General features: G+C 40.0%; 1 protein-coding gene and 1 long non-coding RNA gene across 4 annotated transcripts; one reads left to right on the top strand and one right to left on the bottom strand.

The window, feature by feature from the left end:
• Nucleotides 1-56,678: 56,678 nt before the first annotated feature.
• LOC135274008 (uncharacterized) lies at nucleotides 56,679-60,840 on the top strand. The gene is made up of 2 exons (XR_010341797.1): nucleotides 56,679-57,216; nucleotides 60,247-60,840. It is a non-coding gene; the product is annotated as an uncharacterized LOC135274008 (long non-coding RNA).
• ARID5B (AT-rich interaction domain 5B) lies at nucleotides 60,576-255,657 on the bottom strand. 3 transcript variants are annotated; one of them, XM_021675771.2, is made up of 10 exons: nucleotides 255,576-255,657; nucleotides 254,904-255,158; nucleotides 217,581-217,806; nucleotides 156,826-157,056; nucleotides 105,590-105,702; nucleotides 99,286-99,490; nucleotides 97,299-97,351; nucleotides 87,526-87,623; nucleotides 71,063-71,261; nucleotides 60,576-66,654 (listed from the first exon to the last, which is right to left on the bottom strand). In XM_021675771.2, exons 1-10 carry the CDS (start codon nucleotides 255,594-255,596, stop codon nucleotides 64,489-64,491), a joined length of 3,567 nt encoding a protein of 1,188 aa, XP_021531446.2. In that variant the 5' UTR covers nucleotides 255,597-255,657; the 3' UTR covers nucleotides 60,576-64,488. The 3 variants fall into 3 exon arrangements, with proteins under 3 accessions (XP_021531446.2, XP_064230236.1, XP_012301169.2); XM_064374166.1 differs by lacking the exon at nucleotides 156,826-157,056; XM_012445746.2 differs by lacking the exons at nucleotides 156,826-157,056; nucleotides 217,581-217,806; nucleotides 254,904-255,158; nucleotides 255,576-255,657 and adding an exon at nucleotides 107,107-107,469.
• Nucleotides 255,658-288,358: the final 32,701 nt, after the last annotated feature.

The following is a 288,358-nucleotide window of genomic DNA, read 5'->3' as shown; positions in this document are numbered from 1 at the left end:
AATACAAAAATTAGCTGGGCATGGTGGCAGGTGCCTGTAATCCCAGCTACTCAGGAGGCTGAGGCAGCAGAATTGCTTGAACCCAGGAGGCAGAGGTTGCAGTGAGCCAAGATTGCAACATTGCACTCCAGCCTGGGCAGCAAGAGCGAAACTCTGTCTCAAAAAAAAAATAAATAGGCTGAGTGCAGTGGCTCATACCTGTAATCCCAGCACTTTGGGAGGCTGACACAGGCGGATCATGAGGTCAAGAGATTGAGACCATCCTGGCCAACATGGTGAAACCCCCGTCTCTACTAAAAATACAAAAAAATTAGCTGGGCATGGTGGCGCACACCTCTAGTCCCAGCTACTCGGGAGTCTGAGGCAGAAAAATTGCTTGAACCCAGGAGATGGAGGTTGCAGTGAGCCAGGATCATGCCACTGCACTCCAGCCTGGCAACAGAGCGATATTCCACCTGCAAATAAACAAAGAAATAAATAAATAAAGATAATAAAAGTTTACATCCCTCTAGTAAAATGTAAGCCCCATAGCAATTTGATACCGTCAACTGTAAATAAAAAACGTAAGTTCTCTCTGACATACAGAAATTTTACTTTTTTCTCCTTGAACTCATATTTTAATTTCTATTACCCCACAAAATTTCATTCTAATGTAGTATGTTTGTTTTCAAGTGTTTTATGCATTACCCTATCAGGCTTCTTGATAACATAAATAAAAATCCAAACTGAAATTTTATTTCCTGCTACCATAAGGCCATAGATGTTCATAAAATTTATCTTCTGGAAAAATTGATCAAAACAATATATACTTTTAACATTTTTATGAATGATTAACCATGGAATTAAAATTTTATTTAAAATGCATACCTATATAAGATGCATAGGGTTTTATTTGTTCCAATTAGTTCGTGTATGCATGGATGGCTATTATTTAATACTAGATTGAGATAGGGTTCAGTATCAACTCTGTTCCTATTTTTGGCATTTATAGCTATAAAGGTTGAGAAACCTGGTTTATACAAATAAGTAAATGTGAATATGAACTGTTTTGTTACTTCCATATGAATATTTTGAATTGCCTCATTGTCATGGAGAAAGTTCTAACACCCTGAGGCAATGCACTACAGTTAGATTTGAGATGGGGAAAAGGTGTGCATTTCCTTTGCAGGGCAGGTTAGGATCTCAGGAAGCAGAGTACAGGACAAGATATTTATTAGGGATCAATATCTATGAAAGAAAGTAGGCCTGGGCACAGACGAAATCTGAGAAGCCTTGGCCAACCTGGCTAGGAGCTCTGAAGTGAGTACTGCCCATTAGAGTTGTCTTGGAGACCGGTCTTTATAGAGACTTGGTCACCCAGGCATGGGACCATCCCAGGAAGGGTGTGACCCCAGCTGAGGCAGACCCTGAAAGAGCTGGGTCTGTCTGCTGGCTGCATTCTCCACAGACGGACAGTGGATTGGATTCCTAGGGCCACCATAACCAATTATCACGAACTTGTAACTAAGAGTAACAGGTTTATTCTCTCACAATTTTGGATGGCAGAAGTTCAAAATCAAGGCGTATATTGGGCTGGTTCCTCCTGGAGGCTCTGAGGGAGAATCATCCCATGCCTCTCTCAGCTTCTGTAGCCCCTGGCCATCCTTGGCTTTCCTTGGCATGCATATGTGTTCCTCCAGTCTCTGCCTCTTTCTGTACTTGGCTTTCCCCTCTGTGTCTCCTTGTCTTCTTTCTCCTTTTCAGTCTTTTATAAGGATCCTCATCATTGGATTTAGGGCCCACCCTAATCCAGGATGATCTCATCTCAAGATCTTTACCTTAATTACATCTGCAAAGACCCTTACTCCATGTAAGGTAACATCCTGAGGTTTCAGGTAGACGTATCTTTTTGGGGTCACCATTAGTCCCACTACAGGCAGCAAGTCCTTTGTTGAAGAGACAGCTGGGCAGCCTGTCTTCATATCTACATTTCATAAAGTAGGAAAAGAGTGATTGGAAAGGGAAGCTGAGAGAAAAACAGGACAAATGTGAGGCTCAGAAGGCAAGCAGGTTGCCAAGCAGATCAGCTTTAGAAATGAGAACATACGGAAGATGAGCGCCTGGAAATTGATACTCCTTGGAAAGCCTTTGTGTACCCTAGGGTGACAAGTAACCCAGTTTGAGGATTTAGTTCAAGCTGATTATTTCCTTGCAGGAATACAAACTTTAGGTTGCTAGATCTCTAATTATTGAAGAGAATTAGAAATTCATACTTTAAGTAATATCTCCTTGTTTTTAAATAGTAGCTAGTTCAAAACAATGTAGGCACAAGGGAAAAAAAAGTCTGTGGGGCGAATATGGCCCCTGAGGTATCCTGCGCTTTACAGTGTTTCTGAAACTATTCCTACCACAGCAAGTAGAAGATATGCATCTTCCTTTGATGACCACAGATTTACCATCTCATCTAGAGGGCTGTATCAGTCAGGGTTCTCTAGAGAAACAGAACTAACAGGATATATATTTATATAAAGAGGTTTATTTTAAGGACTTGGCTCACACAATTGTGGGGGCTGGCAGGTCCAAAATCTGTAGGGCAGGCTGGCAAGTTGGAAACTCTGGCAGGAGTTAACGCTGCAGTCTCAAGGCAGAATTTTTTCTTCTGCATACCTCAGTTTGTGCTCTTAGGAACTTCCAACCGATTGGACGAGGCCTGGCCACATAATTGAGGATAATCTCCTTTACTTGAAGCCAACTGACGATAGATGTCAACCACATCTGCGAAATAGCCTTCCTGGCAACACCTGGAACTGAGTACAAGTACGATAGCATAGCCAGGTTGACACATAAAAGTGACCATACCAAGAGCCATTACTCTCCATGCTGACAGGTTAGCTGCCTCAACTGCACTCACTGGTGCAGAGGAGGAAGGTAAGGCCCAGGAAGGGGAAGTGACCTGTCCAAGGCCACACAGCTGGCCAGGAGAATGAAAATGCAAAGCATTGCTCTGATCTCCCAGGCCAGTACCCTTTCCACTGTTCTACTCTCATGCAGCTCAATGTCGCAAGACCAAACCACTGCATTTTAGAGAACAAAAGCCCCTCATTTTATCATAAGGTTTAGAGACATTAAGCCATGAGAATTTTGATTCCCAGGGAAGAGCATTTTCCACCCACTGCTTTTCCTTTCACTCAAGATGGAGATGACTGTACTCAAAGTCAACTGATCTTGGTTAATTTTTTTCTTCCAGAACATCTCTCTGAAGAAGATGTTCTGAAAATATCTCACTGATAAGAAAACTTGCTACCTCAGGTAACATTCTGAGGTTTCTGGTAGATGTATCTTTTTGGGGGTCATCATCTACCCTACTACCGGCAGGAAGTCTTTGTTGAGGGATGGCTGGGCTGCCGATCTTCATATGTACTGCATTTTATAAAGTGGGAAAAACAGTGATTATAAAGGGGTGCTAAAAAAAGGACAAATGTGAGGCTTAGAATGCATGTGTAATGGTCAACAAAACAAAAAGGGCACTAGTCTTATTAATTGAAAGTTCAATCTGTTGGGTGCCAATGTTTTTTCCCAAAATTTTTGTGGACGTTCACTGATTATATTTCTAGAGCAGCAAAACCAAGAATTAAGCAGTTTTTTTGATGGATTCACTTTTGAACTCTCTTTCTGTTACACTTGTGATTCTCTCAGAAGACCATAGGAGTGGCTCCATTTTAATAGCTGACAATAAAGTGAACTCCAACTTTAATCTGTTATAAATTACATGACATCCATTCCTCTGATTTATTGAATCATAAGTCACATTTCCAAATCACTTTCTCCCATCATATGCCCCAAACTCAGCTCATCTCAGCAATACACCAGAAGGCGGAAGCCTTATTACATTTTTCTGAGTGTGCTTGTAACTCAGCCTAACATGCATGTTGACAATCCCAACATGGTCAGAGACCAGTAAAGGGCAAATTAGGGTGATGAAGAGCGGTCAGTGTGAAGCTCTGTAAGAGGTGAGGGCCAGAGATGTTTCTGATTTCTGAGCTGTAGAGGTGAGAGGCAAGGGGTTTCTCAGTGTGTCTCTGGGAGCCGTACTGGTGAGCAAGTCCTTCCTTTTCCTAACTGCTCTTCTGTGACAAAACTCTAACTTTTATTTCCAATAGGGTCTTGGTATTTCTCATACATTTCGCATATTATTTGAAGGAGATTTAAAATCAGAGTTTGTTTGTTGGAAAGAATGGAAAAAAAATGTTGACTTATAGGCTTAGCTGAAGGAAATGAAAATCCCTAAAACTACATAATTTTCTTTTCTCTCTGTCCCTTCTCCACCTCTGATTATTTAAAAAACATTTTAAGGAAGATAGAAGAATTAATTAAATTTAACAGTAGCATGGAGTTCACTGTTTGTCTAGGAGGGGAGGCAAGAATCCAGTCTCTGGATACCACATGTCCTCTGAAATAGCAGTGAAGGAAAAATAATTAGCAAATTCTATTTATTTTCATAGCCAAAGTCACGATTCACTTCCCACAGAATCAAAACCTAGAATCCTGATATCAAATTTAACAATACAAATTCTTTATTTTCCAAGATAAATAGGTTTGGGAAATGGCCAGTGGAATTTTCCACTTCAATTAGCCACAGTGGGAGTTTACATTATTACACAATTGCAAAGAAGTTTAGTAATGAGCATCACAATGGAAAATTAATAAAAGCTCAGTGTAGCCCAGCCCATTCAAGTAATTGTCAATTAAGTCTACAATCAATACCGAGGTAATAGCTCATGAACAAGGATAGTTGGGTACTTACTTCATTAACGTTGCAAATCGATGTCAACCATTTGGGAATAACTGCAGAGAAATGAGCTCATATATTGGAGGTAATCATAGTTGGGGAAGTTGCTGAATAAAAGGAGACTTAGAAATTAGAGTCTGCAAATAGACAAATGTCAGGGAGAAGCCCAATCTGGTTAGTGTTTTGGTTAGCAGAAGGCAAAACTTCTGTTTCAACCCTTGATGCTAAAATCCTAAGGTACTTATGGAAGTACCTTAGTTTCTTTTCCTATACTTGGGACACTAGCAATTTGCATTTATTTCTCCTTTCTGTTTGCCTTGAGCCACATGTAGTTCTTCCTCTGCCATTAAAAAATGCTATAATATTTCTTCCATAGTCCATTGTAACACCAGCAACCTACCCTAAGGTGCATCGGTTCATTCAACAGGTGGGCCTTCAGAAGGCATTTACTTAGAGAATGATCTCTTTAGGATCAGATTGTCCCACCTATTGGTGGGCACTGGCCACCATCCTCCTCCCTTGTTTCTCCTCCCCCACAATAGCACTGAAACAAATATGTATATAATGCGAAGTCAGAATGTAATTTGGAAATAATTTTAAAATTATATGCCTAATGGAAGGAAAATGATCATATAGAGAATACCCCAAGCACTGCATTGTTGTTGACTTTCCAGTCTAAGCTGAAAACAGTACAAATCCAGCACTATGTAATCATATTCATAAATTTCGCCACCTCCCTATTGTCCTCCAAAGAATTTATTTCCTTGAACTTATTGTCTGAGAATTTATGGACTTCTTTCTTGCCTCATCTCCTTCACCAGAATGTACAACCTGTGGTCTGCATGGATGCTCCCATCCTGTTTCTGTTCTTGTGGAAGCCCATGAATCCATCCCATTTGATATTTCTCCCCATCCCTCTGTTCAGATGTGAGCACTCAAAAAACACCATGGTGTCTGTAAAGCATATGGAAAAGAAAGACATGGGGACAAGTCTGGGGTCACAGACTCAGTGACAAGCCTGAGTTAGAAGGCTAAGAGGGGATTCTGTTGCCAGCCTTGTAGTTCTGAGACTTGACAACCTTCCACATTTTAGTTGGTTTCTGTATTTTATTAAGAACATGTGTTTATAGCATTCTACTTAGTACTCAAGGAAAAGCAGATGTCTCTGCAAAGTGGGAATAGCAGGTAGGCCAATTGGGGGAGTTACACCTTATCCTTCAATCTATGAGTATCTCTTTGGCAGAAAAGTGGAAAAGAGGAAATTTGGAAACAGGGTAAATGAATAATCACTGGGCTCCTGCTGCTAGTGCCAGGCACTAGCCTGGACGCTTCAACAACATCATGCATGTAAAGAGCCATCAAGTAGGAGTTAGGAAACTAGAACTTAGGAACAACTTTTTGTGGCCTTGAAGAGACATCACTTAACCCTCACTGGGCCTCCATTTTCCCATCTGTGAGCCATGTCAGGATCCAACAAGACAGTGAGCTTGGCAAGAGAGAAATCTCTCTTGGCTGGGTGCGATGGCTCATGTCTGTAATCCCAGCACTTTGGGAGGCCAAGGCGGGCCCTGTAGATCACCTGAGGTCAGGAGTTTGAGACCAGCCTGGCCAACATGGTGAAACCCCCTCTCTACTAACAATACCAAAAAATTATCCGGGTGTGGTGGCAGGCGCCTGTAATCCCAGCTACTCAGGAGGCTGAGGCAGGAGAATTGCTAGAACCTGGGAGGTGGAGGTTGTAGTGAACCAAGATCACACCACTGCACTCCAGCCTGGGTGACTGGGTGACAGAACGAGACTTTGTCTCAAAAGAAAAGAAAAGAAAGAAAATCCAGTTAATTTAAACAGTGCTTATGAATATTCAGTAATAACAGGTATAAAATAATGTTACTTTTGGTATTGAATTCACTATGATTTTCTTTTCCAAACTAAGTGTTCTCCTTTATGAAGAAGCCATTAGAAGTCCATAATTGTGCAATAGCAGTGAAGTTGTCTGTCCTTGCTAATTCCAGAGGAGCTGTAAATTAGGTTACACACATGTGGCCAAAGGAAACCATTTCCTTGCCTGTCACCTCATATGTCAGTGATCAGTCAGGAGCAGGCTTTTATGGCCCCCATAAGAGCCAGGAAATAGGGTACCCTGATGGAGCCGCAGACAGGCCCTAGGCAACCCCGCCACTAACTGCGCACATTTTGTAAGCTTGCCTGCCAGGAGATGCTTTCTTCACAGAGTTAATATATGAAGTGTTTACTATAGCACTTCATGAAGATTCCCTTCTCCACATATCCCTCCTCTATGGAGGCCCCCTCCCCCTCATTTTAGGAGGAAGGCCTAAGAATTCTCCATACCGGTTATAAGAAGAAGGTACTTCCCACATTACAAGTGGCTCCCTGCCACAGGTGTGTAAGAGGCAAACATGCACCTGCCTCCAGCAAGTGCAAAAACCACTGGGTCAATCAGCTTCATCCTCCACTCTCCCCAGCATCCATCTGGGTTTCTCTACCATTCTACGTTGCAGTCACCAGCAAGCTGTTGATCAGAGTTGTGTGCGCTACCCTCTCCTCCCTGGCCAAGTCTTCTTGATGGAGTTATGCTCAGATGTGCCTGGGTAATGCTCCCAGGGGGTGTTTCAAGAAATGGTCATTTGAAACCCACAACTGTATTTGTTATAAGGGTGTTGTTATTTACTGTCTCACAGAAAATCCCCTTATGAAGACCATAAAAAAATGTATTTGATTCAACATTAGAAGGAGCTGGGCTCTTCCCGAGGCACTGGCTTCTTGTTATTGTGTCTAATTTTATTTCTGTGAATATAGCAACTGGCCTTTGCTCTCTTTTCATTGGCTGCTAGAAAACTGTAGTTCACCTTTACTCAAAACTGCTCATTAAGGACTTTTAACCACTGACTTTATCCTTTTTTTTTTTTTATTTCCCTAACTTCCCATTCCCTTGGTCCATTTTCATCATTTATTTTTGTGTTTTAATAATGTATGGAGCTGTGTATACAACTTTAAATCTTTTTGAAACTGGGTGTAACATAAAAAGCAGACCATCCATTCCAACATGTTTTGAGCACCTACTCTATGCCATGCCCTGTGCTTGGGGCTGAGGCCCTTAGATAAAAATAACGTAGATTGCTGTTCCTGGGGAGTTTAGAGCCTGGGTATGCTATAGTGCCTTATGGATCTCAACAACTGGGGACCATTACCAGGCACACTTTGTTTACATTGAACCCTGGAGATGTGGGACCTGAACTATGACAAGGAAGGGCCAGTTTTGACTGTGTAGCTTATGGGTCATTCTTTCTTCCCACACTTCCTGCAAGGTACTGGGATTGGTCTTCTGCTTGGGGCAATTTGTGTCTGTATTCCCTCCAGAATGCTAAATCTCCAGTGCAATTCATACCCATAAATCCCAGGCAAGAGGAAGGTCTCAATTAGTATTCATTGACTGGATGGACAGATGAAGGGATGTTACTTTCTTGCTTAAATACTCCAGTTAAAAAATCATATTTAGCATAAAATTTAAATACCTTACATTGGCCTGTAATGACCTACACTATCTGCCATGCACCCCTACCTCTCTGACAACCTTTGCTTTACTATCAAGCTTCCTTCTTTTGTTACTTCCAGCACCTGGAAGTTTTTGTCCCCAGGATATGACCAGGCCAGATCCTTTCTTCATTCAGGTCTCAGCTCAAATGTTACCACTTTTGAGAGGCTTTATCCACATGAAAGTACTGTCACCACCAGCCCCACCTCCATCACTGTGGATTGAATGTTTCTGCATCTTTGACTTTAGACCACTCATGCTGACTGGTGAATCCCACATAGACTACTGAAATAACCTGCTGATTGCACATGGCCAAGTTTATTGCCCAGTGCAGTAAGAGACACGGCTCCTTTGATGGAATCTTAGAAGCATCTTAGAAGGGGAGGTCAAGGATGAAATATTGATAAGATTTTGAGGAACTAGTTTAGGTGGGTCTTTTAATGTAGAGACTAATTAGAATTGTGCAAAGTTGTGTTATAATAGGCTGGGACTGATGAACATAGTGAGGTGAGGTTTTCACATAGCACCTTGAGGGATATGCAGACCCCTTGGGTTGTTCTAAGATGGGGCCAGCTACTTAGATGAGGACTAGTGAAGAGTCATGCATTTTCAGGAACTTCCTGAAACAAATAACAACATTATTTGCAGCTTCATAATTTTAGGGCTAGCATTTTGTGGAGTAGTACAATCATATTAATGCTGAGGCAAATAGTTGGTTCATATTAGGATGGACAGTAAGCTGTGTGCTTATAATGGTTTCAGTTCTCATTCATCACTATAAAAATATTATGTTTAATTACTGTTTTATTATCTATTCATCATCACCACATACAAATATAATTTCATGTGTATGTCATTCCTCCTGTTCATTTCTGTGTTGAGTACCTACGGTTGGGCCTGACACCAAATGGATGCTAAGTGTTTATGAAATTTAAAGTAAAATCACAACTTTGCCTGTGTTCAACATCAAAGGCCAGAATGCTGCATTATCAACTTCTTGCTGAAGTCCAAACAGCCCCTACTTCATTCATCGGTAACCTATACAATGGAAATGTGTGTACTGTGTTTAGGTTAGAGTGCTTCCGGGGTCTAAAGGGATTTGTTCTCTCATTATAATAAGAGAATATATTTATTCACTTAATCCACAAGTTTTTTATGAACCCCTCCTATGGGTCTGGCATAGTGCTGGATGTTTGCTGTATCAAGCATCTGATTGCTAATTGTCACCTGCAAAAATTGAGAAACTGAGTAGATCTGTTTCTCTCATTCCCCTACATTCCTGAGTTGAAATAACATTGAGCATTTTTAGCCATTAAAAAGACCTGCTCATAAAGAGATGACACATCTGTTTATGGAAAATGGAAAAAAAATTCCTTGTTCATGAATAGGAAGAATCAGTATCATTAGAATAAATTTACAGATTCAATGCTATTCTTATAAACTACCAATGACATTCTTCAAAGAACTAGACAAAAACTATTTTAAAATTCATATGAAATTTAAAAGAGCCCAAATAGGCACGGCAATCCTAAGCAAAAAGAACAAAGCTGGAGGCATCATGTTACCCGACTTCAAACTGTACTACAGGGTTACAATAACCAAAACAATATGGTACTGATACAGAAACTGACACTCAGACCAATGCAGCAGATCAGAGAGCCCAGAAATAAGGCCACACACCTGTAACAATCCAATATTTGACAAAGCAGACAAAAACCAGCAATGGGGAAAGGACTCCCTATTCAATAAATTGTACTGAAATAACTGGCTAGCCATATGCAGAAGATTGAAACTGGATTCCTTTCTTACACCATATACAAAAATCAACTCAAAGTGGATTAAAGACTTAAACCCCAAACTATAAAAACTCTGGAATATAGCCTAGGAAATACCATGTTGGACATAGGAACTGGTGAAGATTTAATAATGAAAGTGCCAAAAGCAATTGCAACAAAAGCAGAAATTGACAAATCAGATCTAATTAAACAGAAGACCTCTGCACAGCAAAAGAAACTATCAATAGACACAGCAAAACAAACAGTCTACAGAATGGAAGGAAATATTTCCCAATTATGCATCTGACAAAGGGCTAATATCCAGCATCTATAAGGAACTTAAACAAATTTACAAGAAAAAAAAACCCATTAAAAAGTGGGCAAAGGACATGAATACTTTTCAAAAGAAGACATACATGTAGACAACAAGCATATAGAAAAAATAAAGCTCAGTATCACTGATCATTAGAGAAATACAAAACCAGAATGAGATACTATCTCATACCAGTCAGTATGGCTATTATTAAAAAGTCAAAAAAATAAAAGATGCTGACAAAGGTTGCAGAAAACATGGTATGTTTACACAGTTCTGGTGGGAATATAAATTAGTTTAGCCATTGTGGAAAGCAGTTTGGTGATTTCTCAGAGAACCCAAAGCAGAGTTACCATTCAACCCAGCAATCTCATTAATTGTGTATATTAGTCCATTCTTGCCCTGCTATAAAGAGGCACTTAAGAGCAGATAACTTATAAAGAAAGGGGTTTGATTAGTTTATGGTTTCATAGGCTGTACAGGAAGCATGATGCTGGGATCTGCTCAGCTTCTGGGGACACCTCAGGAAACTTACAATCATAGCTGAAGGCAAAGGGGAGAGCCAGTACTTCACATGGCCAGAGCAGAAGGAAGGGGATGGGGATCTCAGATCTCAGGAGAAATCACTTTTAAATGACCAGATCTCAGGAGAAATCACTCTCTATCAGGAGAACAGCACCAAGGGGGAAATCTGCCCCCATGATGCAATCACCTCCTACCTGGCCCCACCTCCAACATTGGGGATTACATTTCAACATGATATTTGTGTGGGGACACAGATCCAAACTATATCATTGGGTATTTAACCAAAGGCATATAAATTGTTCTATCATAAAGACACATACATGCCTATGTTCATTGCAGTACAATTCACAATAGCAAAGACATGGAATCAACCTAAATGTCCATCAGTGATAGACTGGATAAAGAAAATGTGGTACCTATACACTATGAAATACTATGCAGCACCAAAAAAATAGAATGAGATCATGTCCTTTGCAAGAACATGGATGGAGCTGAAGGCCATTATCCTTAGCAAACTAACTCTGGAACAGAAAACCAAATACCACATGTTTTCACTTATAAGTGGGAGCTAAATGATGAGAACACATGAACACAAAGGGGAAAAGAATACGCACTGGGTCTACTTGAAGGAAGAGGGTAGGAGGAGGGAGAGGATCCTAAAAAATAACTATCAGGTACTGTGCTTGTTATCTGTGTGATGAAATAATATGTATACCAAATCCCCATTACATGAGTTTACCTATGTAACAAACCTGCACATGTGTTCCTGATCTTAAAAGTTAAAAAAGACATGTTCAAAAGGATATTTAAAAACATAAGAAAATATACAACATTAAATTTATATAATATGTGAAATAAATATATATTTAACATATATTCTTATATTTAATGCTATGTATTATATATAAGAAAATGTTACATATTTTCACATATATATAATGTTACAGAGGAAAAGGATAACATAAAACTATGTTTGGTGTAATCCAAATTTTATACATAAATATATGGTTGACAATAAACCTCTGACACACACACACAGACTGCCAAGGAATAGACCAAAATGTTAGCAGTGACTAACAACTCTGGATGGTAAAATTATGCCTGGTTTTTATTTTTATTTTTTATACTTCTCTACTGTTTGACAGTGAGTGTATTTTTTTTTTAGAATGGTATTTTAAAATGTCACTTTCCTGTTTGAGGGTGGGGAAGGTGGGAGAGTTGCCAGATAAAATACAATGATGCCCTGTTAAAATTGAGTTTCAGATAAACAGTTTTTTCTTAGTATAAATATTCTCCCAATATCACATAGGACATACTTAAATTAAAAGTGATTCATTGTTTATCTAAATTCAGATTAACTAGTTGTCTTGTGTTTTTATTTGCTAAGTCTGGCAAACCTAGACAGAGGGAGAAGTTTATCAGAATCATCTGGGGAGTCTTCAAACCTGTCCTGTATTCCCCACACCCAACCAGTTTCTGATGTGTCTCTTCACTCCACCTACCTGCCATCATTTGGACTTTGATATCTTCTCCCAAGGGTAGCCCAGAAGCTGGGGGCTGAGGGTGGCATTGCAGTGGGTGCTGTGCAGTGCAGCACCCTGGGGTTGAGGAGGCCCCAAGAGTATTTCAGTCACGTCTCTCCTGTTCTCCCTGGTAGGACTTAATGCATTTGACACTGTGAGAACAACTCTTTGGGAAGCTGCAGGACACTCCTGATGATGTTCTGATTGGCCTGTTTTCATAATTTTTGTCCCCAAGGCCACTCGTGGCCTGTCCCACTCTGGAAATGCTACAGCGCAGAAATGGACTAGCGGGCTGGTGAGGAAACAGAGCTCTAGGCTGCTGGAGGCCTCTGGCCTTGAAGATCTGACAACTCTGGGTCTCTAGATCTGCAGCAGACCCTGGGGTTAGACAGGGAGAGCTGTCTCCCCAGAGCACAGGTGTCTGGCAAAGTCAGCAGCCACTAAAGGCCAGGAAGTTGATTGGACTGTCCCAGCTTATGTAAAACTCTCTCCTCAAGCCTCACCACCTTGGCCATGGCAGGATGCATTTATGCCAGTGGACAAGTACATCCAGAGAGAACAGTCTTCTCTCAGGAAGGAAGTATCTGGAACCCATGGCCCGTGGCCAGATACTACTGGCTTGACACCCTTAGGGGACTATGAGCAATCAACAGTATTTTCCTTTCGGGAGACCATAGCAAAAGACCTGAAGTAACCCCACATGGCCACACCTCACAAAATAATACTGCAAGTGCAAATAGCTAAACATTCACTAGAGTTTGTAAACATGGACTTCAAAAAGGTGATAATTAACAAGGTATAGGGCAAGGGGTAATAGAGGAGAAACAGCAGGCTTTGAACAGAGCCCTGAGCCCTCTAGGCCTCAGTTTTATCACCTGCAAAATGGGCAGGTTAGACAAGGTGACATGAAAAGTGCCTTCTAATTTCAATGTTCCAGAATGTTAATTTGGGGTATTAAGTGTGGGGTGAGGGAGGCATGTTCAGTTTTTATGAAGCTGAATGATGACTCAGATAAACCTAGTGTCATTTACTAGACCTTGCTGTATGGGAGAATAGGAAGGAATTGCTATTTCTCAGATATTTTCTTGGTGCCAACCACTGAACATGTTTGATCTTATTTCTGTGCTTCACAATAGCTCTTGAAGGTCATGATCACTATCTTCATTTTCTATCCAGGAAAATGGAGCCACAGAGAGGTTAAGTGATTTTCTTGTAGCCACACAACTCACAAGTATAGAGCCAGGAATTGAATCAAGATTGTCCTCTGCTGAACTTGATGCCTTGCCCACAATACCCTGTAGACTTCCCGTGGCCACCTGTGTTGCTGACCTGAAACCCAAGTAACCTGTGTTCTTCGGCTTTCACCAGCACCAGGTGAGGTACAGAGATGGGGACAAGGGGCAGCACACCCCTCTCCCATGGGGATTAATCTACAAACTGAATACGAAATAGCCTAGAACTAGCAACTATGTACCGGGGACAAATGCCAGAGGGCATCTTCAAAGGCCCTTGTGAGCCAGAATTCTCCTCATACCTATTGTCTGATCCCTGAAATGGCCTTGAGCTTTTCATTACTTATCCTGACCCTCCCCCACCATGTCTTACCGAGTGAAGAGAAGTAGAAACCATGCCTTTTTACCACTGACTGGTTTAATCATTTTTCATGAATAGGCCTTGGCTAGGCAAGATGGGGGACATATGGGTGTCAGTTTTTCCTGAATAAAGGCACTAGGAGAAAAAAAACAGAAAGGTTGGGAAAGGAAGTGTCAGAAAGTCTTTGACTTCAGGGTAAATACTCAAGCAAGCTTCCTGAATATGATGATCAGTCAAGTGAATTGTTTGATGACTGTGGGTCCTGGCCATTTTCAGGCCTCTTAGGGATAATCACAATAAAATAAAAAAAATAAATAAAAATATCGGAACAACCAGTAGAAAAGAATTTTCTTGGGCAGAAATAGAGAATTTCATGTATTCGTATGAGCAGCTACCATTTTAATGGTGTTAGCCACTCCACTTGAAGGAAGCAAATCCCTCTGGAGCACACTGAGGGACCCTCTTGGCTATGAAAATGTAAGACTAGGAGGCATTCACTGCCAGCCGGGCATGGTGACTCATTCCTGTAATCCCAGCACTTTGGGAGGCCAAGGCAAGTGGATCACTTGAGGTTAGGAGTTCGAGACCAGCCTGGCCAACATGGTGAAACCCCATCTCTACCAAACTACAAAAATTATCCAGGCATGGTAGCACATGCCTGTAATCCCAGCTACTCAGGAGACTGAGTCAGGAGAATTGCTTGAACCCGGGAGGTGGAGGTTGCAGTGAGCCGAGATAATGTCCCTGCACTCCAGCCTAGGTGACAGAGTGAGACTCCATCTCAAATACATATATACATACATACAATAGAAGGCATTCACTGCCTTGACCTCATTAGATATCTGGTTTCTTGAGTTGAATTCCCCAAGAGCAGACCCTGAGATGAGGATTATGAGAAGCTATTGATTAGGGAAGTGCTTCCAAGAGAGTTCATTGAGGGGCTGAAGAAAGCAGAACAAGGAAAGGAAAGAAACTGAACAAGGAGATGAGTTTGCTTCACCGCCATTCCCACAGAGAAACTTTGGAGTCCTGGTTACACCTCACAGTTGTTCATCCTGAGGTAAGGGAGCTAGCTGAGTTTTCTACATTGGTGAAGGACCACTTTCTGTGGGGATTGCTGGAGGTAAAGTCTCAGTCACTGACATATTTGATCTTGAATATGTGGCAATAGAAACCTGTATACAAATGCAAGCAAAGTGGCTCCAGCTTCAGGGGATGCCTCTGAAGATCCATAGGTGCCTTAACAATGTTACCTCTCTCTATACCCCTGGGCATATAGGACTAGTTTCTGAACAACTAGTGGGTAAATCAAACAGATCTAGCATTGGAACCCTCCCATTTTTGAAGGCCTGATGAACTGAAGTGGTCCTGAGTGAGGCCTACTTACAGGAAAGGAAGGTCTAGTGAGAAGGAATTCACCATTAAGTTGGGGGCATTGGGGTTTGAAGATGTGCCTATTAATTCATCTACCTGGCACAGTGGGTTCACTTTGGGACACTGGCTGAATGTGTGAGGGGGCATTATAACCTCAGGAGCCCAAAGGTGGAGCATGCATAGACAAGCATGACACTGAGCTAACAAGGTCATCCTTCCTCAAAAATCTACTGCAGTCTGAACTGTGTGTGGCATTATGGTAGTAGTGGGCAAGGATGCATTTGGCTGGGAGGGCCATGTCTTTTCCATGGTGACATAGTCTAATGTAATTATTGCAGTAACAGAAACAACTAAGGATAAAAAGGGAAATCTGTTAGTTGACTGGTCAGATTTTATAATTCCTCCCAGAGGGATGTCTGAAAGCTCCACTGACTAAGTGCTCAGGTTCTAGGACAATGTAGCCAGGGCGTTCCAAGATAAAGATACTACTTCCTGCTCATACAGACATATGGTGACCCTATATTAATTTAAGTATCAGAAACAGACCTGGTAAACTGCTGGTGTCTGTCAACATGTAAAGAACTTGGAAGTCATCACTCCTATCCTCATGACAAGAAAAAAGCTGAACTAACTGAAAATCAGTAACTCTTCCTAGATCCATCAGAGAATTGAAGTTACAGGGCAACTGCTGCCCTGAAAACTACAGAGACAAACAGGTGGATCCAGAAAACCACAGCTTACATGAAGCAGAAGCCCTTGGCGACAGCTAATATTCATAGGAATGCTTTAAACTAATATGGATAAATTGCTGCAGGCTCCGTGTAGATAACAAACATGAGAATTTTAAAACTCTGAGGGAACCCAATCTTAGGGAGGCTCTCACACATTGAAGAGTTTTATCTCCAGGATACTCTCTATGTTCTCATTGAAAGGACTGGAGAAAAATCTCCCTATGCAGAAGGAGGGGGAAAGTAACCTTTTGAACAATACCCAGAGCTCTCTCCTCTCCTTAACAAGGCCCAACTTCAAGGGAAACTAATTTTCAAGTCCCTGACATACTGAGGTTTTACCAGAGCCTAACCAACCTGGGAGAAAGGGAATACCCAATTCAGGCTTACTAAAACACTGAGACCTCATTGTAGGATTATAGAAAAAGTCTTCTATGCTCACAACTCACCACCGTATCAGTGCAGCTCCTGAATAATAGGAGGATTACAGCTAACAGAACCACAAGCCTCAGTTCCTATTTAATAGGTCTCTAAGAAAAGACAAAAGGGGAGAGGCAAAAACAAGAACACTAGAGGCAATTTTTACCCCTGATATCACAGCTGCAGCAAAAATTAAACACAACCTAAGTAGCCAAACATGAGACTTCATGCTAAAATCCTATTTTACTCAGTTCCTTTTACCTAATCATTTCAGGCTTTCAACTAAAAATTTCAAGGCATGCATAGAAGCAAAATGAACAATGACAACAAAAAACACAGTCCAATGAGACAAAGCAAGCCTCAGAACCAGACTCAGATATAGCAGAGATTTTGAAATTAAAATAACTCTTAGTTAATATACTAAGAGCTCTAATGGAAAAAAAAAAATGGATAACCTACAAGAACAGATGGGCAAGGTAAGCAGAAAGACTTTTCTTTTTTGGTAAGAACTAAAATTGGGTGTGTTTATTTCTTTTTTAAAAATCTTTTTAGGTTCAGGAGTACATGTGCAGTTTTGTTATATAGGTAAACTTGTGTCACAGGGGTTTGGTGTACAGATTATTTTGTCCACCAGCTACTAAGCATAGTGCCCAATGGTTATTTTTTCTGATCCTCTTCCTCCTCCCACCCTCCACCTTCTAATGGGTCCCAGTGTCTGTTCTTTCCCTCCTTGTGTTCATGTGTTCTCATCATTTAGCTCAGTTCCTAAGTCCAGCATGGTATTTCCTAGGTTATATTCCAGAGTTTTTATAGTTTTGGGTTTTAAATTTACATCTTTAATCCACCTTGAGTTGATTTCTGTATATGGCGTGAGAAGGAGTCCAGTTTCAATCTTCTACATATGGTTAGTTAGCCAGTTATCCCAGCTTCATTTATTGAATAGGGAATCCTTTCCTCATTGCTTGCTTTTGTCAGCTTTGTCAATGATCAGGTGGTTGCAGGTGTGTAGCCCTATTTCTGGGCTCTCTATTCGGTTCTATTGGTCTGTGTGTCAGTTTCTGTACCAGCACCACACTGTTTTGGTTACTGTAGCCTTGTAGTATAGTTTGAAGTAGGGTAACATGATGCTTCAAGATTTGTTCTTTTTGCTTAGGATTTCCTTGGCCATTTGGGCTCTTTTTTGGTTCCATATGAATTTTTAAATAGTTTTTTCCAGTTCTGTGAAGAATGCCATTGGTAATTTGATAGGAAGTAGTATTGAATCTGTACATTGCTTTGGACAATATGGGATTTTAATGATATTGATTCTTCCTATCCATGAGCAAGGAGTATTTTCCCATTTGTTTGTGTCATCTCTGATTTCTTTGAGCAGTGTTTTGTAATTCTCATTGTAGAGGTCTTTTACCTCTGTGGTTTGCTGTATTTTTTGGTACTTTATTCTTTTTATGGCAATTGTGAATGGGGCTGTGTTCCTGATTTGTCTCCTGGTTTGGTTGTTTCTGGTTTATAGGAATGCTACTGCTTTTGTACCTTGGTTTTGCATCCTGAAACTTTGCTAAAGTTGTTTATCAGCTCAAGGAGCTTTTGGGCAGAAACAATGGGATTTTCTAGATATAAAATCATGTTATCAAGCAGAAAGACTGGAGCTCTAACAATCTAAAGTAAATGCTGGAAAAAATTCTGTAACAGAAATAAAGAGTGCCTTTGATGAGTACATCAGTAGACTAGATAAGGCCAAGGAGAGAATGAGTAAGCTTGAAGAAAGTCAGTAGAAACCCCCAAAACTAGGCTGGGCATGGTGGCTCACATCTGTAACCCAGCACTTTGGGAGGCCAAGGCAAGTGGATCACTTGAGGCCAGGAGTTTGAAACAAGCCTGGCCAACATGGTTAAACCCTGTCTGTACTAGAAATACAAAAATTAGCCGAGTATGGTGCCGTATGTCTGTAATCCCAGCTACTCAGGAGGCTCGGGCACAGGAATCACTTGAGCCTGGAAGGCAGAGGTTGCAGTGAGCCGAGATCATGCCACTGTACTTTAGTTTAGATTGGGCAACAAAGCAAGACTTTGTCTAAAAAAAAAAAGAAAAGAAACCTCAAAGACTATAATTCAAGGAAAAAATGTTTTAATAGGACAGAATCCAAGAAATAAAGGAATGATTAATAGGCACATAGTAAGAATATAAATAAAGAGAAAAAAGAGAGACAGGAAAACAAGAAATATTTGAACTAATAATGGCGAGAATTTTTCAAAATTAACAACAGACATCAAACTATAGATCCCAAAAGGTCAGAGAACACCAGGCAGGATTAATACTAAAACAATTTATACCTAGGCATATCATATTTAAGCTATCAAAAGTCAAAGATCCAGAAAAAATTCTTCAAGAAGCCAGAGAAGAAAAATACAGCTTACATACAGAGAAACAATGGTAAGAATTACATCTAACTTTTCTTTAGAAATTATGCAAGCAAGAAAAGAGTGTGCTAAAAAAAATTGTGTTGAAATAGAATCACCAACCTAGAATTTCATAACCCAATAAAATTATCTGATGGGTGCCTCATGCCTGTAATCCCAATGCTTTGGGAGTCTGAGGCAGGAGGATCACTTAGGCCAGGAGCTCAAGACCAGCCTGGGCAACACAGGGAGACCTCCTTGCTACTAAAAATAAAAATAAAATAACCTGTAGTTCCAGCTACTCAGGAGCCTGAGGTGGGAGGATTTTTTGAGTCCAGAAATTTGAGATTGCAGTGAGCTATGATAGCACCATTGCACTCCAAGCTGGGGCAAAAGAACAAGATTCTGTCTCTTTAAAAAAAAAAATCCTTAAAAAGTGAGGGAGTAATAAAGGCTTCCTCCCATATTTGTCGCAGGCAGGCCTGACTTGTAAGAAATGTTAAAAGTTCTTCAGAGAGAAGAAAAATGATAGAGGTAAAAATTCAGATCTGCATGGAGAAAGGAAGAGCTTTAGGGAGGGACTAAAGGAAGATGATATCTTTTCTTTTACTTGTTCTTAATTTATCTAACGAATAACAGTTCGTTCAAAATTATAATGGCAACAGCATAGTGGGTGATTATCCCTTATGGATAAGTGAAATGAACAACAGTGAAACTAAAAAGAACAAGAGGGCTGGGTGCAGTGGTTCATGCCTGTAATCCCAGCACTTTGGGAGGCTGAGGCAGGTGGTCATGAGGTCAGGAGTTTGAGATCAGCCTGGCCAACATAGTGAAACCCTGTCTGTACTAGAAATACAAAAATTAGCCAGGTGTCATGACACGTGCCTGCAGTCCCAGCTACTTGGGAGACTGAGGCAGAAGAATCGCTTGAACCTGGGAGGTGGAGGTCGCAGACCCGAGACTGCACCATTGCATTACAGCCTGGGTGACACAGCAAGACTCCATCTCAAAACAAAGAAAACAGGTGACAGAAAATGGGAATATTCTGTTGTAAGGTACTTGAACTGCCTGTGGAGTGATGCTGTGTTATTTGAAAGTAGACTGGCTTCAGTTGAAAATGTATATTGCAAACTCTAGGGCAACCACTAACAAATTTTTTATTTTACTTTTTTTTTTTGAGATGGAGTCTCATTCTGTCGCCAAGGCTGGAGTGCAATGGTGCGATCTTAGCTCACTGCAACCTCCGCCTCCTGGGTTCAAGCAATTCTCCTGCCTCAGCCTCCCGTGTAGCTTGGACTACAGGAGCCCATCACCATGCCTGGCTGATTTTTATATTTTTAGTAGAGGCAGGGTTTCACCATGTTGGCCTGGCTAGTCTTGAATTCCTGACCTCAAATGATCCACCCACCTAGGCCTCCCAAAGTTCTGGTATTGCAGGCATGAGCCACTGTGCCCAGCCTAAAAAAATTTTTTGAAGAGATATAATTGATATGCTATGACAGGAGAGAAAATGGAATGATATAAGATATGCAGTTAAAACCAGAGAAGGCAGGCTGGGTGGGGTAGTTACACCTGTAATTCCAGCACTTTTGGAGGCTGAGGTGGGAAAGTCACTTGAGCCCAGGAGTTCAAGACCTGCCTGAAAAACATAGGGAGACCTCATCTCTACAAAAAGAAAAACATAATTAGCCAGCATGACTATGCACCCATAGTCTCAGCTACTCAAGAAGAGGTGGGAGGATCACTTTAGCCCAGGAGGTAGAGGCTGTAGTGAGCCAAGAGAATACCACTGCACTCCAGCCTGGGCAACAGAGCAAGACCCTGTCACAAGAAACAAAATAAACAACAATAAACAGAGAAGACAGAAAAAGAAAGGAAGATACAAATAAATCAATTGATTGATAAGTTAATCAAGGGCAAATATAGCAGATATTACTCCCACTATATCAATAATCACTTTAAATATTATTGGTTCAAATACACAACTAAAAACTGAGATTCTAAGTGGATAAGAAAGAAAGACCCAACTATATGCTGACAAAAAGAATCCTACCTTCAATTTTAAAACACAGATACATTAAAAACAAAAGAATGGAGAAAGAGCATGCTAACACTAATAAAAATAAATCTAGAATAGCTATTATTAATTTCAGAAAAATCATGCTTCAAAGCAAGAAATACTCTCAGGGATAAAGAGGGACATGACATAATGATAAAGGGGTAAGTTATTCAAGAAAACATTACAATCCTTAATATGTCCACACCTGCAATGTATTTCTGATGCTGACTTGACATGTTAAGGGCTCAGTCTTCCACAAATCTCCTCTCACTTCAGACACTAGCTATAAGCTCCCAGTTTCCAGGCCACCCACACTTCTGATCAAATGGCTACAAATTTAGGGTTCCCACTATCCTCTTAGGTTGGATCATTCACTGGAATGATTTACAGAACTCATGAAAGTGTTTTACTTTTGATTGCAATTTTATTATAAAGGATACAAACCAAGACCAGCCAAATGAAGATGCACATAGGTGAGGTCAGGAAGAATTCCACATATGAAGCTCCTTATCCTCAGGACACATCACCCACCTGGCATATTAGTGGAATAGAAAGTGCTCACTCAAGCTCTGTGTCCAGAGTTTTTATTGGGTTTCACTACATGGGCAAGGATGATTGAATCACTGAAAGAGGATATCCAAATGACTAATAAGCATATGGACAGGTACTCAACATTATTATTCACCAAGAAAATGAAAACTAAAACCACAACAAAGTACTTGTATATATCCATTAGAATAACTAATATTATAAAAACTGGAAACATCCATGTGTTGTTGAGGATGTGAAACAACTAGAGCTTTTATACATTGATGGGAATGGAGATTAACACTTGATAAAACTATTTAGTAATAAAACTAGTAATAGTTTTATTACTACTTATCTTTACTACTAAAGATAAATATACATCTCTATGAACTAGAAATTCTACTTCTAGACATATATCTAAAAGAACTAAGTAAATATGTCCATAAATATTCATATAAAAGAATGTTTGGGCTGGGTGCAGTGGTTCATGCCTGTAATCCCAGCACTTTGGGAGGCCAAGGCGATGGATCATGAGGTCAAGATATCGAGGCCATCCTGGCCAACATGGTGAAAATGGATTTATTTTAGTAGGAAACTCTGTCCCTACTAAAATACAAAAAATTAACCAGTCATGGTGGCGCACACATGTAGTCCCAGCTATTCCAGAGGCTGAGGCAGGGGAATCGCTATTTGGGAGGTGGAGGTTTCAGTGAGCCAAGATTGCGCCACTACACTCCAGCCTGGTGACAGAGCAAGACTTGGTCTCAAAAGAAAACAAAAACAAAAAACAAAGAATGTTTGGGTGAGGCATGGTGGCCCACTCCTGTAATCTAGTGCTTTGGAATGCTGAGACAGAAGAATCGCTTGAGGCTAGGAGTTTGCGACTAATGTGGGCAACAAAGAGAACCTCTCTCTACAAAAAAATAATTTAAAAAATGGTCTGGCATGGTGGCTCACATCTGTAGCCCTAGATACTCTGGTGGCTGGAGTGGAGGGATGCCTTGAGCCCAGGAGCCTGAGACTACAGAGCCATGATCATAACACTGCACACCAGACTGAGTGACAGAGCAAGACCCTGTTTAAAAAATAAAAATGTTTGTTGCACTTTATTCATCTTCATCATGGCCTAAACCTAAAAATCACCTAATGTTCATCGAGAGGTGAACGGATAAATCTAGTGTGGTCAATTTCTATATTCTAGAATATTGTTCAGCAATAAAAAAGAACAAACTATGGATACATGTAACATCATGGTTAAATATCAAAGAATTATGTTGAATACAAGAAGTGGATATAGTACTACACTTTCATTTTATATTTGAAGTTCAAGAACAGGCAAAAACTAATCGTGATGGTAAGAGTCAGAAGAGGGATTAGCTCTGGATCGGAGGAGATGACTAGGAAATGACTCTGAGGGAAACTTCTGGTGACAAAACATTCTATATATTTTGGTTGTGTTTCAAGTTTGTAAGCACATGTAAAAATTTGTCAGCCTTACACTTAAGATTTGTCTACTGTATGATATGTAAGTTATACTTTTTTTTAGAGACAAGGTCTCACTATGTTGCCCAGGCTGGAGTGCAGTGGTGTGACCATAGCTTTCTGCAGCTTCAACCCCCTTGGGCTCAGGCCATCCTCCCACTTCAGCCTCCAGAGTAGCTGGGACTACAGGCATGCACCATCATGCTCAGCTAATTTTAAAAATTTTTTCATAAGGGTCTTGCTAAGTTGCCCAGACTGGTCTTGAACTCCTGGGCTGAAGCAATTCTCCCACAGAGAATTGCCTTCCAAAGTGCTGGGATTACAAGAGTGAGCCATCATGCCTTGTCAGTATCTCAATTTTAACAGTGAAAACAGTTAAACTTGAATGTACCTGTACCTCAAGCTAGTAAAGCATTTCATGCCAATTATAAAGTCAAATACAACTACCATCAGAGTGAACAGGCAACCTATAGAATGGGAGAAAATTTTTGCAATCTATCCATCTGAGAAAGGGCTAATATCCAGAATCTACAAGGAACTTAAACAAATTTACAAGAAAACACAACCCCATCAAAAAGTGGGTGAAAAATATGAAGAGACACTTTCCAAAAGAAGACATTTTTGCGGCCAACAAACATGAAAAAAAGTTCATCATCGCTGGTCATTAGAGAAATGCAAATGAAAAGCACATTGAGATACCATCTCATGCCAGTTAGAATGGTGATCATTAAAAAGTCAACAACAGATGCTGGCGAGGAGGTAGAGAAATAGAAATGCTTTACACTGTTGATGGGAGTGTAAGTTAGTTCAACTATTGTAGAAGACAGTGTGGCAATTTCTCAAGGATCTAGAACCAGAAATACCATTTGACCTAGCAATCCCATTACTGGGTATATACCCAAAGGATTATAAATTATTCTACTACAAAGACACTTGCACATGTATGTTTATTGCAGCACTATTCACAATAGCAAAGACTTGGAACCAACCCAAATGCTCATCAATGATAGACTGGATGTGGCACATATATACCATAGAATACCACGCAGCCATAAAAAGGGATGAGTTCATCTCCTTTGCAGGAACATGGATGAAGCTGGAAACCATCATTCTCAGCAAACTAACACAGGAACAGAAAACCAAACACTGTTTGTTCTCATTCATAAGTAGGAATTGAACAATGAGAACACATGGACACAGGGAAAGGAACATCACACACCAGGGCCTGTCAGGGAGTGGGGGGCTAGGGGAGGGATAACATTAGGAGAAATACCTAATGTAGATGACAGATTGATGGGTGCAGCAAACTACCATGCCACATGTATACCTGTGTAACAAACCTACACATTCTGTACATGTATCCAAAAACTTAAAGTGTAATAATAATAAAACCAGTAAGAAAGAAACCACAATGTTAATGGTATTTGCATTTGATTGCTGGGATTAGAGATTGTAGCAGTCTCAAAATGTAGTTGCAAATTGTGTGACACTTTTCACATCTAGAGAAAGCATCTGTGCCCTTCTTTTTGAATGTGGTTAGTCTCGAGACTGCTTCAACCAAAGAGTGTTGTGGATATGACTTGTGAGTGCTAATTCTGGTTAATAGAAGGACTTGCACCATCTGCCTTGGTCTCTGGAACCACTCACTCTTGGAGTCCTCAGCCATAAGTAGGAAATTCAACTACCCTAACACTACCTACCATGCTGTGAGAAAGCCCAAACTACACTGAGAGGTTCTCCAATCAATAGCCCCAACTCAGCCCAACCTTTTAGTCATCCCAGCACAGGTGCCAGGCATGTGAGTGAAGAGGCTTCCACCTGAAGATGATTTCAGCTCCCACATGTTTAGTCTTTCTACCTGAAGTTCCAGATATCTTGGAGCAGAAATAAGACATTCCCCTATTACCCTGCCTGAATTCCAAAGAATCTATAAGCATAACAAAATGGTGGTTTTATTCCACTAAGTTTGGGGTGGTTTGTTATTCAGCAATGGATAACTGGAACAGATATGATTTTTTAAAAATAGTAATTAGTAAGGAAAAAGGAAACCAAATTTTTAAAAAATAGGACACACTTTGGGAGGCCAGGGTGGGCAGATCACAAGGTCAGGAGTTCGAGATCAGCCTGGCCAATGTGGTGAAACCCCATCTCTACTAAAAATACAAAAATTAGCCGGGCATGGTGGCAGGTGCCTGTAGTCCCAGCTACTTGGAAGGCTGAGGCAGGAGACTGGCTTGAACCCAGGAGGCGGAGGTTGAAGTGAGCCAAGATTGCACCATTGTACTACAGCCTGGGTGACAGAGCAAGACTCCATCTTAAAAAAAAAAAAAAAAAAAAAAAGAACACATAGTGTCAGCTGCTTTCCTCAGTAGAACTTGCAGTAGATGGGAAGAAAGAAGAAATAGATAGTCTCAGCCAAAATGACCTTTCATATAAGATGTGTCTAATACCTCTGACCTGCCATCATATAAGAGACATCTATATGTACAGGTTCCAAGGTAGAAAGTGCTTGAAGTAGTGGGGGCATGATTTCCTGCTCTCTCTTCTTAGGGCTAGCCAAGGATATGATGCATTTTCCAATTGGAGGGCTGCTTTAGAAAGCCTGGAGTTGACTTCACAATATACTGCATACATAGCACACTGCCCTGAAAAGTCATAGCTCCCTCTAACACAAAACCACAATTAATCAGAATATTTGAAAAAGTCCATTGTACTTAATAAAAACGTATTAATCCAGAGTTAAACCAAAACACTCTTTGTGGAAATCTTTTTAATATATATGAGTTTAATTGTTAGGATAAAGGTAGCTGCTCTAACAAATAAACCCAACAATGTATAGTGACTTGAACCCAATAGATGTGTCAAGCATTCTTATTCATGTAACAGTACTGGCAGGATGACCAGGGTGGTAGGCCATCCTTCCTCCATTAAGTCATTTGGAGGCTGTATTAGTCTGTTCTCGCATTGCTACAAAGAACTACCTGGAACTGGGTAATTTATAAAGAAAACAGGTTTAATCAACTCACAGTTAGGCAGGCTGTACAGTAAGCATGGCTGAAGAGACCTTAGGAAACTTAGAATCATGATGGAAAATGAAGGGGAAGCAGGCACATCTTACATGGCCAGAGAAGGAGGGAGAAAAGGCAGAGGTGCTACACACTTTGAAACAACCAGATCTCATGAGAACTCACTCACTTTCACAAGAACAGCAAGGGGGAAACCTACCCCCATATTCCAGTCACCTCCCAGCAGGCCCCTCCTCCAACACTGGGGATTGAGATTTGACATGAGATTTTGGCAGTGATACAAATCCAAACCATATCAGAGGCCTTTGCTGACAAAGACTATGCTATCTTCAACATGTGTGGCTTCTAAAATAACCCTGGCAATTTTCTCCATTTCTGCCAATCACAAGGGGAGGGAATAGCACCTAAAAGGGCTTATGAGAGGTTTGATTGACCAAGGCAGGAAAGAGAACACATTCCCTTCCATTGGCTAGGACTTAGTCACATGGCTTTCCCTCATTATCAGTGAGGCTTGGAGAAGTAATCTATTTGTGAGCCCAGGAAGAAGAGAAAACAAATTTTGGTAAACATTTAGCAGTCTCTATGACAATAGTCTATATGTTGACTGTGAAGGTAGATGAACAAAACTGAGCCTCCTTTAAAGCAATACAATCTGGCAGAGTTCCTGGGTTATCATTCTGAACATAGATGCTTATTGTTCAAGAGTTAAGAAAATTAGCATGACTCCATTCCACTTCTATAAATTTTATCTTTATTCAGCATAACATTGTCATCCACATCTTTTAAAAAATAAAAAAAGACCTAATAACTACACTTCATATACCCAAGGAACACTCATATATATTATTTTATTGTATCTTTACAGCAATCCTGTGCAGTATGTTTTACTCCCTTTCATCCACATTTTGCATATGAAGAAATGAGTTCCAGAGAGTCAAATGGCTTGCCCCAAGTAGTGAAGCTAAAACTCTAATCCAGATCTTTATATTTCAGAATCCACAATCTACAACCATCTGTAGAAAGTTTTAATTAAGAGATATTAATGGTCAGGGCCCTACCCATATCTCTTTGAGCCTTTCCATTTCAGTGCAAGTCTGCCCAGCTCCAACTACCAGCATGTGCCTCTCTTTGCTTGAGGACTTCCTCTTGCTGCTACAGGAGCTAAGCCTCAACAAATAAGACAAGCGTTGTAGTATAAATATCTCAGTTCCTGACCTAGGGGTGAGTGTGACTCAAGTACATTTTTTATACTGACTTCGAGAGTTCCCCAGTAGAGTCTAGCTCCAGTTACCCTCAGTGGTGACTTGCTGGATAATGTACACTTTATTGGCTGCCTTCCCTTCCCTGACTCACTTTCCTGCTCCCTTGCTGGTATTTCCTTCACCTCCCAAATAGACTTTATTTGTAGTTAAATGCTTGTCTTAGGGTCTGTTTCTGGGGGAACTCTAAGACAATTGAGTTCCTTGGAAACAATGTTTTTTGCACTTCCTAGCACTCATTACCATTGCTAGCTTAGTCATTGGGTGTGATCTTATATATTGGAAAATCTTTCTCCTTGTCCACAAAGACATAAATTTTAAAGGATTCTAGACAAACCTTTGCCTTTTTGGTTTTCTTTGATATTGAATAGAAATTATGTTTACAACTGGGCTTTTTAAGTTCAAATATCATTCATGTGCTACAAAACTCACCATTTTAAAACGTACAATTCAGTGGTCTTTAGTATATTCACAGAGTTATGTAGCCATCACCATTGTCTTAGTCCATTTTCTGCTGCTGTTAACAGATTACTACAGACTAAGTAATGTATAAAGAATAGAAGTTTATTTGCCTCACAGTTGTAGGGCCTGGGAAGTTCAAAGGGCCATATCTGGTGAGGGCGTTCTTCCTGCATCATAACATGGCAGAAGGCATGACAGGGTGAGAGAGGGTGAGACTGTGTGAGACAGGGTGGAAATCAGGCTGAACTCATCCTTTTTATCAGGAACTCATTCTTGAAATAACTAACTCACTCTCAGGATCCATCAGAGAGGGCAGAGCCCTCATGACCCAATTACATGTTAAAGGTTCCACATCTAAACACTGTTACAATGGAGATTAAGTTTCTAACACATGAAGTCTGAAGGGTCACATTCAAACTGTAGCAACCAATACACAACTCCAGAATCTTTTCATTACACCTAAAAAAACCCACACCTACCACTCGTTACTTTCCATTTTCCCTGCCACTAGCCTCTGGCAATCATTTACCTAGTTTTTGTCTGTGTGGATTTGCCTGTTCTGCACATTTCATATAAATGAAATCATTTGACATATGGACTTCTGTGCCAGGTTTCTTTAAGTTGGCATATTGTTTTCAAGGTTCTTAAATGTTGTAGCAAGTACCCTCTTTATGGCAGAACAATATTCCATTGTACAGATATACATTATATTTACGTATTCACCAGTAAATGCAAATTTGAGCTATTTCCCCCTTTAGGCTATTATAAATAATGCTGCTGTGAACAGTTGTGTACAAGCTTTTGTTTGAACACCTGTTTTTAATTCTCTTGGATATATATCTAGGAGTGGAATTACTGGGCTATATGATAACTCTATGATTAACCTTTAGAGGAATTGGCAGACTGTTTTCCAAAGTGACTGAACCATTAGACATTCCTACCAGCAATGTATGAGGGTTCTAATTTTTCCACACCTATGTCAACACTTGGTACTTTTTTTTTTTAATTATAGCCATCCTGGGGAGGTTGAAGCAATATTTCATTGTGGTTTTGATTTACGTTTACCTAATGACTAGTGGTGGTGAGCATTTTTCAAGTACTTATCTATTTGTACATCTTCTTTGAAGAAATGTCTGCTAAAATTCTTAGCCCTTTTAAAAATTGGGTTATTTTTCTGTTTATTGTTGAGTTGTTAGAGCTTTTTAAATATTCTGGATATTAGACCCTTATCAGATATTTAGATTTTCCAATGTTTTTCCCTATTCTTGAAGTTGTCATTTTACTTTATTGGTAGAATCTTATGTTTTCTTCTAAGAGGTTTATAGCTTTAGTTCTACATTTAGGTCTTTGATCTATTTTGTGTTAATTTTTGTATATAGTGTGAGGTAGGGCTTCAACTTTATTCTTTTGCATGTGTATATTCAGTTGTCCTAGCATCATTTGTTTAAAAGACTGTTGTTTCCCCCATCAAATAGTTTTGGTATCCTTGTCAAAAATCAGTTGGACCTGGCACAGTGGCTCATGCCTGTAATCCCAGCACTTTGGGAGACCAAGGTGGGTGAATCACTTGAGGTCAAGAGTTCAAGACCAGCCTGGCCAATATGGTAAAACTCCATATCTACCCAAAATGTAAAAATTAGCTGGGCATGGTGACACATGTCTGTAATCCCAGCTACTTGGGAGGCTGAGGCAGAATTGCTTGAACCCAGGAGGCGGAGGTTACAGTGAGCCATGATCGCGCTACTGTACTCCAGCCTGAGTAGCAGAGCAAGACTTTGTCTCAAGGAAAAAAAAAAGTCAATTGACTGTAAATGTGTGAGGTTATTTCTGGACTCTCAATTCTATTTTATCAATCTATTTGTCTATCCTTATGCCAGTACATACCCTCTTGATACTGTAGCCTTGTAGTAAGTTTTGAAATTGGGAAGTGTGAGTCCTCCAACTTTGTTCTTCTTTTTTTTTTTAAGAATGTTTTAGGTATTCTGAGTCCGTTGCATTTTCATCACAGCTGGAGTTCCTTAATGTCTCCTGCAGAACTCTCTAGCATGTACTGTCCTAGCTGAGAAACCCTGAGCTCATGCATTTTCTAAGAGTAGCTCTTATAATCAGGTAGGAATTGTGTGGCCCTAAATATCTGCTTCACTGGCAGAAACTTAATTATTATACCTTAATTTCTTTAACTCAGAGACTTTTGAAGGACCACAGGAGACAATCAGTTCAAGGCATAAAGGGAATTCAGGCAATGATCCAGCTTAAGGGTTCAGAGGCAGTCTTGTTAGGGTCACAGATTTCAGAGGCCAACAGAGCTCTATCACCGCTTTCTTTGTGCCTTTGGGTTATGTACTTAAAGTTCAGTGTTTTCATTTTTAAAATAGGGATAATAATATCTACCTCTCAGAATTATTAAGATGATAAATAGGATCATGTATTTTAAGTGCTCAACAGAGTAGTAGAAGGAAGACCTTGAATTATCTTTTTAAAACTGACTCTCCTGTTCCAAGCCAGATAAGCTCAAGGGTCAGGAAGTGGGACCTGTGCGTGCAGCAGAAGCCCTCCCACGCCAATATCTAGACAGGCCTGTGTGCTCCTAGAGGCCTCTGCAGTAGGGACTAGAGCCAGGGAAACTGTAGGCAGAAACAGGCAGAGATGAGCAAAGGAAAAGGAAGAGAACTTCCTTCTAGAAGTTTCAGAGTTAGGAAGATGCAAGGAGGGGAAAAGATGTGGCCTTTTAAACCAGATTGGAAGAAAAAGAATTCAGTAGCACTGGTGAAGGAAGATCCATAAAGAACCTTCTGCCTTTTGAGTTCTTCTAACCCAAGAGAAATGTTATCAATAAAGGCTTATGCCAACACACAGCAGACACTTTGGGGTTTTGCTTCTTCTTCAAGTACTATATTATATAATCTTATATGAACTGTAGGAGAAAAATCAGGTTAATGTTGATTTTGATTTACATCTTCATTTATTCACTGGAACTTGCCTGGGACCTGACACTTATTTACAGACCTGGCTCTTGGCTAACCCTGGCTTTGGATTCTTGTGAGACCATCCATCACCATTTACTGACTGAACACAACAGTCAGCTCTCCTTCTCCAGTAGGCCACATCTCTTGATACCAAAGCTGACTTTGGGTTTGAATGTGATGCCAGCTGCCTGTAAGCCTTGAGAGGTGTCCTAATGATAGAAAACTGTATTTTGGCTCATGCTAACACCAATTTACTTTTATTACAGTACAGAGATATATCAAGGAGTCTGAATCTGCATCTGGTCTCAATAGGAAATATCAGTGGCTCATGCCTCTAATCTCATGACTTTGGGAGGCTGAGGTGGGTGGCTCACTTGAGGCCAGGAATTCAACACCAGCCTTGGCAACATGGCAAAACCCTGTCTCTACAGAAAATACAAAAATTAGCCAGACATAGTAGCGTGCACCTGTGGTTCCAGCTACATGGGAGTCTGAGCTGGGAGGATCCCTTGAGCCCAGGAGGTCAAGGCTGTAGTTAGCCGAGATCGTGCCACTGCACTCTAGACTGGGTGACAAAGTGAGACCCTGTCTCAAAAAAAAAAATCATAATTAACATGCTGTTTATTACATTAAAAATAGGAAGAACACAAAGTTTAAAAGATGTGTATACCTTCAGGTTCCAAGGCAACAGCTGCTATACCCACACTAGACCCGGTGAATTCCTGGGGAAAGAGGATTTTGGAGAGGAGAGTTTCCTTCAGCAAAGAGAGAGGGTACAGGTCTGTGGTCTCTCACTTGGAAGCAAATTCCTCTCATCTTCTGTTTCATTTCTGAAAAGATTAAGTGAAAAAAGAGGTTGTTTATCTGCAATTGAATTGAATTTTTTTAAGTTTATCACCTTCTTTTTTTTTTTTTGAGAATGGTGTCTTGCTGTGTCACCCAGCCTGGAGTTCAGTGGCATGATCTCAGCTCACTGCAACCTTTGCTTCCTGGGCTCAAGTGATCCTCCTGCCTCAGCCTCCCAAGTAGCTGCAATTACAGATGCACACTATGCTGGCTAAGTTTTTGATTTTCAGTAGAGATCGGGTTTCACCATGTTGTCCAGGCTGGTCTCAAACTCCTCAGGTGATCTGCCCACTTCAGCCTTCTAACGTGCTGGGATTACAGGTATGAACCAGCATGCCCAGCCTCATTTTGTTTTGTTGTGGTATAATATATATTTTAAAAATGTACCATTTTAATCATTTTTACATAGCACTTCAGTGAATTAACTGAAGCATCACCACTGTCCATCTCCAGTACTTTTTCATCTTCCATCACAATATTCATCTCTAGAAAACTGTCAACTTCCCAAACTGAAACTCTAGCCACCAAACGGTGACTCCCCATATTCCCCTTCTTCCATCTCCTGACAACCACCATTCTACTTCCTGTTTCTATGAATTTGAATACCACACACACACACACAGATATGTGTATACATGAGGGTATATAATCTATACCTTCATATAAGTGGAATCATACAATATTTATTCTTTTGTGTTTAGCTTATTTCACTTAGCATGATGTCCTCAAAATTAATCCATGTTGTAACATGTCAGAATTTCCTAAACTTTTTAAGGTTGAATAACATTTCATTGTGTATATGTATATATACAGCATTTTGTTTATCCATTCATCCACTGATGGATACTTGAGTTTCTTCCACCTTTTGGCTATTGTGAATAATGCTGTTATGAACAATGATTCAGGTTCTTGCTTTTACTTGTTTTTGACTATATACCCAGAAATGAAAGTACTATATTATATGGTAATTCTATGTTTAATTTTTTTGAGAAACCAATATCCTGTTTTCTATGGCAGCAGCACCATTTCTCATTCCCACTAGCAATGCACAGGGTTCTAGTTTTTCACCAGCATTTATTTTCTGTTGTTGTTGCTGTTTTTAATTATAACCATTCTAATGGGTTTGTGGAGGATTAAAGATCATAGTGCACACGGGTTCCAGTTTTTCAGCAATACTTGTTATTTTCTTATATTTTGTTATTTTTAATAACAACCATTCTAATGAGTTTGCTTGTGGGGTGGTGAAGTTCACAGTTGTTTCAAAAATATTGTGGCTGGGTGCTGTGGCTCACGCCTGTAATCCCAGCACTTTGAGAGGTCAAAGTGGGCAGATCATGAGGTCAGGAGTTTGAGACCAGCCTGACTAACATGGTGAAACCCCGTCTCTACTAAAAATACAAAAATTAACAGAGTATAGTGGCAGGTGCCTGTAATCCCAGCTACTGGAGAGGCTGAGACAGGAGAATCAATTGAACCTGGGAAGCGGAGGTTGCAGTGAGTAAAGATCGTGCCACCACACTCCAGCCTGGGTGACAGAGCGAGACCCTGTCTCAAAAAAAATATCTTGTGGAAAATCCAATGCAATAAGATATTTTTGTAGATAATTTTTCTTCTCAATTTTTGAAACATCATGTTATTCTTTGGGTAAAATACAGGGTGGAGCATACTGTATATACCCACACACACAGACACACACACACACACACATATTTATATATACACACACACATACATATATATATATATGTGTATATATATAGATATACATGCTTACATTTTATTTCTGCATAGTACTATCTAAGCAGACAATTCTAACAGTTTTCAAAAACAGACATAAAGAATGACCATGAGATAATTCCATGTGTCTCCCAAGTTCCACTGAAGGCCAGGATAAAATGTTTCCTTTCAGGAGGTTTTCCAAATGCAGAGCTGGGAGTATTGGCTCAGAGGTAGGTGGGCATTAACCTCCCTGCCAGAACAGGGAACTCTGGTTTGATGATGAACCCTGTGTTTACAGGGCAACTTCTCATCTGAATTACTGAGAAACTGGCATTTGGACAAAGATGAATCAGATGTGGTCTCTGCCTTCTAGGAGAGCAGCCAGTTGGATTAGATTAAAAGGGGTAGGTGGAAAGTGTAGTCCAGACTACTGGAGAGAAAGTAAATGCTGTGGAGTTTCTGAGGGCTCTCCTCAAGACTGTGATCATCTGGGATAGCTACCTGCAGGTAATGGGACACATTTGGGATTTTGAGAACTAAGTGGGTCTTAGAGGAGTGTGGTATAATGAAGAGTAGGGAATATTCCTGGTAGGAAGAAGAGCCCAAGGAAAGAGAGGATGAAATAAATCTGAGCTATTCACATGTGCTGTCCAGGCGATTAAGGACTGACCTACCCAGTGTCTCAGACCTCCGCCAGGCTGCACCACAGCCTCCACAAACAACTGTACCCCAGGCTACTGAGGGATTTGCAGAACTGTTGATTTTGGTTATAGTTGCAGAAATCATATGAATACTACACTACTGTCCTTACCCAGAACCAAGGCCAAAGCACTCCACCCAACTGAAACTATAGGACGTATCTACAGGAATACATTTTTCCCTATGAAAGCTACTCTATAGGCCAAGTGTGATGGTTTATGCCTGTAATACCAGCACTTTGGGAGGCCGAGGTAGGTGGATCACCTGAGGTCAAGAGTTTGAGACCAGTCTAGCCAACATGACGAAACACTCTCTCTACTAAAAATACAAAAATTATCCAGGTGTGGTGACACATGCCTGTAATCCCAGCTACTTGGGAGGCTAAGGCAGAAGAATTGCTTGAACCTGGGAGGCTGTGGCTGCAGTGAGCTGAGATTTCACCATTGCATTCCAGCCTGGGTGACACAGAGAGACTCCATCTTAAAAAAAAAGCTCCTCCATAAAATTGGAAGAAGCAACTGTTCCTCCAGATCTGCAGATATAAACATAAGGACACACACAAAAAAAAACATGAAAAAGCAAAGAAACATTACACTTCCAAAGAAGCACAATAATTTTCCAGCAAGAACGTCCCTGTGAAGGAAACCCATGAAATGCCCAGAAAAACAAAACAAAACAAAACAGATAAGCAATTCAAGAAATTAGGAAACAAATTTGAATTTGAATGAGAAATTGAACAAAGAGATAGATATAAAAAGAACCAAAGAGAAATCCTGGAAATAAATAACTCAATTACTGAAATGAAAAATACAATTGAGAACTTCAACAATAGATGAGGTCAAGCAGAAGAAGAAAGATTTTCTAAACTTGAAAATCGGTCTTTTGAAATAAGCCAGTCAGACAAAAAATAATAATAATAAAGAAAGTCAACATGATATGTAAGACACCATTAAGCCATCAAATATTCACATTATGGGAGTTCCAGAAGGAACAGAGATGAGATAAAGCATATAAAACCTATTTAATAAAATAATAGCTGAAAACTTTTGAAGTCTTGAGAATGATGTAAACATCCAGATATAGAAAGTCCAACAATCTCCAAATATGTCCAACCCAGAAAGTTTCTCTCTGAGGCATATTATACTTAAACTTTCAAAAGTCAAAGAGGATTCTAAAAATAGCAAGAGAAAAGCATCAAGTCATATATAAGAGAATACCTATTAGACAAACAGTAGGTATCTCAGCACAAACTTTACAGGCCAAGAGATAATGGGATTATATAGTCAAAAAGATGAAAGAAAAAAAAAAAACAGTGGCCAAGAATACTATATCCACCAAAGCTAGCCTTCAGAATGAAGGAGAAATAAAGGTTTTCCACAGACAAGCAAAAACTGAAAAAGTTTGTCACCAATAGACCAGCTCTACAAGAAATGCTTAAGGGAGTCCTGCATTTGGAAGTGAAAGGAGAATGTCTATCATCATGTAAATACTTGAAAATATAAAACTGACTGGTAGAACAAACAAATGTAAGAGAAAGAACCAACATTACCACTACAAAAAACCACTGAACATCAAAGATAAACAATATTGGAGAAAGAAAGGAACAAAAGATATGCAAAGCATTCAGAAAACAATGAACAAAATGACAGGATTAAGTCCTCACCTGTCAATAACAACTTTGAATGTAAACAGTTTAAATTTTCCAATTAAAAAATATAGACTGGATAAATGGATTAAATAAAAAAAAGACCCAACTATATGCTGCCTATAAGACACTCACCTCACTTGAAAAGACACAAATAGACTGAGAACAAAAAGGATTCCATGTGAAAGGGAACCAAAAGAGAGCAGGAGTAGCTATGCCTATCTATATAAGACAAAAGAGACTTTAAATCAAAAAAAATAAAGAAAGACAAAGAAGGTCATTATATAATGATAAAAGGATCAATTCAGGAGGAAGATCTAAGAATTGTAAATATATATGTACCCAACACTAGAGTACTCAGCTATATAAAGCAAATATCATCATAGCTAAAGGAAGAGATAGATCACAATACAATAATGACTGTGGACTTTAGCATCCTTCTCTCATCATTAAACAGATCGTCTTGACAGAAAATTAATGAAGAAACATTGGAATTAAACTACACTGCAGACCAAATGAATCTAACAGATATTTGTAGAACATTTCATCCAACAGCTGCAGGATACACATTCTTCTCATCAGTACATGGAACATTTTCCAGGATTGCCCATATATTAGGACAAAAACCAAGTCTTAACAAAGTTTTAGAAATATAAATTATGTCAAGTATTTTCTCAAACTGCAATGGAATAAAACTAAAAGTCAATAACAAGTGTAACTGAAAACTTACAAATACTTGGAAATTAAACAATGTTCTTGAACAATGAATGAGTCAATGATGAAATTAAGATAGAAATAAAATAATTATTGAAACAAATGAAAATAGAAACACAACATACCAAAATTGATGGGACACAGCAAAAACAGTACTAAGAGGGAAATATATAGTAGTAAATGTCTACATCAAAAAAGTAGAAAGATTCTAAATAAGTAACCTAACAATGCACCTAAAGGAGCTAGAAAAGCAAGAAAAAAACAAACTCAAAATTAATAGAAGGAAATAAGTAAAGATCAGAGCAGAATGAAATGGAGACAAAAAAAATTCAAAAGATCCAAGAAATAAAAAATTGGTTTTTTTTGGAAAGATAATTAACACTGACAAAATATTAGTTAGACTAAGAAGAAAAGAGAGATGACCCAAATAAAATCAGAAATAAAAAAGCAGATATTCTATCTGACATTACCACAGAAATACAAACGATCATCAGAGATTACTATGAACAACTATACACCAACAAACTGGAAACATAGAAGAAATGAGTAAGTTCCTGGACACATATAACCTACCAAGATTGAACCATGAAGAAATAGAAAAAAGCTGAAGAGACTAAAAACGAGTAACGAGACTAAAATCGAGTAACAAGACTAAATCAGTAATAGAAAGTCTCACAACAAAGAAAAGCCCAGGATTGGATTGCTTTCATGCTGAATTCTATGAAACTTTCAAAGAAGAGCTAACACCAATTCTTTTCAATGTACTCCAAAAATTTGAAGAGGAGAGAATTCTTCCTAACTCATTCTAGAAGGCCACATTACTCCAATATCAAAACCAAACAAGAAGATCTTGTATTTGATAGCACAACAGGGTGACCACAGTCAACATTAATTTATTATATGTTTGAAAATTACTAAAAGAATATAATTGGAATGTTTGTAATACAAAGAAATGATAAATGCTGAGGTGATGGATACACCACATACCCTCATGTGATTATTACACATTGTATGCCTGTATCAAAATATCTCATGTGCCCTATAAATATATACACCTACTATATACTCATAAAAATTACAAAATAAAAACTAAAAACCATGCGGGTTTGGTGGCTCATGCCTATAATCCCAGCACTTTTGGAAGCTGAGGCAGGAGGATTGCTTGAGCCCAAGACTTTGAGACCAACCTGGACAAGATGGTGATACCCTATCACTACAAAAAAATTTTAAAAATTAGTTGGGCATGGCATGGTGGTGATGCCTTTAGTCTCAGCTACTAGAGAGGTGGAGTTGGGAGGATCTTTTGAGCCAGGGAGTTTGAGGATACCCTGAACTGTCATTGCACCACTGCATTCCAACCTGGGAGAGAAAGTAAGACCCCCATCTCTAAAAACAAAACAAAATGAAAACACAAACAAATTAGACAAGAGCACAACAATAACAACAACAACGGTCAATATTCCTCAACAAAATACTAGCCAATATAGGCCAATATCTCTCAACAAAATACTAGCAAACCAAATCCAACAGAACATCAAAAAGATCAAGGAGGATTTATTTCAGGGATGCAAGGATGGTTATGGTTCAACATATGCAAATCAGTACACATGATACATCAAGTTTATTTCAGGGATGCATATGGTTCAACATATGCAAATCAGTACATGTGATACATCACATCAACAAAATGAAGAACAAAAATCATACAATCATCTCAATAGTCACAGCAAAAGCATTTGATAAAATTCAACATCGCTTCATGATAAGAACTCTCAGCAAATTAAATATAGAAGGAACATAATACAATAAAGGTCTTGTATGACAAACCCACAGCTAACATCACACCAAACAGAGAAAAGCTGAAATATTTTCCTCTAAGAACTGGAACAACACAAGGATGCCCACTTTCACCACTCATATTACACACAGTATCGGAAGTCTAGCTAGAGCAATTAGGCAAAGAAATAGAGGGTATCTAAATTTGTAGACAACGTAACCTTATATAGAGAAAAACTTAAAAACTCTGCCAAAATATCTGAGAATAGATAAGCAAATTCAGTGAAGTTACAGGATACAAAATCAACATAGAAAAATCAGTAGACTTGTTGGCCAGGCACAGTGGCTCACACCTGTAATCCCAGCACTTTGGGAGGCTGAGGCAGATGGATCACGAGGTTAGGAGTTTGAGACCAGCCCTGCCAATATGGTGAAACCCTGTCTCTACTAAAAAATTAGCCAAATGTGGTGGTGCGTGCCTGTAATCCCAGCTACTTGGGCAGCTGAGGCAGGAGAATCGCTTGAACCTGAGAGGCAGAGGTTTCAGTGAGCCAAGATTGTGCCACTGCACTCCAGCCTGGGCAACAGAGCAAGACTCTGTCTCAAAAAAAAAAGAAAAAGAAAAAGAAAATCAGTAGAATTGTTATATACTAATAATGGATTAGGTGAAAAGGAATCAAGAAAGCAATCCCATTTACAATCGCTACAAAAATAAAAGAAAATACCTAGGAATAAACTTAACAAAGAAGGTGAAACATCTCTACAGTGAAAACTGCAAAACACAATGAAAGAAACTGAAGAAAACAGAAAAAATGAAAAGACATCCCATGTTCATTAATTGGAAGAATTGTTATTGCTATAATGGCCATATTACTCAAAGCTATCTACACATTCAGTGCAATCTCTAGCAAAATACCAATGACATTCTTCAAAAAATTAGAAAAAAAAATCCTACGATTTATATGGAACCTAAAAAGACCTCAAATAGCCAAAACAATACTGAGCCAAAAAAAAAAAAAAAGCTGTAGGCATCACAGTACCTGACTTCAAAATATACCACAAGTATAGTAACCCAAGCAGCATGGTATTGATATTAAAACTAACACAAAAGCCAATGGAAGAGTATAGGAACCAGAAACAGATTCACATATTTATAGTCAACTGATTTTCAACAAAAAATACCAAAAACATACATTAGGAAAGAAATACCTCGTTAATAAATGATATTGTCAAAACTGGATATCCACATGCAGAAGAATGAAACTAGACCTATATCTCTCACCATATAAAAAGAAACTACTAAAAATAGATTAAATGCTAAATGTAGGATCTGAAACTATAAAACTACTTTAAGAAAACATTGGGAAAATGTTACAAAGCAGTGGTCTGGGCCAAGATTTTATGGGTAAGACTTCAAAAGCACAGGCAATCAAAGCAAAAATAGACAAATTGGGCTATTTCAAATTAAAATGTTTCTGCACCAAAAAAAAAAAAAACCAAAAACAAAAATAAAAACAGAGTACAGCAAAACCCTGCAAAATTGGAAAAAATATTTGCAAACTGTTCATCTGACAATATCCTGAGTGTAAAAGGAATGCAAACAATAGCAAAAACAAGCAAACAAACAAAAACAAAAACCCCAAAAATAATCAGATTGGCAAAGGATCTGAATAGATTTTTCTCAATAGAAGATATACAGATGGCCAACATGTACATGAAAAAATGCTCAACATCATTAATTATCAGGGAAAAACAAATCAATATCACAATGAGATATCATCTCACCCCAGTTAGAACAGCTATTAGCAAAAAGACAAAAAAATAACAAATGCTGGTGAGGATGCAGAGAAAAAGGAACTATTATACATTGTTCGTGGAAATGTAAATTAGCACAGCCATTATGGAAAATAGTATGGACAATCCTCAAAAACCTAAAAATAGAACTACCATATGATCCAACGATCCCACTGTTGGGTATTTATCCTAAGGAAGGAAAATCAGTATAATGAAGAGATATCTGCACCCCTACTTTTATTGCAGCACTATTCACAATAGCCAATATATAGAATCTACCTAAGTGTATGTCAATACTAGATATAGATGTGGAATGGATAAAGAAATTTACACACACACACACACACAGACACACACACAATGGATTATTTGGCCTTAAAAAAGGATGAGATCCTGTCATATGCATCAAAGGCAGGCCCAAAGAAATAAATACCATGTGTTCTCATATGTGGGAGGGAAAACACTTGAGCACATGGAAGCAGAGAATTGAATTGTGGTTATTAGAGGCTGGGAAAGGTAGTGGGGAGGAGAGGATAAGGAGGCATTTGTTAACAGATACAAAATTATAGTTAGATAGGAGGAATAAATTCTAGCATCATATAGCACTGTAGGGTGACTATAGATAACAATAATTTATTGTATATTTACAAATAGCTAGAAGAGATAATTTTTTTTTTCTTTTTGAGACAGTCTCACTTACTGTGTTACCCAGCTTGGAGTGCACTGGCACAGCTCACTGCAGCCTCCACCTCCCAGGTTTAAGTGATTCTCCTGCCTCAGCCTCCCAAATAGCTGGGATTATAGGTATGCACCAACACACCTGGCTAGTTTTTTGTGTGTGTTTTTGTTTGTGTTTTTAGTAGAGATAGGGTTTCACCATGTTGGCTAGGCTCATCTCAACTTTCTGACCTCAAGTGATCCATCCACCTCAGCCTCCCAAAGTGCTGGGATTACAAGTGTGAGACACTGTGCCAGGACAGGTGTGAGACACTGTGCCTGCCTTGTGCCCGACCTGGAAGAGAGAATTTTGAATGTTGCCACCACAAAGAAATGATAAAAGGTGATACATATTCTAAGTATCTGATTTAATCATTACACATTGTATACATGTATTGAGATATCACTCTATCACATAAATGTCTAAAATTATTACATGTCAACTAAAAATAATGTTTTTTTTTTTTTAAATCTGAACTATTTATAGACTCTTTATAACGTTGGTTAAAAATCAATCAATAAGGCTGGATGATGTAGCTCATGCCTGTAATCCCATCACTTTGGGATGCCAAGGCAGGCAGATCACTTGAGGTCAGGAGTTCAAGACCAGCCTGGCCAACATGGTGAAAACCTGTCTATACTAAAAATATGAAAATTAGCCAGGCATGGTGGCGGGCATCTGTAATCCTGGCTCAGGAGACTGAGGCAAGAGAATCACCTGAACCTGGTAGGCAGAGGTTGCAGTGAGCTGAGATTGGGCCACTCTGAACTCCAGCCTGGGTGACAGAGTGTGATTCCATTTCAAAAAAAAAAAGAAAAAGAGAGAGAGCCTTGGTATTCTGAAATGAGAGGCTCTAAACTTCAGACTAGGCTGGTAGTAACACTAAGCATTTCTAATAAACATACCCGACCCCCATTTTCATGTATTTATTAGGTTGGCGCAAAAGTAATCACATTTTTTTGCCATTGAAAGTAATGGCAAAAACTGTGATTACTTTTGCACAACTTAACACTTCGTGCTCCTGATAGCTGGCATTTAGGCCACTAGCCTCACAGCCTAGGCCTGGCCTCTGATGAGCCAGGGCTGCCACGTGCAATTTGCTCTGCCTTCTGGCTCTTCTCCCTGGTTTTCTCCTCTTGTCTCTCCAACAAACCACCCACTGTGTCAGGGGCAGACCCATGGCCAGTCTGGATGAGATGTCAAACTAGTTCTTCTAGTCTAGACATCCTTATAACAAGACTTTCAGAATGACCCATAAGTCCTGCCCATACTTTGGGCTTAGCCAGAGGGAAAATATCAGAAATTACAGTAACTAAAGTAAAAGAAGAAAATAAAAATCAACCATAATCCCTACCATCAGAAGTATAGATTAGGTTTTGCTGAGATAACAGACAGTTCCTAATATCAGTGGCTTAATACTATTGATATTTTTTCCTCAAGCTATGATAATCATGTCAGAAGGTTGGCTGGGACATCTCCTCCAATGCCATCATCTTTCCCACTCTGGGACTCAGGTAGTCAGAGCTACTGCCTACCATTTGGGACACCACTGGTTGCTGTGGCCAAAGGGAAAAGAAGAGAGCCATGAAAAGTCACATACCAACAATTAAATACTTGATGCAGAAGTGACATGTAACCAGCACTCTCATATGGTCCTGCCCAGCCTCAAAGGAGCTAGGAAGTGTGATGTCTACTCTATGCCTCAAAGGCATAGCCAGAAATATTTCATCAGAAGCACAGATGCCTATCATACCTGGGACAGTTAGAGCTATACAGATGCTTTTTGACTTACAATGGAGTTATGCCATGGTAAACCCACCAAAAATTAGAAATATTGTAAATAAATGCCAGGCACAGTGGTTCATGCCTGTAATCTCAGCACTTTGGGAGGCTGAGGTGGTTGGATCACTTGAATCCAGGAGTTCAAGACCAGCCTGACCAACATGGTGAAACCCCATCTCTACTAAAAATACAAAAATTAGCCGGGCATGGTGGTATATGCCTGTAGTCCCAGGTACTCAGGAATGTGAGGCATGAAAATGACTTGAACCAGGAGGCAGAGGTTGCAGTGACCTGAGCTCCTACCACTGTACTCCAACATGGGTGACAGAGTGAGACTCTGTCTCAAAAAAAAAAAAGAAAGAAATATTGTAAGTAAAGGCTGGCCGGGTGCAGTGGCTCACACCGTAATCCCAGCACTTTGGGAGGCTGAGGCAGATGGATCATATGAGGTTAGGAGTTTGAGACCAGCCTGACAAACAGGGTGAAACCCCATCTCTACTAAAAAGACAAAAAATTATTCGGGCATGGTGGTGCACACCTGTAATCCCAGCTACTTCGGAGGTGGAGACAGGAGAATCGCTTGAACCTGGGAGGTGGAGGTTGCTGTGAGCAAAGATCGCGCCATTGCACTCCAGCCTGGGCAAGAAGAGCAAAACTCCATCTCAAAAAAAAAAGAAATATTGTAAGTAAAAATACATTCAATACACTATTATGGTTTGAATGTTACTTGTTTCCATCAAAATTCATGTTGAAATCTAATCCTCAATGAGGCAGTGTTGGGAAGTGGGCCCTGGTGTTTGGTCATGGGCAGGGTCAGGGAGGGGATCCCTCATAAAGAGATGAATGCCCTCCTGTGGGGGTGAGTGAGTTCTCCCTCTTGGGGAATGGATTAGTTCCCAGAGAGCCAGAGTGGGTCCTTAAGAGTCTGGCTTCCTTGATTTCTGTCTTTCACTTCCTCCTTGGCTCTGCGATCTCTTTGCACATGCCTGCTCCACTTCTGCTTCCCACCATAAGTTGAAGCAGCCTGAGATCCTCACCAGATGCAGCTGCCCTAGTCTTGAACCTTCCAGCCACCAAAATTGTGAACCAAATAAGCCTCTTTTTATTTTGTTTATTTTTATTTGTTTTGAGATGGAGTTTTGCTCTTGTGCCCAGGCTGGAGTGCAGTGGCACTATCTCAGCTTACTGTAACCTCTGCCTCCTGGGTTCAAGTGATTCTCATACCTCAGCCTCTCAAGTAGAGAATAGGTGCCTGCCACCACATCCAGCTAATTTTTGTATTTTTAGTAGAGACTGGGTTTCACCATGTTGGCCAGGCTGGTCTGAACTCCTGACCTCAGGTCATCCAGCCCACCTCAGCCTCCCAAAGTGCTGGGATTACAGGCATAAGCCACCACACCCAGCCATAAGCCTCTTTTTAAATAAAATTACCCAGCCTCAGTTATTTTGTTACAGCAACACAAAATGAGCTGAAACACACAACTAACCTGCCAAACACCATAGCTTAGCCTGGCCTACCTTAAACATCCTCAGAACACTTACCTTAGCCTATAGTTGGGCAAAATCACCAAACACAAAGCCTATTTCATAATAAAGCGGTGAATATTCTATGTCATGTATTGAATACTGACTGAAAGTGAAAAACAGTATAGTTATATGAGTACTTGAAATATGATTTCTACTGGATGTGTATCACTTTCACAGCATCATAAAGTAAAAACAATCCTGTATCAAATCATTGTAAGTGAGGGTCTGTCTGTACTGGTAACATTTTGGTGTTTATACTGTGGACCTTTTTCTTTATGTATATATGCCACATATAAAACACAGACATTTTGTATTAATTATGTTTATTGTTTATTCTGTTTTTACAAAATGGGAACATAATACTTGTATTGTTAAGTTGATGCAAAAGTAATTGCAGTAATTACTTTTAATGGCAAGAACCACAATTACTTTTACTTTTGCACTAACCTAATATTTTGTAACCTTCTTTTTGCACTTAATATATTTTTGTTGTACTGAATTCTCATTGAATATATTTTATGAATACCCTCATGTATTTAACCAATCTCCTACTGCTGGACATTTAGGTTACCTTCCAAGTTTTTTGTATTAAATAATGATGCCCTGGATATCCTCAGGCATATGGCTTTGTGCCCATGTGCTATTATTTCCTTAGATACATTTCCAGAAATAAATTATTGAGTCCAGAGACTCAATGCCATGTTTTACATTTTGATAGATACCACAAAACTGCACAACAGTAACATGCTATGTCAAGTTGTACTATTACCAGCGGCATTTAAGAGTTTCAAGAGCTTGGTTTCATCAGGAATGACTTGATTCCCTGGCAAGAGCTTTCATGTTAACAGTGATATTGATAACACTTACTAGATCAGGCCCTGTGCTAATCTAGTTGACTATCTATATCTGGTTGACTATCCCATATCTGAAGTGCTTGGGACCAGAAATGTTTCAGATTTTGGAATATTTACATTACATATGCTCTCTGATTCTGCATCCCAATTCCAAAAAATTCTAAATCTGAAATACCTTAATGAGCATTTCCTTTAAGCATCATATCAGTTTTCAAAAGGTTTTGGAGTTTGGAGTATTTTGGATTTTAGATTTTTTGATTAGGGACATTCAACTTATAGTTATTGAGCCTTATCTCATTTAATCCTTACAATGTATAGGGGAGATAGTATAATATCTACTTTCAAGATGAGAAATCTGCGGCTCAGAGAGTAGAGATAACTCACTCAAGTTTACACAGCTAGGAAGCAACAATGTTGGGGATAACAAAGACTCCTTAACCAAACTTTAATCAGGCTCCTCTGAGTCATCTTTTTGATGAGGCCTCACCCTGAAGGCTTTGTCTTTGGCCCATTTAGTCCAGTTTTAGTAGGAATCCTGTTGGGTCAGTTTAGCAAATATTCCCCACCCTTGAGATCGGATGAAATTCCTCATCCCCACCTGTCGATATTTTTTCACCCTGGCCTTCCTTCAGCAAGAAGCTTGTCAAGTCAGTTTAGCCACAATCTGCCTTACACCTTGTTTACCCTTTTAAAATGTTTACTGTTAGTAATTTTCCATCCACTGACCCTACCCTGCCCCTTGGCTGTAAATCTTCACTTTTCCTTGTTGTATTCAGAGTTGAGCCCAATCTCTCTCCCCCAGCAAATCCTCATTGTAGTAGTCCCCCTTGAATAAAGTCTGCCTTACTGTCTTTAACAAGTGTCATGAATAATATTTTTCTTTAGTAGGGACTGAAACCAAGTTCTGTCTGACTTTGTATACACTGTTACAGTCACCAACATTTTTGGCAAAAGATTTCTAAAAAATTTGAACTTGAATCTCCAATAAACCACACATATGCTTTTAAAACAAACACATTTCATACATGAAAGGTGCACAGCATATTTGGTTAAAAGAAGTGACTATGGTATCAGACTACCTAGCTCCAGATCCCAGCTCTGCATCTCAGAAGTTGGGCAAATCACTTACTTGGCTGTGCCTCTGTTCCTTCATCTATAAAAAGGGGAGAATATCAGTATGTACCTCATAAAGTTGTCATGAAAATTAAGTTCATATATGTGAGCAATGTCTAAGTACTAGTAAGCAGTGTTACATATATACTATTATTATTATGCCAGCAATATATCATATTTATTGTAAAGAATACCCTGTTCCCACTTTAAAAAGCCAAAAAAATGAGATAAAAAGCAGATTAAACAGAAGTACATTATATTCTGCCTGTCTTCCTGAACTGGCTCACATAGCTCCCTTTGGCCACTACTGGGATTGACTGTACCCACTTTGAATATTCCAGTGGGCCATGAAGACCCACAGTGTGAGCCCATTACGATCATAGACTTGGGATATTGTTCAGGAACCAAGAGACTCAAGGAAACAAGTTTGAGCTGAAAATAATTCTGTGTACCCAGTCAAAGATCAGGCCACAGTCCCGCAGAGAGAGGGGGATGGCTGGCATCTCATTTCAGCTAAGCACAAAGTTTACATCTCATGGGGGACTTTCCTGACTCATCTCTTTTCAAGTAGCTCCCTCATCCCCAGTCAATCTACTCCATCACTTAGTTGTATTTTCTTCACTGCTCCTCTGAAATTCTCCAGTTTCTTTGTTTGCGCCTTATTGTCTGTCTCTTTCATTAAGATATAGGATGCTATCTATTTCATTCATAATAGTATTTCCCATGGTTAAACCAGTTCATGATACAGGGTTGGCACTCCACAGACATTTATAGGATGAAAGAAACTGAACCTTCTCTTATCACCCCAGAGACTGCAAGACACTAATAAATAGAAGAGAAGTAACTTGAGAACTTACCTAGGTAATTCCTCCTCTATTGCCCACCCACTTCCACACACTCCCAGTTTATAGATGAGAAAATTGAGGCTGGGCATGGTGGCGCTTGCTTATAATTCCAGCACTTTGGGAGGGCAAGGCAGGTGGATCATGAGGTCAGAAGTTCGAGACCAGTTTGGCCAACATAGTGAAACTCCGTCTCTACTAAAACTACAGAAAATTAGCCGGGTGTGGTGGTGTGCGCTTGTAATCTCAGCCACTTGGGAGGGTGAGGCATGGGAATTGCTTGAACCAGGGAGGCAGAGATTGCAGTGAGCCGAGATTATGCCATTGCACTCCAGCCCAGGCAACAGTGCGAGACTCCATTCCCCGCAAAAAAAAGAAAAGAAAATTGAAATTCAGAGGTTAGGAGACCATCCAAGAACATACACAGAGCAGGACTGAGGGCTCCTGACTCTTTATTTGACATCCGGGGGCTACAACATGATGCCTTTTCTTTTTGGGAGGGAATAGGAGAATGCAGAAAATTTCTTTGTGGCTAAAATAGATTAGAAGGTTGAAAATCCAGGCCCTATCATCTATCCACTGTGAGTCAGAACAAACTGTGTCTGCCTTCCATGGTTTTGAAATAGTTTTGATCTAGGAAAGAAGGAAAAAGGAAAGAAGGAAGAGAGGGAGGAAAAGCAGAGAAAGAAGGAAGAAGAGAAGGGAAATGTTAATGAGGATATTTCTTTCCTTTTTGGTGTTGGGAATTCTCTGGAGGGTTTGCAGCCCTGAGCTAAGGGATACCTTCTTCTCTGATTCCTCTGGGCCACAATTTCATTCAGCCCGAGGTTTCTATGGGAGACTAGATTTCAAGTCTATTTCAAGAGACAAGATGATTTGCCTACTGCACCTTTTTTTTTTTTTTTTTGAGATGGAGTTTCGCTCTTGTTACCCAGGCTGGAGTGCAATGGCGCGATCTCGGCTCACCGCAACCTCCGCCTCCTGGGTTCAGGCAATTCTCCTGCCTCAGCCTCCTGAGTAGCTGGGATTACAGGCACGCGCCACCGTGCCCAGCTAATTTTTTGTATTTTTAGTAGAGATGGGTACTGCACCTTTTTGTTGAAATTTCTCAATGTTTTTCATATTCTACTTCTTCTGAATTACATTCTGCCTCCTCTTGCTTTATTTGTATTCCAGTTAAGCCTCACTTCCTCAATGTCCTTCCACATTCTCAACAAAGATGCATCAGATATTTATTGAGCTGAGACTTATTATATACAGTTACTTTCACTTCCCCTTTCTATGGAGACCTCAAACATCTGTTTGAGTAGCTTTATGAGCCCTATCTTTTAGTTATGGAGATAGGGACTCAGAAAAGTTAAGTAATAACTTACCCTGGTATATAAGTCACAGTACTAGAATTTGAAGCCAAATCCTTCCATTCCAAAGCCCATGTGCTTCTATTATATCAGAGCTACTTCCTCTTAACACTATGTTAATCAGTTAATAGCGGATTTGGCTGCAAATAACAGAACATCCAATTAACAGCACTTTAAACAAACGGGAAGCTTATTTTTCTCACATAATGAAACATGTAGATGTGTGTAACCAAGCCTAGTGTAGTGGCCCAGGGATGTCAGGGGAGACAGGTTTGTTCTGTTCCACGGTGCCCTCCTTAGCATGTTACTTGCACCCTCAAGCATGTTGCCACTGGTTGTAAGATGGTGACTCCACCTGCAGCCTCATGGCCACATTCTCAAAAGAAGAAAAAGGGGGAAGGGGCAAAGGGCCAAAGGAACTTGCCAATTGGATTTGTCCTTTTTACAGATCTTTTCCAGGAGCCTCACCAGAGTCTTCTCCTTATATTTCTTTGCCCAAGTGGTGGTGTGTGTATACCTCTTGCTGTATGGATAAAGAAGAGATGAGTTGGAGATTGGATCAGCCAACCATGAAGCAGATGAAGCACCTCCTTCATCTTACTTGGCTGAAATTCTTTATTTCTTTACTTTCACATGGCTGCCTAATTGTTTTCTGAGACTCTTCAGAAGCATCCAGCAGTTCTCTAAGTATAGAAACTGGGTTTTAGCATCTCTTGCACCCCGCCTGATGCTAAGCTGGTCTCAAAGAATGACCAGTAGGGATTGACTGGAAAGAACTGCTTTCCCAAGAAGGTCCTGGGAGAGGAAGAGCTTAGGAGATGCATGGCAGAGGAGAGAAGTCCCAGGATCATAGGACACATTCCTGAGGTCCTGCAGGTCGTGGAGTCATACAGTTGAAGGCTACTGCATGCTTAGGCCCCTGAAGCAAGCAGCATTCATAAGAAGGTAGGAGGGATATGAGCCATCTCAGTCTGCCCAACTACGCAGAGGGGAAGAAAAGCATGAGGTGAGCCTGTATCTGTTTTTGCCATCTCACTCCATTTTATCTATAGAGAGGAAATGCTTTCACAAATCATAATGACATTCTTTTTTAAGCCTTATTTCCTTTCATTTATTTTAACTCTCTTGATGCTGAAACCAAGCTCTCTGATGGCTACGTATGGGAGAACCATTATTATTGGAGGCAAGTGGGGGAATCTGTGACACGTTGGAAAGTCTCCTGCTCTAGAAATATCTCTTCCTGGGACCCTAGCAGTGTTGAACAGGCCACCATTTGAACTTTATTCTTTTCGGCCAAAACCTTACCTGGTATCTTTTTCTGTATTGCTGCCGCTTTCACACTTTTTTTTTTTCTCTAGAGGCAGAATCTTGCCATGTTGCCCAGGCTGGAGTGTAGTGATTATTCGTAGGCATGTACTACAGTCTCAAACTCCTGGCCTCAAGCCTTAGCCTCCTCAGTAGCTGGAACTACAAGGTGTGGGCAACCACACCTGACTCTCCCACTTTTTTTTTTTTTTTTTTTATAACTACAGACATTTAAAGAAGAAAAAGCCTGGATGCAATGGCTCACACCTATAATCCCAGCATTTTGGGAGGCTGAGGCAGGTGGATCACTTGAGTTCAGAAGTTTGAGACCAGACTAGGCAACATGGTAAAACTCCTGCTCTAATTAAAAAAATACAAAAAATTAGCCAGGTGTGGTGGTTTGCACCTGTAGTTCCAGCTACTCTAGAGGCTGAGGTGGGAGGATCCCTTGAGCCTGGGAAGTCGAGGCTACAGTGAGCCATGATAGTGCCACTGCACTCTAGCCTGGGTGACAGAGTGGGCCCCAGCCTGTCTCAAAATAAATTAATTAAATTAAATAAAAATAAAAAATAATGGCTGGGTGTGGTGGCTCACACCTGTAATCCCAGCACTTTGAGAGCCTGAGGTGGGTGGATCACTTGAGGTCAGGAGTTCAAGACCAGCCTGGCCAACATGGCGAAACCCAGGCTCTACTAAAAATACAAAAATTAGCTGGGTATGGTGGCCCATCCCTGTAATCCCAGCTACTCGGGAGGCTGAGGCAGGAGAATTCCTTGAACCCAGGAGTTGGAGATTGCAGTGAGCCGAGATTGTGCCACTGCACTCCAGCAGGACCCTGTCTCAAAATAATAGTAAGAAGAAGAAGAAGAAAAAGAAACTTCATCATCTCAGTACCCAGGTAATCCATATCCATATTTTAATGAATGAAAGTAATTGACCTATGTATTTTTAAAACTTCCAATAGTAGAGCAAAGTATAAAATGAAACATAAAGGCTTCCATCCCTCAGTTCTTTGCCTCTACCCAAAAGTAGCCACTTGTAAAATATTTTTTATTGCTTTTAGAAAATGTGTTTATTTATAGACCAGTGTGCATGTCTGCCTGTCCATTCCTATAAAATTGACATAAATGGAATTATTCAGTATACACAGCTCTCTACCTCTTTTTTCCCTATCTTCGATATACACAAAGCTACGTCATTCTTTTTCACAGCTGCATAATAATCCATCAGATAGGAGGAGCACCATAGGCTATGTAATTATTGCTTACTGATAAGTTACTTTTCCTTGTTTGCTGTTACAAACAATGCCGCAGGGAACATACCTGTACATATCTCTTTACCAACATGTGCATGGATAATTATATAGGTAAATTCTTAGCAAATAACAATTAGTGAGTAAAATAATATGCACCTTTAAAAGTAGATTGATTTTGTCAAGCTTCTTTCCAGAAATGAACCAGTCCATCACCCCTGCCCCACATCAGTGTCTGACAGTGCCTGACAGTGCTTGCCTATCCATAGCCTTCTCAGAACAGGCCTTATCACTGTAGGTTCTAACACATGAGTTAAGAAACAGTCTTAACTCACTGTTGCTCCTGTTCAGTTTTCATTATTTTACTTACAAGTAATGTTGAACATATTTTCATACTTACTATGTCTTATTTTCACTTTTTAGTAATTAACTACCAATAAGCTTTGTCCTTTTTTTTTTTCCCCTATTGGACTGTTTGTTTTTCTATTTTATTTACAAAAGCTTTTTGAAAATGAAAGTAATTAGCTCTTTTCCTGTCATATCCATTATAAATATTTTCCCAACTTGTCACTTGTTTCTTTTCTTGGTTGAGGATATATTTTTACCCACCCCCTCCAAAAAAAAAATTGCAATTTTTATATAATCAAATATTACGTTATAGTCTCTGGGTTTTGAGTTCTTCCTAGAAAGGCTTTCCCTATTCCAGGAGCTTAAACACAGCCATTTATTTTCCTAGAACCATTACAGTTCCTTTTCTGCATTTGAGTCTGATCCATCTGGAATTGATGTTACTATAATAACTGAAGTAAGGATCCAGCTTTATTTTATTTTCTCCTATCAGTCAGTTGATCCAGCACTATTTACTGATTAATTGCCTTTTCCTCACTGTTTTAAAGTGTTACCATTTCATATCTTAGTTCCCATATGATTCTGTTTTATTTATGAACTCTTCATTCTTATTCATTGATCTATTTTTCCCTAATGCCAAACTATTTTAATTATTATAGCTTTAAAATAGTTTTAGTATCAATTAGCTAGTTCTTATTGTTTTTCATTTTCAAAAATTTTTTTGACTAATCTTCATAATTAATTTTACAAACAAACATTAATATTATTTTGTTGAGTTAAAAGTTGCTATTTCAGTTGGGATTTCCTTAAATATATAAATTAACTTACGAGGAAATGATATTTTTCCATCAAAGACCATAGTGTCTCTTGCATTTATTAAGTCATTTTTAGGTCTGTCAATAGATTATTTATGAGCTTTTAATAAAAGTCTTGCAAATTACTTGTTATATTAATCTTTAGGATTCTTTTTGGTTGCTGTATTTTAAATGAGATCTTTCCTTTTACCTCAATTTCTAACAAGTTATGGTTTAGGAAAGGCTATTGGTTTTAAATAGTTACTTAGCAACTCATCTCTTCTCTGAATTCTCTTGTTTTTTATTGTTTTCTGGTTGGTTCCCTGAGGTTTTCTGGGCCTGGCATCCTCTTTTAGAATGTAAATTATCCCATAGGGTAATATTTGTCAGATCACTAATTGATTAATATTTGACTAGCCCTGTGTTATGCGAGATTGTGCTCCAGTTGTAAATGAGCCCGCACTTTCCTACCTGGGTACTTCCCCTAGAAGTACTGCTTCCCCACCACTGCCTCTCCTCTCTCTCTCAGTTCCTGGAACACCTGGTGCTCTCTCTTGTTTGTGAGATTTGATGTATCTTATTCCTCTATTAATCACGTCTCAGATCTCCATTTAAAAGTCACTTCCTTCAAGAGACCTTCCCTGAGCCCTGGTTGATAGTACCATTTCCTCTGCTCTATTCCCTATAGGTCTTTGACTGTCCTCTTTTGTAACATTCAACATACTTAGAAGTGCTGCTGTCATACCTGCTTTCCTTGCCAGACTTCCAGCTCCAGGAGAAAGAGAGGCACGGCCTTCCTTGGTGCTGTAACTGGAGCTCTCATCCTGCCTAGCACATAGATGACCAATGGGTATTTGTTGGATTATAATCTAAAACAGCCTGTTGCAAATCTGACGTTTTTTGATGTCTCTGGTTTTACCTTAAAACTCAGAGGAATTTTGCTTCTATTACATGTTTTTATTATTTTAAATATAAAATTAATGTTTTTTTTTTAATGGTGGAGTAGATTAACAAACGCAACAGAAGATGGCAGTGGGTTTCCATAACTTTGTGAACTGCTATAGATTTAAACTCTCCATCTCTAGCTTAAAAGATGAATGTTATTTAGCTTCTTAATGAACTTATATTATTATTATGGGCTGAATGTCGATGTTCCCCCAAAATTCATATGTCGAAATTTAATTCCCAATATAATGGTGTTTGGAGGAGGAACCTTTGGGAGGTGATGAGGTCAGGGGTAGAGCCCTTGTGAGTGGATGAGTGCTTTACAAGGAGAGACTAAAGAGATGAGCTGTCTTATTTGTCACATGAGGATACAAGGAAAAGATGGCCATCTGCAGACCAGTAAGCAGACATTGACCAAACACTGAATCTGCCGGCACCTGGATCTTGAACTTTCCGGCAAATTGACAAAGGCAATTATGAACGAGGTTTTAAATATTCCCCCCAAATATTTGTTTTGGGAATCAGCAGACCCTAGTTTGCGATGGGTGAAGGAATCCCATCATTCACACTTTTCTGTGGGCTCCTCCATGCCACCTGCATGAGCCAAGGTCCTGATGAGCAGTTAGGAAGAGCTGGGTGGGCTACAGGTCAGCAGAAGGAACAGCCCAGCACAAACACGCTGCAGACTCTGTGTGACAATATGACGAGAATATTTGATGAGTAAAAAATGAACTTCACAAAGATGAACTTCCCAAGCTTGGATGATAGACCCAGAGACATTGAAAAAGAGCAGTCACCAAGAGGCATGGAGAGAACCCAAGGGCACTGTGTGCAGGCCTCACCCCCACTCACACCAGGAGCCTGACAGGAAAGGTGCAATCCCAAGAGGGAATTCTGTCTGCCTCAGTTCAGGGTAGAGGCTGGGCACCTGGACGCCGGAGCCAGATGCCCCATGTTCATAATCACAGCACAGACACTTGCTAATGGGGTAATTATAGGTAAGTTATATACTTTGTCTAAGCCCCAGATGGGGTAATTATAGGCAAGTTACTTGCCCCATCTGGGGCTTAGACAAAGTAAGTAACTTGCCTATAATTACCCCATTAGCAAGAGATGGATCTTCATTCCATGCGTAAGTAGTTTTATAAAGTAGAAAATTTTTCAAATATATAAAAATATGTCATAATATATCACTGTATTCTTTCTACCCAAATGCAATAAATATTAACATTTTGCTGTTTTGCTCTAGGTTTGAGGAGAAATAAAATGTTACAGTTAAAGGTTGTGTCCTCCTGCATCAGTCTCCTCTCCTGGAGATAACTTGATGTTGATCTGTTGCTCTCTATGTGTGTGTGTGTCTGTGTGTGTGTGTATATATATATATACATACTCCTTAAAAATATATATATATGTATATATATTTTTTGAGATGGAGTTTTGCTCTTGTCACCTAGGCTGTTGTACAATGGCTCAATCTCAGCTCACTGCAACCTCCTTCTCCTGGATTCAAGTGATTCTCCTGCCTCAGCCTCCTGAGTAGCTGGGATTACAGGCATGCACCACCACGCCCAGCTAATTTTTTTTTTTTTTGTATTATTAGTAGAAACAAGGTTTCACCATCTTGGCCAGGCTGGTCTCAAACTCCTGACCTCAGGTGATCAGCCCACCTCGGCCTCCCAAAGTGCTGGGATTACAGGCATAAGCCAATGCACCCAACTGCTGTTTATATTTTTATATATTCATTAAATATATCCACAGACAGTATATACCTTATTAGTTTATGTTTTTAATTCTTATTACATGATCTAAGCCTTTTTGCAAAGTGTTTTTTCACTCACCATTGGGTTTTTGATACTTTTTTACAATTATATACAAATACTTAAAATAATTCATTTTAACTACTTTTTTTTTTTTTTCTGAGACAGAGCCTCACTCTATCACCCAGGCTGGAATCCAGTGGTGCAATCTCAGCTCACTGCAACCTCTGCCTCCCAGGTTCAAGCAATTCTCCTGCTCAACCTCCTAGTAGCTGGGACTACAGGTGCATGCCACCACACCTAGCTAATTTTTTGTATTTTTAGTAGAGACGGGGTTTCACCATGTTGGCCAGGCTGATCTCGAACCCCTGACTTCAAGTGATTCACCTACCTTGGCCTCCCAAAGTGCTGGGATTTCAGGCGTTAGCCACCGCACCCGGCCCATTTTAACTACTTTATATTATTCATTTATTTATTTATCTATTCTTTACTGCCAACTTTTATGCTGTTTTTTGTCTGTGTATTTCCCTGGGTATTATGAGAACCAACACTACAATGAACATCCCCATACTTTGGCCTTCTAACGTAAGTGCGAGGGTTCTCAGTATATATCAAAAAATGTTCTTGCTAAGTTTATAGTAAGCAGTAAGTGCATTTGCAACTACACTGGATTTTGCCAAGTTGCTTTCCAAATATTTTGCTAGATTCTTCCTAGGTACCTTTTCTTTTCATTGCTATGGAAATTTTTTTAAATGTCATTTCATTTGTCACTGGTGGATAAAAATGTTGTGGACTTTGAATTTTTGAAACTCTTATATACAGCAAATTTGCTGATTTATCTATAAATTCTGTGATTTTCCAGATGAATAGTCTTATTGTTTATGAAAAATATCAATTTTGTTCCTTCCATTCAAAACCTTATACATTTTATTTCCTAATATAGTCATATAATATGGCAAAATATCTATAGTACTATGTTAAATAAAAACAAAAATGTGATAACAAATATCTTTGTGTTTTAAAAGCACGCTAAATGCTTTTAAATGTTTTGACTGTTTTAAAAGCATGCTAAAAAAAAAAAAAGTCAAACAAATCTTTGCTGATAGAAATCAGAATAGTGATTGCCTTCTGGGTCAGAGTGGGCCAATTGACCAGAAAGTGTCATGAGAAAATGTTCTGCCAAAATAGAATTGTACGATATTTTCTTCTTGGTCATGGTTACATTTGTCAAAATTCACTGAACTGTACACTTAAGAGCTGTACATTTTACTGCCCATTTTCTTCTTAATTTCTAGGGCCTATTTGTACATTAGCCATATGACCCTTTGGGAATATAAGTTGCAGAAATTTATTCCCAAAGTAAAATTTGTATCTTAAATTTGCTTATGTTTTGCATATGGATATTTTATTTTTATGCAGACACATTTTCAATCTTTTATAGTTTCTGAATTTTGAATCATAGGATGGCTTTTCCCATGCCAAGGTTATAAAACAATTATCTCATGTTCTCCTTAAGTCTTTTTTTATAATTTTATTTTGTATATCTAAGTCTTTAAGTCATTTATAATTCATCTGTGTATTGTTGAGGTTTGAATCCAACTTTTTTTTTTTTTTTTTTTTTTTTTCTGAGACAGAATCTTGCTCTGTCACCAGGCTGGAGTGCAGTGGTGCAATCTTGGCTTCCTGCAACCTCTGCCTCCCGGGTTCAAGCGATTCCCTTGCCTCAGCCTCCGGAGTAGCTGGGACTACAGGCATGTGCCACCACACCCAGCTAATTTTTTGTATTTTAGTGGAGATGGGGTTTCACCATGTTGGCCAGGACGGTCTCTATCTCCTGAGCTTGTGATCCACCCACCTCGGCCTCCTGAAGTTTTGGGATTACAGGCGTGAGCCAGTGTGCCCAGCCCAATTTTTTTTCTCTGCATGACTTCACATAGTATTTCACGAATAAAATTTCTAATATTTTGCCATCTTTATATTTTCAGGATAAACTTCTTTGTTATAGTGTAATATTTCAATAACTTTCAAATGTTGTATATGTATGTACGCACACACATATATACACATGCACTGTATGTGTGTACATAGATGAAAATAGGTATAAGCATAAACCCTTTTATAATTTGCTGAAATTTTTCTTAGGATTTCTGCCTCTGGTTTATAAGTGTGATGGGTCTATATTTTCTCTCTCTTTCACTATCCTTATTAAATTTTGGTAATAAGGTCAAAATAAACTCATAAAAAGAATTGTATCACTTTTCCTCTTTTTCAATTCTCAGAAACGGTTCTTAAAGCCATCTGGGCCTGGTGTTTTTTGTGGGGAAATATTTAACTAGTGAACAAGTTCTTAGTTATGACTTTTATATTTCTTCTTTAGAAAATTTTGTTAATTTCTATTTTTCTGTGAAATAGTTTTTCATCTAACTTTCCAATTTTTCAACTTACCACCATCCTCTAATAATTTGAAAAGTCTCTATTGTATTTTTATTTCCTAGTACTGTTTATTGATGTCTTCTCTTTTTTTGCCCTCATTAATTTATTTTAAAACCTTAGGGTGCTCTGACTCAGTGTTTGCGCTGATTTCTTGAGTTTCAGGATTGAGCAGGAGCTAATGAAGAAGAGAAAATGCGTACAGCAAGAACAAACTTCAGGAAAGAGTCTTCTACTACCCTGGACAGGTACTGCCTATTTTGATTGGTCATCAAAAGCTCAGTTACTCCTTGTTTTTCTCAACTGTAAAGTAGGAATATATTATAGTATATTATAGTATCTGCATGATGCAGTGTTATGAGGATCAAATAAATTAATACAAAACAAACATTTAAAATATTGTTTGTCACATATAGAGCTGTCATTGATATCATTAGTTGTTATCATTATGTGTAAAGAGGAAATAGAGTAACAAACCCAGGTTTGAACTAGGCCCAAGACACTAAACATATGTTGGTTGCGTGTCCTTCCACATTTGGTCCCTAGGTCCCCTCTCTACCTACCTGGCCATCATTGTTCCTCACACTGAATGCCCTCCCAGTCTCCATGGATAAATGTTGTATTACCATGGAGTTAAGAAGAATGGCTGGAACATGGACACATCTAATATTTCACAGACTTGCTGGAAGTTACAGTCAAGCCTCACACAATCATATTTAACATAAAAGGCAGGGCTAGGTTAAAGATAATATAAGTGTAGCCTTATCTTAATGCTTTCTAAATGATTAGTTTATTGAGCATTTAACTGGCTAAATATTTTACATGATGTACAAGTTTATATGATATATAAATCTTGAATGAAAAATATTAAAGCCAATAGATAAAGTTTTGCTAGAAAGAGGAATCATGTTATTTGCTTTAGTGTTTAGGTTAAAGTTTATGTGCAGATATTGGCTTATCTGTCATTGGGTTTATTCATATAGACATGTTGACCAATTGGCCTTTCTAGAACTGTGCTGTCCAATAGAGTCACCACTAGCCACATGTGGTTACTGAAATTTAAATGAATAAAAATTAAGTAGAATTAAAGAGTCATTTTTTTCATCACACTGAACACATTCCAAGGGTTCAGTAGCCACATTAGCTATTAGCTACAATATTAGCCAACTCTAAATTATAGAACATTTCCACCATCCCAGAAAATTCTAATGAACACCTCTGTTCTAGAGGGAGTTTCAATGATAATTAAAGTAGTAGTAGTTCTACCACCAAAGTACTAGTAGTTCTTGAACAAGTGCCTCAGGGAAGAGATCACCTTGTTCTTATTAAAGCTGGCTGAATGCCTGTGGTTATGGCTAGAATGATAAAAATAATTTGTTCTTCTGAGCAGGTTAAACAAGTGCTTTGCAATGTTATTTAACCTGAGAATTACCCTGGAGATTCCAAAATTCAGGTATTATGAATTAGTGAAGCCCAAATTAATGTGATTTATTATATTCCCTAGGTCAATCTAGGAGGCTGAACTTTTTTTTTTTTTTTTTTTTTTTTTTTGAGATGGGGTTTCACTCTTGTTGCCAAGGCTGGAATGCAATGGTACAATCTCGTTTCACTGCAACCTCCACCTCCCTGGTTCAAGTGATTCTCCTGCCTCAGCCTCCCAAGTAGCTGGGATTACATTGTTCCTGGCCAGAGGAAACCTCTGACCCCACTTCCACCTTCTACCACTTACATACTTGTTGATATATGTATCACCTATTTCCTGGTCACTATCAGCCCTAAAACGTGTCAACTTTGGCCACATTCCTAGAATAGACATTGGGCTTGTCATTGCTTCTGCTCTGAGTGACCTTTTTAGCAAAAGCACCCCTTCTCCAACAGTATTTGCCAGGCAGCACCTGTCAAGAATGGATAACTTAACATGTTTCCTGTTGTATATGAATCAATTATCAGATCTACAAATGCTGAATGTGTCACAGGTGGAAGAACATTCTTCTGATGTACTCACAGCAAGTCACGAGATGGTGAAATACACATGACTCAGAATGAGGGCCAGGGGACCATGAGGCTGTGTTTGTTGGGTGCAGAATTAGCTAAGGAAAGACAGCCAGTTAAGAAGAGGGTGCGGCTCCTAACATGTTGCTTCAACTCCTGCCGACCCTGATATGCATGGCCAGGTCCTTTTGAGTCAATAATGATGAGAAAAAGGATCCCATGGCTTTTACCAAAATATGTTTCTTTTCTCCTCTGAGTTGTGGTGACATGCTTGCTAGTAGCTTACTCTTTCCTGTCTATCAAAGCCGTCCTGATCATAAGCCAAGGCACTCAGTAAAGTCCTGTCCCCGCACCTCTCCTCCCTCTCTAGGACTCATTAAGAAGCGGGCGCATAGGGTGTTGCTTTGTAAATGCCTCATTTCAACTCATGATAAGCTGAGCAAAGCCAAGGGAAGCTGGAGGCAGAAGATCTAGGAAAAAAAAGATTAGAAATCTTTGTCCATCACCACAAGGTCTACGATTAAAAGATGCAGACCTCAGAATATGCAGTTTTCCCAGATTTCCAATCCTTCCTGAATATCTTCCCATTTATTGTCCTATTTAATTCATCACCATGTTTGCTCATTCCTCCTTCTAAGTACTTCTGAAATATGTCCACTCTCTCCTTCCATTACCTCCATTGAAATGACCACCACCTCATTGATGTTAGATTGCTCTCAAGCTGCCCTCACACAACAGCCAGAGGGTGATAGTGAAAGACAAATCTTTCTTGCTCAGGATAAAGAGCACATTGATCTTGTCTATTGGGACCTACTTGGCTGGCCCCTGCTACACTCTCTAATCTCACTCCTCCAACATTGCAATCAAGCCCCACAAGCTTTTCTCAATTTCTCTAATAAGCCAAACTCATTCTTGCTTTAGGGAAGGATGTGATGATACTTTTTGCATGTGATGGTACCCTGTGCTTCACCTACCCTTCTCCCAATTCCCTCCCTCTCATACTCGGCCAGTCACGTTGGTCACCACTTACTTCCTTTTGGTGTGTCATTTTACTCATCAAACTCCTCTCTCCTGGAACTCAGTCATACTGAAGTTTTGAATTTATAGGAGTGACTATTTGATTAACTCTCTTTCCCGTAAGATTTAAAAGCTCCCAGAGACATTATTTTACTTTCGTTTACCATTGTTTTCCCAGCTCCTAATACTATGCTTGGCAATTGGGGCATGAGTAAATCTTTGTTGACCGAATAAAAAAACAGTAACTTTTGTGATTATCCTACCAGCAGAGGAGGATGGTATACAAAGGAAGTACACAGATGAGAGCCCTGGCTGCAAATCCTGACTCTGCCATCTGTTGGGTGATCTGGGACCAGTTGATTTACCTCTCTACGCTTTAGTTTTCTTGTAAGTAAAAATGGGTATAACCATATTTACATGAAGTTGTGGAGATAAGAGATAACATTGCCAACTGGGCACCCACTAGGTCCTTAGTGAACTACAGACATTGCTATCATTATTGGTTATCATGCAATTTAGACACACGGGGTGGAAAGTCTTCTGGGGAGGCCACAGTCTCCTCAGGAAGAGTGACAGATTACTCACACCCAAAAGGAAACAGATAGTAACATTTTTTATTAAATATTACAGTGGATCAAAAAGTACAAAATATCTCTTGCCTGCTATGTGATTGGGAAACTATTGGCACGTAATACAGTATCAAAAGCAGTAATAAGTACAATTTGGAAAACATACAAAATTGAGTGTTTATAGTTGGCTCAGCATTCTTCTGGTAGTGTTTAAACTAATGCAAAGGTTACTCAATAACCTCTCCATTGGGAAACTATATAATATCACTGGGCCATGTTGCTATATACAAATAATCACCTTACAGAGCATAGAGGTTACATAGCTGGAATCACCAAAAGTATACAATATTTACAACACAGGAAAGTTTAAAAAAGTATAAACAGCCAAGAGATTATGCTGCTATTCTTCAGACATATTTCAACCATGAGGAGACAGGCAGAATATCAAATACACTAACAGCCAACACTGGACTTTTAAGTGCTCAAGATAATCATTGCAATGGTGTGGGTCTCACCAGGGCAAACTCATTCCCATTTCTCTTTAAAATTGGGACAAGAGTAAAACTAGACCAGATGGGACTTGGCTGACCACCACCAAATGTGACTGTGGGACGATAAGTGAAGAGAAATAAACGGTTCTCTTTGAAGGCACACTACATAAAATATTTTTGTGGGACCACCTCGAAATTTCCATCAGACACACCAACACAGTGAAATACAGTACTTGAGAATTCATGCACCAGGTCAGAAAGTTGTAAAGTTAACATTGAGTTTTAACAAACCCTTCTGTATATGCCCTGATAAACAAGTGAACTTAAGAGCTTCTAGCTAGTAAATAAATAAGTCAGTCCTGTGGCAAATATTACAAGTTCGAATCACTTACTAGAAGAATACTTAATTCTGAAACTCGGTTGGGCTTTTTTTTTTTTTTTTTTCATATGGAGTTGCCAAACGTTAAACCAGAAGTTGCATGGAAAGGTTTTTTAAAAATATTATTTAGAATCTCTAAATCTCCAATAAATCACAGACTTACTGCATTTTGAATTGCAACATTTCTTGGAAGCCACACTCAGTAAATAGATTTATGACTCCACTGCCAATTTGATTCCACAGTTTCCTTTACAGAACTACCAATAACAATGGTTTGATTGCACAAAGAAAGGCTTGTGCAATTCCATTCAATAATAAGGCCCCTTGAACTCAAACAATGCAAACAAAGCCTTATTTAAGACATTTTAAAACGTTGTTCTCAGCCAATGAAGAATTCAATGGTCTTTTTGAACAATTTCCAAGATCTCTGTTCAGAGTTTTAAAACAAATAACACACTGCTTCTGTTGGGAATGCATACCCCCATTTCTCTTTATTTGTCCTGATGTTTTGCCGAGGGTATGAGCTTCCTCAGACAGAAACAGTGAGTCTCCTCTCAGAAGAGATGAGAAAAACAAAAGCTGGACTATGTTAACATTGTTTGAAAATGGTGTGATCGAATTCCTACATGATGAAACCAGACTGAAATCATTGCAGTGGAAAAAACAAATGCCCCATATTCCAAATAGGTGAGCTCCACTGGGGAGAGATGGCTCCCCCTTTCTTTTGAGACACGAAGTCATAGAAACCACATATGATCTAGCCCATGTCTGCTACAGAGCCACCGAGGTTTCCTTTTTCTTCCATGTTCTCTGATTCTGTGACCATTCAATCTAGTGCAATTTTCTTATTATATGTGTCCTGGCTAGCATCTTGCCAGCTGGAATTGAGATTTTTCCCCCCTTCTAGCTTGTGCAATAGCAGGATAATCTGCACTCACACATTTATAATCTAAATTCTACTAGTCTATCTATGGTTCTATTAAATATATATATATATATATTATTCCACAGGAAGGTAAATAATTAATTGAAGCAAATGGAACTCTTAACACTGGATCTCTACATTCTTTTGTTTCCACCTTTGGATATTAAGTATGTTACACTGAATATTTGGCTTCATATCATGGAGACATCTCAATACAAATGCATGGCATGCATGGCTTTGTTTAAGAGCCGCAGTTTCATTGTTATCAGTTTTGACTATTTTGCAGTCAAGTTACCTATTTAGAAGTTGAAAATTGTCATCAATTTTCCCAGAATTAAATATCTCAGAGGTAAAAGACTTAGTTAACTATGGTTCTAAAGTCTACCGGTAGTGTTGCGGAAGGGGCACAGTGGGTTGGGGAGTTCATCCAAGTGGTCTTCAGCAGGGATGGTACTTGGGGAGAAAATCCACTCTCTGTATCCATTGACTTTTAATTAATACAGTTTGAAAATGTGTCCACCTTAATGTTACATCTTGGTAGCAAATGCAATAAAGTGGTAAGAATGACAATGGACATTCTCCACATCTTTTCACTGCCTGAGCAGCTTGACCGTTTACTTCCAACAAGAAAAGAAACCAGAAAGCGGACTGTATTGCCAGGTGGTTAAAAACATGACCCAAACCACCTTACGTGTGTGTGTGTGTGTGTGTGTGTGTGTGTGTGTGTGTACACAAAACTCATGCCCCGTAAGCCCAAAGAGGATGACTTTCCTTTTGAAAAGGCTAATCCAGTATGTCAACTATCCCCAAAGTTGTGGCCTGGGAGATTCTTCTTGGGAATGACAAGAAATCAACTCGATGAAAACAACGTGACTGCTTACTACTCAAAAGACCGAGGCTAGAGAAGCTACCAGGACTGCAGCTGCTCCTCTTCTGGCCAGTTGAGCTCCATCCTCTTCCCAACCCCCTTTCCCAGAACATTTAAAGGAATCGGTGCCAATGCCAATGTAAATCATTTTGGCTCCTGTTCTAATTTCTGAAATTCCTAAAATATCTGTGCAGCCCACAGATATGTCCTCTAGACTCTGTTGTTATTCGGCAGCTTGCTGCCAGTGAGGTTTTTGTTTTTATGATTCCTCTGGTATGTAGGACAGTTTCACAGCCTAGATAAGGTAAGTACAATGTTCAATATTTTCACAGAACCCAATACTTCAAAGCAAAGCATTTGGCTGGGTAAGCAGTGTATAAGCTCTTTCAACTATGCCATTTATGAGGAACAAAATCCTTAAGTTGCGGATCTACAGAGGAACGTTCTTTGCACTATTGTGTGCTTGACTGTTTCTTTTTCATTTGTTCCACTATAATCAGTTGCTTCAATTTGTAAACAATAACTTTACCACCCAAAGCTGCTCAAAATAAGATGTGGAAAAATTACAAACACACATCAACAACTAGGACAGTCAGTCAGCCTTGAAAACAAAACAAAAACAAAAACAAAAAGACCTGCAAAGAAAAGCGATACCGTTTAATTAAAAAAAAAAAAGATGAGAAAGGAGAAAATGGAACTACCTGTATATAAATTAGGTGAGCGAACAGTGATACGGGTAGTTTTATGAAGCAAATATATACAGTCAATTTAACAGTGTTTACTTCTCTGGATTGTTTAATAGTGTCAAAATGAAAGATCTATTGAAGTTTCACTATACATTGCATTGATTGAAACTTGGAGAGTTTTATGAAAAAGAGGGGCATCCCTTGGCATCTGTTTGCCAGTCTTCCTTGCCCCTTCCTTTGAAATACCTGCCCCTTTTTTGCCCAGATTGTTTCCTGACCATCCAAACTCAGATGGGGTCCTCTAAGTTTTTCCTAGATATTCACAAATCCCTTTATAAGGCCCACGTGCGAAATGAATGATCTGGAGGTGCCTGGGCATCTGTGTTGGAAGGGAGTCAATACTGACCAGCCAAGGCTGGAGTTGTCCTACAAAAATCAGGCATGTTCACCTCCCCTCTGGGCCCCTACAGCTGGGACTGATCATAGCCCCAGATTAGAAGAAATACTGACTTCTAACTCTATAAGCCAGCCCGCCTGGGTAGGAGTGAAGCTCCGTTGGCCATGCCGCTTTGGACTGCTGGGCAGAACTGAGCCTACAGTTTTGTACTGGGGTGCACGGATGACAGCTGGGAAGATGGAAAGGCAGCTTGAGGATTTATAGCAGCTAAAGGGTAAATGCTGTTATGCAAAAGGTCCCCATACGAACTTCCTACAGGTGTAGCCGCAGCCAAGTGTCTGTACAGCTGCTGAGAATTTGTCGGCGATGTAAAAATTCCTCTTTGCATCACAAGTGAGTGGAAAGCCAGGGGCTGCATGAGCGGAGAAAGCACGGTCTGGTTTTTCAAGTACTGCAGAGAATGAGAATACCCAGCCGGGAGCCTGGAGTTGAGGCCCGAGTTACACAGACTCCCGGAATACAGACCTGGGAAGATAGGGGAGGAGAGGGGAAGCTTGTGGCCTTCTGATCCGCCCCCGGAATGCCCACTGTGTGCTGCCTTGCTGCCTTCACTCTCCTGCTCAGAGGCCTTCTCCTTCCCAGAGACCTCCTTGGATGGGTCTAGGGGAGACACTGCCCGGGCCTTTTTCCCTGCAATCACAAGGTCCAAATCCTCCAGGCTGCGCTTGATCGGCCGCGCTGCCCCAATGTTCTGTGGACTCATTTTCCGGTGCAGGATTGGGTGGACCATGCCTTCCATCTTCCTGAAATTCTCCAGTCTCACATGGTGAGTTTTTCCTGATCTTGAAAGTGATTCGGGGTATTTTTTAGGGCCCGACATGGTCATGGGTGATACCCGACAGGCTTTGGGGTGACAGTCTCGACTCTGGCTACCTAAGACCTGGAACTGGGAGACGCCTTTGCTCTCCTGGGGTCCTGTGGCTGAGTGAGCCAGGCCCAGGACCTTGCCGGTAGGTTTGTGCAGGTTCTTGGGAAGGCTCAGATCTGTAGGCTGATCATCCATAGCAGATTCTGCTACTACTGACTTTTTGTCTTGCAGGTGCAGGGACGTAAGATAATTTACATGGAGCTTTTCTTGGTGTCTGTGGGAAGGAAAAGAACTGTTTTCCGATTCCCTGTACATGTCCCTGGACGGGTATTTGGATGTCTGTTCATTATGAAGATGGTGCTCAGTATGTCTGTAGAGGCTATGGAGATGAGGGGACGAGTAGAAGTCTGCCAGGAAGCTAGGCATGTGGGAATGGGGGAGGGCCCTTTTCTCTAAGAGTTTATCCTTGCCCTCCTGAATTTCTTGCTTCAGGACGTAGGAGTCAGCAAGGGGGTTAAGGTGGTGCTTGGAGAAGCTGCAGCGGTGGGGATCTGATCGACTCAGTTTCTCGTGCTTAAAGATGTCGTTGATGGTCTTTCTTTCTTCTGAGGGCTTGCTTTTGAAACTCTGGACATGCTGAATCACCGATGGCCGGCTGACCGCCATATTGTCAGCGCTTTGGCCATGGTGGGCCTGGGACAAACTGGAACACAAGTCATCCCTAGCAATCAGTTTCTTTTTGCTGATCAACGGGGGTGGGGAGCCATAGGGGTAGCTGTTGGAGAGGCTGGCCCCACTTACTTGGGACAAAAGTTTTTTCTTGGCCAGTGGGGACATGATGCCTGGGTTGCCCCTGGAGTAAAGCAAGGGTGTGTAATTCAGTCCATGGTTCTCATTCATGGGCCCCGTCAGGTCTTTGTCTTTGAACATGTCAAACGACTGGACCACAAGGACCTTTGGGGTCTGCTTGAGCGCATTGTGGATGTCCTCACTGCCCAACTGGTCCACCTTCACAGTGCAGTTGGCGATGTAATCCGCCATGGCGGGCAGTTTGTCATCCTCCATCTCATTCTGGTTTGCCAGCGGTGGCTGTGTCGTGGGGAAGCTGGGGAAGGGTGCTTCTTGGAGTTCATTTTCAGAGCTCTCTGTAAAACAGCAGGGTTGAGATTCTTGTTTTGAGTCCACCAGGGCACTGGGAGAGGTGAGTGGCTGTTTGCTGGCCCCAGGGACCAAAGTTGGATCTTTTTCTGGGGCCAGAGGAGCACTTGGGAGTGGAGGTGTGGGCCCCTTCTCTCCGGCCTCCTCTGCCACCTTCTCACTGTTGGAACCTTGGTCTGTTTCATTTTCCTTCTCTGGGTCTACTCTGGATGCCAAGGGCTTCGCTGAAAATTCCTGATACTCTTCTACTTTTTTCTTCATGTCTGCTGCTGGGAGAGGCTCAGGGATGCTTTTCTGGCTTAAAGTCTCTTGTTCTTTTTCTTGCTCTGATGAAACCTGGTAACATATTTGAAAAGACAGTCAGAAGAAAAGCAAATACACTGACACGTTTTGCTACGAAATAAAAATATTCCACATAGCAGTTTTACTTGAAAACAGGCTTGTCAATCAGCTCATGAAGTTTCTGTAAAGCTTTATTACTCTCCAATCATGGCTCTAAACAAAGAAACCTAAATTACAGAAACATTAGGGGAAATATGCATATTCGCTTCAGTCCCTTATGAGACACCTATCAAAATAGCAAAGTGTTATGTACTGATGGTATACAATCATATCACTCCCTGATTCTAATATATAGTTTAATTCTAAGGTTGTCTTCTTGTCAAATCAGTCAATTATCCAAATGGGTTTTAAATTACATGTTGTGTTTTATGATACTCCTGAGAAAGATTTTTTTTTTCCAAGCATTTCTCTTTCAAAAATCCAACCAACCCATGTCAACAACAAACAACGAACCTACTGCAACTCCTTGCTTTTCTTTAACAGGGCAAATCCCTTCCCAGTGTATTTAATATGATGCACTGAAGATTAGTAATGCATAAGTGTTAATAATTTCTACTCAGGGCCAGATGACAGACATGCAGATGATGCTAAAATATTGACAAAGTATGAAGATTTCTTGGCAGCCTGTCTACCTGAGGGATAGAGAAGACTAAGTCTTTCTAGGTTGCAGCAAACTATGTTTCTATTAAAGCCCAAAATGAAGTTGTCAAAATTCAGACAATCAGTGCTACTACAAATAGAGCTTTGCTGTTCAATGAAATAAATTATAGTCAATGAGACAGATGCTCCTTATGTGACCCTACTGACAGAAGTTGTGGGTACCAATTCGACGCATTTACTGCATTATGTAGCCATGTAAACTCTGACCTTAAAAGGTCATTTTAACTTTCCATCTGTGACCCAGCTGACTGACAAACCCTTTCAAAACTGCTGTCATTCTGCCCTGACATGTCTTAGCACAGCAGTCACAAAACAGTTGTATTGAGATGGTCTTTTTCCCATCCTCCTTCCATCTCATCCCTTGAACTTTGTTCTTCTCTGTTAAGAAAAGAAGTCCTTGTAATCCCAGCACTTAAGGAGGCTGAGGCAGCAGATCACCTGAGATCAGGGGTTAAAGACCAACCTGGTCAACATGGTGAAACCCTGTCTCTACTAAAAATACAAAAATTAGCTGGGCATGGTGGCGGGTGCCCGTAATCCCAGCCTGGTCAACATGGTGAAACCCTGCCTCTGCTAAAAACATAAAAATTATCTCGGCATGGTGGCAGGTGTCAGTAATACCAGCTTCTTGGGAGGCTGAGGCAGGAGAATTGCTTGAACCCAGGAGGTGGAGGTTGCAGTGAGCCGAGATTGTGCCACTGCACTCTAGCTTGGGCAGCAAGAGTGAAACTCTGTCAAAAAAAAAAAAAAAAGGAAAGAAAGAAGTATCCGCCACATTAGCATCTTTGGGTAAGATTGAGGCTGCTGTTTTAAGTATAGATGGGAATGAAAGTTTTAAGAAATCACACCCATTTCATATTTTTCCTCAAATCCCCTTAAAAAATCCTTGAATTTTAGGGATGTGTTATACCTAAGAGTCTTTGCTTATCATCATTTCTTTTTCTTTTTGTGTACCAATAGCTGCCTTTTCCAGTACAAATATCGTTACTTGTTCTACATTAATAATCATCATTGGTCTCTTGAGCTTATACATGACATAAAAGTACAGAAATAGGAGTATAGCAAGGGAAAATGGCAAATTGTATCCAACTGTTAGTTTCTTATGGGACTACAGTTTGACACAGGACAATGAGGGATACTCAGTCCCACTGAAGTTTCTATGATGTAGACCTGCAGTTATAGTGGAGTCCCATGCTTCGGGTTGTAAAACAGGTTTAGGAAGTTTTTGAAAGCTAGGCAGAAAAAAGTAAAGGACTCTTTTTCCAGGAGAGCATTTTATGAACTGCTTAATATGTTAAATGTTACCTTCCCACCATGCAACTTGCGGTCCCATCACCTGAATATAGTGGATTTAACTAGAGGGAGTTCATTACCCTTTCTATCTCCATTGAGTTCACTGCTTCATATTGAAAACACCAAAAAGTAAAAACAATGACAACAATAAAATCCAAACCAACAACCCGAAATAGAGTCAATGAGAAAAAATATACCTGGCTAATAACATGGTTCTATGTTGGAGGTGGGAAGAGATTTGTATTATAAGGTCAGCCTTGGAGAGGGTGGGAGACTCCATGAGCTTTAGATAACCTCATCATGACAACCTTTGAAACTTGAGACACTTACAGCTCCCTGAAGGGAACAGTTAGAGCCTACAGAAAGCAGACAGCCTAACAGTTTTAAAGGTTTCTATTGGACTACAGGGAGTAAGGCTCCATTCTTGGGAACGGTCATCTCCCAAGCTGATAGGCTCAATGCATAGGCTAAGGATTCCTCCTACCATTTCACAAACCAACCGTTTCAAACTCAGTCCCCAAAGTGGAGACATTCAAGGGTCAGCTGTCTCCTTGGTCCTCAGTTTGTCCCCTGGTGCTTTGTGTACATATGGCAGCTAATAGAACGCATTCATCTGAAACCCTATAATAAATCGCTAGGCTAAAAGTATAAAAGAAAGATGGAATGTAAGCATGCCTTTGGAATTTCCTTGCTTTTGGCCATTTATGTTGCAAGCTTGCAGATGTTTAGAAATCTGCATCATCTGGCTAGGGATGGTGGCTTGCGCCTGTAATCCCAGCATGTTAGGAGGCTGAGGCAGGTGGATCATTTGAGGTCAGGAATTCAAGACAAGCCTGACCAACATGGTGAAACCCTGTCTCTACTAAAAATACAAAAAAATTAGTCAGGCGTGGTGGCGCATGCCTGTAGTCCTAGCTACTCAGGAGGCTGAGGCAGGAGAATGACTTGTACTTGGGAGATAGAGGTTACAGTGAGCCGAGATAGCACCACTGCATCTAGCCTGGGTAACAGAGACTCCATCTCAAAAGAAAGAGGAAAGAAATCTGCATCATCTTTCTCCTTCCTCTTTTTGGTTACTAGAGCTTAAAATAATTACGAAACTTAATAAAAACAAAAAACCCCACAATTTTCTCTTCTTGGTATCAATACTATCTTGTTATGTAACAATCAGTTGTGTAAGTTGATGTCTAGATGGGAGGTTGGTGCGGGTTGTACATGTGGAATTTAAACCAGTGTTTAATTACAGAGCCTCTTATGTGTTCATTATAAACCTGATTTTTTAGGGGGTATTTAATATCAGCACCAAAATTCCCTCTGGGGTTGAATCCCAGAACGTGCTGTCTCCAAATGTGGCTGCCAAGTTGTTTTTTGTTGTTGTTGTTGTTTTTTAATGGGCAGCAAAGTTTTTTATTATTCATGTTGAAACAGAGCCCAGATCAGCCTACATGACTGGCTGTATGCTGGTGGCAATGGCTTCTACCAAAGGGCTGTTGGAAGCTGTGGGTAGCTGGGGCTCGTTTTAAAAGGTTCAGAAACTACCTGTTAATATGAAAAATAATAATGGTTTCAGAGGAACCATTTCAAAATTCCCCTATAAATAATATGCACTTAAGATTTTTCTAAATTGATCTCAACCCAAGGCTGTTGTACAGAGATCAATTATGGAAGACAAACACATCTCTCAAGTTTTCAGGAGAGTCTTGCAGATACAGCACAGCGATTCCAACATCCCTCTTTCCTAGACCCCCCAAAGCATTTTTTTTTTTGAGACAGGGTCTCACTCTGTCACCCAGGCTGTAGTGCAGTGGTATAATCACGGCTCACTGCAACCTTTACCTTCCAGGGTTCAGGTTATCCTCCCACCTCAGCCTCCCGAGTAGCTGGGGCCACAGGTGTGCACCACCATGCCTGACTAATATTTGTATTTTTTTGTAGAGATTGGGTTTCGCCATGTTGCCCAGGCTCATCTTGAATTCCTGGGCTCAAGCAATCCACCTGCCCTGGCCTCCCAAAGTGCTAGGATTACAGGCATGAGCCACCATGTCCGGCCCCAAAGTATGTTTTAAAGTCACACCAGCTCCTCAGATAGACTGCCTGTGAAATGGCAAGAAGCCATGTTTTCACAGTAAAATTCTTTGATGTTAGTGTAGCTCTGGCTCCTTCTCTCTTGAAGCCTGAGCATTTGCTATCAGTTTTCTACAGGATGTTTGCATCTTTCTAGAGTTGATTCCTGGCCTATCCCATTCAATACCAGGCACCACATTTCAACTCATGAGCAAACTGAAAGGTTTTCAGGAATTGGGGAACTATGTGGGGAGCTATGAAGCTTAGATGTCTTGGTTTCTTCATCAAGACATCTAAATGTGCAGGGACACAGCTCAGGGCTCCAGAAGGACCTTGAGGCAGGACATGTCCTCCAGAGGTATTTATGTGTAGCAAAGCAACTCACCTCTACTGCATCCTGGGGCTTTGGGGCATTTTCTTTTTCTTTCTTGCTTTTAGGTATTTCGTGTTTGATGCGTTTGGTTCCAGATACTTTTGTTTTATTCTCATTTTCCTGTGAACTGTTCTCCTGTTTCCGAGGTTTGATTGGAGGCAGGGGCTTATCTTCTTCTCCTTTAATAAACCTTTCATATGGTAGGATTAATCTAAAAGGATAACAGAAGAGATGATCAGACAGTTGAGTAATTCCAGTAGCATCAATGCTTCGGGGGTTTACTTTCTTTTCTCAATATAAGCAACTTATTAAATGACTTCATCTCCAATAACACTGCTGTACTTCTATAAACCTACTCCACACTTTAGTGCCCTGTTTCCTTGGTCAAAATCAGTACCTGGTAACTTAATACTTCTCGGCAAGACCTCTTTTTAGTTTTGTGGGTCTATATACCAAGATACCAATGGAAACATCCAGCATTAATAGTATCTTCATCACTCCCCATGAAACCTGGCTAAGTGTTAACAAAATTACAACAATAATGCTAGCTGCTTTACCAGTCCATCAACAACTATTTATTGAGCACATACTACAGGCAGTGTTCTAGGCATTGAGACACAGCCATGAACCAAACACACAAAGCCTCTGAGCTCATGAAGCTTATACTCTAGCAGGTACTAGCATGTGCCAGGTACATTTAAAGATTATTTCTTGTAAACTCCACAACATATTATTCTCTTTTTAACACATGAGGCAATTGAGGCCTAAAAAGGTTAAACAATTTGCCTCAGAGTCATACCATTTGTTAGAAGTGAGATTTGAACCTAGTTCTACCCATCTGAAAATATTTTATTTTCATTCATGTCGAAATACAAATGAAACATCTAAGACAAAAAGGTCAATGAGAGGCAAGCACAGTGTGGCCAGGAGACAACTGTCTTACCCCACAGCTCTGAGTGGGGAAGGGGTCGCCACTGAGAGCTCTGTTTTAGGGTGCAAAGTAGAAGCCCCAGTGAGAAGGAAGGCAGACAGACTATGCAAGCCACAAAAACCAGAGGGCTGAAAATTTCAAGCATTTTAATTATATAACTTTTTAAACAAAGTACATAAAATTGCTCTAAAAAGAGAAACATCAAACAGCTCTAGTTTTAATCTGTTTTCCCTTTGCGACATAGCTCTTTATCTGAAAGGGAAAAATAGCTGATGTAATTAAAAGGGATGGATTGCATTACAATCTCAGTTTCAACTTCAGTGATTAAAGTTTTTATAATGCATTTGGTATGATTAATGACTCACTGTGGGATTAATATAAGACTCAGCCTTAAAAATATGAACTTTAATACAGCAAACATAATTTGTTTTAAATAAGACAAGTTGACTCAATGAAGAAAATGTACTTGGCTTATAAACATCATAAATCTGTTCAAATATTGGGGATCCTCATTATTTTTAAACTAAGATTCCCAAGCAAAAACTTCCTTGGTCTGGATATTGGTTTGCTCTCCTAAAAGGTGTTTCTATGCATGTCATTTGGATCTCAACTGCTTAACTATACACTATTATTCAGGTTTGAGAGTACAGATGTGGGGACATTTGTGATCCTAATATTTTGCTCTTTAATAAAATACCAATAAAATTATGGGAAAATCAGATCCCAATTTATAGCATATTAGAAACAAAATTCATTTACTGAGCATGCTTGGACAAGGTATGAACAAGGAGGCGTGAATAATACTTTGGAGCCCTACATCTGGCAGCTGGCCAGCCATGAAGATCAACACAGCCCATGGGGAATAGTTATCTTCAGATCCCATTACAAACTGAGTTTAAACATGTTACAGCTGCTAAAACTGGAAACTGCCCTCTCTATGTAGACTTACTAAAATAATATATGGCTGCCAAATACCTGCTTCCCACTGTAATATTACAGTTAATGTTTATATAATAAAAAGCATAACTAGGCAGAAAAAGAGAGAAAAAGGCAATCCTGTTCATACTTGAATTTATTCTGTCTCATCTGTAAAGTCCCCAGCGTTCCCCCCAATTCCTTTTTTCTGCCTGGTTCTGCCAGGGACTTTATCTTCTTCAATATTGGCAGATTGGGGAATTTTGTCCGGGAGCAAAATGTATTGAATATTTTAAACGGGAAAGATATTTTAAATTGAGTTTAATGAAAACATATTTTATTGTTGGGACAGATAGGTTTGTTTTACTTTTGTTTTGTTGCCATGGGAACTCAAAGAGCAGTGAAGTCTAGCTATTCCAATGATTGCAATTGCTGGTACCGCCCTTCCCCCAACTTCATTTTCTGATGGAGATGGTGACACCATGGGGGACGCTCTTTACTGAGAAGAATGACAGCATTACCTCTGAGTGTGGGGAGCGGAAGGAGGGAAAGCAGAGAATTGGGTGGGAGAGATACCCCAGGAACCCCCAGGACCCCTCACTCTGGGTTCTGAGAGCCTTGGGCCAACCTGGCTCTCTAGATGGGTGCTAAGGAGACTTTAATTTCCTTTTCTAATTTTGCAAGTTCACAAAGCAGGGCACCATTTTCGTTTCAGTTACCTTTTTTTTTTTTCATTTTTTTCTTTCATTTTTTTTTTTTTCTCTCCTTCACTCAACTCAGCAGCTGGCTAGCTGACAGCAGTAAAAAATACATTTCACTTTGCTGGTCAAAGGCCTAAAGCCAGAAGCAGGAAATCTGGAATTAAATGTTTCTTGTATCTGGAAAGAGGCATGACTAAGGTAAAACTGAATCCAAACACAAGCCCTGCTTGTTTAAGGCTTCCAGAGAGTATATGAGAGTGTGTGAGTGTGAAACTGTGTGTGTGTGTGTGTGTGTGTGTGTAAAGGTCAACTGAGTGTTTTTTTTCCCCTTCTAAATCATTGAAAGATAATTATAGTGGCTTGGGGAAAAAAGGCTCCTAAAATAAAACAAGGCAGAAGCTAAAAGGAAGCAAGTAGAAATATGACCAGCTAAGCTTTGAAGAACAGGGCACAGTCTCACATGGCACACAATCGCTGCTTCATATAGTGATTTCCGTTTGGTGGAATTTTCACTGAATGTTTTTTCAGTTATCCTGTCATGGTACAATACAATTACCCCACAGGATATGATCTTATCATTTGATTATTAGAAGTTTTTACAGTACAAAAGGACGAAAGCTATTATAGGTTCCTGAACATTTAAACATTCAACGTACATGTGGTACCATTAAAAACAGGTTAGCCTTAGATTAGGTCAACATTGCTCGATGTAGAAAGCTGAGTAGGTTTGTATTATATAAAGAATTTAGTAAAATGCACCATGCCTGTGCTTTGAAGATGATTATTTCTCAAATATTTGTAGCAGAGCAAAGATTTAATCAGTTTCTAAACTGTACAGATAAAAGCAAACATTCACTCCAGCCCCCAAGAATTTATTACACGGGAGAAGTATTTTCAACGGACTGCAACTCTAAGAATGGGGGCTGGGCTTTGGGTGGGTGGGAGTAATGGGGAAGAGAAGCAAAATATTCATTAGAAAATTCAGAGAGATTTTCCCCCTCCTGATCTACATCTAGTCTGGGGATTGAAAGCTGGACAGATAAATGGGCCTTTATTACTATCCAGATTTCACATTTCAGATTAGCAAAATGCTTATTTACGATGCCATTAATGGATCTGAAATAGGTAAGCCATTATGTATTAAAAAATAACATCTTTCCATAGGCATAAGATTTGTAGCAGCATGAGATTTTATTTTTCCCTAGGAATAATACAAGAATAACATTTTCCACCCCAAAGCAGAAACAGTAGGGGGGCCTTTGGCTATCATGGAGATTCTTATTAAATTCAGTCACTGTGAAAAGCAAGATTTTTTTTTTCCTCCTCATTCTTCTTTTCTTAAGAAAAAAAATAAAGACGACTTAAAATCAACCTAAGTTAAAATTAACAAATCAATGGCATTATAACCTTGATTTATTAGCATCTGAGCCACTAAATTATCATCATACATGAAATTGCTGGTTTGAAAAGATTTCGGCTTTGCTAAATCTCAAGTTAAATAATGGTGCTCAGTACACTAGGTTTTTAGATCTGCCTCATCTGATATTATGAAAAATTCAATACATTTCTCTACAGCAGAAGTCAGGGGTCAGCAAATCTATTACTGTAATGTAAGTAATCTGGCAACCTGCCAACTCTTTCTCCCTTTTATTATTTTTTTAAACACTAAGGCAGATAATTTTATATTTACAAAGTCTAAAATCCTCCAGGGCATTGCCTCTCTTTCTCAACAAAAAGCAGCAGCCTGCATTAGAGAAGTGTATATCACACATGTCCTCATCATTTGCATTTTGTACAAAAGAAGAAAAAGACCCTTCATCTTTATTATATAACATTCCCCTCCCTGCCTCAGAGCAGAGGAAAAATAATGTCAGACCTCATCTGAACAAGTAACCATTAATGTCTCCTGTATTTGTTAATGCTTGCATGGAATGACTGAACTTTTGGGCCAAAACATTCAGCAAACAGTGCTTAATAGGAAAAATGAGAATCCATCTATTTACAGAGCTTGAAAAATGATATTATAATAATGTCGGGAATTGATTCAATCCAGAGAGTTGGGGCAAGAAGGGGTAAACTTTTAGGGTTGTATTGAATCCCAAAGTCACCCTAGTTACTACACAGGCACTTTTATGGTATCAAATCAGTGAGAAATTCCAGACTTGAAGGTTTCCTGGTGTCCTTGGAGTAGAATATTTTAGGGGCAGAGGGAAATAATGTTGGTGCATGTCAGTTCAAAGATGCTGCTACTGGCCAGGTACAGTGGCTCACACCTATAATCCCAGCACTTAGGCAGGCCAAGGAAGGAGGATCACTTGGAGTCAGGAGTTCGAGACCAGCTCATTTCTACTAAAAATACAATAATTATCCAGGTGTGGTGGTGCGTGCCTGTAATGGCAGCCACTCAGGAGGCTAAGGCAGGAAAATCACTTGAACCCCAGTGGCAGAGGTTGAAGTGAGCCGAGATTGTGCCACAGCACTCCAGCCTGGGTGACAGAGTGAGACTCTGTCTCAAAAAAAAAAAAACCAAAAACACAAGCCACTATTATTCTAATACTATTAGGCTTTTTTGTAGTAACAGTGAAATGACATATTGGTTCAACTGGGACTTCAGACCTGATCTCACCCCAAATGGAGTCATTACACCTCTGAGTTGATTCCAGTCTTGATAAATTTCTACGGCTTGGCCAGACATTTCCCTTTGCAGCCAGAAATTGAAAATATAACTTCACTGTGAAGTATGGGAAGAAATCACCAAATATGGAGCCAACAGAAGGTATATTTTTCCTTTCTGAAGATGAGGTACACATGCTTGTTATGGTTCCAATAAGCATCAAGAGTTTTTCTAATCTCACATACTGTTCACCTCTCAGGTGCTAGACCACGACAATAAAAGTGGAAGAAGAATTTCTGGGGGTAGGGAACCAAACTAACAGCCAAGTACACAAATGTGCAAAGACTCAGCTTGCCCAAGAGCTACCAAAGGCAAACTGCCTTGCATACTTTAAAAATGAAGTAGGTATAACTGGCATCATCTGTATTCTATGCTAAGGCCCCCAAAAGGTATGGAGTCCGCTATTAACAATGATGAAATATAACCATTTGTCACCACAAAAGGTCTCTTTCCTGGGAAAATTATCTGCTCACAGGGGCTTCATTACCTATTCAATAGGCAGCAAATGGACAAGAAAACTTTTTGAAGGCTTCAATGCTCTCTCCATTTGCCCCTAGAAGTGGTGGGAGAGGTGTTTCCTAGGCCCACTGATAATTCTGATACCTCCCCCTCCATGGACCCAGAGTGTGTGTGACCCTAAATGAAGAGAATAAAGAAAGTACATGGTACTGGACACAACCAGGTGGTGGCCTGGCTCCCATAAAGGTGTGTCCGTGTAAGAGAGTCAGCTCAAGGATGACAGCTTTCCTGAACTGGAGTTACATGGATTTCAGGGGACTGCGTTAGAAGCAAGGAGGGAAGGTAGAGAAACTTCATGTCATTCATATATACTGATGAGGCATTACCATATTAACTATCATGCATTACGGTCCTATTAATACCAGGCACTCTGCATGCTTTAACTTCAACCATTACAAAAAGCGGTATCCACAGATATGTTATTTTATCCTCATTTTATGGATGACAAAACTGAGGTTCAGAGCTAAATGATTAAGTGACTAGTCAATGGCACACAGCTATTTAGTGTCAAAATTTGAGTTCAACCATAGAACTGCCTGCCTCTGTTAATCCAGCTATCTTCATCTCAACAAGGTAGCTGTGCATCTTCATACACAGGCATATCAACACGGAGACGTACCTACACAGAGGAGATACTAAAATGATCACTCCTGCCTGGGTTAAGTGAATTCCTAGCTCCTAAGGAGTTACCTAAGAAACTGGGGTGAGCATTCTCCTTTTCTCAGAGGCAACAGACCTATAAAACACATATGTGGCCATTCTACAAAGGATCAACCTCCTATGTCAGAAGAAGCCCTTTGAGTTGGGCACTGGGCACACTGCTCTAACAATATGCTACGATAACCATGTCATAGCTCTTCAAAAGGCAGTGATGCTAGTTGGATCATACCCAAGTTAATATTGGATGGTAAGAGAAATTTGAGAATCATATCCTCCATGAATTCTAGCCTCTAGGACTTAACCTTACCAGGCCCAAGCTTCCCACAGTCTCCCTAATAAAGCTCCTTGGGGGCTTTCTATGGTGTCTCCATTCCACATTTCAGAGCGTCTAGACTGATGCTATTCTCATGCCTTTCAAATGACAACCACATTGAAGAAAGTTGGAATGGACTTAAGGAAGGCTGACATTACGTCCCAGGGATTAAAATGCATCCTTGTAACAGTGAACACAGGCCATGCACGGCACCTAGCCCTCTGCAATGCCAGCCAGCAACGATTGCCGCAATTACTCTTCTCAATGAAAAAAAAAAAAAAACCAATGACTTCAGAGTTGAGTTGTATGGATCCATCTCAAGGGCAGATGAACATTATTTCAAGAATAATAAACACAATACTGTTTTGTTTTGAGACAAGGTCTCATGCAATCACAGCTTATTGAAGCCTTGACTTCCTAGACTCAGATGATCCTCCCACCTTAACCTCCTGAATAGATGGGACTACAGGTGTGTGCCACCACACCTGGCTAATTTTTTCTGTTTTTAGTGTGATGGGGTAGCACCATGTTGCTCAGGCAGGTCTCAAATTCCTGACACAAGCAACCCACCCACCTCGGCCTCCTAAAGTGCTGGGATTACAGGTGTAGGTCACTGTGCCCAGCCAACACAATAGTGTTTTCAATGTGATGTGCACCCCACAAATGATGGAAGGCAGTGTCAAAATGTAAAAACAGGCAAATAACGATTGGATTTAAGCCCCATGCATGTCAGATCCTACTGGTTCCAAAGCTTCTGAAATGTTCAACAATTCTCCCACAACATTTATTATTTTGGTCAAACTTTGTAATAACTTGTACAAAAACAAAATGTTCCAAGAGGTTTTCAGTGGAAGAGTTAAGAATATACTTTAATGGTAAACAATTATATTCTTCTGTCATATGATACTTTTTTTTCCCTTTTCTTTTTTGGAAACATGTTTTCTGAATTTTCAATAGCTCCTTTGTGAAGGCATCTGTTACTCACGTAATTGAAAAGATGTCTGTGCAGTGGCATGCTTGAGAGTACAGTTATTTAATCTTAATGATAAAGCCCCGAGGACAGAAAATCATAAGTAGAAACCTTTTGTTATTTATCAAAAAGAAAAGGGCTAAGACACTTAATCTGTTCCCAAATTTAAATTCATGCTTGATGTAAACTATCAATAAAACATGGGACCTGCAAGATTTTTAAATACTATAGTTAGGTTCAAAGGGTGGGATGGAGTGCGGGGAGGGAAGCAGGATGAAAACAAAAATGAGACAATAAAGGAGCTTGACAAAGAAAACCTGCTGTTTGGCAAGCTTTTTGGGGGGGGTCAAACAAAGAACTCGCTGTAGTTTACAGCATGACATACACACTTGATTAGTTTGTGCCTGAGGGTGTTTTTACACTCAACAGTGTAAACTCTAACTTCTATTAATTACAACTTGCATTTAGAGGCAAACTTAAGAATTTTTAAATAGAGATTTTTTTTTTTTTCAAAGGCTGTTGTTTATTTTTTTTTTAAATAGAAACCAGTTTTTCTACTCCAGGGTCTGGCTAGAGTTTTGTTTTCCTTTCTAAAAGTTTCTTGAAATATCCAGGCACTGGAAAGTTATCAGAGCATTTTAGGCATGCCTGGTGATACAAAGTATGAGGCTCTTGTGTATGAAATTACCTGACTGTCCTTTGGAGAGAAATTCTTTACAGATGACAAGAAGAAGCTACTCTGGGTGTAGGGTGTTTGCACTGACCTGATTCAGAGCCCTGTGAGAACAAGCTTGGTGGGGTATAGATGGAAGGGAAGCTGTACAACCTCAGTCGGCCTAACTCTGGGCAACTCGTTTGCAGTTTCCTGGGCTGCTGGTTGTTAAGGGCCAGGATGCCTTCTATGGGTTTAGGGAGATGAGAGCGGCTGGGTGGCTGTGTTACAGAAGTGAGCCCAATAGGGGCCCCAAGCCAGGGCTGCCATGAGACAGTTGGCAAAGAAGATGCAAGTCCATTGACTGGGCAACCTTACCCTGAGCAAGGATGGCCAGAGTCTAGCCACCGCACCTTAGGGTAATAGTTCATAGACACTGAAAGGATAAACTAAACTACCTGCCTTTGGGGTATGTGACTTGGAAATTCAGCCTTAGGACTTTTCTGATAGCCCCCTTTACCATCTCATTCCCTACCATTCTATACACATTTTCCAGAGGGAACTTTGTTCATTTCAGTTGAAAATTCTCTCTTCCTTCTTTGATCTCTGTTGAATTTATTTTTTAAAATTACATAACTGGTTTTTATAGATGTAGTTTTTTTTTTTTTTTTTTTTTTTTTTTTTTTTGACATGGAGTCTCGCTCTGTCACCCAGGCTGGAGTGCAGTGGTGCAATCTGGGCTCACTGCAACCTCCGTCTCCTGGGTTCAAGTGATTCTCCTGCCTCAGCCTCCCGAGTAGCTGGGATTACAGGCACTTGCCACCACGCATGCCTGGCTAATTTTTTAATTTTTTAGTAGAGACAAGGTTTCACCATGTTAGCCGGGATGGTCTTGATCTCCTGACCTTGTGATCCACCTGCCTCGGCCTCCCAAAGTGCTGAGATAATAGGTGTGAGCCACCGTGCCTGGCATTTTTTTTTTTTTTTTAGACGGAGTCTCGCTCTGTAGTCTAAGCTAGAGTGCAGTCGCACGATCTCGGTTCACTGCAACCTCTGCACCTCGTATTCAGCCAACCCATGATTCATCTTGTGATTCTCATGCCTCAGCCACCTGAGTAGCTGAGATTACAGGCATGTGCCACCACCCCCAGCTAATTGTTGTATTTTTTAGTACAGAGACGGTTTTACCACATCTCGAACTCCTGGGTCTCAAGTCATCCGCCTGCCTCAGCTTCCCAAAGTGCTGTGTTTATAGGCATAAGCCACCATGCCATCTATAGACACAGATATAACTCTCTTCCATGTGTGTATGGCCTTTGAGTCAAATCTTGAGATAGGTTAGATAAACCAAAGATCACCTCATCTTCCAGTTCTGAGTCATGGTGGCTACCTGGGGATGCCACACTGAGAAGGATTCTGAGGCTGAACCTGGGCTCACAGGAAGCAGCGTTCTGTTCTTTTAGCAATCTCTGCTATGAATGTGGTGGCAAGGGTCCCTCTCATTGTTTGCCAGCCAATTCTCAACTCTTTGCTTCACATGTTCTTATTACCACTCACAGTGCGCTATATGTGGCAGATGTCCAAAAAACACCGACTGGGTCTTGAGGGCATCAGTAAATGAAAAAGGCAGCTAATCAAATGGCAAATCTATCCTACCCAAGAAAAAGCAACAGGCCAATAGGAGAGAGCTTCTTGCCCATTTCAAATGTAATCTTAGGCTGTTTTGACAGACTGACACTGCCCACATCCTGAGAAGTACTACATGCCACATCTGGAGTAGCTTTGGGAATTCTGAGTGACACAAACTGGAGGCGTGTGCACGAGAGCAAGTTGAGCTGGTGAAGATCCATTACTGGTGCTCTGAGGCTTGGCTGAATGGAACAGGAAGACCTGAAGTGAAAGAGGAGCTTTGACAAGCTCCTGGAAGCTGATCAGAGCAAAGGGAGTGGACACGCAACGACTCAACCACCGAAGGCAAGCCAGGGTCAATGGGAAGCCACAGAGGGTGTTTTGCTCAGCACATGGAAGAGTGTGTAGAGTAAGAGCGACCTGAACCCCGATGCTTCCTCCACGCCCTCCCACTGCAGGGCACTGAATTAGAGGCTGGCTAGCCTAGTGTCAAGCATAGTTCAATCTTCGTGGAACCTGGCCACCTGGAGGCTATCTTTTACCCATGGGCATGTTTGATGTAGCTTTCATAAAATATTTTTTAGGTTGGGTGTGGTGGTTCACACCTGTAATCCCAGCACTTTGGGAGGCCAAGGTGGTTGGATCACCTGAGGTCAGGAGTTCAAGACCAGCCTGGCCAACATGGCAAAACTTAGTCTCTACTAAAAATACAAAAAATGAGCCAGGTGTGGTGGCAGACACCTATAATCCCAGCTACTTGAGAGGCTGAGGCATGAGAATTGCTTGAACCTGGGAGGCAGAGGTTGCAGTGAGCTGGGGGATAGAAGGAGACTCTGTCTCAAAAAAAAAGAAAAAAAAAACAATTAATATTGGAGCCAACGTTTATAAGTTAGGTTATTTCACATTTAAAAAAATATCTTGAGCCGGGCGCTGTGGCTCACGCCTGTAATCCCAGCTCTTAGGGAGGCAGAGGCGGGAGGATAGCTTGAGCCCAGGAGTTCAACACCTGCCTGGGCAATATGGCAAGACCCCGTTCTCCACAAAAAGGAAAAAACAAAAAGACAAAAAAAAAAAAATAAGCATAAAAAAAATCTTGAAAACATAGAAAGTCAGGAAGCACACAGATAGCATCCACCTAGAACAACTGGCCCTGTTGGGCTCTCTGGCCCAGGCTGTACGTGCCAGTTTCACACTTTCCAGCTGTGTCCCCTGCACTCATCTGTGCTATCTGCCTCCATAAACATTTAAGTTTGTGGCCATGATGTAGGAGCAGAGCTTCCCCACTGACCTGGATGAAGGACCAGTTTTCTAAATTTACCATCTGATACTGACGGATGCTTTTGTAAACAACCATAAAAATGAATTACTAGAAAAATGAAATTCAAAAGGAGGCATACAAAACACAAGCCCCAATTTTTTATTAGCTTCAATGGATATAATGTTATTCTGGCAAATTTCAGTGTAAGTGTATCAATGCTTATTGGCAATTGCTATTCTTAGCTTGCTATGGGCTAGTAGCAGACAGTTCATGGACAAGTAGAAAATCTCATTGGAGTAGCACTGGTCTAGGGAGTTGCTAGAGGTCCTCTTAAATACACAGTTCTGAGATGCTGCCTGTGACTTTCTGAACTGTGTATTTATTAACTCTCAGGGTGTCCAACTGAACAAGAATACATGGAATCATGTCCCTGATGTGAACAGAGCTGTAACTCACTTTTCCTTCCCCGACCTTTATCCATGGTATGAATAGGTGGGTTCCTTAGAACCTGATATATTTTTGGTCCTTACCTTAAAGCACATGCTTATCTTATTCAAAACATGAAGCCTCCCACACTCTGCCTTCCACCTTCAGAAAAAAAAGGCAGAAGCTCCAGTTATCACTCAGTTTCTGCCCAATCTGGCTTGGGTACACCTCACCTTAAGTCCCTGCAAAGAAAGCTGCCTCAGCCACGCAGGGCAATAGTCTTGTCCAAGGCATGCTTATGGTAAAAGCAAAAGGTTGGATTTGAAATTAGGCATTACGTATGCAAGAAGATGAAGAGTAATTGCTAATTTCCCTCACAAACAAATACATTTGTTTATGATTTTGATTTTCTAAATACACAAAAATGCACATCATAAAGTACTTTTGCTTTAATGCTCCTTTTAAAATCCCTAATAACAACTTCATGTGCTCCACAGAAACAGACCATGTAATTTATTCAGGAAAATTAAAACCAGTAATCTAGCATTCGGATTGAAGATTTTTTTTCCCCCTGCATGTACTTTAAAAACATTAAAAAAAAGAGAGAGAGAAATCTGCATGTGAAAACAAAGACTTTAAAGTGAATTACTATTCCAGAAAATCCAGCTAAGAGAATTTCCTAAAAGTAGCCATTTTCCTTTTTGTTCCTTTACTGATAAAAATAAAAGTGATCTGGGTACTTTTAAGTAAAGAGTTAGACAAGAAAGAAAATGTTCCACTCAGAACAAATGAGGTGGGTATTTTTCTTTGCATCAAAACCTACAGTAACTTTATCTATAAATCCTCAGCAAGAAATATCCAGAATAACCACATTTCATAAGCTTTGCTGAGTTTGAGACATCTACATAGCAACAGCCTTGCGATGGGAAAACATTAATGCTTTTTATATTGGTAATCATCTGTAACACGAGCAATTAAGTACAGTACTAATGGACTATGGCCAGGAGCCTGGTACTAATATTAAAAACTGACAGAGATGAATAGGTTTGGAAGCAAAACCAGGCTGACAAAGACATTTTTATGAAGTGCTTGGACCTATTTGATTTAAACCAATCAGAGGCAAGTTGGTACGAGTCAGGCCTTCAGCGACAATGATGTATTCACAAGCATTGTACCATTTCTGCTATGCCTTAAATAAAAACACCCATTGATTCTTTTCAACAACCCACACTTTCATTATTGCACTCATTAATAAACCAAAAGTGCTCAACTAATATACAAGTAACATTTTACTGAGGAACTGGCTACATTTTTCTTGTTGTAAAATGAAAACGTTTACTGGAAACATGAACCACAGTGCATGAAAAATAAATCAGTGGATAATGCATAGTAGATCACTCACTTCTTTATCTTCTAGGAGAGCAAAGCTGGTGGCAGGGAAATAGGAAAAGGAGCAATTCTCTTTAACAGAGTGAAAACAATGAGAGAACAGAAGAACCTCATCATTCTGATTTGGTTTGGAAGGCTTTAAAAATTTCCAAGGGCATTTCCAGACTAGATATTTGCCCACAAAGTCCTGACCATTCTCAACTTGACCCTTCTCTTGAAAACAGTGTTCCTTCACCAATCTAATCATCTCTGTTTCATCTGTTCATGCAACCTGTGACTAGCAAGAATGAATGAAATCTACCATAATCATGAAGTTTCAGCCCAGAGCTTCAGTCTCTTCTTTGATCTAAGTCCCTGGACAGATGCGCATGTCCTCTGCCCTTTTTTGGTAGAACCAGTTAAAAAGAAGACATCTAGAATAGTAATCCTAGCCTTTTTTTCCCACCACAACACACAGGATTATGGGTGATTCCTTTTAAGATAATGATTGATTCAAGAGTGAGAGAGGCACTACTGTAAATAAAATCAATGATCTCCAAATGTTGGTAGTTAGTGATTACATCTGATCACAAGGATGTGAGAGGAGTCTAGATGGCAAAAGTAAATACCAAGAAAAGGTGAAGGACCTTGCTGATCACCCTGGGACAGCTATGCTCCAACGTGGCTGCAGGCTCCACATTGCCATTTTTGGTGTCGCCATGCATAAAACGGGGCTCTGCATGTGGCCAAGTCCATCCCACTTGGCGGATGCACTAGTGTCTCAACTCCAAACCCACCCTTCTGTACTCTGCTTGCTGATGCTAGGACTGGATTTCTGTAAATTACACATCCCTTTTGTCAGCTATTTTCCTGTTACTGTTCCGCAAACAGGGAGTCCTGGGAGGCAGGGAGAGAAAAGGAATCTCCTTTCTATTTCACTTGTTTGTATCAGTGTCAACTCAACAATGCCTTAACAGCAGTTGTGGGTTGCAGCCTCTAGTTTCCTTCAACAGTCCCCCAACAGCTTCAGTGCGTGTCCTCTGAGGTCTGGCAGCAGCCAGGGAGCACCACCTCCTCAGGTTTCAGCCCAGCTCCATAGTGCTCTTCCTCTGAGCTCCTGAAGCACCAGTGCTGGTTGGGTGAGTCCTTCTTACCAGAGACCTGAACCCCAGCCCTTTATTCTCCAAACTTCTGGGTGGTGACAACCAACCTCCCCTCTATTCTCTCACCCTGGGGAACCTACAGTTAATCCTCCCATGTAACTTAGTGCCTCACACCAATGCCTGTTTAAGCAACTGCCTATCGTGAAGTCTCTTTGTTGAATACCCAGTGTGGTTTCCATTTTCCTTACTGTACCCTTTCTGGATTTGGAAAAGTGACATCACTCTTCAAAAAATTTAACCGAATCAGAAATCAAACCTTTATGAAATATCCAATCTGGTCCGAAGAATAGGGAGAGAAGAGAAAATTTTTAAGATATCTTTAATAATGTTTCTTAATTGGTAAAGTTTGTGGTATCTCTACTAAAATTTTCTAATGTGATTGATTGAAAGCTTTCAGGAATCTCCTACTCCAGCAAGAATAATCAAAAGTATACAATCTTCAAAAGAATCCTACTTTTATTCACATAACTGCTCAATTTACACACACACACACACACCACTATGGGTTCAATCCTTCTCTCCATGCCAAACTTTATCTCTCTCTCTCTTTTTTAATGTGGTACTTTGTAATTCATTTGATTAATGTTTTCATTATTTAACTAGATAAGCTAGCAGCTGAGATAAACTCCTTTTTCAAGCTTCAATTGCTATCTGCTCTTTTACGTTTGATGGTTGAGGTGTTGAGGGTAATTGCATAAAAAGAAAAGAGATGTCCAACTCTCAGCACAGAAGCTATTTGAAAACAGGGACTGAGTTTCTAATAAAAATGTTCTGGCTGGGCGCGGTGGCGCACGGCTGTAATCCCAGCACTTTGGGAGGCTGAAGCGGGAGGATCACAAGGTCAAGAGATCGAGACCATCCTCACCAACATGGTAAAACCCTGTCTCTACTAAAAATTAGCTGGATGTGGTGGCACACGCCTGTAGTCCCAGCTACTTGGGAAACTGAGGCAGGAGACTCGCTTGAACCCGGGAGGCGGAGGTTGCAGTGAGCCAAGATAGAGCCACTGCACTCCAGCTGGGTGACAGAGCAAGACTCCATCTCAAAAAAAAAATGTTCTGAATTAAGCCTAGACTCATAAGTCAAAAACAAGTAGCCTGTGGTTCCTTAGATATTATTTTCAGAACACTCACCTGAGATATCAGTGCTACTTTGTACTAGAACATCAGTGGTGTACCTTTTACATAGAGTGAGAATGGGTGAGTTTTTGTATTAAATACTGAGAGAAATAACATATTTTAAAAAGGGATGTGTTGTACTGAAAAACAATGCTATAAAGAGTAATAATTTGAACATCTATTATCAATTCTTAAAAATCCTCTGAATTACAACCCTGCCAAGTAAGGCGATCTCTTGGGAATACTTTGTGGCAATTTTTCATGGTGTACTAAACCCAACTCAATTTATTCTTACAAAAATATTCTTGTTGAACAGCCATACTAAATCTGAGTTTGGAATACAGATAAAAGTAGAATTGAATTTAAAAAAAGGCTAAGAATTGATGAGTTAAATGGTATTACCTGAGGATGTACGTATAAGACCCAAAGGGAAGTGCCAGTTATAAGAAAAGTTGGTAATGACCTAAACAAATCAAGTATGGGCTTGAGGCACAGAGGGGTAACGCATGAATCTGCTAACTGGTCTTTAACAGTATAAGTAACAGTCCTAATGCAAAGGGGAAATCCACTCCTGTGGATGCAACACAGTAGGCTAATTTTCCATTACTTCTTGTCTGCATCATCGTCCTCTTTCTGAAATAGGCTGAAACTTAGAAAACCAAGCCACACCGAGCTTGGCAAGAGGATTTCCTGGGTCTAATGCATAGCCATAGAAGAAAAATACCAAGATGAGATAAAACAACAGACTTGTTCTGGGGTAATTTCTCTTACCATAAGAAATCCTTACTTTTCAATGCTAATACTATGAGAAACACTTACTTTTCAATGTCAACCTCATAGTAACATTGCAGATTTTCCAGAAGCTAAAGGTTCTCATGTTAAGTAAGCCTAAAGAGAACATACTGAGTAATCCATGCTTGTGGGGTGGGGGAAAGGCATTGTCAGGCAGGTGGTCACATGATAGCACCAAACTAAAAGAACATCTAATTTTAGCCCCTGTAACCAGAGAAAACCATGTTCCCTAAAAATCACAAGGCGGTATGCAAAGTAAAATGCTAGAGGGAAATTTTCAGTTTCCCAAAAGATCTTTTAGACTCTTCCTCTGTCTTAACCTCGACCAGAAGCTTCTTTCAATTAATACACTTTTAACTAAGCAATTCCAAGAAATGGTTTCTTACCTTTCATAATGTCTGCGGGTACAAGTGGCAGCGCTGGTGCTCCCAGGATTACCGCCTAATTCATCATAAATATGTTTCCATTGACGGCGGGCTGTTATCTGAAAAAATGGCAATGGGAAATTCAATCTTGCATCATAAGAGATTCACAGTGCCAGGCTTCAATACATATGCAGCAGTCAGAAGAGAACAGTCTGTTCTGGAAACCCAGAAACAGAGAAGTCCAAAAGAGTATATGGGGTGATTTATGGTTTCATAGTGAGATCTTGCTTTCAGCACTTTCCTTTACAATAAAAATGGAATTCTACTTTTGGATGTATATTTTGTCATCCTAAGTGCATGTCATTTAAGACACCTCCCTGGATATTCACGTAGGTTGCCAAGGTCTCATACTGCTACCCTGTTCCTTTATGTAATTTGATAAGGCATCAAAATAAAATCAGGTTTTAGCTGCACTATATCTTAGTTCATCAGTTTAGATGAATCAACATTAACACTGATTGCCTGAGGCATGTGGAAATGGGAAATCGGGTACAGAGGTAAAAAGGAGTCTTTTCACCAAATATGTTTTTGTATCTTCTGATTTTTGAACCATGTGATATGTTGCCAATTTAAAAAATAAATAAAATTACTACACAGATTAAATTAAATGATCAGATTGGTTGTGGAATTCACAGTCATCTCAGGCTATATTTTTATGCCAGCTTCTCTAACCACCAAAACAAAACCAACATCTGAAACTGTATATGTTGCAAGCTGTTTATTTTTATTCACTTAGGTCAAGAAAATGAGATATTGATCAAATCGTATGAAAACTAACATATTCCACAGTTAAAATGCTAGCTATGTACATTATTGATTTGAGTGAACAAAAATAAACAGCTTGTAATATACTGAGCTGCACATTATGGTCTTGTTTTATTTTTTTCTTTAATTTTATTTTTGTACATAAATTAAGATTTTACAACATAACAGATGCAAAATCTGGCAAATGATTAATTTGGGGAAACCATGTCATTTACTACATCCAAGTAAGTCTAATATTTCCTTGAAATCTGGAAGACAAACAGGTTCTGAGGTCCTCGTGAACATTTCTCAACAGGGTTACGGGAAAACTCTTACTTGAATGTTAGGGGACAGGGCGTGGCAAAGGTGCCAGTGGAATTTAATACAATCAAGCAGGAGGCTTCTTTTGAAAAATACCCACAGGGCTGGGCTGCCAGCAGAGTTCACCCCAGGGCTAAAGGCAGCAATCAAAGAAAAAAAAAATTTAAAAACCTCAACTTGTAACCGGGGCTCTGTAATTGTAATCTGAGGAGGAGGAGATGGTTGGTTAAATATTATAGGGTAAATGGTACCTTTTCTATTTCAAATAAAAAAAAAGGCTTCATTTTCATAAGCCCTTCTCAAAAGGCCCAAGTAGGACCTCAAGACAATGTCAGCTGTACATTATTCAATTTCCGATGAAGCATTCTTGAACCAATTGGTTTCAGTAGTTCTCACTAGACAGAACCATCTCTTACAGCTACTAGCAGGTGTAACTGAAAATAAAATCTCCCCTATTTATAGTTTGTTTTAGATTACAAGAAATGGTTTCAACCCCCTTTCAAAAACACGTATTTTGATAATTATTTTATATTTAGTTACAATCTGCCTCCAACCTTTAAATGATACAATCTTAGGCTGATCTATTTGAGGCCCACATATCAAAAGAGAAGAAACAGGATACCTCTAAGTGCCTACACAATTCCTCAATGACCCTAGAATACCAAAGCCCCTTGAAATACACCTCCAGATTCCCCTCCTTCAGATGAGGCCTGTGGGCCCTGGAGGACACAACGGGGTTAGAAAATATCCTGTGTGTGTCCCTGCAATCACTTAAGAAACCATCACTCTGATCATCCTTGTCTCTTGTGTACACTGTATTTTATATTTTATAGAGGATTTTCACATCCATGACATCATACAATCCTCCCAGAGTCTGTAAAGCAGGTTATAGGAATCTCACTCACAGAGGAAGAGAGACTCAGAGAGGCTGCCCACTTGCGCAATGACACACAGCAGCAGAATGCCAAAACTAAGACCCATATGGTTATCTTCTGGTATCAAGAGCAGACTTCTTTTCACTGCATAAAGCAGCTTCTACATCAAAATGACCTGATGAATGCTTGTAGCAAGTTAGTAATGTAGAACTCTGGGAGCCTTTTCCTTCAAATGAGGCATGTGACTGTGGGAATCACAGTTTCTACTATGAGTCCTCAATCTTCAGCTTTGAGTCTTTCCCAATGGGGAAATCTAGCTAAGAGGACAGCATCAATCTAAGGCGGTGGGTTGAAATTAACAATGCTCTGAGGTTTTACTCTCAAAGCGTAAAGTCCACCCCAACCGCTTGTGTCTCTAGTTAGAACAGAAGTTCTATATTAAGTTCACCACTGAGTCACAAATAAGTCTCAGTTATATCAGAATCCATTCACTCACTCATCCATTAATTCACCAAAAATTTACTGGACATCACTCATTTGTTAGGCACTGTGCTAGCAAATGTTATAGCTGGGAAGCAACAATGAAAAGCAGACCCAGCACGCAAGACCACTGCATTCGAGTCGGGGATGCCCACCATAAACAAGTGAACACATTATAAATAAAATAATACATATTCTGAAAACTGATGCACAAGACAGCCAGGGATATTTTAGGGTGTGAAACCGACCATGCCTTCCTCCCCATCCTACCATCTAGACCAGGGAATGCCCTATGACACACTTGCCTATCAGAGAAAAGAAAAGACCACTTTAGGAATAGATAATGCATTATCACAAGACAGAAAAAGAATCTACCTCATACTAGGTTTGAAACTGTGGCCACAGGAAGCCAACATCAAGCACCGCTGGGCACTAATAAGCTGTGTGCAGTGGGCCAGGGGTCTGTGTCAGCCCCCTAGCACTTAGTACGTTCTGGTGTCTAAACACAGTTTTTACCAGTAAGGGTCACCTGGAGTGAAGACAGGTCTGGGCCTTAAAGGAAGTGGTTCCTCTGTTTACTGTGCTTCCACCGAATGGCCTAGATGACTTGGGTCATTTTGAGATATTGTCTTTCCATGGGAAAATCATAACATGTGCTCTTCACAACTGTTCAATACATAGGTCTCCTGGGCACACAGCTCTGCTTTTTTGGTCTGTAGATATACTTGCAATTCAAACACTGGCCATGGACTCTAGAGGAAGAAATGTCTAAATTCTCCCATTGTTCAAACCCAAGATAGGTCTCAGAGCCCAACAAGGAGAGAGAACAGGGCATGGGAGCATCTCCTGGCTTCATGTAAATCTGCCTTCTGTATTACTGTGCTCTAGTTGTGCCTAATTATGTACTTGCTTAAAGTTTTTATTCTGTTGTCCAATGTCCTCTCTGGATTTGGGGAAGCTTTAAAATTCCATCTGGAATAAAACCAACATCTGCCTCCTACTGTCTAGTACCCAGCCCTATTCGGCTGGAAAATGTGATCTAATCAAGGGGCTAGTTTGATCAACTCTCTCACTAAGCCTCAGGCCTCCTGGTTATATTCGTGTTTCAACCTGACCTTCTAGTATATTTGGTTTTTCAGGGAACAGAGAACTTCTGGCTCTTTGTTTCCTAAATAAAATAGCCAAATTCATCCACACAGTTATTTCTCTTGGACTGTGCCTCCTCTTCAAGGTCCTCAAGTAGATGACAGATTCACATCACCATCCACTACTGCTTACCATTTTCAGGCACTATGTCTGTGCAGAGGTATGGAGGTGGAAGGAAGGGATGGAGGGTGGAGTGTAAGATGGTGTCACGAAAACAAAGACATGTTACTGCTTTCAAGTGTTCATAGTTTAGTGGGAAGCGTAACTTCCTACAACTAACCATGACACAAGATGAAAAACTGCGCAGACTACACCCAAGTATAATAAACCAATCTGGTGTATGTGAGATTTAATCTCACTTTGAAGACATTTGAAAGTTATTTCTCCCTAGTGTAGGTAAGATCCAAGGGACTCTGTGAAAAGCACTCCACACCTACCATGTTCATAAAATTTTCACTGCTTATAAATATAGTGGTTTTCAAACTGTCTTTAGAGGCCAGGCACGGTGGCTCACACTTGTCATCCCAGAACTTCGGGAGGCCAAGATGGGCAGATCATCTGAGGAGGAGTTTGAGGCCAGCCTGGCCAAAATGGTGAAACTTTGCCTCTGCTAAAAATGCAAAAATTAGCCAGTCATGGTGGTAGATGCCTGTAATCCCAGCTACTCGGGAGGCTGAGGCAGGAGAATTACTGGAACCTGGGAGGCGGAGGTTGCAGTGAGCTGAGATCATGGCACTATACTCCAGCCTGGTCGACAGAGCGAGCCTCTGCCTCAAACAAAACAACAACAACAACAACAACAAACAAAATAACAACAACAAAAAATAAACTGTCTTTAGAACCCAGGTAGCATTTTAAAGGTCGCCTGAAAGTAACTCTCCATACTTCCCATCCTGGTCAAGAAGACTGGACAGGTGAGTGGAAAAGGAATCTGTCCCTTCCACAGTTTTATTTGATGAAAATATCCTGTCACTTAAAATAAAAAGTGGAAAATGACTATTTTAACTCAAGACATGCTCTCGGAGCCTTGATTTCTCTATCTTTGAGGCTGTAGGAATGAAATAATTCTGGAATTTTTGCAGCCTGGGGAGGAAATAGCTATCAGAAATCTTCTTGGACTTAAGTTCTTGCAATGGCTTAAGAATGTGTAGGAAATATGAAGTCAAGAGAAGAGTTTGCCTGAAAGCAATGTTGCCCAGGCTGTTCTGAGAAACAGCTTCTTTCTCAGGACACCTTGAGGGCGGACTGAATTCAAGGAAGATGACTTTCTTTTCCTGGTAGTACTCCAGGAACTGGAGCCTTTCAAACTACATGACATCATCTTTGGCCTGGAGAATTTTGAATTTAAGCAAGAGGCTTTGCCTGTCCAGAAAACTAGGGTTATATTCAAAGGATGTCTTAAAAATGACGTCAAAGCCAGAATTTGATGTCAAAGCCTAATCCTTTCAGCAAGGAAAGTGACTTCTTTCAGATGAAAAATAATGGCCCTGTCTCACTGGTGGGAAGAGAAAGGGTTGCTAACCGACTTTCTTAGAAGGCACCACTGTGTTATCACCCTGTGCCTCGAGGATAAGATGTACTCAAGACCCATTTTCCTACTCTACCTTCTCTCCAAATATTGCCTCTGGCTTGCCATCAAATGGTTAGCCAAATGGAAATCACTTAGCAAACCACCGCCATATGCTGCATCCTGGTAATACCCCAAGCTACTCTTCCAGCATTAATTGCTTCACCAGACACTGAAGTGAAGGCCTCTTTAGTTCATCAGCAAAGATTTATACAGCTCTGCCTCTTCAATTGTAGGTGATCCAAATTCCAATGTTTAGAAGGAAAAGCTGGGTATACTACAAAGGAAGGGTCCTCATTGTCAATTAATCAAAATGCCAGAACACTGTTTTGTAGGAAATCAAATCCATTCAATATGTTTATGCTCTCTCAATCTAAGGATGAAGAGACACTCTATACATTTCCAGCAAAGGCAGAAGAGGCTGAGAGAATTGCATATAGCTATTAGTCAAATGCTATAAAGGCTTACAATGAAACTTCTGTTCCTCTTTTTTTTTTTTTAAATTCAATTTGATGGTTGTGGAGGACTGAAATGAAATAATCCATAATCCTCAATTCAAACCAGAAGGTTTGGAATAGTTTATAACCACAAACAAAAACAAGCCAATTAAGATGGCCTCTTTTTATAACCAGAAGGGATTCCAGGGAGATGTCTTCATCCAATCACAAGTGAACCATAGAAGCAATACATCTACAACTTTTATACTTGCAGTTTTTTTACTATTATTGAATATTTACATTATGACTACTTCTTGGCTCATCTCCTGAATTCACACATTTTGTTCTCAAGAATCAGATAAAAGTCTCAGCTAGTAATTAGTACATCTGGCAAAGCTCCTGTTAGGTACAAAGAACGGTCTAAAAGATGCTACAAATGAAGGCAGGTTATTCGATTAGAGATTGCTAGGAATGGAAAGCACAAAGAATAATCATTTATACATCTCTTTCAGTGATGCTACAGAGAGTGAGACAATTGTGCACCAAATCCTCAGCAAGTCAGAATTTGAAGAAAGCCATGATGATCCCTTGCAATTCATTTCATCTCCGAGTGCCTCAGTTTTCTCACTTGTAAAATGAGGCTATGAACTGGGGCACAGCAGGAATCTTTTTTTTTTGCACAAAGGCCAATTTGAGAAAAATTAAAACATGAGAGTATTACAGTTCTACACTTCCCCTCATTAAAAATAAAAATAGTTTACTGAGTTCCAACTTAGACTACCATTTCACCAAATGCAAAAATACTTGTCAGAAACTGCCGCTCTTGAGCCGAGGAACTATGAATATTCTAGCCTGTTTCTGTAGTAATAGCATGAAGAAAAAATCTTTGATACTTGACTTACATAGGGGTCACATTCTGAAGCTCAGAGCCATGGGAAACACTTGGCTAAGTGTCATAAATCGCTGTTGTCACTGGATTTGAATTAACATCACCTGGGCAGCCTAAAAGAAATGAATTCTCTGCTTCTCAGTCCTAGACCCCACCACAGAGTTTATATATTGGGTGGGGGTCTAACCAATCACTTAAAGTTCCCCACTAAAAACATGAGCCCTATTCTTGAGTAGCTTTTAGGAGCCACTGATCTAGAAGACTCTAAGATCTCTTTCGAGTTCTAAATGACTACAAGTCTACACTCATTTCTGATACCAAATCATGTCAAAGGTAAGTGTCCTCTAGTAACTCTGTGATGACAACTTAAGCCTTCAGACTTTGGATATTATCTGTGCATCTCTTGGACTGGCTTCAAAATTCAATGCTCATTGAACATCTCACAGTTTTATTAGTCAAAACATGCCAAGAGAAAAATGTACTCTGTACTTATAGGAGGTTCAGAAGCTTAAATGTAGAATGGTGGTGGCAAACTTAAGTATCTGCAGGGCCAATCTATAGCATGAAACATTAAAACAAAAAAAAAAAGAAAGAAAAAGGAAAAAGGAAGAAGGAAGGAAGGAAAGGAGGTAGGGATGAAGCAGAAATTCTTTTAAAATTCTGTTCATAACCAGATGAAGCAGATGCCAATTTGATCTTCCATATTCCCCAACCCTAGAGAAGGGGATCAGAATATACCACCCCTAAATTATGCCATGTTGGCATAAAGATTATTTTGAGATGAGGCAACAGCGAATCAACAGATGCAGGAAGAGTTCTATGCCTTACCCTTATCTGCCTATCTGCCTAAAAGGAGGGCATAAATTTCCCATTGAGAAGACACCCACAGAATACCAGAAAGAGGAGCAACTCTTATCACCAGAGATGGGGAGTTGAAAACTTTCCATAGTTCCTGCAGCCTAATGAATAACTTTGGAGCCTGGCATGGGAGAGCATAGCACCCAGGGGCCCAGCATTAAGGGACCTAGCATCTGAAGGCCTAACATCAGGGACCTGGCATGGAAGACCCTCCTCACTTGTCCATCTTCTCTCCATTCTTCTATCTTAAAACTTCCCTTCAGGGCCACATGTCCCAGGCACCTCGTCACTCTATTTTATGTTATTCAAACTCTCTATGCTCAACTTCACTCTACCTCCACATAGTTTCCCTTATTTGATTCATTCTCTCTTTGTGGAAGACATAATTGATCATTCATGTCTACATTCTATCCATTCTCCAGAATTCTCCCCAAATGGCCTCAGAGCCATCAAGCCTTCCTTCTCTCATTCCACGTGAGTAAGTACTTGGCCTGTGGAGGACAGTAATCTTTTTCCACCTTGTTTGATCATTATTGCCTCTCTTGGATGGTAAGCAACTTAAGGATTGAAATTGAAATCACCGGCCTTACTGAAACCTTGCATCTAACAGTGTCTAAAACAATGCCTTGAACACATAAGGTACTCAGTAAATATGTGGTCAGGTGTTTTGCTGATTGTGTAGTCATCCATTCATCCAACAAAAGGATAAATGCTGTTTATTCAAAGAGTACTGAGAATGCCCTGACATTTATCAGAAGTTTCTTGCTGTATATTCTACATCAATTTGCTGTTGCAGGGAAAAAAAATCTTTGTGAAGATACAAAAGCAGGAAAAACTGATTCTGTGAAATTGTTGGCACTCTCCTTATCAGTGAATAACAAAAAGTTCCTGAGTGTGAAAAGACATTTAATAATATTGTTCAACATCATATAACTATCTTCAGTCATAGTTCATATAAAAATGTGTATTCCTATTCTAAACATTAAAAGCTAGACTAAAAAGTCTAGCATATGGGGTTGACGTCTATGTTTTTGAGACTAACCCTGAATAAGTTACCATTTTTTTTTTTTATATGAATGAGGACTATAATTAGCTCAAGATTTTGTAAAAAAAACTATGAGCTACAGTGGCAGGGTATCCATATCCTGATCCTGTCAACAGACTCAACTAAATGAAAAATTACAATTTTTACATCGGGCACTTGATAAAATAAATATTTGAAGTAAATTCATGTATATGAAATGTACATTTTATATGTAATCCATGTGACTGTATTTCTTTATAAACACGTGTACATATCGCATATATTAAACATATTACAAGTACATATTATTCATATCAAAGAATTTTGTCAGAATTCATAGCAGATAGCTCAACAGTAAATACCAGATTATCTGAATCACATAATACTTGTCATCTTTCTCCATTCTAAGCCCCTGACATTAAACCATTTTATTAGTTTGTGGAACAATATGCTTTATCTGGCAAGAAACACTGGTTATTACGTTTGGGCTAAAAGGAATTTCATTTTCTTGACTTTGTGTGTCTTATTGTCATTTTACTATGGTACAGAGATATCCCAGATTACTTCTTAGGGAATGAAAAAATAATTTCTTATTCAATTGCAGAAGAAACTACACAACTTAATCTGATCATTGTGTGGGGGAGAAAATATTCCCAGTGACGACATCTTCCTATGTCAATTGATTTTATTACAAATGTCATCTCTGTGGGCTACATTAATGCAGCTCTTTCTTCTTACTTCAAGATTTTAATCTCAGTTTGTTTCTCTAACGTTTCATTGGTTCAAAATACATGCTGTAAAAATCCATGGCCATCAAATTTTCCTGTGGGCTAAAAATAACCCATTGCTGTCAGTTAGAATTAGCTGATAAAGAGTGTCAGAGCCTGTTCTGAATAAGTTTGATAACTTCCTGTTTATGCAGCACTGACCCTTGTCTAATAAAGCTTCTTTGCCCTAGAATGAGAGAGATTCTGCTGCATTCTATTCCTTAATGGCCAATACTGATTACTTTTGAAAGCCTTTAATACGTTTCCCATATTAGACATGAACAGATGTCAGGTATGTTGCCAAGGGAAATTTCTTTTATGCAATCTTGGCTTGTTGTACAATAATAGCCCTTTCTCAACATGGGAAAAAATTACAGACCCAACTAATTTCCCTGACAGGGGAGAGTTACATATGTTTTCCACTTGTAGTTTTTACAAGTTTACAATTTTGCCAAACCTGGAACTAATTGGGACTGTTTCCAAAGTGGCCCAATAAACCCCCAAAAGTACAGAGACATTTGAAAAGGCAGTCAATGATGGTTTGCCCTTGCATTTTCTCCATTTTGGTCAGAGAGGGGAAAAGTTAGATTGCAAAATTATTTCATTTAAGTTGCTTAAACACTTACTGTTTCATATCCTCCCAGTTTTTGAGCAGCTTGAAACATAGTCCAAAGGTTAACTGTTAGAGGGACAATAAGTATTTAGATAAGCATTGCATTAACATATTTCCAAGAAATGTCAATTAAAACATTTTGTTGTTTTTTTTTTTTCAATGAGAAAGAGAAAAAAAGAAATACTAACATACCCCAGAGAGCTAAGTTCTTAGGAAATAATTTGCCCAAAGGGCATTCAACAACAGAATCTATAATTACCACTTAAAACATTTCTTAAGACACACTCATAAAGCTACAAAAATGGTTCTACTTTTAGGGTAAAAGACAACAGAGTTTTTAGTCCTACTGTCATCAGCAGAGCAAGAGAAGCTAAATTAGGTGCCTTTGGGAAAAAACATGGGCTTTCAAAATGGGGGTTGGTCTTGTTAAACCCTTAGAAAGAAGCCATTGATTAAAGTGTAATATATAAAGCTTCTCTCAGATAAGAACTCTCCATAATCAATAAATAACAGCCACTTTAATATATGATTACCTTCTTAATAGAATGTGTGATGGCAGCACTATATTAAAGGCTCATACGATATTTCACCAACATGTGGTAGCTTGCAGTGAGTAGGAAAACAAATATTTCACATGGAAGCCACAGTGATACAACAGATAAAAGGGAAAGTTCATTCAGAGAGGAACTGAGTCATGAATCCACTTAGTCCCCTAACTGGCCTGTGTCATGTTGCAAATACTTATTTTTTCAAACAGATTTCTCTTTGCAGAGTTTGCGTATGTTTATGCTGTTAAACAACTATGCCAAACTGCTAGCAACCCTGTTCATTTATACCAAATACCATGGAATGGGACTGCTATGGATTTGATTCTTTTACAAGAGGGGAAAATTGAACCTCAAGTGATTCCTTGGTAAAGGAAATGAAGAATAAAATGATTTTTTTTAAAGGCTCTTTGACACAACATGTTCGCAAAGCCTCATTGAACCTTGCACTATTTCAGAGCTATCAAGAGCCCTGCCTCGGCCTTGATTTAATCTGAACCAATGCATAATGCAACAAAGCTGTTCATAGTACATTAATTTTACTTCTATTTCAAGCAACCAGTTTTCAGACAAACATTGTAATCATTCGTAGTTATATAAGTTTATAATGGCTGTGAGTGTTCTCTTGCAATCAGTGCCAATTGCTATTAGGTATGTAAATTGTTATGTAAAACACACAGGTTTGACATTCTTCATCAAAATGACACATGGTTTCAATCTAGGAAGATACGTTTGGAGAAAACAGTATTTCAAGACAGAGGCTCATCGCTTTGTGCACCACTAAATCCAGACAGAGGCAAAATATATATTCAGTTGCAAAATCAAGGCAGGATCTGGATTTCTTCTCTTTTGATTTGGAATTCTGCTTGGCTATGAGTTTCCTGTTCTCCTTACAAATATACAATGACACTTACATTTAAATGTACATGTCAGAGTAATTCAAAATTAAGCCCTCTGTTCCAATCTATGTATTTCTTATTTTTTCTGAAGTTAGATTTTTGTTATCTTTAACAAATTTGGGGCTTAGGAAATGTGTTTTCTCTTTGTGGTTGTTTTGTCCATCTTTCAATGTCCTCCTTTTAAAGGCTGTTTTTTTTCACAGGCAACATCTGTGCCTGATAAAGCTACGTCATATTATTATCTCACAAGAAAGGCGTCACAGACACTCAAGACTGACAAAACAGAAAATGAGAAACTTTCAACATGTCTATTTCCAGTCATAATCAGTGGATTCAAGCCTATAAATATCTCACTGCAACTGTCCCAGAAGGGAACAATGTAGCGGAAAAAGGCAGGGAAAAAATTCTTGGCTTGGAACATTTGTGGATTTAGTATAAACAGAGAGCACTATCCCCCGATTAGGATTTCAACATAATCCTGAGTCAAAATTATTTTTTCCAATTCAAAGAATCTGAGCAGCTCTGATAATTCAGAAACGAAAACAAGTATACTCACTCTGTTTAAAACCTAAATAGGGTATTCGTTCTATCGGCGTTTTCCTTTCTTTCATGTATTTATAAAGTGCCACCAAGAAAGCTTGTTCATCTGCCCTGCACTCTTCACCAATGGCAACCTTTGGTTTTTCTTCATTTGAGACTTTTTTACAGTTATTATGGTTATTCTTCGGCTTGGTCAAGGCTGACCTAGCCTCACATTTCACCTGAAAAAGGGAAAATATGCCATATCAGACCAGGCACAGCCCTGGGATCCTTACTAAGACATAGCTAGTGACAGAGCCAGTGACACTTTTCAGCGAGTGCTAAGGGTGAACCAGTAAATTATCCCCGCTTTTAATAACTTTTCAGAGGCATCACTGAAGATGAATTGTCTGAGGCCAGGGGATGGCAAATTTCAAGGGTCACATAGTAAATATTGTAGGCTTCTGGGTCATACATACAGTCTCTGTTGCAACTACTCAACTCTAGTAGGACAGCAGGCGTAAGCAATATGTTAACGAATGGGTATGGCTGTGTTCCAATAAAACTTTATTGACAGAAATAGCCAGCTGGTGGGCCACAGTTTGCCAAACTATGCCAGCTTCTTTTAGACTCCTGACAAGTACCTTGATGTGAAATGAGAGATAGGCTTTGCATCTGGTAGAAACATTCTTCTGTCTCTTTATATTAATACATTTTATTTTCTTAAGGAGAAGCATCCGTTAATGTCCTTGAACAAACCCTGCCTCCTAAACAAATAGTACCAGATTTTATACTTTGCATCAAAACGGTTTACTACTCTGTAGTAAACCATTCTTGTTGCTATTCTCTCCAGCAACCTAGAAAAACAAGTCAATACCAGCAGATGCTGGCATCAGCAATACCAGCAAGGCCTCTGCTGTTTGCCACCCATGGGTGATGCCACGGTACACCCTCTCAGTACGAAACAAAAGATCTCACTGTTTAATGAGGGCTTCTTGCTTTATCAGTCAGCTCTAAGAGTAAGATGTTAACTTGCCACAAAGGAAGAGTAGAGGTCAGCTAAAAACCCAGGAAGAGTGAGTATAAAGCTCCATAATTAAAAAATAAAAGGCGGTAAAGGCTCCAGATGTTCTTCCTTCCACACTGTAGGCAGATAGGGAACTTGGCATATCGAGCGGCTAACCTAATGTTCCCTCCTCACTGCCATGTTCTACAAGAGGTCTTTGATGGTTGTTAAATATAACACTAAGTTGCTGAGCTATTTTAATTGTAAAAGGGGGAAGTACAAAGGGTCAGACTCTGAGTTCAAATGCGCCCATGGGGAATGTGTACGTTCCAATATTCTTTACATCTCCATAACTGACATCGGGAGAGAAGAGGGCGAGCGCTGGGGAAATGTTATGAACAAAAATGTCCCACGTATTCTACAACGCTGTCCATTTCAGGATTTTGAACCCTTTTTCTTTCCCTGCAGATCCTCATTCCTAAGCATTAAGAAAAAGACTATGCTTATTTAGTAAAGGAAAGTGCATTCTCTGCAAGAGTTTTCTTTATTGCTTATTCTCTCAAGTGAACACACAGAGTTTAGTATCTTTTGACTGGTCCTGCAAAGATAATACTTCCTATGAAACTGATTCAATGGGGCTTCTAGATAAGATTTTAATTTTTAAGGGGCTGTGGCAATGGGGACTAAATTTTTCCATGTAGATTTTGTGCTCTGTAACATTATATTAAGGCAAATATCCTGTGAAACTTTTATGTTGTCATCATTTTTCACTGCCAAATTTTAGGCTGTTGGATCTAAAGTTCTGGTGAAATCTATCATTTATATGGCTTGTTGAAATCATAACATCACTCCAGTTTTAATCTGTATTGCCTCCCACCCCTTTCTGAGTGTTTCCTGGGCAGCCAGGCTCTATTCTCAATGTGTTTATGTTTTATTTCATACTCACAACCTGAATGAGGTATTTATGATTTTCATATTAGAAATGAGGAAATGGAGGCAGACGGGATGAGCAGCATGGACAAGATCACAAGATCATACCCTAGTTAGTAAGTGGGAAGTCTGAAATTTAAGCTCAGGCAGCCTTCCTTTAGGGCTTGTGGTTTTAAACATTATACTTTTCTGACATTCTTCATACAAATATTAAATTGGTAATCAAAACAGACTTCCCAATTAAAAAGCCAATATGATTACAAGGCATTACAAAACCTACTACTTAGAAATGTGGTTTATCAAATGAAAAGTAGAAGACAAATCTAGGGGGTTTCCAATGTGTCAAGGAGCTCCATTCTTTCTATTGTATAATGAGCAAAGGGGAGGGAAATCAGTTTTCCATTGAGTTCCTACAATGAGCTAGGAATGGTGCTGTGGGCGTCACATGCTCTACCTTAATGTTCCTAAGAATTGTCAAAAGGAGATATTTAGCCACATTTTACAGTTGAGGAACCTAGAGTTCAGTGAGGTCATGTATGGCTTGGAAGAGGCAGACCTCTGGGTTTAGAACTCAGTTCTGCCCCGCTCCAAACCCCAATCTTATAACATAAAAGAGTAGATCTCTCAGGTTTGTGTATAAAATGAACTGAGTCTTAAATTTGCAGTGATAATGGGCCAACTATATTATTAGGTCAGAAGCACCACTGTTAAAAGGAGAATGAGGCTTGAACTCCTTGGTGTCTAGAGAGCTGCTTACCCCTCTTCCTCATCTGTGTAGAAACATTCAGAAACAGAAGGAAGACACAGAGGGGTGCATGAACCAGGTCCAGAGTAACCCAGACTCCGTGCTTCATAGCAAAGGCTCCAAGTGAAGCCAAACTGCCACCTGCTGAACTCCATCCTGAATCTCGGTGGGCTGCCCGCATGCTGCTCCAGGGGAGTCCAGGTACTTGGTAAGAAGTGATCAAGAGAACAGAGCCTTCTTTTCTTGCTCTAGCTTGATACATTTTTTTTTCCAGTTAACATAAATGAGCTCTTTAGGGTATTATTCTGTTTCTGGGTAGGACTAAATCAAGTTCCTTTCTATATGTTTTTTTTAACCCAAAGCATTCTCAGTATTTCAATCTATTGAATCATTACAGTGCAGGTGGTAGTGGCAAGGAAAGCAGTCTTCAGGTTGGCCTAAGAAAGCCCAACCTTTTGATCATGACAGTTAATTACTAGATCTGTTTTTCCTGACCTGAACACCATATATCTGTTGAGTACACTAAGGGCTTTGGGGTTTCCAAAATGATTGAGGAGGTGCTAATGAAATAATCAACATTTAACATTTTCCATGAACCAACACCTGTTTGATATTAACCACATCCTTCCAGGGGATTGAGTTATAACTAATCCAGCCTTCAACTGGGACAATAAGATGTGCTGAACCAGCAATATAAAAGATAGAGTTCTCATCTTGGTTTGGTTGCTACCTTGCTAGGTGACCCTCAGTTTCTTTCTTACTAAAGCAAGAATGATAATCCCTAGGAATAGTTCTGAAGACCACATGAGAGGAAAAATATTGAAATAATGAAAGCATCCTATTTGTGAAATATCAAAACTGTGTTTATCATCTAAATGAACACACTGCCCACCACAGTTCTGTTTTTGTGTTCCTTTTAGAATATAAACCACCTGTTACACACTTCTGCCCTTCAGAAAAATGCTTACAGGATATAAAAAATCATTTGCCATCTATCAATGTAGGCCTTTTATTAGGGTGCTATGCCAAGAAGATTTCTCTGGTATAGATCGCTCTATGAAAGGCCTGGGCCTCAGGTCGCTGCTTTAAGATGATTCCAGAAAAAAAATTGCAGGATTTGGGCTGAACACAGTCACGGTATCTTCAAAGAGTTGGTAGTTTCCTCTCCACATGACACTTGCTATCTTTGGGGAGCCATGTAATTCTCTCTCCCTTGGAAAATCCGATCTTGCAAAGCTAGTCTTCAGTTCTCATGGAGGAAGTGCAACATTTTGATGGTGACAGGCAAATCACTTGACTTATTTTTCCAATCATGAACACAACAAACCTAGTGGGTCCCACTCTAAGAGCTTTGCTGTGTGGAGCTGCAAGAAGTTCGTGCTTAGTTAGAAATGGTCTGTTTGAGGCACTTTCGAAAAGAAACAGTCACATGGGTCTTGGTCATAAAGTCAAACAGCTCACTGTCCCCTAAAATGCTGCTTCCAATTCAGCAGATGATCAGATGGTCACAAGGTTATAATCTCTACTGTAGCGTTTCATGAGAAAAGACCACGTAAAGACACACATGGCTTTTTCATGACTGTCCTCATCTCAGATGTGGCTTGTTCATCATCTGAGGTATTTTACATCATCTGTTTGTTGGTGATAACAGACAAGCTTGTCATACTTCATACCTACTGATCTTTGTGCTTAAGTGGTCTTGCTAGACCCACTGGAAGCAGCCAAGGCGTGACTGTAATCCAAGACTCTGAAAAGAGCCAAGCCATTAGACCAGTCCCTAGGAGCTGACTACAGCATGACATTCATCTGTTCACCACTGAACACCAGTGGTGGAAGGATGATCCATCTCTTTGTAAAGATTCTGTCGGGCAGCACTGTTGTGGGGATGGGGTAAAGGCATCACTTAGAAAATCCAGGACTGACTTCTATCCTTCTTGTTAAGAAGTCAGTGATCAAATACAGCCCATCTGTACAGCAGGCTCTTGTTCTTCTCGGCTTTGTGAACTCAACAGTGAGTTCTGAGCTGCCTTCCGTGGAGAGAAACATTGGAGGTGCTGTTCTTTCAGCTCAACTGTATGAGTTTTGTAAAATTCCCAGACGTATACCTTGGTGGTGATGCCAAGTGGCATGGGAAGGAGGTTTATCCTGCTGGGCTCAGGTACAGAATATGCTGGAGTAAACACAGGCTGTCAACCAAGAAGGATGGGCTGGGCACCAACAGAAGGCATGGGCAGTGCAAGCTCTGCTGAATGTTATGGTCTTAAAACCTTCTTGCCCCATTCCGCAGGATCTTGCAAACTACATAGCAGGGAATGAACTGTTCCTGCTGACATCCTTCAAGACCGTGGAAACCAAAGTCCTAGGTAGACAGTTCTAGTGCTGAGGTGTCCAACTTACAAGAAAATGTCATTCATGGTATCCATTTGGAGTTGTTCACAGAAAGTTAAATGCACAGAAGAAAGAAAAATCACCTTAGGGAGAGAGATTTGTTTTCAACCAGAAAATGGAAAATACACATTTCTACTGGTTCATCTCTTCTTAACCCTTTGGAATCTTAGAAGTATGAAGAAATTCTAAGCAAAAAGTCCTTAGAATTTCCAATGAAACAATGATGCTTAACAATAAGATTTTTTAGAATGTGGACGTCTAAGATTTACTTCATTACATTGGGGAGGAGGTGGAGTACATGGCAGAGAAACAGTAGGCTGTCAACACAGAACTGAATTCATGGTTTTTTTTTTCTACATCAGACTCTTCCAAAGTCACCACTGATCAAAATGCTCCCATTTTCAGAAGTTTAGTTCTTTGATCTGGAAACTGGTGTCAGTTGAAATCTGTTCTTCAATTAAAATCCTAAAGGGACTATTGCCATCTTTGGCACAAAAACAACACCTAAATGCAGTAAATAGAACCATGGAAATCTGACCCAAGTCCACAAAAGTCAGAAAGATAAGTCTAAAAATATAAAGTCATACTTTACCCTTTGTGGTGCTAAATACTTCAGGCATGCACTTTCAAGATTCCAAAGAATGCTTAGGCAAAAAATGGACCTGGGTCCTGAACAACCGTGTAGAATTTACTTTCATTCTGCATTAACAGACATCTTTAAAAGTATATAAATGCTTGCGGGCATATGTATACATATAAATGTTTTGCTATGTATCTTTAATTTTACTCTCATGTAAATTAGAAGTGACTTTGAAAAATACGTAACTAAAAAGATTAACTCTAGCTGTTTCTAATTTCATCCTCTGTTAATCTCCAAAACACATTTAGATGAATACATTCAGAAGGAGGACGGTTCAGCTGGTCTATTTTTGACACAAGCAGAGTAAACTATGTCATTGTGTCACCCACTATGAAATCTCAACCTCAATGACGTGGGTGCTTAATCATCTGTCCTTTACTCAAAACAGGCCAAACTGGGAGCTAGGAAGTCTTTCTGTTGACTAATCAAAATGCCTACCTCCCCCACCCCACAGCAACCAGGGGAGGGGAGGTGACAGGAACAGGCACAGCATAGAGCTTCAAAAGCTCTGAATACCAAAGTCAGATGCTGAATTAAAAACTGCCTCCAAGACACAAGAGCAGAGAGATAAAGAGAAAAAGCAAAAATAAAAATATGCAACAAAATGAATACCGTAGAGTCAATGACCGTACCTTGGCAACGGCTTTGCCATCAGAATTATTGTTGGAATCCTTAACACCACTGAACGAATCTCTTCTTTGTGGGCATGGTTTCTTTTTGCGTGGTCTGCCTTTAAGATTTGGCGCTGAAAACAAATGGAGAACAATTGATATACATTTTCATTTGCATGGGTTTCTTTATTAAAGACCCAGAATCTGACTACAGTGATCCCTTCTAATTGTTCAGAGAAATGTACATATCTGTGGCAGGCAGCCCTCCTTATTACATGCCTCTGTCTCTGAAGGGTTGCGTATTGGTAGAGTATACATTTCTGTACACGATTCCCACAGCTAATCTATTGAGCTTTAACATGTCTAATTAATATTAAGTAACACAAAGCTCTTAGCTCTAATGGATCCTAAGAAAAATGTCCTTCCACATTGTTAGACAAGAAGCATTTGGAGCTGAAAAACTGAGCCAGGCTTTGAGCTCAATTTTTGGTTTTGGTTTTGTATCCTGCTTTCAGAAACCTAAGTGATATGCCTGCCCTTATGGTATCATAGTAATGAAATGTTTGAAAACATCTCTTTTAGAAAGTATTCAGAGACAAGGACATTCTCTCAAATTACCATACAGATAGGTAGAGAGATACTATAGAGAGAGGCATTCCCAACAACAAGCTGGAAAATATTATTATACATATTTACTAATAATTCTGCAACCAGCATGTTTCAAATCTCAACAAATCTGGCAGATACATTTAAATCAGCATGCTCTCTTTTCCTTTCCACATCTTTATGAAGATCTTAAGGCTTATTTAAAATAACATCCAAAGATTACACTGGGGTTAGCCTGATTCCATGGGGGTTACACTTTTGAAAAGCCGTAGACAAGATACAAATCAAAGTTCTATTTCATCCTTGATTCTGAGCTTGGTTCCTTTTAAGATCTATACAGAAAGCAGTAAAGGAAAGGCTGCTGTTTACTCAGAGCGATGCCTGTCCGGCATCAGCTTTCACATTTAACTTCATCAGTCACCCAAGTCAAGCAAAATGAAAAACAACCAACTAACCAACCGCCCTTGAACGACTCTAGACTGATGAATTATACCCTAAACAATTTCCTTCAGACCTTTCAAGATACCCATACTTTTTATTACTTAAGGAGTGATTATGATAATGTCAAATCTAAACAACATGAACCTTCTCAATTGTTGTTAATCTTACTTAAGCAGTGAACCAGTGGTTTTAGAACATTTTTACATTGTACTGATTTTACAAACACAGTTAATCCTACTGATTTGATTTCCTCCTCCGGATAACAGTTTCACTGTTGGTAAAAGCTCAGTAAAGTAGAGCTGCCTTTAAAATCAGAGAGGCAAAAGTTTCAAAAGAGGCTTCAGGGCTTAGGATCCCCTTCCTAAACCAGCTCTCTCTTTTCATTCCCCTAAACGCTGGTCTGAAAGTTCATCGCAGAAAGCCAGCCTGGAATTAACCAAAGGTAAACAAGCTCACAAACAAAAATCAAGCAAAGAGAAAGTAGCGATTACCCATTCCAGTCGACAAACATCTGCCTGACTGATATCTGTGCTCATGAAAGCTACAGCATGTGACTGCTCCCCGGCCACATCCCTGGAAGAAGTCTCGACTTGATGTGGATGTCAGCTTCCCTCCGAATGAGAGCTGCGAGGCTCAGCGCTCTGCTTACAACTCCCCTCCCCCAGCAGCTCCATTACTCATGTAAACACACAGCAGTGACTAGCACCGAGTGTGTGGGATGAGCCTGAGGACTTTGCTGGAGTTGCCAGACTGGCAGGGAGGGCTCTGCTCTGTCCGCCTCCCCGCACGGGGTTGGTGATTCCAGCCGGCCTGTTTTGTGGATCCTGACCTCTTGCTCTCCTCGTCAGAGCACGAAGCCACGTTCCATGAATTTGACACGGTCCGCAGCCTGGAGCCAAGGCGTGGACTGTTTGTTTTGTTTAGAAGACTTTGTGTAGCACAGAAGTGTTTCCACAACTGACCTAAGTGCTAAGACTTTAATGACCGTGAGGGAAGGATGTACTTTCAAGTCCCTTATCAAAATAATCGCTGAGCAGAAAACTGACAGACAGAACTTAGGGTAGCAGGTCGGAGGCATTTTATTAAAACAAAACAGTATCACCTCTGTTCTGCGACTTGTTAACTATGATCTTCCCTTACTGGCATTTTGGCGAAAAGCACTTAAACCTAAAAGGCATTTATTTCCAGAAAAGCTTTCAAATCCCAAAGGCCTTTTCGATAGAACTTGCATTGAACATGCTGTTTTTAAATAAAGGCAGAGGTTCCGGGAACTGACAAGAAGTCATCCCCAAACTGGGTTTATTTTCTCTATTCTTTGAGCTGTTTTCAGAAGCCAGAGCAGCACATGTACTCCCCCAGCAGATTCTGAGAATTACAAATTTAGAACAGACTAGCACCTAATATTCTGGTCACACAAACTTAAACTCTAAATGGGATTTGATCAAGAGAAAAAGCCCTTTGTTCTTAATAAGGAGAGTACATGGGTATTTCAGGTATGGTTAGGCAAATCCCACCAGTCACTCAGGGCTCAGACTCAAATTCCTCTTCTCCGCTCCCCTCTGAACTTTTTTTCTCTCCTTCTCTTATGGAACATATCACTGTATTCCTTGTAGTTTAGCTGTGCTTTTTGGCATATTATTATACTAGACTGGAGAACCCTTAAGGGCAAGACCCTGTGGGATGTGTCTTTTACCTGCCCAGCACAACACCCAAAGGCAGCATTACATAACATGCACTTGTTGAATGAAAAAGTGACTAATAGAAAGAAAGATGCCCACATATTGTTCTATCCCGTCTTCATAGACTGGTCCCACCAGCCTCCCATGTGGTATACTCGTCACTTTGCGCACCTGTAAAACCTCATTCCCCTTTACTACTTAATGCTGATACTCTGAAAACATAAACCGGTGACTTGAGTTTGCACTGGGAATGGAGACAGGAGACCAAGGCCTTTGGAATCTCAGTAGGGCTATCATCTAGTCCCCACATGCAGTGCACAAACACCGTGAAGAACACAAGCATTCAAAGTCCTGGGGGGAATGGAACACAAAGGACTGGGTGGGGGCCCCTGCAATCCAATTCCAGACCTTTTGGATTCAGAAGACACCAGGTAAAGTTTTGGCATTGAAGGGCTGGCTTTGGGGACAGCAAAAATTCTGGTCCCCAGGCCACATCTTTTTCCCTTTAGGGTCATGAAAATCTGTCATTTGCTAGGTCAGTGAGTGAAAACAGGTGCATTACGGTGTGCTGGTGGACAGGAGTGGGCTAAGAAACAGCCCTACCTCCTTCTAGCCACCCTGCAAGGACCTATACCTCTCCTTGAAAGCTCAGTGCTATGTAACTGACTCACAGAACCTGAGTCTTGAGACTCCAGAATTAGACCGGCTCTTGTTCTTTAGATGAGACTGATCTTTACCAAGAAAAAGCTCTGCTAGAGAGAAAGCAGTACCCTTACTGATAGCACATCTGGCTCCAGCCAGTTTTATTAAAAAAAAAATTGATGCGAAGCAATAGATATACTGTTACTTTTAGGTGTGTATATAATTCACTGGCCTGGTTTATCGGAGAGTTCAGTAAATGCTCTTCGCGTGAATATTTCCAGCATTGTGCATGAATAATAAGAGTAGCTAAGTGAATAATAATAGTAGCTAACAGTTTCTGAGCACTTTCTCTTTACAAGTCACTACTCTAAGTGCTTTGCATACAATAACTCCATTAAAACTCCCAACGAGCCAAAGAAGAAGGCATGGTCCTTATCCCCATCTTACAGACCAGAAAACTGAGACAGAGATGAAATAACTTGCCTCAGACCATACAAATGGTTACTGGTAGCAGAAGGATTTCAACACAGGCAACTGGACTTTATCCAGAGTCCCTGCTTTAAGCAACTTATCTCTAATAGACACACGGACACACAAACACCGCCTCCGAATGAAGTATTCATAGTAACTTGGGCTGGTAGTCACCAGGGAGCACTCCCCAAATGAAAACACTCAAGTTCTACACAGCAGGAGGGTGCTGCATCCCACCCCAGACAGGAAACAACGTCCAACTGAATTGACAGCGAGTGGGGTCCCCATTAGTCTTAACCCAGCAGTAGGTGGCAAGACTTCCACTAAAGCCAATAAAACTTAGTCAGAGAGCCCTACATATTACCCCTTCACCAGTGGGCCACTGACTCTTCTCCCTAATCACTGAAAGATCTCTGTGTTTTTGTTTTTTGTTTTTTTTTAAATCTTTTCCCTCTGACTGCCCATCTGTTCCTTTTTCTAACTCAGTGCCAAGAAATTAACAACTATTCACCTTTGTGAAGTCACTGCTATTTCTATAGGTGTTAATCCTCAGAGAATCAAGCTACCTCCAGAGCTCCAGGCTACTCTGACAGTGAACCCATGTTTGTTTTTTCTTTTTAAACGACTTCAAATATTAATGAATTATAGTCTATTTTCTCAACAGGATAGCAAAACAAGTTTGTTTTTCTGAAAGGATCTAGAAGCTCAGGGTTGCAGACATTTGTTTATATATTTATTTCACTACGGGTTCACACAAGTTACATGGCAGGGTAGTGCAGGTGTGGGAAACTTTTATGTCAACCCCAACTCTTGCAATAATAATAATAAAACAAAGGGAAATGTAACCAGTTACTGGCAAAGTAAATTGCTTTTGGCTCAAATGTTCCTGTTTTTTTCTACTGTGTTCTTCCTGTCATGACCATCTCTTTTTTTAATAGCATTTATGCTCTTGGAAATACCACGAAGATAGATAAACTGCTATAAAAGCTGGATTGACTCATCAGTTAACAACTCTTTCTTCCCATTTTGCGGAGAGAATTTTGTTGCCAAAACAGCTACATATTCTCTCGAGAAATTCTTTGTGAGCTTCCACTCAGAGAGAGGACTTGCTTGTTGGTAGGGACTGGCTTCAGGAGAATGGAAAACCAGCACAATTTCCCTAAGAGTTTGACCCCCGAGGTCAATGTCTAGAGGAAGTCGGCAGAGTGTTAACTCATTCAGTTTGTAAGTTGTGTGTGTGTGTCTTTTAAACAGGAGCCAGAAAACAAAACTCCACTGATGGCAGTATTAAGGCAGACAAACGTTGTTCTATGTATAGTGTGTGTTACTGATAATATAATACCCTGCATTTCTGTAATGCTTTCCCTCTGAGGATCTCAATTCTCTGGAACATTTTCTTTACAGACAATAATCTTAAAATACCAGCTGGGCGTGGTAGCTGTCTCTACTTAAAATCCCAGCACTTTGGGAAGCCGAGGTGGGTAGATCATGAGGTCAGAAGTTCGAGACCAGCCTGGACAACATAGTGAAATCCTGTCTCTACTAAAAATACAAAAATTAGCCGGACGTGGTGGCACACGCCTGTAGTCCCAGCTACTTGGGAGGCTGAGGCAGGAGAATTGCCTGGGAGGTGGAGGTTGTGGTTAGCCAAGATTGTGCCATTGCACTCCAGCCCAGCGTGAGCAACAGAGTGAGACTCTGTCTCAAAAAAAAAAAAAAAAAAAAAAAAAAAACCCTGGCAAGTTTCAGCATGGAACATTGATCTTTCTTGGGGTGGTGGAGGGGGCTACCCTAATTTAGTTATCATATACTGTGTTCTATTTTCAGTGTTTCCCTTTTGACTATTTAGAAACTTCCTCTTTCACTACCACAAAAATAGAATGAATGTTTTTAAAGTTATTAACGTGTGAGTAAAAGGCTTAGAAACCAAGAATGGCAGAAGGCTTGATCAAAGCCACTCCTAAAATTTATGGGTGTAATAAAAGAAAGGCATTTCACAGATAATCTCTTACAGAATTTCAGTTTTCAAATATGTGGGGGTACTAAAGAAAACTAGAAGCTCTCAGACCTCATTTTGGCTTTCACTTAAATATTTAAAAAAAGCCAAATATTTAAAAATTCATAAATGAGTTCCTGAAATTTTTATTTTAAATTCATGGTTATATTCTATATGGTAACCACCGGTATTAAACTTCTATTCAATTGTTTGAATCTTTGTTACAAATTCACAAACATGATCACATATGAATTTAGGAAATATTCAAGTTTATTTTTATTCTGTTTTCCCAAAATCAGTCTTCCACACCCAACAGAAATGCTTGAGAAGCAACTGTATTGTCTGAGATATAAACACACAGGGCCATTGACAAGCACAACTTGATCCTTCGGGACATTCTAACTCTGATGATAAATTTTAAACAATAGACATGGTAACACAATGCTGCAGACGTTTTATTACTTGGTAATTGTTGTGACAGTTTCCTCTTAAGAGTAATTATTTTTTCTCAAATAAAGGCATTAAATAGATGAGCCCTGGTAGTGGCTCATGACTGTAATCCCAGCACTTTGAGAGGCCGAGGTGGGAATATTGCTTGAGGCCAGGAAATTGAGACCAGCTTGGGCAATGTAATGAGACCCCTGTTTCTAGGAAAATTAGCCAGATGTGGTGGCGTATGCCTGTAGTCCTAGCTACCTGGGAGGCTAAGGTGAGATGATCACTTGAGTTCAGGAGTTTGAGGCTGCAGTGAGCTGAGATTGCGTCACTGCTCTCCAGCCTGGGTGACAGAGTGAGACCCTGTCTCTACTAAAATAAAATAAAATAAAATAAATAAATAAAAGCAAATGAGCCCAGAGCCTAGAGCCTGATTTAAATGCTTTTCAAATGTCATCAAGACCAGACAACCCCAAACACTAATAGATGGATACGTCCTAGAGAAATTTTACACTCATCACACTGGATATCATGCGATATGAAGACCTGGACTTTGAGTTTCCAAGTGTGCTTTCACCCCTACTCTGCTTGAACCACAAACTACAATTTAGCATTTCCAATGAACTCTGCTCTCACTCCTTGTTCTTCTTCCTGGTAGGGTGAGCAGCTGTGGTGTTATAAAGAACATTGAAAAAAAAAAAAAAAAAGAAGCTGTGTTTATATGAAGTCCAGTCGTTTTGCCTCTTTGTCATAATCATTGAGAGCCCCAAGAGTCACTAATAAGGGTAACATATTCCTGCCTTTGTTATACCTGGACTACTTGGGCAGTTTAAGTCCAAAACAGCCATGGACTTCATTGACTGCTCAACAAACCATGTAAGTAAACACTTTTGTAATCCATTCCAAAACATGCCCAGTCTTACTCACTCCTGTTTCATACTTGTGAATGCTGGAGTAATTGTTAATGCTTCTGATCAAAGTTTCAGTAATTTCTTAGGCATGTGATTTGCATAGCTATTTCCTGATCTGCCTTCTCTCTCTGCCCTGGAGGTCTTCATTTCTCAGAAACACTTAAAAACACAGATTATTTTACTTCTACCCTTCCCCTAACCCATAAATGGAACAGGACTTCTAGCTCATCTGTATTGCTAACTGGTTTGAAAGCATGTGACTCCATGCATTCTTGCCATTAAAACACAAGCAAGCCTCTTTTGTAGTCAGGTTTACCAGCAGTGATAGGCAGATTTCTATCTTTGTTCCCCACTGTGTCTTGAGGCAGGAGGGAAATGTAAATGATCTCATGTTGTTTATATATTGTTCTGAAATCATGTAGTGAATTCCAAGGTAACACAAAAATGTTCTAGAAGTCTATATAATAGCGTTGTCCACAAGCACACTGGCAAAGAAGAAAAAGATTGTAGACGCTTTTCACGACTGCTTGAGAAACAAGGGGAAAATCTAGGGTCTGAATCTAGGTGTGGAGTGAGGAGAGATTCTGGTTTTTCAGAGGATTGACTCTCTCAGGGGAGAATTCTGGAAATAGGAAAAGAGATGAAAATCTATGCCAGCCGTTTCCAACTCTCACTTCTCTCTGGTCTATTCGGCTACCCCCAGTATCTTCCAGTGGAGGGTCCCCTTCAGGGCTTGTAAGGGGGTGAAAGTGGTAAATCATAGATGTTGTGCAAAAACTTACGCATCTTTGGGATAATGAGGTCTATATATCATAGCATGGACGAGACCATGCCTAGGTTTTCATAAGGCTCAGGAGCCTAAGGAAAGACTCCTTTGTCTTGGAATTCCACATGTTTTAGACATCAGGGCAGAGTAGACATCTAAGGACTTAGCTCGGTCCCTAAGGGTATGGCGGCAGTGCTATCTAGGAGCTGCTTGCAAAGGGTCTGATTTCTCTGCCCATGGCACCCTCCAGCTGCAAGGTCCTGTCAAGTCACAAATTCAGCAAAACCAAAAGTGGACTCTCAAAGAGCCATCATGGCTCAAACTGCCACTTTCACATGTACTTGGCATCTCCTTTCTCATGTCCATCTCTCCAGATGCCGTATGTCCATGAGCCATTTCCAGGCCTCAGGTTCCTCTCTCAATCATGCACACAAGCTAGTACAATGAGAATAAGTGTGTTGTTTCAATGCTATACTATGTATTTTTTTCTTATGATTTTGAAATAGCTGCTGTTTTCATTTTTTGAAAACTCTTCTATAAATACAGATTTAGTCTTTCTTAGTATGGTTCTATATAATAAAAATAGAGTATTAACAAGATAATGATCTTTTTTTCTTAAGGCTGTTTAAGGATCCACTCTGGAAATGTGTTTTAAGGACATTCTGATTTCCACAATTTCTGAAGGTTATACAGATAGAACCTCTTAAACAAAGAGAGTTAATTTTTTGTCTCTCTTTTTCTCTCTCTTTTTTCTTTTTGTTACAATCAATAAAGCTGCTCATTCCAGCTATGATTGATATGTTCTGTGGTGTTACTATTGAACATGACAGCACAGAAGTGAAAGCAACATTTTCATATTGAATAGCCTTGTAAGAACAGTAAATATCAGAACAGTTTTAAAACTCATATATAAACAACATTCTTGTTCAGCCATTTCTCCAGGTTTGGAAATGAGATATTCCATTTTCACCACTGAGGATAATTGATTTGCTACAACTCTACAGAAAATATTCCCCACTTGCAAATAAGTCAAAGAGAAGGTATTTTTTGTTTGTTTGTTTGTTTTTGTTTTGGTGTGTATGTGGATTAACATGGAGATATTTAATTTATTACATACTTGGATGAGTACGTCATGAGAGACATTTTCGAGTTTAAAATACACATACATAAGAAATAGTCATCAAATGATAGGCTCCCAATTTCTTTTAAAAAAAATCCAAAAAGGAATTTGTTAAAAAAAAAAGTGGGAGGGGCTTTTCACTCACTTTGTGCTTTTATACCTTTCAGAAAGAATAATGTGAGAAGCAGGATAGTCTCTTACTTAAAAGTAAAAAGATGACTATTTTTGGTTGTCTGAGATTTGGAGATATTTTTCTTTGTTCAGGCAAATCCCTCTCACCCTTCCTCCTTATGAGGGCACCAGCACCGTCCCCAGCTAAGTACGTCAGTGGTTTCTGAGCTTCATTTGTTTGTGCAGGTACAGGAGCCAAGATACTGGAAAATGACTTTAAACACTCTTCTGTGGTACCAAGAAACTCTCACACAAACTCACAGATTGCATAGAAGAGCATGTGTCTTGGACCAGGGTGGGGTGAGGGTGCAGAATGAGAAGAGAAAGGGGCCTGGGGTGGGCGTGGAGAGGTGGCAACAAGGATGGTAATACCTGGTGACATGTTAACTAAGGACAGATGATAAGCCGTGGGGCAAACTAGAGCGATCAGTCCATTGGAGGGAGAGTTTGTCACACTATAGAGAAACAACACACAGATACCATCAGAAACCCTAATGTAAAGCTAACAATGAACCCAAAAGAGGTTATAGCTTCTTCACATTTTTTCAGTTTAAGATAAAACATTTCTATGACTATTTAGAACTGCTGTGTCTGATACAGTCACCGCTGGCCACGTGTCTCTTGAGTACTTGAAATACTGTATGTCAAGTCCAAATTGAGATGTGCCACAGTGTAAAATACACACTGGATTTCCAAGGCTTAGTACAAAATAAAAGTAAAATATCTCATTAATAACATTTTATATTGATTGCATATTGAAATGATAATATTTTGAATATCCTGGGTTAAATAAAATGTATTATTAAAATTGATTCCACATGTTTCTTTTTACCTTTTAAAATGTGGTTACTAGAATATTTTAAATTACATGTGGCTCACATTATCTTTCTCTTGGGCAATGCTGGTTTACTCAATAATTCACTGTTATGATTACAGATATGTTCTTGGAAATATGTGTTAAGAAGCAGACAGAACAAGATTAACATCTGAAGCTAGAATAATCAGCAAAAGTCACAATTCAGTGTTTCAATACACTTAAGATTTTATTCACTGTTATGGATGATGATCATGTAAAAATGTTATATAGAGTTATATATATATTATACTTACATATATATATATATAAAACACACATAATGTTACGAGTATCTAAAAATTTTGCTAAAGCTGAAGTCTCTCCTCTGTAAAATTCAGATCTGGTAATCATTGACTCAAGGCTACTAAATGGCCCTGATGAATGTGTTATTTCATTAACTTCCTTAACTAAGATGTCAAAGTAAATGTTAACCTTCGACAACAGACTGGAGAAGAGACAGAGAGGGAGAAAAGGAGAGAGAGGGGAAGGAACTAGCTAATTATTTATTTCACGACTTGTTCTCTCCTGCTGTCAATATGGGTTGGGAATAATGTAAGCCATTTTCATCATCCAGTACAAACTGAATAGGGGAAAAGGGAACTAGAGTGATTTTAGTTGCTTGAAAGTAGACACTTCTTAATCTCCAGTTATTAAGTAAGTTAATGGTCTGACTTTATGGACATTTCATCTGAGAATAAATAGAGAGGTCAGTTATAGTCAGGCTTAAATGCAAGGGCATAGCCTCACTGGCTTTGCCAACCTGCTTCAGGTCCCATTTATGACAAAATATGAGATTCTTCATTAAATACTGGCATTCCAATAAGCTCAGAAAAGTTGAACAGAACAAAAAGGTTTGAACTCTGGGAACAGGGAGGAGACAGATTCTTTCCACAATCATTCTTAGCACCAAAAAACCATCAGCATCACTGAGAAGGCAGCTGCCCAATGCTCAGCTGGCCCTATGTCCCATCCTCCCAAATGATTTTTGACAGTAGCCAAAATCAAAGCTGATTCCCTCCACCTCCTCACTTTTTGATTCCTGTGGCAGCAGCAACACAGAAACCTAACTAGATGTTAACAGCCCTCCAAAAACTACATGCCAATCAAAGGGCTGCACACACAGGGTAAAATGGGTTCCTATCGTAAAAATAAAAGAGCAACAATGGTGGCAGGAGAAATAAATTTAGGAAATATTTTCTTTTTTTAGAAGGCAGGAGTTGCTATATAGCATTTAAGGCAGTAACATGCAGAAAGACTTAGACCAAAATCTCTGCAACATTGACAAAACAGGCAATAAATATCATACATTCTACTGTATCCTACTTATAATGTAGTAATTTTGATGAAATTATTTGGCGGGTTCAACCCACGTCCCGTGGAGCAATATACACCTCTGGTATGTTTCTGACATCTAACTATAGAAGTATTTGTCTTTGTCCTCCAAACTCTTTTATAGCACATGGTATGCATATTTCAGCATCCAACATTATTAACTCATGACCAACTGTCAGTTGATGGTTATCTAACACATGGGGTCTGCACAAAAGGGATCCTTATTTGGGCAAAAGCTCTTGTCTGCACCAGTCTGTCTATATTTTCCCTCAGAAGAACTTTATTTGGATTATTATTCGCTGTTAGTGGAAACTCAGAGGCTGCATGTGTGGCAATTGGAAGGCGGAGAAATAAATCCTTAACAAGTTCAAACACTTAGCTGATATTAAAACCATTTCTAGCTTTGTTAGCTGAAAGCAAACGCTCCATTGCCCTCTCGTGGTGAGTCGATGGGATGCGGTGGGACGACCGGGGAAAAAAAAAACCCAGAAACTAACAAGAGAGTTTACTCCAATACAGGTAAAAACATTCATCTTGGATAGAAACAGCCACAGATGACAACCTTATGTTGTTTTCTATGTTTTAGAATTTACATTTTTCAGCCCTCTTACGTGGAGATTGGACAAGGTGGTGTGGGTGGGGCTTGTAATATGGAAATTAGAACTTTGTCTTTCTGCAATACAATGACTTCACTATGTTTACAACCATGGCCGCTATATATGTGGCAAATTGATTTTTATGAGATTTAGAACCTTAAAAAAATCATGCTCACATTTTAAAAGCTCCTTTAAACCAAAAATAGACTGATGTTCCAACTGGTTTGGAATTATAGGAACCAAAGAAAGAAGTCTGAATAATTCCCTAATATGGAAGAAAAACTGCTTTTTTTTAAAGAAAAAAAAAAAAGGAACAGTTTGTTTCTGACAACAGGCAACATATGGAAACACAGAAATTATAGAACCAAGTATAGGTACAGAATTTATCTTTCTATGTTTTCTAAAAATTAAATTTTATAAAATTATGAACTCCAAATAATCAGTTACCCAATTGGGTATTTATCTTTTAAAAACACCATTTAAAATTTCTTTTGTATGCCTTTCAACAATTTCCTGCCTAACAGGCCCATCCCCAAAAAGCAAACAAACCTGGTATTAAAACAGACTGAAGAGCTTAAGAGAAAGCTGGGAGAGAAGTCGGGGCAAAGTACAAGAGAACATAAACTATTTTTTTAATCTCATTACCAGTAAATGTACCATTATGTTTCTCTTTTATGTGTCTTCTCTTCAGATAAAAGCCACTCCTCCAACCAGCATTACAAAAATGCACTGTATTTTTATAATATGATTTTAGGGGCAGATTAATCTCAAATTGGCTTTTCCCCTCACACGTGTAAGTTCTGTTTTGCAACAGCAGTTGTTTGATTTTTGTCTTTGAATTAGCAAAGTTCTTAAAGTAATTTTACTATAAAATTAAACAGCTGGGAGTTCTTAAACAAAACATGACAATTCTTGTTCTTCTTTGTACTATTGTGCAAGCTGAAATACCCTTTCTTTCATGTCTTTTTATTCCAAAATGAATTCCCTAGTTAGCCTTGTTTAGCTTTAAGAAAAATAATAAAGAAGGGGGGCGGTTTTTGCTGACCTCTGAAATTCACAGGCTTTTAAGCACAGGGCGTTTACACAAGGTGCGTACTCAAAGGGCTTTTGTTTAATTCCTATTATGGAATGAAAAATGATATTCTGCCCCAATATAATGCCAATCCTTGTGTAGAGCAAAGCTGTTAACAAGTACTTCTGTGGAGTGAGGCATCTTATGCCTATTTTGCAGATGGGAAAACTGAAACATCTCTAAATGGTGAGGAAATATGGAACTAAGATATTCATAGAGACTGGAATTAAATTTGGAATTTGACTCTTAGCCCAGAACTCTAACCATGTGAGGGCCCTAACTCTCTGGAATCAACAGAAGGGCAATTTTAAAACATTCTTTTGACATTATTAACCACAGCCTCAGGGCTCAGGGAAGTGAGTGGGGAGGGCCTGGAAACGTAATACAGAGCTGCTAGGTGACCGCCTCTTGCAACATTGCTAATAATTTGGATGACTTGATCCATATTGCCATATACTCTAGGAATATTCTGAGGCTTAATGATTCCCTTTATATCTTAAAAAATTGGAGTCTAGATCCCAGGGCTAGTGTAGACTGTTTCTTAAAATATGGAGCCAGAGTCATGACAAGACAAATTGTGGAAAGTGGTTCTTGGCTTTTCACATGAATCTGGAACCAAAGACCACACTGCTAGGAGTTGGTGAATCCATAGATGTGATGCCAGTAGGATTCTTCACTGGAGTCATTTATAAAATGATGGACTTCCATAGCTTTAGGAAAACCTCAGGCACCAGCTAGTCATTCTCCACATTAGAAAAGGCAGGACCGGAGAGCCTGCCACTCGCCCAGCGTCACCCGGTAAGAAGCAGAGCTGCAATAGACTCTGGTTTCTGTTGCATGAGATCAGCAGCAGAGCCTTGGCAGCAGATGGCTTTTCAATGGGCCCTGAATACCTCTACTTGCCTCTCTGCAGGGCGAGCTCTGTCATCCCAAGACCATGTTACTGAGACACATTTTCCAAGGAACTGCAATTAATAAAGTCAAATGGGAGCTGACAAGGACATTCCCACTGTGTTCGAATGCCAAAACATACAACTGAGAAAGCTCACTTGGAGCGCATAAAGTGCGGGTCCTTCTGGCAAGACTTCTGTGCACCACACTCCCAGCTGTTTGCCCAGACCCAAATGTGAGGGACTAGCAGCGAAACACTTGCAGAGCCATCAGGAAAGTACTCTGGCATTGAGCGTCAACAACTGTCACCTGCTTGCTTTTGTTAGGCTGGGCTGAAGAAAACAAAGGAGCCCTCCTTGGGGCAAGGAAGGGCTTTGGAAACTTGGGACCTCTGGGATCAAGGAAGAAATGGATCATAGCCCACCTTGCTAGGGAGCATCCATCTCACCCTTCTAGTAGTAACACAGGCCTCAGAGGTCTCCCAAGCACATTACGAAGCTTTATACCTGTGTGCCTTTGTTCCTGGGCTTCCTCTGACAGCAATACCTTTCCTTTTTTAGCTTTTCTTCTGCCGGCCCCAACTCCTGCCTAAAAAGCTTCCTTGGCCAGTGCAGTGGCTCACGTCTGTAATCCCAGCACTTTGGGAGGCCAAGGTGGGCAGATCACCTGAGGTCAGGAGTTCAAGACCAGCCCGGCCAACATGGCGAAACCCCATCTCCAGTAAAAATGCAAAAATTAGCTGGGTGTGTTGGCAGGCAACTGTAATCCTACTTGGGAGGCTGAGGCAGGGGACCCGCTTGAACCCGGGAGGTGGAGCTTGAAGTGAGCCGAGATTGTGCCATTGCCCTCCAGCCTGGGCAACAAAAGCGAGAGAGACTCCGTACCCCCAAAAAAGAAAAAAAGGCTCCTTTATTCTCTCTCATCTCCAGCTGGGTGAGAAAAACCCTTGTCTGCAGCATCTGTATAAAGTATGCTTTGAGTCGGCTGTGGTGATTCACACCTGTAATCTCAGCACTTTGGGAGGCTGAAGTGTGTGGATCACCTAAGGTCAGGAGTTCAAGACCAGCCTGGCCAACATGATGAAACCCAGTCTCTACTAAAAAATACAAAAATTAGCTGGGCATGGTCGTGGGCGCCTGTGATCCCAGCTTCTCAGGAGGCTGAGACAGGAGAATCGCTTAAACCCAGGAGGTGGAGGTTAAAGTGAACTGAGATTGTGCCACTGCACTCCAGCCTGGGCAATGAGTGAGACTCCATCTTAAAATAAATAATAAAAAATTTGAAAAAAACCCAAAAAACAAGTATGCTTCAATCCTGGCACCTGTCACCCTGTACTGAAATCATCTGGTTAGTGTAGCTCTCTCTCTTACCACAGTCTGAAGAGATTATGTTGGTTTTGATCACTGTAGCATCATTATAGTAGGTGTTCAATAAACGTTTACCAAACAAATGTCTCCCTCTGTGTCATGTTTTGAAATCAGTGTCTGGTACTTACTAGAGTCTGGTAAACGTTTGTTGAACTGTACTGACTGCTCATCCCACTAGAGAACAGAAATACCTCAAAGAGGGCCAGGTGGCTAGGCTGTCCTTGATGGCTCCCCTTCCTGTCTACATCACCTTCCCTAGGTCATGATCACCATTAATAAGGGGACGACATAGACACTCGATTGTAATTCCCACTATGTAACTCTGAGACCCAGCTATTGTCAAACACCCAAACACTTAAGAGAAACCCGCCTTGTCTGTGGACACACAGATCTCACCTGTTTTGCCAAGACTCTCAAGCCCACAGGCCCACTGGCTCTCCTACAGAGCCCCTACAACAAGAAAAAGTCAGCAACACCTAAGAGAAAAAATTTCCCTGGAGAAGATGGCAGACTGCCTGGTGAGGATTCCTTTTTTAAAGAACCCCATCTCTGCAGAGCTGCCTAAAAAAATGTGCCTACACATGAAAGACTGAGCAAATCTATAATGTAGAGATTACATTTAAATTCCAATAGAGGTCTTTAAACAAAGATCAATAAAATAGGAGATTGATCTGCAGTTAAAAGTTCCCAGTAATGGGATAGCCTAGAAATTTCATAAATAATGCTTTTATCTTGATTGCAAAATAATCCCCTGCCACAAAAACAAGGCAAATCAAGGTAGGAAATTGTTCAGCGGGAATTAAAATGTCACACTTTACACAGAATAAAGCATTGCAATCACCAGGGAAACACACATTGCAAATGTGTTAACACAAAATTACATATATCACTTAATTATATAAGCGCACGGCTCCTGAGTAACCCATTAGCTAAACATGTCAGCTGCGGTTGAATATATACATGTGATATTTTTAGCACAGAGGGGATGTAACTATGTCAGGCCTGGCACCATAAAGCCTGAGATGGCAAGTGCTATTAAACTGAGATGCAATCATGTTGAAAAGGAAACATTAACAAACAGCAGACAATTGAGAAGAAAATACAGTGAGCTTGTGTTCTACTACATGTGCTTCCAAAACCTTATATAACTATTCATTGTCTATTTCATCTGGCTTGCATCCCAGGTTTGTTCTATGCTATACTAATTTTATAATAATAAACTGCTATACCAGTTTTATGAAATCATGCACACAGAGAGGTTGCGGATGACATTATGTCTGATTATCTTCACCAGAAAAGGACATCATCCTGAAATTAAACATAGCCTCATGCGAAACCATCTGCTCCATTTAAAATGACCCCTTGAGTTTGCTTCTGAAAAAAAGATACGTCATCTTGCCTTCCATCATCACAGCACTAGTGAAGTTGGCAAAATTGCTGTTGGAGGACCAAGTTTCATAAGAAAATAGAGAGGGCATGGGCTTTGAGAGCAGGCAGCTCTGTATTCACTTTACATAAAAGGCAACTCTATGACATTGGTCAAGTCATTATACCTCTCTGGGCTGAATTTAACCATTCATCAAGAGAATTATATCCCCATCTTGAAAGATTATGGTGAGGAAAGACTATGAATGAGGTAACGTTAGACAACATGCTTGGCACATTATTTGGCACTCTGAAGACACTAATAAGTAGTGAATACCATTGTTATCACTATTATATACACAGATACATGGAAGTAATATTAATACATCACCTCAAGCATTTCAAGAGACCAGCAGTTTGCTGGTTAGAGAGTTATTGACATTTTGGAAACACCTGAGCCTTCAGCACAGAGGTAAGCACCTCGTAGAACCCAGGAAGAAAGATAAATGCAGGAAAGCTACTCATTTGTCAAAAGGCGTCTGGCATACCTCCTTGGAGCCTCAACTGTAGTCTATGCTGACAAGTCTTCCAATATACAGGCAATAACTGGTTTGTCAAAAGGAAGAACTTATCTTGGTGATAACTGATTCTGTGTTTTATGCAACTTTAAATGTCAAGGCAAAAAATAAAGAAAGGAAATTACCACAAAGTAAAGTGTGCCTAAGCAGGATGAGAGACAGCGCGTGCAACAGAGTAAGAGAGAGAGAGAGAGAAAGAGAGAGAGAGAGAGAGAGATGCCAAGTGTCCTTATTCTCTAAATTAATCATTGAATGTTTCTGAAATGTACTTGGAGAATCCCTGTTCAATGATTAAGTCCCCAGGCTCATTGGAATTATTGGAATCCCCTGTATCTAGGAATGACCATACAGAGGCCTCAGCACAATGTAGAAGCTCAATACATACGAAAGAAATTGAACAGACTTTCATCTGGTAGGCCAAGAAGAAATGGCAACCTGTTGGTTGTAGGATTCCCACTATAGACAAACATCTTTCAGGAAGGTTGGGCCCCATAGAGGGTTCAAGGCTTTTCCTCTCAAGTTTCTAGTAGAACATTCCTGTTAATCAAATCTTACTTTAATCAAGCCCCTAGGTGGCAAAATGGAAGAGCAAATTCTACCTTAGGGTAGGTCACTTAGGAGAAAAGGAAAGAAAGGAATCATTTAAAATGAAACATTTAAGGTTCTGATTTCTCCTGGTCAAACCAAGTCCTGGTTTTGCTTCTAACATCCAATATTCATTGATTCAATAAATATTTATTTTTATTTTTTTCAAGACGGAGTCTTGCTCTGTCACACAGGCTGGAGTGCAGTGGCACGATCTTGGCTCAGTGCAACCTCCACCTCCTGGATTCAAGCGATTCTCCTGCCTCAGCCTCTTGAGTAGCTGGGGTTACAAGCACACGCTACCATGCCTAATTTTTGCAATCTTAGTAGAGACAAGGTTTTACCATGTTGGCCAGGCTGGTCTCAAACTTTTGACCTTGTGATCTGCCTGCCTTGTCCTCCCAAAGTGCTGGGGCGTGAGCCACCGTGCCCGGCCTAAATATTTATTAAACTGCCATCAGATGACTGACACTGTGCTAGTCCAGTTGGGGTAGCACAGAGAAGACAACATAGTTTCTCATGTTAAATAGTTCACGTTTTCATTTATTTGTTTATTTATATTTTAGAGGCAGGGTCTCACTCTGTTGCTCAGGCTGGAGTGTGCAGTGGTGTGATGATAACTTAGTGCAACTTCAACCTCCTGGGCTCAAGCAATCCTCCCACCTCAGCCTTCCAGGTAGCTAGGACTACAGGTGTGTGCCGCCACACCTGACTAATTTTTTATTTTTCTATTTTTAGAGATGGAGTTTTACTTTGTTTCCTTGGCTGGCTACCAGCAATCTTACCACCTCCGCCTCCTGACTAGCTGGGATTACAGGCACATACCACTGCACCTGGCTATAATCTCACTGATTTTGAATAAGTATCCTTATTACCAGGCCTCAGTTCCCTCTTCTGTAAAATCAGGGGCTCATTAGACAAGAGAGGAGGTCATGAACTGGCAGTCCATAGAGCAAATCTGTCTAGTGATACAGCGTGTTTAGCTCGCATGATTTTTTCTTATCATCATCAACTGAAAATGAGATTTTCACATAAAAATAGGTATATCTTGCTTTTCTTAAGGAGTTGAGAGATCTGGCAACTCTGGGCTCATATTCCTACAACACAGCGGAAGACTGGAGCTGAAAAGCAGCTGCTCCTTTAGACGGCACATGGATGTTTCTTGCTTCCCGATTTCTTACAGGTTTCAACTGCCTTTCTTCTGCTAGGGTCCCTGCTGACAATTCTGGGCACCCGAGCTTGTGACCTCTCATCTGAAAGATCTCTCAGGTCTTTTCATTTCAAATAAGCTATGACTGTGAGAGCCAAGTTAGTTACCTGCTTTGAAGAGGTTAGTTCCTTGATTAACCCATGGTCTTTACCAAGTGGTCGCAGTCCAAAAGCTGCAAAATCCCAAAGAGAGTTACCAAAGGAGGTGTAATAATCCCCCTTCTTCAGAGTTTTTCAAAACTCCGTTAGTTACACAACCGTTTGGGATTAGCTGGAAAGCAGTCCTGCTGCAAGGCAGAAAAGTGCACCAAACTACACTTAGAGATCCTTCTTGTAGTTTACACTTTTCCTCTTTGTCTGTGTCCAAGACAAATAGCACATTTCAGTGGGTCTCTAAGCCTGCCAGACCAGAGCTCAGACCTCCTTTTATTTTTTATTTTTATTTTTTTGGAGACAGAATCTTGCTCTGTTGCCAGGGGCTGGAGTACAGTGGCCAGATCTTGGCTCACTGAAACCTCTGCCACCTGGGTTCAAGCAATTCTCCTGCCTCAGCCTCCCAAGTAACTGAGATTACAGGCACCCACCACCACACCTGGCTAATTTTTGTATTTTTAGTAGAGACAGGGTTTCACCATATTGGCCAAGATGGTCTTGATATCCTGACCTCGTGATCCGCCCACCTCAGCCCCACAAAGTGTTGGGATTACAGGTGTGAGCCACTGCGCCTAGCCCAGACCTCTTTACTCTACAAGATGGAGACCCCTTGCCTGATTCCTGGGGGATATACTTTGAAACTGATATCAGAAAATCGGTCATTTTCAGCTGCTAGTTATACTGTATTTGTTCTTCATTCATTTTTAGGTCCTTTGCACTACAAAAACACTTCTTGATGGTTGCTAGGCAACTATTGTTGAATACATGCAACAGGCATTAATTGTGTATTTTCAAAAATAGGGAAAATTTGTTTAAAACTGAGGACATTGCCACACCTAAAATAAAACATTTCCCTTCTTAAGCAGCTATCCAGAAGAAGGCCACTACAGATCTGGCTTCTGTCAAGGGGTAAGACGATTCACCAAAAATTATTTATTTACATTCCTTTGTCTTAGAACTTCCATCTTCAGCCCCCTACTCACCCATGCAAGTAGCCCCATCTTATGACAAATCCTTACTCTTAGGCTAACTGGGACTTGTCTTATTAAATATTTTTTGCTTTTCCTGTTGTGTGGTTCCTTACTTAAAATACCCACATTGGCCAGGCGAGGTGGCTCACGCCTGTAATCCCAGCACTTTGAGAGGCTGAGGCAGGTGGATCAACTGAAGTCAGGAGTTGAAGTCCAGCCCGCCAACATGGTGAAATCCTGTTTCTACTAAAAACACAAAAATTAGCCAGGCATGGTGGCAGGTGCTTGTAATCCCAGCTACTTGGGAGGCTGAGACAGGAAAACTGCTTGAACCCAGGAGGCGGAGGTTGCAGTGAGCCGAGATCGTGTCACTGCACTCGAGCCTGGGCAACAAGGAGCAAAACTCTGTCTCAAAAAAAAAAGAAAAATGAAAAAGAAAGAGACCTGCATTTTTCCTGACATGCGTATTCCATACTTGCATATCCTCGGGGCAGGACAGCTTGTGGCTCGTCAATTACCACATCTAGCTTTAGTATCCACGAAACTGATCATAGGGCGATCATCTCTTTCTCTGACCCAAGTGGAAACAACAAGAACTTTTCGATTTTCCACATCAAAGACTAAGCTTTCCACTGATGCCAAATGCTCTGTGTACGCCTTACCAGTAAATATAGATTTCATTTTACTGTGTTTTCCTGACACTTTTTTTTTTTATATATTCCAGTGTCATGATTAAGCTACAAAGACTTCGATATATTGAGTCAAATGTCTAAACTAAACAAGGGCAGAATTTGTCAAAAGGTGATCTCCCTCTTTTACTGGATATTAAGTGAAGCAATACAAACGTCCATGAGGATGGAGTCCTACAAGCCAAACCAGGCTGATTACATTCTCTTTCCATTCTACAGTTCCTACAGGCAACCAGTTAGTGCCCAGCATATAATAAATAGTATAGAAGCACTAGCCACTACTATTATGAATTCTTGGCCTTAGATCCAATATTGTCTTCCTATTGTTTCTTAGCTATATATTCTCATTTTGGCTAATTCCAATCAAAGATAATGTCTTCTCTATGAAATTAACTTAACAGGGGGAAAAAAAAAGGTTGTTATCAAAGAACAAAATATATCACATAAATAGATATATTTCTTAATTTCCAAACTGACTTTTGGAGAGCAGCAGAGATAGAGAGGGCATGGCATATCCGGAATTGGAGCGGTCTGTGACGTGGGTAAAGGTTAGGGCTGCAGGGGAGGAGGCGGAGCATAGAAAATGGCGGCGAGAAGAGTGTGGCGCTGCAACATTCTGGGTGTTCTGAAGTCTAGGCCTCTCTGTGCACTCACTGCCACCTCAAAGTGTTCCACAAACAGTTTTGGAGAGCAGATGGAGGCGAGCAGATCTCCCTTGATTTAGGTTAGCTGTGGTATGTATCGTAAATCTCTTGCAAGTATTTTATGCCAGGTACTATATTTCTAAGGGCTTTTTTTTTTTTGGAGACAGAGTCTTGCTCTGTTGCCCAGGCTGGAGTGCAGTGGCCTGATTTCAGCTCACTGCAATCTCTACCTCCTGGGTTCAAGCCATTCTCCTCCGTCAACCTCCCGAGTGGCTGGGATTACAAGTGTGTGCCACCACGCCCGGCTAATTTTTGTATTTTTAGTAGAGATGGGGTTTCACCATGATGGCCAGGCTGGTCTCAAACCTCCTGACCTTAAGTGATCCCCCTGCCTTGACCTCCCAAAGTGCTGGGATTATAGGTAAAAGTCAGCACACCCAACCCCTTCTAAGAGCTTTATGTGCAGCACTTCACTTAATCCTCATCATATATTATATGAAGTGAGTTGTATCATGATTGCCAATTTAGAAATGGGGAAACTGAGGCTGAGAGAGGGTGAGCCATTGCCCAGGAGCACGCAGGCGGTGAGTGACAGTGAGCGCCGACTGAGATCCAGAGTTCGTCTTCCTGTTGCTATGAAGCAGTCGGCCTCAGTACCCTACAGGGGAACAGACTGTGTTCCCTGACGCGAAGTGGCCTGGAAGGAGAGAGGCTAAAAAGCAGAATGCAGTGACAATAGGCCCACACTTAACACAGGACTGCTCACTCAATACTACAAACTAGTATTTTTGCACTTATAGAACTCCTTCAAACTAAGAAAGCAAGCAAGCCCAAACTCGCTCATTCTTCTCCCCATCCCCACATCATTAAAGGAAACTCTTTTCACTCCTAAGGTAAATATCACAGCAGATTTAAGATTATTTTCAATAAATATTTTTTGAGTACCAGTTAGCATTGTGACCAAAATCAAAGAAATATGAGATAGGATTCTTGTTTTCCAGGGACATAGTCAAGTGTGTTTTCTGTGACTTAGAGTTAACTCACCCATCCCTTCAACATTCACTGGCTACCTAGGATAAGCAGCTGTACACCAGGGACATGGCGTTTCCAGGATGCCCTTTCTCCTTCCTCTCATAAAGCTGTGGTTTTGGCATGGAAAAGGTGAGCTGGGCCAGTGTTATAAAAAGGTAAGAGTAAGAAACATCACAAGGGTCCTGAACTCAGTGGAACATCAGGGAAGACCTTACTGAGGAAGTGATGTTTAAGGTGAGATCCACAGGACAGAAGGAGAAATTGGCCTGGCCGAGGGGTGAGGCTATAATACGGGGGTTTCTTTTTCAGGAAGGACATCCACAGGGTTTTATATTCAAGGGAGAAAGAAACGAGTTCAAGAAGTTAAAAAAGGTGTACATTACCGGGCTGTACAGGGCACAAGGAAAGGAGCATTTTCCCCTTAAGAGATAACTGTGAGGTGAATGCATCACTACAGTGAAGACCTTTCATGTTGCAGGCCTCCAGGAGGGGACAGATTCAAGGAGGCTGATACAGGGCTGTGACCAGATAGGGCTTGACAGGTAGGAAGGACTAGGAGAGACGGAGGAAGCAAGAGAGGAAAATAGATTGTTCCCTTTTGTATCATGGAAGTGGTGAAACTAACCCTGGCTGCCCATCCTGTCAGGAGCCTTCTTACCCCAGGACCTTTTACTGTGACACAACTTGTCGTGCGTATGTGTCATCCTTGGTGAAAAGGGCTCAAATTACTCATGTCATTCCCCACTAGCCTTTGCTTGGCTCCTTTGGCTGGCTGAACTTGCCTATTTTAATATATGGCTCTTCATTTATTAATTTTCAGCCAGCAAACAATTTTTAATTAGCCTGCTCTTTATTAAGGACATGGAGATTATTAACTAGGTGCATCTTTGGGTCTTTAAAAGGAGTGAAAAAGACATAATCAATCTGCGTGTGATGTTTAGGGATTTAAGTGGTATTAGTCAACATATTTAGAGCAAATCTCATCAAGCTCCATTTTTAAGCCCTGACTCAACTTGACGATCCCACGAGGCAGAAGGGAAGAGTGGGATTAATATATTAGTCACTTGTACAACTTGCCAGTCCATCAGTTACATTAGTTCCAGTAAAATATTCAAGGGAATAATAAACTTTTTAAAAAGTATTCCTTTATCTACAGAATCTGACAAGAAGGATTCACTTAGCTTTACTGGAGTACTTAACTACTGTTGTAATTGCTTAATTCAAGGGTCCCCCACCACTAGAATGTGAGTGCCTCAAAGGTCAGCACTGCATTGTGTTCTTCATTGTACTAGTCCTAGATCCTCACGTGGGCCTCACACGGTTACACAGTTGGTAATCAATAAATGTCAGTTGGATACATAAATAAATGAGCACACTCACTGCCCACACCACACATATCTGCTAATAGGAAATACAGGAAACTGGAGGATCAAAATAACCGCATGAGCTCTCAGTGAGATGGAGGAGAAGGTTTTCAGTTCACTCCATTTGGCAGTTCTGCCCTGGTCCGTTGTTCCAAATGGTTCTGTTTCTTGCAACAAGGCTTGGGTATAAGTACTCAGCGTGCACCTAACTCCACCAAAGGGAAAGCCACTTGGAATCTGAACCCGACTGAAGGAGTGAAAGAGGGTGGTAAATGAGTAGTATCACCACCTTATTAGAAAGCCAGCTAACAGCTGTAGCAGTTACTCAGCTATTTCTTTATTATCCATCCCAAGGAATGTGTCAGACTTTGCCAGGTCTTTGGTGTATATTCACCAGATACGAACACCTTTTGAGCTTCCACTCAGTGAAAGCCATTTTGGAATATATTTATCAAAATATTTCGGAAGTTTTTCCAATTTGCCAGAGTTAAAAATGCAAATAACATTTTTTTTTTTTTTTTTTTTTTTGCTTCAACTCCACCTCTGGTCCTGGTCACCAGGCATGCTTGATTATACACATAAAAAACGTGAAGAACTTATATAAATAAAGGAGCTATGATATGGTCACAAGTTATACCTATACTTCTCAACATGCAGTGACTTGATCAAGAGCGATTTGTATTTAGCATGTTTTTCTAATTACACCTCTTTTGTAACATCCAGCAGCTATTGCAGGAAGCACACAAACATAGGTCATCTAGCTAATTTCCAGGCAACGGATGCCAACTGTGCATATAGGAGCATGGCCACAAGTACAAATGCCCAAGCTTGTGATGGGGAAATTTATAGTAAGTCAAGGCAGACAGACACATCCAGATCACCTTTCCAAAAGCCAGTTAGAAATGACCCCACAACTCTCCCTCTCCAAAACTCTCTTTAAAGATTATAAATCTGCCCAAAGTAATGTCACTGAATTCTATGGCCAAGATAAAGAGGTTCCTTTACTGTGAGATTTGTTGGAATAAAAATAAGGCACGAATGAATCACAAAGATGTAAGATAAGAACTGTGTGGAAAACACTATGATAGACGACACATCTCATTAAATATAATTTTATGTGATCAGTTACTGTATTGCCCTGTTTAGTTGATTTATATACACTTTAGGAAGCTTTTACTGTTCAGAATGTAATTACATACTTTATAATTGAGTACATAGTTGATTAATTACAATGTTTATGACCATTTCAATTAAAAGCTGGCTATCAGGTCCATGGTGAGAAACCTACCCTCCCCACCTTAAAACATTGCTTCTACAAATAATGTTCTATGAAAATGAATTATACTTAACCTGCAAGACTTTTACTTATAGCACTGCTTCCAGTAGGGCACTTATATCTAGTAATCAAGTAGCTATTTTTTCTTTATATAATTGTCTATTCCTAAATGTCTTTGGTTCAGAGCCATTCTCAATATTTTAAAAGTTCCTTCCAAGCCATTTCAGAACCAGAAAAGAGTAACAATACAGATGATCATCTGTCTCTAGTGGAAACTCAATTAATATCTACCCATTACAACTTTCCTAGATTTTCTTCAATTCAATCGTTTGGTAGCTTTGTACTCCTTAGTAAGAACAATGGGAAGTTAATCTGCCTCCTGAAAGAAAAAAAAATCAGAAAACATAATTTTGTCAAATCTCCTTCAAAGGAATTTCTTTCCTAGCTTCTTATCTGTTCAAAGCTGCTTAAGATATGGTAGTCAATATCAATCAGGAAACATTTGACCCAAAGAGATAAAGTCCCAAGGTATGATCCTTTGATGAATGGTTTGCCCTTATCAGCTTGTAATTGCTATTATAAACTCAACAGAAAGGTTCTCTTCCACTCTCCTTTCTGAAATAGGCCTCAAAGAAAAAGGAGTGGTCATGTTACCATTAAACTCGAGAATTGAGCATGTGTAGTAGTCACTGGCTGCTACAAAGACAACGGGTGTTTCATTAGTCAAAATTACGAGTCTCTACAGTTCTAGATTTCTCTGTGTGTATGTGAACAAATATGAATGTATCTATTTACTTGCTTACTATTCACATCCTAGGCTCTAGAATTAGGGTAGATGACTTATGTCTGTTTAATTCAATAAGGTTTAATCAGGGCCTCATGGAGTACTGGTACATAATAAGTTCTCCCTAAATATTTGTGAAATTGATGAATGGTGGCCTTGACACAAAGAAGTACAGATGGATGGATGAATAAGGCACTCTGCTGAGGAGATTATCATCCCCATTTTAAAACTAGGGAGATTGAGGCTTGAAAGTGAAGCTGCAGAGGGGGCAGGCACTTAAATCAGAGTTTTCCATACCTTTGTGTGGATAGAGAAGCCTAACTGTATCCAAGACCAAAGGGGACACCACTTTATATGCACTTGTGTGACCCTGATCAGAACAACTACTTTACTTAGTCTCCCAAACAGTCTGTGTCCTTCAATGCGCCTAGGGCACAGTTCCGGGTAGAACAGTCACTATTCTATAAATCTTTGTGGCTTGATTTGGAGATCAGAAACAGCTCTCTTAAAAAGCGCCATTCTTATTAATTTTATAATTTATAGGTAAGGCTTCCTTTCACTTGATTAATATCACATCATTACTTGTCTTTTAAATCAAGGTTGCAGCTATCTATTCTCGGGCTTCCTTCTTTTTTCCTTTCCTGATCTCACCAAGAGTCTGTTGTTTCTGACTTGACAGTCTGCTTTAAATCCCTAGCCTCTTCCACTTTCCAAATCAACCTCACACTGACCAGCCCCTTCAGCTCTGCAATATTTTATTCTTCTGGTACACAAATATGACTCAAAATGTGGCAGTGGCCTGCTCACATGTGTGTACATATGGCATTTGGTCCAGTTGGTGTGAGGAGACAAAAAAAATTCTGTGTCATATATGCAAACACATGGGACTCTCAAGATAACAGTACTTCGGGGCCGCTCAGTTAGAGGCTATGAATGATGGCCAAAGGAGGCAATATGGGGAAGAGTTCCCTGCCCTAAATCTAAGGAGTAAACCCACAAAAAGTCTGAGTTGATGAATATTCTAGTAAGCATTTTGTTACTTTCAGACATCCAGCTATCTGATAACCAAGCACGTCCACAGAGAAGTGTTACTTTAATGAACAGGTAAGAGTTTTCATAGTAAGGGGTGTGAAAGTCTTCTCTGAAGGACTGATCATCTGCCACATCCACTAGGTTATTGGGAAAGGGGCTGGAGACTTGCCCCAGTGTGTGGAAAGTCCAAGCAGGGCAAAGAGACAAACACAGAGACATGTCTCCTTGACTTCTTTCCAGTGTTGACTAAAGACCTTATCAAAACTCTTAAGGAAACAGATGAGAAGTTCATAACACAGGCACCACGGGTTCTGCTGCCCTGATCAATGAGCAAATTTAACTTTGTACTCCAGTTAAGGAGAGCTTTGTAAATTGTTCACCATGAGGAGATTTTTTGGTTTGCTTTCAATTTACACTTTGCTTCCAGTTCTTTTCTGTCATTTCAATTTTTTTACAAGACAAGACCCAGGGAATAGCTCAAGGAAAGTATATTAATTTTAATATTCCTTTGATGATTGCCCTCTAATAATAGGAAATCCACAGCCAGAGTCACAAATGAGGGATTGTTGTAGAAAAAACTGGGTTCTTGTCCCATGACCAGGAAAGACTAGGCTTGAGGAGACAGAAGAGTGAGGAGTGGAACTTACTGGCTAAAAAGAAAAAAGGAAAAGCAACTCAGCAGAGCGAAATGGAGTCCTGCTAACAGGCTCTCTGCCTCACCGACTGAATCCCAGTTACCACCCAGGAACAGGAGAGGCCGGCTCCTCTCTCCTGCGATAGGTGTGAATTTCCCATGGCTCCACCCCATCCTCCCAGTGCATAGGTCATTGGGAGATTCTCCAGGGACCTTTCCCCTCATCTTCCTCCTGCTTCTGTCAGGATCAAAAAGGAGGGCAGCTGTGAGACACAAGTAAATGGGTAAGGTTTTCCAAAGGACTCCATATCCCCTAGTGGGTTAAAGTAAATTAAGAGCGTCCCTTACCTGGAAATCCATACACCATCTAGAGAAACTTATTAGTAGCATGGGTTTTGGAATCTCCAGAAAGTGGCATTTGGAGGATGTTAGAGTTTATCCAGTCCAGCCCACTGGACTACGCTGGCAAACTTCACTGTATGAGCTCCACTTACATTTCAAGGAATGAATTGTAGTCCAGGAAAAGAACAGGGTTAGAGAGCATGAGACAGGGATACAGCGCCAGGACTTAAAGCTACGAAAACGGTTACAAAATGTGAAATTTAGAAGAAGTAAAAAGAGTTATGTGATATTAGGTATTATTTTTACTTTTCTCAAAAGAAGAAAATGTATAAATCATAACAAATTCTCTTCTCTGACTCGTCTCCACGTTGTGTCATCTCCCGGTTGCTATGACTGTGGTGATGGCGTTGTTTTCTTAAAGATCTGGCTATAAAATATAAGAACTAACTGTTGAACCAAACCAGGGAGCTATTAACACCACAGTGGTTGTAATCTAAGCAATTGGGTTTGCACAGCTCCAACTCATGCCTCAAAATGCTGAAATAAATTAAAATAACTCCTTTATTTGGACATAAACATTGTCATAGAAAAAACTGGGTTCTTGTCACACGATCACATTGCAACCCTGAAAATGGATGCTTCTGGTTCACACATTCAGTCCAGGGCAAAGGGAGATACTTCTCAGTAAATATTGCTGACCATACTCTGGATTCTCTAATTTCAGAAACCCATTCCTCTGACACAGTAATATTTATAGAAGATGAATTTAGGTTCTCAATGATGCCAACTTCCTCTTTCATATTCAAATGCTACATATATTCCAGAACATGTTTACAGAATTTTCCCATATTTCTAAATAAATACACCAAAGAAGTTCCGAAATATACACATTTTAAAGATGCCTTAGCACACACCAAGTTATTCCCAGATGTTTTACATTCCAAATTTCTCAATAAATGAATAACACGCTAGGAAAGCAAACAAGAGCTGACAGTATTTAGTCTAAGTTTTTTAAATGGTATAACATGTGCCGCTAAAAACAATTTTCAATAACTATGTATCAGCAGTTATTAAAGAATCCAGAGTGAGTGTTTGTGGGACTTGGCACTGAGCTCCATGTAAATGCAGTCTTCAGGATGATTGTTTTGTGTTTCTCACAACCACACTGCACAACTTTTGTCTTCTATCTTCTGAGTTTTTTATATATATATATTCATGTGACAAACCCATGATCCCAGTTCACTGCCACAAATGCTCATTAACAAGCATCACAGTCCCACAGTCAGTTCTGTGAGCTTTGAACCAGTTCCAGAACGAGGGCTACAGCAAATGGCAACTTGGCCTTTTCATATTTTCCATTTTTTACACTTAACAAAATGCAGAAAACTCCCAATAACTGCTCCTTTCACACCTTTTATCTCCTTTATAAGTTCGTAATATTCACCCATTAAATCTCAAACTTTGCTATGTTCTTATGTAATGCTTAATTCTCTTCTCTGGCGTTGGCTTGTGAAATGTCTTTAATTAAAAAAGCTAAAAGCACTCTAAATCTGGATGGCAGACTCATTTCCAGGGCATTCAGGCATGTTGTCTAATTTTAAAACTCTGACAGGATACATGTAAATTTATGCAAGTTTCATAAAAGTCACAATTTCCTCCTTGAATTCAAGCTAAAGAAAATGCCCCTGAGCTCTTTTCAAAGCTGTTTGTTTTACTGGAGAGCTCATTTTGCCCATTGTGTTGAAGGTGACTATTCTGAAGAATATCCGATGTCAAAGTCCCATCAATCCACCAAGAATTAAGGAGTTAAATTTCCCGACTATTGGTCAAACAGACTCTTTGATCATTACTTTATGGCTTTTAAACACAGATGGGGGAGGGGAGGAAAAAATATGATCATGCAAATTATTTTGGTTGACAGTAATTAAGAAATTATATGTTAAGAAAATCAGTAATTGTTCACATGAGTCATTAATGTGTTTTCATTCTTTGTAAAACTTTCTGGCACGCCCTTCCTTTCTTGCTTTAAATAAGCAAGGACTGGAAAATATGCATAGTATTTGGAACCCAGGGGAGTGACATATTAATTCAAAGTTTGCTTGGAAGTGTAGCTTTGTGGAAACTCAAACACGTTCCCATCCTTTTTGTTTCTACCTCCCCTCTACTCAAGACTCCTCTCCAGAAAGTCAGGGTAGCCTCTTGGAATGTAAGGCAGGGCCTTCTATGGGCCGGGACTCGCTTCCTTCCCTTCAGAGGGTCACAGTTAGAAGACCCACTGCCTAGGAAATCTGTAAGAATAACCACAAATTGTGGGAATCAGAACCAGCTCAGTCCCGGGCAATTAACCAGTGCTTGCTAATTCTGTTGCTCCCTAGGAGCAAATCTTCACTCTGAATTAAACCTTTGCCAAAGTTTGTTTTGGAAAGGTCTTAAATCCACAGGAAAGAGACTAAGAGTGTATGATGGAAGGCTGAGACAAGCTCCTAAATGGTTGGGACACCTTCGAATGAACTCAGGTTAGCTTATAAATAGCCAATCCCTAAAAGAACACAAACTAAAATTACATTTGTTTTTACTGAAAGACAGCCTCAAGTGCTGACATGTAGTGTATGACATGCGATACATAATAATACTCTTAAACCAGTTCTGACATAACATCTCTGGCGGCCTAATAACCACAAATGATTGCTTTAGTTAAGACCTAGCCAGAAGCAAAATAGATCCATGTAAAAGTAGCTTGAATCATAAATACCTCAACAATATTTTATGTCACTTTGTAAAAGTTAAAGGAGTCCTATAATAATTAACAACAAAAACGCCATGTTCTTTACTATTGTATGGTGGTTGTGAAAGGTTATTTCATAGTCCTGAGGCTGCCAGTGCCGTAAATTATGCAGGCACCAAGAAGCATTAAGGAGAAATAATAGCAATTTAAACGAAGGCTGACGTAATTCATGATAAACAGTCATTGGAAAATATTACAATGTTGTCTTTTTTGAGTGGGTTTAATCAGAAGAATGTGACCATATTCTAACATAAACCACTTCTCTTTTCCATTGTGCTAGCACTTGGAATGTTGGCACTCACCCTAGCTGCAAGGTTCTTATTCACAATAATTGCTGAATCCAGAGCTCCCACACCTCCAGGGAACCTAACAATGTAAATTTGCTATTCTGATTGATGGAAGGAGCTTCCAAGGCAAAGCTCCAAAGCTCTGGGCTGCATGGTGGTCTAAAAGAGGGACTGAAATTTGAGACTTATATAGCCAGGATACTTTCAAGAATACACATTAGAAAGATGGCTAAAGTAAAGGCAGCAGTGAAGAATGACTTTACTGTCACGTCTAACAGAACCTGGAGATGTGGTAGGAATCCGGCAGCTGTCCTGATAAAAGCAAACCTCTGTCACAGACTGTTCTGCGTGAACTGTAAATATAGCAACACATTGAGAAGTAAATACGATGGGGAAGACCAAACCAGCCAACTTCCATTAATGCAAAATATCACCAGGTCAGGATCATATGACATGATCACAAGACAGGGTGGTCAAGCAGATGTTTGTCTCTGAACACTCACAAAAATTACCTTTTGTGCATAAAAGCTGACTGAGGGCAGGTTTGAAAAAAAAAAACAAAGGTCAGGAATACATCTCATGCCAACATGGAGACTGGGCAATATTTACCTCTTGGCAACTACCCAGTCAGTGGAAGTATAAAGAGAATAATGATATTGTTATTACAACTGCAAAGCCTTCGGATCTAGAGTTCATTTAAAAGTCTTTAAGCCAACTATTGATTATCTGTGCCGATGAAGGAAGGCAAGGATAAAAGAAAACACAGAAAATCCAATGGCTTATTTTTCCCACTGGTTTCTGTTTCATTCATGATCCATTCTTTCCGAGGGCCATTAAGAGCAGCAGAAGTGATTTCATTTTTTCTTCCTTTCCTTTTCTCTGCCAACCTTCGGGTGGAGGTGCTAATGAGCTGGAATAAACTCAAATGAAGGGAGAGGAGGTCTGCCCAGGAAGTCAGGGACTGGGATAATCTACATAGTGGGGCCTCTGTCCCTGATAATCAAAAATTAATTGCCACCTTCCAAAGATCATTTAAAATATCCATTATATAGCAAACCCGATTATTTTTGACACTGGATCTTTTCTTCCAACTGAATCTATTTAAATCATCTCAGAGGTCAAATATCTGGCCACTCCTTTAAAAAGATTCTTTCAAAATAAGATAAATGGCTTTCTCTGGCATTTATACTATTAAATAATAAAAATGTATTTTATCTCCGCTTACCACACAAACCTTACTTTCTCTAAATAGCCCAGTATGAACATTATCAGTGAATTTTGCTCAGTGTACAAATATTTTATGTATTACAATGAGTAGCAGAACACAAAACTTGCAAATATTTATTTTTAGACATATGGGAAAAAAAGCAATTAGAGCTAAAAATGTGAAGAATGAAGAGCTCACTTAGACGCAATTACATTGGACATGCAAACTGTTCTGCCATCAAACTTTTATTCAGATGCTGTAGAGCATATTAAGAAATATCACTTGCACACACAAAAAAGAAAATATTATTTCACAACCGAAAATTTCCGATCACTATAAACAACATCTGGGGGTCATTAATAACTTACTCTGCAGCTGAATTAGCCAAATAATATGTGGCCTGAGTCAGAATTCCTAAATTTCTATTTTTGAAGAAAAAAAACCAGAAAAGAAAATACCATGATTTATTTTTTTTTGAGACAGGGTCTCGCTCTGTTGCCCAGGCTGTAGTACAGTGGCGCGATCTCGGCTCACTGCAGCCTCCGCCTCCCAGGTTCAAGCAATTCTCCCGCCTCAACCTCCTGAGTAGCTGGGATTACAGGGGTGCACCACCACGCCTGGCTGATATTTGCATTTTTAGTAGAGAGGGCGTTTCACCATGTTGGCCAGGCTGGTCTTGAACTCCTGATTTCAGGTGATCCAACCACCTTGGCCTCCCAAAACCATGACTTATTTTTTCAAATACGTTTGCTCTCTGGGCAGTTTATGTGAGCATACGAACGTATGTGGACATAATGGACAATTTGTGTACACATACGAGGCACATACTGTTTATGCATTAATCACTACTTCCCCTTACGTAGTGTCCTGATTTTGTTTTGAGGAAGTTTAAAACTGTAATATTGAGTTCATTCTCTCTGCTCAGAGGCTTGTATATAATTAGCATATTTTTCAGACTAGTAAGAATCTGACCATAAGCAACATCTGAGAAGCTTCCCATTCCAAACTACTACAAAGCCTTTTGTACATAGCCTCATAACACATTTTAAGAACAGGCTGTTCTTAAAATGTTCAAATATTCCAGCCCTAAGATACAAGAACTAACAATTTTACTGCCACACAACCCACTGTATTGAAACACCCCAAATATTTATACTAACAGGAGTTGAAAATAGTATCAGAGTACAATGCCAAAATATTTCTTCCACTCATTATTAGCAACGGTCTTTGGGAAGACAGATGCCAAGAAGCCAGGGCTTTTCTAATTCACTGGGTCCCATCACATGGTCTGTTATTATAGGTTTCATGGGGAACAACAGACTGGTTGACTTATGGGCAGGGTAAAATTGTCTTTAAGACAATCCATATTTTCAGGGTTTTATTTTAATGCCCCTCAAACATCATTTTGAGAAGTATTGAATTTGGATTGTAAGATGCACCCTTTCTTCACGTTTCAATATCTACAGAATTGGTGGCATCTCAATTGATGGCATTTTACAGTTGTTAATCAGCAATGCTTTTTATTGTATAGGCAGTATGGCACATTTAAAAATGATGTGTCTTAGAAATGATGTCTTACTTTTTTTTTCTTTTTGAGATGTAGTCTTACTCTGTTGCCCAGGCTGGAATGCAGTGGGGCAATCTCGGCTCACTACCACCTCTGCCTCTCGGGTTCATGTGATTCTCCTGCCTCAGTCTCCAGGGTAGCTGGGACTATAGGCACATGCCACCACGCTTGGCTAATTTTTTGTAATTTTAGTCAAGTCAGGATTCCACCGTGTCAGTCAAGATGGTCTCGATCTCCTGACCTTCAGTCTTCCAAAGTACTGGGATTACAGGTGTGAGCCACTGTGCCTGGCCAGAAATGATGTCTTAAATTTGATGAATCTCATTGGTCCATTTCAGAGGTCAAAACACTTTTCTGTACATGGTCAGAATGTCAGTATTTTCAGCTTTGTGAGCCATACTCAAGTCGGCTGTCGTGGCACAAAAGCACACATAGATAAGACGTAAGCACATGAGTGTGGCAGTGTGCCAATAAAACTGTGTAACAGACTGAGGGCTGGATATGGCTAGTGGATTGTGTTTGTCCTGTGGACAGTAGACTGCAAACAGCAGTCTACTGACCTATGAGAATAGAGCTAGCTATGCACAGTGATGGAACCTCAGCCCCAGTGCTGAATCTCCTAAAGGCAGAAACTCTGTCATCCTCTGAATCTCCCCAGAGGAACAATTCACCTATGGCAAGTGTTCCACATAAGGCAGAAAAGGCTGAGATGAATAATCATGTTTAAATTCACACTGGTAAGTTGGGTGCAATGGCTCACACCTATAATCCCAGCACTTTGGGAGGCCAAGGTGGGTGGATCACCTGAGGTCAGGAGTTTGAGACCAGCCTGGCCACCATGGCGAAACCCCCTTTCTACTGAAAATACAAAAATTAGCTGGGGTGGTGGCGGGCACCTGTAATCCTAGCTACTCAGGAGGCTGAGACGGGAGAATCGCTTGAACCTGGGAGGCAGAGGTCGCAGTGAGCGGAGATATCGCCACTGCACTCCAACCTGTGTAACAGTGCGAGACTCTGTCTCATTAAAAAAAAACAAAAACAAAAAAACTCACACCATTTAGGGGTGGAAAAGCAAAGACTATGTAAGTAAATTTGAAGAGTGTACCCTGTTTCCCCCATAGGAGCATTGCTGTATGTATTTGACAAAAGTCCCAGTGAGCACAAGTCAGATTCTCATAATCTCATCATTTAAATGAATTAGAACAGTTAACAGGCTACTAAAAAGAAGCACAAGACAACCTATAAGAGCACTGCTTTGAAGCTCACAGAGTAGGGTTTGAATCCCAGCTCCACTTAAGTAGCTGTGTTTGATGACTTCCTTGAAAAGCTCTGAGCTTCAGTTTTCTCATCTGCAAAACCAGTGAAGGTCACAATCCCTACCTCAAAGTATCATTGTGAAAATCAAAGAGATAATGTATATAGTAGATGCTCAATAAATTTTAGAACATGTTGGCTTCAATGAACTTTTCACTGAAGTATGTATCCTATTAATGCTTCAATAAGTGGTTATCTCTTAGGCACACAGATTATAGGCACATAACAGTGCCTGATACATGGTATGCTCTCATTAAAAGGTATGATCTACTGTCATTATTATATTTTTGTTAATTAAAATTCTAAGGAAATGAGTGGTCCTAATTAATGAAGTGTAAAGTTTACAGAGAATCATTGGAAACACCTTTTTCATTTCATGGATGGAATGCAACTATGTGAGAACAGAAAGGTTCTTAGAGATCACCCAGTCCAGGAGTTCTTAATTTGAGGTTTCATATACTCTACGAATCCTGGAAAATATATGCAGAATGTTCTGTATTTGCCTGACCTGTCAATTTTTGCTAATAACATCGTTCAAAGCCATTATTATTTTTATTATGTTTGCATGCACTTTTTATGAGAAGCTTTCATCAGATTCTGAAAGGGACGTGAGATCCAAAAGAGTGCAAAAACCGGTCTGACGTTCCATTTCACATATAAGATGTGGAGTCCCAGAGCTCCCTATTTGGGATGAGGGTCATATTCAGAACATAGTTCTCCTGACTCCCAAATGCCCTTTCTAGTCCACTGTGCTTTTTCTTAATTAATTGGTAGTTAATAGCATACAGGGTATATATACCTCCAAAGTCAGGGCTTTGCACTTTTACTAGCAAAACCTTTTATGCGAGTCTGTAACTGCCCAAGGAACATACCCCCTACCTCCAGCCACTACTGCTCACCACACCCTGTCTCCTGTCAGCACCAGCTCAACAGTTCCTCCATCACATTCGAACAGAAGCAATTATGGAAGGAGAAGTTGGTGGTAACAACTGCTTTGTCAACTTCCATTCTCCATTACCATTGCAACCAACTTCAACTTTAGGCATTCCTTCAGTATTGAGCCTCAATCTTAAGAGTGCATAAAGTGTGATTAAAATATTGGTTAACAAGGGAATGTAAATTAGTACAGCCATTATGGGAAACAGCATGGAGGTTCCTCAAAAAATTAAAAATAGAATTACCATATGATCCAGCAATCCCACTTTGGGTATATAGCCAAAGGAAAGGAAATCAATATGCCAAAGAGATATCTGCACTCCCATGTTCACTGAAGCACTATTCACAATAGCCAAGGCTGTGAGTCAACATAAGTTTTCATCAAAGGATGAAGAGATTTTAAAATAAGGTTTATCAAGAAACGGTAAATGCTTGACATAATAGACACCCCAATTACCCTATTTGATTATTAATATCTAAGGATCAAAGTATCATTACAACATGTAAATATTAAAGTATCACATGTATGCCATAAATATGTATTATTAGATATCTGTAAAAATTATAAAACAAGATGTGGTATGAGGTCAGGAGATCAAGACCATCCTGGCTAACATGGTGAAACCCCATCTCTATTAAAAATACAAAAAATTAGCCAGGTGTGGTGGTGTGCACCTGTAATCCCAGCTACTCGGGAGGCTGAGGCTAGAGAATCACTTGAACCCGGGAGGCAGAGGTTGCAGTGAGCTGAGATTGTGCCACTGCACTCCAGTTTAGGCGACAGAGACAGACTCTGTCTCAAAAAAATAAATAAATAAAAATAAAATGTGGTAGATATACCCAATGGAATACTATCTAGCCTTAAGAAAATTCTGCCACCATTTACAACAACACAAAAGAACCTGGAGGGCATTATATGGAGTGAAGTAAGCGAGTCACAGAAAGACGAATACTTCAAGATCTCACTTACACATAGCATTTAAAAAAGTTGAACTCGTAGAGAGTAGAATGCTGGTTACCAGGAATTGGGGGAGTTGAGGAGATGTTGGTCAAAGGATGTATAATTTCAGTTACATAAGAGAAGTAAGAGATCTCTTATACAACATGGTGACTACAGTTAATGATGTATTCTTAAAAATTGCTAAGAAAATAGATTTTAAGTATTCTCCTTACAAAAAAAAATGTTAAGTATGTGAGGTAATGCATGTGCTAATTAGGTCAATTTAGCCCTTCCACAGTGTATACATATTTCAAAACAACACATTGTACATTATAGACATGTACAATTTTTGTCTATTAAAAAAACATTGGTTATATGATATTACCCACTCAAATTCTGAAGGTCTGAGGCAGACCCCAAGAATCCAATTTTTTGTAAGTGCTTCAGGAAATTGATGCAGATGTGAAAATCACCGTCTGAGCTCACTTTCTTGCTTGTGCCCAATATTCACTGAAGAAAGTTTTTCCTGTGGTGCTTTGGAGCCCTGGATCTTCATTCTGAGCACTGGCTCTCAGAAAATACCTATGTCCACAGCAGGCTCTGATTATCTGATTTCTCTGCTATTGCTTAGAAGGAAAACCATCTGAGCAATAAGGGATTCCTAGAATCTATCAAGTGCTGATGCTTTTATGTATAGAGATGTTTGTTATAATTATATATTGTACATAACAGCAACAAAACAAAACTACAGGAAACAATCTAAACTTCTAATAAAAAGGGATTATGTAAGCTGTGATAAATTCGTTCTATGTAATATTAAGCAATCATTAAAATGGAGTTCATAAAATGTTTATAAGAATATGGGTGATGTTTGCTTTATAATAACTAGAAATTGAATATATAAAATTGCATAAATAAATGTTCCCAAGTAAATGAAAGTGCTTTGGAAAAAGACTGGAGGGAAATCGATAACATTGATCAGATGGTGGACGACGTTTAGGGAGGCCGCAGAGTAGATAAGCATACCGACTTTGAAGCCAGACAGATCTGAACTGGAATCCAGCTTGACCACTTACTAGCTTTGTAACTTTGCCTTATTTAAATTTTCTTTGTTTTTTAACAGAGACAGGGTCTTACTCTGCTGCCCAGCTACTTCGGAGGCTGGAGTACAGTGGCGTGATCTTGGCAACCTGGGCATCCCAGGCTCAAATGATCCTCCCACCTCAGCCTCCTGAGTAGCTGGGACTACAGGCACATGCCACCACATTTGGCTAATTTTTGTTTTGTTTTGTAGAAAAGGGATGTTGCCCAGGCTGGTCTCAAACTCCTGAGATCAAGTGATCTGCCCATTTCGGCCTCTCAAAGTGCTGAAATCGTTTCACTTTTCTTAGCTGCTGTTTCCTCCCCTGTGAAGTGATGGTTAACTCGGGCTTCCTTATAGGAATGCTGTAACGATGAAGCAAGATAATATATGCAAAAGGGCTTAGCATAAGGCCTGACATATGGCACATGCTCACAGAAGACTGGCAATTATTATTATTATTATTCTTGTACTTTTCATAATGGAAATAACTTCATAATGAGTAAAATATTTTGAAAAACATATAAGCTGTTTCTACTATTTCTTTTTTTTTTCCTTCTTGAATTATGCTACTAAGGGATGAAGAGGGGGAGCATCTGGTTAATGGAAGATTCTGGTTAATTATGGTTTGCTGTATATAATATCGCAGCTGTGATGTGATAAAGGGCTGTGATGCCATGCCCTTCAGCTCTCGGCCACATTTCGGGGGATGGCATTAAGAGCAAAGGCTGAGTAGCTGGCGCCCGAGTCTAGCTGTGGTTTCCACTTAGCTTCATTCACTACTGTGCTAACGTGTAGCCACTGACTCACCTGACCAGCTTCTTCAACTGCCCGGTGGGGTCAATGACACTAGTTCTCCCAGTTCTACAGAGTTGGCAGAGGCCAAACTAGGTGGAGGTGCTCTGAAAAGTATGAGGTGTCTTCTTGCATATGCAAGACATTCCTCTTATGACAAGACCGAGGGTGGGATGAGCAGTTACCAGGGTTGGGAGTGGCAGGCCCAAACTCTCCATGTCTCTGAGGTCACCTCCTCAGCTCACGTAGGTGACGCTGGCACCAAGGGTCTGCAAGGCAACTTCCTGGGGCCTCCATAAGTTAACTCCCTGGCTTTGTTTTAGTCCAGACACATTCCAATTTCCTCTGTCAACAGCTATGGATAAATTGCATTCTGTAGAGCATGGTGTCTGCATCTGTGCCACGGTAAAGACAACACTCAAAAGAACTAACTAGTATCAATATCCATTGTCTTTCTGAAGGGGTATGTCCCGGAAATGAAGCGGGACTCAGCTCCTTGATAAAGTAATGTTTCTGGTGCTGTGTGTGATACCCTTGTTAAAAGATGTGATCTCCTACTTCAAAGATGTAATATTCATGCCTGGGACTGAGAGGAGGAAAGTGTCCTGCTGAGCCCTGTGTGTTGTGAACTTGCCTATCTAGGATCTTCTATGCAATTCTCCCAAGAGAATGCCTCAACTAGAAATCCCATGCAGTAAGCCAGTGATCCATAAAGGATCCTTGGGGTATCAGTACCATCCAAGTAGTCTTCCATATAAGAATGTTACACTGGCTAAGCCTTTTTTTTTTTTTTTTTTTTTGAGACAGAGTCTTGCTCTGTCACCCAGGCTGGAGAGCAGTGGTGCAATCTTAGCTCACTGCAACCTCTACCTCCTAGGTTCAAGTGATTGTCTTGCCTCAGCCTTCCAAGTAGCTGGGACTACAGGCGCGTGCCACCACGCCCAGCTAATTTTTTTGTATTTTTAGTAGAGACGGGGTTTCACCATGTTAGCCAGGATGGTCTCAATCTCCTGACCTTGTGATCTGCCCGCCTTGGCCTCCCAAAGTGCTGGGATTACAGGCATGAGCCACTGTGCCCGGTCAAGCCTTTTTTACTTAACACTTTCTGACATGATTCTGGCCTGAACTGTGGTCTATATTATGTTTCTGACCCATAGAGCCACATTTAATTAGAAACCTGACAACACCCTGTATGCTATCAAGCAACCAGCCACTGTTTCTTGATTGGCAACAGTGAATTCTGGTATCTGTGTTAGAAGTTGGAAAGCGCCTGGGCGCGGTGGCTCACGCCTGTAATCCTAGTGCTTTGGGAGGCTGAGGTGGGCGGGTTGCCTGAGCACAGGAGTTCGTGACCAGCCTGGGCAACACGGTGAAACCCCATCTCTACTAAAAAATACAAAAACTTAGCCGGGCATGGTGGCACATACCTGTAGTCCCAGCTACTCCAGCTACTCAGGGGGCTGAGGCAGGAGAATCACTTGAACCCGGGATGTGGAAGTTGCAGTGAGCCGAGATAGCGCTATTGCACTCCAGCCTGGGTGACAGAGTAAGACTCCGTCTCCCCACGTTGGGAAGGTTGTTGGTGACCTCTGGATACAGGCTACCATTTGTCCTGACTTAAGTATGCTCCTGGTCTTTCTTAGAAAGAGCACCCTTCTAGATTGTGCAGACTACAAAGGTCTTTTAAGCATCATAGCAAATGAACAATCTCTAGCCAAAGACACTGGTCAAATTACGAACTTGTCTATTTGGTTTGAAAAGATAAAAAAATACTGAGGAAAAACCCAGTTCCTTGGAGTTTGACACTCTGCCTTGAGAATGAAATCAACTGGCAAGGAGTTAAAGCGGAAAGACCGAGGCCACGAAATACTTACCTAGGATAAGAGATAAGATGATGGAGATTTGAAGCCTTCTGGGATCTAGCAGTGTTTTTATATCATTTCAACAAACATGCTGATTCTTACCCCGCAAGGAGCTTAGAGTCTAGTCAAGAGAAATGCAACTGAAGCCATTAACTTTAATAACAGACAGAGGAGGGAAAACATCTTTGGAAAAGTGCTGAATAACACATAAGGGACAAGACACAAAATGCTAAAGATGATTATTCTGAAGCGACTCTTTTAGCCTAGAAGCAGCCCATTAAGCGGCCAGGAAACCAAGCAGGGCCCTCACTCCTTTACCTCTGCTGCAAAATTGGCGCCTCCCTCCTTTTCCTTCTCATAGGCCCAAGGGAAAGATCCAGTTTAATAAGAGACACGTTGACTTTTCTTCCAAGAAACTTCCCCTGGGTTCTAACTATGATGGGGGTCTATGAGAGGACTCACAGTACTTGCTCCCTTGGGGGAATGTAACATCTTCTAGGAAAAGAAAAAGAGTTTTTCCTTGTGGAGGCTGCTTTTTGTCTGCGCAGAAAGCTAAAAATGGCAGAGGAAACAATCACTTTCTTTGAGCTTCAAAGTCCAGAGTATTTTCCACCTCCTCACCTGAAATAACTTCCTCCTTTTTGAGTCCTTCAAGGTCCAGTTGAAGATCCACTTCCCCTAAGAGGCTTTCTCTGACATTAGGGCCCTCTTTTATGCAACTTTTAACTCCACTGGCACCTACGGTTTGACCTCCTCACTTAGCCCTTAGCCAGCTGCCTTGCAGTGTCTGTTATATGGCAAACTTTCCCATGGACAAAGCTTTGGCAGATGTCCTCTCCTTTAAACTTCAAAATAACTTCTGACTGAGCTCCAGGCTTCTTGCATTTGTAGCAGAAAAGCATGCCCCTTGGGGTCAGTAGACCTGGGGGCATGTGGGGGTTTGCTTTGCTAACCCCTACTTCAGCAACATGCCAGGTCTGTGACCCTTCAGAAGCTGTTTAACCTCTCTGAGGTCGGTCATGGGTAAAATGCAAGATTGTTAAGAGGATTACAAAGAACATTTGTAACGGCTTATTGCTCCAAGTCTTATCTCAGACAACTTGATTTTTCAGTTGTCTAGAGAGCAGGCACTAGCATCCTAACAATGCTTGGAGTTCTGCCTTAACCATAGTTGGTGCCCAATGAATGAATGTATAAGCACCCAAGGAGCATCAGGATGCACCAATCTTCTTCTGCCCAAACCCAGTGTGTTCCTTTGTCCTCCAAGATGGCAACTGGAGAGCCAAAACAGCCATTCTAAGAAGAGATTCTTAGTGAGAGAATTTCTAGGCAACTTCCTAAGGGAGCATAAAGCCCAGATGATGGAATCAAGGCCCACGCCAGCCAGCAATGAGAAGATTTCCTGAGCAGGCAGAACAGCTGGCTCTTGTGCCAAGAGCTTGGCTACTCTGCCTCCTTTGAAAACCCATTACCAAATCATGGCAAGTGAAATTTAATTTTAAAAAGGGAAATGATTTATGTGCTACAGAAATAAAAAAGTGACAGAAGCAGGAAAGCTTGCATACATTTCATTTTTTGAAATTAGACCTATAATTTTTTCATTAAAGAAGAATGCCAAGTTGGGAAAGCCAATGCATTCTAAGCAGAAAATTACGGAGAGGTGTATAATGAAAGTCCTGTCAGCATGGAAACCCCATGTCTTACAGAGTCCATGAGAACACACAGCAGTTCACTATCTGCCCCCTTCAACTTCTAAATAGTTTGGGCACTTAAAGAGCCCTATCTTCATTCCTGTTTCTCTGATGAGATGGGAAGCCACCGGAGGTCTGAGCAGAGAAATGACTGCTCTGGCTGGAGTGTCATAAGGACAGCAAGGGCTGAGGCAAGGAGGCTGGCATAACAGAGATGAAGGGTATTGGTGGCTGGCACCAGGGTTTCTTGATTCCAAGCCAATGGGTTTCAGATTTTTGAATTCTTGTGATTATTCCTCTCCTAACCACTCCCCAACACGCCAATCTCTCTATTTAAATCCTACAAAATCTACTGTTCATTCATCATCTAGAAAGCTAGTGATCAGTTATCTGTTTTCCACCCACCTGATCTCAGGAAGCCTGAGAGCTCTTTCTGAGCAGGGTCTGGGTTGAGAGGCAGCCTAGTGTAAAGGTGAAAAGAGAAAGACACTGAGCACAGATGCTGATTTTGCCAATTACTAGCCATGAAATGTTGCTGTGCTTCAGTGTCCTTACCTGTGAAACAGGAGATAGCAATGACACTGACACGCAATATAAACATATCCATCCATTCACGTAACCAACATTTATTACACATTTACTGTGTGCTGAGTACTGTTCTGCTCTCTGCACACATGGCCGTGAACAAGACACAAAATCCCTATATACATTTATAAAGAGCTTATGTGGCAGTATGTGTGTGTGTGTGTTGGGGGGGCAGGGTGGGACAGACTGTAAACATGTAAAGAAACAAATATAGGAGTTAATTTCAGATAATGATGAGTTACAGAAAGATAATGACACACTGGGTGATGGGATAGAGCCGGGCTTGTGGCAGAGGGATGGTCAGAGAAGACTTCTCTGGGGAGGAGACATTTGAGCCAAGACCCAAATAATGGGAAGGAGCCAGATCTGTGATATCTGGGGATATGCCTTCCATGCACAGGGACAAACAAACAAGTATTTCTGGAATAAGCGATGCTGAATGATTTTTAATAGCAAATGAGACTCCATTTTCCCCAGCAGTCTGTATTGATAAGAAATAATTTTGTGGGTGTTTTCTGAGGAACCACTACAGATTCAATACGTGGTTGAGGTTGTGTTGGGTACTGTAAGAGGTACAAGAAGAGTCGGTTAACAATGAGTACTTAAACAGTACTGACGTGGACCATCTAAGCGCTTTTACTCATTAGCTCATTTAATCTTCACAAGAATCCTTCAGAGTTATCTCACATTTTGTCACTTCCCTTTCCATATGCTATAAAAGTGGGAAATTTTCTGTCTTGTTCACAACTGTTGCGCTCATAGACCAGAACAGCACCTCACACGTAACAGGTATGTAATATACACTGTTTAAATGAATGAATGAATGAGGGCATATCATGTCAGACACTGTAATAGGCTCTAATCATCTCCGGACAGCCTTAACTACAGTCCAAGAAACTTAGATCAATCTAGTTCCCTGGCAGGAAAGAATAAAGGGGATTACAAAGAATCTTCATTTATCAAAAGGGTTGCTTAAGTCAACTGAGCATAGACTTATGTCTGAATCTCTCTCTGCCACCGCTACCCCAGACCTGCACTTTTGCTTGTGATTTTTCAATGACCTGGTTCTTTCCTGTACTATGTATGTGTGTTTAATTGAGAACAATGTCTATTTCACCCTAGAGAGAAATATGTTGATGTTGTTAATGTAATGGGATATAACTTTCTCTCTTTTCTAGATGAAACGCTAGGTGAAATATTAGTCAACATAGACACAAATCGTTTCTTATGGGGTGAACAAAAGTTTATTGTACCCATGAGTCCAAATAGTTTTTAAGAACCCATTGAGCCCACTCAGCTACAAAAGGTGTCCAGAGTTATTTTTAAATCTCCTTTCAAGTTCCAAAAATAGAAAAGAAATCCACTAATCTTAGCCATTCTACATATTATGACTCTGTAAATTAATTTACAGTAGCAACATATAAATTCTTTACCCAAGAGAAATGGTATTCTAGCTTCTGAGGCCTCTGTCCAAGAAGGCCTTCTCTCTCGCTCTACTTTTGTCTTACTGTCTTGGAAGCTAAGACATCTGTTAATCATTACATGTATCGCAGAGCACATCCATTACAACTCTATAGCACGGAGTTGGGTTTGGGTTACTATGCAGTATGATGATGTTAATGTTCTCTTTGTTTTCACTTTGGTAGCACATCCAACAAGGAGAAAACAACAAGAGTGACTTGGTTAGACCATTCTTTTGTTGTTGTTTGTTTGTTTGAGACGGAGTTTTTTGCTCTGTTGCCCAGGTTGGAGTGCAATGGCTCGATCTTGGCTCACTGCAACCTCTGCCTCAAGGGTTCAAGAGAGTCTCCTGCTTCAGCCCCCAGAGGAGATGGGATTATAGGCACCTGCCACCACACCCAACTAATTTTCTAATTTTTGTATTTTTTTGAGACAGAGTCTCACCCTGTTACCCAGGCTGGAGTGCAGTGGTGTGATCTTGGCTCACTGCAACCTCCACCTCCCTGGTTCAAGCAGTTCTCTGCCTCAGCCTACTAAGTAGCTGGGATTACAGGCACCCGCCACCACACCCAGCTAATTTTTGTATTTTTAGTAGAGACTGGGTTTCACCATCTTGGCCAGGCTGGTCTTGAACCCCTCACCTTGTGATCCACCCACCTCGGCCTCCCAAAGTGCTGGGATTACAGGTATGAGCCACTGCACATAGCCAATTTTTGTATTTTTAGTAGAGACGAGGTTTCATCATGTTGGCTAGGCTGGTCTTAAACTCTTGAACTCAGGTGATCCACCTACCTCAGTCTCCCAAAGTGCTAGGATTACAAGTGCAAGCCACCATGCCTGGCCTGGTTAGACCATTCTTTAACAATAAGCAAAACCTCTAGAAAATTTCCAAAACAAAACGGTTCTCCAAGTGAGATCTCTGAAGGCTAAGGCCTTCTGCATAAAGAGCAATATCCAAGAAGCACAAGTCCTTTTCCACTTAGCGTCAATGAAAGAAAAATGTGTGCCTTCTTATCATTTGGGAGATCGGTGGGTACCTCAGGCAGGCAGCAAAAGTATGAATGTGGACAGAGGCCAAGAACAAAGCCATTTGATCATCGAAATCCACTATGACCGTGAAACCTACTTTGGCAAGGAAAAAAATGTTTACTCACTTACAAATTCCCATGATCCTTAACAAAACAACTGCCTTTCCTTTCATTTCCAGAAAAACATGCGATGTTTAGAAAGGAAGAGGCAGAGCCTAGCTCGTCCTTTATGTTTCAAATTAATTTTATACATCCTGATTTTCCTTTCATAAAAAATTCAAGGTTTTGTCCCTTCATCTCTTCTGCTCTCCCCCTTTTCATTTTCTTCTTTTGTCCATAACGTCATTATTTCACTCCACAGGAAAAACAGGGCCAGAAAGTTCAGTACAGAAATAGAAAAGCTTCTTTAAAAACATATCGTAAAAAGTAGAAAACTCTTCTTTTCCATTAAAGTTCTATTACAGTAAGACCCCAGGAGCCTTAGGGAATTGGGTTCCTTCACGATTGAAAAACAAGATCAGTTTGGATGAATATGAGTTGTCCAAGACATAGACTAATAGAAACATAGAGAATCTTCATTCATCAAGAGGATTTTTTAAAATTAAGTGAATACAGACTTATTCTGTGTCCGGCAAGTTGGCTGTTATTACCCGATTTTACAGATGGGGCAAGTGAGGGACCTTATGTCACTTGCCCAGAGGCATAGAGAATCAGATGGTTGAGCCCTGATTTAAACCTGGGCTATTTGCCTGTAAGCTTAGCACTGTTTCACTATATCCTGCTGTCCCTCCGTTTTGGTCCCCAGCAGAACGTGTATTTTCATATTAACATAGCCAACCCCTTCTCCCTGAAGATCAGAGCTCATGGTGTCTACACATGGACCAAACACCTGATGGCAGGCCAACTCATCTCTTTTCTTTCCAGGTGAATTACCACATCTCTCCTATAACCCCATCCCATTCCCTGGTCAAGACATACACACACACACACGCACACACGCACACACACACACACACCCATTCCCTGGTCAATACACACACACACACGCACCTCTGCCAAAAGACTTAAAAGCACAACCTCAACTTCTTATGCTTCTTTGCAATTCAAACCTCAGACCAAAATAAACCGTATCACTTTTTTAAGTCACCATTTCTTAATCCATTTAGTCCCACACACCTTGAATAACTGATTTCATCTCGTTTATGTATATTGAGCTGCCTTACATATCTTTGATGGAAGCCAGTACCTTAAAGTTATCCATTTATCTACTGTACTGAGTGTCCCTCTGTTTGGATTTAGCTGTCAACACTTCACACATGTGAAATCAATCTGTGTGATATCAATGTAAACATTGTGCATTACAAAGTGGTGGACATTTTATTGTTCTAACAACAAAAATATTTGTATGTGTTTGTTTTTCTATGGCATGGAAAATAACACAATATAAATGACCATGCATTTTACAAAAGAGGAATCATTCAAAAAGGTAAAAGCAAGGTAGGGGTCATTGGTGAATGCTTGATGTTAGGCTATTCTAACAGGACGGTGGAGGCAGGAATTATGTACAGGATAAAGATTCTTATGAAGAAAAAATTGCCATTCACCTCACTTTCTCCTCATTGGTATTACAAGCTCATTTCCTAATTGCATGTGCAATACAATGAGTTTTCATAATGCTTTAATGGGGAGTCTGTTGCTTTCGTTTTAAAAATAGTCAATTCTCTTGTGCTAAGTAAAGAGCTTATTGCCTTTAAGAGCAGTGTAACTGACAAGATGGAAGAATGCAAGCAGGATGTAGAGACTGAAGCTTTTCAATCACCTACCATTAATACGATTCAATTTATGCTTATGTCATAGGTTTAGACATTGCACAGCTCTGTAAGCAAGGAAGGGACCTGAATAAAATACAGTGAAGAAAGCAGATGGTATGCTATCAAAACCCTTCAAGCCTAAAATAACCTTTTCCAAGTAAGGAGGATAGTTAATTAAAACCAGGATATATTTACTCAATTCTGAATATCTCAATGTAAATAAAAATCAAAATGACACTACTGTAATGTTGGACTAAATGATGAAATTTCATCTATTCTATTTTTCTTTAATAGTTTTTAATCAAACTTTTCATTAAATCGCTTCATAAAATTCCACAGAGAATTTATTTACAGGGACTCATTGTAGATTTAAAAGCCTTACTTTTATTGTTCAATTAAACTTGTTATTCAGTGGACAACATTAAAACAGCAGTGGGGATGAGGGGTGAGTGGGTGTATGGACAATTGGGCAAGGTCATCCCACAATGCAAAGTCTATTTTCAGAGATGAATTGGGGGAATGCAGGTAAGCTCTACGGCACACAGCAAAACTCAGACTCATTCCTATCCAATATGGAAAGCCAGCCCCTGCTCCAAAGTCACAGCCTGGGTTCTTGCCAGGCTTGGTCACTGAGTCACATGCGTGCCCCACAAGGAGAGAGGACATCAGGCCTTTTATGAAGCCCACCCAAAGGGTAGTAACTAAGGGCAGAAAAATCTAAGACAGACCAACAATTTATCCAGGGGGTGAAGGCAGCCATTACCCAAAATGGAAGGTTAGAACATGAGTCTTAAACAATCTAGACATTTCCAATCGTTTTTTTTAAATTAGAAATGCATATTTATTAAATTGCTCCCTATCTTTTAAAACCAGATCAAATCCTGCCTTTTTCAGAAGGTTTTCCCTGACCCCCTCACTAAGATTGCCATCTCTATTCACCTCTCAGCCCACTGCTAATTCCTACCACACTTGCTTTCTGCAACAACACACTTCAAATACTTAATCATTGACTTTCTTTTAACATTAGTTAACCTTTCAGGTGTGTTAATCCTGTCTTCCCCAATTAGATTTTAAATTCTCAAAACTAGCAAGAACCAAATTTTATTTATCTTTTGAACACCTCCTCTCACCCCCACTCCATAATCGCATTTAATAGAAGAAAGCAAAAAGTATATTAGTTAATAAAATAAACATTATTCAATCATAGGGAAGCAGACAATGTCCTTTTGAGAAGGACCTTGGAGGTATTTCACGGCAATTTATGAATTTCATGTGTCAAAGGTGTAGCTGCTAAATGCTATAAACTCTTTGCCATCAGCTCTACCATTCATCCACCTGGTGATATGGCCAATAAAATTTGATTTTTACAGCCTAGGCATACTGTTACCTAAATTACATTTGACCAATTACTGAAGTCACCAAACGTGTGGTACAGAATATATACTGTGTAGAAAATTCATCTGTGGGCCCCCTGGCACTCTTGGTAATCTGACAGAAGTGTTTCAGTCATCTGGCAGTGTTTAATATTAGGAACATTTGTTTAATGCTAGTCACTAATTAAATTTATGTTCTTCCACCAACTGTTAGTTGGTTGGAGAGACTCAATGCCACATTTTAACAAACACTTTAACCCATGTCAATTTCAAATGCAACCAGTTGGAGATTTAAAAGGGTACTCTCTGGAAATTTAGATTGTGACTGAAAGTGGGACAGTGGGGAGGGATGTGGGTGAAGTTGCTCAAATCCGCTCAAAATAAGCTTTTTGGTCCACTTAGTAACATGAAAGACTTTAAGAAGTACAAACTATTTGAAGTACAAACAACTAAAAAAAATTCTAATACTCTAATTATTAAACTAGCCATCTAGAAGGTCTCTAAAGGTACCTTTATTCCAAAAGAAAGCTTCCACTTTAAGAGGCTGGAGAAGAAAAACAGCATTAAAATTAGCTATACCAGAAGAAAATTCAGGAAAACATTCACAAGTCAGATGCTTGTGTTTGTGAGAACATTTATAACTAATTTAGTAACTCTTAACAACCATTGTGATCTCTGTTAAATTGGAACTTCTTTCTATTACCAATACTAGATGCAACAGCTTTGAAACTCAATGACTAATAACTCTTAAATTAGCCAAAAAGGTCAAAACATTTTTTTCCTCATATTACATTGTGAAACTCTAATTTTGAATTCTCTTAAATGAGGGAACACATGCTTTCAGTTTTATTCTGTGTCAGGAATTTAGAGACTTCTTGAGCAGCAAGTAGGAAGCGAGGTTTGGGAGTCCGGCATGTGGAAAAAAATCTCAAACACAGGTATTGAAAAGGGAAGATTTGTAAATGCTCATCTGAAAAGAGGGCATTGTAAAAAATGTATTGCATACATTTATCTACTTGAAGTCAAAGGACATTTGAATTTAAAAATATGGCAATAAATACCTTTCTTTGAAGAAGAAAAAAGTAATTGGTACAAATACTATTGCCCTCTTACAGAATAGAGTTGGAGAAAGTGTCAAGGTCCTTTGAATCTAATGAACTTAGATCATTTTGTTCCCCTTCCTCTCTCTCTTCCCTTCCTTCTTGATCATCATATCCCATCTCCTCATTCTCACCCTGACTCTGTTCACATATCTACTTGCAACATTTCTCTAGCAGCAGCACCAGGGCTGTTGGAATCATGAAGAATCCAATTTAAGAGGCCACAGTGGACTCCTGAAACCATACCAAGGTCTGCAAAGGATAAGCAGAGTAACGTGAATCTGGATAATCTGTCAACTAGGGATTCTCAGGAAAATGTCGGCCAACAGAATCAAGGAACGTTTCAGGTCAAAGGGACCCTATGCTCTCTCCAGGCTAAGGGTATCTCAAGCTCTTCTCCACCCAGGTAGCCGTGAGGGATTCAGCAGGGCTCAGCCATCCCAGCAGTTACTCTGTGGTAGTGATTTTAGAGAAGGGGAAGGGTGAGAGTGATAGGTGTTCACGCCTCTAAGTATAGAAATTCAGAGGAACACGTGTAGTTTGATAAGGTTCTCCCAGGGTATTCTGACATCCATGCCTAGCCTGCTGAAAACCACTGATATGATCCAATCTTTTCAACAAACAGATGAGAAAATGATACTGTAAGAGAACGACTATCTTGGCTTGCATCTCGCCATCTACTGTACCATATCAGGCTTCCCAAACCGGTGATGTGATATCTTCTTCTCCTTCCCGTCTGTCTATAGAGACACATGACCAGTCAGTGAGGCAGAGATGCAGATAAAGATGTGTGTGCACATATCCATTTTCGGCGGGCACAGTATGTGTGTGTGTGTGTGTGTGTGTGTGTCTTGTGTGTCTGCGTGTGTGTGTATGAAAAAATTCAGGGACATGGAGATCTATTATCTATCTATCTATCATCTCTCTATGTGTCTATCTACTGTAGAGTGCTGAAGTGGTTATCTATCTATCCACCATACAGCACTGAAGTTGTTTACTTTCTTTCTATCTATACATCCACTGTTTAGTACTGAAGTGGTTACCGTTGGTGCATTTTTACAGTACTTTATAACAATGAAAAGAGAGTGACTGGTTAAATCAAAAAGCATCTGAATAGACAAAGCCTTTTGAGAAAGAACTAACATGAAAGCTTCCTGTCCTAAAGTCCAATTTCAAGGTCGACCAAGCAACTTCAGACTCTACATTGAACAACAAATGCTAAATAATCTCTTACTCATAGTAAACAGAGGCTGCGAAGCAGGCAATGACGCCTTATGCCGCAATAATTTGGGGGATGGGAGGGGTGGCGTAGCACATGGGGCTTGTGAAAGTGAGCCCCGTTCCCCATCACCGCTCTTCACAAGAACTGAAAACAACTAGGCACACACGCACAAGTATCAGATAGGAAAAAAAAAAAGACTCACCAAACTCATCGCATATACTCTCGTTTTCTATGAGAGTCGGGTGGTCAAAGGTATCCCGACAGTACAGGATCTGAGGGTTCCTGCTGACCACTGCAATGCCCCCCAGGGCCAATGCAAACTGGTCCGTTAGAATGGAAGATGGCTTATCCTGGATGCGTTTCAGCATCGAGCGGTACCGGCAGTACTGGGGGTAGCTGAGAACTATCACGTTCGTTTCTTCCTCGTCCTCCCCTAGACAAACGAGAAAACACTTCCATTACCCTCTTCCCTCTGACAAAGAACTTTCACGGCCATGGTATCATTTCAATAAACACTTCTGGTTTGGGACTAAAAAGACTCTCATGCTTGTTACAGTCTGGGGGATGCCAGCATCCTCCCAGCCCCAGCTCACCCATCCAGCCCCACAGAACATGCTTCAGGCTACCCCCACAGTGGACCCTCTTTGTGGAGAAAAGAAAGAGTAGGCTGGCCCTCTAGACACAGTAAGCAATGTCTGTGTCATCAGCAAGCAGCAGGACCCAAAAACTGTTTGGAAAAAGATCTTCATATTTTTTAAGCATTAAAGTCATCATCACCATAAGGAAAGGCGGAACTCTGCTGGGCTTCTTTACATTCATTTCTAGTTTGGAATTGCTCTTATATTGGATTATACAGATGATCCTCAACTGAATGACGCTTCCGGGTAAGATTCCTTGACTTTATTGTTGTACAAAAGCAACATGCATTTAGTAAAAAGCATACTTTGAATTTTGAATTGTCATCTTTCCTGGGCTGGTGATATGCAGTAGGATACCCTCCTGTAAGGCTGGGCAGGGGCAGCAGGTGGCATCTCCCAGTCAGCCATGGGATCAAGAGGGTGAACACCGGTACTCTGCAGTGTTCTGTGTTGCCAGATGATTTTGCTCAACTGTAGGTTACGGTAAATGTTCCAAGCACGTTTAAGGTAGGCTAGGAAAACGATGTGTTCAGTAGGTTAGGTGTATTCAATGCCTTTTCGAATTGATAGTTTCAGCTTACAATGGGTTTGTTGGGATGTAACCGCATACAAAATCGAGAAGCGTCTGTATAATCTTTTCAGTGTTTGGGGTCTCTGCAAAGGTCATCTGGCCCCGAAGATGTCCATGGGTCTAAATAGCATCACCATCTGCTCTGGGGGTCATGAGTGCTGTTTAGCAACTATTTCCTGTTCTCCTTTTGGGCCTGTGGAAAGACTATGTGCTTCACTCCCTTGGAGGCCAGTGGCCTTGTGACTTTCCCTGGCCAATGAAATATGACAGAAGTGGGTGATTGCTTTAAGAGTCAGTGTGCCCCTGACCCAATCTCTCTTTGTCTTTGCTGTGACCATCTGTAATGCCCAGATAGTGGCAACTCTGCTAGTCTGGGTCTTGGAATAAAAAACAACATGAAGCAGAACCCCTGGTTGATCCAAAAGAGACATATAACATAAGCAGAACATAAACATTTGTTGTTCTAAAGCAATGGTGATTTGGGAGTCATGTGTTATTGCCGTATGATCTATCCCAACTTGATTGATACACCCACCTTTTCCGCCCTCCCCACATCCATACCCCCTCGCCCTTTTAATATTCCTCAAATCCATCTGGTAACTTGGCACATCTCAGAGAACCATGCTGGGAGGACTCCCTAAGCATCCTTGCGAGAGAGTTTCAATCAGAACCACCTTCACTCAGGAGAACATTTCAGCAAATTTAGCGAAGCTTCCTCTTACAGTGATCTTAGTGCTTATTTGTACTCTATTTTGTGCTCATTTGTAAACACCAGATTCTGTGTGGATGAAGCCTTCCTTCATCTTAAGCTTGAGAAATGGCAAACACCCTGCTTTGGTGGCCTCCACCTGTACATCAGGCTGAATTTAGGCTCCGTGACCCAGTTTGCCATCACTCCGCAACCACCCCATCAGAGCAGTTGTAAGCAATTCCCAGACATGTCACTTGCTTCTCCAAAGGGAAAACACTCAATATTTCAAGCCTTTACCATGCTGCAGGGAATTGCACAGGATAGTTGTTAAGGATACCGACATTATCATGGCCATCTGGTAACCAGTGGGAGACGGATGAGCAAGGATGGAACATAATGATGGAACATAACCAGTACCAATGGAAGGTGTGCATGCGACCTTTTCAGATAGGAGGCCAATACCCAGATGTATTTCTAATTATGTTCACTTAGTGCCTCAGGCTGGTGGCTTCTCCACGGATGGAGATGTTTAGCTGCTTACAAGATGACATCTTTTAACAGTGTACACATCTTCGACTCCTGCCTGGTCTGTGGATAGCTGCTTCATCAGCTGGCACACTTAATTAAAAGGAAATATGTTTACCTTGAAGGCAAGTCCCCAAGTGCAAACTGGTTTTGAGATGCTGATATATGTCCCAAGACACGCCAATCTGAGGTTTCTCCAGCAGATCAAGACACTAAGTTCACACTTTGGGTTCAGAACTGTGCTTTTTATACAGTTAAAGCATAAAAAGTTTTAGTGAAAATACTCAAACACTGTTAGAACTCCAGAGTTTTTAAGTGCTATTTCAAGAAGCAGCCCCCAATGTGTCAGTCGTATTGTTACACTCTGTATCATACTCGATTTGTCTAAGACATTGTTAATGAGAGAGAGGCACACAACCATGAACTGCCAGGACTACCCCTCGGAGCAAACACGTAGCACTTAATACCGTCTCCCGTCCATAGCAAATACTGTGCCTGTAAATACCTGTTGATTCCAAAATTCTATCTTGGTTGTGCAATTGGCTTTCTATGATGGGGGTAAAGTTGCATCAATTTCTTCAAGTGTTCTTGAAATAAAATGGAGAAAGATATGTGTGCTCTCAGGTTGAAGGAGTATAAAAGAACAGTTGCTTCAGAGTAAGTTTCACAGAAGATGTCACCTGGACTCTTGGGACCACTTCACTTCGTTCCTATCCCTTCACTCGCCTTTTGTTTTTTCTCTAACCATTTTTCATGATGATGCCAACTCTAACCGCTTCCTAATTCTCTGTTCCAGATGGAGTCAGCTCCCCGGCAATCTTCTGTGCCTAGAAATGACCTCTTTTTTTTTTCTCTCCACCTCATCCTAGCTCAAAACATTTAGGTCATGCAGTACCCAAAAACACTAGCCAAGCCATGAATCCTTTTCTTTCTGCTGGAAGAAAACCATCAAGTTCCCTTTGCTCTCAACTCCTACAACTGTCGGTACATTCTGGAGACAATGTTGCTAATAGTGGTCCTGGGACTGTCTGCATCAGAATCACATACTGTGCCTGCAAAAAGGCAGGCGCCAGGTGCCATCGAGAATCAGTAACTCAGCATCTCAAAGGCTGGGGCCTAGGAATTTACCTTTTTAACAAGCATCCCAAACAGCTCATGCACGCCAAACCTTGAAACCAGTAACTCTGAGTTTACTTTTTTGCACAGACTTAGTTTGGGTTTTGAAATATATATATATACATGTATTTTCAATTGACAAGAGTCAAAAAAAATTCTTATTTCTCCCCAAACCTCCAGCACATAGAACAGAATACAGAACCAAATTCTCTTCTCTTCTCTCTGGCATTTTTTCAGGATTATTATAGATATTACAGAAGACAGCAAATTTTAAAAGCCCTCTTAACTAAAAATATGAGAAATGGAGAGACTGTTTTCCTGTTTAGAAAGCAAACATTAATGCTATTTCCAGTACTGATAATAAAACACTAAAATTTACAAAGGTTTTTTACATATTTTCACATCTTTGGTTTCTTACAATAATCCAATTCGTGGCATTACTACTTGTTAATATTCCCCAATTTGAGACTATAACCACCTAATCCTTTTTTTTTTTTTTTAAGATGGGTCTTTCTCTGTTGCTCAGGCTAGACCCAAACTCCTGGGCCTGGATGGGTGTGGTGGCTCATGCCTGTAACCCCAGCACTTTGGGAGGCCGAGGCGGGTAGATCACGAGATCAGGAGATCGAGACCATCCTGGCTAACATGGTGAAACCCCGTTTCTACTAAAAATACAAAAATTAGCTGGGCGTGGTGGCACGTGCCTGTAGTCTCAGCTAAGACAGGAGAATTGCTTGAACCCAGGAGGTGGAGGTTGCAGTGAGCCGAGATTGCACCTGGCAACAGAGCAAGACTGTCTCAAAAAAAAAAAAAAAAGACAAAAAAAAAAAAAAATCTCCTGGGCCCAAGTAGTCCACCCACCTCTACCTCCTGAGTAGCTGGGACTTAAAACCCAATCTTTTAACTCCAAGTTTGGTGGACTTTTTACTAGGATAAAACGTCTCAAATAATAATAGTAATAATAATAATAACAGAGATTTAACTGGTTTACACTAGTCGGGATGAGGATGGTGGCCTTTGATCAAGTCAAATATAAGACTTCTGTTCAACGGAGGACTGTAGAATTTAGCCAATTGCAAGCCAGAATTATTCTACTCTCCTTAGGTTAGCTTGTTATTTATTATTTTGGAACACTGCAGTTCCCACTGTAATGATTCAACATTATTAATGCATCATATATGTATATCAGCTTTCTACTTTCTATGCATGCGACAGGAAATAGTGCCAGCTGTATGTGTTGCCAGCCTAGAACCCCTACCCTTCAACCTCCTTCCATACTAAGAGGTTACAGGTGCAGCTGGGGCTTGGTCTAATGTGGCGATGCTTGGTGGGGCCAAAACAAAAATGTTAACTTTGTTGCTTATGAACAGAATCGCCTATTTGGACCAGAATTTTGGCATTGTTTGGACAGAGGCAGATTTCCAATCTTGCAATTAGACATTCCCAGAGGAGTTGCCTTTAATATTTACCAAACCGGAGAAAGCCCGTGAGACCTTTAGGACACCTAGGAAAGTTTACAAAGCATTCTAAGTGAAAGTAAAGGGAAGATCCAGAGTCAAGGTAGGATCTGGAAAAGCCAACAATTCAGGTAGGCTGAAGTTTCACTGAGTAGAAACATCCTGAGTCTCTTCTTTATAGTTTATTTTATTGGAGAAAACTTTTTTTTTCCCCTCAAGACAAAATATGGTCAACTTTCTATGAAAGGTATGTATAACAGTGTAAAATTTTGAGTTTGGGGAGAGCTTTCCAGATCTAAAATTCTATGATCCTAGAACTGCCTCCTAAGCCTTTGCATTAAATTAACTTCCTTCTAATACAGCTATAAAAATATTAAAGTGTTCAATGGCTGGCATATTTTATTTTGCCCTAGTACACCAGGAAACAAATAAGGCCAAACGGTCCTTTCAAGAATTATTTAAGGCCCGGAGCGGTGGCTCAGTCCTGTAATCCCAGCACTTTGGGAGGCTACGGCAGGCGGATCACGAGGTCAAGAGATCGAGACCATCCTGGCCAACATGATGAAACCCCATCTCTACTAAAAATACAAAAAAAAATTAGCTGGGCATGGTGGCGCGCGCCTGTAGTCCCAGCTATTCGGGAGGCTGAGGCAGGAGAATTGCTTGAACCTGGGAGACGGAGGTTGCCCCGTGAGCCGAGATGGCGCCACTGCACTCCAGCCTGGAGCCTGGCGATGAAGAAAGACTCTGTCTCAAAAAAAAAAAAAAAAAAAAAAAAGAATTATTTAAACTCTTCAGCTACTTCTTTCTTGCTCACGCGTTTCATATACACACAAGCAAACGCTCCTGTGCAAGGTTACCCATGAAACAAGGGCTGCCAATAAATGCTGTGTAAGATATTTTTCCCCCTTCCAATTCATAACAGGTCAAGCAGATGAATCTAAGAATGAATAAATTACACATTTGTTTTATAAAAGACAAACAAGACCAGGCGCCGTGGCTCATGCCCGTAATCCCAGTACTTTGGGAGGCTGAGGAGGGCGAATCATTAGGTCAAGGGATCGAGACCATCCTGGCCAACATGGTGAAACCTGTCTCTATTAAAAATACAAAAATTAGCCGGGCATGGTAGCGCATGTCTGTACTTCCGGCTACTCGGGAGGCTAAGGCCAGAGAATCGCTTGAACCCGCAAGGTGGAGGTTGCAGTGAGCTGAGATTGTGCCACTGCACTCCAGCCTGGGTGATAGAATGAGACTCCACCTCAATAAATAGAAATAAATAAAAATAAAAAGACAGAGTGTTCCTGGAACAAAGATTTTCTTTCAATCACACCCACAGAGAGAAAGAAATCCAAGTACTACCCCTAGGTATTCTTCTAATACTGTTTAGTTGGTTGTAGCTGGTGGGGTTATATATACACGACTTGATTTCAGTCAACAGAAAATGATCTGTAATAAACTGCTAGTACCCAAGACTGAAATTTTAAACCATAATTATGATATTCTATTAAAATGTCATCCCATTCCTCTATTTCCCCTATGCAAAAAAATAAAAAAAGTGAATGCCTATTTTAAAATGAAACATTCAAAGGGAATAAGAGACCCAAAATTACTAAACCTCATTTCAACTTCAATAAAAAGAACTTTGCCTATTAAAAGTTAATACCTAAAGTACACTGCTTGTAATGTGTAATCAAAATGACTCTAATCCTGTGCTTATATCATAATTACACGTTTTGTTAACCTCTCTCAATGTCAATTTTTTACTTATTTACATATTTCAAAGTCCGAAACAGAATTCCACAGAGAAACTGTAATTATAATGTGAGACTCCACCCAAGCTTTTCAAACAGTAACTGTATACCATTGCTTTAATCCTCAGAGTTGGGCTGGGGGTGGGGAAGGGGTTGGGGAGAAAGGGTAAGAGCAGGCCTTCATTCTGAATAGCACGTTGCTCAAGTTGTCTTTGTACAAAAAGAGATGCATGAAATAGCAAACACAATGAATTAATGGAGCATTGACTTTCAAATATCCATAATGCTATTTTTTGAAAATAGATAATGGTGGCCAAATGCACAGAGGCTGAAAACATAAATTCCAGAGGAGAAATTTGCTTTTATCTCTTACACAACAATTTAGAAATATAACTTTCTTTTTCATTCCTGGGGTGAAAGGAGGCTTGTTTTGGAAACATCACGCTATTATGCTTACTGAAAACCACTATAATCTACTTCTAACATCAGTAAGTTAAAAAAAAAAAATCTTAAAAAAAACCTTCACACCAGGATTTTATAGAGCCTAGTGGAAAAAATATGCATGTTCCTTCCTGCACCTAATTACCTCAACTGAAAAATCTGCCAAGTATTTTGCCCTTTAGTTCTCTTAATCGTATTAGGGCAAATGCATTTGGATGCCAATAGAAACAAACATTTAAAGATTTTCACTTAAAAGATTCCAAATATGTATGAAGGCTAAGTTTGAGACACAATGTCCCTTGTGCTTCAAAGACAACATACAGTTTTCTTTCTCTTTTTATTTTTTTCAAGCAAGTATGAATGTGCTCATGTTATAAAACTTGATGTCTAGTTTTGAAACAATTTAAGTAAAATAATGTCAATATGAGAGGCTCTCACAATGATTTATGCTTCCTTCTGTTACTTTATTACATTAGACATTCTTTTCTCAAAGCTTTATACTTTTCACTGTGCTCCTAGCAACCAACCAACGGCAAAGCATCAACTTTATATACCTGGAACTATTCCAATTCTTACTGCTATTGACAATTATATTGAAGTTTCCATTTAACTGCTGCTCTGTTGTGACACCGAATATTTGTCACAATTAGGCATTTCCTATTTTCTGTCCATGCAGTTGTGATTGTTACTGAAAATGAAATTTTTATTCCAGAAAACCTAAGCATGAAAATTTTACAGATAAGAGTAGCTACAGCTGTTACTATCATTACCAACATTGTAACATGCAGGAAAAAAAAAAAGAATATAATTTCTCGGAAGGTAATTTTCCTTTCAGTCTAAGTGCTCTTATTCATCTTGCAGTTACTCAATGATTTCCTGTTCTAATTACAGGACATTATACAGAAAGACATTTGTAAGAGGAAAATGCAGCAGAGCATATGACTAAATAGCTTAAATTGGTTGAAAGTGTTTAAAATTCCAAAGTTGTACATCAAATTTATCAATTCGTAGTTACAGCTTTATGTTAATGTGTACTGTGTCCTGCTGTATTTTTCAACCCCTCTTAAGGAAGTAAACTTAGTACTCAAAGTTAGTACACATCAAAGGGAAAAATACATTTGCAGTTAAACTGATGTTGAAAAGTCGGAGGGAAGATCGGTTGTGTGTGTGTGTGTGTGTGTGTGTGTGTGTGTGTCTCCTCCTCATCAAAGCTGTTAGATTGGAGACATGCCAAAACAAGGAGTGGAAAATATTAATAATAAAAATAAATTAAATGCCTGATTAAAAGGGAAAGAGAACAAGATTCCATCCGGAATAGAAATGAAAATGCCACAAACTATTTCATAAAAACAAACTGTGACGTAAATTACACATCAGTATTGCACTGTTGTGGTTATTTTGAGAAATGGTTTGTACTGTAAGTCAGCTGGTGCTGCCCCACCCTTAATGATTTTGTAATTCTCTACACAGTAAGCAAGCGGGGCAGCTCTGAGATTGCTGAGACAGAAAACAGACCTAGCCATACAGAACTGGCAATAAAAAGATAATGTACTTTTAACATAACAGAACAAGGAGATTGGCCTGGCTTTATTAACTAAAAAAACTACTTTAAATGGTCCCCAGCTTGCCATTTGTTTTGATAAATGGAAACACAGATCTTCCCAGGATAGGCAACGAAAACATCACTGGAGAACTTAAAGTAAATGTGGGAAAAATATATCAGTACATAGTTGCAAACAAAACAAAGAATATTTCAAATGTAAAACCAAGGGTTTGAATCAGCTGTTTCCAAAAACAAGCCACTTAAAATACAGGGACACGCAAACATAAAAATATGTATCAAAATGTTACTATCAGTTTTTGCCCTTACTATTGCTTCATCACTCAAGAAAAAAACATCACAAAGCTAAACCATAAACAAACACTGCCATCGCTTTGTGTAACAAATGAACTTGGTGGGAAGAAAGCCAACTCCACCTCCAAGGTTGTCCCAAAGGGTCACTGAATTCTAAGCCACAACCAGGAGCCACTTTTTATCTTGAGAATTTTGCAGCTTACTGCCATAGGGTTCATCTCATCCTAATTTAAATGTCACACTAGACAGGGATCATGGAACACGTGAGACTTCACGGCCAGACGGACATGTAGGTGAAGTTGTCACCACATATGAAGTATTATGCTATGGGGCCTGACCTACCTTAACCTGCTTCCCCTTCACGTGGGTTAACCTTTATGCTATAGTCAGCCATTCACTTTTAATATGAATCAGTTTCAATATCTGAAGAAGAACATCTAAAGAATTCATGGAACATCAGGGACTCAGGGCTTAGACAAAAATTTTCTGACTCTAACATTGTACCAAAAGTTTTCTCAGAGATTTGCTAATGTGTTTGTTTATTTACTAGTGACCCGGGAAAGTATTATATCAGATTTTTTTTTTTTTTTTGAGACAGAGTCTCACTGTTGCCAGACAGGCGTGTAGTGGCACAATCTTGACTCCCTGGTTCAAGCTATTCTCCTGCCTCGGTCTCCTGAGTAGCTGGGATTACAGGCACGAGCCACCACGCCCAATTAATTTTTGTATTTTTAGTAGGGACCAGGTTTCACCATGTTGGCTAGGATGGCCTCCATCTCCTGACCTCGTGATCAGCCCGCCTCGGCCTCCCGAAGTGCTGAGATTACAGGCATGAGCCACCACACCCGGCCTGAATTTAAACTTCGTTAAGCTCAACTGTCTCTTGATTTACAAGGAGCTACCACTAAGACCCACTCAGCCCCTATGGTTACCATGACAAGGTTGCTGTGTGAGAAAGACATCTGACCATCATTAGCGGAACTGGCCTTAAAAGTTGTAACAATTTCTGCTATCTTTCCCTCAAGAATATTCACATGGCTTTTTATTTTTCAAGTTGTAGCTTATGTCTGCCACTTTTGCAACAATCACAATTCCATTGCTGCTGCAGCTGCAGAAACCTTTGGCATTTGAGAGACCCTCATGAACTGTAAACTCATGAATAAACCTAATTAAGGTGTGATACTGGACAGACCAATAGCTAAATGATTAACTTCCACACATCAGTTTCTTACCATGTAAGATCAAAATTTGGTCCTTACCAAAGTGGCAAATCTATATTTGTTGTGATGTTCATGGAAATGATTATTTCACAAATAGTCAACACCGATCCGGCTAAATGTAATAATTTCCACCACAATTTACATCAGGAAAAAAGATGTACATATGGAGAACTAAACAACAAACAATGTAGGACTAACATGATTATGTATAGAATACCTTCTAAGTAATGTGTGTACATACAAAGTTACCTCCACTTTCATTAAAACTGTTTGCCCATTAAAATAATTAAATTAACATTTCAGGTCATACAAAGATGCTTTTGTTTTATTAAGTTTTTTTTTTTAAAGGAAGATATAAAATAATATATTCAGTCCTATGCCTTTTGTTTAATAGTCATAATGAGACAATTCATACACTATACAATTCATTTATTTAAAGTATGCAAGCTTTTAGTATAATTCAGAGTTGTGTATCCCCCAACCATAATCAAATTTAGAACATTTTCATTACCACAAAAAAGAAATCCTAAATCTCTCTGTCCCCACTTCCTTCTTCCCACCCAAGTCCTAGGTAACCACTAATCTACTTTCTGTCTCTAGATTTTGCCTATTCTGAACATGTAATATGAACGGAATCATATATTATGTGGTCCTTTGTGACTAGCTTAGTTGACTTAGCATAATATTCCCAAGGTTCATTCATGTTGTTACAGGTATCAGAACTTCATTCCTTTTCATGGCTAAATAATATTCCATTATACATACATATATACACACACACATACCCACAAATATACACACACATATACACATATGGCATATTTTAAAAATATGCTCATCTATTGATGGATACTTAGGCTGGTTCTAATTTTTAGCTGTTATGAATAATGATGTTATTAACATTTATGTAAAAGTTTTATGTGGATAGATGTTTACATTTCTCCTGTGTGTATGTAAGACCTAAGAGTAGACTTGCTGGGTCATATGATAACTCTGTGTTTACCATTTTGAGAAAGTGCCATCCGTTTTACAGAGTGGCTGCACCATTTCACCTTCCCACCAGCAGTGGATGAGGGTTCTGATAGTTCCATATCCTCACCAACGCTTGTTATTATATGTATTTTTAATAGCCATCCTAGTGGGAGTGAAGTGATATCCCATATTGTCTTGTGTAATACCCAAAAATAATTCATAGTGAGCGCCTCCTGGTTGTAAGATCATCTGCAATTCTTATTTCTCCTTTGGTTGCCTTAATTTTCAACTGTGCAATTTTTAAGGGAAGGAAACAATTGGCAAATTCATATGGAATTCTGAGGGACTACCAATAGCAAAAACAATTTTGAAAAGAAGAACAAGGTTGGAGGACTCACACTTCCCACTTTCAAAACTTACTACAAAGCTACAGTATCAGGAGAGTGTGGTACTGGCATAAGGACAGAAATAGGCAAGAATAGAATAGAATAGAATAGAATAGAATAGAATAGAATAGAATAGAATAGAACAGAATAGAATGGAATACCCCAGAAATAAACCCTGACATCTGTGCTCACTTAATTTTTGACAAGGGTACCAAGACCACTGAATGGAAAAAGGACAGTCTTTTGTAGTGGGAAAACTGGACGCTCACAGGCAAAAGAATGAAGTTGCATCCTTACCTCATATACCATATGTAACAATTAATTAAAAATGGATACTATCAATAAAGTGAAAAGACAGTCTCAGAGAGGGGGAAAATATTTGCAAAGCATATACCTGATAAGGGATTAATAACTAGAATACATAAACAATTGCTGCAACTCAGTAACAAAAAGACAAACTGATTTTAAAATGGCAAAGGATTTTGATGATTCTCCAAAGAATATATATATAAATGGCATCTTAAAAAAATGCTCTTCATTAGGGAAATGCAAAGCAAAACCATAGTGAGATACTACTGCACACCCTGTAGAATGACTATTATAAAAATGAAAACAAAAAAATGCCAAGTGTTGGCAAGGCTGTGGAGAAACAGGAACCCCTGTGTGTTGTTGGTGGTAATGTACGATGGTGTAGCTATGGTGAAAAAGAGAATGGGACTTTCTTAAAAAATTATAGGCCGAGTACGGTGGCTTCACGCCTTTAATCCCAGCAGTTTGGGAGGCTGAGGCAGGCAGATCATAAGGTCAGGAGTTTGAGAGCAGCTTCGCCAGCATGGTGGAACCCTGTCTCTATTAAAAATACACACACACACACAAATTAGCCAGGCATGGTGTCACGCACCTGTAATCCCAGCTACTCGGGAGACTGAGGCAGAAGAAATGGTTGAATTTGGGAGGTGGAAGTTGCAGTGAGCCGAGATCATGCCACTGCACTCCAGCCTGGGCAACAGAGTAAGACTCTGTCTCAAAGAAAAAAAATTATATACAGAATTGCCAGGTGAAAATTCCACTCCTAGGTATATACTCCAAATAATTAAAAACAAGGACTCAAAAATAGATATTTACATACCAACGTTTATTATAGCATTATCACAAAATAGCCAAAAGGTAGAAACAACGCAAGTGTTCATCAGTAGATGAATAAACAAAATTTGGGGTGTGTGTGTGTGTGTGTGTGTCTGTGTGTACACACATACAATGGACTATTACTCAATCCTAAAAAGGAACGAAGACATTCTGATACATGTTACAACATGGATAAACCCTGAAAACATTATGTTAAGTGAAAAATGTCAAACCCAAAAGAATAAATATTGTGATTCCACTTATATGAGGTATTTAAAAGTGGAATCACAAAACAGGGTAATTCATAGACACAGAAAATAGAATACAGGTTGTAAGGTACAGGGGGTTTAGGAGGGTTGGAAGGAATGGAGAGCTATTGCTTGATGAGTACAGAGTTGTCTGGGATGATGAAAAAGTTCTAGAAATAGATAGTGGTGATAGTTATACAATATTGTGAATGTAATTAATGCCATTGAAATGTGCACTTAAAAATGGTTAAAATAATAAATTTTATGTTATGTCTATTTTACACAACAATAAAAAAGAGAGGAATATCTGGTAAGGGTTATATTTTCTGTGCAGATGCATGCTTGGTTGTTTTGGGGAGGAAAAGTGATGTCTCTCCAATCTGCAACTAGAATACATCCAGGAGGGCACAGAATCAGTGTCCTAATTCGTTGGTATCCCTCCTAGACCTTTGAGAGTGTTAACAAATGTAATTGCCTACAGACAGTGTTGCAATAAACATCTGAGCCGTCTACTAAAGAATAGAGCAGTCGTGTCATTAGTTCACCGTAGGCTCTGAACCAATGGCACTTCCTAAAAGGCTGAAGGAATCTGGAGAAACTTACCTGCCCAACATCACTGAAGCCACTGCCTGGCAGGCCTTTTTTAGACAAAGGGTCATCAGGTTTAGGCAGTCATCTCGTTTTAGTGACTTTAAAAAATAAAATAATCTCACCACTTGAGGAGTTTGTCCACTATGCTCTAAGTGCTGAGCCACCTCTGCAGCTGCACTGACTTCTGGGAGCTGACATCTGGGTCAAGAGCGTTTTATAGGTTGCACTGTTTTCTTCCATCTTTTTTTTTTTTTTTGAAATGGAGTCTTGCTCTGTCACCTGGGCTGGAGTACAGTGGTACAATCTTGGCTCACTGCAACTTCTGCCTCCTGGTTCAAGCGATTCTCCTGCCTCAGCCTCCTGAGTAGCTGGGATTACAGGCATGCACCACCACACCCAGTTAATTTTTGTATTTTTAGTAGAGACGAGGTTTCACCATATTGGCCAGGCTGGTCTTGAACTCCTGACCTCAGGTGATCTGCACGCCTCGGCCTCTCAAAGTGCTTTTTGCCAACTATCTTGAGATAAGATGTTCAGAAATACAGCTAAGAGAAGAGAACAGAACAAGTGTGAGCCACTGCGCCTGGGCTGTTTTCCTTCATCTTATTGCAGGGCTTCTGGGGCAGCTCAACAAGGAAAGAAGGCAAAAGGCCTGCTGCTTCTATCAGTGACTCATCTAAAATGAGCGGTCTTCAGAATGGTGAGTAGCTCCCTTGAGGTTACCAGAAGACTTTCTAAGGGAAACTTACACGGGGATGGGACAGATCCGCAACTTAGATATGACTCCACTCCCCAGTGCATCTGCCCAAGAATGAGCTGGCCATCAGAACAGCCCATCTCCTTCTTCACCCATCCTCCATCCCTAGTCCTATTATAACCACTAAAGAGCCAAATCAAAATATTGGTTATGGAGAAGCTTCCTTTATTGATCTATCAAGGAACCTCAAGCCATAGGCGTTTGATCTTTCCCTTCTTGCACATAGTTCTGTTCAAGAGGAAGCTTAGCAGTATTATAGAGTACTCTGGCCTGTGTTCGGATGCTCTGAATTCAGAAAAGCCAAACCAATAAAGGTTAACGATGCTGATCTGTTAAAATGTAGCTGGAATGCTCTGCAAGGCTACCAGATTTTTTTGACATAAACTACATAAGTCTATGGATAAAAATTTTAGATAATTTATTTTAGAACTGTTGTGCGTTATTAAACACATTTTAAACTTCAGATTTTTATCAAATCATATGTAATGTTTCTTCTAATTATAGTTAATCACCATCTTATTTCATTCCCTATCATGTTTAACATTTTTTGCTTATTAACACAGAATTTATTCAAACATGATTTAAAAATGAAGACATCCACTTAGAACTGGGCAAAGGAATACATGGATTTTTTTTTTTCAAAAATCTTTTAGAGCAAGATTATTCAATAGAAACATAATGTCAGCCAACTTGTAATTAACATTGAAAATGTAAACAGAAAACAGGTGAAATTAACTTTACTAAGCTATTTTATCTAACCCAATATATCAAAATTATTTTAACATGTGATCAGTAGAAATAATTACTAGTGATATCTTTACATTTTTTTCATACTAAACTTTCAAAATATAGTGTGTATTTTACATTTATAGTATTTCTTGATTTGGACAAGCCACATTGCAATGGCTTAGTAGCCACATGTGGCTAGTGGCTACCATATTGGACAGCATAGCTCTCTTTAGAGGGAGAGATAGAAAAGATATTTGAAAACCATTGTGCCCTGGGTCCGAAGAGGCACCTGGGAAAAATGAGGTTGTTCTGGGTACAGGTGCCTTTTTGCCAACTATCTTGAGATAAGATGTTCAGAAATACAGCTAAGAGAAGAGAACAGAACAGGAGGAAAAGCCTCACAGTGCCTGTTATTTCATTGTTCTGATACCCCAAACCCCAACAAAGGCCAAAAGTTAGCAAGTGTAGTTATTTTAGTAGAGATTCTCGTTTGCCCTCTTTGGTTTCTGGTGAATAATAAAAATCAATTCAAAGTAAAAGAATAATCTCTTAAAACCTTCAACTATAAGACCTGGGAAGAGCCGTCTCCTCTGGGTTAAACCTATCCTCCTGTTATAACCAGCTACGAGTTCACTTGGTGCCATGTCCACAAAACCATCTGCTCTGTTTTCTGTCATGATACGCAGTTGTTCAAAATGGGTATTTTCTTTCTTTTTCTAGTGTGCACATTACTAAAAGTAGTTTTAACAGCTGAAAAAGATACTTATGAAACCTACTGGAAACTGAAACCACTATTTAATCTCACGGCAAAGCAGTCATATAAAAACTCCAGCACCTTCTAATGTGCTGTCATAGTGCACCATGGAAGAACATCACTAAAAGCTGATGATACCGATATGCTCTGTTTTACTTCCTTTTTGTACAGGGTTAGTACTGAATAAGCTGATATAAGAAAGGAGGAGGATGCTCTAGTTTAGTCACCTTTCCCATAGTTCCTGCCATCTGCTGAAAATCATTTCCATGGCAAATATCCTCCTTTCCCCAGTCTCTAATATCTAAACCTACTTTTCATTTCTCATAAAAGACAATAAACAAATTGCTGGTGACTAATATATTAATTTCAGTAACAGTTCTGTGGTTTCATACCATGAGTTAACAGTGCTACAGATCCCTGTTCTGGGTATCTCTTAGATATTTCTTTGAGCTGATTTCAGTTTGCAAGGGTTGGCAAACTACGGACCAAATCCAGCCCAATGCCTGTTTTTGTAAATAAAATTTTATTGCAACATAGTCATGCCCATTCATTTACATATTGTCTATGGCTGCCTTTACACTACAGCGGCACAGTTGTGTGATTACAGAGTGGTGCATTCACCACAGAGACTTTATGGTGCACGAATCTAAAATATTTAGTATATGGCTCTGCTGATCCTTGATCTAGAGAATATAGTCTTGTTTCCAGAAATCTGCTATTTTGGATCACAAATATCGGCTTAATTTCTAAGATACAGTTAGTCTGTAACACTTTGCGGCATTTACTTGTTCAAGCTGGACTCCCCTTTCCAGAATATGGGTTCTTTGAAGGGCAGGAGCTAGGTCTGTAGCATGTCTGAATCCCTAGCACACTGGAAACAAGCGACGTACATGATAGACTTTTAATTAATGTTGGTTCTTTTTCTGGTGATTCACTGTCCCTCTGTTCTCACCCTACTCCTGGACCCATTACTTATTCTTTCTTCCTTACTCTGTGACACCTCAATGTTGTATCATTGGGCTCCCTCATGGGCTGGCTGCCTTCTGCTTGTTCAGCCAATGGGAGACACCTAACACATTGCATGTGGGAGAGAGAGGTTGTTGTATTTCTTCTCTGCTGCATCTCTGCATCGGCCTGGCAGCTCTGGCCAAGGCTGCACTCCCACCATCGCAGCACCGCCCTGAGGCTTTCACCAGGTAGCACTATTTCTTCCTCTTGCTTCTTACTAGTGCCCAGATGTCTTCTTGGTTCTCTTCACCCTAACCCCATCTCTATGGTCCTCCTTTGATTCCTTTTGTTGAGCCTTAAGTTCCTAATCTGTAAAGTGGACTTAAGAATGGTGACCTCCTGGGAGGTCTTTTAAACAGTAGTTGAAAGATGCAAAGCAGTCAGCCTAAGGTAGCGCACGGTACACACTCTGTAGGTACTTGCTCTGATTATTCCTTTGCAAGTTGTTTCCCAAGGTATGACAAGGAGTTATGACTAGTTCCTTGGGAAAGAAGGGAGAATGTTACCAAGTGCTATGTGGAAAAGGGGCACCATAGCATGGCAAACACTGAGGTTAACAAAAAGTTACATAAACAGCTTGGAGCATTTAACATGCTAATGGACATTTTAATGCATAGGAGGGAATATGCTGCTTTTCCTGAATTTATTTTACCATGAAATCCTCTCCCATCTGCTTCCTCACTCTCCCCCACTTTTTCTTGTCATTCATGGCTCACCTAAACAAGTTAGTGTTTCTCTGATCACATTTTGGGGACACAACATACCCAAATGTTGATGATGGCAATCGCCCTGCTCCCTCCAACTCCCCATCTCAGCACACACAGCCTGTGTACTACTAATAGTTTATTATGCATAGTATAATCACTCATCTGTATAACACTTCCAAATTTACAAAGCCCTTTCACGTGCTTAGATTCATTCAATCCTCCCAGAATCTCTCTTAGGGTCTGTCAAGAATAGACCCACTTTGGCTGGGTGTGGTGGCTCACACCTGTAATCCCAGCACTTTGGGAGGCCGAGGTGGGTGAATCATGAGGTCAGGAGATTGAGACCATCCTGGTCAACATGATGAAACCCCGTCTCTACTAAAAATATAAAAATTAGCTGGATGTGGTAGTGGGCGCCTATAATCCCAGCGACTCGGGAGGCTGAGGCAGGAGAATCACTTGAACCCGGGGGACGGAGGTTGCAGTGAGCCAAGATCGTGCTACTGCACTCCAGCCTGGGCAACAGAGTGAGACTCTGTCTCTAGAAAAAAAAAAAAAAAGAACAGTCCTATTTTATACATGATGACACAGGAAGCTCAACGAGGTAACTGACTTGCTCAAGGCCATCCAGCTAATGGCAGGGGCAAGTTGCCTGGCAGTAAATCCCACACTGTTCTCAACACACCCCAGTTGCCTTCTGCTTGACTCTGAACCTCTGAAAAGAGCCCTGGCAGATCCATGGTATTCCCAGGCACCTCTCAGAGACCCTCCAGTGGACTGGTAGCTTTGGGAATCCTCGTGATTTCATGAGACGCAAACTTCTGGTTTCAGATTGTAGTATTAAAGAATCTCTTCCAGTCTTGTGTTCAAAACAATCCCTAAGTGAAGCTTGGTTTTCTGCCTTATTTGGAAGATAATCTCAAGAACAGATTACCATCGCACAGAATACTCTTCACCAGCACACTGCTTTACTTTCAACCCCTTGGGAAGCACATTCCAGCCTCAGTGCAGCCAGTGGTATTATTATTTCTCTCTATTACTTCTCTTTGGATCCCAGGACAAAGATCCACAAACCACTTGATTCTCATCACACACACGTAGCTTACACAATTAAACCTGGGAGGTGGAAGTTACTTTATGCCACTGCACTCCAGCCTGGGCAACAGAGCAAGACTCTCAAAAAGAAAAAGAAAAAGAAAAGAAAAAAGAAAGTCTTCGCAGGGAAGAGAAACCTCTCAAGCTAAGTTTTGAAGGATACATAGAAACTCCCCAGACAGATGAAAATACCACGACTCATTCACCTTTCCAGTGTGTCAGTCATGAACATTCTCTCTCCTCCTTTGGGCAGCCCTAAGGAAGTTATTATTAGCCCTATTTTTCAGATGGGGAAACTGATGCCAAAAAGAGATTAAGTGACTTAACAATAGTCACACAGCTAAGGAGGGCTGGAGAATAGATCTGGGCCCCGTGTCTGGGTCTGCCTGCCCCTGCTGTCTCAAAAGGTCAAAAGGAGAGAGCATCTCCTGTTCCCAAAGCTGCAACTGGTGTGAACCAGTGAGGACTCTGGAATGAAGGTGCTGTGTCTGGAATATGGGTTTGGAGCTCTGAGAGAACCTTGGTGGCCATGCTATGGGTTTTCAATTAAATCCTGAAGGCAGCGAGGCTGCCATTCTTGCATGGTAGTGATGGGCCTAATACCCACTTCAGCACGAGTGGAGGATATTTGAAGAACTGCTGTACCTAAACCCTAGCCTTCGTCTTCCTCCTTTCACTCCACTGACTGAGGTCTGCCCACCTGCTGCCTCCACATGAGCGAGCTCCACTGCCCCGGTTCCAGGAAGACCACATTCAATGTCCCAACAGTCTCTTCAAGGGAGAAAGAGATCATGCAGGCAGCATTTGAGGGCAAGATCCCAGGAAGTGTAACCCAAGTCTGATTAACTAGATATGCAAAAATAATGTCTGTGCTTTCATCATGCAATCAGCGAACCGTTATTTGGTTCCTACTCAGTGCCCAGTGCTGTGTTCAGCAGTGGGTTTACATGGGTGAATATGACAGCGCCCATTCTCAGGGAGCTCCCAGTCCTATCCTCCAGTGATGGAGAAAACAGATGAGACTCCAGGCTAAGGAGGAGTCGGTGGCTCCCAAAGGAACTGTGCAGCCCAGGGACGAATCATGAAAACGCAGAGCACATCCCAGAGCGCAGCACTTTGAAGGTGTTTATGTCCCAGCTCTGAGAAAGATGCTTTGTATTTCATCTCCGACTCTGAAATTTCAAAAGCTGTGGTTGGTGCAACAGTTAGAACAAAAGGGGGTTTAAAAAAATAGAATTTGGATTATAACTGGGTTTATGCAGAATCAAAATGGATACATCAAGTACACAGTCTACCATTTAAATGTTTCCTTTTTCATTTTTATTCAACTTCCATGGGGCAAGTGCTTCATACGGCAGGTCAGCAGCCGAGATCTGTCTCCGCAATGAAAGATATTACTAATATAAAATGTGTCTCAGCTGAAATTCAAACCCGATGTCATTTTTTTCTCAGGTGGGATGTGGGCAGAGAACATCTATATAATAGGTGTTATCATTCAGGAGGCCAAGACTGAACCAATACTTTGTAGCTAAATGTAATTTGCAAAGCACAATTTAACAGCTCCATTTAGCGACTTTTCACAATCAAGATGATTTCAACAGTCTCTGAACGCCAGCCAAGATACCACCAAAGTATACTTAAATACCAGCAAATATTACATGTTATAAAAATTCCATGTTTGTCTCCTCCGATTTAAGAAAATCACTACTCTTTCTCATCCTTTTAAATCAAAGCCATTGCAATTCTCCAATTCTAAACGGGAAGAGGAGGAAAGGAAGGGCTTGGATGAGAAAACTGAGCTTTGCTATTTCCTAAAATTAATATTCATCTTCCCCTAATTCTCTTTTTATTGGTTGTTAAGCTTTCAGGTCCTTACTTCAAGCCGAGGGAGACACCCAACACACCCCTTCCTTGCTCTAGTAACAAATTTTGAAACTTACAGGACTTCCAACAGCAGTTATTTTAAGGATTTAGTCAGAGGCACACATGAGCAGCCTCTGAAGGAGCCTCAATATGAGGCTCTAGGCAGCCAAGAAAGAGTCTCTGAGATGCACCAGATCCCTCTACGGTGCCCCATCCTGCAAATCAATCTGGTTATTTAAAGTCATCCTTACTCTTTCTGATTGGAGGGCCTGTTTCTAAATTAAAAAGCAACATAATTCATCACCTTGGGCTGGGGCGGGGGTGGTGGTGGTGGCGGGGTGGTGGTGGTATTTCTTACTGCAAGTTTGTTTGTGCTTTGAAATAAAACCTCATGCTCTCATGTACAATAAGGAGAACGAAAGCAAGGGACCTCCGGTGATAGTTACCATTTGCCAAGGCCAGCCAAATATCCTCCCACCTCTCTCTAACAAAGCTGGGCTTCAGAACTGGAATAAATCTTCTCATGCACAAGTTAGTGGAAGAGAGTCTTCCAGTAAAATTTCCCACCACATGATATCTTAGGTTAGGACACTCTTTTATAAGTGTCAATGAGTTATTCCTTCATGGATAACAATGAAGAGACCACTTTTCCTTAGTTATAAGAAAAATTTTTATATTTGCTCACGCCTTCCTTAAAAGCATTTCTTTAAAAAAAAAACTAAGAACTAATATATAAATACATCCTCATTGTAAAAGACAAAGTAATGACTTCCTTGACCTCGCAAACCCGTATATTTTAATGGAGACTTACGCTTCCACTTCAACAGAGCCTTCTTGAAAACTGGAGAAAAATCACATCGGGTTTGAATTTCAGTTGTTCTTGACATGAGGGAGGCCAAGGACAAGGGAAGAAAACGAGTCCAACAATTCTAGCTTGGTTCTGGGTGTCTGACTTTTTAAAAAAATCACCATGAAATACCAGCCTTCTTAATTCTTCTACAGTGTAATTTACTTAGCACAGAGGCAAAAACATCCCACCTCTCCGATACACTGTGACAACTCAGCGCACACGGCAAGGATGCAAATCTGTGAAGACAGCCAGCTCTAATCTAACCCCAAGTCTCCAACTCTATACTGCTTTTTCCAACATGTGGAGAAGCGAGAATGATTACATTTTGTTCAAAGTGTCTCATTACATTGATTTAAATAAGATTTCTAAACCTGCAAAAAGAAAAACAGCTTAAAATGCCATTTGTCCTATCCAAGACTCTATAAAAAGGCCGGGAGTGAAACCTTTCAGAAACCCAGATTGGTGGGGACCAAAGTCTCTCCCCACCGTGGACATCTGACAGGAGGATAATGGAGTTTAGTAACACCCAGGTGAGGTGTTTCTTTTCTGCTTAATGCATCCTCGGATGACCAACATAATGTAACAGACAGGTGTTAAGAGACTTGCACTGAGGAACAGACATTGTGGGCTTTAAGATCTTAAACTTGAACTTGCTTCATCTCCGACAAGGTTCAAGTGCAACCGATGTGGAAGAGTTTTCTGGGAAGATCTCACACACCTGAATAGGTAAGATAAGGTCCAGTTTGCAAACTGCCAAGCACACTTCCTGACATTTATTAACACCGCAGTCATTATGACAATGCCAAACTACAGGGAAAAAAAGACAAAAACCTCAGGCTAGGCACGGTAGCTCACGCCTGTAATCCCAGCACTTTGGGAGGCTGAGACAGGTAGATGACCTGAGGTAAGGAGTTTGAGACCAGCCTGGCCAACATAGCAAAACCCTGTCTCTACTAAAAACATAAAAATCAGCTGGGTGTGGTGGCGCGCGCCTGTAATCCCAGCTACTCTGGAGGCTGAGGCAAGAGAATGGCTTGAACCCGGGAGTCGGAGATTTTGGTGAGTGGAAATTGCACCGCTGCACTCCTGGGTGATAGAGCAAGACTTTGTCTTAAAGCAAACAAACACAACGAAAATCAGCCTACCCATCAAGAGTGTTCAGTTATTGAACAGTGTCCTGCTGGAATACAGCTGCCTTTGATTGAACATGCACTACAGACAGGCAAGTGCTAAGCCCTTAATGTGTTTAATCACTGTAGCAATCCTATAAGGGATAAGTTTATTGCTTCCATTTTATAGATGGGAAAATTGAGCTTAGAGAGATTAAGCAACCTGTTCAAGGTGACTCTGGAACCCAGGTCTGTCTGATTCCAAAGCTCATGGTCATAGCTACTGCTGAGAGAAGCCTGTGCCCAGAGGCACCGATGATACAAAGGCAGATGCCACGGAAGCAGCACTAAGAACAGAGTGGAGGTGCCCGGAGAAGCAACCTATTGGTTGAGTGATGATATTTGGAATACTGGCATCCTAGGAAACAGGACAGTAGTCACTGTCCTGGGAAGCCATGATCCTCTCCATTCCTGTTCAGCGTCAGCACAAAACCTATGATTTTGGAGGAGGTAGAAGGGGGCTCATTCTGGGTTTGCCATTCTAATTCCTTTACTACCAGCTAAGTGGAGGCAGGTATTTACCGAGCACAGCAACACTTATTATTATTGTAAGAGAGGACTTTGGAACCAGGAAGCTCGATGAATTTATGAGATCAGCAGCTATTTTTCCAAGACGGTTATAATACAATTCATTTCATTTGCAGCTGGTTTAACGTGAAACATTGTTTAAGAGAGACAAATAAACAACAATTTGCATTTGCTGGGCTTCTCTCCTCCCCACCCCTCCCAGTTGTTCCACAGGAAATTTTTTATTGATTAAAGTACAATTACATTACGGTTGGGAAAAATCAGCCCTAGAATAAATTGTTTTAAGAAGAAATCGAGGCGATGCCTTATGAAGAGGCAGCATTAAGGAGCAGAAATATGAAGCAGGCGCTGGATTTGTAACCATGGGCAAAGTCTTCTGGGCTGAATTCTCTGGCTCTGTAAAATGATGGGGTCACTGCCGAAGGTGTGACATGGAGGGTGGGACAGGTAAAGGCAGCACCGCCTCTTGGCTTCCATTAGCCTCTAGGCACTTTGCCCTCCTGAGCCCCTTCCTCCATAGAAAAAGATTAAAAGTCACATTTTGGCCGGGCAAGGTAGCTCAGGCCTGTAATCCCAGCACTTTGGGAGGCCAAGGAGGGAAGATAACAAAGTCAGGAGTTTGAGACCAGCCTGGCCAACATGGTGAAACTCCATCTTTACTAAAAATACAAAAATTAGCCAGGGGTAGTGGCGTGCACCTGTAATCCCATCTACTTGGGAGGCTGAGGCAGGAGAATTGCTTGAACCCGGGAGGCAGAGGTTGCAGTGTGCTGAGATCACACCACTGCACTCCAGCCTGAGTGACAGAGCAAGACTCCATCTCAGCGGGGGTGGGGAGTCACATTTTAGGACTGCACTGGTATCTAGATAAATATATAAGTATAATATATCAAACCATATTTTTCAACTGAAAAGGTCATTGTGGTTTTTTTTCTCATTTGAAAAGGACTAAAGGCATTTTTGTGGGCCCCTGAAAGTACTGTGGGCCCTAATCACTGTGGTTGGTGTGGCTACTGTTTGTGCCAGATCTGAATAGAGGGTAGACCCCTTGTTTGCTGAGGACTTGGAGCTGGGGAAGGACGTTTGGAGGGGGTGGGCCCTGGCAATGGTGTTCTTAAAAGGGGGCTCCATGTGGGAGAAGGTTGGAGAGGAGACCTCCAATTGGGAGCCAGTGGAAGAGTCAGGGGGAGAAGTGTCAGCTGGGAGTGATGACATTAGTGTTTGCATGGAGTGTCAATGTCAACCAAGCCCTCCTCCAGTTCTCCCACCGACGCTGTGAAATTCTTCCTACGATCTACATTGCTCACCAGGAACATGGAATTTTAAAAATAAAAACAAAACAAGATTGGATTCCGTGATGTCTAAAGTCTCTGTTCCCGCTCTAATATTAGACTTTTCTTCTTTGCCACAAGTATTTAAATAACTGTTCCACAATGCCAAAAGCTGCTTCCTCTCCCAGAGGAAACTCACTCATGTAGGAACTAAGAAAGGACTTTGAGGAACCCAGATGGCTTGCAAAAATGCATCACTGTCCACAGTGCTGCAGAGGTTTGGGTGCAGCACCTCCCACCGGCAGGCCACGCATGCTCGGGTCTCCTGTGGAATTCTCCCGGTGAGCTGTGTGTTCAAGTCGTGGCTGGCTGCATTTCATACTCAGTCCCTTTGAAAGTTTCCATCCCCACAGACACGAATGAATTTGGATAACTCAAAATGGAACTGTGAATTGCTACATAATTTAAGATCCTGTGTGGCAGAGAGTTACTTATTCTGTAGTTCAATGTTTGTAAATCTTGTAAATATGTCTATTGGGTGTTGATGCCCCAAACCACCTTCCCCTGACTCAGTGAACATTCTCCCGCTGGCAGAGTTTTAGTGGCACTACCAACTTTGCCCACTCACCAGGGTTAGGCACTGTTTGAGAATTTTATCAATTTTCCCCATCAATATGGACCAATTCGATGTTTCAACAACATATACACTAAAAAGCAATCCAATTTTCTGTGCCTTGCCATTATGCTTCATTAGGGAGCAGATATACACGGTAATTTAGACTTCCACGTGTCTATGAAATACTCTGCTTTACCTTCCAAACTGGCAATTAAAGCCACAAATCTTTACTCTGAAGCTGGATTGTCCAATAGAATAGATTTTATTAGGTTGGTGCAAAAGTTAGCTGTAGTTTTGCCATTATAGCTGCATGTGGCAATATAAAGTTAAATTAATTAAAACCAAATAAAATTTATAAATTAAAAATTCAGTTTCTCAGTCACACTAGCCACATTTCAAGTGGTCAACAGCCACGTGTAGCCAGTGGTACCTTACTGGACACGGAACAGAGATACGGAACATTTCCATCATTGAAGAGCGTTCTATTGGCAAAGTGTGCCTGAAGGCATGGACATTTATAAAGGCAAAGACTACATTCCTTTCACCACTGTATTCCTAGTGCTTAACCCAGGCCCTGTCTGACATGTATTAAAAGGTCTAATAAATGCTTAAGGAACTGAGATTCTTCCTCTCTAAACATGGAAACAAAATATGTTCCCCAAGAAATGCTGAGTTAGACAAGGAAGAAGTAATAAACACAAAGAAAAAGGTATGTTGGGAAAATTGTTTCTATACTCAAAATCTAGAATTCTATTACTAATAAAAAAATTATTTCTAGATCTCTCCCTATGAAAAAAGGAGTGAATAAGACTATTGCTAAAAATTTACATCCATCAGCTATTCTCAATATTAATAGACAGGCAAAGTTACCAAAGACAGTATAAGAGTAATGGAATGGCAATAGTTGTAATAATAATAATGGTACTCATGCAATATGGACCATTTATATAGACTTATAAAACCCTTTTCATATCTTTTAAATCATTTCGGTCTCACAACAGTTTTGCGAGGTTGGAATTCTTATACCCATTTTATTGGTGGCAAAAAAAGAGGATCAGACTCAGTGACTTGCCTAGGATGACTCAGCTGGTAACTTAGAGGAAAAGACGTCTGGCGTCGGGCTTTCTAACTCCAAGTCTATTTTCTCTATCACAACTGCTACACTTTGTCCAGACGTTACCCACTGAGCTATTCCTACTTTCTATCTGTGCTGTTAAGTGAACTGAGATCCTTTTAACAAAAGCAGATCTCTACTTCCAGTGCGTTGGAAGGCCAACTAACCGATTGTCTTCCTTAATAATAATTTTTGGCCTCTGCAATATTGAGGGACTAATCTTTGGTAACCAGAGGCTCCAGAAACATTATTAATGTATCACCTAAGCAACCATTTGTTCTGTGGATTATCCATCTCAAACAGTGGTTCTGAAGCATGATATACTATGCTCTGGGTTGCACAGCTGCTTTGCATTTTGAATTCTTTATTTATAGAACAAGTCAAATTAATAACTCAAAAATGTTGTTTCAGGCAAAGTAATGGACACACAATAAAACTATTCATTTCCTAAAAGGTCACTCCAGGAGATGCATACATTGTTTAAAAGCCTACCAACAATGCTATTATTCCTTCAAAAACTGAAAATGTATAATAAGCAGTTAGAGCACATATCTGCCCCCGAGACCCCAGGCTAATTTAAAGTACAATCACAAGGCAATCAATCATACTCCAAAATTACTTCATTTTCCAAACTGTTTACACTTTTTAAGTTACAAATCCACTTTCTGCTATTTCAACTCACGATTTACAACTACAGATTTAGACCGCTTGGCAAGCAGCCAAGCACTAGTCATGAGGGAACTAATGATATGAACAGATCAGTGTTTTATAAAGGAGAAAAGCGCATGTAAATTTCCAGTGTGTCTGCAAGTAATCAAGGCACTGCTGACTATAAATGAGACCGTCTCAAATTTATTTTAGGAGAAATATCTTAAAGCTGCACTTTTTATCCAGGCCAAAAAAAGCCTTTAGGAGGAACTCTGAGATTACTCAAATTATTATAAATAAACGGTTATGTGAACAATATGGAAAAATAGTGAAATAAGTGACTTATTTCAACATTCCTGTCCCACATACCCTCATCATGATTTCTGGAATGCTGGAGTTAATGGGAAGAAAGGGAAAGTTCTGTTCTCCTCTCTCTTTCTCCTCTTTCTCTCTGTCCCCTCTTCAAAATGCCATTGTTAACCATAGCAGCAAATCAAGTTTGTTTTAGTAGTCCAGAATACTCAGAATAAAAAAGAAGACCCTAGAAGATACTGTTTTAAATTAAATATGATCCTTATTGTCTCATTACAATGGCACAGCCAAATAATCACTTTGTGTTAGTTGTACAAATAATGTAGAATGCTCATTTTCTTGCGGAAATAATTACTCTGGTCTATCATATCCTGCTTGTTGTCAAAACCTCCCCCTTTGCTGTCACCAAGCATGTGCATTGGACTCCAGAGGCTAAATTTAGCCAAAGTTTCATGTGTTCTTATATGTTAAAGAGTAAAGCCAAGTAAGCATATTCAGATGTGCGGGTGCCTTAAAGAGAGAGCTCAAAATAGCCTCACAGTATGTACATTGCAAAAGTCCATTCACTGTGATTGATATTTTAGTTAGAGAATCATTACATGACTAAACTCAATTTTATAATTGGATAAGGCCAGATACAATAAACTCACACTGCACTGTAAAAGCATCTTACATCTTAAAACTATTTGTAATCATAAATCAACCTAATTATTTGAAATACTGTCATGATGTGGAAAAGAAAAGAAATTAAAATAAACTAGCTGCCTGAATATCTCATTTTATTTTCTAAGGATCAAGCAAAGCTTTTTATTGGCATTACAGCCTAGCCCCACAATGGCTGGTAAACCATACTCTTTAGATAAAATTGTACACACAGAAAATCAATAACAAAGATTAAAAGCTTCCCTCCTCCCATTTTTTACCCTGGCATCTGGTGTGTGTGTGTGTGTGTGTGTGTGTGTGTGTGTGTGTGTGTGAATTTTAGTATGACTAAAAATAATGATCTTCAGGAACCTGGAGCAACAAATGTAGCCCCAGTCCATTAAAACTTCTATTTATCCTTGTTTATCAAAAAAGCCACAAACAGTGGAATGAATGTTTCCAGTTCTGAGTGATTCATAATGAACCCCCCAGAGCCCTGGAGCCTCTGATATCAGCATTGTGACATCATCAGGATAAATGCTCATTGGCTACAAGAGGCTTTCAGGTTAACCCTTTCACAGAGGTCTCAGCCTATCGCTTTGCTAGTTTTCTAATGAGGTTTCTCTATATTCACCTGTGAGAGCAGAGACTGGAGAAGAATGTCACCACCCTTCCCCCCACTCACACACACAGCATAGAGTGAGAACATTCTAAAGGGCAAGGGTGTGTCTCTTCAACTGGAAGCCTTGGTACAAATATAGGCCCTCAGTGGGTCATTGCGGAAGGTTCTCGTAGGTAGAGGAGGGAATGATCAGGAGCTCTCTTAGTGTTGAGTTGTCTTTCCTCATCATAGTCTGAGAGCTGGAGATAGAATTCTGGATATAGAAACATGTTCTGCACAAAAAGTACAAGTCTGTCCAAGATTGGCTATATCTAAGTTTGCCCAACTTCTCATGAAACTTGATAATAAATTTGTTCATTTCACACTGGCTGTAGCAAATGCAATCACTAGGGATTTTCAATATACACAAGATCCTGATTTAACTGAAAATGTTATTTACGGTTTGACCAACACCTAGGAAAAGGTCTCAGATTTCTGCTTTGAACTTTGATCTCACAAGCTCCACTTCTAGGAGTTTATCCTAAGAAAATAATAATAAGACTTCAGGGATGTCTCTGAGAGCACTGTTTATAATAGCCAAAAGCTGGAGGAAAAAACCCAAAGTCCAGCAATCAGGGAATAATCAGATAAGCTATGGTACTTCCATAATAGAATACAGTGGAGTCCATCACTGAAAATGATGTTACACATGAATATTTGTTGTGTAAAAGAGTATATTAAGGTTTTTTTTTTCTTTTTGAAACAGACTCTTGCTCTGTCACCAGGCTGCCAGGCTATAGTGCAGTGGCACAATCTCGGCTCACTGCAACCTCTGACTTCCGGTTCAAGCAATTCTCCTGCCTCAGCCTCCCAAGCAGCTGTGATCACAGGTGCCCACCAGCATGCCCTGCTAATTTTTTGTATTTTTAGTAGAGACAGGATTTCACCATGTTGGCCAGGATGGTCTCCATTCTCTGACCTCATGATCCACCTGCCTCAGCCTCCCAAAGTGCTGGGATTACCGGCCTGAGCCACCGCGCCCAGCCAAGTTTTTTTAAAAGCATGATACAGGCTGGGTGCAATGGCTCATGACTGTAGTCTCACCACTTTGGGAGGCCAAGGTAGGTAAATCATCTGAGGTCAGGAGTTTTGAGACCAGCCTGGCCAAAATGGTGAAACCCCATCTCTACTACAACTACAACAAATTAGCCAGGCATGGTGGCGGGACCTGTGATCCCAGCTACTCGGGAGGCTGAGGCAAGAGAATCGCTTGAACCTGGGAGGTGAAGGTTGCAGTGAGCTGAGATCACGCCATTGCACTTCAGCCTGGGCAAAAAGAATAAAACTCTGTCTCAAAAAAAAAGCATGATATAAGACTACAGATATGATATAATGTTAAAAATTAAAACCCAACTTCTAAGCAGAGAAAAAAATATAGAATAACAGGCAAATATCAACACTAGTTATTTCAGCAAGGTATTATGGATAATTTAATTTTTTTCTTTCTGTTTCTTTGTATTGTCTTAACATGATAAACATGGATTATTTTTATTATAATAAAATAAGCACAAATGAAACAGACTGAAAAACATGTGGACACAGGGAAAGAAAATATAAGTTCTTCAATGTTGGATGGCTCAAATATTTGCTCATACCCTTTTGAAATAAATATATCCAACTTTCACGTATTTGTAACTCTGATAAATCCCCCTCAACACAACTAGCAAGAAGATGACAATCCAATATCTATTCAATTAATAATAATAAAATAGCTGCACCAAATTAAGAAAAAAATTAAATTTAGGTTTACATGCCAATGACGTATCTTTTTTCCTGCTAGTATCTTCATGTAAAACATTTTACAAATTAATATATTATGTGGTACATTTTCTAAAACTGGTGAAACAATATTGATGCATTATGATAATAATGACTAGTTTTACATGAAGGTTCACTTTCTGTGTAGTACAGTTCTATGGGCTTTGCCAAATACATAATGTCATGTATTCACCATGACAATGTCTAATAGAATACTTTCACTACCAATCTGTTTCCTTAACTGAGATCAAAAATTTCCAGGCTGGGTGCAGTGGCTCACACCTATAATCTCAGCACTTTGGGAGGCCGAGGCAGGCGGATCGCCTGAGGTCAGGAGTTAGAGACCAGCCTAACCAACATGGAGAAATGCTGTCTTTCTACTAAAAAAATACAAAATTAGCCAGGTGTGGTGACGCATGCCTGTAATTCCAGTTACTTGGGAGGCTGAGGTAGGAGGATTGCTTGAATCTGGGAGGCGGAGGTTGCAGTGAGCCGAGATTGCACCATTGCACCCCAGCCTGGGCAACAATAGCAAAACTCCATCTCAAAAAAAGTGAAACTCCATCTCAAAAAAAAAAAAAAAAGAAAGAAAAGAAAAGAAGACAATTTCCATCGGATAACACATACTGACCTTTGCATTATTAGAATAGACACAAACCTATCAACAACCCTCAGCACAGTCAAAGAACAAAGACAACTACAGAGTTTCAGCAAAATTAAACAATCATTATTTTTTTGGTGCCAGTTCAAAGGGTGGCTGTGAAAAGAGATAAAACTTTGGGATCAGCTAGTCCTTTTCTCTGAAACATAAGGAGGGGAGGAGGACTGACTTAAATTTCTTTCTTCTCCACTCTAAATCCAGAATTACTATTCAATTACAAGACAGAATGTCAAGATATAATAAACTGAACTGAAAAAGGGAAAAGAAAACATGCACTTTTTTTTTCTACAAATGAGGTTCAGAGCTTTTGCCCATTAAAGTAAACCAAATATGTTTCTCTCAAAAATTCCAGCCAAAAGGCAGGATGCCAAATACACTTAACAGATAAATCACTGTTCCAGGGTCTCTATTTTACTTTTTTCCCCTTTTCTTTCTTTTTTTATTCTTTCTTTTGTAACACACACACACACACACACACACACACACACACACTTTCAAAGCAAACTAATACCCCTCCTCCTTTTCTTAATCTACTTATAGAAAATTAAACCAAAGGAAACAATTACTTTTGTTGAGGAATCCATTGTTTAGGGGGAAAGTCACATAAAAATAAGTTCTACCTTCTTCATCAGAGATTAGCATTTCATATCTTGGGATCAAGCCATTGTCCTGCTCACTATGTATAACTTATTGTAGTTAATTTATCACTAAGGTCATTGTAAACTAGGAAGGAGTTTGTAAACAAAAATGAATCACAGGTTTCATTTTTGTATCCTTTTCAAACTGGAAGACCTAACAGTTTCCTGTTCCAACATACAAAATAGCATTGCTTCTATCAACCTCCTCAGCGCTCTTGCCAGCAGTTTCCATTTAATTAAACTGACAGCAAAACAGGGCCTTTGCTAATGGGATCCAGACCATTTTTCCTTCAATGTAAATTCTCAGGCATGAAATTACATCTGAAACAGACACAATAATCCTTCTATATCTTCTACATAATTTAATCTACAATAACAATTCTTTTGTCTATGTTACAGTGTATTTTAGATTTCAGTCAACCTTGTTTTAACTGGAATTCTCCAGTGTTATCCAACTGGAATTCACCTCTGTGTTCCTCCAATGCCTTGACTATATCTAGCCATAGATTACGGTTAAAGACCATATGCCAAAGGCTAATGTCCACGGCAGGGAGGAACAATTACAAAGTGACTGAATTATGTTTCTGTTTGCATTCTTGTTCTCAAAGTCAATTTATTTAAGTAAGAGCTTTTTCATCAGTTATTGACTCTAAATAAAAGCTATTGGCATTTATAAGTGTGTCTGATTTTCATATTGTAGGTTATGGTTTCAAGTATTTCAATATGACTAATCAAGGCAGAATATATTGATTTAAATGCATCTTGGAGACCTAATCATATCAACATAATGAATGGACTGGCTAACTATTTTTCTCTGTTTGGATGTTAAGTCACTTTTCTGGCAATGGCAAGCCATAATATATGCTAAAAACTTGACTCTTTCTAGTGTTTTAAGTGTAATTATATTTTTTAAATCCCCTTAATGGATGTTGAAAAGAGTGAGTTTTGTCAGGTAATTTAGCATGGAAATCAAGACTTTTAGGGGAAATAAAATCCAAAAGAATCAAAAGGCTATTTCTAAACACAATTAAAGCACCTAGTAAACTGAGTGAGGAAAATGCCAATTTATTCTGATTGTGAGACAATAGAATATGAAGATTCTTAATCAAAAATTGGTTGGGTGAAGTGCCATTAAAAAACTAAGCCTCTTTCACACTCATGGCAGGTCTAGAGATCAGCAATGCAGGTATAAGAGAATATCAATGATTTGAAAGTGCTAAGCCGAAGGGTCAAGAAGGTTGATTTGGTAAACTCAACTCAGTCCTCCTCAACACCTTCACAAAATGCCAGGTCCCTTGGCATGGACTGTTTAGCTGCCGAGCATAGACCTGTCTATTTCAACAAAGGAAGGGAATTTTGTTGTAGACACTTATTATCATGATCCTGAAAAAAAAGGGTAACAGTGTGCATATTGCACATTATAGGTTCAATGCATTTTCCATATGCAGAAGGCTACTATCCTGTTTGACCACCTCACAAAACTGGCAATTCTTGGTTGTAAGTGAATCAAAGATATTCCTATGAGAAAATTGATGAAACAAACTGCTAGCAATTAAGTATTTTAGGACTTGCTGAAAAATCGTGTCTTCCAATATGAGAAGTAATGCCATTGTTCTCTTGAAAAATACAAAGCAAAGCACTTTATTTGGGGGAGTGGGGAGGGTACTGCTGAGCAGCGAAGGGACTCTCTTAGAATATCCTGACAGTCCCTTTGAAAATGAAACATTTCATTTATACAGCAGAAGACAGTTGTGGCAAGATTAGAAATCATTTTGAATCTCCCAGGCAATCAAAATACAGTCTTTTCATGCGGATGGAAGGCCTCTTGTTTTAGAGAAAATGCTAAATAAACAATTCTATGGGCAGAAATGTGAAAGCAATTTATTATTGTTCTATTCACTTTGGTTAAAACTTTAGAAAGCATATGAAGCCTATAAATAGAAGCTTTTCTTTGTCTTTCAGATGCTGAAAGCAGTTTCTCTTAGGTCCTGGGCAAAGAAGCAGGAATTACCACTCTTTCTCTACCAAGGAGTAATACACCGATTGAGACAATGCCTAAAAGATGGATTCCTAAAAAAAAAAAAATATACATGAGAAGAACCACAAAACTGCCCACTTACTTTGAAAAATCAAGGGCACTGTATCATAAATGGACTTGTGCTGTGAGGTTCTTCTGTTTTAGACATGGGCGGCTTAGTTACATATGATAATATATTAGATTACCAAAAAAGAGCATGGAAGTGGACCGGTAATGGTGCCTTAGAAATAGGATACCTTGAAAGGGTTCATTCTTAGATTTTGGAAAAGAAATACGAATTCTGCAGGGATTGTTATAGGGTTGGAAAAACCTAAATATCAATTAGCTGAATTTGGATCTATAAACAGTTTAGGTTTGGAAATAGTGTGCTTAACCAGAAAGAGACAGCATGCAAAATGATTATGTGTAGGCTAGCATTTTCTAAACTGAGGTTTGTAGTTTATTAATAGGATTATAAAACCAATCGGGTGGGTTGCAACTAGCATTCTAAAAAAATGAAATAGGATATGATAGAAAAGAAAGTGTCAGAAGGCATTGTTGGTAGGGGGTAAGTACTGTCTGGTGAAACTGTGTGTGTGTGTGTGTGTGTGTAAATATGTGTGTGTGTGCTGGCTTGCCATGTTAAATTTATTATTATTGTGGCACACTAGATTAGGTGTGTTTATAGACCTATAAATCTTACTTAAGTAATTTTCATGAAATGAGCCATCCCCACCCCATACTGCCATACAATAAGAAAATGTGCATTTTCAATAATTTTTCTAAAAATCCAAGTCCTAATGGAGCCTGGGCATAGGCCCTTAAGTGTTTGCTGAATAAACCAGTGAATGAATAAATAAAAATAAGAATGTACAAATAGATGGTTATCTACAGGAATGCAACAAGCATTTCCAAACCAAAAGGTTATATGAACTGTTCCATGGGCCTGGATAACTTACCTTTACAACATCGATCTGTACTTCCAACATTCTGTTGAAATAAAATGCCAGCATTATTTTTTCTGTTATAAGTGGCACACACATACGAGAGACATTAACATTCACAGGCCGGAAAGGTATTTTTGGAGGCTGTGTCTACATTCTAGCAAAACATCTGCTTGGAAAGGGAAAAATTGAATGTTTGGGCAGTTTGTCTACACAGAACAAATCATCTAGCTGAAAGATGCACATTTATCCATCAACCAACTCCACTTGTCATTCTACAACAAAGCATACGGATGCAAGAAAAGAACTTCTTTTGCTGTAGGGTGCATGACACTGTGTGAAAGAACCCTCGCCAGCTAGGTTAGATGTATTGTCTCATTCCACATATTTCCCCTGTGTTCACACACAAAGAATTGTGGTGGTGGCTGAAGATAAGCAAGGTAGACACATGATTCACTAACGGCCAATGGATCAATTAAAAATTTACTTTGAACCAAGAGCTCTGGATAATACAAATATTGACCGGTAAGATAAGCTTCTTCCTGTAAGACACTACGTTGGAGTCAAGTTAGGAAGATATACTTAAAGTAGAAATATGGTAACGTCCAAATAAGAGTGATTTACATTTGTTTGGTATTTGCTTGTTTTAATCAACTGCTTGCGTAAAGATATAGAAGGCTTCTCAAACTTGCAGATGACACCGTTAGAAGATATAACCCAAATGTATGTGAGTTAAGAGTAAAATGCTCTTAAAAGGCTGAAAAATGGCCTAAAGATAGTATTAATGCTAAATTTACTAAGGGTAAATGCAATCTTACATATGCTTTGGGGGAGAAAAAAGACCCGGTTTTCTGAGCTAACCATAATTTCTCTATGAGCCAATATACAGAGTACTGCTAGTGAGAAATAATAAAACATGGGCAGAATTCATAGAAATATAGGTCCAGGATAAAGAATGTTATAGATCTTATTGTATGCCATATTGGTTACACAACATATATGGTCTGCAGACAGTATTTTTAAATGGGCATTGATGAACTGAAGCACATGACAGGGGGCATTTTAAGGAGAAGCACCAGGGATATTTCACCTAGAAATCAGAAGATATCAGAAAACCAGGAAGATTTGGGGAGCTTTTGAAAGCAACAAATTACTGCTTTTAAAGTATCTGAAGGACTTTCATGTGGGATAAGAGTTTATACCCTTATCTTATGGGGTGCCTTAGGGGAACTAGTCCCAATGGGACAATGTGGCAAAGCCAGGGTATTTGGTCCATGTAAAAACAAAGAACTTTATAAAATTCAGAACATGCGAAAAAAAAGTCTACAGTTGTATAAGGTAAGTAACCTCAATATCACTGAGACAACAATGGAAAAATTACTGTGATGGATGCAAATGAAATTAGATTGAATTTTTGCAGTTCCTTACGATTCTAGGAGTCTTAGACTAGGCAGAGCATTCACTGTGAGCTGGAACCACAGGGAGAAATATGACTTCTTGAGGGAGGAAGGCCAGAGTTGGCTTTTAAAAATCAACTCTAAAACATGCTCCCTGCCTCACCTAACCACTTTTTAACTTTCTGAAATCAGTATGTATCTTAAAATTATGGATATATTTAGAATGAAATGGTTTCCTGTTCTCTAAAAGCTACTATGAAATTGATGGTGCATTGTATACAACCAGTGGCATCTTAGTATCAAGAAAATATAGTAAATTAGAATTAAATGGTAAGTCTCTGGGTAGTGGGACTAAGGCTGATTTTTATTTCTTCCTTTTGCATATCTTTACTTTCTGCAATAAAAACATATTACATTTGTAATGGGGAAAAACATTTTAAAAGGATGATTTAGAACGAGATTAGATTTTCTTCTAGAAAAGTCCCACTGGTGAAAAGTGAAAGTGATGTTTAAATTAAGACATTTCAATGATTCCCAGATAATGCACATAACTTTACTTCAACCAAAGCATTTATTTTCCTAGACCGTGAAAAACAACCCCTGGCCTACCTCTTTGAGATTATGGCCTCAAATCTAATTTTAACATCAATGACTGAAAAGTTGCCTTTATGTTACTACTCCTCAAATATACCCATATGTTAACATTTTACTGGCCAATGTTCTACTGACATTCTTTTATTTACTAAAGTAGTTCTTGTAAGCTGCAAAACTAGAACCTTTGGGGACTCAAAAAAAGCCATTTTTATTTTAAATAGAAAAAAATTTTTTTCTGAATTGACTTATAGGCACAAAAACCATTCACTTCAGAGAGGGGACACAGCATGACTATACTATAGTAAGTAGTAATGTACTGAATACTAACTCATCTACCTGACAGAGTAATCATACTGCCCTAAATTCACACATTTTCAGGATGGCTAGGGTGGGTGGAGGGTTAAGGTATATTATTATATCTTACTCTGTGGGTTCATGAATTGGATTTTTAAAAATAATTGTTCCTCCTCTTAAAAGAGAGTTAAAACTAGTATACATTTTAAATCCCCCTGTCTCTACAAATAAAAATGAACATGGAGAAAATTTCCTATTATCTTTAAAGAGGGATATTCAAAGGAGATGTACGTATGAAATATATAACTCTGAACATACAATGTTCTTTCAATAAAGGCTGGGCAAGGGTCATAAAACTATAAAAAAAATACCCTGCCCCTTTGGACTGTAACAGCTAATCATTAGCCATCCATTCGTAATGTTTACCTTTTTGTGTGTTATTTTCACATTTTTCTTCATGGGGACTAACCATTAGTATCCCCCTAAGACTAACAAAAGTACATTCATTGCCTGCTGGCAAATGATTTCCGGCCCCAAAGCATTTGCTGGTAGAAAAAGTTAAAGTATATCTAGGCTTATATTTCTATTATTGTTGGGCATTAGTGGCGGCATAAATTTTTCTTCCCAAGAACTTCATTCTAACCGGCTTCACATGTGACGGTAAAGAAGGCATTCCAAATTCACATGTACAATTAATGTGTTTGTGAATCAAATTTAGGAAAATGAAAAATTTCAAACATAACAGACATATCAGAAATCTTTTCCTAAGTGGACATTTTAAAAATTCATTCTCTACTTAACCCCTTTACCTTCACTCCCCCAAAACCTACCCCAAAGCACCATTGCCTCACAAATTAATATTCTTCTGCATTTTAAAAAGGGAGCTTGTTTGCATTTAGACATGCCTATGTAAACAAGGTGTTTGACTGGGGGAGATTTTCTTCTCAGAGTATTCCAGAGCTGGAGTGAAGCTATTTAAAGAATGGAGTATTCAATTCCTTAGGCCAGATGCTAGTATAAATATGAAACTATGTTCACACTGCAGATGAAACTATTTTTAGTTGGTGCATTTTGAAGAGCACTATTCAGTTAAGCATTATAGGGTGGGATTTCAGTAAGCTACAAACAGAACCTAGACAGATTCCTGCCCCTGTGTTAACGCGCTGACACCGGACTGCAGTGAGGGCTGGAACGCACTAGTATGGCCTCATCAGTTTAAAATACTGAGAGATGTCCCTGCAGGTTAAGAAAGAGCCACTGCTCCATCTCTTCTCCCTAATGCTCCCCGACTCTTCCTCCCCATCCCTGATCTTCCCTTGGGAGTTCCTGGAAACGCTATAGTCCAGACACTGAAGGATTAACTCCTGACATACACCAGGGGTCCCTGGCTGCTACTGTGGCCCTGAGGTTTGTGTCCATTCAGATTGTTGCCTACCTATTCCCTAGAGTTGCTGATGTGATGATTCTCTCCCCCCATATCTGATTATCCAGTAAGTTGGACTCTATATTTGACTCCAGACTTCAAAATCAAGAAAGGTGCAAATCTGAAAGGGATCCGAGGACCACAAAAACCTACAAAAATAAAATTACTCTGGGGCAGATGCTGGCAATGTTTTTCACACCAGGCACATCCGTCCCTGTGTGTAAGCTCCTTTGACTGAGTGTTGCTAATGACGCCATGTCTGTAGGTACCCAGGAGGCACAGATCATTTCTTCTCTGGTGCCTTGAACACACTAGATACAATTATAGTAAGTGCACACAGAAGGGGATAGAGTAATAACAGTAGTCAAAGATGACTGAAGTCTCCTACAATCAGGACAGAGGCACGGAAATCAAGAATGCGCCAAGCAATTCTCAACCTTCTACTGACACCTGCACGTATCATTTTCCATGGAGCTTTCTGTGGGACCAATGGATTTACAATGGCTTTTTGCTCTTTACTCGAATCTAGGATGCTCTGCCAAGCTGGTCCTCTGGGGGAGTGACACTAACCTTATAGGTCAGCTGTCCATCTGGATCTTCAACTGAGATGTGTGGCGGTGTCATGAGACAGTGGTTCTGGGCGCAGTCTTGCTCTCACTGCCCCAGTGACACGCCACTCTTCCTATGGCTATGAGTAGGTTGGTAGGCTGCTGTGGGTTGGTGTCCCTTTCATTATCTCTGCCATTAGCAGACCAGGAGGTAACAGGTAGGGAAACAAAGTCCAGGGCTAAGCATGATTAATGTTTTCCTTTTTAGAATCTAAAACAGGAGATAAACCAGCTAAACTGGGGTCAAGAAGCTGAGAGGAACAGGGCTTTCATTGTTGTCTTTTTTTAACTTACAGCAAACTCATTCAAAAGAAAGGAATCAGAAATTAGGGAGCTAAGAAAGAGGGAAGGGAGGGAATATCTTATTTTTCTTTAAGCCCATTTTCTATTTGTTGAAATATGCATCATACAAATTGAGGCCCTAATCTCAGTTGGGACTCTCATTGGCATTAATGGAAAACAGTTGCACATTTTGATAAAACAGCAATCACACACACCCAGAATAAAGAAAAAAGCCCAACTCCAGTGCTGCAAACATGACTCCGAATATTTCTTAAGGTTCTACTAACATTAGAAACCACTGTAGTTTCTCTCGTGGTTTATTATGATATCACCAAATCCCCTCCATGTATTTATAGCCTTGTAAGTCATAATTACCAATCATTTACTCTAAAACCATAAATGCTTTCTGGCAACTTAACGAACAGCTAATGCTGTTGGTCGATGGATGAAGGTACTGCTCACAGATGGGAAAATTTATTCTAGTCTAAACTTCAGGAGTTCCTCTGTCAGATATTTTACGCCACTATTCTTTCAATGATTCACTTACCTGCATACTATTTGTATTCAGAACTGCGGTGTTTCTAGCCAATGGCAGAATGCTCAGCTGAATTATCTTTTTCTTTCACAGCATAACAGAGTGGAGCGCAGTCAAATTGAAGATGGCCTTCACTACACTCTCAGAATTAGATTGCCTGGCAAATGATCCAGGCCCATTTCTCAAACCCACATATAATGTTCTGACTACCAACGTGCCTGTAGAGTCATTAACAAGCATCCTAAAACAGGCTGTACATATTTAAATGATTAGGAGAGGAGTATGGATGATGAGGCTGTTTCCAATGGTGCTTCAGCTTTTATCAATTATGCAATGCAACACAGATGTGAGCCTTCACCTTTGTTTTTTTGTGCACTGCTAAAATGCACTCCCTTTTAAAGCAGTGTTTATTTCCTTTTACCTAGCTTAAGCTCAGTGCTTGGGCAAGGGAGTTGGTCCAATTCAGACAATCTGAAGGATTCAACCTCGGCAAATCACCTTTGGCAAGGCAATTTGTAAAGAAGCTTATTTTACCCGGGACTCAGTTGTACAACGTTAAGCAATAACTGGGGCCAGTTGGTAGCAATAACAATTACCCTTTTCCTCACCCTACTAAGATCTGTATTCACACCTGTAATCCTAGCACTTTGGGAGGCCGAGGTGGGCGATCACCTGAGGTCAGGAGTTCAAGACCAGCCTGGCTAACATGGTGAAACCCCATTTCTACTAAAAATACAAAAAGTTAGCCAGGCATGGTAGCGCATGCCTGTAACCCTAGCTACTCGGGAGGCTGAGGCAGGAGATTGCTTGAACCCGGGAGGAGGAGGTTGCGGTGAGCCACGATAGTGCCATTGCACTCCAGCTTGGGCAACAAGAGTGAAACTCCGTCTCAAAAAAAAAAGAAAAAGAAAAAGAAATTGCCCAGAATTGAGACTCTTAGGTCCCCAAACTCAATCAAGGGGCTAGGTATCAAACCATGGTAAGAGTCTGAGCATCTGTAAGATTCAGGTCTTTATCTACTGTGCCTACAGCATCTCATCCTCTGGTGCTCAGTTAACACTAACTGACACACAAAAAGGGCAGGTGCATGGCGGGTTATTTTCAGACTTCACATCTGTGTGACAGTTACACTTCTGAGTCTATAGATTAATTCAGTGCAACGGGTTCCAACCCTTACTAGCTTATTGTTGACATGAGGCTTGCATGGTCTGAGAAGGTCTCAAAGCTATCAATAACCTAGGTTAGGCTGTTGCCCAAGAGAAAAGCCTCAAAGGATATGACTTAACTGTAGTGTACACTAGTGATACCCAAGTCAATGTTAGGTGGTGCATGGATGAACATATTTTTTATTTTAAGGATTATGTATTTACCTTCATCATTATTTATAGCAAGTGATACAGGTTTTCCATTTACAGTGATGATATAAAATTTCCTAAAGGCATTTAAGTTAAAAAGTAGTTAATTTAAAGAAAAATTAAGTAAATAATAAAACAGAGTGTTATTGGTATGGCAAGAACTACAAAGTTGCTTTATATGATATCCTGATTTAAAGCTTAAGAGTTTAATAATGCTACCATGTATTAAGTGCTTTATGGCACCAGAAAATGTCCTTAAGCAACTGGAATTCCATGTGTTATTAAATCCTACAATATTCCTAAAAGAAAGAATTTATTATGCCCATTTTATAGATGAGAAAACAGATACTCTGCAACTTGTCGAAGGGCATAGAGCTAGAGATTGGGGATCCAGGAGCTAGTCTATTCTGCTAGACTTCCAGTCCCTTACCACTGTGTTATGTTGCCGCCAAGTACAAGATTTATAGTCATCCATCCATTCATCCAACATACACACAGAGCACCTACGAAATACCAGACGATGTCCTGGATTAAAAGGACATTCATTTAATAATGAATAAAGGGGACCTTCATTCCCTTCCCTTCTAATAGCCTAATCTAGTAAATGGCAGAGATCTTGGTCAGAAAAAAAAGGCAGGGGGGATTCTCATCTTGGGCTTCACCTCATAGGAGGCAGGCTACATTTTGACCAAAAACAATATGCAGAACTCCCTACTTAGAAGACAAAACTCATAATCTTATAAATATTTAGAATATTGAGAAGGAGACTGATTCCTATAATAAACATATTGCTATTAGGAGAGGCAAAAGGCTTCCAAAAGAATCCTTAGGCACGTCTCATTTTATGCAAACCCTATATATAAAAATTAAGCCATAGAAAATGTGTTTCCATTACAAAATGTGCTCCACTTTACTGAAAGGAGTTTCAATAGGGCTTCCTATTGTTGCGAGCTTCCTTGGAGCTTTCTAAAGAGAAAGTAACTAATGAAGACATTAGTGTACATAGTATATACAGACTGTCCAGACAGTAGAGAATGAATATTACCTATTGTGTCCTGCTGTCAAAATGTATAATTTGAACATATAAAAGAAAAATATGTGAAATAAGACAGGCATGCCCTTCCTTCCTACACATGCATGAAAACCGGAAACCCTCCAATCCAAACAAGGAAACACACCAGCCAAGTGGGTAGACACACATCATCCTTCTTCACAGCATAATGGTTCTGTATTCTTAAAAGAAATCATCCAGCAGTCCTTAACTAAGAGTGCATGGACCAACTTCAGGAAAGGGCTGTTCATGAATGTCCTCAAATGTCATTCAAATTTTGTGATATATACGTTTTCTGGGTGGACAGTTCATAGTGTTCTTTAGATTCTCAAAGTCATCCAGGCTGCCCTCCCAAGTTATAGCCCCACTAGACCAGGTGACCAAATACCTGTCCTCCCTATCACACATGTGTGAACTATTAGGAAAATATGGTAAATAAAACTTGGCTAAAATGCCTGGGTGGCTTTTTGGGGAGAACAGTAACTGATAATTGGGCATTTAAAAGGGTATATCATAACCTTTAAAATCATCATTGATACCTTTCAGAATCAGATGAATGCTATGAATGGTCTCCCAAGAAAATGTGTGTTTACATATCAAATTCTGCATGCAGATTTTGGCAGGGGGAAGCATTTCCACAAAAATTATCCATGAGTTCTTAGTTAAGATTCTATCATTCAGGTTGTTTCCCCGCAGAACGTTTAGGCACTGACATAGCCCAAGTTATAGGTTTTCTGAAGGTGAGGTGGGGGAATGATGATTATCAGTATACCTCCTGCCAAACACTGAACCTACTATGAACAGTACAGATTCTAGACCAAATATCCCTACCTTCACTCCCAGAACAGAGATGTGACAGACGTTTTATTCAGCCGGAAAGTTCTCCCCATGGTGAATTCTGTGATTTTGTGAAATCCACCACTAAGATTGCCTCCAAGAGAAATTGTTTTATGTGAACTGATTTGATCAACCACACTAGCCCCATTTGCAACCATGAATAATATAACTAGGGAAAAAGTTGACGTTTTCATGGAAAAGTTCTACGTTTGAAATCTAAAATTGCGAACTTTTTTCCCTAGCTTGTAGGTTGTACCCTAAGAATATGATATGAAAACATTGCAGTGATGAATCAAGGCTAGTGAATGAGAGAATAAACTCTTAACATTCTGAGCTTCAGTTGACACCCTTTCATTGCCAAAGCAGACATTGTAGGCCCGGACAGTCTTCACAGTTATGAAGTAGATGAAACTGAATAAATGAAAATAAATTAAGAAAGAGCCTTCAACTCCTCAGAACACTTTCTGGATGAAGTGCTAAAGCTCTAGAGGAATATTAGAAATTTTGACAAGGAATATACAATATACGTATTTTCTCTGTTAACCAGACAACCTCAAAATGAACCACTATGCACTTATCAGAGATAATAAAAGGTCAGTATTTAACAAGCACAGGATTTCTATTTGGAAAGCTGGGTTTGAATTAAGTTTAAGTTCCTAGCGGGATGAATAGGCCTTTCAAAATGAAGATCTAAGTCAGAGCTGACCACAAGAGTCTTTATTTCTGGTAATATCCTGGTAGAATAGGAAGAGTACATGGTATGGGAGTCTTCTCATTCATTCAACAATCATGTGTACGAGACTACCATCAATGAAAAAGAGCTCACAATGCCTGTTCTTCAAGTGTTTACAATGTTGTTCACAGGCATGATGTACTCATGCAACCTTCGTCCAAGTTCCTGGGACACTCTGCTTACACCTTCATCCATGCGCTGGCTAGACTCTACATTACAGTTGTAGCTGTTTGCTCTACTACCTGTGAGTTCCTTCCTTCCTACACATGCATGAAAACCAGAAAGCCTCTCCAATCCAAAAGAGGAAACCCACCAACCAAGCAGGAAGAGAACCTCAAAATGAAGGCAGTGACTGAGGGCAGTGACTGGGTCTCTTTCATCTTCATATTCCTTCTACAGCAAATAGAGTGCCCTGGCCTCATGAATCACTCAGTGCATGAAACAGTGATTCCACTTCAAAATAATAGATTGGGCTAAACATTGCATTTGTCCAAATCTCTAGATCAGCAATGTCCAACATAAATATAAAGTGAGCCACATTATTATTTTTAATTTTCACTTAAATTTTTAAAAGATCAAATTAATTCCAGTAATATATTTTATTTAATATAACATATCAAAAATATAATTTCAACATGCCATCTATATAAAAATTATTAGAGAGATATACATTTTTCTTCAAGCTAAGTTTTTAAAATCCAGTATATTTTGTACTTCCAGTACATCCAGTTTGCATGCTAAATATATGACAGTTAAAATGCCAAGACAGGCTGGGCACAGTGGCTTGCACCTGTAATTCCAGCACTTTGGGAGGCTGAGTCAGGTGGATCACCTGAGGCCGGGAGTTCAAGGCCAGCCTTGCCAACATGGTGAAACCCCGTCTCTACTAAAAATACAAAAATGAACTGGGTGTGGTGGTGCACGCTTGTAGTCCCAGCTACTCAGTAGGCTTAGGCAGGAGAACTGCTGGAACCTGGGAGGCAGAGGTTGCAGTGAGCTGAGATCGCACCACTGCACTGCAGCCAGGGTGACAGGGTGGGACTCAAAAAAAAAAAAAAAAAAAATCCAAGACAATAAAGTTATGTTTAACAAAAAAAAAATTTATACTGCTTCAGTTTTTCATTTTAAACTGAAATTAGTTATAATTAAATAAAACTTAAAACCAAACTGTCAGTTATAGTAGCCACCTTTCAGATGCTCAATAGCTATTTGTAGCCAGTAGCTACCACACTGAGCAGCAGAGCTCTGCACTACAGTTAAATACTGACAAAAACAAGGTGAAAAACAAGGCACACAGTAAGTTCCTGTCTTTTCAGAAAAACAATTTAGGAGGCTGAGGTGGGAGGATCACTTGAGCCTGGAAGTAGTGGAGGCTGCAGTGAACCACGATCCTGACAGAGTGAGAGCCTATCTCAAAAAAACAAAAACAAAAACCATTTTACATACTAACTGGAGGAATACTCACAACTTGTTAGCAATTTGTTATTTCTGGGAGAAAGAGAAGAACTGGAAAGGAGATGAAGAAGGATTTTTTTACTTACATTTTTATGTGTATTGTATAAAAAGTAAAATTAAGGAGAGAAACAGATTGAGATGTCACCTTTAAATATGGACACATACAGTTTGAGAGTGACAGGGACAACTTAGGTTTCTTTAGATAAGGGCGAAGGAACTAGAAATCACACTATATAAGGAATGTGAGATTGAGGTTATTAGTGTTTGACATGGAGAAGGGAAAATTGGGGTGGGGACAGAGAGTGGTGAGAAGGCCCGGAAGCTGAAATTAAAATATTTGAAATGCTATCAAGAACAAGAAAAATGTGATTTGGTCAATGCTGTTACAAGAATAGAACTGGGAACAACAGTATACAGCTCATACAGTGGTTCATACTATAAACCAGTAGTCCCCAAACTTTTTATTACAAGAATAGAACTGGGAACAACAGTATACAGCTCATACAATGGTTCATACTATAAACCAGTAGTCCCCAAACTTTTTGGCACCAGGGACTGGTTTTGGAAAAGACAGTTTTTCCATGGACTGTGGGGTATGGTCTCAGGATGAAACTGTCCACCTCAGATCATCAGGCATTAGTTACATTCTCAAAAGGAGTACACAGCCTAGATCACCTGCATGCACAGTTCACAATAGAGTTTGAGCTCCTAAGAGAATCTAATGCCGCCACTAATTTGACAGGAGGTGGAGCTCAGGCGGAAATGCTCGGGCAGGCTGCTCACCTTCTGCTGTGTGGCCCAGTTCCTGACAGGCCAGAGACCAGTACCAGTCCACAGCCCTGCGGTTGGGGATCCCTGTTCTAAACCATACAGTCAAATTTATTTGTACAGAGTAAGAATGTCTAACAAAGAGATGGATCAAAGATGTAATGGGACTGTCTCATGAAGTAATAAAAATTCCTAATCATTGAAAATATTAAAACGTCAACTAATCAAGATTTCTGGGCCTGGGGCAGTGGCTCATGCTTGTAATCCCAGCACTTTGGGAGGCCAAGGTGGGTGGATCACTTGAACTCAGGAGTTCAAGACCAGCCTGGCCAACATGGTGAAACCCCATCTCTACTAAAAATACAAAATTTAGCTGGGATTGGTGGCAGGTGCTTGTAATCCCAGCTGCTCAAGAGGCTGAGGCAAGAGAATCATTGAACCCAGGAGGCAGAGATTGCACTAAGCCGAGATTGCACCACTGTACTCCAGCCTAGGTGACAGAGTGAGAGCTTGTCTCAAAAAAAAAAAAAAAAATTTCTGCATGGGGCATTGAAGAGGTAGTAAGTTTAGTAAAGATGACATTATTGAAATCTTGTAACTAGATTATCTGTAGTTCCTTTCAACCCTGAGATTATATTATCCGATGATATACATCATTATCCTAAATGCATGTGTGAAACATTACTGATGTTCACATCCAATTCCCCTCTCCTTCTAAGAATGCTATAAGATCATATATCCATCCCCACCTCCTTTAAGTCAAAGACATGGCCGTGAAATTAATCACTTCATTGGTTAATGAAATGTGAGAACTGATGCATGTTACTGCATGTTATTATTGTATGGATTAATAAACATTTAATTGCTAGTACTCCACTTCTGCCTGTTTTTTTTCCCCTTTCTGTGTGAGCACAGAAGCATGTGTTGGTATGAAGATTCAAAGCAGGGCTGCCACAGAGGGGAAAACTGCTCTTCGAGTCCTATATACCCCCCACACTGAATGGTACATAAACCAGAAGTCAGTCTTTGTTGTGTTTAGCTATTAAGATTTTAGAAATTTTGCTACTAGAGCATCCTGCAGCCTATTCTAAAATATATTGAAAATTCTTACTTATAACCTCCAAGAGAAAATAATACTCAAAACCATGGCACATCATAGTTTGCTTTCTTACAGAATAATTAGATAACTCAAGGACAAAAGAGATTTGAGTTTGGCCCATTTCACAAACACACAAGCATATTCACAACACCTACTCATGCATATCCAATAAACCACAAGAACACCAGTTAACAGCCAGAGAAGCATCAGAGGAGTTCAGTAATACACCTTTTACATGTGATCATCCAAAGTGCATCCTGAATTCCCAGCACCAAATTTTCTAACCAACCAGGATCAGCTGTTAATCATGATCTAAGAGTGATCAGAGTAAGTAAAAAGAAGGTCTGCAGGACAATACACTTTTTTTTTTTTGAGGTGGAGTTTTGTTCTTGTTGCCCAGGCTGGAATGTAATGGTGCAATCTTGGCTCACTGGAACCTCCGCCTCCCGGGTTCAAGGGATTCTCCTGCCTCAGCCTCCGAGTAGCTGGGATTACAGGCATGTGCTACCATGCCCAGCTAATTTTGTATTTTTAGTAGAGATGGGGTTTCTCCATATTAGTCAAGCTGGTCTCGAACTCTGGACCTCAGGTGATCCCCCTGCCTCAGCCTCCCAAAGTGCTGGGATTACAGACGTGAGCCACTGCTCCTGGCTGAAATTTATATTTTAAAAAAATCACATTAAAAACTTCAAAACAACGCCTAGAGAACTGGGATCATGGCTCGCTTAACACTGAATCAATTTCAATGCCTTATAATAGATAACTAAAGTGTTTGTGAATTTAATAAAATGAAATAACATACCGCTGTAATCTCTATCTTGGTATTCTTTTTATGTTGCCCCTACTCCCTTTACTTTCTTGAAGAAGGGTTTACCTTTCTAAAGGAGGGGAAAGGAAACAAATATTGTTGACCGAGTGCTCCCACTGTGTGTTGAGTACCCCGATATGTGATCTAATCTAATCTTCCCAAGCCTGTGAGACAGAACTGTGAGATGGGTATCGTTAACCCCGATTTACAGATAAGCAATCAGAGTGAAAGCTCTTAAGGCCATAAGAGTGAAAGATTAAGGGCAGTTTATGGAGCAAGGACTTGAATCCAGGTCCATCTTACTTTAAAGTTCATGCTCTTTCCTACAACGTAAGTGACGGCTGAGGTTTAGTACAGTGGTCAAAAAGAAGCTACCCTAAAATGCCAGCTTCTGTGTTTGCTCATTCTTCTAAATCTTTGATGGAAAACATTAATAGAAGTCAATGGGAACTAAATGAGCATTCTCAATTAAAAAAAGAAAGAAAGAAAAGAAACTCACATACAGGCTCCACATGTCAAAAGCCTGTATCTTTATACACACAGCCAGCACGTGATAGGTAATTAGCCAGGTAACTATAGGTTTTTCTCTGGTAGAAAAGTATATGTTTCATCATGCTTTGAACTCTGCCTTATTATCAGCTCTGCTATGAAAACAATGTTTGATTTCTTTTTGAGAGAACAGGCAAGGCATGAAGCACTGTTTTTGTAAGGCCTAATAGAATACTTTCTTTGTGAACCAAAGGAATAGAATGAGTAGTTGGAAGACGGAGAATATCCTCCGCCATGATTAGCAAGTAACCATTTTAAGGGAGGTGAAGATGAAAATAGTGCGATTGCCTAGAATAACCAGCACTGGACGTCGTGCTAAAGTCATCTTTTTTTTTTTTTTTTTGAGATAGAGTCTTGCTCCATTGCCCAGGCTGGAATGCAGTGGCGTGATCTCTTCCCACTGCAACCGCTGTCTCCCAAGTTCAAGCGATTCTTCTGCCTCAGCCTCCTGAGTAGCTGGGATTACAGGTGTGCGCCACTACGCCCAGCCTAAACCCATCTTCTTAGTAACGTGTCACCTTTAGAAAAGATTACAAACAAGCTGATAAAAAAAAGTAAGGTGGAACAAGTCCGGTCTGGATTCATTTCTCTGCATATTTTTGTCACTACTGTGATCCTGAAACATGAAGAAGATTCCCTTGAGAAAGGCATTAATATGTACCACTATTAATAGGTAACATGCTGGCTGGGCGCCGTGGCTCAGGCCTGTAATCCCAGCACTTTGGGAGGCCGAGGTGGGCAGATCATGAGGTCAGGAGTCCGAGACCAGCCTGGCCAACATGGTGTAACCCCATCTCTACTAAAAATACAAAAATTAGCCGGGCATGGTGGCAGTCATCTGTAATCTCAGCTACTTGGGAAGCTGAGGCAGGAGACTCACTTGAACTAGGGAGGTGGAGGTTGCAGTGAGCTGAGACCTTGACATTAAACTCCAGCCTGGGTGACAGAGCGAGATTCCATCTCAAAAAAAAAAAAAAAGTAAAATGTCCACACACACACACACACACACACACACACACACGCCCCTATAATACCACCTACAATCCTCAGGCTAGCAGGCTAGCTTCAAGCATGTTCACATGATCTCTCAATGTGTTTTCTAGAATGAGTAATGAATAGCTCACTACCAGTTAGACCAAGAATAGTTAGCAACCTAATACCCCAAGTAGCTGCTGCTTCTACAAAGTACCAATGAAACAGCCCCTCCACTAGAGAGTGTCTTAGGAAGTGTTGTAAAAGAAGTCAAATCAACTTTCAAATGCACATGGGTGTCTCAAGTAGACTAAGAACAGAGAACTCCACAGATTTCAGGAAAGTCTGATCATAAAAGCCGCGTGTTTACTTAACTTACTAGGTATAGCTTTGATGTCAGAGTGCTAACGCTATAGAGTTAAGACTGTTAATGGGAAGATAAGATAGACACATCAAAAAAAGACACTGCATTATATTGGTAAGTATAGAGTAAGGTAATCAATAAGGTGGTAGAGACACTAAATGTGATAAGATAAGAGCTCAATAAAGCAGGGCAATTCCTCTGAACTGGATGGCTGAGAAGGGTTTCAGAGGCTTAAACCAGTCTTAAATGAAAGGCAGAATTCCCACAGGTAAGAGTCCTAGAAGGGGCTGGGCACAGAGTCTCATGCCTGTACTCCTAGCACTTTGGGAGGCTGAGGCAGGCGGATCACAAGGTCAGGAGATTGAGATCATCCTGACCAACACGGTGACTAACCCCAACTAACATCCTGACTAACCTCATCTCTACTAAAAAAAAAAAAAATACAAAAAATTAGCCGGGCATGGTGGCACGTGCCTGTAATCCCAGCTACTCAGGAGGCTGAGGCAGGAGAATCGCTTGAACCCAGGAGGCGGAGGTTGCAGTGAGCCAAGATTGTCCCACTGCACTACAGCCTGGGTGACAGAGTGAGACTCTATCTCAAAAAAAAAAAAAAAAAAAAAGCGTCCTAGAAGCGGCATTCCAAGAGTGGAAAGGCTTGAGCCACTCAAAACACACTGGAGAGTTTGAAAGGCAGGGGACTGGGTATATGTGGTTAGAGAGAAAGAAGACAGAGCCGTTGGACTAGTTAGGTTAGGGCAGAAGGTTTACACAGGGGAGAGGAGATAAGGTAGGAGGGTAGGCTGTCTTAACCTTCTGTGTGTAATCTGAACCAACGATCCCCCACTACAAATGTATCAAAAAGAAATAGTCATGGTGATATGCATAGCTACAAGAGTTTCATAAAGTTTGTGGGAATCAGAAGGAGCTGAAATGTCCAACAATAGTTAAAGTATGAAACACCTCCAAAATGAAATATTCAGCAGCCAAAAAATAAAGTAAAATAAAATGAAAAAAATTAAAAACTCAGTGTAGGATATTTTACAACATGGAGACATATTTACAATATTGCTATACAAAATTAAGTGGGGGAAGGTAGATTCCCAAACAGTAGATTTTATTTTTATGAGGAAAACGAATATGCATATAAATTCTCACTGATACACGCACTCATATACATTGGTACATATACAAATACTAAGAGCACTTCTGAGTGGGAGGAAAATAGTCAACTTTAATCTTTCTGTTTTTTGTTTGTCAGTAGTGCCTACATTTTCTAAAACAAACATGGATCACATTGGTAGTAACAAAAAATAATGATAATGAAAGTTACTTAATGAAAAAGGTAACAAAACGGAGGCTGGAACTGAGTTCACTGGCTACTCCTGTAACATGTGTATTTTATCCAGTAGGCATGAAGTTTGCAAAGAAATGGGATGCTACAAGCTGAATGCCAATCTTTAAAGGTCAGAAGTAAAAGATAATAGAAATACTTAAAAATTCAAAAAGCAAGTGGGGTGGTCCAATGGAAGAGCTCTAGGCAAGGCACAGGCTCTGGGATTTGAGAGAAGGAGGAAGCAACACCACTCCATCCAAATATACCAAACGAAAACGCACAGTGAGGTATCTAGGAAAACCCCAAAATCATCAGCACTATTTGCTCAGCCCCTACTGTGTGTGAAGCACTTCACGAAGCCTTTGAAAACCCACTATTATTCCAGTCTGTCCTAAATAAATACATTTATTAAAATAAGCTAGAGTCCAAACCTCAGCTTTCCTCTGCAGTGACTTGCATCAACTAGAGACTTAAACCCATACTGTTAGAGGAGAGGAGTGAATCTTTGACATTTAGGAAGGTTAATGTGTTGCAATAGAACTTCACACTTAAAAGTACTCTAACAGATTACACAAACTGTTCAAAAGAATCGGTGTCAATACCACCGAGTATTAAGAGTAAATGCGCAAATCAGATACCTGCTCACAGAACCCACTGGAAAAACCACCAATTCACATGTAGCATATATGTACTTTGTGTTAAGGTGATGCTATCACGACAGCAGCTGTAATAATAGCTCAACTGTCAGTAATCACATGGTGGCTAATGAGGTGAGAGGTAGTAGGAAAACAAAAACATTTTAGTTATGATAAAATCATAAGAGCATCATGCAACTCCAACTGAAAAAGGAACTGCTGAATCAAACCTCATTTTTGTTTTTTTTTAAGAGACAGAGTCTCATTGCGTTGCCCAGGCTGGAGTGTAGTGTGTGTTGCCCAGGCTGGAGTGCAGTGGTGTCATCTTAGCTCACTGCAACCTTGAATTCCTGGGCTTAAGTAATTGTTCTGCCTCAGCCTCCTGAGTAGCTGGGGCTACAGTTGGGCATCATCAAACTAAGCTAATTTTTTTTTTCAGAGTCTCACTCTGTTGCCCAGGCTGGAGTGCAGTGGCACGATCTTGGCTCACCACAACCTCCGCCTCCTGGATTCAAGTGATTCTCCTGCCTCAGCCTCCTGAGTAGCTGGGACTACAGGCACGCACCACCATGCCTGGCTAAGTTTTGTATTTTTAGTAGACACAGGGTTTCACTATGTTGGCCGCTGATCTCAAACTCTTGACCTCTTGATCCATCCGCCTTGGCCTCCCAAAGTGCTGGGATTACAGGCGTGAGCCACCAAGCCCAGCCAACTCAGCAAATTTTAAAAATTTTTTTGTAGAGGCAGGTCTCGCTATGTTGCCCAGGCAGGTCTCAAACTCCTGGTCTCAAGTAATCCTCCCATCTCAGCCTCCCAGAGTGCTGGGATTATAGCTGTGAGCCACTGTGCCCAGCCAGACCTCATTTTAAAAGCGTTTCTGAGGTATAGAGTCAATGGTGCATTTTCAAAAGATACTTAAAAGACCATGGAGAATCAGTTGGGTTTGTCCTTCACAATATACCCACTTCTATCACCAAATGCAGATAAAACTACTGGTCCAAGTTTGGCAATCTATCAGTGATAATGAAAATTTATGGGAATGTATGAAGCCAAGGCTGCATAAGACTTGTTTCCAGTCAATCCGAGGTACACAGCAAGAGACTAAAGGCATAGCAAGGAATAGGACCACAATTGAATTTATTCTTTCATCTTTGATTATCTCCTCATCAGATGGTGATCTCTATAGGCAGTTCTTTGGGAAATTAACATTTCTCATTAATGAAGCGAAAACAAAATTATGAATTGGCTGTCTTATCCATCACTCTTTTTTTTTTTTTTTTTTTTTTTTTTTTTTTTTTTTTTTTTGTGGGAGGAGACGAAATTTCGCTCTTACTGCCCAGGCTGGGGTGCAATGGTGCAATCTCGGCTCACTGCAACCTCTGCCTCCTGGGTTCAAGTGATTCTCCTGCCTCAGCCACCCAAGTAGCTGGGATTACAGGCATGAGCCACTGTGCCCAGCCTCTGTCATGGTCTTTTATCACAGATATGGCTATAAAAAAACAAAATGCCAGAAAAAATAGACAAACAAAACAAAACAAAAACAAGAACAGCTTAAGTCCAGGAGAACGATATAATTAAACTACCACATATGATGATTTAGGGAAGACTTGTCAGTCTTTATATTATTTGGTTGGAATAGCTTAAACAAACTATACACCAAGCTGGTCTTCAACTGTAGATCATTATTGAGGCAAAAGTCTATTTGGGCAAGCCCTCTCCCACATGCTAGGGTAAACAAGTACAAGAACTTCCGAAGCTCAAAAGGCACAACACTGATATTGAGCCACAGCAGCTGCCATATTAATTAACAATGATGTTCATTAGATACTAATGTACACTTAATATTACTGTATATAAAAACAAACAAATGAAAAACCAGGTAACTAAACTTCAGAATGTAGTGGCGGAATATTTTCTCTCCTTTTGCTCTGAAGTATAGAAAGGCCAAGGCCATACAGCTCTAGGAAAGAGTCCAGTAGTTTTTCTGATGTCACATCATATCTGGAGGATGCCAAGCCAGCTCCTTGGAGTTCTGGCCATGCATAATGGGTCACTGTGGCCTCTCTCTAGAATCTACTCCTACTCTGGCTCTAGGATTCTTAGTAAAAATGAGCTTCTGCAATATAAATGAGTTAAATAGTGTAAAAAAGATCACCTAAAGTGTGTCCTAAGACTAGTAGCCGTGATGGTGAGAGATTCTGAAGGCACTTCTTAGGGGAGAATTGAAAAGAGAGAATTGAAGACTGTTAGAAGGAAAAAGAGGAGAAAACAATGTTCATGAAGGCCCCTTCCAGCCTGACAATTCTAGAAAGAGTTTCAGAAAAGCATGACTTTACCTTTACCTTTTTCATATATCGTATCCCAGAGGTAAATACTGGTAGCCTGGATACTAAAATAGCACAGAAAGTTTCAATTTCACTTTCTTTCTATTTCTGCCCTGACATCTTCAAATCAAAAAGTAAGAATAAATTCCAAAATTCTACAAACTTCTCTTCAGTTGATGGTCCATCTTCAGTCTGTCATCAGAAGAAGAAATGAACCTGGAATTCTAAGACGCATTCACGGCTGCAGGAAACACTGGAAGATCCTCATGTCAACAGAAATTTCAAATGAAAGGGTCTTAACTCAGATTATACCTTCATGAGTGATGGGACTATAAATACCTGGGCGGCAGTATCAATGACCAGCTGTTGACTGGCTCAGACTTGGTTTGATTTCACAAAGACCTCCCTTCTAGCAGGAAAAGCCAAGATGGCTGAGTATAGACAGTATAAATGAATGTTACTTATTTGAGCTCCTTTTACTCACTCATTCTACCATTATTGTAAGGCAATATTCAACTATTTGATTAGATGGTCAAGCCAACATTTAAATTTCAAATGAAATGAATCATCTTATTCCTTATGTGTTATAAGCATATATAGTCCTAGGTTCTTAGAAAATATAATGGGTTGGGCATGATGGCTCATGTCTGTAATCCCAGCACTTTGGGAGGGCAAGGCAGGTGATCACTTGAGGTCAGGAGTTTGAGACCAGCCTGGCCAACGTGGTGAAACCCTGTCTCTACTGAAAAAATACAAAAATTAGCTGGGTGTGGTGGTGGGCAACTGTAATCCCAGCTTCTCAGGAGGCTGAGGAAGGAGAATTGCTTGAACCTGGGAAGCGGAGGTTGCAGTGGACCAAGATTACACTACTGCATTCCAGCCTGGGCAACAGAGCAAGACCCTGTCTCAAAAAAATAAAAAGAAAAAAAAGAAAGAAAGAAAGAGAAAATATACTGGTAATAAAATTTTGAATGTCTTGGATGCAGATTCTTTAAGTATGAACTTGCTCCACTTAAAGGTCCTTTGGATTGTCACGTTTTAATGGCATGAGGCAATCTCTTGAAGAAACAGCCATGTTGGCACCTGGAGAGTATCTCCTCCAATGTTAATTGTGCTATGATGAAATTCTTTAAAGAATGCATGGTTAACACAACAATACTGTCAGAGAACCTTGTCAGAAAATCCTTTAGAAAGTATCTTTACAAATCATTGATAAGTCTCATATGTAATTAGTTTCTACTTTGAACTTAAGGATACTATAAAGGCCAAATTTCTTTTACTTAGGAGGCTGTTCTGTAAGGATTCTTCATCCTATTCATGAATAGTATAGTGCGACAATATATTATTTAAAAAACTTTTCAGCCAGGTGTGGTGGCTCACGCCTGTAATCCCAGCACTTTGGGAGGATGAGGTGGGAGGACCACCTGAGGTTGGGAGTTCAAGACCAGCCTGATCAACATGGAGAAACCCCATCTCTACTAAAAATACAGGTGCATGCCTGTAATTCCAGCTATTTGGGAGGCTGAGGCAGGAGAATCGCTTGAACCCAGGAGGCGGAGGTTGTGGTGAGCTGAGATTGTGCCATTGCACTCCAGCTTGCACAATAAAAGCAAAACTAGATCTTAAAAAAAAAAAAGACAAACAAACAAAGAACCAACTTCTCAAGTTGCAGTGTTAAGAAAAATGGTAGAGTTAGACCAAGCAACAAATACCTTCAAGACTTTAATACACATACAAAATTTAAATCTAGAAAGGAAGGAAGGATTGTCCCAGTAAGAAGCATGTCTTCCAATCCTAATAAATTCATTAGCAGTGAAAAATCTCTATGCCAAAATGTCAGCATTTAGCATGTTTCTTACAGACATTTACATTGTTTTCTTCAACAAAAAGTGAGAATCCTTTCCATGTCCACATCTCAGGAATCTGCTTGACATATCAAACTCAAAAGTGATTTGAAACAACCATTGGCAATACAAAGCCTCCAGAATTTCCAAGCAAAAACTACGGTTAATTTTTAACTAAGAATATTTGAGAGGTGCCATTCAACTGGCCACTTATGGCTCAGCTTATTTTGACAGAATTTTCAGGAAGACAAAAGTTTATAAAATATAACTATACATCAATATATAAATAAATATACAAAATATTAATTATATTAATTATGTTATATAGTATATATCGCATACATTATTTGAAATAAATGTATGTTAAAATAATAGTCATATATAATATATATTTATATATGTATATATAAACAAGCAAAAACCTGAAGGACTTTTATAATAGTTTTCCATTGGGGAGACAATAATGAGAGTAATCCCTATTCTAAATTATTAGAATGTGCGTGCGATTAGGGAAATTCAAAAGGGACAAGTAAGCTAACCTTGTGCCGCACAGCTCCCTACTATATAGAACCTGCTTCTGATAATAATAATAATATAGTAATAATACCACTTTAGACTTCAATATCACAAATGCTTCCATAGATATTAACTAATTTGTTTTCAGTTTGTCTTCTCAAAAATCCAATGAGAAACAGCCAGGTACATATTACTGCCCATTTTACACACAAGGAAGCTGAATGTATAAACAATACATCATTGAAGAAATTTCCCAAGTTGCAGTGTTATAGAAAATGGCAGAGTGAAATCAGCAATCCAAGGTAAAATATAAACAATAAATACCTTCCAAAGACTCTTTAATATAAACATAAAATTTAAATCTAGAAAGGAAGGAAGGACTGTTCCAGTAAGAAGCAGGTCTTCAAATCCCAATAAATTCATGAGAGCGTGTAGGTGAAAAATCATACAGTGACTTCCAGTGACTCTTCCAGTGGTGACGGATCTACAGGTAGAGCCAAGATTCTCCCAACAGCCCACCCTCTGCTCATTTAACCCCTCCATGCTGTTGACTCCCAAAAAGTACAGTGAAAGTCCCAGCAACAGAAGGGAGGAGGACCCTACTCTTTCTCAGTTTGACGGGCAGATTTAGAAACAGAAATTGAACTGAGGGAACCCCCATCATTAAATTCAGCCAGCCCCCGACACATAATCTTTGGGTCTTTTTTCTTGATTTCAGCTCAGACTCCTCTATCTTTTCTTTCTTTTTCTAAAGACACATTTGGAGATGAAACCATTCATAACTGCCCATCCACAGACAGTTTGTGGCAGCATAATTGACAATGAGTCTGCTGCAAAAAAATGAAAATGCTGTTTTAATAACCTTGGCCTAAAATACATTCTGTTGTATGCCTCAAAGGGCTTCAATAAAAAGTCAACCTGTAGAGACATATTTTCTTGGCTTAAACAACAATCCAAAGCATATAAATGTAGTCCAACTATAATGACATATTTATAGGCCAATAAAGCTTACACTGCAGCTTTCATACTTCACTTAAAGGAACTCTGTAAGAATCAGTGTTACATAAAATAATTTGATTTTTTTTCAAACTATAGCCCAAGGAATAAAAAATGCAAGTTTGCTATGTTTAACTGATAGTGTTTATATTCCTTACTTGCTAAAAATTCTGTAATACTTCATTTGACTACTTTCAACTGCCATACCAAATATGGGTATCAAGTCCACTTTATTACAAAAGCTAAGTACTGTAATTCTAAAGACAAAAATAAATAACTAGAGGCTTGTGTGGTGAATGATTTAATCAACCCAATTCTTCTGGAAAAACAGGTTCTTGTGTTCGTTATGCTTATGAATAATACATTCCTTAACCCTCCTATTTTAACATAGTTATTTTCTTTATTTTTTTTTTATAAACTTCAGTATGAAATACTCTGAAAGAAGGTAAAACATCTCACTGAGTAAAGTCATAATTTGCATTGGTTTCATGTTGAACTTTCTTTCTTTGAAAAGGACAAAGAGGAGGGAAGAGAATAATGCAATTTACCACATCTCAGAAGTGTTTCTTAAGATTATTAGTTTTTCCACTATACAGATCTGTAGTTTTAGTCATCAACCATTAAGAGTCTTAAACGAAAACTCTAGAGAGTTTTAAAAAGCAGAAAGATGACATAAATGTGCTCCCTCAAGGGGGAAGGGGATTTAAAAAAAAAATGAAAGAGTTGTGATTTGAATCAGAGCATTTATTGGAAGCTGCCATGTGGGGCAGAGTTTCTCTTTGTGGAGTATTAATTTGTTGGCAGACACACATTTGTGAGAACATTCTTGTTTTTTTTTTACTATTCAGAGACAGACAGGAAGTGACACAAACTGGGATTAAAGGGAACTTATTCTATCTAAACACTAAGCAAGAAAAGTTATTTAATGAGCTTTTATATTTTAAAATCCCTTCTTTAAGAGCCAATCTAATTATTTTGTTATTATTGATGTTTTAACATTATGAAATAGCTCAGTTAAAAGACAATAACATGTTGGAGTTTTACTTTATCCATAGAAAGGTAAGATCTTTCCATTCTTTGCTTACTTCCACCAGAAAAAAAGGGAGGGTCTCAAGTAATCTCACAGTTCATCTTCTTTCTTTGGTAAGAACAATGAGGAGTTGGAAGGGTTCTACAGAAGGAAAAACCTAATAAGTGTGTGAATTTCCATTAACAATGTGGTATTGGAGGTGGTTTCAGTGTGACCAAGAGAAAGGGAGATAAGAAAACCACTGCGGAGAAAGAAAAGTACAGACAACAAATATTTTGATGTTATAGACAGAGAAAGGAAGAGGCTGAAGAGAAAGCTGCTGGGACAGGAACGTGTACAGAAAATGACACCCCCATCTCCCCAGTATAAATCCTGACAATGTAGACTTACAAACCTTAGATCAAGCAGATAATGGAAACTCATTACATTAAGGAAAGTTTTTGTTTCTCTTTCCACATTATTACAACACAGTGTGCATTCCAATTACAAAAGCTATTTGTCTCAAATTCCCCACAGTTCATAGCAACTGAGTAGAATTTCAAGGCCCTAAATTCTATCCTTAAAGAGGTATTTTACATTAAAATTTTTTAAAGTACATGGTGTTTCTTGTTCCCCAGGGGGTGCCTCCCAATCAACTCTCCTGTTGATCATTATCCTTTCTTCAGCCTGAATCATAAAGCTGTCTCCAAAATGAGACCAAAACAAACAAACAAAAAAAATCAGAATCAACCTAGAAACTCTTTTATCAATACACATTCCTTTGGCCTTTCGTTAGTTAGTCTACTGAGTGAAGAATCTAGAGAAGCTGGACTCCGTAATCACTACTGTTTTTTAAATTCTCCTCGTGAGTCTAATGAGCAACTAGATTTAAAAACCACTCATCTAGATTTTCCAGGCCAAACTACCTGCAAGTACTGTGGATATGCACTATAAACCAATTTCTTCTAGAATCAGTTGCAAAAAGGTAGAATATGAACCTTCTTTTTTAGAATCCAGAAAGATTATCCTCTTAATTCTTTAAGTAGAATTAAGAAATGAGACCCATTTTCATGTTCATTAATAAATTATCCATTTTAAACACAATTTTAAACATAAACCTTGCTATAAATACTCTTGTTTATATGTGTGACATCAAGCTTAACCATCTACACATCCTTTTGTCCCCTGTGGGTTTCCTGTTTAATTTTTTATTAGTAACAGTATATTCTATAACACACACACAAAATTAAACAAACAAAAGAAAGGTTTTAATGTTAAGGAAAACATAAGACAATGGCAATACAGCTTAGGTCACACATCAGGAAAGTAACACAACAGATGTATTATTCAACATTATTGCATGTCATAAGACTAGTCATTGTGTGTTCACAAAACTGGAGAGTGTAACAGCATGTATCGGAAGACAATTAAAAAACTCTTTGACTTTAGAAGGAAAACCACTAGTTTAATTATTTTCTCTAAATGTGCACATGACAATTAGGTTGCCATATCTGAAATATGACCGTCTGACATCAACCAAAAGATGCCAGGAAACTGTTGATAGTTAAACTCAAACTGTAAGAAAATATTAATGCTATTCCCAAAACACAGCACAGCTCATCACAAACCAGAGTCACATGAAAGCCACAGTCAGTTACTGGTGTTATTCAGTCTCTTTATGCCAATTAAAATAAATTGCCTAGGTTTGTTGTAATAGTTAAGTTCTGGGTTTAAAAAAAAACCAGGAAGTTGTCACATTAAGGTATAAAATAGGACTGCAAAAATCAGCATTGTGCACAAATGAAAGAAAAAGATGCCTTAATATGTTAAAGCACAGTTCCTCTTTGCCTAAAGAGGAAATAACTAGCTTAAATCAGAGGTCAACGATTTTCGTCTTGAGCAATGCTGGGAGAGTAAATCAGTGAATGCCACGGGGGATACAAACAGCAGGAAAAAAAGAATGAAAGGACACAAAATAGGACACAAAATGTACTGGAGAAGAAAGTGTTAAGAAAAAGAAATAGAATTAATGATGGAGCTCCTGGTATATGCCAGTTGATGTGCTCTATCCTTTCCATCTCACGTCTCACAATAACCCTACGGAGTTCCCTTATTTTTTAGATGGGGAAACTGAGGCTTAGAAGTTAAATTATTTGCCTAAGGCCACACAGCTAAGTAAGCAGCAGAGTTAGTATGCAAACACCAAACAGGGTAACTGCTCCAAAGCCCAAGTTCTCCTTTAAACTTACAGTGGAAGAGGGAAGGAAGTCAAAAAAAAAAAAAAAAAGAAAAAAAGAAAACAAGCAAAAAAAAGATATATATAGTTGATGGTAACCACTGAATGTTAAAAGCTCAAGCAAATCCATGTCATTGGTTGCCGGCCAGTGGATCCCCTGCCTTGACATTGCTCTCTTGCTCCACATTGAGGAACTCATCGCTTTTCCTCACTTTGTTTTCCACTCAATGTAAAACATGAAATTGGGACATGGTGTTAACAGATATCATACTACATACTTATAGCAAGTATTTAAACTCTTGATTAATTCAATTTTAGGTGCCCTAATTAAATCGTATGCCTTGACACCACACCGCAAGTTGTTTAGAACCACTGTATCACCCCAGCACAAGGCCTCACACATAGAAGGTCCTATGATCCAACAGGTAACATTCACCCCTTACCCATCCAGTCATCTCTCCATCCATATTCTTAGGCCCCTTTAAGGTTAAAGAAATGTTAAATATATTTATATATAAACGATAGAGTTTCCAGAAAGATCTACAACCAAAACGTTAAGTTACTATATATGCCTACACATGAGATTTAGAAGTACGAGTCATATTTACCCAGGTCTGCCTTCTCCTTGAGAACGTCTTTGAAGTTGAGTCCACTGTTTAGGGTTGATTGCCTGTACTTCAGCAGAGCTTCCTTCTGTCCATTCCTTCCCAAGGCCTCAGTTTTCACTGGTCCAGCTTGGAGGCCACATCTCCACTTGGAGAAATCAGAATGTACCCACTTGACCAGGTCTTCAAGCTTCACAATCACCTTTTCGGAAACAGCAATGACTTCATCCTACAAGAAATGGTTGGGGAAGAACAAAAAAACCTTATTTATAGGTTTGAGGTCAATGATCCATTCTCCACAAGGCCCATCTGAAATGCTATATGAGTAGTTTGACCTATTGCAAGGAGACTGTGTGCATTTTGGTGACACAGAATCTTCAGTAACTATTTCATTTCAATGGGTTTTCACTGCTAGTTGTTTAGTTAAGGAATAATTTATATATTTGTTACACAATTAGAAAGTATCCAAAAACAGGACAGTAATTCTAATAGCCATTTTTAATGTTGGTCGCCAAAGCTCATACTCTACCTATCTGACCACTTGGGTGAAAGGTAGTTTTTAGGTGTAATTAATTGCAAATGTAAAAAGTGAAAGCTAGATGACTAATGGTGAGCCTGTCTCTACATAAATGGTCTAAGTAAATCTAGGATTCTTGGAACTCTGACTCACCCCAAAATTCCTATGTTTATGGTACATTTTCCCTTGGCTTATACACAAATATTGAATTTAACTTTTGTCCTAAAAATTAAATAAAACTGTGATGTAATCCCAAAAGAAATACTTCATAAATGTTATGTGCTTCCCACTGAAAGAAACTTACACATTCTCATGTTTCTCAAAAACTTTGTAAGCTGAGAAATGAACTGATTTTTTTCTTTTAATACATATGGGGTAGGGGGTGAGAGGGTGAATGAGGAGAAAGTCTTTGAATCTAAGAAAAGTAGTTGAAATGTAAGTTTCTCCTACGGATCATAAATTTGAATGTTAAGCATCTCTAATTGCTTCTAGGAAACAACCAACTTTTCTGACTCAGAATTAATCCAGCGAGATATTTAATAGACATCCATACATGGAATAGAGGCCCCTTCACCCAAAGATTCTTTGGAAAAGGCTCAAGAAGATCATTTCACTAGGTTTGTTAAGTTATTTAAGCATTTGACATTTCAACTTGAACTGACTTCTTTCATTTCTTTTACTTCACATTTCTGAAGAAAGCTTGGCTGTGAAAACCCCTAAGCTTACAGAATCTTTGAAATATTTTTGACAAACAACAACAGGAAGATGTCTCTAAACTATTAAACAAAAGGAATTCACAACTGATTTTGGCTAATTTTGCTGTTAAACATGACTTTCCTCCTCCCTGCCATACACACATTCTCTAATTTGAACAAAAAAAGGTTTATTAGGATAAGCTTCATATAATAAGAAGCCCTGGGTTTTTTTTTTTTTAATGTTTTAAGGTAGGATCTAAAATTTCAATTTTCCTCATCCGGTTCCAAGCTGCTTTTGAGAAGAAAGTCTGTTAGGCAGCAGCAGAGTAACAAATACTCTATCAAAAATGAAAAGTAAAACTTTAGTAATGGAATCCTTTCCCTTATCATGATTAAATATGAACTACCACTAAATGGGAGACAAAGTGGAAACTGTGTTTTTATCCTCTGCTCAAGAAAAAATCTGAGTACTTTATAAACAATGGGGCCCATTACGAAGTACCATTTCAACGGATGATTTCCCTCAGATTCACCACACCATCCTCTTGAAATAAAAGATCTGTAGTTGTCATGCATTTTATAGCTATTTCATGGTGATTATTAAATGTCAGAATAAAGTCAGGCTGGATATTGTTTCAAAGCATATGGGAACAGCTTCTGGAGACGGCACACCAGAAATCAAGTTTAGAATGTACTGGAAAATAATTAGGTGGTGTGGTGTATCAGTCTCAACATTAGTAAAGAGAGAATTTGGCAACGTTTTGACTAAATATGGTTTCCCAGAAGAGACAAGTTTGTAGATGAGTGTTATTTTCAAATATCTCTCTGATCAAATGATAATCATTTCAATTACTAGTTGCTTCAGATCTTTTCCAAGAAATGGCATGACTAGTTCTGGATGGCTTACAATACCCGCCAAACAGTTTATTAACCAAGAGAAAATATAATCCTCGTGACATCATTAATGAATAAACCCATCTTTCATGATTCAGTCTATAAGTTTTGTCCCCCCTCCTTTTCTCCCTCTCTCAAACAGATCTTTCACGAATACACACACACACATAAAAACAAACGCAGGAATTCACATAAACATGCATAAGCCATAAACCCACATTTGGGTTAATTGTGAAACCACCGGTATATTTTACTGTGGATTCACAGAGAAACTGGCCCTGCAACATTGTCAAACGCCATACAAGGAAATCTGATAAGGAGAGGAGGGGGAAACAACACACCAACACCCTCCTCCCACCCCAAGAAAACAAAAACCAGCCAACATATATATAGAAAATGTCTCAGGAAACATTACTTTCTACACACAATGGCATAAATCACATGTTCGCATTTACTATTCTGAGCAAGTGCTGACTAAAGTTCCTAATACTCACCATTCTTGGGCAAGTGTCTATGTCTAAGAAAAGAATTTCAATAAGCTCATCTTATGATTACATTAGCTCTCTGCAAACTGAGAATTAGCACTGGATAAATATTGCTGATTTACTCTAATACAAGACAAAAGGAACACAAAGAAATACACTTTGTTATTCTATTAATGTACCTTGGCTTTTCAATTAACCCAGCTCTTAATCAACATTTATGTAGGCTGTGTTGAGCCATGTTCTAAGTCCTTATCCCCTTTCATAATTGTTTTAAACTATTTCTGTGATTTGGATTTTGTTTCGACCAGTGTACAAAAACAGCTCATTTAATCAAAAATCCTCTAAGTCAAGAGGAGCTCATCCAGTCAAGGAGTCACAAACCAGCTAGCCCATATGCACGACGGGCCCTTTCAAGTGTTCTAAAACTTGAGTAACTTTACACAAAAATATCCAGACCTCAATTGACTCTTACACAACAAAATAAAGGCCAAAAAAAAAAAATAAAAATAAAGCTGAAACTGATAGAAGCTGCTTTCTTCAGATAAGATGTAAAATCCCCACCACTTCCTATTGCACCGGATTCAGTCCACTTTTCCCTTAACTATCTGGCCCCCATGGGCACCAGACATTTCAACTTGAAACACGGATGTAGTTCACCTTTCTCATTTTATTGATGAGAACAGTGAGGTTCGGTGACATGTCTGAGAACCAACTGATGGCAGGACTTGAACAAAAATCCGGGTTTCCTATCTGCCAAGACAGCATCTTGGACTCTGCAGCCAAATTGCTTAGGTTCAAATTCCAGCCCTGGAATGTACTTGCTGTGGAACACTGAGCAACTTCTTCAACCTCCTTGTGCTTCAGAGTTGTTGTTGTTGTTTTCGTAGAAAGACAGTATAAGAATTCTATCTGCCTTGTACAGTAGTAATTGCCAGGATTCAATGGGTTGATACAAATGGAGTACCATGTCAGAATGAGCTATCATTATCATTGTCATTTCTCTACATTGGTGTTTTCCAAACTCTGGCATGCAGAGATGATTTTAGATGATTCAAAGGTAAACTTTTTATTTTATTTTATTTATTTGAGACGGAGTCTCACTCTGTCGCCCAGGCTGGAGTGCAGTGGCACATTCTCAGCTCACTGTGATCTCCGCCTCTCAGGTTCAAGCAATTCTCCTCTCCTGCCTCAGCCTTCTGAGTTGTTGGGGATTACAGGCGCCTGCCATCATGCCCAGCTAATTTTTGTATTTTTAGTAGAGACGGGGTTTCACCATGTTGGTCAGGTTGGTCTCGAACTCCTGATCTAAGGTGATCCACCTGCCATGGCCTCCAAAAGTGCTGGGATTACAGGTGTGAGCCACCATGCCTGGCCCAGAAGTAAACCTTTAAAATGTATATTAAGTTTCTCATACGTATTTGTTTTTGTATTTACTATGTATGGGAAAGAAGTACTGACTATTTATAGCAGATATAGAAAGTTTCCTCTTTAAATAAATTTAAGTTAAAAAAAATGGGCCAACTTGAACAAAGCCATTAAGTAAACACAGAGGACATGTGGATATAGCCAGGAAAAAAAAAAAAAAGTCAACATGCTACAAAAATAAAATTTGGAACAATGTGTTATACCATTGGTTTTCAAAGTGGGTCCAGAAACCCTTGGGAATCCCTGAGACCATTTCAGGTGGTCCACAGGGTCAAAACAATGATCATAAAACTACTAAGACATTACTGGCTTTTTTCACTCTCATCCTCTTTCCAGAAACGATGTGACATATGATATCACAACAGAGTGAATGCAGAAGGAGATACGAGACCGCAGCTCTCTATATAAAGCTAGACAGTAAAGAGATTTACAGAAAATGTAAAACAATGCCACTGTTCTAATTTTTTTTTTGTTTTTGAAAATATGGTTAACTTTCATAAAAAGTGTGTTACATTTACATAATGAGTTTATATTGCTATTGAATTTTATTTTTAAATTAACTTACAGTAAAATTTCCTTTTTTGGTGTACAGTTCTGTGAATTTTAACACATGGATAGATTCATATAACTACCATGACTATAATTGCCAGGATACAGACTAGTCCATCACCCTCAAAAACCCCTTGTATTAATTCTTAGTAGTCACCTTCTCCCTCCACTCCCCACCAGCTCCTGGCATCTACTGATTTGTTCTTGCTATAGTTTTTTCTTTCCTAAAATGTCATATAAATTTAATCATATAGTATAAAGTCTTTGAGACTTCTTTTCAAAGCAGTCTTAAAGAATAATGCCTTTGAGATCCATCCATCCACGTCGCTGAATATATCAATAGCTTGTTCTTTTCTGCAGAGTTCTTACATATCCATGGTGGATGTGTCCCAAAGTTTGTTTATCCATACACTGACTGAGGGACATCTGGGTTGTTTCAGTTTTGGTGATTACAAACAGAGCTGCTATAAATTTCCATGTACGGGCATACCTCTTTTTATTGTGCTTCGCTTTACTGCACTTCACAGATATTGCATTTTTTACAAATTGAAGGTTTGTGGCAACCTTGTGCCAAGCAAGTCTATCGGCACCATTTTTCCAACAGGAGGTGCTCACTTTGTGTCTCCATGTCACATTTTGGCAATTCTTGTGATATTTCAAAACTTGTCATTATTGTTATATCTAGTATGGTGATCTGTGATCAATGATCTTTAATGTTACTACTGTAATTCTTTGGGAGTGCCACTAACCATGCTGATATAAAGTGGCAAACTTAACTGATAACTGTTTCGTGTTCTGACTGCTCCACTGACCTGCATTTTCCCCAGTCTCTCTCCCTCTCCTTGGGGCTACCTATTCCCTAAGACTCAACAATATTGAAATTAGGCTAATTAATAACCCTACAATGGCCTCTAAGTGTTCAAGTGAAAGTAGGAATCCCTTGTCTCTCACTTTAAATCAAAAGCTAGAAAGATTAAGTTTAGTGAGGAAGGCATGTCAAAAGCAGAAACAGGCTGAAAGCTAGGCCTCGTGCACCAGTTAACCATGCTGTGAATGCAAAGGAAAAGCTCTTGAAGGAAAGTCAAAACACTACTCCAGTGAACATACAAATGATAAGAAGGCAAAACAGACTTACTGCTGATATGGAGAAAGTTTTAGTGGTCTGGGTAGAAGATCAAACAAACCACAATATTCCCTTAAACCAAAGCCTAATCCAGAGCAAGGCTCTAACTCTCTTCAATTCTGTGAAAGCTAAAAGAGGTGAGGAAGCTGCAAAAGAAAAGTTGGAAGCTGACAGAGATTGAGTCATGCGGTTTAAGGAAAGAAGCTGTCTCTGTAACTTTCAAGTACAAGGTGAAGCAGGAAATGCTGATGTAGAAATTGCAGCAAGTTGTCCAGAAGATCTTGCTAAGATAATTGAAGGTAGTTACACTCAACAATAGATTTTCGACATAGATGAAACAGCCTGATATTGGGGAAAATATGCCATCTAAGACTTTCATAGATGGTGAGATGTCAATGCCAGGCTACAAAGTTTCAGAGGACAGGCTGATTCTTCTGTTAGGGGCTAATGCAGCTGGTGACTTTAAGTTGAAGCCAATGCTCATTTACAATTTTGAAAATCCCAGGGCCTTTCAGGATTATGCTAAATCTATGCTGCCTGTGCTCTATAAATGAAACAACAAAGCTAGGGTGAGAGCACATCTGTTTACAGCAGGGTTTGCTGAATATTTTAAGCCCACTGTTGAGACCTATTGCTCAGAATAATATATTTCTTTCAAAATATTACTGCTTATTGACAATGCATCTGGTCATCCAAGGCTCTGATGGAGATGTATCAAGAGATGAATGTTGTTTTTATACCTGCTAACACAACATCTATTCTGCAGTCCATGGATTAAGGAGTTATTTTGATTTTCAAGTCTTATAAGAAATATACTTCATGAAGCTATAGCTGCCATAGTGATTCCTCTGATAGATCTGGGCAAAGTAAACTGAAAACCTTCTGTAAAGGTTCACTTTTATAGATGCCATTTTAAATACATTCAGATTCATGAAAGTGGGTCAAAACATCAATATTAACAGAAGTTTGGAAGCAATTGATTCTAACCCTCATAGGTAACAACTTTGAGGAGTTCAAGTCTTCAGTGGAAGAAGTAACTGCAGATGTGGTGGAAACAGCATAAGAACTAGAATTAGAAGTGGAGCCCAAACATGAATTGCTGCAAACTCATAATCAAACTTGAACAGATGAGGAAAAGTTACTTCTTATAAATGAGTAAAGAAAGGGGTTTCTTGAGATGAAATCTACTCTTGGTGCAGATGCTGTGAATGTTGTTCTTTTGTTCTTTTGAGTTGGGGTCTGGCTCTGTTGCCCAGGCTGGAGTGCACTGGTGCCACATGGCCTGAACTCCTGGCCTCAAGCCATCTTCTCACCTCAGTCTCCTGAATAGCTGGGACTACAGGTGCCTGCCACCTTGCCTGGTTAAATTTTTAAGTATTTTTTTAGAGTCAAGTTTCACTAAGTTGCCCAGAGTTGGTCTCAAACTCCTAGCCTCAAGCAATCCTCCTTCCTTGTTCTCTGGAAGTGCTGGGATTTGTGAACATTGCTGAAATGACCACAAAAGACTTAGACTATTACATCAAGTTAGTTGATAAGGCAGTGGCAGGGTTTGAAAGGGTTTCAACTGACTCCAATTTTGAAAGAAATTCTACCTGTGGGTAAAATGCAATCAAGCAGCACTGCATACTGCAGAGTAATCTTTCATGAAAGGAAGTGCCAACCAATGCATGACACTTTAAGAAATTGTGAGTTTGAGACCAGCCTGGGCAACATGGCAAAACCCCATCTTGACAACAACAACAAAAAATTAGCCAGGTATGGTGGCACACAAGCTGTAGTCCCAGCTACTCAGGGACTAAGGTGGAAGGATCGCTTAAGCCTGGGAGGTGGAGGATGCAGTGAACCATGATTGCACCACTGCACTCCAGCCTGGGCAACAGAGTGAGACTCTGTCTAAAAAAAAAGAAAAGAAAAAGAAAAAAAGAAAAAAGAAATTGCCACAGCCATCCCAACCTTTAGCAACCACCACCCTGATCAGTCAGCTGTCTGTCTTTCACAATGCAAAGGTTTTATATTTTGATTAAGTCGTTAGATTTTTTTCTCTTATGGACCGTGATTTTGCAATTATATCTATGAACTCTTTGCCTATCCCAGGTCATAATGAATTTCTCCTGTGTTCTCTTCTGAAAGTTGTATAGGTTTACATTTTACTTTTAGAAGTATGTATCTGGGTGCTCCTGTATTGGGTGCATATATATTTAGGATAGTTAGTTAGCTCTTCTTGTTGCATTGATCCCTTTACCATTATGTAATGCCCTTCTTTGTCTCTTTTGATCTTTGTTGGTTTAAAAGTTCATTTTATCAGAGACTAGGATTGCAACCTCTGCTTTTTTTTGCTCTCCATTTGCTTGGTAAATCTTCATCCATCCCTTTATTTTGAGTCTATGTGTGTCTTTGCACGTGAGTTGGGCCTCCTGAATACAGCACACCAATAGGTCTTGACTTTTTATCCAATTTGCTAGTCTGTGTCTTTTGATTGGGGCATTTAGCCCATTTACATTTAAAGTTAATATTGTTATGTGTGAATTTGATCCTGCTATTTTGATGCTAGCTGGTTGTTTTGCCTGTAATTGTGTATAAGTTATGAGGTTCAGCTTGATGTATTTTTGTGCATGTGGATGTCATATAATTTTTAAATGAATTAATAGATATTTTAAGATTATTTCTCAGTTTTAATTCCTATTGCAGTAAATATCAGTAGGTATAACCCACATAAACAAAAGCTCCTTGGGGCCCTCAATAAGCTGAATGTAAAGAGTCCTGAGTCCAAAAGCTTGAGAGCCATGGTATTGAAACATTAACTCAAGGCCTTTTCTTATTCTTCATTTTCTTTAACTTCTTTATAGCATTTGGTAATGAACAACCCTAATTTTGACTTGAAATTCTCCCTCCTATTGAGAACTGTGAAGGGTCTAAGATTTTTACCCTATTTGCAGATTTACAATTTTAGCTGCCAGTTTGATGGATGCTGGCAGAAGCCAAGAAACTCCTGGCCAGAGACAAAAAATGGTTAATTGCTCACAGTAATAGCGATAGTCAATGTACCAGCATTTGTGGTGGTTCTTTAATACTCAGTTCCCAAAAGGAGATGTGAAGAGGGATAGATGATACCTTTTCATACACTGGGGTGTATTACAGAAGAGTCCTGGGCATAGAGAAACTGTATCTTTAATACTGAACAGTAAGCGTGCCTGCTCTTGTTCTGAAGAAAAACAATATCTTTGTCTTCCAATGCTGTTCACTATATAAAGATCTTTGAAAAGACAGTCCAGAACACAGTCAGTGGCTTTGCTCACTATATGGGCACATATGCAAGAGACCCTTGGAGAACGCCTACCCAATATCTACCACCTCCACATTTCTTTGCTTTATTCAAGTTCTCTTCTTCCTCATTCCATCCCCCAACTGGGAAAATGTAAAAAACATATACTCAGATGCAGTCTGGGATGTGGTCTTCTTTCTCTGCATATCACTCCTTAAAGAAATCATTCTCTATGGGGATTCCAGGGCTCAGTTCTAAAGCCCATGACTACATTGTATTGTTTCATTCCAAAAATTCATCCACACTCTAGTCCCTTGTCATCAACTTAGATGCCTCAGAGGCAACTCAAGCTCAGTGGAACTGCACAGCCCTTCCCTTTAACTTATTTGTAAGAAAATATCTTGCTTGGCACAAGGAGACTTTAACACTTCCCAACTGTGGCTAACCTCTTCATAATATCTATTCTTCCTTTCTAATAATAAACTGCTAAATTGCTGGATGCAGAATAAAGACATCATTTTTCTGCTTCCTTTTACAGCCAGGTGCAGTCATGTGACCAAATTATGACCAACAGGATGTGAGTATTACTGATGTCCTTCCAGAATGTAATTCCCTCAAAGGGAATAGGTGTAGCTTTGGACCATATGAATCAGGCCAAACTGCTCAGGAGAAAAAGAAAGAAGGAGCCCAGTCCCTAGACAACCTTACAAAGCAAAGCCACCACACTAGTCCTGAACCATCTACATCTGCACTGTGATAAGAGGTTCTGAAGTCCCAATGTATGTAAGCAACTATAATTTATGAGTCTCTGTTACACACATCTGAACCTATATCCTTACTAATATATCATCCCTTGGGAAAAAGAACATGAACTTTACTTATCACACCATGTCGTACCCAGTAACAGACCCTTGCTAAAGAGAGCTATAATCACCTAGCGTCCCAAGGAACATAAATGCCTAAGTGTAGTATTGGAGGGGTTGGCAGGGAGGAGATGGAATGAGAACAGGAAAGTGTGGCATACTCACCTCAATCTTCCCTGAACATCCCAGACTTTCAAAATGTACTTTGTAGCATTTAAAACATCATAAATTTTGGGAATGCAAAAACAACAAAATGAAGTATTAGCTAAATACATTGTGAAACCTAAATACCAGTCCAACTAGTTGCATGAGGTGGGAAACTTTCATCTAGAAATTAAAAATGAAGAAAAACTGTTAAGAGTCAACTTTTAGAAAGACTCACGACAACCACTTTAGCTTGTGTCCTGATGGAACCATTCCTGGCGGGTGCATGTGCATCTGGTGTGCCCCAGTGGAGACAGGTAAGGGGAAGAAAGTGCCACCTTGAAGCCTGGGTGGTCTGGCCACTCCCTTGCTTTCAAGCCTCCCTCAGACACACTGCAATTGAGGTACCTACCAGTTTGCCCAACTGTTCTCCCCATTACACATTAGTGTATTCTGCTAATGGGACATCTACAGAGGAAGTAAAAAGGTTTCACTCTATGGATAAGTAGTTGCCACTTGGAATCCAAGAAAGTCAGAAAAGACAGGATGGTAGTATGGATCTAACAAGATGAAGCTTTCAGTGGTCAGCAGTGAAATGAGAAAAATGAGGATAATGCAGTCAAGTTTCATGAAGTTAAATTTGCTAGATTTTAAAGAGTTTCCTTGTATCAGTCACAATTTCCAACAGGAAATCGATGGAATACTTGAGTAATAATAATTCAAGGGAGGCCGGGCACAGTGGCTCATGTCCGTAATCCCAGCACTTTGGGAGGCCGAGGTCGTTGGACTGCTTGAGTCCAGGAGTTCGAGACCAGCCTGGACAACACGGCAAAACCCCACCTCTACAAAAAATACAAAAGTTAGCCAGGCATGGTGGCAGGGGCCTGTAGTCCCAGCTACTCAAGAGTCTGAGATGGGAGAATCACCAGAGCCCAGAAGGTTGAAGCTGCAGTGAGCCATGATTGTGCCACTGGATTCCAGCCTCGGTGATGGAGTTGAGACCCTGTCTCAATAATAATAATAATAATAACAACAACAACAACAACAACAACAATAGTAATAGCAGTTTGGGCTGGATGCAGTGGGTTACGCCTGTAATCCCAGCACTTTGGGAGGCCGAGGCAGGAAGATCACAAGATCAGGAGATCGACACCATCTTGGCTAACATGGTGGAACCCTGTCTCTACTAAAAATACAAAATTTAGCCGGGTGTGGTGGTGTGTGCCTGTAGTCCCAGCTACTTGGGAGGCTGAGGCAAGAGAATCACTTGAACCTGGGAGGCAGAGGTTGCAGTGAGCCAAGGTCACGCCACTGCACTCCAGTCTAGGTGACAGCATGAGACTCCATCTCAAAATAAATAAACACATAAAATTAATAATAATAACAATAATTCAATGAGAGATTTAACACCAGAACAACTGACAAAGGTGTTGGTGGGATGTAAAGGAAGGATAAGAGATACACGATCCAGGAACCTGGGCTAGAGCAGCTCAGCCAGCATGACTCCTAAGCTGAAGGGCCACAGAGGGGTGGGAGTGATTACCAGGATAGAGAAGACCCTTCTACCACACAGTGGCTCCTCCTTAAAGGGATGCCACCAGCCTGAAGGGACCAGCCTGAAGGCGGAAGTGACAGGGAATAAATATCTGCCTCCATGCTTCTCCCTTCCTCCCTGTCCTGGCATTTCTGGCTAAACCCCACTGGCAACCACAGGGCCAGGGTCTCTGTTAATGGAGCCCACATAGGTCAGCCTCCCAGGGCAGAGAGCAGAGAAAAGAAAGGAGTGGCATTGATATGGAGGGACTCCACACACTCTCTGCTAAAGACTATCCTTCCTCATTTCTTTCCTGTGGTATTACAATATCCTTTATTTTCTCTGAAATGATGATATCAAAAGATGCTGGTAGTTGTTTCTGAATGTCCTTATTAGGCAAAATAGAAAGCCATTGCATCTAAGCTGGTACCTGAACTGGGACTTACTGTTCTTATTACCTGTGACATAATGTTAAATCTTTACTAGGCATTAGTTTTTGTTGCTGACTTGCATAATTCTGTCTTCTACAGTAAACACCTCAATTGCAAATATTTTTTAGAGGCAGGTTCCCTTGCTTAACTTCCATGTCTCCTGTACTTCCCAAAGAGCCAAGGCCTGTGTTGGGCCTAAAGCCACAAACCCTTATTTTAATGGCACGTCATCTCCGAATGTTCCATGTTGGAAGAAACTAAGGGTGAGCTGAGAAAGCCCTGGCTTTTGAGTCTGATGGACCGAGGTTCAAGTGCAGCTCTACTGTGTTATTTTAGCCTATTTTCCTCATTTTTTAGATGAGACTTTGGCAAGTCTATGTTATTCTTGAACTTGCCAAGGTCTCATATAAAAAATGGGGAAAACAGGATAAAATAACCAACCACATAGGGTAGTTGGGATGCTGCGGTTGTCACAGTACAACACAGAGTCGGCAGCCATGAAATAATGGCTATTACTATCATACATTATCTCTTGAGCAGAAAATGAATGGGAACAAGTGGGACTCAAATGTCCCTTGTGAGTAACTGTGCATGTTCCTAACTGTTCTTCATTCTTTGTCTAGGAACAATAATGGTCCCGTAACTCCTGCCAGGTATCTCCAAGGGAAGGTTGGGCCAGAAGACAATTATCATCAGGTTAGTATAAAAGTAATTGTGTTTTTTGTCATTGAAAGTCATGGCAATACCACAATTACTTTTGCACCAACCTAATAAGATTGAGGCCAGGTGCGGTGGCTCACGCCTGTAATCTCAGCACTTTGGAAGGCTGAAGCAGGCCATCTTTCCCTACCTCCTGCCAATTCCCTGGGGTGAATGGGTTTTCAAGTCACTTCACAAGAAGGATTTTAATTTTTAATTTTTATTGTGTTTTTGCTCCCAAAGAAAGACGGCAGAAATCACCACTCCTGCGCTAGCTAAAAATGTAAAGAATTTTCAGTTGTCAGAGCAATGAAGATAGACTCTCAAGTATGTGCTAAGATTTCATTTGACTCCCTTAACATGATGAAATTGATTTGCCATGGAGGCTTCATTAGCGTATTGGGTTCCAATTTCCCAAAGCCCCTCCTTTTCCAACCTTTTCCATACTGCTCACCAGATCTTTGAAGCCTGTGGCTGGATGAGTTTTGGAGATCCATCCTGGCACAGGAGGAGGGAGTAAATAAACGGAAGACTGCTCTGAGGCAAGATTTGTCAAATGTAATGCGACCCATCCTTCATGGGTATAGCCAACGGCATTTGCGTATCAAACAAGTAATTCAAAAATCCTAAATATTTTATGTTCCTAAATACATTTTTAATACACACTAATCTAAAACCTGTTCGGCTGCAGCCTGCTCCCCTGACCGAGAGGCCATCTCCAAAGAAAGCCCCAGAGACATCCTCTTGTCAATTCCCTGTTCCAGTTCTTTCCTCTTGGGCTTACCATGCATGTACCTTTTTCCTCCCTAAAATTAAAGGCAATTTACACAGAGAGCAGAGAATTGCACCCCAGTCAGTGTCCTACATACTTTCTCTCTAACAGGCAAGCATTTGATATGCAAAGAAGAGGCCTTACTTACATCAGTGGTTAAGCCTGCCTACCTTTTCTCTGGCTAAATTAACAGGGTGTGAACTCCATAGTCTATTTTTTTTTAAACTACTTTCAGGTTGCCATAATAAAAACTAGCTTGGCACCCAAACAGTTAGCTCAGGCCATGAAAACATTAACAAAAGAAGATAAATGCTTAACTGAGCATTCCAGTGTTATGCTCAGTTAAGCCACCTCTAAGAACACTCAATAAAAGCAAAAAGAGTCACAATAAAACCCAAACCAATCACCACCCAATCCAGAATGACTCGACCATTACTTTAACATCTCCCAATTTTTTTTGACTCTTTTTTATATTTTTTGAGACAGAGTCTTGCTCCATTGCCCAGGCTGGAGTGCAGTGGTACAATCTCTGCTCACTGCACCTCTGCCTCCCGGGTTCAAGCGATTCTCCTGTCTCAGCCTCCCAAGTAGCTGAGATTACAGGTGTGCACCACCAGGACCAGCTATTTTTTGTATTTTCAATAAAGACAGGGTTTCACAATGGTGGCCAGACTGGTTTCAGACTCCTGACCTTAGGTGATCCACCGGCCTTGGCCTCCCAGAGTGCTGGGATACAGGTGTGAGCCACTGTACCTAGCCTTTTTCACCACCTTTTGTAGGCACATGACCTTCTGCCCAGGTACATTGTCCAGCAGAGTCTATATCCCATATTGGTGTATGCAAATCTGAATTATTAAAGCTTACTGGTCATCTGGCACAGAGTCTGGATATATTGTTGTCATTAATTAGAAGAGCAGTCTTCTGAGAATCACTGAAAGCCTTATGCCTATTTAGGACATTTTAATGTATAAACCGAGTAAACCTTCCTATTTTCTGTAACCTCTGTTTAAACACAAACATATGATTTAGACACACTCCCTTCTTGTTAAATTTTTTTTGTTCCGTTCACTTAGCACAGTTCACATTATTATCCTCACATGTCCAATGGCAGTGAGATAATTTGAGACCCACAGCTTTTTTTAATAATGTAATTATTCTATATTGGATTACTAAAAGGGACTTTGTATTTTTAAGTTCTAGTTTTTCCTAGACTAGTGATATGCTCTGCTGTGGTAAATGATTCAGGCTTCATTCAAAATCCCTAAATTCAGTTTGGAAAAATATTGAGTGTTTTTGAATAAGCCAGGATTAAAGCAAAAGCCAATTTGCAACCACGGTTGATGCCCTTTCTACTCCTCTTCAATGACTGTGGTGTGGAGGCCAACACAGGGGACAGATTCAGGCAACTACAACTGCCTGAGTCCAACTTGTGTGCCTCCTCGGGGAGGTTGTATAAGCCAAAGAATACAGCCTAACTTTTCCTCAAGACACGCTTTCAAAAGGTGGGGCTGACAATGTGTGTAGCTTTCCATGCCCTGTGCTCTGCGTGCTTCCAGGTGGAGCTTAAAGAAAGAATGAATAAATGAATGAATAGATGCATACTACTAGGCATTCTGACAACACGATCACAGAAGGGAATCCAGGAGGAGCCATCTCTGCCACCTTTAAGAGAGCATTCATAAGCTGAGCTTCATCCAATGTTGTTGTCAGGAGAGATTTTGTTCCAACTTTTCCCAAACTCAATTCAATCTGATCCAATTACCTTGTATTGACTCTCTGCTCTGTGCCAAGCACTGGGCTGGGTATCAGCTACAGAGATAAGGATGGCTAAGACATGGTGCTGCCCTTCAGAAACACACGGTGCCCAGGCAGAGTCTCCTATTCCTCGCCTGGGAAGGGCAGGTTCCACTCCTTCTAGTCCTTTGTCAGAGAGTTCACTCACTCTTTCATCCTCAGTGTTGCAAGCATCTATTCTGAGCTGTGCTAGGCACTAGGAACAGCTGGGGAGCAAGCCTCTCTGAGTCATCCACCAGCCAAGGTCGGGGAGATGGACAGTAAACAGTAAGCCCTTAGCTAAATGTGGTTTATGGAATGAGAAATGGTCGTAAGTGATTTTATCGGTTCAACAAATATTTATTGAACACCAACTCTATGCTAGGCACTAGGGTTACAGCCAGGAATAAAACTGATAAAACCCCTACCCTTCTAGAGTGGACAGTCATGTATGTGTGAACTGGGCAGAAGAGCCAGATGGTAAACAAAATCTGATGCAAAAAGTTGAGAAGAGGCATTGATGGGAGGCAAGGGGTGGAACTGGGGATGACTGAAATTGAGTGGTCAGGAAAGGTCTCTCTGCTCAGACCCTAAGGAAGAAAAGGAAGCAGCCAAGTTAAGAGGTAAGGGAAGATGGAGCAGAACACGGGACGCTGTGGGCAGAGGGAACCGTGCATACGAAGCCACTGAAAGAAACATGGTACATGGTTACATTGAAGGCTAAAAAAAGAAAAACACACAATGAACCTCATCTGTATGTCTTATTGCTGACGCATACTCCTCAATTTGAATCCACCCCATAAATCAATTTCCATTATTAAAAATTAACCAGTATCACTGAACATCACTATGCATTAAAAAAAAACATTGTCCAGAATCTGTTTAATACTACCTTTTTTCCAAACCTCTAATGCCTACATATGTATGTTGTGAGCATTTTGTTGAAGACCAAACTGCACCTTTCCAGAAAGTAAAACCAATGAGTCTTCCCACGAAACAGTTAATTTGCACAGAACTTAAAAGACTGCAGACCAGCTGCTCTCCTGAGATATACACAAGGTGGAAGGAAGGCCAGGAGATGCTCACCTCCTGTAGATACACTTATGAGAAGCACACCTGGGACAAGAATCCCTCTCATCTGCATTTTTAGGTCTTCTTTCCATGGGCGTATGGCAACATGATTTAAAGCCTCTCCTCAACCACCGTGTATGAAACAAACCTATTTTCTCATGCATTAAGGTGCCTGTTTATATCAGCTACAGGCTCCTGCCCCATTTCTGTCTGCCGATTTCTCATCTAACCAGTCACAATATCCTTTCCAGCAAACTCTCCAAATGCAATGATCAAGAGATGTAAAAAAGACCCGATACGGCTTGTTGACATGCCTTAAGACTAACAAACCTTCAAGAGATTGAGGCAGTCTGTGGTCTACTGTGTATGTCATCTATAGTTGTATACCTTGAAGAGTTGGGTGATGTTTGGGAGGAACCACCCAAGGACACTGTATCAAAAAATTAGTGGCTGGGCACCGTGGCTCATGCCTGTAATCCCAGCACTTTCGGAGGTTAAGGTGGGCAGATTGCCTGAGGTCAGGAGTTTGAGACCAGTCTGGCCAACATGGTGAAACCTCGCCTCTACTAAAAATACAAAAAAATTAGCCAGATGTGGTGGTGTGCGCCTGTAATCCCAGCTACTCAGGAGGATGAGGCAGGAGAATTGTTTAAACCAGGGAGGTGGAAGTTGCAGTGAGCTGAGATTATGCCACTGCACTCCAGCCTAGGCAACAGAGCAAGACTCCGCCGCCTCACAAAAAAAAAAAAAAAAAAAAAAAATTAGCCAACTGTGATGGTGCATGCCTGTGGTCCCAGCTATTCGGGAGGCTGAGGCGGGAGGATTGCTTGAGTCAAGGAGGTTGAGGCTGCAGTGAGCCATGATCACACTACTGCACTTTGGCCTAGGTGACAGAGTGAGCCTCTGTCTCAAAAATAAATAAATAGATAATAAAAGGGAAAAGGGAAAAAAGCAAAATAGAGTAAGAAGAATACCTTTCAACCCTCATCAGATGAGCTGTACACTAAAGTGATTGGCTCTGTTGCCAGCTGTAGTAGGTGGCCTCGAAGATGGTCCCCTGAGATTATGTATATCCTTGTATAATCTCCTGCTCTTGAGTGTGGGCTAGACATTAATGCCTCACTTCTAACAAACAGAATTAGGCAAAAGTGATGAGATGTCACTTCCAGCATCAGGTTATAAAAGGACTATGGCTTGTGTCTCATTCCTACACTCTACACTCTGAGGGGAGTCCGCTGCCATGTTGTGAGTTGCCTTATGGAGAGGCCCATGTGGCCCAGCAAGGAAGCCAGGGAGGCCCAGCCCCACTGCCAGTGAGGAACCGAGGGCCTTGGTCCAGCAGCCTGAGAGATCTGAGACCTGCCAATAGGCAAGAGAGTGAGCCCCAAGTACTAATAGATCCTCCCCCTACAGAGCTTTCAGATGGCCACAGCTGGGGTGGACACCTTGACTGCAGCTTTGAGAGTCCCTTAGCCAGAGGCACCCAGCTAAGCCTTACCCAGACTCAAGACCCACAGAAACTGTGGACAGTGTTGTTTTAACAAGACACCAAATCTGGGGTAATCCATTATACAACAATAGATAACTGACACAACTATTTTTAACACAGGACACATTTACACACTATTGTGTGACAATAAAATAAAGTTAGTAAACTGAGGTGCTAAATATCAGTTTCAAGTATGCCTGGAAATTAGATAATTTTCTGCAGAGATGATGACAAACCAATAGTAAAATACTTCATGTAACTTCCTAAATCCTAAATCAACTGCTTATACAAGAGATCTTTCATTCTGGGGGGTATCCATAAAAATTGCCAAGAATACTATTTAACAATGTGAGCGTCTTTTTCAGTATAAAAGAGGCAGTATAATCTTGCCAAGTATGGCTAACTTGAACATGTTTTATCTCCTCTAACTAGAGAGAAAGAAACTGATTTTATTCATCTCTTTGTCACCACCCAAAGTACCTTGGTACATCCTAATAAATATTGATTGAATTTAATTGAATAAAAGGTTATAGTCAAAGGCCCATATTTAAAAACAGAAATGTTATATTTTTTCAAGAGCAATATTATATTATGCCCTTAACTACCATATGAGAATTCCAAGCCCCATCTTCCTTTTTTTCCCTTCTACTCATTTAAAATTCACCTTTATTTGGGAGGCTGAGACAGGCAGATCACCTAAGGTCAGGGTTCAAGACCAGCCTGGCCAACATGGTGAAACCCTGTCTCTACTAAAAATACAAAAACAATTAGCCAGGCTTGGTGGTACGTGCCTGTAATCCCAGCTACTCAGGAGGCTGAGGCAGGAGAATCGCTTGAACCTGGGAGGCAGAGGTTGCAGTGAGCTGAGATTGCGCCATTGTGCTCCAGCCTGGACAACAAGAGTAAAACTCCATCTCAAAAATAAATAAATAAATAAAAAAGAAGATCCATCTTTTAAAAACCAGTTAGAAAACCAGCTGGCACAGCTGACCAGTTAGAACTGTATTAACTGTAAGTACAATCTGCAGACCCTGTCTTCCAGTCCCCCAATCCTCATAGCCAAGATTGAAGCAAGATTCCTCTTTGCTTAAGTAGAAAAAAAAAAAGGACACATAAAAAAGCCTGTAAAGATTAAGGCAAAAAAAAAAAAATTAAGGCAACTGAAATATCTCAATATTCTGACATGCTGAGAATGTTTTCACTCCACTGCCTCGAGGGGTCATTCAAGGAATTCTGGGGGTCAGGAGTGATTTGAACACCTGCTTGGCTGTCTATTGAATTACTGATCTAGTAACATCAAAAATGTGGAGTGAGAAACAGGACCTATAATGTAAAGAAATAGAAACAAACACAGAGCTCATTGATAATTTTTAAAGACACCACCATTTATATGATTTATACAATCTGCATTAAAAAAAAAACTTCGGCCTTTTTACTAGAACCCTCTTTCTTGCCTGCCCAGATAGTTGGGGATGCATATTTTACAACCAATGCATTGTTGCTAAACACACACTCAACCCCCAGGAGCACAGAACACGATTAGACTATTATGGAGAATATTTACAAGAAACAGAATGGAACAGATTATTTCACTTAAGAAATACCAAATTCAAGTATTTTTTCTGTATTTATAACCCATATATCGTGGAATCATTTGGTGAGGAGACTGAGTAGCACAGCAACGTTTCCATCTGAATTTTGGTAATCTGATATACACTGTGGAATTAACCCAAAGCAAAAGGATTTAATGGCCCTGCAGGCCATCTCTATTTGGAAGATCCTTCTGAGATTCCCCAACCATTCTGGCTGGAACTTTCCCTTTACATGCTCTGGCTGATACTTTTTGCATCTTTCAAAGAGATGGACTGGAATACACCTCCTACCACGACCACCCCCAAACAAGGAAGATGGTGGGGAGGAAGGGGACAAAGGGATGAAGCAAATTTTCAAGTTAGGGGTGTTCTTAAGAATAGAAAATACAGGAAACTTTTTTTTTTTTTTTTTTTTTGAGACAGAGTCTCGCTCTGTTGCCCAGGCTGGAGTGCAGTGACGTGATCCTGGCTCACTGCAACATCCGCCTCCCCAGTTCAAGCAATTCTCCTGCCCCAGCCTCCCGAGTAGCTGGGATTACAGATCCAGCTATTTTTTTGTATTTTTAGTAGAGATGGGGTTTCACCATGCTGGCCAAGCTGCTCTGGAACTTCTGACCTCATGATCCACCCGCCTCGGCCTCCCAAAGCGCTGGGATTACAGGCATGAGCCACCATGCCCAGCCTACAGGAAACTTTTTAAAAATGGAGGAACAGTGGGTTTATTTAAAATGAATTCTGTGTTTTGCACATTTTGCAGATCAACACCAGGTTTCCTGATGGTTGTACCATGAAAGGGCGGGGTGGAGGGTGGGGCACTGAGATCAAACATCTGGAAAGCCAGTTTTGTCTCTTGACCTCATCCTCCTCCTATCCCAGTGAATTTTGTTGTGGCCAATGGAAGAGATGTCCCCTAATGTACCTTTCTATTTTTTTTTGAGACAGAGTCTGGCTCTGTCACCCAGGCTGGAGTTGCAGTACAGTGGCATGGCCTTGGCTCACTGCAACCTCCACCTCCCAGGTTCAAGAGATTCTCTTGCCTCAGCCTCCTGAGTATCTAGGATTACAGGTACATGCCACCATGCCCAGTTAATTTTTGTATTTTTAGTGGAGACGGAGTTTCATCATGTTGTCCAGGCTGGCCACAAACTCCTGACCTCAAGTGATCCGCCCACCTCGGCCTCCCAAAATGCTGGTATTACAGGTGTGAGCCACTGTGCCTGGCCCCTAATGTACCTTTAACATCTAAATGGAACAGAATAGAATGGATTTGAACATGTCTCCTTCACAGTGACTGGAAATCACAGACATAGATCAAAAATGTTGAACCTAAACACAAGAGAAGTCCTTTGGGATAAATGAAAAACCAGGAAGCTAACTCTATTTAACATGATATCCTTAGCTCCTGTTTTTCAAATAATAGTCTAATACCTCAACCCATACATTAATTATTAAAGAGTGATTAATAGTCTAGCAGTTAGGCTTCAAAAGTTAGGATGTGGTCCCTGACCAGGAAGGGCAGCGTCGATAACCAACATCTGCTACAGACCTGGGATGAGCCAGGTCATGGTTTCGTGCTCTCTGCCCATAAGCATCTCACTTGACATTCTTAGCCCAGCAAGATCAATCAACCCATTTCACAGACAAGAAACTGAGATGCTAGAGAGAGATTGAGCAAGTTGGCCAAGATGACACACAGCTACTAACTGGCAGAGTAAATATTCACGCTTCATTCTACCAGTCTTCAAGGCTAAGGGTTTATATTCTAACTAGAAAGAGAAAACACACGTGTGAATTTATTCGGCAGCATTGCCTTCAGATTCCACTCCACATGACATGCTAGACTCCCTGAGGTCTGGCCTCAGTCTAGCTTATTTCCCACTAGACCGCTGCTGTCTTACTAAATCCACACCATATCCGGTATTGCTATGTCCTTCCTTCCTATTTGCCTATGGCTTGGCTCTGCCTAGGATTTCGCCATCTCTCACCCTCATCCTCCCTAGGTGTTTTCAAGGGCCCCTTCTCCAGGACACCTTCCAGGATGGCTACAGGTCATCTTCACACTCATACACTTCTTCCCACAGCTGGTCCCTGCCTCCTTCCTCAAGCCTAAATGTAGTCCCCAGGGCAGAGCCAAGCAGCTCTCCTTCTTACACATCTCTTTCTGCCATCCCTCCAGACTCCAGAGCCATGGCTTGATCCACCTGGCCGTCCCCACCCCGTTTTTAATGACCCCTTTAGGACCAACAGGTTTTTTTGCTTTAATGACGGAAATGGGCCAAATACGAGAAAGTTTTAAAAACTGTAACAGTCCAAAGCTTTGCTCTACAGATGGCAAGGTGGCAGCCTGTGGGCCACATCTGGACAGAAGACACATTTTGTTTAGCCCATACAGAGTGTTTTAAAAATTGGATTGGGCCAGGCACGGTGGCTCACACCTGTAATCCCAGCACTTTGGGAGGCTGAAGTAGGCAGATCACCTGAGGTCAGGAGTTCAAGACCAGCCTGATCAACATGGCAAAACCCTGTCTCTACTAACAACACAAAAATTAGCCAGGCATGGTGGCGTGTGCCTGTAATCCCAGCTACTTGGGAGGCTGAGGCAGGGAGAGTCACTTGAACCCGGGAGGGGGAGGTTGCAATGAGCCGAGATTGCACCATTGCACTCCAGCCTGGGCAACAGAGTGAGACTCTGTCTCCAAAAAAAAAAAAAAAAAATGGATTGAATGGTCGATTAAAATCACAAGAAAAACTAGGTTTCTGGCTTCTCTTGAAAAATGAAAAGATCTGGCAATATCTCAGAGTGGCATTCCTGCCCAGCAATGCTAGGTAGAAACTGAAGAACATTTTATTTTTTTAATTAATTAATTAATTATTATTTTTAACTAGAAACAGGGTCTTACTCTCTTGCCCATGCTGGAGTGCAGTGGTGCGATCATGGTTCACCTTAAACTCCTGGGCTCAAGTGATACTCCCCGCGTAGCCTCCCAAGTAGCTGGGATTACAGGCACGTGCCATGGCACCCTGGCTCAAAGGGAACATTTCAAAGGCATGCCTCGAACCAGCCATGCACTCCCCAGTTCCCCCGAACATCACGATGTCTCTCAGACCTGGCTCAGTCACTCACTGATCTTATCTGCCTGACCCAGAGGGCACTTACACCTGTGCCTCTGTGGCTTCTTTGTTCCTAGATGGTCAATGGAAGACCTCAAAGAGGAGGCAGCTTTTGAATGGGACCTTGAAAGATGGATACAGCTGTTGTGCAGTTTTACTTTACAGAGTAAAACCTCAGCTAACTTTACCACTCTTTTCTGATACTTCCCGTTTTCTCTAGGACGGCACAATGTTTCTGCCACCTGCATTCTGGAATCAAGACACCTTGAGTTCCCATTCAGTCTTTGTCATTTACCGAGTGAGTGAATTTGAAAACCCAGACAAGTTACTTAACTTTTCAGATTACCCTCCTGCAAAATGGAGATGACATTAAAATCTACCTCACAGTATTATTGTTCTTTATTTATTTATTTATTTATTTAGTTTTGAGATGGAGTCTTGCTCCGTAGCCCAGGCTGGAGTGCAGTGTTGCAATCTTGGCTGACTGCAACCTCTGCTTCCCAGGTCCCAGTTCAAGCAGTTCTCCTGCCTCAGCTTCCCAAGTAGCGGGATTACAGGCATGTGCCACCATCCCCAGCAAATTTTTGTATTTTTAGTAGAGACAAGGTTTCACCATGTTGTCCAGGCTGGTCTTGAACTCCTGACCTCGGGATCCACCTGCCTTGGCCTCCCAAAGTACTGGGATTATAGGCATGGGCCACTGCACTCCTTCTCTCTCTCTCTCTTTTTTTTTTCTTTGAGACGGAGTTTCACTCTTGTTGCCCAGGCTGGAGTGCAGTGGCGTGATCTCAGCTCACTGCAACCTCCACCTCCCGGGTTCAGGGGATTCCCCTGTGTCAGCCTTCTGAGTAGCTGGGATTACAGGTGCACACCACCACGCCCAGCTAATTTTTGTATTTTGTTTTGGTAGAAACGGGGTTTCACCATGTTGTCCAGGCTGGTATCGAACTCCTGAACTCAGAAGACTGGCCCGACTTGGCCTCCCAAAGTGTTGGGATTACAGGCGTGAGCCATCATGCCTGGCCCAGTATTATTATTATGAGGAGTAAATAAAATATCACATATTAATCTGTCAGGACTTAGTTTTACTATTATTTTTATTAATATTATTTTAAATGAGGGGTTGGCATTCTCTATAAGGGCCAGATAGTAAACGTTTTAAGGTCTGTGTGATAGTCTCTGCTGCAACTACTCAACTCTGCCACTATAGTGTAAAAGCTGCCAGAGACCATTTGTAAGCAACTGGGCACGGCTCTGTGCCAATAAAACTTTATATACAAAAACAGGTAGTTCAGCCTGGTCAACATGGCAAAATCCCATCTCCACAAAAAAAATACAAAAATTAGCTGGGCATGGTGGTACCTGCCTGTAATCCCAGCTACTCGGGAAGCTGAGGCACAAGAATCGCTTGAACCTGGGCAACAGAGGTTGCAGTGAGGTGAGATCATGCCATTACACTCCAGCCTGCGTGACAGAGAGAGACACTATCTCAAAAACAAATAAACAAGGCCACCTGTAACCCCAGGACTTTGGGAAGCCAAAGTGGATGGATTGCTTGGCGCCGGGAGTTCAAGACCAGCCTGACCAACATGGTGAAACTTTATCTCTACTAAAAACACAAAAATGAGCCAGTTGTGTTGCGGGGGCACCTGTAATCCCAGCTACTCCGGAGGCTGAGGCAGGAGAATCACTTGAACCTGGGAGGAAGCGGTTGCAGTGAGCTGAGATCGCGCCATTGCACTCCAGCCTGGTGACAGAGTGAGACTCTGTCTCAAACAAATAAACAAACAAACAAGACAGGTAGTAGACCAGACTTGGCTCTATGGGCCTTAGTTTGCCTTAGCTTGCCCTGTTTTCAACCATCTCCACAGACAAATGACGTACATTAGCTCTAAATGTGCATGCCAGGTGTCTAGATGATACTAGACCAATAGGTGCCTCCAGTGGGCATCAATGGGCATCTCTAACCTGGCTCCTGGATTCACCAAGGCCAAGCCCAGCCCAGAGCCATCTTGCAGGGAGGCTGCTCTCACCTCTACACTTTGTCTAGAAACTTCCCAATCTTCACCCCCAGACCCCTTTAGACCTCAACTCAAATGACATTTCTCTTAAAATGCCTCCTGAGACCTTTCCAACAAAATCATGTACTCCTGGCATAGGAACTTGTATTTTCCCTTCATTGCCCTTACCGTATCACAAAATCACCCCTTTGTTTGTGATAGGTTATTTACTAGGTTGCAGCAGAGACTACCACACAGACCTTAAAACATTTACTATCTGGCCCTTATAGAAAATGCCAACCCCTCATTTAAAATAATATTAATAAAAATAATAGTAAAACTGAGTCCTGACAGATTAATATGTGACATTGCCTGATGGTAAGCTCCATGGGGGCAGGATCTGCCTGGTTTTCCACCTCTCTCTCTCCGGTGCCCAGTGTGGGCTGCACACAAAAGCACGCTGGAGGTACTGAGTCTGAGACTCCTCTCCTGTGAAATGTGAGAAAGGCGCTATGTGGCCCTTTGAAAGTGTATTACCCGTGTGTAGGGTATTACTATTATCTGGGTATCAGTCAACTGTGAAAGTCCCTAAAGAACAGGAAAGCAGCTTTCATGAAGACTCAAAGAACAGGTCAGTATATAGTGAAAGTCCCAATGCTGATGTTGAGAGTTCTCAATATATTCTAAAGTTATAATGAGAAACAAAGGTCACCCACTGGTCTTGGCAGCACTGGTGATTAACATGGGTTTCAATCCTGACTTTGAGTCTCACCTAGGTGTGACCTTGGGCAAGTTCCTTTAACTTCTGTTGGCCTCAGCTGCATCATCCACAAAGTATGAAAATGTCAAAAATACTACCAGCATTATAGACCAACCATGAGAATTAAATGAGATATTTTATTTATATTTAATTTATATGTTAATGAATTTGCAATGCCTGACACATAAGAGGTTACTGAACAAATGGAAAATGCTGTGACTCTGACTTCACTGAAAACACTGTGGGTGGCTGCGCACGGTAGCTCACGCCTGTAAACCCAGCACTTTGAGAGGCCGAGGCAGGCAGATCACGAGGTCAAGAGATCAAGACTATCCTGGCCAACATGGTGAAACCCCATCTCTACCAAAAATATAAAAATTAGCTGGGTGTGGTGGTGCATGCCTGTAGTCCCAGCTACTCAGGAGGCTGAGGCAGGAGAATCGCTTGAACCCGGGAGGTGGAGGCTGCAGTGAGATTGTGCCACTGCACTTCAGCCTGGGCAACAGAGCGAGACTCCGTCTCAAAACAAAAACAAAAACAACAACAGCAACAAAAGAAAACACCATAGGTGAAAATTTTGCAGATGGTTTTGGGAAAGAGAAAGGTGGGGCATTTTCTCTGGGCTGTGAATACATAGAGAAGAGAAAGCATTCTAGAAGTAAGCGTTGTGGTTCTAAAACTAAAATGTATGGAGATGGTTTTTCCTCCATTTGGGACAAATTAATCAAGTTGCTTCTTCTTACTATAGGAGAGTAAATGTGCTCTCTGAGGACAGAAATCTTTGTGTACTAGTCACTCACTGTTCACTATTATATTCCCAGCACAGAGACTGACTCAGAGTAGTTACATAGTAGATACACGCTTCTGAATGATGAAACCATCCATGAGTATCATATGTTGGCAGAAGTACCAATCCATTTGTTACCAACATTGCCACCTTTTGGCAAAGCTTTTCTTTAGCCAATATAAATAGCATCCCATTAGAGGGCCCTCCTGCTTTCAGGAAAAATTATGGAAATGAAGGTGATGTCCAGTCCAGGATCCTGAATATCAATCCTGGCTTCTGTGTAATCGCTGACTCTCTGGTAAGTATCCTTTCATTCCAATAAAGTCCATACTCCCCATGAGTTGTTTTATAAAAGTGATGCCCCCAGCTGGGCACAGGGGCTCACATCTGTAATCCCAGCACTTTGGGAAGTCGAGGTAGGCGGATTGCCTGAGCTCAGGAGTTCATGACGACCAGCCTGGGCAACATGGTGGAACCCTGTCTTTATTTTTAAAAAATACAAAAAATTAGCCAGGCATGGTGGCGTGCGCCTGTAGTCCCAGCTGCTCCGGAGGCTGAGGCAAGAGAATTGCTTGAACCTGGGAGGCAGAAGCAGCAGTGAGCCGAGATTGCGCCACTGCACTTCAGCCCGGGTGACAGAGCAAGACTCTGTCACACACACACACAAAAAAGATGATGTCCCCCATGGCATCATCCACTGGTATGAGACAGGACTCTGGAATAACCTACCAGGAACACACCCATGGGAAGCACTTGCCTACTTTCCTCAGGGCATGACCTCAAGAGAGCAGCCCCTTCCCCAAACAGCAGACCAGACTGTGGTGCCTGAGAACACTGAATCCTGGTTCCACTTCTGTCACTCGCTGGTTCTAAGGACATGCCCAAGACTTTTCTGGGACTTAGGTATTGCATCTATTAAATAAAGAGGGCTGGGTTTGTTCTCCTCAGTCTCTTTTATCTTGTTATCCTGTGAGTCTACTAAAATGTCCATGGCAAATTAGACATGAGCCTTTCTCTTAAATAATCATGGCTATTCTTCTTGACCATCCTTATCAACAATACCAAGGAACTTTAAGCCAGTCAAGCCTAAAACCAAACATCATGGCAGATGGCAGAGCCAGAGGGACCAACTTTACCAACGGATACACCAAAGTTCCAGCCAGGAAAAGGTCTCTGAGAACATTATCACTGACCTGTTCTGCATCTGACCTTCACTGGTCTGCCCTTTGCCTTGTCTCACCAGCGTCATTTCCATAATGCAAATTTCCAACCAGAACACTGCCAGAGTTTCATAGTCACAGGAGAAAGACAATGAAACTTAAGCCTATCACATTCAGGAAAGTCTCAGGACAAGGGAATGTGTGAGAACATTTTTATTCTCTGATACTGTATCTGGCTAATGCGCCTTATTTCTAGTGATACTCTGAGCTGAGCTCAAACTAGATAATGGCAAGCAAAAGTTGAACCAAAGGGAAAACAGTACGTCAAAACTGTTTCCATCTCATTTTCCACAAGAGAGCTTGGGGCAAGACTAGTGACAAGCAACTAGATGGTAACTTGGCCTGTTATCTCTGTAGCATGGGAGCCTTCCATTGTAGGGGTTAAAAAAAAACATATGTATGTATGTGTAATGTATACAGAGAAAACAGGACAAGTTATCTGTGTGTGTGTATGTGTATCTATACAACATATATAGATACACATACACACATAATTATATACATGCATATATACATTTTTATTTTCTGCAGCTGTATTGAGGTATAATTGACTCACAAGATAGTGTACATTTAAGTATACAATATGATGATCGTATATATTTAAGGTATACAATATGATGATCGTATATATTTAAGGTATACGATGTGATGATTTGCTGTACATATATATCATGAAGATGACCACAATCAAGTTAATTAACATTCATCACCTCACACAGTTATCTTTTTCTGGTGTGATGATCAACACTTAAGATCTACTCTGTAAGCAAATTTCACACATACGATATAGTACTATTAACTATAGTCACTGTGCTGTACATTACATCTCCAGATAGAAGATGAATGCATAAATAAGATGAATATATTAGAACTACAAGTTTGTACCTTTGACCAACATCCTATAATATACATATTTTTAAAACATATTCCTCCCTTAAGAAGAATACACAGTATTAGTGAGTTTAAATTATTTGCACTTAGTTCTTTGTTTCCAGTTATACTGTGTTCCTTCGTGCTTGTGAAACAACATGTGCTTTAATTAGCAAATATCTGTAAATAATTTACTTGCTTTTCAAATACAATAGAACAATGGAGTCGATTTTCACATACATTTACCAAGCAAGTATCCTGGGTCATAAGCCAGACTCTCTCATTGTTCAATAACTATACCAAGCTGTGTAACTCTTGCTGCCCTCCTGGGTGGAGGGTTGGGGTAGGGAGCTAGAAGCCCAAGTTCCAGTAGCAACATCCCATTTTGCAAGGCCCCAGAAGGCAAGCGCAGACGGTTGTCCAGCCCATGCTAAAACAAACTCTTACACCCCTAACCCTAGAACCTTCCCCAAGAAGCATGAAGTGAGCCAAGAGCAAAGGGCGCTGGAGTAATGAGGGCAGGACAAAGGCACCCTTCTGCCCTCTGCCCCTCAAACCCCGAAAGCACAAGACAGAAAACCTAAGGCACAATGTATGGCCTATGAATCATGGAACTTCATCTAGGCTCTGCAGGGTTAAAACTGGGTGCCGTGCGTGCAGTGCAAAGAAAGATGTTAAATCAAATGAGAATGACTGCTCCAGGACTGGAGGCACTATTATTTTGAATAAGATTGAAAAGGCCAGAAAAAGCAATTCAAAAACATTTCAATTATGTATTTCCCAGAACTACATCTCTGAGCAACTAATGCAAATGTTACCACCACAATAAAACTTCTTCCCACATATAAAACAGGTTGAACAGCACATACTTTATATATCATATGCATATTTTTGACTATTAATAAAAAATTCAAAATCTATGTATGCTTTACTCTCCTAAGCAATACAGTAATTATGATTAAGGGACAAGCAGCACAAAAAGAGCCAATTTATCTTACTCGTGCTCAGGAATACTATTGTGTAACTAAGCAACTGAAGACAAAATATGGTCTAATTAATTCACTCCTATGCTTATTTAAAAGACACAATTAGAACATTTTTATTTTCCAGCTTGCACAGTAGCTCAACATGCTTGAGGGTGTAGAAAGCAAAGCCCATTATTCTCAAAGACGAGTTTAATGTTTAGTGCCACTGATCAGGCTTGGAACTCAACTATAGGGTGGAGGGGGTGTTTCATAGCCCGGGTGTGCTTGGAGCTATGAGAAAAGAAAGGTGGGGGAAAAGATGTTTATGGGGTCACAAGACTGACTAGCAACATGTGGCCTCTGCAGTCTGGAGTTCTTGCTGGGCCACAGGAATGGAGATGTGACTGTGAGCTTGGTGGTCATATGCCAAGGACACACGCCACTGTGTCTATTTATACAGCCACAAAGATCCTACAGAAAATTCACATAATTAAACCACCCATCCTAGACTGCGTGATAAATGTCAAATATCCATCTTTAATGCTGCTAACAGTGCATCTGATTTTAAAAGCAGAATTAATTTACGCAAGTGTGTGCGAGAGATTGATGCCATTAGCATGATTCTAAAGCACCCTTTCAATAATCATCATCTCCGTGTTTGAAATGTGTTGTCGATACTGATGCTCACAGTCCAGGGCATGAGGGACGTACTCTGGAGGGTTAAGGCCAAGGTTCTCATCTCCAGCAAGTCAGTGAAGGAACACAGTGTGGCCAGCAAAATCCATCCTTGGATTTGTGTGGGTGTAGATTCTTCAAGAAATGAAGGAATCCATGACCACATCTCTGAGAGGCGAATGAATCCTTAAGCCAACAATCGATAAATTTGTTTTAAATTTCCTTAAAAGCCAAGGCAACGGGTAATCACTAGCTACAATATTATTCTGAGTAGGAGATGGCAAATATCCAACTACACTGGCTATAAAAAAAATGACAAGTGAATGCATTTGATTCAAGCAATTATATTCTGGATATTGGTTAAAACTAGACTTTGATAAATGAGCTTGAGTCATATATCACTAGATGCCACTATGAACAATGGTATGCTTTATTAATAATTAATAATGAGGTATTTACATGTATGGACTCTTGTATTTCATAAAAAGAACATTTCCTTAGTGTGTGCCTGACAGTCTAATTGTTAAGAGAGGTTTTAATTGCTTACAATTTTGAGGCACTATCAAACATGTGGCCTAGTTAAGACCATCAGCCTGAAAAACATGCTGGCTCGGGTGAACTGCCAACCAACACCAGGTGAGGAGTGACTCTTCTTTCCTGAAGTTTAGGCTTTTCATAGGTTGCCATCCCAAAGCCCTGACTTTTTATGGATTGACTGCTGAAGACCGGAAAAGTACCCAACAAGATAAGAGACGCTGGCTCCAGCCTGATCATTCAGTCCCAAATATTTGCTCATTTCTTTGGTGAGTGTTCCTAAGAAAAAAATCACTTCCCATGTTTTCACATTCTACAGTGCAAAATGACTACAGACTTTGGAAGAGAAAGAAGTGTGAGACGGAGTCCTGGATCTGGTCTACATGTGGATGACCAGTCACTGGTTCTCTGTCAGAAAGAAACTGGGTAAAGCTTAAAGAAGGTAAGACTGTATAAGAAGTCATTTTAATTATGTGGTTCAGTCACTCAAAAAATACTCACTGAATAGCAATGAATATTGTGGAGGACCCAAAGGTGAATAAGGTACAACCTCCCTGCTCCTGAGAATAGCACTGTGGTGGGGAGCATAGGGTCAGGTGACAGGTAAAGGAAAAGAACACAGATAGTTATAAGGCACAAGGTGCAAAATGCACAAGAGGTTACAGCCAACTACTGGACTCTAAGCTCCCTGGGAATAGTGATTTTTGTCTGTCTTGTTCATGCTGTATCCCCAAGGCCTAGAATAGGATCTGGCACATAGTGGGTGCTCTACAAATACGTGTCCAGAGAGTAAGAATTCAAAGATGAAGACAGTACTTTCTAATTTCCAGAAAGATTAAGAAAGGCTACAAATAAATAGTGATCTCAAGTCATCTCAACTTAAACAAAGGAACTCAGATGGAGTCTGATGGCTTTTCTGTGACTACTCTCTGTCTACAAAGGCAGTCTGGGAACTCCTTGAGGGCAGAGGCCATTCTTCATCTCTTGTATCCAAGTGCCAGCACACAGTAGGTCTTCAATCAACATCTGAGAAAATTAATAAAATCTTTTACCAAAAGGCATGATGATCGGGAGCCTTCCTTTGGACGCCTATTTATTACATGTATTATCAGCACAATTTACTGACGTGTTGTGTCTCATACTGCTTTTATATTTTTAGATGGGTAGATCTCATCTCCTTATCAAGATTGATAAATTTATTCAGAAAAAGGGTCACATCACAAATCATTTTCCATCCATCTCTTCACCTAGCAGAGTACTGAGTACACCGGACTTCACAAGTAGTTTTTGATTAACTCAAGATAGGCAATACTAATATTGGCTGGAGTTTCGATCTTAATTATACGAAATATAATTTATTTCACTCATTCTCAAATTTTAATGTCCTAGAATCAATGTTGAAATTGGATTGGATAGGTAAAAGTTAATAATATTAATGTTCAATTTCTTATTACTTAAGTTTCTTATATTTCTGATATTACTAGTTCTTGGTCAAAACTCAAGCAAGGAAGAAAAACAGGTACACAATCATCTACCTTATTTCATATCAACCACATAGGCCAGAGGTCAGCAAACTTTTTCTGTAGAAAGCCAGATAATAAATATTTCCATTTTGCCAGAGATGTGGTAACTGTCAAAACAACTCAACTGCTGTTGGAGCCTAAGAGCAGCCATAAACAATTCATAAACAAATTAACGTGGCCACATTCCAATAAAACTTTATTCGCAAAAACAGGCAGTGGGCCAGATTTGGCCTTCAGGCCTTATTTGGCTGACCCATGTCACAGTCCAGTAATTTCTCTCCATGTAATTCTTTACATTCGTATCTTTGTTCAAAAAGGCCTGCTTGCTAGAGAGTAAAGGTTAATTCCTTTTTTTTAGCTTAAGATGATTACTAAAAATAAACAATAACTATTATAAGTGCAATCATTATTCATTAAACTCTCATGTGTAGGTACTATGCTAGATCCCGGACCCTTTTCATTATTATCTCTGATTCTCCCAGCACAGTAGAGATCATTAAATCCATTTTACAGAGGAAGAAACTGAGGCTTAAAAGAGTTAAAGCAATTGCCTAAGGCCAGCGTGGTCTCAGAAATATCTGAAAAATTACCTTATGGCTATAGACCAAGACTGAGGAGCTATACAACAAGAAGAAAGGCCAATCTAGCACCTTCTAGATTCCAGAATGTGTCTGTCTAACTCCAGATATGATCAAATCAGGCAATCTTTTGGAAAAAAAAAAAAAAAAAAGAATCCTGCTGATCCAGTTGAAAGTTTACTTCTGCAGTGCAATGTATATCCTTAAGACACTTTATATTTTGGTGACACAGATAAAGCCAACGTAGAGATGAAAGGTAGCCTGATTTGGTAGGACTTGGATGCCCATATGTCCTAGCGAAGTAACCTAGGTGCCATTCCCTCACACAGAAAGCCTTCTTCAGCAAGCTCTATGGTAGTGGTTTCAAACTTCAGTGAGAACAATGCGAATATATTAATGATAAGAACAACAGTCAACCATTATTGAAGTATCTACTATGTGTCAAACTCAGGTATAGGCATTTTACATATATTAACTTACATAATCCTTAAAATAATCCTAGGAAATAAGGACTGTATTTCCACTTCATAGATGAGAAAACTGAGGCACAGAGAGTTTAAAACTTGTCCAAGATCACACAGCTAGGCTGAGACTGTTAAAATATTTAAAATTCAGACTCCTGAATTTTAGGCCCAACTCCAGAGATTCTAATTGAGTAGATTTCAACAGGGGTCCCAGAATGTGCATTTTTACCATTTTTTTAACTCAGTAGTGAGGCTGGTGATAACCAAACCACTTCTAGAAATCCTGAATTCATGTTAGAATCTGTACTATCCAGGTATGCCTGATCTTGACACCTGGACATCTTTAGCTCAGCCATCCACATTCACCGTGGGAAGTGACCAACCACAGCTGGGATTCTTGTAAAATCCCAGCGGTGGCTGGTCAGGCTGAAATCCAAGCTCGCATATCCAACCATATTAAGAGGGTATATTGCCAATAGATTAAGCACTTGGCAATTTGAAAATGAATGTAATCAGAAGTTATCCAGTAACAGAACCAATTACCCGGCTACTTTGCCATTTTCCTCCTCTGAAGAGCTACTGGCTGAATGTGGTAATTGTAAGTAATTACTAAAGACACTTAACTCCTTGCACATGGCCCTGCTATTCATTTTCATGGTAATTTAAGACAGTATCACTTTTAGGTCCATAAACCTCCACAGGGACATAAAAGTTATTATTTTTTTATTTATAAAGTTAAGAAAATTAAGAGCAAAGGTCACTATAATCATAATTCTTTTTATTTAAGCACTTTACAGTATATAAAGTTATTTTGTCTATACATCCTCTTGATCTTCATCAGCAATCTATAGTCATCCCTACTTTGTTCCCATTTTGCAGCTGAAGAAACTGAGGCTCCAAGTACTTATGGTTGTTCAAGATTAAGCAATAGCAAGTTGCAGAATCAAAATGTAACTTTTCTTGAATGCTTTTTCTTAACTCCAGTTGCTAACAATGGAAATATTACATATGAAGACATTGGTGTATATGAGCATATAAATCAACACCATCATAATTAAAATGAATAGTAAATTGTTAATGATTATTAATAACTATTAAAATGTAACTGGTATCATTATATATCACTGATTAGAATTAGCTGAACTTTACAGGATAAGGATGGTTTTGCTACCTAGACATCTGGTGGCCTTTGTAAGTAGTTTCAATTCTAAAATGTCTGAGGGACTGTCCACATTAGTATTTACTGCTAGAATATAATATGAAAGCTCTGCTTTCAAGGGTAGGTTTCACTGGGGAGAAAAGAGAATCTTGAAGTTCAAGGAGGCCTGGGTTCTAGCCTGATGACCTTTGACAAATCACATAACCTTTCCAAGTCTATGTCCCCAACTGTAAAATGGGTGTACAAAGTCCTGCCTTACCCAGCCTCCAACAATAATCATAAAAATAATGAAAAAACATTCCAAAAAACCAAAACAAAACAAAACAAAAAAAACAAACCATCTGCAAATCACAGCAAACCACACAGGGACGCTATTTCTAATCTTGCACAATGATCATTTTTCTGCTTTTAGAACTGACGTCTTTACATTTCAAGAAATCATAAAAAGGCAGAATGATTCTCTTAAACCAAAAAAAGCATACTGAGTCCTGGCTGTCCTTTGGAAATGGATGCTGATGTCAGCTCAATCAAGAAATTATTAACCTCCATTTGGTTACTTAAAATAAACTGTACTGGCTGATTAAATGTGCTGAACATTTTCTCCAAGTAACAGTGCATATCACCAAGAAATCTTTCTCTTTCAGTTACATACTGCAAATGTCAAATCCATCATTCAAAACTATTTAAAATCAATAATAAAAATAATTTAAATTATATAAACAAGTTAATGGAGTAAGTGAAAACAAAGCAAATTTCTTAATGAGAGGGCCCTGTTGCCCCCTCTAGGTACCAGCAGTAAATGCTGGTTTCTGTAAAGCTCTCCTCCAGAGGAGACTGCTGCTGCTATTCTGCTAATGAATGACTAACTTAGGCCAGTGGGGAAATGACATCACCAGGGTGGAAAACCGATCTGCATTGGGAAACTTTCTACCTGCTTTACATTTGTCATAATTATTTTGCACAATGCAGCCTGCATTTGCATAATTTTGAGGCGTGTCATTATATCAATTGAAAATTGTTTTAATATGGCTGAATAATTCACAATGACATCAGCCAAAGTCCTAATGAAATATACAAGTATAATCATACAGCTAATTACCAGCCGTGTTAGCATTAAAAAACAAATCATGCATAATATTAGACGATGTATATGCAGCTGAGGATTATAAATAGAGCCATCTCCCTCCACAAACCCCCTAGAGTTTACTTTTAAATGGCAAGATTAATTTTCTCAGGTATGGCTCATATAGCAATGACAAAATGCACAGAGCATTACAATTGTTCCCTTTCAATTCCCCATAATGAACAATAAAAAAGAAATCGTGTATTTAAAAATATATCTATTCACTGTCAACACTTCTCGCAGATGCAACGTTTGGCGAATATAGCCTTTATTCTTAAATCAGAATTCGCCATCTAATTACACCAACAGAAATTAAAACTGGGCCAAGTGGGGTCAACTTGGGGTCTTTAAAAAATATCCCAATTTCAATCCCGCCCCCCACCGCCCCGCAAAAAAAAAAAAAAAAAGAGTGACCACAAAATATCCCATAAAACACTGAATAATTTCCTCCTGGACTTAGTCAGATGTCTATTAGGCACCAGTTCTTTTCTGGATATTTAATCCTTCCCTTTTCCAGATCACAGGCCATGTTGAAGTAATAAATTTGAAAAGCAAATAATAAGAAATCAGGAGGGGGAAGGGGAGGAAGACAGCTGCGCAGGAAAGTTGGGTCGGGGGAGGGGGCCGAGCCAGACCTTGGGAGGGGGAAAGAGCTCAACCTGTTGGTAGGTTGCAGGATTTTTCACAGTATTTCCAAACAACACCTTTTTAAAATTGCAGGCGGACGTCGGGAAATATGAACATTTAAAAAGCAAAGCTGACGGGGGAGGGCGGAGGGGGGAGGTGAGCGGGGAGGTGGGAGGGGCTTATTTCCGAAAAGGCAGATTCGAGGGCGAACGTTTCGACGAAGTCCAGTAATTAAGCGGCGTAGACCACTGACGGGTAATTCGATCCTGGGGAGAGGGAGTGAACAGGCGATGCCAAAAGTACTGTCAACTCCATCAGACCAAGGAATTCTGGAAGGACTGGCAGCTCCGAGCCCCGGGATGAGTTAAACGGGCAACCATTCATTTAACAAAAAGATCCTTAGATCCTTACACCTACCTCGAAAGCTCGAGAGCCTGGTACAGCACTAGCTGCCCTCAAAAGTCTGTTTGATTGCCCTGCTCTTGCTCTGGCAACACAAAGCCTCTCCAGGCGGCCGTGCGCCCTCCCTCCCCGCTGCGCCGTGGGCACAGACGCCCCAAAATAGTTCCCCCCTGTAGGTACCACGGCGCTGAGGTCGGTCAGCTGACGAGGGGAGCTCGCAGAACTGCGGTCACACATGAAATGACAGAGCCGAGGGGAGGCGGCCGCCCGGCGCCCGGTGACAGCGGGCTCACCTCCGGCGTCCTCCCGGGAGCGCGGCGAGCGCCCCCGCGGCCGCCCAGAAACGTGCCGGGGAGGCTCTGTCCCTCCCCGCCCTCCCCGAGAGCGCCGTCTGGGCACGGAGAACGCCGGACCCGCAGGGCCAGTGGGCGAGCACACACCCCTCTGCCCTCCCCTCCCCCGCCCCCGTCCCACACACCCCCAAAGATCGCGCAGGAAGACGTCCACTTTGCGTGGAGTAATTGCAAACTAGAACATCAAATGGCTTGTCCGCGGGGAGGGGGAGTGGGCTAGAGATAGTTGTTAATGCTTAACGTGTTTGTGCCTGTTACACCACCGCTTTGAAATCCGCCCGGGCAGATCTGCAAGTTATTTGAATGTATTATTCCAGTACCTGTCATTTATCACTTTATTCAACACGTCTTTGCCAACTCAATAGCTTTTGATCTCATTCTGCCTCCATTTCGTAATTTCCGCCCTCTTAAACATATCAAATACTTACTTTAAAAAAAAAGAGAGAACAATATCGAAACCCACCGAAAGAAATTCACCCAGACATGACCGAGCGAGACACGAAGGTAAATTTTCAAAAGGCAAAAAATATAAAAAGCATGTGATGTTCAAGAGGCAATAGCAGGAGAGCAAATGAACACACACACATACACACACAATCCTTGAACAAAACCCTTCTCGAACAAGTTATTTGATCTTGACTAAAATCAGCAGTTGGATCCTCTTTGTAAAGCTGACAGCCAAACTCTGACAATGGTAAAATACTCGAGCCCCAGCTAGTGGCGCTACCCCTTTAAAAAAGGAGTCGATCCTGCTCGCCTGCAGAAGTGAATACAGTATTTTCAAGCTTGCCCTGTAATAAGCATTACTATGGGGAAAAATAATAAAGAAAGAAGAGAGGGACAGACAGGTTTACCACCTCGCCATGGTCGCTATTTCTGCCCTGGGGAGTGTCTTCTGGGAGGAAATAAAGTTTAGAGCTGGATAAAAGTTGCCGGCTGGTCCTCTCTTCCCACAACAGCTGGAGCTCCGCTATGCAAATCGGATCCTTTGGCGTACATCTTACAAAGAAAAAGTCGCCAAGGGACAAAATTCTTGGTTTGCCTTCAAGGTGGAATTGAAAAGCCTTGTAGAAAATGTAAGGTCCGTGCAAGCCACACGGTGAGCCGACCCACTGCAGGGGGGAAAAAACACCAAATAAATAATGTAGCCATCAGAGCACAAACATCTATTCCCAGACACATTTACACACAGACATCCACTCTCTTAATACAGACGATCCAACAGATATAACGCTGGGTGGAAAAATAATAGCACCCACAAATTTTCTGCCTCCCTTAAAAAAAAAAACTCAGGGCCCCCCACCACTTCTCCCCCACCTCCCCATCTGAGGCGGTAAAATTACATTATGTATGTATGATCAGTGCAGGGATTTTTTTAAACAATAAAAATGATTTGGGAGGATGCAGAGGGTAAAAGTTTGGTGAAAAGTTTGTGGGGGGTGTGGGTGGGTGCAGAGGTGTGGGTGAGCTGGGGGGTTGGGGGGTGCCGGGGGGTGCCGGGATCGGAGGAGCGGAGGAGAGCGAAATACCTGGAGTGAGTTGGGCTCCATCTCGACGTTCTGAATTGATTGAACTCAACATTCTCTCCAAACTTGTTGGCTTGAATGGATTGCATCAGGTCCTGGCAGGGAAACGCATTCTCTGCCTCCAGCCGGCGTAATGTCTCAATATAACACTGAGCTCTTGCCTCCCTTTGGGCACCGAAATGATTGAAAATATGTCCTAATATTTCTATAACAACTCAATTTTCAGCTCCTGAAAAAACTATGTGGGTTTCCTTCCAAATATGGATTGATCAAATTCGTAATCGAGAGAAAGGCGCCGTACGATCTCGGCGGGAAGAGGATGGATCAAGGCAAAAAATACATAGGAAGATTTGTAAAAATAAAAAGCACCCTAAAAAGTGTGTGAAGATGTGATTTCTCTCTCTCTAACCGCCTCTGTCTAGGGATATCGTCTGATGAGATTTTTGGAGGAGAGGAGGGCTAGCGAGTTTCGCTGTGCATCTGACAGGACCTGCTTGTATATGTCTAATATAAAGAACATTTCCTGCAGAGATTCCGGGGCGCTGCTCCTCTTTCTAATGCTCCTTAGCAGATTTGCTGTTATTAGACATGTAGATTTGTTTGATAGTTAAATTACGCTTCCTCACTGCCATGTTTTCGAGAACTAATCTGTTAAATTATCTTTTGATGCCTATTTACATGGAAGGGAAAAGTGGGTTATCGATTATATAAACATATAAATATTAATGCATTTGTTCGCTTCGCAAAAAAAAAAAATACTCAGAAAAAAAAAAAGACAAGTGAGCAGTGCACACACATCTTAGGATTTTGCAAACAATATTGAACGGACAGCGACTGCATTTAGAGACTGGAACAATAAACGATGCATGATAAATCAATAAATACGAGAAGCGAGTCTGCTCAGAATATGAATTCAGGCTCCCGGTTCTGCGTGTGCATTCTTTAATTTTGAAGTATATACACTAGTACGTGTTTACAATGCTGATGGACGCCAAGGGCGCTCTCAAATGATAATGTGTTTATATAACCCAGCGCTACAGGAATAATATACCGACTCCTACCCCACCCCCATCCCCTCCCCCGCCAAAAAAGGGAGGGGAGCTTCCTCAATAATAGTTTGAAACTGAAAAAATCCATTTGCAAACTAGTTAAATACAACCAGAAATTAAGCTGTTGAAAACCGGGGGCAAGAACCGTAAGACAATAAAGGCTTTAAATGTGTATATTTATTGTTCTGGAGCCCTGGAGCATTGCGAGGTTTGCATGCACGGCTATTATGCAAACACAGAGAAACTTAAGAGCGACAGAACAAGGAACAGGCAGAGACTGCAAAGCCCTCGCTCGCTCCGACCCAGCTGCCGGTCCTCCGCCAGGCTAGATTGCATTTTCGCAGTGTTGATTTAAAATGGTGTACTTGCTTCCCCCACGTTCCCCCACCCCCTTCCCCGCTCTCCTCCCACTCCTTCCAGCACACCCCCACTCCAGCTTTTATTATATTGGCACCAATCTTTCCAAAGTGGGTCTGGCATGCTAAAAAAGTAAACATGTACTATATGGGGAATAAGGTCTGTATAGTATGACAGTTGAAACTTGATCTGTGATAAAATTACAGGATGTTGAAATTACTAGTAAGCTATTTTTAACGCTTTCGCAACGTTTCACCTCTAGTCACAGCATCTAGTTGAAACAGGATTACTTTAATGAAAATTATATTCACATGGCTGAAGTTAATACACCCGGCAGAGCACAAATGCCTCATATTCAGTGACTTGAGGTGGAAAGACCCTCTGTGTGTATTTTTATGCCTTTTCATAACGTCTGCGTCCGCTGCAGCAAGAATTAGGGCACTTAACATTATCTAAACCACATTTTTTTGATTCAGAACATGGGGAAGTAATAAAAAGCAAGATCTATCTCGTTTCTATACACACAGATAAACGAAAGAAAATGGCAGATCCTCCAATTACAATAAGTAATAAAAGCCCATGCCAAAGAGCCGGTATTCTGAAAGCTGTCGAAAACTATTTTAATAATTTAAAGTAATATCACAACTCTGCACTATGGAGGACTACAATTCACAGTCTCCCATCTTTGACATTAGCCAAATTATGAGTTGCACATCACTCTTTAATTATCTCTTGAAATTTCATCTGATCTTCCTATTTTATAAACATGGTTTACAAAGAGAAATTATAGCTCTCTTGCGCTTTCTCTCTCTTTAACTTTATAATGCATACTGCAGACGTTTGATTAGAATCACCCATTTTGTTCATTTTTAACATATGAATGGACTTCACTGAGGGGCATTTTACATGTCTTTTTTAAAAATAGATATGCCTAAGGCTTCTGTTAGTCTCTGTCCTGTTAGCGTAAATATATACATCTAGTTCAAGAAATCCTATATTAAAAAACTTGAGTTGCAGTATTTTGACAAGATCGTATTTGAGATCGACTCTGAGTCAGTTTCCTGTATGACCAATGCAGCAGCATTTATGCAGGAAACCTCAACAGAATGCCTGAGGGTGTCCCTCAATTGTATATTAAATCTCTCTTTTAAAAAATTATACAGCTCTTTACAGCATCTAAGCAATTTCTACTGTGTTTGGTGATGTAAGTCTTTAAGAGTGTAACGAACTTCATCTAATTAGAAACCCTGTTTCTTCGGCTCTTCAAGGTAGGCGCTGAACTAGGATGCATGCTGCCTTATCTCTCCGATAGGTTTCTGAATGTTAACAATTGCAGGGATCTAGGTCTGAATATTTTTGAATATCTGCAGCCTTGTAATCAGATGAATGCTAAATTTCAAAACCGAATCACAGGGGTATCTTTCCCCCTCTTTTTACAGCACTGCCCCCACCCCCATGAATATAATAAATCTAATAAATCAAACTAATACTGTGAATATCTTTTAAAATTATAGATCACAATAGTGTTTACCCCCACCCCCCCAGTCCCTCAATTTTACCTCTTTTTAAATGTGATGTTTGATAGGCACCTGTAAATTATCTGTGTAGCAAATATCCATACAAAGAAAGTTTCAATTAAGATAAGGAGATTGTATTGAAACAGTTCTTTGAAGTAATGTAGTTAATAGCCTGTTTGATTTCTGCTTGTGAGAGAGTAATAACGTGGATTCAGGGCTCCATCAATCACAGAGCAGATGTAAGACTTGAGACACCGACACCCAGGGGAATAGAGGCAAACTCCTGCAGTGCAGGGTCCCTGGGCTAATGTAAAGTAAATACTCATAAACAGACTGAATGTTGTAAGAAGACAATCCATTCAGGACAGTTATAATCATGAAAGCAACTGCTTTATCTATCTATAAAAAAGCTTGTAGCTGGAACTTGGTGTGTATAAAAGGCGGGAGGGAGAGTGGTATACGTTTATATGAACCACTATTTCTGGGCTCTTTCTTGTACTGAAACACAGGGTCCTGTACCCACACACCTAGATTCCTAATGCTTTGCTAGCCCAAAATCCAAATCTCTGTTTTAAGTTATCTGGTATGTTTATAAGGTTAAAAAAAAAATCATTCTTGCCCCTCAAGGGGACAGGAGAGAGTAGACATTATTCAGTGTCTGTGAATCGCTTCATAAAGGATCAGGAGGATTAAGTTAGTTGCAAAAACCAGCAGTGACATAATTAGGCAGCTTGGACTATAATAAACAGGATCATAAAAAAAGAAAAGAAAAAAGGCAAAGTACAGTCTGAAGAAAGAAGGCTACCATTTCGAAAATGCAAACCTCTCTGGGTACCCCTGGGCCTCCCCTCCCCCAAATTACAAAAGACAACTGAAGCATTTTTGACCTTGGCTACAATAATACTTCATGTTTTAGCACTTTAGTCAGCATTTTATCTACTAATTGCTACACACTACCGCATGTGGCTCGAATCTGCCACTGCAGCTTTCTCTCATTGGTAAGCGAAGTGCTTGATAAAGACTGGGAATTCGACCTGGCTGTTTCCTTTCTTGCTCCCCCTCAGCACACCCCCCACCCCGCCTTTCTTTCCTCTTCTAGCTAGAAGCCGCTAATTTTTCCAGAAAATACCACATACATGAGAATAGGGACAGTGAATGGTTCCCTGATATGCTTCCACTGGTTAAAGCTCGGGTAATTTTTGCGATCCCGAGGCAAAACGGAGGCAGTGAAGGGGGGTAATGAGGGCGGGGAATTAGGGGGGCGAAGCGAGGGGCGAGTGGATCCTGGCCTGTTGGCGGACCTAATGCTAGGTGATTCTGAACCTGGGTGCCTTGCCCAGTTCATCGGTGGTTGGAAGTCCGTGGGGCTCCATGCAGTCCACCTGGGGACCTCGAGTTAGGCACGCTGTCCTGTTCTTGCTTGGTCAAGAATTGGGGTTCGAAGGGGTGGCCCTGGAGGCTGCAGACTGATTCGTAAAGAACCAGCACTGTCTGAGGGTCAGCCACTGCCTGGTCCCATCCCCCTCTATGCCTGGCGCCATCATGAGCGGCGGGGGCGGGTGGCGTTATTAATAAGGCCTTGAGAAGAGCAGGCTCGCCAAGTCTTAGTGCAACAAGTCTACTGGTTTGAAGGAGGATAAACCGGGTTATACGGGTCACTGCTTTCCAGGAGACCTCTAGTGGTCAAAGGTTGAGCTACAACTTAAATTTGGGTCTCCTATTCGTCGCCTGTCTCCAGAGCTGTGGTGGGGGTGGGACTCCAGTCCAGGTCCCGGTGGTAAAGGCTGAAAGCTTCAGAAAGATGGGTATGGGGACAGATTTCTCATGGACTTGGAGCTGGAGCAAGAGAGACACAGGGAACTTGGAGCAAGGGATCCCCTCCGGGAAGGGTCGTGTGATGCCCTTTGTGAGCACTGAAAGCCCCAAGTTCCTCGGCCCTCCGTACAGATAGAGACTTCCTTTCTTATCTTGATTTTCCTCCGAGTCTGAGATTAATCAAGTATTATCAGGGAAGTTGGATTAAATTTGCTCAAGCCTTTCCAGTTACGATAGCAATGCTGAGTCTGTTTATTTTTCTCTAATTTGTTTGTAAATTAAATCGAAGTCCCGCTCCTTCACCCCAATCATAAATACACCCTAACACCCCTTAATTTTAACAATTTCATTGCCTTCAAGTGCCCTTGACATTTATGGGTTACTTAGTATAGAAATAACTAAATTTTTTTTTTAAGTGCCTGCACTGCAGGGTACATATATGACGTTTGACTAAATTGTAACCTTGTCCTCTATTCAGAATGCCACACCATTCCATCTCAAATGGCAGGGTGCTGGGGGAAAGGGTAGTGGTGACTCAGGCTTTCAGACTCATGTGTGATCCACATATTAATAAATAATTTGATCAAACTGTCCCCCAACATGGTATTAAAGCAATTAAGGTCATACTCAAAACTGTGGTTCTAGCTATCTGAGGTTATTAAAACATCTTGTCATACCTGATTTTTTTTTTTTTTTTGGGGGGGGGAGACAAGAAAATGTACAGACATGGAGTCTTGTCTTCACTGGGGGACTCATATATTGCCTACTAAAATTTCTCTGTGCAGTTTCAAACGGACATTAATGATGCCTTGTATTTGGTGATTTACAACTTATAATTACTTGACAAGCATTAAGTAACTCATTACTTAGAAGCAGAGTGGGTACGGTAGGTAAATCACTAGACTGAAAGTCAAGGGGATCATTCTTTTCTGATTTTCTGTGTCTCCACGTTCATGACTATAATTACCCGCAGCACTCAAACCCTAATTCTGGCTTTGTTAGAATTTTTCAGATACTGTGGCAGAATTATCCAGACTGGTCATCTATGTAGAGGCAGCTTCCCATGCTAGGGAGTCATTTAGACCCATGGAAGATGTCAGCAAATCCCTTGATTGCCTCCACCTATATTTTGCCATGTCACAGACTGATAATTTTATGACTTGTTATTGCAGGTTGAAATATGTGAATGTGATAATTCACTAAGAGTGTAAGGACGTCTGTGTACTTCAGAAGAAAAATAATACCAAGAAGAACAGTGAGGTTGGGTCTGTTTTCATTTTCAATAAGCTTTGGCCAAAATAAAATTGGGTTGGCTTTCCACAAAGACAGTAGGGGACCAGATGAATTTCCCTCAGAGCTTAAAGAATGCCCTTCTAGGGGTGCGCTGGCGCTAGTTCCCATGGACCCCCCAGAGCTGATGATTACATTTTCAGAAATTTTGCAAATCAGATGTCAAACACATCCATTATTGAACATTAAATTATATAAGCTTTCAAATAAATTATATTAGAAAACAATGGTAATATATTCTCAACACCCTAATTGTTTTACTCTATGTAACTGTTATCTACACTCTCAAAGTTATTTATGCCTTTTGTATTTTTATGGCCACAATACAACAGCCTCAGAGGACTGGTTCCAGGACTCCTGGCAGAAACCAAAATCTGTGGATGCTCAAGCACCTTATATAAGATGGCATAGTATTTGCATATCACCTACACACATCCTCCCTTATATTTTAAATCATCATATTTTAACAACTAATATGATGTAAATGCTATGTAAGTAGTTACTATATTGTTTTATTTTTTACTTATTTTAATTTTTCTGAATATTTTATTTATTTATTTTTATTGTTTTGAGATGGTCGCATTCTGTTGCTCAGGCTGGAAGACCATGGCGAAAAATCTCTGCTCACTGCAACTTCCGCCTTCTGGGTTCCAGCGATTCTCCTGCCTCCTGAGTAGCTGGGACTACAGGTGTGCACCACCACACTGGGCTAATTTGTGTACTTTCTGGTAGAGACAGGGTTTCAACATGTATGTCAGGCTGCTCTCAAACTCCTGACCTCAAGTCGTCTGCCTGCCTCAGCCTCCCAAAGTGCTGGGGTTACAGGCATGAGCCACTGTGCCTGGCCTTTCTGAATATTTTAAATCTACTATTGGTTGAATCCTCAGATGTAGAACCTGTGGATATGGAGGGCCAACTCTAGTATGTAAAGGTGTGCTACTCTCCATCTCTTCCTAATTCACATCCATTGACATCGTATTGGTAGCTTGAGATTGGCCATGGTGGGGTATTTATACCATGGAATTCAGCAGACATTACAAATCAGATCTTGATTCATTGTTTTGTTGATTGAACTTGAGAAAGTAATGAAGACAATGTTAATACTGCAGATGGTGATGACTAATTTTATGCGTGGACTTGAGTGAGCCATGGGGTGCACATATATTTGCTCAAACATTTTTCTAGGTGTATCTGGGGGAATGTTTTTGGATGAGATTAACATTCGAATCACTAGACTGAGTAAAGCAGACAAATGATATATGCAAAGTAAACCCCCATGTGGTTGGGCGTCATCCAATCAGTTGAAGGCCTGACTAGAACAAAATGAGTAAGAGGGAACTCCTCTAGCTGTCTGCTTGATCTGGGACATTGGTCTTTTCCATCCTTCAGATTCCAACTGAAACATCAGTTTTCCTGGTTTTCAGACCTTTGGACTCAGACTGGAAGTACACAGCTCTCCTTGGTCTCCAGCAGATCTTGGGACTTCATAGCCTCCATTTCAATTATGTGAGCCAATTCCTTATAATAAATCAATCTGTTCCTCTCTCTCTACACATGCATCTCTCTCTCTCTCTCTCTCTCTCTCTCTCTCTCTCTCACACACACACACACACACACACACACACACACACACACACACACACCCTTATTCTGTTTTTCTGGAGAACTAAGACTTAGGTTTAACTTAAAAGTGTGTCAAGTCTGTAGCCAATCATATTGTGAATAGCACAATCAATTGAGGAAATATTTTGAAAACTATTTTTGATACCAGCAAAGAAGGTGTTCATATCATTGATGAAAGAGTAAAGTCCTGGGATACATCTTTGTTTTTTCTCTTTTATCGTACTCCTTAATATAAATGAAAATATCAATCAATATTCAAGTTAGAACTACACATATTTGTTAATTGCAACCATAGGTTAGGTATGGATAGCAGAGTTCAGCAAATAGGAACATAAGCATTCTATGAGACTAAATTGGCTGTCTGGAATTCACAATGAAGAGTGTTGTAGAATTATTATTTGCACATTTCTGCTTTACTTTCTGTATATCTGCAAAATGTATAATAAACTTGCACACATATATGTGCACAACTAGATCTAAATATATACAAGATCTATATATCTGTGTATAGATCTAGATCTTTGTATGTATTTAAATAAAACATACGTACCTTTTGGGGGGTGAGGAACTAGTTGTTAAAGATTTGAAAGCACACCACCGTGTAAGGGTATACTTGAACATGATATGCAATTCAGACTTCTAGAGCAGAGACCAGCAAACTATAGCCTACCACCTGCTTTTCTATAGTTCACAGGCTAAGAACATGTTTTACATTTTTAAACGGCTAAGAAAAATCAGTAGAAGAATAATATTTTGTGACATATAAAAATTATATGCAATTCAAATTTCAGTGTCCATAAATAAATGTTATTGGAACACAGCCATGCTTATTCATTTATGTATTGTCTATGGCTGGTTTCGCGCTAAAACAGCAGAATTGAGTAGTTGTGACAGAGACCGTATGGCCTTCAAAGCCTAAAATATTTACCGCCTTGCCCTTTGTAGTAGAAATTTGCTGACTCCTGTTCTAGAATATGGAGGTATATGCCTTGGTTGGGAGTAGTCAACTCAACCAAATGACCTTTCGAAGTCTTTTCTTCCTTTGGTCCTAGAAATACTTCTTCAGTAAACAGGGAAAAAAATGGAATTTTTGTGAGGCAGCCAAATCACTGACTCAAGGTCACGGGGAGAGCCCATGCCATCATAAAAGTAAGAGTGGAACATGAGATGTCTCACTCGTTGGTTTGTATTCTGACCACTGCATGACAGTGCCTTTCTTCCTTACTGCTTGTCCTAAAGCACTGTATAATTTTGTTGGGAACTGTTAAATATTTATTGAGTTTTCTTGTCCAATGTGGTTCGGTTACTGTGTGTCTGTGTGTGTGATGGGATCCTTCAGGATTAAAGGTGCTATATAAATAGAGGATTATTTTATGACTTGTTATTCCAGGTTGAAATATGTAAATGTGGTAATTCACTAATGCTATATCAGTGCATGTATCTGGGAAGCTAGAATGCATTATCCCGCTATTTGAATCTAACATCGTTTACATCCTTTTTAAAAAAGATGCCCAATCAATTTTTTTTTTTTAAATGAGGAAACGCAGAAGAGAAAAAAAAACACCTCCTTTAATGCAATACTTCAGCTGAAAGTTTAATGACACAAAAGGCAGGCAATTCAAAGTTACAGTTCCCACAGCAACTGTAACTCTGCTATATAGCACATTTAGGCATAGATTTCACAGCATGTACTGCAATACAAAATACTCCACACTGGGCATGCAAGGGGGCAGAGTTATGGTTGCTATGGGTACCATGACTTTGAATTTCCAGATTTTTTGAGAGTTTAAATTCTCAACCAGAACATCACATTAATAGTTCATTTTTTTGCGTTGAAAATAATAAAGGTTCTATCACTGTTTCCACTGTCAAACCCATCTCCAGCTCAGTCCACTGCTTAGTATAAATACCTACCCAAACATATTCACCCTACTTGCTAAAATTAAACACATGACCTCAGCCCAGGGAGCGTTTTAGTTTGCAAATTTATATGCGATGACTTTCACTGGATTAAATAAATCTGCTCCCTCGTCCTTTCTTAAAATCACCCATACATTCAGATTAACTCTTTCCAAATTCTGGTATATTTTATGTTATTCATAGGCTGAGAGGATATGATAATCATATTCATTGTGTATGAACGTGTGATGTATATATTTATAATTTATACTCTGTCTACTTCCAAAAAGAACCGGAGGTAGCTAACTATACTTATTCATTTATTCATTTATTCCTTGAACATATCGTGCAATTTTATGTCTTTATGCCAGTGGTCTCAGGACCCCTTTTCACTTAAAAATTATTGAGGACTGCAAAGATCTTTTGTTTACGGTGGATATATATACATAAAATATTAAAATGTTGAATTTTGTATGTGTAAAATATTATACATTATAATGAAAATATTTAAAAATATGTGTAACTGATTTCAAAATAATAAATCCATTCTGATAAAACACTTTTTAATAAAAAATAACTATATTTTCCAAAACAATGAAACATAGTGAGAAGAGAGGCATTGTTTTACATTTGTAGAAGTCTCTTTAATGGAAGATAGCTAGATTCTCATAGCTGCTTCTGCATTCAGTGTGTTGCGTATTGCAAGTCATATAGTTTCCAGAAAGTTCCACTGTACCTTTGTCAAAATATGAAAGTGAAAAAAGCAAATAATATTTTAATATTATTAAAACCATTGTTTTGACCCTGTGGGCCACCTGAAATTGTCTCAGAAATTCCCACGGATCCCCAGAACATACTTTGAGAACTAGTGCTCTATGTATTTGCCTATGCTGTTCTTCCAGGCATGTGTCTCTTTCTTACATACGGGAAAACTCCTATTCATGCTTCAAGGCACTACGAAGAATTAATTGCCCCCTTAGCTGTATTCTCATAGCATTTTACATATATGCCAATGAGACCATCTATTTTATTATGTGGCATTAAGACCATATGTTCAAATACCTATTTGTTGTTGTTAGACTGAATTCCTTACAGGGGAGTCATGTCTTATACATGTTTTCCTTATATCTTAGGATCATACCTGACATTCTGTATGTATGAAATGTAAGAATTCAACCAGTGATAAAATAGCTCCCATTCTTTGAATCCATAATATATGTTAGGAACTATGTTTAAACTGTCTCAGATTTACTCTTTATAATAATGCTATGAAGTTAGTACTATTATTATTAATATTTTTTGATTGAGGATATCAAGGCTTGCCCATAGTTCAACAGCTAGAAAGTGGGCAGACCCTGATGGGTTTAACATAATGCCCAGAAATATGGGAGAGAGTGAAAAGCAGAAAACAGAGTCTTTGCCTTAAAGACATTTACAATCTACTTTGGAGACAAGATGTATTGCACAAATGAAAGGCAAAATATCAATACAGAAGTTAGCCAATAGCAACCCACAAATGCCATAATTAAAGCAATGCCTATTTAGTGGAAATGGCCACTTACCTAATGAATCATTTAGATTCAAACTTTTGGAGAATATGCTTCTATCAGAAAACCTTTGTTTTAGAATGAACGTCAGATAAATACGTATTTATTTATAAGTTATATATTTACTCCTGCACTAATATATTATAAATGTATCTACATATTAATATATTCAAAGATATAAATCATAAATACATTTAAAGGAATGAGATAAAAAATATAAAGACATTCTAAAATGTTTATTAGCATGCTGATGAATTATGCACTCCACCTTGGAAGCAATTCATCTGGACTAGTGGCGCTCAATTTTGGCTTAAAATTAGCTTTTCTGGGGAGTTTAAAAATTGACACTGAGGGCTGGGTGCGGTGGCTCATGGCTGTAATTCCAGCACTTCGGGAGGCCGAGGTGGATGGATCACGAGGTCAGGAGATTGAGACCATCCTGGCTAACACAATGAAACCTCGTCTCTACTGAAAATGCAAAAAATTAGCCAGACATGGTGATAGGTGGCTGTAGTCCCAGCTACTCAGGAGGCTGAGGAAGGAGAATCGCTTGAACCCAGGAGGCAGAGGTTCTGTCTCAAAAAAAAAAAAAAATTGACACTGGGGTCCCAGCCCCAGGTCAGTTCAGTCAGGATCTCTGCAGGGGTGGTACACAGATCATAGGACTATTTTACCTTCCCCCTCCACCCCACCCTCCAGGGAATTCTGTGCAACAAAGGGTAAGAATCATTGGTCTAGCCACTAAGGATCAGTGGACTGCAGACAGAGATGGATCAGTGGCCTGGAGACAGAGAAGGAAGACACTAAAGTCCACTTTAATATTTTTACATGAAGTATTGAAAAGTTGTGTTTGTAAAGTTGGTCAAGCTGAGTTTTAAAATCTCCCCTTGCCTAAGTTAGTGTCCATGTTTTGGTTTTTTAAAACAGTGCCCCTTTTGGGTGTGCCCGGCTTGTCAAGGTCTGGGAATGAGGAGATCTGAGTTGTATCCTGGGCCTGCCTCAGAACTTGGGCTGAGACCTTGGGATAGTTTTCAACAATGGTAGTTGTGGGGGTGGTGATTTTTTGTAGTCATAAAGTACTTTGTCTCCGAAAAGTGTATTCTTGGAGTCAATATATAAGCCTGCAAATGGAACCCTGAAGTATTTGTTCTGGAAGGTATATTTTAGAACAGCACCCTCATTACACATGAGCAAACTGAGATACAGAGATGGTAAGTGGAGGTAGTTGGCTTACCTAAGACAAAGCCATAAGAAGAAAGGGTTAGGACATTAGTTGGGGGAGGAGAAGAAGGCTGATTCTCATCAGACAAATGTTTCTCAAATCTGGAATTCCACCTTCATTGAGGACTCAGGATGGATGAACAGAATAGAGTGCAGTAATTGTGGCTCCTCCATCTTTAACTGATCCCATCAACATGAGGGTTGGGTTTAAACATTCTCAATCAATTGTATAGAAGCTCCCACGTTCCCAAAGTTAGAAAGCCCCTGTGATCAACGTTTCCTCGTTCTTGGATCTGTTTTGAATGTAGTCATCCAGATCTTTCTCTGTGAATGAGGCGGTTCAACTAGATAAGCTCCAAGGTTCCTTCTGACTCACCATGAAACTTCTAGGGCTGTGTGTATTTCTAGTGTCATACAAATACAAGGATACTAGTGAACACACAAATGGGGTCTAATAATTCCCTGTTGTACTGTATAATGGGGAGGAGAGGTATCTTGTATAATTTGCATTTGAAAATACAGATGCCTGGGCTCATAGCATTCTATGGGCAAATATAATCAAGCGTTCCCTTGCCTGCTCAACATGGGTCATTATAGGTGAAAGCACAACTGGGAGCTGCTGGACCCGGAGGGACAGTGTCATGCATAGACCAAGAAAAGTTCATGTTGACAACTTGTCAAGGCTTGTTTCATATGGTTTAAATTGGGTTTCATGAAGTGGAAAACAATGCATGAAACCATTCCTGTTCTGCGTTCTTCCAAACACATGAAACTATTGGGAAGGTTTGAATGTGGGAGTTAACATGACACGTAATATCTCTTTGTGTCCTTTTTTTTAAATGTCATTACTTCTTCTGGATGTCCCTCATCTTGCCTTTCTCACCATATCCACCCAGAGAAGTCCAACATGCCAGCTGAAAAATGGACAAAAAGTAACAGTAGTCCATTGCCTTAAGTGCTTACATGTATGCATCTAACTGTATAAGGCAAGCACTAATATTGTTCTCATTCTAAATGAAGACACTGAGGCACAGAGAGAATATGTAACTGGTCTGAGATCATTAAATTCAGAGGCAGAGACTGAATTCAGACTCAAGTAGTCTACCTCCAGGATCTGTGCTGGAGAACACACTTTACCAACTTTTTGATGACATTGTAAAGGATATCAGAGAAGACGAAAATCAAATGTTTGATGAATGTATTAAAATTAAAAAATAAAATTGTGTTTATGACCCATCAACTTGCAAAGATTTTTTTAAATAGTAGCCGGTGGTAGGGAAGAAGTGAGAAAATGGGATTTGCCCTGCTGGTGGGAGTGCCAGTATGTACAGTCTTTCTGAAAGACATATTGGCAGTACAGTATGTAATAAGTCCCTTAGAATATACTGCCAGACCCAGAAATTTTACTCCTAGGAATTTATCCTAAGGACCATTTTGGAGAAGTTCACAAAAAATGAATGTATAAAATTTACACAAGAACATTGTTTAAAATAGCAAAAAAAAGGTTGGAAACAACATAAATAATTTACAATGGGGGGTTGGTTATATAATTCATGGTACAACTCTAATAAAGAAAAATATGCAGATATTAAGAATGTAATAGAACCATGTTTACTGACATGGAAAGATGTTCAAAATAACATTAAGTTTAAAAAGAAAATAGTTTTTAACTAAAACATGAGTTTATGTCAGTAGAAGTAAGACAGTTGCAAATTTCTTTGTAGTGTTTGATAATTTCCAATGTATTACTTATATATATATTATATATATATATATAGACCAGGTGAGGTGGCTCACACCTGTAATCCCAACATTTTGAGAGGCTGAGATGGGTGAATCGCTTGAGCCCAGGAGCTCAAGACGAGCCTAGGCAACATGGTGAAAGCCCCTCTCCACATAAAAATGAAAAAATTAGCGGGGCATGGTGATGCATGCCTGTGGTCCCAGCTGTTCAGGAGGCTGATGTGGGAGAATCACCTGAACTTCGAAGGTCGAGGTTGCAGTGAGCTGGGATTGCACCACTGCATGCCAGCCTGGGTGACAGAAAGAGACGCTGTATCAAAAACAACAAAACAAACAAAGCCACACACACACAAACCCCTAGATCTTCCTTGCCTTTGCCATTGGAAAACTCTTTTCATGTGTGCAAAACAGGCAGTGATTCTAAACAGAGTGAGTTTAAAGTAAAATTAATAGTGAACGTTCATTGAACACTTATTATGTGCTAGGAGCTCTGTTAAATATTTTAAATGATTTCTTTTCATCCTTACAACTTTTATGATGTGAGCACTCTGTCTTTTTACAGTTCAGAAAACTGAAGCACAAAAAGATTTAAATAACTTGCTCAAGTTCACTGAGAAGGCAGCTTCTAAGGGGATGTAAATAACTTGTAGGATTCAGAAATAAAAGAATGAAGTTGGCCTTTGGGTGTTAAGGCACCATCTCCTAGGGATAGGAACCTTAACTAGTTAGCCCAACACAGAGGATCATTTATCTAATTAAAAATAAAACCATTCATTGAGATCGAGCCCTGAGGGAACTCAGGATGGGTAAGTAACTATAAGGTGTTACTTTTTACCTTGAGGTTAACTTCTCTGTCAGATAGAAAGTACTTTACTGCTAGACTTTTTTTTCCCTTTGTGTCTCACACAAAGCCTATTCCGTCTGAGGAGGGGCCTGAGAGAAAGTCAATTCAATTCAATTTTGGTAATTTAGAGATTTTGATCTTCTCTACCTCTCTGAGGAGCTCCACCTTTGGGATCGTGCTGTTCCTCATCATTTAGTGGCTGGGAAATAAAGAAACAGAAGTCCTAATCTGTGGTCACTTTAGAACTTCTAAACTGTAGAGCCCTGGAGGTAGTAGCACAGTTGGACGGAGGTAGCTGGATACTCTAACTTGTGTCCACATAGTACTTAACACAAGAGTGAGGAGGCATCAGTTGTGTGAATCCAAGAATGGGCCACTGATAAGTGACTTACAGCGAGGAAATGTTATGAATAGTGACCAGGCTACAAAGAAAATGTGCCCAGTACCCTTATCCTTGGGTGTCTGCTTAACCTCAGCATGCCTTCAACACAGAGGAATTGCTTTCAGTGGTTGAGTTATCATCAATATTCTATCTCAGATGGAGGGAACCAGGATCTTGAAAAGACAGAAACCCTTTATGACTATTATTCTTTTGTTCATGGCATTTATGTTTCTGAAATGCCTCTACTTATTCTTCTCTCTCTCATTCATTGCAACCCAACTCAAGTGCCCCCATCCCCTTCTATAAAGAATTCTCAGACTGGGTGTGGTGGCCCACGCCTATAGTCCCAACACTTTGGGAGGCTGAGGTGGGTATATCACGAGGTCAAGAGATAGAAGCCATCCTGGCCAACATGGTGAAACTCTGTCTCTACTAAAAATACAAAAATTAGCTGGGCATGGTGGCCTGTGCCTGTAATCCCAGCACTTTGGAAGGCTGAGGGAGGAGAATGGCTTGAACCTAGGAGGTTGAGGTTGTAGTGAGCCAAGACTGCACCACTGCACTCCAGCCTAGGTGACAGGGCAAGACTCTGTCTCAAAAAAAAAAAAAAAAAAAAAAAAAAAATTATCTGTTGCTACCAGACATTGAGAATGATCTCAAAATACCTGGAACTGCATAGAAAGCTTGGACTGCTTTCCTTGGCTGTGACTTTTTAAATAAGTTGTATAGTTATATTCCTTTGCCTTGAGGGACAGGAACTCTATTACATAACAACAATGACAAAACAACCCCAACAACTAGCATGGTGCAAGCCTATTTATTTCAATAGAGAGAAACCTAGTGGTTTAAGGTAGACATCATCTATCAAACGAAGCTTTCAGTACTTGAAGCTTTGAGGCTGCAAGTGGTTTGAAAAGTCCAGTGTACCTGGGACCTATTCTGTGCTTAGGGTTAATTGGCTTCTAGCTTAAGACCAAAAGGGAGGAAATATTGGTTGTAGGCTTGGTTCAGTCATCACTAAGACGTATTCTCAGTTACTTCTTGTAGTCTTAGTTCTCTCATCCGTCAGTTGACATAGAGTTAATCATACCTAAAATAATTATTGTGAAAACAAAATAAAATAATGGATGTGAAAAGCCTTTAAAAGTTGAAAGCGCTAGGTAAACCCAAGGCATTATTTGCCAGTATTATAAACGACAAACCAAATCTTACGTGGCAGAGGAGATTGCAATTATAAGGATGGGTGGTTAATACCTAAGATTCATGTATGATCAGTGAAACCAAGTATCTGTGGAAATGACATCCACCAAGGAAAAGCCTGAGTGGCTGAGGAGGTCAGAGGGAGATGAGGACAACTCATATTCGATCAAGGGAGAATATTCATATTGCTGAAAAATAGAACTCTGGCAGTTTTTTTCTTAAAGTGTTGCCTAAAGTTTGATCTGTGAAACAGGTTTTTCAGGGACAAAAATGGGTCAAATAGATTTGAGTTAGACAAAGTCAAATAGAATTTTCACTCACCGTCCTTAGAATGCCAACTTGACTCTTCAAAAGGGAGAGACGCAGAAAGCTTTAATCTTCTGAAGGGCAGTCACCTGGCAAAAGCTGAAGCTCAACCCATTGTATTAGATCTGACTGCAGGGAGTATGTGTTTATGATCTGCTTGAGTTTCTGAGATGAGAACCAAAGACGAAGACTTGAATGATGTTTCTCCAGCACTATGAAAATGAAAGAGTCAGGTACAGTGGTGTGTACTTGCATTTCCTACTACTTGAGAGGCTGAGGCAGGAGGATTTTGAGCCCAGGAGTTTGACACCGGCCTGGGAAACAGTGAAATGCAGTCTGAAAAGAAGAAGAAGAAAATAAAAGAAACTTGGAATTTGGCAGTTATGGGAATTTTGGTCCTAGGAAAGCTAGAGAAAGCTGGATTCTATTATGCCAGAGGGGATTGATCAGGCACACTTGGGGAGAATTCTCCTTCCAGACAATTGCTGTCCTTGCCCCAATCCTTGGCTCTCCCACCAACCTTCTGCTTACCCCCTCAGCTTCCTGGCACTGTGATCATGGAGAGCAGTCTAAATGATGGGCAGCACCATTCAAGAAAAAAAAAAAAAAAGATAAAAAATTATTAAATTCATGTTTATTTGTCTTAATTGCTAATGATAAAATTAGCACACACTCAAAATTTCAAATGGAAGAAATATACAGTAAGAAGTGGATACTTTTCCCATCTATCACCATGCCATAACACATAGTGTAGAATTGCCACATTAAAAAACAAAATGGGCCAGGCATAGTGGCTTACGCCTGTAATCCCAGTGCTCAGGGAGACCGAGGGGGCAAGATCACTTGAAGGCAGGAGTTCAAGACCAGATGGAGATTCTATCTCTACAAAAAAATTAAAAAAAAAAATTTATATTTTTTGTAGGACTACAGCATGCACCTGTAGTCCCAGCTACTTGGATGGCTGGAGTGGGAGAATCACTTCAGCCCAGGGAGAATTCGGTGAGCTATGATTGCCACTGCACTCCAGCCTGGACAACAGAGCAGGACCCCCTCTCTAAAAAACCAACCAATCAACCAAACAAAAACCCAGGAAATGACTAGAAGCCAGTTCACAATATTTCGTAACCACTTATTTAACCGTTCTCTATGGCTGGGCATTTAGGTAGTTTCCAAATTTTCATCATTACAATAGGTGTTGCAACAAACTTGGACATTTATTTTTGTGCATGTATTTTCTATAAGATAGATACACAGAAGTGAAATTGCCATCACGATGCATAACTAAATTTACAATTTGACTATGTACTGCTAAGTTGCCCCCCACAAAATGGCTCCAATTTCCATTTCCACCGGGAGTATATGAGGGTTGCTCACGAATTTGATCAGTTAGGTGAGTTGCTTGGGACAGGCTATGTCTGAAGCAATGACAAAATCAATTTTCTGGACTGCAAAGTCTCAGGAACTTGGTGACACAAGAGGTGCTCCTGTTTTGGGCCTTGTGTAGGTGGTCGGCAGGCCACCCCGAACAACGCTGACCTCACACATCTCTCTTTAACTGTAAATCAGACCACATTATGGCTCCTGAAGTATATTAGATAATACATCAATTTCCTGTGAAAGCCCTAATCAATTGTTTCTGTGAGGGGTTTTAATGAACCCTGAAACACCACCCTTCTTTTTGGCCCAAGACTTGAATCCATTAGAGGTAGGCAAAAGAGTAAGACAGAAAGGGTCAAAACATTACCTTCGTTATTGTTAAAGTTGCTACTGAGGAATGTGGTTATATCTGCTGTGCCAGTGGGCACCATTCTTAACTGTGATATTACTGGGACCACACCCAGCCTCCCACAGCATTGGACCACTGTTGACCTTCCTACAGGCCGAGGAGTAAGCTCACTGATAAATTCATTAGCTGGTAGAGAGGTACCAGGAGCACATGCTCTGTGTGAGTGTGCATACTGCCAGAGGAAGGGGCTTGGCAACCCATAGTGTTTCTTTCAAAGCTTACCAATCAGATTATGTCTCTTCTTTCTCTGGGGGAAACTAGGAGTATTACATTAGTGGTGCTCTTTTTACAAGAAGGAAATATCAGGAATAGGGGAGATTCTTGCTCTTTCTGCCCCGACCTTCTTCCCAGCACCCCATCTCAACAGCAGTGTCCACCTAGAATGTTTAGTGGGAAAGAATTTAATAATTGATTAGTAATGTCTGCCATGAGAGTGGGCGGAAGCAGTTATGGCACATTTGTTATACATTTTCAATCCTGCAATAATTATGCAATGAGTAATATGTGGTTAGTATAAAAGTTCGGTACAATTGTGTTTTCTAAATTATAAAAGGGTTTCACTACAGATCAGCCACCCCCACAGACTTTCTGTCTCTATTTTTCTGAGTGTTCTGAGTCTCTCTTCTGTAGTAGGGTGGAGAGATACTCTGTTCTCAAATAATTCATAACAGTCTAGGTTTTTACTACCACTGGATGCTATTCCAAGTACAGAGCTGGTGTTTTCATTGTAATGGTTCATAATTAAGAAATTACATATCCAAATATCCAGCTTTTACTGCTGGGATAACAGAAGCAGAAAGAAAAAAAAAAGCCAGTGCCAGTATTTGCCAAGTGGCCAAGAATAAAATTGGTAGTGGAAAAAATTAGATTTTCAAGCTATTAAAAATGTATTACAAACAATGGAGCATTTAAATAAAATGAAGCTGATGTTCTCTTTCTAAACATTTGGCATTTTCTACTTTGTGCTCTTGTTGATGTTCTTTCTTACTGAAGGAATTTTTATTTATTTATTTTTTTTTGCATGCGGATACTTTCCATTTGCAGTACTGAGGAGAAAATAAATTTCTCACTTGATTGGGTGACTTTGGTGCTAAAGAGAGGATCCAAATATGTCAATGTCCAATTAAGCTGAATTTAAAAATGCATGAGCAGCCTAATAGAAGAGTAATAGATGCTGGGTGGGATCCAGTTAGGAGACAGGAATGGGTGTATTGAAGAGGAAACCATTGAGAAGACAAAAAGAGAAAAGATCTTTCCTTCTATTAACATCTTTCCTTGTAGATACTTTATTATTTCTGGCTCTTTCCCATATTTAGCCAATAAGATGGCTGCTCCGTGGGATGGGACTTTAATTAACCCCAGATGAAATAAGCCCCTCCCAAGATCCCTGACCAAATACTTTCCCCTTCAGACTAATTTTTCCTGAACTTTAGACATTGGTGTATTTTCTTTCTGATTTTTTTTCTTATCAATTTGCCACTTGTACTGTTTCCTTTCCTAATTTTATATGAATAAATATATATATTTAGAGACGGGGTCTTGCCCTGCTACCCAGGTTGGAGCGTAGTGACGCAGTCATAACTTACTGCAGCCTTAAACTCCAGAACTCACGGGATCCTCCTGCCTCAGCCTCTGAGTAGATGGTATTACAGGTGTGAGACACCATGCCTGGCTATTTAATTAATTTACTTATGTATTCATTTTCTTTGAGACAGAGTCTCACTTTGTCACCCAGGCTGCAGTGCAGAGGCATGATCTTGGCTTACTGCAACCTCTGCCTCCCGGGTTCAAGCAATCCTCCTGCCTCAGCCTCCCGAGTAGCTGGGATTACATGCATCCGCCACCATGCCCGGCTAATTTTTATGTTTTTAGTAAAGACAGGGTTTCACCATGTTGGCCAGGATGGTCTTGAACTTCTGACCTCAGTTGATCTGCCTGACTCACCCTCCCAAAGTGCTGGGAATACAGGTGTGAGCCACTGCATCTGGCCTGGCTATTTATTTTTATTGACTCACTTTTAAAACTGTATATAACTAGAAGAAAAGTCAGTATCCACCTGCAGTAAATAAAAGGCAATCATAAAAGTAAATACAATGGTAAATACAAAAGTAAATACAAAAGTAAAAAACTGTTATTTAAAAGTTTTTGACACAAGAACAGAAAACCAAACACCGCATGTTCTCACTCATAAGTGGGTGTTGAACAATGAGAACACATAGACACAGGGAGGGGAACATCACACACTGGGGCCTCTTGAGGGTGTGGGAGGGCTAGGGGAGGGACAACAGTGGGTGGGAGGATTGGGGAGGGATAGCATTAGGAGAAATACCTAATGTAGATGACAGCAGGGCAGGAGGGGGGCGGATGGATGCAGCAAACCACCATGGCATGTGTATACCTATGTAATAAACCTGCACATTCTGCACATGTACCCCAGAACTTAAAGTATAATAAAAAAAATAAAATTCACCAATGAAAAACAATTAATGATAAACCAGATAAATTTAAAAATTTCCACGTCTAAAACAAATTTCTCAATGAGAGAAATAGATCTATTTATTTGTAGTCACTAATGGAGGGATATTTAACTCATCAGTGCTTAGTTCCACCTAAAATGATGTCATTGTCTGCAGTTTGGGAAACAGACTTTTCAAGGAGGCAGTGAAGTAAAGTAGGAAAAGTTGGGACTCTGAAGCAGACCATGCTGAGTTTCACTTCTAGTTCCAGCTGTTACTGCTCCCTCCACAGTAACAGTAGGATGATAATATCCACTTCACAGGACTGCTGTAAGGCCAAAATGTAATTGTATTGAAAAGCATTTCGGACATACTTAGGCAATTTCAGTTTTATTCTTTTCTACCAATATGATATTTGTAGAATATCCCCAGTTCTGGAGTATTTTTGTCTTGGTGGAGAAAGGCATTCATAAAACATGGAGTCATAGAATTTGAGAAATAGAAGGCATTTCTCAGAAAAAATAAACAGCGCTTACAGGCTGTATTTATTTTCCATTCAAAATAAAAATAGTTTTATTGAGTCCCATGGGAAAAATGTACTGTCTTACCACTTGCACGATCTACTTCATTGACTAGAAGAATGTCAATGAAAAAATTCTCACGGTTTGTTATTGTTTAGTGTTAATATCTGGGTTATTAGAGAAGCAGCAACAGAGGTAGCATCCTAATCATTTAAATTCAAAGCGAGGCCAGTAGGCTGTATGGCCCCTGTGGCCCTCAGTAGCTCCTCATTGAGTAGCCAACTTTTTCGGTACTGATGAATCAATGGAGATGCAGAGCATTGAGTGTCTCCGTGATAATAACAAATAAATAAATCACATTGAATGACAACACAGAAATTTACCCAATATATACCCTCATCAAATGCTTATTAGTGACCTAATACAATTGATAGTATTTCACACAGCTTTGGAATAACAGAATTCTCAATTTGGAAGGACATTCAGGGCTTGCTTAGCTCACGGGTCAGGTAGCTAACATTAAGGAGTGACATGGGACTGCAGGCACTGGGAAACCAGAGAGATCAAGCTATCCTTAAAGGGAGCACCCCCTAACTGTTGCCCTGCAAGATTTTGAACCCGATATTGCCAGATATGACTTCTAAAGACAAGCTAGGGGCCGATTGCGATAGCTCACTCCTGTAATCCCAGCACTTTCAGAGGCCGAGGTGGGCAGATCGCCTGAGGTCAGGAGTTAAAGACCAGCCTGGTCAACATGGTGAAAAGCTGTCTCTACTAAAAATACAAAAAATTAGCTGGGCGTGGTGGCACATGCCTATAGTCCCAGCTACTCAGGAGACTGAGGCAGGAGAATCGCTTGAACCTGGGAGGCAGAGGTTGCAGTGAGCTGAGATCTCGCCATTGCACTCCAGCCTCCGTCTCAAAAAATAAAATAAAAATAAAAATAAAATAAAGAAAAGCTAGGAATTTTGATATTGCAATTTTTATGTGAAACTTTCTTTATATTGACAGCTAAACACCTCCTGCCCCCCCATCCCACACCTAGTGTCCCCCACTCCACTCAAAAATCTCCATGCAGGTCAAATAACATGTGTCTGTGGTTTCCATCTGCTCTGAGTGTTGTCATATTGGTGCCTCTGGTCTGGTCCAACCACCTTCTATGTTGGATGGGAAATGGAAGCCCAGAAGGGAGAATTGACTAAACCACATCATATCAGAAGCCTCTCTTCTAAAATCTCCTATGAAAAGCTGACAGTTCATTCATTTAAGAAAAAGTGTGATGGAATAAAACTGGAATCTGATAATCTGGAAAACAGTAATTCTAAGCACAGCTCTTTAATTGTCTGTAACCTATATCATCCAAGCTGGCGAACATAAGAAGTTAAGAAAGTAGATCACTGCAACAATAAGTTGGTAAGGGAGGGTTTGAAAATTAAGCAGAAGTATTCATTGGTGCAAGATTTTCCCAGAGATGAACACCTGTCCCAAAATCATGAACTAGCACTTAAAGTAATATGGAAGTATGTCAGTGATTTACCCATAGCCCCAGAGATAAAATTAAATGAGATAATGACTATAATTTGCAATTCCATGGAAGGAAAACCTATGAATGTTTGGCAGTGATCTTTGAAGATGAATGAATGGATGGATGGTTCATTCATTCAGGAGTGCCACAAATAATGATTGACTTCTTACTGTGAGTGAGTTACAGTTTGGGCACTGGGAATAGAGCATGAACAAGAAAAAAAAATGCCTGCCCTAATATGACACATATCTCAGTGGGTAGAATAAGTGACTTAGACAATTGCCAATTGGCTAAATAATGGATCAGCTCCTCCAACTCTTTTAGTCATGCCAACAAGAAGAAGAATGTTGATGGTGGCATTGGGAAGAGAAAGTTGGCTCTTTTGTGTCTAAGCCAATATTCTATTGCCATGGCAATGGTATGCTCACTGGTATGGATCATGGCATAGACTTTTCTATTTTGAATCAAAGCTCTAAAAATACCAGAAGGCAAAATATGTTATTAACAGAACAAGGTAGGGGGACTAATATCAATTTACTTCTTTGTTGCCCATGCCTCCCTTAAAAAAAAATCTGAAATCCAGCACAAACGGGGCGTGCACCTAAATTAAGTCCATGGTCAGCTTTGCTGGGGAGAGATGTATTTCTGTGAGTGATTTGTCTTCAGCCCTGTTGGCTCTGGCAGATTTATAGGGTTTATATTTTCACACACAAATTGTCCTTGAACAATTTCTCCACTACCTGAAACACTCCTCCCTCCTCCAGCCCATCAGATGTACCCATCTGCTGTCTCCCGCCCAGATTTTTTCTTTAATAACAAAGTAATTGTTGACTTTGTAAGAAAAATCCAATTCTTGGTTGAAGTTTACGTTCCAAAGGGTCTCTCTTTGGGAAGAAAATCAGTGGTGGATAGTGTTGCACATTCCTGATGTTGGGGCCAGCCCCCTCGAAAGCCTGAGTTGCCATGAAACAACTGCACTGCCCTTCCCAGATGGTCCTCTTTGCTTTCTTGGGAGGGGTCAAGAAAGACTAATGCTTTTTGTCCTTTATCCTCCCTCTAAGTGCCGGGGCTGCTGCTTGGAGCAATGCCAGTAGAGGGTCAAAGGGAAGATGGCAGATGAGCCTAATAGCCCCCTGAGTTAACCTTCCCATGACCCCTTCCCACTTGCTGGTGATTTTGTGACCTCAATACAGATTGTTTCTCAAGCTTATCAGTTGTCTGACAATGAGGGGAACTTGGAAGTCATCGTGAATATCAAATCTCCCTGTGGCATCCACAGATGATGACACCTAGTCAGGCTGAATGGACATAATAAAGATTTGACCGAAGTTGGCTACTGCCTTTTAGGAGCATGCCAGTTGATGGCATGGAGACTAACCTTTTTATTATATTTAATTGTAGCAAAATTCCTATGAAGTTGTGCTAACTAGATAAAAGGTAAATCTTAATTAAGAGGTAAAGTAGAAAAGTGGCAGGAGAAAGGGCTTTGGAATCAGATCATTCTTTTTTTTTTCTCCCCGCCCCCTCCCAGAATCAGATAATTCTTGGTTTGTATAATATCTCTGCTGTATCACTTTTTAGCTTCAGGGCACTGGACAAGTTACTTAAAAATCTCTGAGCCTGGCTTTCCTGTGGGTAAAAAGGAAATAGTCATCTCCACAATACATCACAGGGTTGTCATAAGGGTTAAATGAGATGATGGGTGTGAACATGCTTAAAACAGTGGCCTGACATCAGTGAGCACTCAATGAAAGGTGATTTTTATTCATAGTACAAAGTTAAATTATAGAATATTTTAAGCAAATGCATTTTTAATTAAGAAAACTCAGTTAAAATCTTCATGAATAGGTCCTTATGGGACTTGCCATAACAAAGAGGTAAGAACATTTCAGAATAGCTTTATCACTTATTTATAGGAAGAGGTTGCTTTGAAAATATTTTTGAAAGTTCCGAGCAAAAGGCTTTGAAGACTTACTCAAAAGTAGGGTCAATACTCCCCTTGAAGCTTTGTTTATACATTAAGTCCTTATTTTATAATTGGTGTAAAGGTTCATTTCAGTTTAGCTCTAAGGAGTGATAAATTTTGAATTTGCAGTGTCTGAATTTCTGAGACTTTATTATTATTCAAGGCTTTAATTTTGAAGAGATCCTGCATATTTAAAATCTAAAATAAAGTAGTCCTATATTCAATATGATTGACCTAGAATATGCCCTGTCAGTGACATGATTTTGAGGTCTAGGTCTTGGTGCTGGCCTTCGGTAAGATAGCAATTAAGATAATAATGGTAAAACCTCCTGGATTTGTCCATGGTCGAGATGATTTCATTTGTGCTTCACAACAATCCTCACGTGGCAGAAAAAAAGTATCTATTATTACTCACATTTTACAGTTGAGAAAATTGAGGTTTGAAGGCAGTCACTTGCCTCATGACATATGTTTCAGAGGTTCACAAACCTTTATGTAAATGTTTAGTTGCAGAGCTCTTTCTGAAACCAAAATGTACTCTGGAAGAGAAAAAAAAAAGAACCAGATAACAGCCTGCAGCCTTACCTTCCTGTCCTATCCTGTCCTGATCCCAGGTCTGAGGTAAGATGGCGGCATTCTTGGACAATGACTATGGTAGCACTGGAGGGTGGCCATGAGAGAGTGGGGCTCTTTGGTTTCGGATTTCTACATGGCCTCCAAATCTAGTGAGAATTGGAGGATTGAGATCTCCCCACCGAATGCTGGTAGAGCTTCCTTGGGAGTGAAATGCTGCCTTTGAAAGCAATGCTGCCCAGCAATGCAGAATGATGTGCTCTGTTCTCTGCCCACCCTTAGCTGGAATTGAATTTTGCCTGTTTAGCATACCTGGGGAGTGGTAGACTTTGTAAAAGAGAAAGGGATCTAGTGTTGGTGATGCTGGTAGGGGTGGGGAATCAAACCTGGAGTTTCTAAATTGGGGAAAAGGCAAAGTGGCTAGTGGGACATATGGGCAATTTTATAAAAATTTGCAGTTTCCAAGGTAGAAAATTGGAATCCTTTGGATAAAATGATATTGTATATTTATACTTCTTTTACTAGTTTCAAGCACTGGCATACATTATCAGGAACCTAGCTAGATAAAGAGATATGTAAATGCAATCATTAACCACTGTTGGTTTACAAAGAACCTCCAGATATACACTTTTTGGCAATGCAACCTAATTGGTACATCACTAATGGCCGTTGAGTGAATAACCAACTCCTTCTGCAAAATAGGTATCTTTATCCTATTTTACAAGTGAGGAAACTGAAAGATTAGGTGATGTGCCTGAGGTTATCTGACTCTGAATCTGGTAACTTTTCCATTATACCAATGCATGCTGCCATTGACAACTGTGTCACTGCATCACAGAAGCAGACATTTCATGGTATGAAGAGGTTTTGCCCATGTCTCTTCCATGTTCTTCTTTATCTATAAAGAAAATGGCGGCCGGGCGCGGTGGCTCAAGCCTGTAATCCCAGCACTTTGGGAGGCCGAGGCGGGTGGATCACGAGGTCGAGAGATCGAGACCATCCTGGTCAACATTGTGAAACCCCGTCTCTATTAATACAAAAAAAAATTAGCTGGGCACGGTGGCGCGTGCCTGTAATCCCAGCTACTCAGGAGGCTGAGGCAGGAGAATTGCCTGAACCCAGGAGGCGGAGGTTGCGGTGAGCCGAGATCGCGCCATTGCACTCCAGCCTGGGTAACAAGAGCGAGACTCCGTCTCAAAAAAAAAAAAAAAGAAAAAAAAAAGAAAATGGCACCCAGAGGAGTTTCAAACACCTATGTGGAAAAGTGGTCTCTTCCTCGGAAGAGACTTGGATTATATCTTATTAATAGCTATTCTTCTGAGATTATATAATTAATGATGTACAAAAGCTTAGTGATGTACAAAAAAGCACCAGGGAAAAATGCAAATATATGCAAGAAAGGGAAATTTGAGATGGCTGTAATAGAGAAAGATATCTGTATTATTTAGGGTTGCAACAGCTGCTATAACAAATCCTAAAATATCAGGAGGTTTAGTGTCATGAAATTTTATTTCTCCCTCAGGTAACAGTCCAATGCAGATATTGCTGACTAGTAATGGTGATGGTGGTGGGGGCGGGGCGGGGGCGGTGGTTGCTCCATGCAGTCTTTCAGGGATCCAGGCTAATGGAGGTTTTGCCATCCTCAGTGTGTCACTTCTCAGCTCAAGCCATGCCGGCCATCAATATATAGCAAGAAAAAGAGAGGAGAATGAGTAATTGCATGGAGGAGTTTGTTTTATGGGCTAGGCCTGGAACAGATAATTTCTTTCCATATATCATTTTAGAATGCAGTCACATGGCCATATCTGATGCTGGGAAACTGGGAAGTGTAGTTGTGTTCACAAGAAGAGGAAAAACGTTTGGTGACTGGTTAGCAATCTCTGCCACAGGATCCAAAGGATGGACAATTTTGGGAAAGTGACAACCTCCTCAGGTTGATAAAATTCCCATGTGCCGGCCGGGCGTGTTGGCTCATGCCTGTAATCCCAGTACTTTGGGAGGCCGAGGTGGGCAGATCATGAGGTCAGGAGTTCAAGACCAGCCTGATCAACATGGTGAAACCCCGTCTCTACTAAAAATACAAAAATTAGCTTGGCATGGTAGCACGTGCCTGTAATTCCAGCTACTCGGGAGAACTGCTTGAACCTGGACCCAGAAGGCGTAGGTTGCAGTGAGCCAAGGTCGTGCCACTGCACTCCAGCATGGGCTATAGAGCAATACTCCATCTCTAAAAAAAAAAAAAAAAAAAAAAGTTCCCATGTGACTGTCCATTAGATCAGTTTGTAGAAGACCACTACATACACTTCCATATCTTTGATAAGGAAGTGAATGGAGGAAAGAATGTCCACATTCTGTTGATCTTTAAGTACAAGATCATGAAGTTTTTCCTGGTCAGCTCAGACGGAAAATCCTTTTCTCCTTTGGATTTCCACATTACTTCACTTTCTCATCTCCCATCGACTCTTCAGCTTTAGACAATCATGCGCCTGCCTTTTTTTCTTCCCTCTGTAACCTTTGACCAAGTTATACTAGTGAAATCCTTGTAAAACCTAATTTATATGTTGGAGTTCTACATATGATTTCATTAACAAAATATTTAAAGTTTGAAAGCTGTTGGATCGGATAATCTCTAAAATTCCTTTAAGCTCCATCAAATCTACAATTCTGTTGACCTAACAACATAACCCGGATTTATAGGATAATTGCCAGCTTCCCACTTCACTTTGTACTGGGACCAAGCTTTTAAGCAAGCGGATGGAAAAAATGGTTGAGTGTGGAGGAGGGAAAATTCAACTGAACTTGTTGAAACTCATATAGCCCTTCCAGAAGATACACTAAAGAACCAAGTGGCTAGCTATAAACTATTATTTCCCATAGTGAATTAGGAAGTGGATTCCTCTTAGTGGGCCATATCTGTCTCTTGTATATGACTCAGTTCAGTTGGTCACATGAGTGTAGAACAGCACCTGAGAGCTGTTTTGAACTGTGTACCAAACAATTCTACAGTTGTCTAAGCCAATCTCTAATTTTCAATCTATCAGTATGTAAGTATACGCTTTTTGCTTTCTCAGAATTTGCATAAACTCTAGAAATCTTGCTTTTTTCCTTCTTCTTTTTTTTTTTGGTTGATAATAGTGTTTGTGTTAAAAATCACACCTTCTTTTGATTTCTTGCATGCATATAGACTTTTCTGGTGTTTGTATATGTAAGTGCTTTTATCTTGCTCTGCAATCAGTCACAACCCAGGGTGGAGGCAGGGAATGTTTGGTACAATATTTCCTACATAAACAGTTTCACTGTAAAAGAAACAATATGGCTCTAATTTTGATGTATGATCAGTTTAGAAATATGCAAACACATTTGAATATACATCCTGTACATGACAACAGCAATATGAAATTGGATACACAAAAGAGTTTTTTTCCCTCTAGTGATTTCCCCAGCCCTCCCCCAACCAGATAATATCAGCTTTATTTCCAAGCTTTTAAGTTAAAATGCCTGCTCTGATAGTTTTCCCAAATTGATAAAAATATATGTAGTCAAATGGAATTTTTTTAATGGTCAAGTTGTCCCCTGGTACACACTCTATCTTCGTCTGAATACAAATAAAACAGCCTAAATTGAAGAGAGTTTAACATTTTCCAACGCAGCCGTGAAGTAAAATTGGAAGTGGCAGTAGTAGACACACAGCCCAGAGAAATTGAAGATATATTTGTTCTGCGTGAGAAAAAAGCACTTGGATCATTAGGTCCAATTTGACTGTGCCAGGTGGGAGGTGAGTCTTTGTCCCTCTAGTTTGGTCACAGACTGCCCAGGTGTGGCTGGGCATTGACGGGGAAGTCTAGTGCTGGAGGTAGCTTTGTTTTTCTCTTTCTTGAAGCACAGCTTTGCGGTTGAGCAGTGAATATTCAGTGACATGTAGTTGTAATTTGGCTACTTGCAATTTCCAAAGAACAAGGAAAGATCATTTCTTAAAGTTAAAAGTATTATCCATAATCCTACCACCTTAATTTCTGTACTGAGTATTGGGAATTTACTAAATACCCTATAGAGACAGCTAAGCCAACCTATGAGGTTGATACTATTATTAATATTCCCATTTTTCTGGAAAGGAATTGAGGCTTAGAGAGAGAGAATGTAATTTAGTTAAGATGATACAATTAGGAAGTGACCCAGCTTGCATTAAATCCCAGCCTAGTGGACTCCAGAGCTAACGCTCCTAACTTCTACTCCAAACTGCCCCTTAGCCCTAAGACACTAAATTTTATTTTTCCATGTATTTAACCTGCTTTCTATAAACATGAGTAACTTTTCTTACTTGAAATCAGAGTAAATACACAAACACAGAGGAATGTGTTAAAATTGAAATATTGGATATTTAGAATATTTTAAAATTATTTTAAGGATTTTTTCATACTGCTTTTATAGCATTACTATCATTTTGTCTTTTCTAATGTCTGTGTAGTTCATGTTAAAAATATACTTACTGCGTGATTTCAAATTACGTGCTAGACATTATACTTTTATATACACTAAGCATTTTGTTCTCCCTTCCAAAAGAAAATTGCTAGAAGCATGCGTCTCCATTTTATCTCCATTATCTCCATTTTATAAATGTGGAAGTTGAGAGTTACAGGACTTAAGTAACTTACCCAAAATCTAACATCTGGCCCGTGTCTGGAAAGAAATGCCAAGAGAGACTTTTTGACTTTACATCCTGGGCTCTTTCCACTAACAGCTGCCTTTTGGAAAATTAGTAAACCAAAATGTTCAATGCTTGGGGCATGAATAGGTACTGCTTTTTCCTGGGTGCTCTGATCTCAATGTTTGTATCCTCTCAAAATTCATTAGTTGAAATCTTAATCCCCAGAGTCATGGTATTAAGAGGTGGGGGCTTTGGGGAGGTGATTAGATCACGGGATTAGCGCTCATATAAAATGGGCCCAAGGGAGCTTCTTGTCCCTTTTCCCCTGTGAGGATGAAATGAGAGGGCACTATCTATGAACCAGAACATGTGATGCCTCAATCTTGGACTTCCCAGCCTCCAGAACTGTGAGAAATAAATGTCTGCCATTTATAAGGTACCCATTCTATGGAGTTTTGTTATAGCAGCTCGAACAGCCTAAGGGATTGGGCAATAAATTTACTATGTGGATGGCAGCTGAAGGTAATAATAAGCACTGATTTTCTTTCTGTTGAAAGCATACTATATGGCTCCAGTGATAAGATGTGTGCTTAGATGGGGTTCTTGTGAGCAGGATGGATAGGGGTGGGTCTATCCAGACCCAGCAACGTGTTGACAAACTGTGCATTGCCGAGGCTGGATCTTAGGTCTTCTGGCGATCTGCTCTGGGGACAGAAAGACATCAAGTGAGAATCAAGACATCTTTGGCATCCGACTTCAGTGCTTCATTTGGTGTGTGTGTGTATGGAGACCCTTTTTCCACAAATGCTAAATCCTAGCTGTCTTTTCTTCCTCCCTTCCTCCTTTCAATTTCTTCTACTTTATCTTAAGGTGCATTTTCTCTAAGTGTTTTGTGGGTGACTGGTGGTATACCTGAGGTAATTTTAGCAGTAGCTACATGAACATTTCTTTATTTTAATAGTTGTCTACTTATTTAATATGTATTAGAGAAAATATATATTATGTATTTTAGTGTGTATTAGAGAAAAATACATATTAAAATAAGTACACAACTATTAAAATCAAGAAACAGTGACTTTCACCCATATTATCGCTAGGATGAAGCAAAATTAAAGTTAAAAAAAGTAAATCATCTGAAGAAAAATATTAAGTAAATACGATTATGGGTGGTTTTAGGATGTGTAAAAAATCCTGAAGGCGGCTTGTGAGTGAGGAAGTTTGGGCAATGTTGCTTTAAAGATGTATCATGAACTACGCGCCGTGGCTCATGCTTGCAATCCTAGCACATTGGGAGGCCGAGGCAGGTGGATCACGAGGTCAGGAGTTCAAGACCAGCCTAGCCAACACAGTGAAACCTCGTCTCTAAAAACAAGATGTATTGTGGCTGGGGGTGGAGGTGCACACCTGTAATCCCAGCATTTTGGGAGGCTGAGGTGGGCGGATCACCTGAGATCAGGAGTACAAGACCAGCCTGGCCAACATGGTGTAACCCTGTCTCTACTAAAAATACAGAAATTAGCTGGGCATAGTGGCACAAACCTGTAATCCCAGTTACTTGGGAGGTTGAGGCAGGAAAATTGTTTGAACCTGGGAGACAGAGGTTGCGGTGAGCTGAGATTGCTCCACTGCACTCCAGCCTGGACAACAAAGCAAGACTCTGTTTCAAAAAAAAAAAAAGGATCGCTTTGCCTTTCCTCTCATTCTGCACTGACAGCCCAATCTCTTACTGCAGCTTGATGCCATTCTGATCTTTCTGGCAGGAACGCTGCCTTGCTTGCCCTTTGAATTCACCACTTATTTATCCCAGCGCTTGACACAATGCCCAGCACGTAGTAGGAAGTTAATCTGGGCTCTTCAGTTTCACTGATTTTAAAGTAGCCAAAATGGCCAACCTGCTGCCCACCTCTGGGCCCTGCCTCTCAGCAGCATGCCTAGGGATCCAGGGCTCCCAAAGTCTGATCCTCAGCGAAGAGAAGGAAACAAGGGACAGAAATAGAACAAAAAATCTTGAACACAGATAAAAGGCTTTTTGATATTTGCATGAAATATGCTTCTTAAAGAGGAACTATTTTTATAGTATTATCTATAAGAGATTATAGGCAAAAATTAATTTTCTAAGTCTTTATAGTTAAAACAGTCTGTGCACGGAAGGAATTTAAATTCCTCTTTTAATAAAAAACCATGCATTGTCCTGCAGGCAAAGGGTTAGGTTTCTTTGTGTGATTATTTTGTGATTTCTGAGGCCAAGAGAAATTTGTAAAATGCTGTAAAGACTGCTATGCTTACTTCACTGCATTCCAGACTTTGTCTATGCTTCCTCATAAAGGATTATTTGGGGGTAGGGGAAGGCCAGAAATATTATAATATAGCAATTCAATAAAGTATTGTAAAACCACAAAATACAGAAAGAATAGGAACTAAAGCTTTCTAGGTGAAGAGAGATGAGTCAGGACCAACCATCTAAAGTTAATAAATAGGAAGATAAGAATTGAACTTAGAACCAACTGAGAGTTGAACCAAA

This window comes from Aotus nancymaae, unplaced genomic scaffold, assembly GCF_030222135.1.
Source record: "Aotus nancymaae isolate 86718 unplaced genomic scaffold, 86718_ANA_hifiasm-v0.15.2.pri h1tg000010l, whole genome shotgun sequence".
NCBI classification, from domain to species: Eukaryota; Metazoa; Chordata; class Mammalia; order Primates; family Aotidae; genus Aotus; species Aotus nancymaae.
This window is presented reverse-complemented; position numbering and strand designations above follow the sequence as displayed.

Coding starts and splice junctions, on each gene's coding strand:
- ARID5B (XM_021675771.2), bottom strand. CDS start 255,596: ATGGAGCCCAACTCACTCCAG. Junction 217,807..254,903: donor GAAATAGCGACCATGGCGAG/GTGGTAAACCTG, acceptor CATTTCTTGTAG/GATGAAGTCATTGCTGTTTC. Junction 105,703..156,825: donor GAGTATATGCGATGAGTTTG/GTGAGTCTTTTT, acceptor ATTTGTTTTCAG/CGCCAAATCTTAAAGGCAGA.